Here is a 288,358-nt window from a genome sequence, read left to right as displayed (position 1 = left end):
GATGAGAAATCGTCAGGTTGTCGTGTGTTGCTAAGGAGCATATAAAAGAATTTGGCAAATCTCTATGAAAGTAAAGCTACTGTTAGGCTGGATTCACACGAGCGTGTGCTTTTTGCGCACGCAAAAAACGCGCCATTTTGCCTGCACAAAAGGCACTTAACAGCTTTGTGTGTCAGCCCGTATGATGCGCGGCTGCGTGATTTTCTCGCAGCCGCCATCATTATGACACTCCGTTTGGATGTTTGAAAACAGAAAAGCACGTGGTGCTTTTCTGTTTTCATTCATCCTTTTCACAGCTGTTGCGTGAATCACGCAGTTCGCACGGAAGTGCTTCCGTGTGGCATGCGTGATGCACGAAAAATCGTCAAAGAACGGACATGTCGTGACTTTTACGCAGCGGACTAACGCTGCGTAAAAATCACACACATGTCTGCACGGCCCCATAGACTAATATGCACGGACATATATCCCATTCGTCTGAATAAGCCCTTACTTTTTTGTGCACGCATACAATACTTTGTAATTTAAAAATAGTAAATATAAAGAGTGCACTATTTACATTTTACACTGAAAAGTTTGGTCTCTAAAGGGCCTATTACATGGCCCGATATGGGCCGTGGAAACGAGTACCATTTAATGAGACAGCTTGTTAATCATCACTCATTGGTTATGTATGGGGACGAGCTGTATGGGAACAAGCAATCGTTCTATGATCGTCCGTCCCTAAACATTTCCATCATGTCGGCAGCACATTTTCCACTTTACACAGTGCTCGATAATTTATTTATTTTTGGGGTGGAATCACCAACTTGGAAACAGTCCTAGAAGAAATCAAAGAGTCAGACAAGGCAATTGGGGCACTTGTGAATCGCTGAAAAATGTATTCGGAATGAATTGAATTGGGGTAATTTACCCATTACTAATCATGATGTATTAGACAACCCTGTTCACACAGTGGAATTATGTGTACACTGGTAACCTGAGATCCCCCTAGCAGCTCCCAGTGTCTCAGCTCTATTGATGTCAGCACAATCTCCTAAAAAAAAAAGTCTTCCTTAGGGCCTGTTTATGTCACCGTTGCCCTTGCGTTGAGGGGTTCCGTCAGAGGTTTCCATCGGGTTAACTCCTCAACGGAAAGGCAAACTGAAACCTAAGCTTCCGTTTCCCTCACCATTGACTGCGCTATTGTTTCCGTCAAAAAATGACGGAACCATGTCACAACGGTGACAAACGGAAACCTTTAGCAATGTTTCCGTCACCATTGATATCATTTGGCCACCTCTATCATGGACACCAACAACACGTGGAGACCACCCTTTAAAAATAATGCATTTGGTCCTGAAATTTTATGATGGAAAAACAGTTTTAATAAGGTATTCACAGCAATGATTCAGGGGCTGTGGTCCTCATTATGGCAAAAGGCAGTGTTCTGAAGTTTAGGACCCCTTGATCTTTGCTGTATGGCATGCAAATAACCAATCTCTTACATACAGAGCAGCAGAATAGATGAATGATTAGAACATGGATTAATCAGATATCAATAATTAAACAGACTCGGAAACTAGCTCTTGGGTGAAACCAGTCCCATTACAACTTTTATCTTGACTATAAGGGACAAAAACGTCCAAAACCGCCTCCCATTGATTTCAATTGGAAACAAAGGCTTTTTTTTTCCATGGCTGCTTTTAGCCGCTCGCAGGAAAAAAAAGCAACATGTTCTTCTTGCCGCGGTACCGCCTCTGACCTCCCATTGAAATCAATGGGAGACAGAGGAAGCGTTTTTCGCTGCATTTTTTGCCCACCCCGCTCAATGGCCACAGGTGAAAAATTGCGGCAAGAATGTGCAGGCAGGTCAAAATTTGAATTTTGAGGCAGATTTTTTATGTTTGCAAGTTCCTCCATGTGAACAGGGCCTAAGAATAGATTATGTGAGCAACTTTCCTCTATGAGAACAAAGAAGACACTGTTGCTTAATAAACACATTTTAATAGTAGTATATTGCATACTTCATAGACATACAGCTATCATATTACCCAGCATTGATTCCCTTCTGATTCAGAAGATACTGACACTTATGGCTTCCATCATGTAACACATTTATAAATTAATTGACGCACGCTGTAAAATAACAAAGACGTACCTGCTGCCACTTCACCTGCTAATTAAACATTTCTAGCTATGACACTAATTCTTCTTAAATAGTTTGGGAAAGCTCCTGTACTTCAGATGTGTTTCCCGGCTTCACTCCCACAGTGCGCAGATCGTCAAGAATATTCTGCCTGTAAATGGAATGGAATTATATAGAAGGTGCAGAATTTCTATCTCTCTAAAAACCTCTTATCTGATCAACTACAATCTGGATTCTGGACAAATCTTGTAATAGAACTTGCCCTCTATAAAATGAATTAATAACTGCTAAACGTAAAGGCTATTTCTCCATTCTTGACTTATCCGCTGCCTATGACACTGTTAATCACTATCTACTCCTTTAGATTCTCTCCTCGCTAGGCATACCAGGTCTGTCTCTCTCTTAGACCACCTTCTATCACTCACACGGGACTTTAGTTTCTCCCACTCCCATTAGGGCATGTTCACACGTGGCGGATTTCCTCCGCAACTGTCCGCATCAATGCCGCACCTAATCCGGGTTGCGGATTACGGCTGCGGATCTGCCCAAAATGTGCAGAAAATTGATGCGGACTAGCTGCTGCGGACTGCGGGAAAAGTGCTTCCCTTCTCCCTATCAGTGCAGGATAGAGAGAAGGGACAGCACTTTCCCTAGTGAAAGTAAACGAATTTCATACTTACCGGCCGTTGTCTTGGTGACGCGTCCCTCTTTCGGCATCCAGCCCGACCTCCCTGGATGACGCGCCAGTCCATGTGACCGCTGCAGCCTGTGCTTGGCCTGTGATTGGCTGCAGCCGTCACTTAGACTGAAACGTCATCCTGGGAGGCCGGACTGGAGACAGAAGCAGGGAGTTCTTGGTAAGTATGAACTTCTATTTTTTTGACAGGTTGCTCTATATTGTGATCGGTAGTCACTGTCCCGGGTGCAGAAACAGTTACTGCCGATCGCTTAACTCTTTCAGCACCCTGGACAGTGACTATTTACAGACGTCTCCTAGCAACGCTCCCGTCATTACGGGAGCCCCATTGACTTCCTCAGTCTGGCTGTAGACCTAGAAATACATAGGTCCAGCCAGAATGAAGAAATGTCCTGTCAAAAAAGCAAGACGCATCCGCAGCACACATAACATGTGCATGACAGCTGCGGACTTCATTGCGGAAATTAGAATCTCCATTGAAGTCAATGGAGAAATTCCGCCATGAGTCCGCCACTGCTCCGCAACAGACAGAGCATGCTGCGGACACCAAATTCCGCTCCGCAGCCTATGCTCCGCAGCGGAATTTTACGCATCGTCTAAACGAACACTGCTAAATTAAAGTGGAAGTCAATGGACAAACGGCTCCGCTGCGGATTAACGCTGCGGAGTGTCCGCAGCGGAATTTAAGTGAAATTCCGCCACGTGTGAACCCGCCCTTAGATCTCTTTTCCATGCCCTGTTTCTGTAAGGCCCTGTTCACACTGAGTATTTTGGCGCTGATATTGATGTGGAAACCGCATTGGAATCAGTCCCAAGAAAACGGCTGAAAATGCCCCCAATGATTTCAATGGGAGGCAAAGGCGTTTTTCTCCCCGGGCAGCTTTTAAAAGACAGGGGCATGTCCTTTCTTGCCACGGTTTCCACCTCTGATCTCCCATTAAAATCAATAGGAGATAGAAAAAACCTTCGGCGCTCATTTCCGAGCATTTTTCGCATCGTTTTTTACCCGCAAGCCTTCCATTATCTTCAATGGACGCAGTAAAAACCACAGCAAAAAAGAACAGGCAGGTCGAAATCTGCCTCAAATTTCCTGAAGGAATTCCGAGGCAGATTTTTCTGCCTGCAAAAAACTCAGTGTGAACAGGGCCTTAGTGTACCACATGGTTAAATACTCGAACCGATTCATTTTTACATCTACACGTACGGTGTTGCCCAAGAAATGTCCTGTCAAAAAAGCAAGACGCATCCGCAGCACACATAACATGTGCATGACAGCTGCGGACTTCATTGCGGAAATTAGAATCTCCATTGAAGTCAATGGAGAAATTCCGCCATGAGTCCGCCACTGCTCCGCAACAGACAGAGCATGCTGCGGACACCAAATTCCGCTCCGCAGCCTATGCTCCGCAGCGGAATTTTACGCATCGTCTAAACGAACACTGCTAAATTAAAGTGGAAGTCAATGGACAAACGGCTCCGCTGCGGATTAACGCTGCGGAGTGTCCGCAGCGGAATTTAAGTGAAATTCCGCCACGTGTGAACCCGCCCTTAGATCTCTTTTCCATGCCCTGTTTCTGTAAGGCCCTGTTCACACTGAGTATTTTGGCGCTGATATTGATGTGGAAACCGCATTGGAATCAGTCCCAAGAAAACGGCTGAAAATGCCCCCAATGATTTCAATGGGAGGCAAAGGCGTTTTTCTCCCCGGGCAGCTTTTAAAAGACAGGGGCATGTCCTTTCTTGCCACGGTTTCCACCTCTGATCTCCCATTAAAATCAATAGGAGATAGAAAAAACCTTCGGCGCTCATTTCCGAGCATTTTTCGCATCGTTTTTTACCCGCAAGCCTTCCATTATCTTCAATGGACGCAGTAAAAACCACAGCAAAAAAGAACAGGCAGGTCGAAATCTGCCTCAAATTTCCTGAAGGAATTCCGAGGCAGATTTTTCTGCCTGCAAAAAACTCAGTGTGAACAGGGCCTTAGTGTACCACATGGTTAAATACTCGAACCGATTCATTTTTACATCTACACGTACGGTGTTGCCCAACTGATCAACTCTTTTATTTTGCAATATCCGCTATATACATATGACACCAAAATCTATCTCTCTGTTTGCAACCTAGAAACCCTACTATCTTGTGTCCCAGACTGTCTCTCAGCCATCTCTTCCCTTATGTGCTTCCAGTTCCCGAAACTAAACATAGACAGGATTGAGCTATATTTCTTTCAATATCACAATCTGCCCTCAACCCCAAAATATCCTTATCTCTAAAAAACACCCCACAATTCCTCTCTAAAAAGGCACGTAACCTAGGAGTTACATTTGACTCTTACATTTCAATCTCACATCGACACTTTTACTACTCGACCTCCTGTTATCTCTAATTCAAAACCATTTCCTGTACTCATTCCTTTCTCAAAGAGGACACTACCAAAATATTAGTCCAAGCATTGATAATATCCCGGCTAGAGTACTGCACCCTCTGCCTACAAACTGACTAACACATCTTTAATTTACCCTTAGGGTATGTTCACACGGCCTATTTTCAGCTGTTTTTCGGGCTGTAAACACCCCTAAGGGCATGACCACACGTGGCGGATTTCCTCCGCAACTGTCCGCATCAATGCCGCACAGAATCTGCGTTGCAGATTCTGCTGCGGATCTGCACAAAATGTGCAGTAAATTGATGCGGACTAGCTGCTGCGGACTGCGGGAAAAGTGCTTCCCTTCTCCCTATCAGTGCAGGATAGAGAGAAGGGACAGCACTTTCCCTAGTGAAAGTAAACGAATTTCATACTTACCGGCCTTTGTCTTGGTGACGCGTCCCTCTTTCGGCATCCAGCCCGACCTCCCTGGATGACGCGCCAGTCCATGTGACCGCTGCAGCCTGTGCTTGGCCTGTGATTGGCTGCAGCCGTCACTTAGACTGAAACGTCATCCTGGGAGGCCGGACTGGAGACAGAAGCAGGGAGTTCTCGGTAAGTATGAACTTATATTTTTTTACAGGTTGCTGTATATTGTGATCGGTAGTCACTGTCCAGGGTGCAGAAACAGTTACTGCCGATCGCTTAACTCTTTCAGCACCCTGGACAGTGACTATTTACAGACGTCTCCTAGCAACGCTCCCGTCATTACGGGAGCCCCATTGACTTCCTCAGTCTGGCTGTAGACCTAGAAATACATAGGTCCAGCCAGAATGAAGAAATGTCATGGCAAAAAAGCAAGGCGCATCCGCAGCACACATAACATGTGCATGACAGCTGCGGACTTCATTGCGGAACTTAGAATCTCCATTGAAGTCAATGGAGAAATTCCGCCATGAGTCCGCCACTGCTCCGCAACAGACAGAGCATGCTGCGGACACCAAATTCCGCTCCGCAGCCTATGCTCCGCAGCGGAATGTTACGCATCGTCTAAACGAACACTTCTAAATAGAAGTGGAAGTCAATGCAAAAACGGCTCCGCTGCAGATTAACGCTGCGGAGTGTCCGCAGCGGAATTTAAGTGAAATTCCGCCACGTGTGAACCCAGCCTAAAGGATATGTTCACACGGCAAACTAAAAACAGATGTAAAACATGAAGCTGTTTTCAAGGGATGAGAGCCTCTGATTTTCAGCCGTTTTTAAGCATCAAGCGTTTTTTGATTCGTTTTTTACCGCCGTTTTTGCAGCTGTTTTCCTACTGACCCAATGAAAAACTGCTCCAAAAACGGCTCAAGAAGTGACATGCACTTGTTTTTACGGGGTGTTTTTTACGCGCCGTATTTTCAAACGGCCGCGTAAAAAAACGCCCCGTCGGAACGAAACGCCGTTTTCCCATTGAAATCAATGGGCAGATGTCTGGACTCGTTCAGCTTCTGTTTTTTCAGCCGTTCAACCTGGTGGAAGTGGGTGAAACATCATTTTTATGTAACCTATAATTACCTTCTAAGTAGGCTCTGTACGTTTAATATTCAGTTTTTTAATGTTCCCGTGACGTATGCTAAAGAGCATAAAAGAATCATCTCTTCATTGCGCAAGCCTTTCCGAGTTAACCCCGCCTCCTTAATTTTGATTGACAGCTTCTCTCCTTCCTCCAGCACACACTTGCGCATTGATGTCCTATTCTGATGTGTGCGCACAACGGGACACCATAGAAGCACATGTGCAGTAACTAGATTTGAGGCCCGGGCGAAGCAGGGAATGGTGTCGGACCATACACGATAGGCGCTTGCGCTCTATCTCAGGCGAGATTTTGTCATTCAGGGCAGGCCAATTTTTGTCGGTGGGTGGGCGTAAAAGAGGAATGAATGAGACTGCCCGATTATTATAATAAAAGGCGCTAAATATTTACAGACCATTATTTACAGTCGGAGGAGGAGTTTAGGAGAGGGGATAACGGCAATGAACTTTTGACAGCAGCGGCCAGTGAGGGGTGAGTAGAGTTCCATAGGTGAAATGCTGGTGACAGGTTCCCTTTAAGCTTTTTTGGGCAAAGCTCCCATCTAATGTATCTTATAAACACTGTTTTATTGTCTATACTACACTGTCTTTTGTAAAAGTTACAATGTGTTCCCCTAATATTGCTCCATATAAAGCGTTATAGAAGATGATGATGCTATAAAAATAAATAATAATAATTGCTTCACATTTCCCTTGCACTAGGGAAAAATCTTCCCCAATGCCTACTGAATATTTTAGTTGGGCAAAATAGTTGAAATTTGTCACAGCAATAACCCATTGAACTATAAAATATAAGGAAAATTTTATACATGTGTTGCACAATGGCTGTTACTTCTTAAAGAGGCTCTGTCACCAGATTTTGCAACCCCTATCTGCTATTGCAGCAGATCGGCGCTGCAATGTAGATTACAGTAACGTTTTTATTTTTAAAAAACGAGCATTTTTGGCCAAGTTATGACAATTTTCGTATTTATGCAAATGAGGCTTGCAAAAGTACAACTGGGCGTGTTGAAAAGTAAAAGTACAACTGGGCGTGTATTATGTGCGTACATCGGGGCGTGTTTACTACTTTTAATAGCTGGGCGTTCTGAAGAGAAGTATCATCCACTTCTCTTCACAACGCCCAGCTTCTGGCAGTGCAGATCTGTGACGTCACTCACAGGTCCTGCATCGTGTCGGCACCAAAGGCTACAGATGATTCTGCAGCAGCATCGGCGTTTGCAGGTAAATCGATGTAGCTACTTACTTTGGATGATACTTCTCTTCAGAACGCCCAGCTAGTAAAAGTAGTAAACACGCCCCGATGTACGCACATAATACACGCCCAGTTGTACTTTTACTTTTCAACACGCCCAGTTGTACTTTTGCAAGCCTCATTTGCATAAATACGAAAATGGTCATAACTTGGCCAAAAATGCTCGTTTTTTAAAAATAAAAACGTTACTGTAATCTACATTGCAGCGCCGATCTGCTGCAATAGCAGATAGGGGTTGCAAAATCTGGTGACAGAGCCTCTTTAAGCTTTTATCCAAGGTGTTGGAACATCATGAATGAGTTACGTAATTTCCCACCATTAACATTTTTCATACATATGCCTCAGTGCTCATTTCTTTGAGCATGTCCATCACAGCTTAGTCCTCTGTGTGCTGCCATACAGGCTCAATTGAGTGCCATATGTACGGAGATATTCTTTTGAAGCAATGCTTCTAGGAGAGAAAAGCATCTGATCGAGCATGCCACAATTTTGTTTTGTCCATTTGAGGCCCCTTTTTCCATTAATGGGATTTCTAGTACAGCTGTGTTCAAAACAAAGGCATAATACAGCGCTATACATAATACAGCCCTATACATAGATGATACAGACATTAGCTACTGTGACGCTATCAAGTCCATTAACACTGTGAGCTTATATGTGTATCTATATAAGACCACTTTTAAACTATGGTTTTTTTTCTTTCCATATGAAATAATTTTTTTTCCCATTATACCAACCCAAAAGTTTAGAACCATTTGAAATTGCTAGAATTATGAAATGTTTGCAAGAAAACGAAATATGCATTATTCAGGTATGCTAATGTAGAGAGAGAAGGAGCAGCAGGTTCATTTTACACACGGCTAGAGACTCTGGATCCTGACTACGAAAAAACTCTCAACTTTGGAGGTTTTCCCCTATTTACAAGATAATAGATTGGACAGATAAGATCTTATTTAAATGAGTTGTCTGAACCTTGTGCCTATTGCTGAATATCATTATCAGTACTAAATAATGGATAATAACAAATTCACATGGAAGGTTACTTGAGCTATAATGAGCAGGTTTAGGTTCTTCTTGATGGACATATGCATACATATGTGTTTATGAGGGTGCTTTTTTCTCCATTGCTTTTTAACAGCACATCATGTGGTAACTCTTCACACACTGATAGCAACACCGCAGAAGAAATGCCTCCCGATCTGACCCCCTTAGACTTTTATCTTTGGGGTCATCTGAAGGCAATTGTCTATGCTGTGAAGATACGAGATGTGCAGCAACTGAAACTATGGATACTGGAAGCCTGTGCTAGCATTTCTTCTGCGGTGTTGCTATCAGTGTGTGAAGAGTGGGAGAAGAGGGTTGCATTGACAATCCAACACAATGGGCAGCACTTTGAACACATTTTATAAGTGGTCAGAAACTTGTAAATAACTCATGAAAGAATAAAGTAACGTTAAAACCAAGCACACCATTGTTTTTCTTGTGAAATTCTCGATAAGTTTGATGTGTCACATGACCCTCTTCCCATTGAAAAAACTAAAGTTGGATACAAAATGGCCGACTTCAAAATGGCCGCCATGATCAACACCCAGCTTGAAGTTTCCCCCCTCCCATATACTAATGTGCCACAAACAGGAAGTTAATATCACCAACCATACCCATTTTATTTAGGTGTATCCATATAAATGGCCCACCCTGTATAATAATTTTTCTTTCTTTTTTGCAACTATTCTGGTAACAAATAAGCTAAGCAGCATCACTCAATGTCAAGCAGCACCTGCAAAAGCAAATAGGATTTTAGGGTGTATAAAAAGAGAGATAAAAACCTGTGATTCAAATGTAATATTACCCCTCTATAAATCTCTTGTAAGGCCACATCTTGAATATAGAATTCAGTTTTGGGCTCCACATTGTAAAAAGGACATAGGAGAACTGGAGAGGGTTCAAAGCTGGGCAACTAGATTATTAAATGGGATGGGAGGTGTCGCTTACAATGAAAGGCTAGAAAAATTGGGCTCGTTCATCTTGGAAAAAAGACGTCTTAGAGGCTATCTTATTAACATGTATATATATATATATGTGTGGTCAATACAGAGAACTAACCAATGATCTGTCCTCTCCAATGACTATAAAGGACCAGGGGACACTGATTGCGTGTGGAAGAAAGATGTTTCAGACATCAATATAGAAAAGGGTTCTTTACAGTTAGGGCATGACCACACATGGCGGAATTCCTCCGCAACTGTCCGCATCGATGCCGCACAGAATCTGCGTTGCAGATTCTGCAGCGGATCTGCACAAAATGTGCAGTACATTGATGCGGACTAGCTGCTGCAGACTGCGGGAAAAGTGCTTCCCTTCTCCCTATCAGTGCAGGATAGAGAGAAGGGACAGCACTTTCCCTAGTGAAAGTAAAAGAAATTCATACTTACCGCCCGTTGTCTTTATGACGCGTCCCTCCTTCGGCATCCAGCCCGACCTCCCTGGATGACGCGCCAGTCCATGTGACCGCTGCAGCCTGTGCTTGGCCTGTGATTGGCTGCAGCCGTCACTTACACTGAAACGTCATCCTGGGAGGCCGGACTGGAGACAGAAACAGGGAGTTCTCGGTAAGTACGAACTTCATTTTTTTTTACAGATACATGTATATTGGGATCGGTAGTCACTGTCCCGGGTGCAGAAACAGTTACTGCCGATCGCTTAACTCTTTCAGCACCCTGGACAGTGACTATTTACTGACGTCTCCTAGCAACGCTCCCGTCATTACGGGAGCCCCATTGACTTCCTCAGTCTGGCTGTAGACCTAGAAATACATAGGTCCAGCCAGAATGAAGAAATGTCAAGTAAAAAAAGCAAGACGCATCCGCAGCACACATGACATGTGCATGACAGCTGCGGACTTCATTGCGGAACTTTGAATCTCCATTGAAGTCAATGGAGAAATTCCGCCATGAGTCCGCCACTGCTCCGCAACAGACAGAGCATGCTGCGGACACCAAATTCCGCTCCGCAGCCTATGCTCCGCAGCGGAATTGTACGCATCGTGTAAACGAACACTGCTAAATTAAAGTGAAAGTCAATGTAGAAACGGCTCCGCTGCGGATTAACGCTGCGGAGTGTCCGCAGCGGAATTTAAGTGCAATTCCGCCATGTGTGAACCCGCCCTTAGAGTGTTCAAACTATGGTATGCCCTTCCCCAAGAGGGAGTGATGGCAGATACTATGTCAGCATTAAAAAACAAGGCTAGATCCCTATTTATTTACGAATGGCATTGCGGGTTATAATTAATAATTAGTTATAATTAATTACAGCTAACACCACTAGATAGGGGTAAGGGAGACAAGTTTAAATAAAAGCATAGTGCATTTGGCAGCGCTCTCACTGGAAATGGAGCCCATTCTGAGTTTTGCTATTGGGCCCTATGATTTCTAAACACACCAATGGCCTTTTGCATCTGCATAACTGTAGTGTATGTGGAGTGGTGCTTTTACACATTTTAGCTGATATTTATGCAGTGGTATCCTTGTGATGGCAATGTATAGCACCTCCGAAAAGAATGTTGGGCTTTATGTAAAATACGCTTGATCCAGGCGTTCATTACAGAGACTCATTTAGACATGTATATTTGCATTTTTCAAATTATAAGAGCTGGTATAATATTACTTTACCTATTATATAATAGAAAACTGACACCTATAAGCTGCTACACATGCTCAATATGCAAATTGCTAACACAATCTTATCTCTATTACTTGTATCAAAGAACAAAGTAAAATGACTTTGTCTGATTGTAGTGGGGCACGCAGCAAGTAATGTAATGCTTTTTCATAGCTTTTCAATTGATATATAGTATATTGAAGTGAACTTAAGGCAATGATATTATTCAATGATTGCCCAGCTGTGATTTTAATCGGAGAAGAAAGAACAAATCTGGTCAAGAGACTATTACTGAAGTATCCTGCCAGTAATATTATCTATCAACCAGCTGTTTCTCTTTAAAATGCCTCACTAAACCATTAGACTACATTGTGAAATCTATTATTTTTATACGTGTATATTTACTTATTCACGCTTATAATACTGTATATTTTGTACATACAAAATTAAAGCATATGAATAATAAGACACATAAAAGCAATTTTATTAATAAATGGGACTATGCATTTCGAAATAGACTGACTTCTGTCAAGTCAGTACCTGGTTTGGATCCACGTATAGGAAGACAGACAATCTTCGTTCATTTGTACCTCCAAGAAGTATTCATCTGTTCCACTTACATATTCTCAATCAGTTCTCACCCCCTGGTGCGCTAGGTGGATTTTGCCTTTTTTACTGGCAAAGCTCAAAAACAATCCTTCTCACAACTGTCTGCAAGAAATATTCTGGGTTAATGTTGTTACTACTCAGAGTGTTCAGGAAGGAGAATGATGATGGTTAATGAAATATTTTTGGCGACCTTCATTTGACCCTCATGCCAGATAACCTTATTTTTATATATTATTATATTTTTGTATGAATTAGTAGTGTATTGAAATATATAAAATATGTTAATATATCTTATTAGGGAAAGGAGCATCTTCCCCATTTTCCAGTAGTATGTAGTTGCCATTTCCCTGCTTGCAGGCTCTCTCTCTCAATGTTCTCTCAATGTTCAGAAAGTTTTTTTACTCACTAAAAAAATCTTTCTAGTAATTATAATAGAGAGAGAAAGGAGGGGGATGAATCTGCAGCTTCTTGCTCAGTGTTAGGGTATGTTCACCCCAAAAAATGGCTAAAAATACGGAGGATGAACGCCTCCAAACATCCGCCCATTGCTTTCAATGGGAAAAACAGCGTTTCCTTCCCACTGGGCGTTTTTTATGCTGATTTGTAAAAACAGCGTGCAAAAAAATGCCCCGTAAAAAAGAAGTGCATGTCACTTCTTGAGCCGTTTTTTGAGCCATTTTTCATTGTCTTATAAGAAAAACAGCTCCAAAAACGGCCGTAAAAAATGCATCAAAAAACACTTGATGCATAAAAAACAGCTGAAAAACAGAGGCTGTTTTCCCTTCAAAACAGCTCTCACACGGCTTATATTCGGCCGTTTTTCGGTCTGTGAACGGCTGAAAAATGGCAGAATAATCGGAAGCAGGAGGCCTCCAAACATCTGCCCATTGATGCCAATGGGAAAAACGGAGCACTGTTCCGACGGGGCGGAAAAGAAGTGCATATCACTTCTTGAGTAGTTTTTGGAGCGGTTTTTCATTGACTCTATAGAAAAACAGCTCCAAAAACGTTCGTAAAAAACGCAGCGAAAAACACGAGTTTGCTTAAAAAATGGCTGAAAGTCAGGAGCTGTTTTCCCTTGAAAACAGCTCTGTATTTACAGACTTTTTTTGTTAAGCGTGTGAACATACCCTAACTATTTCAATTTCTGATCATGTTCTTAGACTTCCTAAATGAAACAATGGGGAGTGCTTTTGCTCGATCCCCCAAATCCTCATCTGTTGCCAAGATGTGCCAACTACGGAGGATAGCCTCCTTTATCTTTTCTTTCATTTGACTATATTCGAAAGCAAGAATAAATCTATTCTCCTTTCTTTTTACCTTATTTCCATAGATTAAATCCCTTCTTTCAGCTTGCACTGCTTTTTGAAAGGCTCCAACAATTATGTCCTCTGGATATCCTCTCCCCCTCAGTCTCATCATCAATTGCAGCAAAAAACTACTATATTCACTATTAATTTGGCGAAGCCTCAGAAATTGCCCATACGGCAGTGATCTTTTTGTATAATTAGGATGATAGCTTTTAGGGTATGTGCACACACACTAATTACGTCCGTAATTGACGGACGTATTTCGGCCGCAAGTAGTGGACCGAACACAGTGCAGGGAGCCGGGCTCCTAGCATCATACTTATGTACGATGCTAGGAGTCCCTGCCTCTCCGTGGAACTACTGTCCCGTACTGAAAACATGATTACAGTACGGGACAGTTGTCCTGCAGAGAGGCAGGGACTCCTAGCATCGTACATAAGTATGATGCTAGGAGCCCGGCTCCCTGCACTGTGTTCGGTCCACTACTTGCGGCCGAAATACGTCCGTCAATTACGGACGTAATTAGTGTGTGTGCACATACCCTTATGGTGCAATAAGGCATTTGTGGCTATCTTTTTCCTATAACCCTTTGTAAGTACAGCACTATTTTCAATATAAATGGATGCATCTCGAAAATGTATTGTTTCTCATCCAAATTCTGCCGTAAATTGCATATTAATAGGGTTTTTCCACAAAGCGGGAAAAAAAATCACTTTCACTACCCTTCCACACCACTAGGATGTCACCAAAGAATCTGCTCCAATACCCAATATATGATACAAAAGGGTTATTCACTGTGTGTATTGAGATATATATATAATCTCAGAGCTTCACAGATGTAATCTATACATACCCTGTTCTTTTTAGTCCTCATTAATAGTCTGTGGACATCATTAATGTCATCCTCATATTTTATTCTTGAACAAAGACAGATGCAAGTCTACATTCACCATCTATGAGTATTTTTCCTAAACCTTGGAGCAACATTTTGGTATCTCTTAGGTAAGAGGGTTCACTACAGAGGAGAGTACCAGTCCAGGTACTCAGACAATGTTTCAGTTATGGACTCGCAAACAGTGACGATTGGCAGATCAGGATAGTCGACCATCGTCTTGTGAATTTTAGCAAGAAAGTATCAATTTGGTTTACTTGGATCTTCAGGTAAGAGTTTTTTTGCCAATCCCTTTCGGAAGATTCCTTTCTTAACTCCTTGGCACAACTGTGTGCGTAATTCTTTTCTATATTGTCTGGTGGGGGTCACATTTCAACTTATTATATGTGTTTGAGTCCCCTAGCTGGCGTAAAACCTCTCCCCTGTAGTAATTCCCAGACATCATCACAATATTACCGCCTTTGTCGGCTTGTTTTAATATTAATTGTTTATTATTTTTTTAGCATTTTAAGGCCTGTTCACATCAGCGTTGTTGGAGTGCCACTCTTTCTTTCTCTCTACTTGGAGGTACCTTTCTCTTATACAGCTCAAATCCCAATCTTCACCTGAAATTGGAGTATATTGATTTATGGTTTCATCTTCCTTATCAGGAAATAGATCAGCAGACAGCTTAACTGCTAAATACAAATTCATAATTTATAATAGTTTCCTGTTGATGAATTAACTGTTTGTTACTCATCAGCCTGGGTCAATAGAAAAAAGTAAATCTCTTGCAAAATCAATACAAATTTATGAATTATTATTTTTCATAGACTCACTCTTTCCTTTCCTTGCTATAAACGCTTTGTGTTCATTGTCAGGAATAAATCAACTAGATTTTTATTGCTTGCTTGGTTAAAAAAAAGTGTGTCTGAAACCTGATCGCACTTTTTGGTATTATACCTCTTCTATCTATTGGGTCAAAATGTCTTATATGGCATTTGATAATGTATTGTAGGCAATAATGGATGTTTAGCTTCATTTTAAAACATTATTTTAGCCTTTAAAATAAATATATTATTTTAAAGGGAGTTTCTAACGATAATTATCATGTGTAATTTTTTTACAATTATTATCAAAATGGTTGCGTTTATAAGAAAAATGTCATCTAATCATACCATTGTTTGTAGTTATAAATAGTTACGTCCTCCAGTAGTCCCGATTTATTCAGGACAAGCATGCGCAGATTCTCCACAATCATTGCACACCAGCAATGCAGCATTGTAGATCTGAACATGTGCACTTGTTTTGTCCTGAATGTACAAGTGGAGCATGCCCATTGGAATCTTCCGCACTGTATATTTCACCAGGCTTGCACAGGGAGTGGAAATGTAGTTTTAAACATCAAAACGTGAGCCCCATGACCCGCTCTGCCGGACCATCTATTTCCGCTTTGCCAGGAAAAAGATAACAAAGCCACGGGATTCAGAAATACAGAACGAGCAGGCACTGGAAACATTGTACCACACAGTAGGAATGGTTGTGGGAGTTTGGGAAAACTGGTGGAAGGTGGGAAAACTCCTTAAAGTAACTTAGCAAATGGTTAGGTTTTCTTATCTTAAAAGGGTTCTCCGGGCATTTTATATTAATGGCCTACCCTATGGACAGGTCATCAATATCAAATCAGTAGATGTCACAATACAAGAGTGATAAAAACCGTTAAGTCAGAGTACAGGGATGATGAACACAGTAATGTAACACAAATGGGGTAATAAACAATGTGATGTCACAGTATAAAGATAATAAACACAGTGATAAAACAGTAAAGAAGCAAAGTATCAGCACACGAATAATAGTCATAGTGATGTCACAATTCAGAAATGATGGATACTGTAACTTGATGTCACAGTACATAGATAATCAACATTGTGGAATCATAGGAAGGGATTATTACGAACAGTGATGACACAGTATGGGAATAATATGCACAGCAAGGTTACAGAACAGGGTTCATGTTGCAGAATGGGGATGATAAAAATAGTGATGTCACAGCTATTGACAATGTAATGTATATAGTATTTAATTTCAAATACAATATATTAAGGTTAGTTAATGAAAAATTGTTTGGCAAAAGACAACTTACACTTTACCTTCTGTTTCCTTTAAAAACGGCACAATACAGTTTTAGGTAATCCCTTACACGGTCAATTTAATCTGTTATAAATGTTCTTATGCTTGACCCCGTGCTTTGCTTCTGCGAAATGCTCCTTCTTGTTAAAACCTGGGTTAATAATTTCAAATCGTTCTGAAAATCTGCTGTTGCAGGGGAAAAATACTGGTGAATATTAGATGTTGTCAGTGCTCTCTATGTGTTTTGTAAATATGCAAGAACAAAATCCACAATGACCTTGAGTTACAAATCCACAAATTGCCGAAATATAATTTGTTGATTTATGTATTTATTCACTCATTGACTGCGGGTCCTAAAGCAGTGTAGTCTATACATATATTTAGTAAGTCAGTGGTCTTAAAGCTGCAGATTTCCAACTGTTGGTAAACCACAACTACCAGCTTGCCCTTGTAAGGGGGGTAAACCTGTATTTTTCCCTTTAAGTAAAAGCTTAAAGGAATACTCTGGTGACTGTATAGATGTTATATATCTAGTTGTATATATGCTGTGTTATACTGGTTCTGTGTACGGATTACTATTGTAGTATTGTCTGCTGTCACTAGATGTTACAGTTGTAATAGATAAATATAGAGCTATTTTCCGGGATGTGAGCAGTCTGTGGCCAAGGCCACATGGTGTGCAGTAGCTCCCTGTACTGAGCTGAGAGACAAGACCTAGACCAGAGGCATGGAGCAGTTTCCTAATAAGGGACCTGACAAAGGGGAATCCCCAGAGGAGTCCGGAAGAGTGCTGGAGATGGACATGTCAGAGATAAAGTGGGTGCAGCAGGCTCTAACTCAGCCACTGTAAGACGGCTTTGAGAAGATAGGAGACAATGGCGCAGAAAGAGAACAACTATGTGAATAGTGGGCTGCAGTGTGAGTGACAGACTAAATGTGTTTGTCTGTGTCGTAATGTTAGGTTATGTTCACACGTAATCCCCCCGAAAAACAGCTGAAAATACAGAAGCTGAACTCCTCCAAACATCCGTCCATTGATTTCAATGGAAAAAACGGCATTTCGTTCCAACTGGGCATTTTTTTTAGGCGGCCGTTTGTAAAAATGGCACGTATAAAAACATTCCGTAAAAAAGAAGTGCATGCCACTTCTTGAGCCGCTTTTGGAGCCGTTTTACATTGTCTCATTAGAAAAACAGCTCCAAAAACGGGCGTAAAAAACACATTTAAAAAAACGCTTGATGTATAAAAAAACGGCTGAAAATCAGGGGCTGTTTTCCCATGAAAATAGCTCCGTATTTTAAAGCCGTTTTTTGTTTAGCGTGTGAACATTCCCCTATTGTCTGGTGTGTGTGTTGCGTGTATGGGGTGTGCATGATATGCTGTTTGTGAGGTGCCCAGGGGCACTGCCCAGAGGTCTCTGTGAAGCCAACAGTGCTCTGTGTAGCATGAAAGTTGCTTTATGTGCAGTAGTAGTAGTCTGTGTAAAAGTTGTTTGTCTGGCAATAAAGGATATATGCGAGTTGGGTTCCAGAAGTTATGTTCAAGCGCCCTTACTCTACACCGCATTCCAAATTATTATGCAAATTTTACAGGTCATATTTACAGAAATCAAAAGCTCTTTCAATAAAAAAAAACTTAACAGGCCAAGTTACATGTTAACATAGGACCTCTTCTTTGATATCACCTTCACAATTCTTGCATCCATTGAATTTGTGAGAATTTGGACAGTTTCTGCTTGAATATCTTTGCAGGATGTCAGAATAACTTCCCAGAGCTTCTGTTTTGTTGTGAACTGCCTCCCACCCTCTTAGATATTTTGCTTGAGGATGCTCCAAAGGTTCTCAATAGGGTTGAGGTCAGGGGAACATGGGGGCCACACCATGAGTTTTTCTCCTTTTATGCCCATAGCAGACAATGAAAACAACCTAAAATTGAACCATAAAGGGACATAGCCCTAAGAAAGATAGTATACTCAAATAATATACACAAATGCAAACAAAATACTTTAATGAATATAATCGAAAATAACATATAATGAAAAGAGAATGGGATACATAATATACAGAAATACAAACAGCAGGGTCAGATGGAATAGACCAAGACAGCAGAGTCAATCATCCAAAATATTGACCAGACCACGCTCCAATAGTGCATATAGTATAATAGTGCACCTATAAATGTAGATGGCAGAGTCCACACAAGGTAAATAACTACTAGCTGATAATAGCGATACAAAAAAGTAGACAATGGATAATATCCATGCCCACTATAACCTGCAAGATATGCAAAGGAATGAAGTGTCAAGAAAACTCAAATAGTTTTCAGAAGATCGCCAGAATATAAATAAATAAAACACTGACTGAGACACAATCAAAACAAAAGCTAACAGCTAACACATACCTTGGGACATGATGCAGAGCGCAGAAGGTCAAAAGATGAATGGCTGAATGAACGCCTCGACGCGCGTTTCGCCCTGTGACCCTGACGAAACGCGCGTCGAGGCGTTCATTCAGCCATTCATCTTTTGACCTTCTGCGCTCTGCATCATGTCCCAAGGTATGTGTTAGCTGTTAGCTTTTGTTTTGATTGTGTCTCAGTCAGTGTTTTATTTATTTATATTCTGGCGATCTTCTGAAAACTATTTGAGTTTTCTTGACACTTCATTCCTTTGCATATCTTGCAGGTTATAGTGGGCATGGATATTATCCATTGTCTACTTTTTTGTATCGCTATTATCAGCTAGTAGTTATTTACCTTGTGTGGACTCTGCCATCTACATTTATAGGTGCACTATTATACTATATGCACTATTGGAGCGTGGTCTGGTCAATATTTTGGATGATTGACTCTGCTGTCTTGGTCTATTCCATCTGACCCTGCTGTTTGTATTTCTGTATATTATGTATCCCATTCTCTTTTCATTATATGTTATTTTCGATTATATTCATTAAAGTATTTTGCTTGCATTTGTGTATATTATTTGAGTATACTATCTTTCTTAGGGCTATGTCCCTTTATGGTTCAATTTTAGGTTGTTTACTTACAATAAGGGACCCCAATATACGCCATCTTTCTGGTGTGAGGTTTTTTTAGGTTGTTTGTTTCATAGCAGACAATGACACAGAGGTATTCTTTGCAGCATGAGATGGTGCATTGTCATGCATGAAGATAATTTTGCTACGGAAGGCACGGTTCTTCTTTTTGTACCACGGAAGAAAGTGGTCAGTTATAAACTCTACGTATTTTGCAGAGGTCATTTTCACACCGTCAGGGACCCTAAAGGGGCCTACCAGCTCTCTCCTCATGATTCCAGCCCAAAACATGACTCCGCCATCTCCTTGCTGACGTCGCAGCCTTGTTGGGACATGGTGGCCATTCACCAACCATCCACTACTCCATCCATCTGGACCATTCAGGGTTGCACGGCACTCATCAGTAAACAACACGGTTTGAAAATTAGTCTTCATGTATTTCTGAGCCCACTGCAACCGTTTCTGCTTGTGAGCATTGTTTAGGGGTGGCCGAATAATAGCTTTATGCACACTTGCAAACCTCTGGAGGATCCTACACCTTGAGGTTCGCGGGACTGCAGAGGCACCAGTGGCTTCAAATACCTGTTTGCTGCTTTGCAATGGCATTTTAGCAACTGCTCTCCTAATCCTATTAATTTGTCTGGCAGAAACCTTCCTCATTATGCCTTTATCTGAACGAACCCGTCTGTGCTCTGAATCAGCCACAAATCTTTTCACAGTACGATGATCACGCTTAAGTTTTCTTGAAATATCCAATGTTTTCATACCTTGTCCAAGGTATTGCACTATTTCACGCTTTTCGGCAGCAGAGAGATCCTTTTTCTTTCCCATATTGCTTGAAACCTGTGGCCGGCTTAATAATGTGGAAAGTCCTTCTTAAGTAGTTTTCCTTTGATTGGGCACACCTGGCAAACTAATTATCACAGGTGTCTGAGATTGATTACAATGATCCAAAGAGCCCTAAGACACAATACCATCCATGAGTTTAATTGAAAAACTAATAATTAAATGTTTATGACACTTAAATCCAATGTGCATAATAATTTGGAACACGGTGTACAGAGTGATCAGCAGCCTACAAGCAACAGTGCCACCTGGAGTGAAGTGCAACTACCATGCTTAGGGCATGCCCCCACGTGGCGGATTTCCTCCGCAACTGTCCGCATCAATTCCGCACAGAATCTGCTTTGCAGATTCTGCGGCGGATCTGCCCAAAATGTGCAGTAAATTGATGCGGACTAGCTGCTGCGGATTGCGGGAAAAGTGCTTCCCTTCTCTCTATCAGTGCAGGATAGAGAGAAGGGACAGCACTTTCCCTAGTGAAAGTAAACGAATTTCATACTTACCGGCCGTTGTCTTGGTGACGCGTCCCTCTTTCGGCATCCAGCCCGACCTCCCTGGATGACGCGGCAGTCCATGTGACCGCTGCAGCCTGTGATTGGCTGCAGCCGTCACTTAGACTGAAACGTCATCCTGGGAAGCCAGACTGGAGACAGAAGCAGGGAGTTCTCGGTAAGTATGAACTTCTATTTTTTTGACAGGTTGCTGTATATTGGGATCGGTAGTCACTGTCCAGGGGGCAGAAACAGTTACTGCCGATCGCTTAACTCTTTCAGCACCCTGGACAGTGACTATTTACTGACGTCTCCTAGCAACGCTCCCGTAATTACGGGAGCCCCATTGACTTCCTCAGTCTGGCTGTAGACCTAGAAATACATAGGTCCAGCCAGAATGAAGAAATGTCATGTCAAAAAAGCAAGACGCATCCGCACCACACATAACATGTGCATGACAGCTGCGGACTTCATTGCGGAATTTAGAATCTCCATTGAAGTCAATGGAGAAATTCCGCCATGAGTCCGCAACCAGTCCGCCACTGGTCCGCAACAGACAGAGCATGCTGCGGACACCAAATTACGCTCCGCAGCCTATGCTCCGCAGCAGAATTTTACGCATCGTCTAAACGAACACTGCTAAATATAAGTGGAAGTCAATGGAGAAACGGCTCCGCTGCGGATTAACGCTGCGGAGTGTCCGCAGCGGAATTCAAGTGCAATTCCGCTACGTGGGGCTTTAGCCTAATTGTGCCCTTTTCAAAGTAAACTGTAACCACTGTGCTATTTGTGCCATTGTATGTAGTGTTCAGTAAAGACATCTGTTGAACTGTTACAGTGTGCGATCCATTCTTAAAAGGGAATCCATCTATCTCGGTACAACCTCTATGGATGCCTAGGAGACAGTGCACAGATTTGCTATAGATTATATAAATCTTATACCATATATATGATAAAACACCAGTTTTTGACTGCCATTTTAAACAGGAATTATGAAGAAGCAATGCCCGCATGTAATAGTATAACAAGGTTACAGACAGTATAGTGCATCCATTTATGTTTGCAACATTTCAGTAAGAGTAAACCCTCATATTTAATGAGTATTTAACCTTGTAAAAATAAGGCCACGTTCACACGTGGCAGAATATTTCCGCGCAAATGTTGGTGCAGATTCGGGGCAATTACGCAACGAATCTGCACCAACATTTGCGTATTTGACAGGTAATTCAGACTTTGCAGATATCACAGTGGACTTGCCACTGATTTCAGTTTTTGCATTGCAAAGGCTGAAATCCGCAGTGAAATTCCGCTGCTTCTCCGCAACATAATGAGCATGCTGCGGAGGGAAAATTCTGCACCGCAGCCTAATTTCTGCACAGTTATTTTCCGCAACGTCTGAACTAAGTTCCCTAAATATGTATAGAAACAAATGTAAAAAACGGCTGCTGCAGAATTGCACTGCGGACTGTCCGCAGCAGAATTCAACATCAATTCCACCACGTATGAACGTGGCCTAAAGATACATTTATAATAAGTTTCTGTGCAACAAATGACCTTCCTCTAGATCTGGCTTCTTCCTTCAATTTTCTTTCAGTACATTCTTAAAGCTTTGTTCATGGCCCAGTTATGACTCAAGATGTATATAACTTGTCTTCAATTGTAGCAAGAGCCTGAAATATATATTTAATTGCACCAATGCCCCAGGCTGCCAGCTGCCAGCCCAAGCAGGAGGAGAAGACTAGTTATTTTTTACATCTGATTTCATTTTGTAACTACAATTCCCATCATTGTCCTGTCTGACTTGTCACTGATGGGCTGATAAACATTTGGTCACTGTCACTCACTGATACCAGATGCTGTTTTACAATCTACAGGCAGAGACTCCATTAAATCTCGATACAGTGAGAGGGTTCTCTCTGTTAGTTATTGCCAGCGAGAGGATCCTTTAAGTGACTGAGTGACAGCAGTCTTGTGAGAGAACATTTCTATTGAATTCTTATTTTTAATACTATTATTGCTACTATACTGTTCCATGGAGCGCCTATATCTAACTTTTTCACTATTCTCAATGAACAGCTACTTTCTTTCAAAGAAAATATGCGGCATGAGAAGCCTGAACCTTAAACAGCTTACAAGAGAACAGCTGAACACAGGCTGAATTCACACGAGCACATTACGTCCGTAATGGACGGAAGGTATTTCGGCCGCTAATCCCGGACCGAACACACTGCAGGGAGCCGGGCTCCTAGCATCATAGTAATGTACGACATCATGTAATCATGTTTTCAGTACGTGACAGTTGTCCTGCAGCGAGGCAGGGACTCCTAGCATCGTACATAACTATGATGCTAGGAGCCCGGCTCCCTGCAGTGTGTTCGGTCCGGGACTTCCGGCCGAAATATGTTCCGTCCATTACGGACGTAACATGCTCGTGTGAACCCAGCCTAAGGGTATGTTCGCACGATTAACAAAATACGTCTGAAAATACGGAGCTATTTTCAAGGGAAAACAGCTCCTGATTTTCAACCGTTTTTTGAGCAACTTGCGTTTTTCGCAGAGTTTTTGCTGCCTTTTTTACGGCCGTTTTTGGAGCTGTTTTCAATGGTGTCTATGAGAAAACGGCTCCAAAAACGTCCCAAGAAGTGTCCTGCACTTCTTTTGACGAGCCGTCATTTTATGCGCCGTATTTTGACAGCGACGTGTAAAATGACAGCTCGTCTGCACAGAACATCGTAAGACCCATTGCAAGCAATGGGCAGATGTTTGCCGACGTATTGGAGCTGTCTTTTCAGGCGTAATTCGAGGCGTAAAACGCCTCCATTATGTTTGAAAAGAGGTAGTGTGAACATACCCTTAGGCTGTCTAGGCTGGATTCACACATCGCGTATTTGCTGCTGATTTTGCTGCAGATTTTTGAGCCATATCCAGCCGTTATCCATATCCAGTAAACGGCCCAAAAAGCGGCTGAAAATGCGGGGGCAGAACGCCTACGAACATCTGGCCATTGATTTCAATGGGGAAAACAGCATTCCGTTCCCACGGGTTGTTTTTTACGTTTTAAAAAATGGCCACGTAAAAAAACGCCTCCTAAAAAGAAGTGCATGTCACATCATGAGCCGTTTTTGGAGCCGTTTTTCATTAACTCAATATAAAAACAGCTCCAAAAACGGCCGTTAAAAACGCCACAAAGAAAGCAAGTTGCTTAAAAAACGGCAGAAAATCAGGGGCTGTTTTCCCTTGAAAACAGCTCCGTATTTACACCCATTTTTTGTTAAGCGTGTGAACATAGCCTATGGGTATATCCACGCACAGTGTTTTTGCAAGAGAAATTAACATGCTGGAGATTAAGAATCTGCACCGCAGATCAATTTCCGCACATGTTTTGTAATTTTTTTCCTGCAGGTAGTGGATGAGATTTGTTCAAATCTCATCCACTTTGCTGCTGCTGTAATACACTGCAGAATTTCCGGAAGTTCTGTAGTATTTATAATGTGTGTGGACGTACCCTAAACTTCAGGGCTGTAATTTTTTCACCTGGATCCATCTTAAATAAGAAAGGAAGAAGAATTGTTCCTTTTTCCATCGGCTGCACACGGACTGCATGAGGCTCCATAAATCAGAAATATAGGGTACAGTATCTTGATTTGATCACCATGTTCCAATAAGGCCTTGTCCACATTCAACAGAAAAATCTGCCACAAATCTGCCTGCACATTTCGATGCAAATTTGCTGCAGATTTCACCCCTCTACATTGAAAACGGTAAAATCCATGGTTAAAATCTGCAGCAGAAATTGACATGCTGCAGATTTTAAAATCCGCATCACAGGTCAAAAATTCTGCGGCATGTGGAAGAAATTTGTTCAAATCTCATCCACATAGCTGGTACCAAAATTCGCAATATATATCTGCTACGTGTAAAGCATAAACATATACACTGTATGTTGTTATGTACAATATATGTTTACGTTCTTGTTGCCAGCCTCTTTTGAACCCGTTAAATCAGGATTCTGACAGAAGAAAAATCTTGGTACCTATGTAGATGACAGAAGCACAAGGCAGGAAGAAAGACAGCAACCACGGGCTCAGCGCTGCCCCTTAAATACCTGTCGACAACTCGTCAGTGATGAACTACAGCCTACTTGGCAATAAATTCTAATTTATTTGTCTTGGTGTATGTGGGAAGTTATCAGAATGACAGCGCCTGAGTGCTAGCGAGTTCCCACAGAATGTTTCTTGGTATTTTGATGCCACAACAAGCAGGTGTTCTATGTTAGTGAATGAGAATTCCAAAAATGTGAGATTTATAAGTGGTTTTCTTCTGTGATTTTGTAACACGATAATACATAATTTTTGTTACGCAATGTCGTGCATTACACGTGATTTCTTGTGAAGGTTAAGGCCCTGTTCACACTGAGTTTTTTGACGAGTATTTTGGCGTGAAAACCGCTCCGCAAAACACGTAAAAAAAGGCCCGAAAATGCCTCCCATTGATTTAATTGGGAGGCGGACGAGTTTTTTTTACCGCGAGCGGAAAAACCGCGTCGCAGTAAAAAGAAGCGACATGACCTATCTGGAGGCGGTTTCCGCCTCCAAAACCCCATTTCAATCAGTCAGAAACGGGAAAAAAACGCCTCGACGAGTGTTTTGACGAGTTTTTGTCAAACCACTGTGATAATGGGAGATTTTAATTTCCGGGATATTAATTGGTGTCATGGTTCAGCTTCAACTGCAAAGGGGAGACATTTCCTCAACCTGTTGCAGGAAAATTTTATGGGCCAGTTTGTGGAAGACCCGACTAGAGGTGAAGCTTTGTTGGATCTGGTCATTTTTAATAATGCAGATCTTGTTGGGAATGTCAATGTTCGTGAAAACCTCGGTAACAGTGATCATAATATAGTTACATTTTACCTATAATGTAAAAAACAAACGCAGGCTGGGAGGGCAAAAACATTTAATTTTAAGAAAGCCAATTTCCCCAGGATGAGGGCGGCAATTCAGGATATGGACTGGGAAGAACTAATGTCAAATAATGGAACAAATGATAAATGGGAGATTTTCAAATCTACTTTGAGTTATTATAGTGCAAAATTTATTCCTATAGGTAAAAAGGATAAACGACTCAAATTAAACCCCACATGGCTTACACCTTCTGTGAAAGGGGCAATACATGACAAAAAAAGGGCATTTAAAAAATACAAATCTGAGGGTACATCTGCAGCCTTTGTAAAATATAAAGAGCTTAATAAAATCTGTAAAAAGGTAATAAAATTAGCAAAAATACAAAATGAAAGGCAGGTGGCCAAGGATAGTAAAACAAATCCCAAAAAATTCTTCAAGTATATAAATGCTAAAAAGCCAAGGTCTGAACATGTAGGACCTCTAGATAGTGGTAATGGGGAGTTGGTCACAGGGGATCAAGAGAAGGCAGAGTTACTAAATGGGTTCTTTAGCTCTGTATATACAACTGAAGAAAGAGCAGCTGATATAGCCGGTGCCAGTGCTGTTAATATATCAGTTGATATACTGAATTGGATGAATGTAGATATGGTGCAAGCTAAATTAAATAAAATAAATGTGCACAAGGCCCTGGGACCAGATGGGTTACACCCTAGAATTCTTAAAGAGCTTAGTTCAGTTATTTCTGTCCCCCTTTTCATAATATTCAGAGAATCTCTAGTGACTGGTATAGTGCCAAGGGACTGGCGCAGCGCAAATTTGGTGCCGATTTTCAAAAAGGGCTCTAGGTCTTCCCCGGGTAATTATAGACCAGTAAGCTTAACATCCATCGTGGGGAAAATGTTTGAGGGGCTATTGAGGGACTATATACAGGATTATGTGACAAAAAATAGTATTATAAGTGACAGCCAGCACGGTTTTACTAAGAACAGAAGTTGTCAAACTAACCTGATCTGTTTTTATGAAGAGGTAAGCAGAAGCCTAGACAGAGGGGCCGCTGTGGATTTAGTGTTTTTGGACTTTGCAAAGGCATTTGACACTGTCCCCCATAGACGCCTAATGGGTAAATTAAGGACTATAGGTTTAGAAAATATAGTTTGTAATTGGATTGAGAATTGGCTCAAGGACCGTATCCAGAGAGTTGTGGTCAATGATTCCTTCTCTGAATGGTCCCCGGTTATAAGTGGTGACCCCAGGGTTCAGTGCTGGGACCACTATTATTCAACTTATTTATTAATGATATAGAGGACGGGATTAATAGCACTATTTCTATTTTTGCAGATGACACCAAGCTATGTAATATAGTTCAGTCTATGGAAGATGTTCATGAATTGCAGGCAGATTTAAACAAACTAAGTGTTTGGGCGTCCACTTGGCAGATGAAGTTTAATGTAGATAAATGTAAAGTTATGCATCTGGGTACCAACAACCTGCATGCATCATATGTCCTAGGGGGAGCTACACTGGAGAATTCACTTGTTGAGAAGGATCTGGGTGTACTTGTAAATCATAAACTCAATAACAGCATGCAGTGTCAATCAGCTGCTTCAAAGGCCAGCAGGATATTGTCGTGTATTAAAAGAGGCATGGACTCACGGGATACGGATGTAATATTACCACTTTACAAAGCATTAGTGAGGCCTCATCTAGAATATGCAGTTCAGTTCTGGGCTCCAGTTCATAGAAAGGATGCCCTGGAGTTGGAAAAAATACAAAGAAGAGCAACGAAGCTAATTAGGGGCATGGAGAATTTAAGTTATGAGGAAAGATTGAAAGAATTAAACCTATTTAGCCTTGAAAAAAGACGACTAAGGGGGGACATGACTAACTTATATAAATATATGAATGGCACATACAAAAATATGGTGAAATCCTGTTCCTTGTAAAACCGCCTCAAAAAACAAGGGGGCACTCCCTCCGTCTGGAGAAAAAAAGGTTCAACCTGCAGAGGCGACAAGCCTTCTTTACCGTGAGAACTGTGAATCTATGGAATAGCCTACCGCAGGAGCCGTCACAGCAGGGACAGTAGATGGCTTTAAAAAAGGGTTAGATAATTTCCTAGAACAAAAAAATATTAGCTCCTATGTGTAGAAATGTTTCCTTCCCTTTTCCCGTCCCTTGGTTGAACTTGATGGACATGTTTCTTTTTTCAGCCGTACTAACTATGTAACACTCCTTTTCCTCCTGCAAAAAACTCTGTGTGTACACAGCCTTAGGCCTTATTCAGACGAACGGGAAATACGTCCGTGCAACGCGCGTGATTTTCACGCGCGTTGCACGGACCTATATTAGTTTATGGGGCCGTGCAGACATGTCCGTGATTTTTACTCGGCTGAAAAAAAGTCACGACATGTCCGTTCTTTGGGTGTTTTTCGCGCATCACGCACGCATTGAAGTCAATGGGTGCGTGAAAACCATGCGTGTCGCACGGAAGCACTTCCGTGCGAACAGCGTGATTCGCGCAACAGCTGTCAAAAGGATGAATGAAAACAGAAAAGCACCACGTGCTTTTCTGTTTACAAACATCCAAACGGAGTGTCATAATGATGGCGGCTGCGCGAAAAGACCGCAGCCGCGCATCATATGCTGATGCCCCACGGAGCTGTTAAGTGCCTTTTGCGCAGGCAAAACGCCACGTTTTTACGTGCGCAAAAACGGCACGCTCGTGTGAATCCAGCCTTAGGGTATGTTCACACGCAGTGTTTTCAGGCGTATTTCGGGCCATTTACACCTCAAAAAACGGCTAAAAAAATGGAAGCTGAACGCCTACAAACATCTGCTAATTGAAATCAATTGGAAAAACAGCATTTACTTCATATGGGCGTCTTTTTACGCCTCTGTTTTAAAAAACGGAGCGTAAAAAGACACTCCGTAAAAAGAAGTAGCATGTCACTTCTTGAGGCGTTTTTTGGAGCTGATTTTCCATTGAACACTATGAAAAACACCTCAAAAAATGCCTCAAAAGAAGCCTGAAAAGAAGCCTCAAAAGGACCTCCAAATTAAGGCTGTGTTCACACGGAAACCGCGCCAAAAAACTCCTCAAAAACCGCCCGAAAATGCCTCCCATTGATTTCAATGGGAGTTGGACGAGTTTTTTTACCGCGAGTACATGACCCATCTTGAGGCGGTTTCCGCCTCCAAAACCCCATTTCAATCAGTCAGAAAGAGGAAAAACAAACCTCGACGAGTGTTTTGACGAGTTTTTGTCAAACCACTGTGCAAAAACCTACTGGAGCAGTTTTTGCAGGAGGAATTTTCCTCCTGCAAAAAACTCTGTGTGAACACAGCCTTAAGAAGCTTCATTTTCAGCTTCAAAAACGCCTGAAAATCAGAAGCTCCGTATTTTCAAACGTTTCTGGTTAAGCGTGTGAATATACCCTAGTCCTCTTAGGTTCACTGGAAAAAAAGCTCAATATAAAATAATATGCCATGGCCCTCATTTATCAAAACTGCCTAACAGGAAATCTGGCCTTGTTGCCCATAGCAACCTATCACAGTACAGTTCTCATTTTTCCACATATAAAAAAATGAAAGCTGAGCTTTGATTGGTTGCTATGGGCAACAAGGCCATTTTTTTCTGTTAGACAGTTTTGATATATTAAAGCTCAAATCTGCAAATATTACATCTGCAATTTTTATATATGATACCACATATAACGTTCCCAATAGAAAACAGTTCTAGGAAAATGTCTAAACATTTGCTCACATGTGTGCAATAATTCATTACAGATTTCAAACATCAATATTAAGTAAATATAAAGATTTAACTATAGCACTAGCATGCTTCAGATATAGAAAATATATTTTTGGAATAGTTCCATCTAATAAACTGTTTATGCGATTCATCATCAAATATTTAGGAACATTTTATTTGCAGTTTAGGAGATTTTTCAGTAAGGCTTCGTTCACATCTGCATCGAGGTTCTGTTCATAGGTTCCGTCGACCTTTCCATCAGTGGAACCCATGAATGAAAACCATAGCTTTACGTTTGCATTACCATTAATTTCAATGATAATGCTTCCGTTGCTAATGGTTTCCGTTTGTCTCCGTACGGTAAGGTTTCAGTTTTTTTCGGCAGAATCAATAGTGTAGTCGATTAGTTTTTCAAGAATCAATCCTTGTGACGGCCGTAAAAAACTTATCCTGGCCAAGAGGACTCCCAGGACACAGTGCTACATTATGTGCTGAGCCTGGGGGAGCACTTGACGTCACTGTCCATATATGGACAGTGATGTCAGAGCTTTCAACTATGGAGTGCCTGGCCAGAGCATCGCAAGCTCTCTGGCCCTGGGGACTCCTGTCTTGGGAAAGCCCTTGATGTCCCTGTTCATATATGGACAGTGGCGTTATGGGATTTAAGATGCTGCCTGCCCTGGCCAGAGCGTCAGCATTCCGCTCCTAGAGGGAGCGCCTCACGTCACTGTCCATATATGGACAGTGGCGACAGCGCTTCCCCCTGGCACTTTCTACACTGGGCACTGAGGCCCTATGTGGGCACTGTGGCACTATGTGGGCACTTGCACTATCTATGTGGGCACTGGCACTAACTATGTGGGCACAATCTACAGAGGGCACTGTGACACTATCTACAGGGCCATTGCAGCACTATCTACATGGGCACTGGGATGTTTTCAGGGGGTTTGGACAAAAAAAACCCTGACAAATTAAATCCATCCGTTTTAACGGCCATGAAAAATGGATGACAAACGGCCATTAAAAATGGACAGACGGACTGGAAATGGATGAAAATTTGGAGACACACTGATGCAAAACGGCCATGAAAAACTGACAGTGGATCAGTTTTTAATGGCCATTTTTATTTTCACCGTTGTGTGAATGTAGCCTGAGGTTTTTTGATACTGAGCCAAATCCCGTGCATATACGTAGAGTCAAAAGATAAAGTTCTGTCTGCCTGCAGCCCCCACTAGACGGAGCTTACTGCATAATGGTTATACATTGAACGCAAACTAAAACCACTCTAGTGGTGATTTCAGGGAGATAATTTTTTTTTTTTACATAAAGGGAACTTGTCAGAAGTTTTGAGCACTCAAAACTGCTTACCGTGTTATATACGGGGTGGGGAGTGCAGCGTAACGATACCTATATTGTCGGTCATGCAAGTTGAATTACCAAGAAATCTCTTTTATTATGTCACCGGTGCCGCGGTTGCAGGTGCCACGGAGATGGCCTCTTCATGATAAGGGTATGTGCACACGATGAGAGGCTTTTACGTCTGAAAAGACAGACTGTTTTCAGGAGAAAACAGCTGCCTCGTTTCAGACGTAAAAGCTCCGCCTCGCATTATGCGACGCGTCTGTGACGCTCGTAAATCTTGAGCTGCTCTTCATTGACTTCAATGAAGAATGGCTCAAATTACGTTGCAAAGAAATGTCCTGCACTTCTTTGCCGAGGCAGTCAATTTACGCGTCGTCGTTTGACAGCTGTCAAACGACGACGCGTAAATGACAGGTCGTCTGCACAGTACGTCGGCAAACCCATTCAAATGAATGGGCAGATGTTTGCCGACGTATTGTAGTCCTCGTTTACGTCTGAAAATAGGTCGTGCTCTAGGCTCTCTGCACTGAAAGCTGCCAGTCCATTCCTTCTGCTCTGAGTGACGCCTCTAGCATCAGGAGATCGCTAGAGCTGTCACTTGCGACCAGGGCACCGGGGACATCAAAACAGAGATTTCTTTGTCAGGGCAACTTGCATGACTGACAAAATAGGTATGCTTACTCTACACTCCCCAACTTCTTTAAAGCGCTGTCAGAACTTTTGAGGACTCAAAACTGCTGACAAGTTCCCATTAACTCTGTGTCTTTATAGGGGATATGGAACTCTGGATCAGGAAAAAAAAGGAGCACTTATCCCACATAAAGAGTTTTTAAGAATGTTGGATCTGAAAATTACATAATGCTAAAAGGCAGAAATTCACTTTAAAGGAGTTTTCCGAGTTAAAACTTGTATGTGTTAATGCTTTTAACTTGTGAATGTAAATACATTTGTAATGTACTTACAGTTTCCAAATTGGCCCCGTTTCCCGATGCTGCCGTGGGGCACATGACTGGTGACGTCACTCTCTGCCCGCTGTGTTTATCATCAATTTTCTTCCCAGTATACGACACTGCTGCTGTAGAACAGCAGGGACCACACATGCGCGTTACTGGCTGTATAACAGAACAGCCCATACACGGCACGTCACAAGTGACATGTCGTATACCAGGAAGGAAATTGATGATAAACGCAGCAGGGCAGAGAGTGACGTCACCAGTCATGTGCCCCATGGCAGCATCGGGAAATGGGGTCAATTTGGAAACTATTTACATTCACAAGTTAAAAGCATTAACACATACAAGTTTTTAACTCGGAAAACCCCTTTAAGTTTAACATTTTGCATAGTAAATAACCCTCAGCACATTGAGCTCTCTTGAATTTTTGTTTAGACCTATTCACACTCTTTCAAGTTAGAACTGCTTATAGGGTAGACACTCAGCAAAACAGAGAGAGTTTAATGAGCTTGATAGCTATTGACCTATGGGTAAATATCTACTGCCGCCAGTAATACATTCCCGAAATTTATTACAAGATTTGATACACAATTGACCCAACAGTAGTTTGTTTACATGGCACATAAAGATAAATGGCTAGTTCTTGCCCACAATTGAGCAATATTTGTAATTTGGCATGGACTTCGACCATGGGTGGTAAATGTCCAGGCATCACCATTTTCTGACTGCTGAGGTCCTAGCAGAAAAAGTTGAAATAGTCCTGGCCTAAAGTTGTTTTTTTTTGCAAGTTTTGAATAGTGTGGTAGACTACCCTTTTCAATATTGTCCTAAAACGGTATACAGATGTTATTCCAGGGTTGGACTGGCCCACAGAGGATTTTTCAGTGGGCCAGGCTCTAACACAATAAGGGTATGTTCACCCGGCCTATTTTCGGCCGTTTTTGGGCCGTAAATGTCCGAAAAATTGTCGAAAAATCGGAAGCAGAACGCCTCCAAACATCTGCCGATTGATTTCAATGGGAAAACGGCGTTTTGTTCTGACGGAGCGTTTTTTTGACGCGTAAAAAATCGGCAGCGAAAAAGAAGTGCAGGACACTTCTTGGGACGTTTTTGGAGCCGTTTTCCATAGACTCTATTGAAAAAAGCTCCAAAAACGTCCGTAAAGAACGCAGCGAAAATCGCGAGTGGCACAAAAAAACGTCTGAAAATCAGGAGCTGTTTTCTCTTGAAAATAGCTCCGTATTTTGAGACGTTTTTGACTCTGCGTGTGAACATACCCTAAGGCCTCGTTCACACTGAGTTTTTTGCAGGAGGAAAATTCCCAATCGGAATTTTGAGGCAGATTTTGTCCTTCCTGCAGGTCGTTTGCCGCGGCGTTTTTCGCTTGCGGCCATTGAGTGCTACGGGCAAAATACTCAGCGAAATACACTTTCTCTGCCTCCCATTGATGTCAATGAGAGGTCAGAGGCGTAAACGCGCGAATATAGGGTATGTCCCTTCTTTCTCACCCGAGGCGCTTTAACCGCTCGTGAGAGAAACCGCCCACGCCTCCCATTGAAATCAATGGGAGCCATTTTCGGCCGGTTTTTGATGAGCTTTGCGGAGCGGTTTCCGCTCCAAAAAGCTTGTGAAAATACTCCATGTGAAAAGGCCCTTATAGTCCAGCCTCTAAAGTTCCAGGAGAAGACAACCCTATTTGCCACAAGGGAATATTTCTTATTTGTTGGTTTTATGTCCAGGGTGCAATGATAACAAAGATTATAATGCAATAAAAAGTAGATATACACATGTTCTGTATACAAAGTATAAATCTCTCTGGTGTGCCCAAGGAACCCCAGTCCGATACTAGGTTAAGCTGTCAGACATATGTCACTAGAATACTCTTCTGGCATACGTTTAGTTCATAGAGCTCTAGAAGGAGTTTGTCACAGGATACATTTGGATACTTTTTTCTAAACAAACGTATCCTTCTGACGTACCTCAAAAATAGGGTGTGCATAGATCCTTCACTATTAGCTGTGTATGAATCCTGTTTTATGAAATGTAGCATGATTAACATCTATTTCTTTTTACATTTTCATACAACTAAAAAAAAACAAGCTCCAGTCTTTCAAAACATTGGTTTTTTTTAACTCTAGGAGCTCTTTGGCACTAGGGATGCAGCGTTTCCAGCCAGAACATAGTTGGGCCATTGCTTTAAAAGCAGCACACTCAAATATGATTTATTATGAAATCTAAAGGTCTCATAATTAATATACATAGATTTTTTTTTACTATAATTGATTTTTACATTTGCATTATTATAATTGCCAGCCAGTATATTTTAGCATCTGCATTGAATAATTTTGTTTTTTTACATGTTATTTTAAATTATGAAGGGAATAAATAAGATCTGTCCTGTCAATAATATCACTAAATTGATATACATACGTGATTGAATAATATTCAGTATTTTTATGTCAAATCAATGCAAGCTTATATAAGAGGACGGTGCGTATTTTATTGTAAGCAATGTATGTATGATCACTGAAAGTTAATATTATCTTTGCCTATACGATTTTATAAAAGGTGTGTGTTGCTATGTGTTTATTTCTACAGTTGCAGTGGATTTTTTTTTTTGTTAACATGGAAAAGCCTGAATCAGTATAAAATGTGCACTCAAAGCTTTTCCTCTGAATTGGGATTGTGTGATAAGCTGTTTGCTGACTCTGGAAAGGCTGAGTTAGTGTCACAAGCGAACATGCACCGTGATGCCCTCAGCTAGTGCCAGCTTCAGTACACAAGTAAAGCCTCCTGAAAGGGGTGCTCAAGCAAATGTACATTTTGGATCTGGAAAGAAAGATTTAACGGGGTTATACCAGAAAGTAATTTTTTTTCCTATTCACAGAATATGTGATAATTGTCTGATCGCTGGGGGCCCCACTGCTGGGACCCCCACTGATCGCAAGAAGAGGTGTACTGAAATCCCAGTTCCCGCTCACTGCTCAGCCACAGTGAAGAGAACTTGAAAGGAGCGGCGGTATGGGAGATAAGCTCTTCTATACGTCTCTTTATATCAAAGGGAAGATCGTATCGCAGAACAAGTGAGACTGGAGACATTCACTAATTATTTTCTTAGGAATGTTTCCACGCTCCCTCGTGCCGCAATCCAATGATCACTTTTGATCTAAAGGGACATACATAGAGCAAATCACCTGCATGATATTTGTAACTGGCCTAACTGCCAGTGAAGTGGACAAAGCAGCTGCTATGTGGACCAGTGTCTGAGTAAAGGAGGGTAACTCCTCTGTTGAAGAAAAAACAAAAGCGTATGTAGATAACTTAAAGGGATAGTTGATAAATGTATGATTGCTGGGACCCCCATGATCTCTAGAACGGGGGTCTCAACCCGCATTCCTCCTCACTGCAGGATCGCAGTGATGGGGACTTTGAATGGAGCGGCAGTCGCACATCTGTGCTGCAGTGCCACCAAAATATGTTCAGGGCTGTAGAGAAGAAGACATTACTGTTTCTTATTGGTTGGCCTGTACAATAGCAGTTTGACTGAGGAACTGGGTATGTCTGTCTATTAACAATAGACACATAAGGTGGACGCTCTAAGAGAGAACCAAAAGAGTAGCAGGGACACAGGAGCATTTTTAAAAATTATTTTAAAAGTAAAAATGATTATGTTTTATGTGAACTAGCATAGAAATGTAATATTTAATTGTGGGACAACCCCCTTTAATGTTAAGAACACACAACAATTTGAATTTAAAGCCATATTAACTTAGGACAACAGCAGTAAATGCTCCCATGTTTGTTTTTACTAGTAAAAGAATGAAGTGGTATTTCGCCAACTTCAACAAGAAGGACTGTAACGACATATCTCATTGTTTGGAAAACAGGTTGCCTACCTTAGAGAACCCCTGTTTATAGTTGTGTGAATAGGTGCTGATCCTACCTCTTAGATCCCCACCGTCTCTGAGAATTAAGGGGCCATCACCATGGTTTAGGGTGGCGTCCCCTTTACTTCAAGTGAATTGGGCCATGCTGCTGTCCCCTGCACAGTCAGTGGGCAGGAGCTCAGAAAACGTAGAAGAGGATGCGGAGCTAAACTAGCACAGCAGCCCCTTGAATTTCTGGGTTGATGGGAGACCCAGAGATTGGATTTTTACGATCATAGAGTGGTGGTATATCCTAGCAATATGCCTTTAACTTTCTAAGATAGAAAGATAGATAACTTAATGAAAGCAAGCGTGATCTCGCGAGATCACGCTGTAAGCTGTCATTTACAGTGTGATCTCGCGAGATCACGCTTGCTGTCATTAAGTCCCACACAAACGTTACCAAAGTGTCAGGATTGTGAATAGACATCGCGTCCTGGCTGGAAGCGATGTCTATTCACTCTCAAGACACTTCAGTAACGTTAATGTGCGAGTGACAGCACATCGTGAACAACGCAAGATTACTATGTGCTGAGTACATGAATAGAGAGAAGTGTATTACATACATAGTTACATAGTTACATAGTTAGTACGGCTGAAAAAAGACACATGTCCATCAAGTTCAACCAAGGGAAGGGAAAAGGGAAGGAAAAATTTCTACACATAGGAGCTAATATTTTTTTGTTCTAGGAAATTATCTAACCCTTTTTTAAAGCCATCTACTGTCCCTGCTGTGACCAGCTCCTGCGGTAGGCTATTCCATAAATTCACAGTTCTCACTGTAAAGAAGCCTTGTCGCCTCTGCAGCTTGAACCTTTTTTTCTCCAGACGGAGGGAGTGCCCCCTTGTTTTTTGAGGGGGTTTTACAAGGAACAGGATTTCACCATATTTTTTGTATGTGCCATTAATATATTTATATAAGTTAATCATGTCCCCCCTTAGTCTTCTTTTTTCAAGGCTAAATAGGTTTAATTCTTTCAATCTTTCCTCATAACTTAAATTCTCCATGCCCCTTATTAGCTTCGTTGCTCTTCTTTGTATTTTTTCCAACTCCAGGGCATCCTTTCTATGAACTGGAGCCCAGAACTGAACTGCATATTCTAGATGAGGCCTCACTAATGCTTTGTAAAGTGGCAATATTACATCTCTGTCCCGCGAGTCCATGCCTCTTTTAATACACGACAATATCTTGCTGGCCTTTGAAGCAGCTGATTGACACTGCATGCTGTTATTGAGTTTATGATTTACAAGTACACCCAGATCCTTCTCAACAAGTGAATCCGCCAGTGTAGCGCCCCCTAGGACATATGATGCATGCAGGTTGTTGGTACCAAGATGCATAACTTTACATTTATCTACATTAAACTTAATTTGCCAAGTGGACGCCCAAACACTTAGTTTGTTTAAATCTGCCTGTAATTCATGAACATCTTCCATAGTCTGAACTATATTACATAGCTTGGTGTCATCTGCAAAAATAGAAATAGTGCTATTAATCCCTTCCTCTATATCATTAATAAATAAGTTGAATAATAGTGGTCCCAGCACTGAACCCTGGGGTACACCACTTATAACCGGGGACCATTCAGAGAAGGAATCATTGACCACAACCCTCTGGATACGGTCCTTGAGCCAATTCTCAATCCAATTACAAACTATATTTTCTAAACCTATAGTCCTTAATTTACCCATTAGGCGTCTATGGGGGACAGTGTCAAATGCCTTTGCAAAGTCCAAAAACACTAAATCCACAGCGGCCCCTCTGTCTAGACTTCTGCTCACCTCTTCATAAAAACAGATTAGGTTAGTTTGACAACTTCTGTCCTTAGTAAAACCGTGCTGGCTGTCACTTATAATGCTATTTATTGTCACATAATCCTGTATATAGTCCCTCAATAGCCCCTCAAACATTTTCCCCACAATTGATGTTAAGCTTACTGGTCTATAATTACCCGGGGAAGACCTAGAGCCCTTTTTGAAAATAGGCACCACATTTGCCCTGCGCCAGTCCCTAGGCACTATACCAGTCACTAGAGATTCTCTGAATATTATGAAAAGGGGGACAGAAATAACTGAACTAAGCTCTTTAAGAATTCTAGGGTGTAACCCATCTGGTCCCGGAGCCTTGTGCACATTTATTTTATTTAATTTAGCTTGGACCATATCTACATTCATCCAATTCAGTATATCAACTGATATATTAACAGCACTGGCACCGACTACATCAGCTGCTCTTTCTTCAGTTGTATATACAGAGCTAAAGAACCCATTTAGTAACTCTGCCTTCTCTTGATCCCCTGTGATCAACTCCCCATTACCATTATCTAGGGGTCCTACATGTTCAGACCTTGGCTTTTTTGCATTTATATGCTTGAAGAATTTTTTAGGATTTGTTTTACTATCCTTGGCCACCTGCCTTTCATTTTGTATTTTTGCTAATTTTATTACATTTTTACAGATTTTATTAAGCTCTTTATATTTTACAAAGGCTACAGCTGTACCCTCAGATTTGTATTTTTTAAATGCCCTTTTTTTGTCATGTATTGCCCCTTTCACAGAAGGTGTAAGCCATGTGTGGTTTAATTTGAGTCGTTTATACTTATTACCTGTAGGAATAAATTTTGCACTATAATAACTCAAAGTAGATTTGAAAATCTCCCATTTATCATTTGTTCCATTATTTGACATTAGTTCTTCCCAGTCTATATCCTGAATTGCAGCCCTCATCCTGGGGAAATTGGCTTTCTTAAAATTAAATGTTTTTGCCCTCCCAGCCTGCGTTTGTTTTTTACAGTATAGGTAAAATGTAACTATATTATGATCACTGTTACCGAGGTTTTCACGAACATTGACATTCCCAACAAGATCTGCATTATTAGAAATGACCAGATCCAACAGAGCTTCACCTCTAGTCGGGTCTTCCACAAACTGGCCCATAAAATTTTCCTGCAACAGGTTGAGGAAATGTCTCCCCTTTGCAGTTGAAGCCGAACCATGACACCAATTAATATCCCGGAAATTAAAATCTCCCATTATCACTACAGTACCCGCCTGTGCAGCCCGCTCCATCTGTTTATATATCTGACCTTCCATCTCCTCAGTTATATTGGGGGGTCTATAGATTACACCAAAAGTAATTTTTTCAGTGTTTACCTCCCTTTCTAGTTCCACCCACAAGGTTTCAACCTCCTCACAGTCTTCACCCACTATTGTCTCTTTCACACTCGCCTTCATATCACTTCTCACATACAGACAAACACCACCACCTTTCCTATTTGTCCTGTCTTTACGAAAAAGTGTAAAACCCTGTAGATTTACAGCCCAGTCATGTGAAGAGTCCAGCCATGTTTCAGCAACACCAACTATATCTATATTTTCTTCCAGTATCAAGGCCTCCAGCTCCCCCATTTTGCTTGCTAGACTTCTGGCATTTGTGAACATACACTTTAACTTGCCTGTCAGTTGTTCACTTTTATTATCAGAAATGTGATTTGACATTAATCGGTCCTTTTTATTTACACTGATGTTTTGTAACGAAAGGATCTCCTTATCTTGTTGTCTAGTCCTCTCCCCACATTCTGTTTCTCCCCCCACCAATATAGTCTGACCCCTCTCTAACCTGGCTACCCCTTTTTTTTCTACATTGACCTCCCTCCTCAGCCCTAGTTTAAATACTCCGCCACCCCAGCTAGAATTCTCTCCCCCAGCACAGCGGACCCCCTTCCATTTAGGTGCAAATCATCTGCAGAATACAGTTTGTACCCCAATGAAAAGTCAGCCCAGTGCTCTAGGAACCCAAATCCTTCTCCTCTACACCAAGACTTCAGCCATGCATTTAACTCCCTAAGCTCCCGCTGTCTTTCCTGTGATGCGCATGGCACAGGCAGTATTCCTGAGAATACAACCTTGGAGGTCCTTCCCTTCAGCTTGTAGCCTAGTTCTTTAAAATTATTCTTAAGGCTCCTCCACCTACCATTTATTCTGTCGTTGGTACCGACATGGACCACGACAGCTGGATCATCACCAGCCCCTCCCAGCAATTTGTCCACCCGTTCCACCACATGCCGAACCCTGGCACCAGGGAGACAGCAAACCATTCGGTTGAGGCGGTCTTGGCGACAAATTATTCTATCCGTCTTCCTGATTATAGAATCCCCTACAACTATCAATTGTCTTGGCTTGCCTGCATTACCATCCCGCCGACTACTAGCTGGGCTGTTCTCCCGGCTGTTAGGGAGATCAGTATCCACTAGGGCTGCCTTTTCTGAGACTGACACCCTTGCATCATCACCCAACCTGGCAATTTTGCTTGGAATGCCAGAAACCGGATCGGCCTTCCTTGTCTTTGACCCCTTTCTACTGCCCCTAACTACATTAACCCAGCTACTTACCTGATCCTGCTCACCCATGTCTTCACCCTCCAGTTCTAACCCACTAACTGCATGCTCTGTGAGCAGCAAGCTCCGCTCAAAATTGTCTATCCTCCTCAGTGTTGCATTCTGCTCCTCCAGATCTCTAATACGAGCTTCCAGGTGAACAACATGCTCACATCTGCCACAGAGATATTCACCCTGGAACTCCGGCTCCAGTCGTGTATACATATGACAAACTGTGCACTGAAGAAAACCTCCAATCTTGCTATCCATTATCCAAGTTACACCAAAACAGCGAACAATTGTCAAAGAAAAAGAAGAGTACTTACTGGGGCTTCAACTCCTCTTTTCAACTCCGGTTTTAGAACTCCACTTAGTTCACAAGCCACTTAAACCACCAAGCTCATTGGTCACTGATTGGTCAGCGTCATACACTTCTCTTTACAACGCCCACTTGGTCAAAAGCTAAAAAACGCCCAGTTGGGCATTAAGAAAGACATTAGCATAAATATAAAATAGGTCATAACTCTGTCAAAATTGATCATTTTTCTAAATAAAAAACACTGCTGGAATCTACATTACAGCGCCGATCACATTATGTAGAAGATAGGCCGCTTATAATGTGGTGACAGAGCCTCTTTAAGAGGGGAGCACCAAACGCAGTAAAGTTTTAGGATAGAGGAGTGACAAACTGAATCTTTTTATTGGGTGAAGGAAAACCTGCCTGCACCTTTGAACTCTGTTGCTGCAATTTGGCCCAAACACAATTTTTGAAAACAGAAACACTTACAACAACAGAGAAGAAAACACAGATACAACACACTTCTTTGTTTGATTAACTAGAAAATAAAAATGGCAACTATGTATAACTATATTTAACTGTGTGGTGTGAGGTGTCAGTGAGTTTGGAACAAAAATGTGAGAATGATAAGGGGAGCAAAGAGCTTTGGTTAATCACGGGTAAGGCTATGTTCACATCTGCGTCAGAGCTCCGTTCCATCGTTCCGACTGAGCTTTCCGTCGGAACGGGGTCCTAACTGACACAAACTGAAACCAAAGGTTTCCGTTTCCTTTCTGATTGTGTCAGTCAGGGCTCCGTTCCGACAGAAAGCTCAGACGGAACGATGGAACGGAGCCCTGACGCAGATGTGAACGAAACCTTAATGGGGTCATTGGGGAAGCTGGTGGGGAAGATATGGGGAACATGAATGTTTATTTACTTTTACAAAATGTTATTCACTTTACAAGTTAAATATTAGCAGGGTAATGTCAATCAGCAAGTGCAATTTTTCAACTGAGAAGTCATAAAAATAAATCCATTATGCACATACCAAACCAAATGAACAAGTTAATATGCTTTGTAATGACCAGATCAAATAAACAAATAAATACATTGTTCATACATCAAACAAAAAAAAGCAACCTTTGTGCATATAGCAGTTAACTAAATAAACAATTACATACATTGTGACAGAGAGAAAGTTTACTGAGTGCTAGCATCTTTTCATTCAGTGCATTATTGGAAGACCCCCAGCAATGCAATTTGTAGTAAGGAAATATGAAAAAAGGGAACATTCTTAAAGCTATGTCATTTTTTATTTTGCTCACAGGAGGATCACTGTAAAATGAGTAGAACATAATCATAAGAGATTTTTAATAAATGCATAGCCCACACTTAGGCATTCCAGGAATATTATTCATATTTATATTAAGTTTCTTCTATTTGTACTATGTAAATACAATTATGCACATAGCACATTACTGTGTTGGTTTATATGCTAATAAGTTCCTGGAGATTTTAATAAAGTTAATTAAATTGTAATAAATGGTTAAATAAGGATATAATTATTAAAATTAGAATCATCCCTTGTTACCGGCTAATGTTACATAAGCTCAGCCACTCATAGATTGCTACGGTCATTAAAAGAATTGAAATTCTAAAGAACCTAAGGGTGTTCTATTAATTAAACTTAATACATCACAAGAAAAAGCTTGTCAAAGAATAATGGGCTTTACCATTGCCGTAGTAAATGTAAGTAAATAAAAGTATGAAGAATAATGTTTAAGCCCAAGAAGCAGAATTTCTGATAGTGTACCTCCATATTCATCCAAATTTTGGAAAGTAGGGTGCTTGCCTATGTGTAAAGACGCTGGTTTACAAAGCTCTGTGACTCACTAGCTCTCCCGCCGGTAAACTCACCTTGCAGCGTTCTTTCTTGGCTTCAATGGTTAAAAGCAGGAAGAAAGAATCTTCCGCTCCTCCTTGGTTGTGCAGCCTCAAAGCAGGGTGAGGCGGTTTGCTCCGAGTTTGTGCCATCAGTGATCTCACCAGAGACACCAAGTGGCTTTTGGCAGTCTTACACTTTCTGCCCTCAGTGTTTCCTTGCAGGATACACCATGAGTGAAGAGGAATCTGAGGAGTAGGACCCTAAAGTATATCTCAAAGCTCTCACCACCAAAAGAGATATTGAAAAGTACATCTGCACGCTGGAAGAAAGTGGAATCATCAAAAGGTGAGATACGTCGTCTTGACCACCAGAACTTAGAAATTGATAAAAAAAAAAACAGGAAGCCATTGCAAAGAGACTTGATTTACAAAATTTCATATTGTAAGAACACAGTGACAAAACCAAACATTGGAGTAATATTAGACTTGCCAGAATGTACTGTATGTACTGGATATGGAGCATCTCGCAGCTTTATTACACTTAAATATGTCTCTCTCTGGAGTCATTATATGTAGTCATGCCTACAAACTCTCATTGTACACAGATGATTTATTACTATTTACCGTAAGTCTCATCCCTGGTGGTCTTTTTGTCATTGATCCTGGCCGAGTTTGAGGAATATGGCCTGACACTCCTCCTGCCATCGATCTTCCCTTTGTGTCTAGAGTCTTATAACCAGTGTGGGATTCTGTTTTGAGAAATTAGGCCTCTCCTCTCCACCGGGGCCCTTGACTTCTCTCTATAACAACCAAAATTTCCTATAGAATGTGAAAGATCCAATATTTTTGAACTTGTTTGAGCACAGACCCCATTTGAGACATGTTCCCTCAGATGTTTTATTAAAATCATTGCCTGAATCAGCTCCAGGGAACAGTTTTTTTTCATAAAGTAAACTCTTGTACTTTTAATCCTCCCCATGCTTCTAATTAACACCTTCCTCCCACACAATCTCAGTCTATGGACAGGGAGGCTGCTGATGTGTGACTAGTCTTTATTCTCAAATGGGAATGGGAGCTCGATAGAACTTTTACAGAGGAAGAGCTCCATGAAATGTTTAATCTCACTCACCGATCCTTGGTTCCATGCAGAAGTCAAGAGGGAATCCTTTCTAGATGGTACAGGTAGCTAGAGCAAATCCATAAAATCTTCCCCTTATCCATCAATATAAATTGGAGATGTGGACAGGCAGAAGGTTCTTACATATATACATGATGGGATTGTCCACTGATAACACAAGTCTGGACTTCTGCACTTACTCTAAAAAGGTAAGCTTCAGCAGCGTTTATGACCTGAATTAACTCTTTTATCTGTGATACCAGGCTCACTTTCGAAAGCAAAAAGGGGCCTTTTGGGGCATTTTAGAGGAGTTGCGAGGACTGTGATTCCAAAATACTGAAGCGTTCCGCCCAAGATAGAATTTGCTGAAACCTTAAACAGCATTTGCAGAATGGAGGAAATTGTGGCTATAGATAATGATAAGTTTGACGCTTTTTGGAGGCTCTGGTGTTATTGAGATATTTTTAGGGACTTTATAGATATGTACTCCTGGGTGTCAAGGGGATCCGGATTGTTTCTCAGAGCATACAAAGTTATTTTCCATTTCAATAAATTTTTGTTCCAGGTGGAGAGCTGGAGACCTTCCTCTCTTCCGTTTTTTTCTCCTCCTTTCCCCTTCCCTTCTCCTTTATGTGTCCCCTGCAGTTTGTTAGTTGGCAGCAAGAATCTTTTAGTCAATAGTCTGACATTGTGAAATAAGATCAAAGCTGCAATTTTTTTTTGTATAATATTTATTTATTTATGAACATTTTATAAAAATGTATTTACCATAAAATTTTTGGAAAAAGGAAATAAGTCTGAAATATCTTCTGTTATTCTGCTGTGTTATGTTTCTTCTAGGCGGAGTATGTGTTTGGAGATTTGTTTTTCGGAAAAGTGCTCCAAATCTCCTAAACAGACAGATTTATCAAATAAAATGCTGGCTAACTGGAATCACCATAAGGCCCAGTTCACACAGAGTTTTTTGACACGTTTTTTTGACGCGGAAACCGCCTCGGAAACTGTGCCAAAAAACGGCCGAAAATGCCTCCCATTGATCTCAATGGGAGGCAGACGCGCTTTTTCCCCGCGAGCAGTAAAAAACGCTCCCAGGAAAAAGAAGCGACATGCCCTATCTTCGGGTGTTTACGCCTCTGACCAATGGGAAGCAGAGAAAGCATATTTTGCTGCATTTTTGCCCGTGGTGCTCACTGGGCGCGAGCGAAAAAGCGGCAAACGGCATGCAGGCAGATCAAAATCTGCCTCAAAATTCCAAATGGAATTTTGAGGCAGAATTTTCTGCCTGCAAAAAACTCTGTGTGAACTCAGACTGCTAACTGCGTACTGTTATGCACTGAACTTAATAATAAGACAGTATATAGTAAGCTTCTAGTAGCGACTGCAGGCAGTGAGCATGTTATCTTATAAGTCTATGCTTATGCAGGAGATATGGAGCTCTGTATCAAAACAAAGGAGATAACCACTATAAAGATATATTAAGAAATGAATCAGCACAGAATGTGATAATAAAAGGTGCAAATTCACTTTAAGCCTCCCTTACACCTTAGGTTAATGCCAACGGATCTCATAAATGATGTGATGTGTATTAGGTCCTCCCAACTGTCTCCTGATGTCAGATTTCAGGGCAAGAAAGGATTAGGCATATTGGATGACAACAGTCTTCCTCCCTCTTCCCCCAGGTCTGCCATAGAAACTGTGCCTATTAGGGTTAGTGAGAATAAAAAATGTAATAAAATTGAATAACGTTTTATATATAAAATTTTGGTTTTCCACCCAAAATAACAAACCCCTCTTTTTCAAAACATTTTTAAAAAAATATAGTAAATTACTACAAGAAAATACATATTTGGTATTGCTGCAATCTTATTGACCCGTAGAAGAAAGGTAACATATTATGTGCACCATACACCTCCTACTGTAAAAGAAATAACAATATATTAAAAGAAACATCTTCATCCTGCCTATTGTTTTCTCCATGTTACTAGAAGTGTCTGGCAGCTGCTCATCTCTCTCCTCCAATACAAACATCATGCATGTTTAGAAGAGAATGCATGGGGAGTCTGGCATTATAGCTGTCTGCCAAAGATTATTTGCAAAGATATTGCATGTCTCTATTGTAAAATTTTTAGCCTCATACTTCTAATGACTTCCAGTTTATGTTTAGTGGGTGGTGGGAGAAAAAAAAAAAAAAGATACAGTATGTACTGATTGCTGCAGGGGTGGATCCAGGATCTAAAGCTGGGTGAAAAGGGGGCGGAAACTAGTGGTACCCCAGACTTAACATTTAGGTGAATAAAAAACATAAAACTGGAGAAAAATCAATACATTTACATATAAAGGAATAAAGAAATCCTAACTTTGATGTTACCTTTTGGAGTTTTATAAACACAAAGTCAGCTTTTGATCTTCTTCATCCCTGCAACCATGGCCGCCATCAGGGCAGTACTAGTGGTACTGCCATCAGGGGCTCGGTCATAAATTTGAAAAAACGGTGGCGCGCACTCCGCTGCTTGAATTCATTTGCTCACAGGCCCTTATGATATCACTTTGGTGAAAGGAACATGTCCTATCATGGAGCCGGGGCACGTTCTTTGCATCAATGTAAAATCATAAGGGCCCGCTATTCACATAGTGCCCGCCCCTCCTCCTCCTCCACAGCGGCGTGACAGCGTGTGTGGAGGGGACAAGGAGGGGAGATGTCATGAAGGCAGCGGGAGGTTTGAATGCAGTGGAGGTGGCAAGCAGCAGCAGCAGAAGACTCCTGACACAGTGTGTACATTATGTGATGTCTGTGTCAGTATGTAATGTCTGTCAGGCTGCTGCTGCCCGGAGCCTCCTCACATCATACCCCCCCCCCCAATAAAAAGCAATGTTACCCATGTCGGTACTATACCCTCTCAGCTCTGCTTCATGGTCATGTATCACCAGCAGCAGTTCTTACCTCTTATCTCCTGTGCTGTGGGCGAAGACAGGTTTATTGTCCTGTACGCAGCACAGGAGATAAGAGCCGTCCCTGCTAGTGATACAATGCGGTGCTTCAGTGTCCAGAGGATCATACAGTCCTGGGTAAGACACTTGCTTTCTATGGGGGGGGGGGGTTAGATGACAATGGGGACAGGAAAATGATGGTGTAGTGGGTAGGAGATAATAATGGAGGGTGGATGACACTGAAGGAGACATTATACTAGGGGGATGAAAACTGGGGGAAAAGAGGATATCTGAAGAGAGGGATAGAGGAAGGAGGGAGGATACATGGGAGAGGGGGAGAGATCTTAAAGGCTATGTACACCTCTTTTTATATATATATATATATATATATATATATATATATATATATATATATATATAAATATATAAAAAGTTTATCAGTGTGTGTTATGAAACTTTGTAAATACTTTTTATTAAAAATTATTTTTACTTTTGGAGATACAGCTGCTTGGTATCCTGTCTACAGAGCAGCTGTATCGTGCACTGAGACCTGTATCCGTCAGGTTCGGGGGACTGATGGGTTTAGTGTCGGCGGGTCAGGATCCACCTATTATCGATCAAATCTAAATTATGAACAGGTACACGCAGGACCCGCTGACACTGAACATGTAAGTTGTGCTGACCTGACAGATAAAGATTTCAGTGCATGATACAGCTGCTCTGTATACAGGATACAAAGAAGCTGTATCTCATAAAGTTAAAATAATTTTTCATAAAAAGTATTTACAAAGTAGCACCAAACAGACTGGTAAACTGTTTTGTTTTTTTAAAAACAAAACAAAAAAAAACACAACAAAAACCACATTCAAAGGTTTACATAGTATAATGCCCCTTTAGTTCCCCCATACAGTATAATAATAATAATAATAGTAATAATAATATATTATAACCCCTTCAAGAACACAGCATTTTGTCCTCTAATTGTGCCTTCACAGTATTATGGCCCCTAAGTTCCACACACAGTATATTGCCCTCTGTAGTGCCCTACACAGTATAATGTCCGCTTAGTGGCCCCCACACAGTATAATGCCCCCCTCCCCTGGCTGCCACACACAGCCCCCCCTGTAGATAGTGCCCCCTGTAGATTGTGCCATACAGCCTTCCTTTAGACAGTGCCATATCCCCCACCTCCCCCTTGTAGACAGTGCCATACATCCCCCACCTCCCCCTTGTGGATTGTGCCATACAGCCCCCCCACCTCCCTCATGTAGACAGTGCCATACAGCCCTCACCTCCTCCTTGTAGACAGTGCTATACAGCCCCCACCTCCCTCATGTAGACAGTGCCATACAGCCCCCCCACCTCCCTCATGTAGACAGTGCCATACAGCCCCCCACCTCGCTCATGTAAACAGTGCCATACAGCCCCCACCTCCCTCATGTAGACAGTGCCATACAGCCCCGCACCTCTCTCATGTAGATAGTGCCATACAGCCCCCCACCTCCCCTTGTAGAGCGTGCCATACAGCCCCCACCTCCCCCTTGTAGACAGTGCCCCCAAACAAACAAAAAAAGTTGTACTCACCTAGGCCCCGTTCCCACGTTGAACTGAGCTGCTCCACGACTCGATCCTTGCGTTGGCCGGCATGATCCTGTAGCCTAGTACAGAGTTTCCAACATTTTCGGACTCGATGCAGCACTGGAAAAATAAACTTTCCTCAGGGCACCCCTACCAAAAATAGTTTAGAGAAAAACAGAAATCGGCTAAAAACAAGCACTACTGTAAAGGATCTGCCAGACACAACTTCTGTGTCGACGCCCGTGGTTAATCAGTCTGCATCTGCTCCTAGGTCTGATAGAGTGACTCGATCTGCTACCACTCAGGCTGGTAGACTTAGGAGTGGGAGAACCTATCACAGCCTGGCCAGACGGTTCTAGCTCCCGCCCTCGGTCTATGTATACCTTCACTTGCTTCTTGTCTTTGCCTGTGATTCTGTCTTGTTTCATGGCTCTGCTGTTCCTGCTTGTACTATTGACCTCTGCTTCAAATTGACCCTGGCTTTACTGACTACGCTCCTGCTCTGTGTTTGGTACCTCGTACACTCCTGGTTTGACTCGGCTCGTTCATTACTCTTGTTGCTCACGGTGTTGCCGTGGGCAACTGCCCCATTTCTCTTAGCTTCTGTGTACCCTTGTCTGTTTGTCTGTCGTACACTTATTGAGCGTAGGGACCGTCGCCCAAATGTACGCCGTCGCCTAGGACAGGCTGTGCAAGTAGGCAGGGACTGAGTGGCGGGTAGATTAGGGCTCACCTGTCTGTCTCACTACCCCGTCATTACAACTACACTCGTAGGGTATGTTCACACATATTTTTTGTTAGGCAAAAAAAATCTGCCTCAAAATTCCTTAAGGACAGCATTCTTTGTCCTTTTTTTTGCGTTTTGTCTTAAGCCGTTGAAGCTAATGCAAAAGACGCAGGCATAAAAGCACCACACGAGCGCCGCAGGTATTTTCTGCCTCCTATTAATTTCAATTGGAGGTCAGAGGCGGAAACCACTTGAAGACCATCAACCCCCCACTCACAGTAAAATGACCATCAGCCCACCACTCACAAATTCCTCCTGTAGGTAGCGCCACACTGCCCCCTTGTAGGTAGCGCCACACAGCCCCCTTGTAGATAGCGCCACACAGCCCCCTTGTAGATAGCGCCACACAGCCACCTTGTAGATAGCGCCACACAGCCACCTTGTAATTATCGCCACACAGCCCCCTTGTAGGGAGCGCTACGCAGCCCCCTGTAGAGAGTGCCAGACAGCCCCCTGGTAGGGAGTGCCACATAGCCTCCTGGTAGGGAGTACCACACAGCCTCCTGGTAGGGAGTGCCACACAGCCCCCTACTAGGGAGTGCCACACAGCCCCCTGGTAGGGAGTGCCACACAGCCTCCTGATAGGGAGTACCACACAGCCTCCTGGTAGGGAGTGGCACACAGCCCCCTACTAGGGAGTGCCACACAGCCCCCTGGTAGGGAGTGCCACACAGCCCCCTGGTAGGGAGTACCACAAAGCCCCCTGGTAGGGAGTGCCACACAGTCCCCTGGTAGGGAGTGCCACACAGCCCACATCCCACTTGTTGGTAGTGCCACACAGCCCTCAGCCCCCTTGTAGGTAGTGCCACACAGCCCCCTTGTAGGTAGTGCCACACAAACCCTTGTAGGTAGCACCCCCCTTCCTGTAGATAGCACCACTGTAGCTGCCTGAAGGAGCCGAATCCCCGTGTGGCCGGGTATACCACTCCTGGAGCGCTCATGGACAGTGACATCAGGGGAAACTCCTGAAGCGGAATCCCTGACCACAGCGTTGCCGACGCTGTGACCAGGATTCCACTCCAGGAGAAGATCCTGTTGTCTGTGTCCATTAATGGACAGTGTCATCATTGGTTTCTCCTGGAGTGGAATCCCCGGTCACATTGTCTGCAAAGCTGTAGACGGGGATTATGCTTCAGGAGTTTCCCCTGATGTCACTGTCCATATATGGATAGAGACATCAAGGGGAGCGCTCAGGGAGCGGAATCCCCGGCCACACGGGTATTCCGCTCCTTCAGGGAGCTACAGTGGCGCTAGTAGAGAGCAGAGAAGGGAGATACCTTTCTGCTCTGCTATAGTGCTGTTGCTACCGCTGTAACAGCCACAGTAGCTGCTAGCGGTACCACCGCCCTTATGCCCATTGTCGCCGCTAGCAGCCGCTATGCCTGCTACAGCGGTAGCGACGGCACTGAGCGAAGAAGCGACCGGGCGGAAAGTCGACTGCTGCGTCGCCGGGCCCGGGCGCTTCTGAAACAAGCAAGGGAAGGGAGCCAGCGCAGCGCCCCCTTCCACCTGCTGGAGTGATGCGCCCTGTGCGAAGGCCCGAAACACTTGCCATGCCAAACAAGTGCAAGTGAGAGCCGCTGAAGGGGATGAGAGCTACGGGCAGAGACGGAGGAGTTGCACTGGATGCAGGGAATGTTTATAACATGCAGATGACAATGATTTTGGTGGGACTCATCAATAATCCCTTGATGTGGGGGAAACAAGCACAAGGCATGTCTGATTTCAGTATGATCCTTTGTTGTGTCAGGAGATAAGCCACTGCCAGAACTTTCTAGCATCAGCTTGTCTCCCTCTTCCCTATTGAATAAATATGCAAGCTCAAGCAAGTGTGCGGGATTATGGAGAGAATTGGGAAGATGGTAGTCGCATGAATAAGTGTTCAGCCAACAGCTACCTTATATGTATGGCCAGGACCATTTATTTTATATACTTTCACATTTTAACTTTTTGGGCAAATAGAATAGAAGCCAAAAAATGATTATTGTGTCATTGCAAAGTGGAACATTTCTTTAACATGGTGTACTAACATCATATGAAGCATTGTAAGTGATTGTTGGCAGTAAGAGACTTGGCTTCAAAATGTTTGTTCTGTATATCTCAGATATCTTTAGAAATAAGGTATTAGCTGAAAGACAGAATCGTAGAAGAAACACAGCAGGGAAATAAAGAAAAGGGCATTGTGTCACAAAAGGAAAACTAATTTGCAATGTGTTTTAAAGGGCAGAAAATAAACAGAACTACCTTGACATTATATTAACAAAAAATCTAAGCCCAAAGAAAGAATAATTGAATAAGTACAAACTTGTATTTTAAAGGTCTAAGTCTTCAAATTTTTTCTGGGCATTTGAAAATCTTTTTTTTTTCTAAGAAATGATAATCTTAGGTTGGCACATAATGTTTACAATAAATTGAGATGTCATGTATTGGGGTGAAATATGTTTCAGTTATATACCCTTTGATTTCTATTTTGTTCACAGTCTTTAGGTAAAAGCTTAATATAAATGGCAAAATATTTGGGTGCTGATCTACTGGACACAGCAAATATGCCATTTTGATTACTCAGAGAGATTGACACAATTATATATTTTAGAACTATCCAACTATTATGCAGTATACAATTTAAAAAAAATGTATAGCTGGTTAAGCTGATAATTATTGATAATTCATTATTTAGGGGACAAGTCAAATCTCACAAATCAAGCTATGACTAAGAACCTTCACTGTTCGAAACGCGAAAGCGTCCTTCCCGGGAGTGTTTTTACTTTGTTTTAAAGTTATGAATTAAAGTTTGGAATTTTATCAGACCTAGTGCTGGACATTAAGTTTTTCAACTTATCCACTATTTGCATCTACTGCCGAAGAAGAATCGTCTATGTCTACAAGCAGCCCTAAATGGTCGCCTTGACGCCTTAGACTGCTTCTATACATCATGTGAGGAACATAACTGTTGGCCCATCAGGGTTGTGGATACACTGAATTTATCTGTCTACATACTGTATAATTATCTATTTTATATTCTTTGTCTAGTGCTGACTGTTTTTTTTTATATACAGAAGCATATAGGTATGGTTCAGATAAGAAAGAATATAGAAAAATATTATCCAATAAGATTCCCTAAAAAATGCCATTCCCAGAAAAATAGCAATAGAAAAAGAAAAAAAGAAAAAGACAAGATCCGGAAATATTCAAGGCACTCTTTAGGTGTAGAAAAAAATATATTTTATTTGTTTTATTTTTATTTTTTCTGAATTAGTTTAATTTCTATATAAAAAAAAAAGGAAATTTATCCTAAAATGACCTAGTAATACTTTTACCAATAGTTTACAATAAGGAACAATACAAATTACCTGGCCAACAACAACTTTTGTAGAACCTGGTCAGGTAATTTGTATTGTTCCTTATTGTAAACTATTGGTAAAAGTATTACTAGGTCATTTTAGGATAAATTTCCTTTTTTTTTTATATAGAAATTAAACTAATTCAGAAAAAATAAAAATAAAACAGATAAAATATATTTTTTTCTACACCTAAAGAGTGCCTTGAATATTTCCGGATCTTGTCTTTTCTTTTTTTGTTTTTCTATGGTGCACTAGACATGATCTATCTATCTATCTATCTATCTATCTATCTATCTATCTATCTATCTATCTATCTATCTATCTATCTATCTATCTATCTATCTATCTATCTATCTATCTATCTATCTATCTATCTATCTATCTATCTATCTACTTTACGCACTGATAAAATGTAGTCCCCAAGTGCTTATTTATAAAAAATGTGGCAACAGAGGTGGAAGTAGAAAGTTTTATTTGTTTACATTCACTTGTCCATGCACATTAATTTGTGTATTTCATGTATTTGTATGAGGCATTTGCAACAGTCACTTTTAGATTTACAGTGCCTTAAGGTCAGCACTATAATTTTAATAGAGAGTGTAGTAGGAAATCAGAGCAAGTCTAGTGGTTTGTTATTTGAGCCATATGTATATTTCCATGGAAACCCCTTTAATTATTTTTCATTAACTAAGAAACAAATATTGAAAAGATGAGAACCGAGATGTTCTGTGCTACAAAAACTTTCTATAAAAATGTTTCTGTCCTCCATTAGAAAAATCACTTAAGTAAATCTAATATGGATTTTTTTTCCAGCTTGTACATTATTTGCTATTCTGCAGTGAGATCTAGGGTGAGCTAGCTGTAATTTAATGTTGGTGGTGGATGAATCTGGGGAATATGATTTCAATGAGAAGAGAATGAATATATTGTAAATGAGAAATCAGCATTTGGAATGTGACCTCTATTTGATGTGTTACAACAACCTGAATTATTGTAGAGGACATATATACAGTACATTTTAATGAAGCCCTCTCACCTTTACTGACATGTCTGTTTTAGTAAATACTTGTATTTCCCATGAACAATTCTGGAACATATTTTCTTAGAAATCTGCGTTGTGCCGTTCCTCTGTTATTACTCTCAGAAATTTAAAAGAAGCTCCAGAATTGTTAATTCATGGGGAATACAATTTGTTGCTAAAACAGACAAATCAGGAGAGGTGACTGGTCCTCTTTAAGGGTATATGTTATTTACGGTGAAAAAAAATAAATCATTCAATCCACCTAATAACTGGTTACAACATCTTTAGAACCAAGAATACTTTTTGTAAAACTTTTTCTAATTCGGGGATGGTATTTTTCATGAATTTCTTGTATCGGATCTTTCCACAGCTTCCCTATTTTCACTAGGCTAATCCAAAATTGTAATGGTGTTTCTCCTTAGCCATTCAGATGTAGATATTGTGTAATGACGGGGTAGGGAGACAGACAGGTGAGCCCTAATCTACCCGCCACTCAGTACCTGCCTACTTGCAACGACCCATCCTAGGCGACGGAGTACAACTGGGCGACGGTCCCTACGCTCAGTAAGTGCAAGACAGACAAACAGACAAGGATACACAGAAGCTAGGGAAATGGGGCAGCTGCCCACGGAGACACCGTGAGCAACCAGAGTAGTGAACGAGCCGAGTCAAACCTGGAGTGAACGAGGTACAAAAACGCTGAGCAGGAGAGTGGTCAGAAAGCCAAGGTCTATAACAAGCAGAGGATGAGTAGTACAAAAGCAGTAGCAGCAAGGCCAGGAAACAAGCAGAGCAGAGTCACAAGCAAAGGAGGAACAGGAAAGGCAGGTATAAATAGACAGTGGGCGGGAGCTAGCTCCGTCTGGCCAGGCTGTGATAGGCTCTCCCACTCCTAAGCCTGCCATCCTGAGTGGTGGAAGATGGAGTCAGTCTCACAGACATAGGAGCAGGTGCAGACTGATTGCCCATGGGCGTAGACACAGAAGCTGTGTCTGGCAAATCCTTTACAGATTGGCTCTAAATTGATGTCTTCGATCATATCCTTGCTGCATTATTGTTCATTCAATATTTGCAAGTTGCAGAGGCACTGACAGCAAAGCATCAGCTCATACACCATCACTTTATGACTATTATGTTGAATTTTTGGTATTACTGTGGAATGTTGAATCTAGTTTTCATTAGACATAATGGGATCAGTGTTTTCAAGATTTTAGATCTTTTTTTTCGGCATTCATGTTACATTGGTGTCCACTTTGCTACTTCATCATGAATCCCATATTTGTCCAGTCTCTTTATTATCGTAGAGTACCGTTGGATGGGTTTCCATTGGCCCACCAGGGATAATGATTCTGAGGGTTCACCCTACATCTTTTCAGAATATGTGCATATCCACTTTTCATTACATTGTAAACTTTATCATTGCACACACAGGACCTATCAAAATGTTCTAATAGAATACTTGTGTATCATCCCATAGAAATGCTAGTGGTACTTGATTAGCACCAAATTTAGATTCAAATGGGGTTGTCTTCTTCTGAACCTTTGGGGCCTATTGTTGTATCAGAGGCTGGGTCCACTGGAGGATTCTATGGTGTACCAGTCCGACAATGAATATAATATATCAGCAAACATTCTAATATCTAATGTCCTGTAATACATAACTAAGCTATATTTATAAGTATATATAAGTATATAATCATGTCAAGTCATTCATGTATGTTCATCTCCTGTCAAGAATACAAGATAAACTTTATCTTTAGTCAAATGTAATATGTTGTGCCATGCCTGAAGCATATATTAAATGTGAGTGTTGACCCTCTAAAAATAAACTTATTAGGATAGCCAAAGGAGATAAGAAAAATTTGCCTCACCTACATCGGAGGATTTCCCGATATATACCTCCGACAGAAGGCTGCGACCAGTGTATAGGTCGCCCATAGGACCCTATTGTAAAAAAACATTCTTTTTTTTACTGTATGCCTTTTATGGAATAGCGTAGGCTACTATACAATTTCATACTGAAAAAAAAATCTAAATATGCCGACTTCTACCAGCCTGGCATATGCCAAAAGGACACACTTTTGGCATACGCCGATTGAATGTGGTCATATGAATACATTTGTCATTCAAAGCTTACCTGGCACATGCGCAGAATGAAGGGCTCTGACATGATGTGAACAAAGCATTATAAACACATTCTTTTGTACTGTATTACAAGAGAAGATAAGAGATAAAATTATTGGGGTTAAAATAAACATCCTTTTAAATTTCAGACCAAAATAGGTTATTGCTTCAAAATAAGTAAAATAGACAAATAATCTCCAGAGTTTTGCAGGAATTAAAGGGGATGTCACCTTCACAACCACATTTTTTTAACTGTCTCAATGTATCTTTTAAAAAAATAAGTCAATTGGCAAATAATCTTGATTAAAAAAATCACTGCCATTTTGTCTCTACAGCTCCATCATAATAAAGAGCAAACAAACTAGTCTGATTACTTTCTATCCATTTTCTACTTCTTGGTAATATATATTTGGTAGGTTAGCAAGGAGTACAGATAAAAGCAAGTATAGCTGCAGGATCAGACTACACAGGGTTTGTTTGTTGTCTGTTACCATGGAGATATTTAGATCTGCTTAGGAGGTAGGGAAACAAAACAACAGGACATTTTAATGAAGATTATTTGAAAAGTAGTTTAATTTTTCAATTCAGAAGAATTGGAGTAATAAAAATTAAATAAATAAATTAAGATTGTGAAGGTGGACTTGGCCTTTAAATACTGAACAGATCTGTTTTTTTTCCCCAGAAATACCACAACTGTTGTCCATGGGCTTTGCCTGGCATTGCAGTTGTATTTTACACTAGTTTATCATCAAAACATTAGTATGGGTAGGACAACATTTAATGGATGATGAATTGTGTCTTGAAGTAGAAAACATTTTGGACTTAATGTACCTAGCCCTATGCAACCAATTAATTTCTAGCCTGAATTTTTCCAGCTCAACTTAGAAAATGAAATCATTTCCCAAGCTTTAGAAGAAAATTCTACCAGCTGCTTATCTAATAATAGAACAACTAAACACCTACTCACCTTTAAAATCTCCCGCTGATCCAGCACCGGCGGTCCCTTGGCCCCTGTTGGTGCTGCAGCAATAATGTGCTGTACTGACATGTGACCAAACATTTCTTTCTTATTTTAAAGCTGACCATTCCTTGTATTCTGCATTGTTTAGCAATTTTCACCTTTGCAGTCTCTATCTTTAATTCTCAATTGTCTCTGAGCTAGTGGGCGGAGCCTAATGGCTATTCTGTCTTCTATACACTGCACACATAGAAGAGGAGAAGCCTGCTCTCTATTATATTGATGTATATCTGCTATAATATTATATAAGCATAAGTTGTTTGAAAAGTTAGTGTCTATATATTGTAAAAGCAGCTGCCAGAATTTTTCTTTTTTTGAAGCCCAGAGAACCCCTCTAAAGGTTTGTTCAAATATTCAGACAAATTTAGATTTCTAAATTTACTGCACGCTCTACATATCGCAGATTTCACCTGTTGCACCCTTCTTCTCTGACTCCAGCCATTGCAGTAGGATGACGTCTGTCACTCCAGTTAGTGACGGCTTGGGTACAGATTCAGTCCCTATGTAATCACTGCGACATAATTGCATGGAGGTTCACAGGAACGTCCTGGTTAGTGCTACGTAATATTACGGAGCTAGGCAGAAGGGGGTGAAAGGAATGTTCTCTTTTTAGAAATTTATGGCATGCCATAAATTTTCAAGTGAGGGCTTGACTGTTTCCGTGACACCCATAGACTTAAATAGAAAGTCACTGTAGGCCATTTTGGCTAGCAGAGTGGAGGTCAGAGGGAACGGGTCAGTTCTCCTGACAGATGTGGGTCCCAGAGGTGAATATGTCAGTGTTTAAAGTCGGAAAACATAGGAACAGGACTTTGTTCCTACTGAAGTCTAACATTGTATTTTGAAAATCTACACTATTAAGTTTAATGGACTTAAAAATCATTGATATTTATATAATCTGCAGGGGTAATACAATATATATTAAACAGTATCGTAGGTAATTTTGTATCTAGCAACAAGTGTGCAAATGCTTTGGTTAAACATTTTAATTGAACCAATTATATACAAATGCATTTCTTTTGTTTGGTCTGTCCTATTGTTAATATAAGCTTCACAGGACAATTGCTATGCCTGGAACAAAATAAATGCTGACAAATACTGGAAAGCAAGAGAACAGTACCCTTGTGGCCTATTGCATTAAACTAAATTTCATTTAGTTACTGCAGATGGCATCAGTGCTCAGGAGCGTGGGGACAGAACACATTTTATTCTTTGCCTATTAGACTTTTGCTCAGTTTAGTTTGGCCTGGGGTAAGGAAGGTTTCATAGGGAAGTGATAGCAAAATGTACAAAACTAGCTACTTACGAGAAATTCGTAAAGAGAAATATGAAAGGTCTGATGGCTTTGATGAACAAAGTCTTGTAGATATTAGTAGCCTGGGTTCGTCACAAGCACAAGGCCTGGAACACTTGCAGGAACTAAATGAAAGGTTTTCTAATTATATAAATCGAGCTCGAGTACTAGAACAAAGAAATGCCATCTTCAGAAAACAGCTGGAGACCTTCCAAAGGATGGATGAAATCTCTGGCCTGGAAGAAGCTTTTGCAGAACAGATTGAGCTGAATCGGCAGAGGCTCCGCGAGTTATCTTCTGATCGCTCCAAACTGGAGAGAGAGTACAAAGATGCTCAGAGGATGGTTGAAGAATTTAAAAACAAGTGAGTTTGGATCTTGAAGATGTTATTTTAACACAATACATACTCTGAGAGCAATACATGCTCTCTGTTATTTGAGCCCTAGGTAGATACAATTTTACAAGCCCTTTATTTTCTGTATAAAAAGTGCATACATTTATTGTATCAAGCTAATGAAAATAATAGCTGATCAATTATGTTGTATGTAAAATTTGGGAGTACCAAGTTGCTTGTTCACTGCAAATTTGAATGGTTTTTATTGTTTATTAGCTGAAATTTATCAAGGTGGAAAAAATATTAATTTGGCAAGTGCAAATGTTTGTCTGTAAGTTAATACGTCAGTTAATACTTAGTGACCTCTCCTTTGCAGAAATCACTGCTTCCAAACGATTTATGTAGCCAGTTAAAAGTATTAGTATTCTTTTTTTCCCCAACTATTCCTTGCAGACTTTTTGAATAATTCTAATTCATAATTACTTTTTTTAGTCGTCTGGCATATTTGAGATTAAGTTACACATTTTTAGTTATATTCAAGACAAGGGACTGTGAAGACCATTCTAAAACCTTACTATTTAGTTTACTGAAGTTCTTTGAGGTTGATGTATGTTTTGGATAACATTCTGGATCATTGTCTTGTTTGGCTTCCAGATTTCGTGATATTAAGCAGAATGCATTTTTCCCTCAAATTCTGCACACCATCTCCAGTGCCTCTGGCTGCCAGGCTAACTATGAAGAATAAAAAAATACCCCATGCTTAACAGTTGGCTAGGCATTCTTTTTATTAAATACAGATATTTTTCCAATGTTACATGACCGGGGGCTTTTAACTCTTAGATAGCAATTATTTCTACCTACAGCTCTCCCATAAAACTCTTCCATTTTTTGTGGTTTTTTTATGGGGGGGGGGGGATCTGTAACAATGACCTTAGCTACACATATGTTTAAAGTTATTTGGATGTTCTTCTGACATGTTTTATGACTTTGATAACATGTTGTTGCACCTTTAGAGTAATTTTTATAAGGCCATCCACTGTAATCTCACGTTGGTCTCCTGGAGTATCAGATTATTAGAATTGGCTTTGGAGACCCTTTGCATCTTTACAGAATGGGTCAGTAAGAGACCATTCTTTGGTTAATTTCACCAATGCAATAATTGCTAATTATTAAATTATTAATTCATTATTAATAATTATAATTTGAATAATTATTAATAATTTGCAATAAGTATTAATAATTTGCATTAATTGCAAATTATTCATCCTTCAGCATCAGGAAAGAAATCAGAATTCAGACATCAAAAAGATTTACTTTAAGTTCTTTAACAAAAATCAAGATATTTTACATCCGCAAACTGGTATTAATCCTCCCTAAACGTTACAACTTATGGTCATAGACATGGTTTGAATAGTCCTTTTTTTTAGTGGGGAACCTACTGTTTTCTCCTACCTTTAGATATTTCATATTAAGACTTATCGGTACATAAAACTTTACTCCAGATCTTCAGTTTTCAGTAATAGCTTCCAGACTGCATCAAATCCTTTCAGACCCGTACTGTTGAGTTATCGTCTCAGAATGAAAGGATGGACAGAAGACACTTGGTTTACAAGATCTTTCATGGTTGCTAGGAGTCCAATTTTCTCTATGTATCTCTTATGTTCCCTTAACTTTCCCTTTCATTATACAAATAGATTATTGTAAATCTAATCTCAGAAATATCCCCTTTAGCCATTTTAAATAAATATGAAAAAAATATCTGCACGGTAACTAAGGTACAGTATATGGAGAAAAGTATTGGGACACACCTTAATCATTGAATTCAGGTGTTTCATTCAGTCCCAGTACAACAGGTGTATAAAATCAAGCACCTAGAAATGCAGTCTGGCCTTTACGAACATTTGTGAAAAAATGGGTCGTACTAAGGAGCTCACTGAATTCGAGTGTGATACTGTAATAGGACGCCGCCGTTGTAACAAATTAGTTCCTGAAATTTCTTCTCTCCTAGATATTGCACAATCAACTTTGAGTGGTATTATTGCAAAGTGGAAGCGTTTAGGAACAGCAACTCAGCCACGAAGTGGCAGACCACGTAAAGTTACAGAGTGCTGTCGCCCTATGCCTATGAATTTAAAATGGGATGTCATAAAAGCTCCTGTAGGTGTAATGTGTAGGTGTCCCAATAATTTTATCCATATAGTGTATGTTCATGTGGTTGCTTTTAGTAATTTTATTGTCTCATTAACTGGTTCCCGACCGCTGGCTGTGTTTTTACGGCCAACGGTCAGGGTCCTTAAAACCCGAGCCATAGACTTTTTACGGCTCGGGTTTTAACTTGCTGCCCGAGCGATCGGGCAGCTGAATGTCGGGTCTCCGGCTGTCAGTGACTGCCGGGGACTCTGAGGAGAAGATAGAAGCAGCTTTCGCTATGTGTATAAAAACGATAAAAAAAAGAAACCTGCATTGTCTATGGAAAAAAACATCGCAAAAATCACGTTGTTAGCCCAACAAATAAAAAAGTTATAGCCATTTAACTAACACGTGCTATAAAGGGCTAAACGGTGTCTGGTCCTGAAGGCTCAAAATAGCCCGGTCCTGAACTAGGGTAAAATAATGTCAGTTACACTTGTATAAATACTTTTTGTTGAGCAGGCATTCATGTAAGGCTTCGTTCACATCTGCGTTGAGGTCCCGTTCTGACGTTCCGTCTGAGCTTTCCGTCAGAATGGGACCCTGAACAGACACAAACTGACACAAACTGATACCAGAGGTTTCCATTTCCATCACCATTGATTTCAATTGTGACGGATCCGGTTCCCATGGTTTCCGTTTGTATCTGTTGTGCACTGGACCCGTCTTTTTGCCGGAAGCAATAGTGTAGTCGACTGGAACATGGTCTGGACAGTTTCTTGTCTCATTTCAAGGACTTTGCCCACTTCCATGATCGTTGACAATTTGTCCATCAGTCTGCCTATTTAGAATGCAGACAAACATGATATCCTAAAGTGGGAGCCATATCTTAAAGAGGCTGTCACCAGATTTTGCAACCCCTATCTGCTATTGCAGCAGATAGGCGCTGCAATGTAGATTACAGTAACGTTTTTATTTTTAAAAAACGAGCATTTTTGGCCAAGTTATGACCATTTTCGTATTTATGCAAATGAGGCTTGCAAAAGTACAACTGGGCATGTTGAAAAGTAAAAGTACAACTGGGCGTGTATTATGTGCGTACATCGGGGCGTGTTTACTACTTTTACTAGCTGGGCGTTGTGTATAGAAGTATCATCCACTTCTCTTCAGAACGCCCAGCTTCTGGCAGTGCAGACACAGCCGTGTTCTCAAGAGATCACGCTGTGTCGTCACTCACAGGTCCTGCATCGTGTCAGACGAGCGAGGACACATCGGCACCAGAGGCTACAGATGATTCTGCAGCAGCATCGGCGTTTGCTGGTAAGTCGATGTAGCTACTTACCTGCAAATGCTGATGCTGCTGCAGAATCAACTGTAGCCTCTGGTGCCGACACGATGCAGGACCTGTGAGTGACGTCACAGATCTGCACTGCCAGAAGCTGGGCGTTCTGAAGAGAAGTGGATGATACTTCTCGTCAGAACGCCCAGCTAGTAAAAGTAGTAAAAACGCCCCGATGTACGCACATAATACACGCCCAGTTGTACTTTTACTTTTCAACACGCCCAGTTGTACTTTTGCAAGCCTCATTTGCATAAATACAAAAATGGTCATAACTTGGCCAAAAATGCTCGTTTTTTAAAAATAAAAATGTTACTGCAATCTACATTGCAGCGCCGATCTGCTGCAATAGCAGATAGGGGTTGCAAAATCTGGTGACAGAGCCTCTTTAAATTGACAATATATGCAATAATCACATTCAATCTGTAAAAACTAAATATGTTGTGACTATTAAATAAACAAAAGGATGGTCCCAGACTTTTGTCCAATACTGTGTGTATTTCAACTTTCAACAAATTTTCCTTATCTCTTCTAGACTCGAAGCAAACAGTTCCTGAAGAGAACTCAACCACTGTATTTAACCCCTTCAGAGCTCAGCCAGTTTTGGCTTTAAGGACGTGGCGATTTATTTTTTTCAGTGTCGCATCCCAAGAGCCATAACTTTTATATTTTTATATTCAGATCTTTTTTTTTAATGTTTTTCTACATTTGCACAATAAAAACAATAAAATAAAATGTTCTTTTGCCACCATGTTCTAAGACTGATAATATTTTGGTGTAGAAATAGCTTTTTGATCACTTTTTATTTCGTTTTTGGAGGCAGATAAACAGAAAACAGTAATTCTGGCATTATTTTTCAGTTTTTTTTTTTTATTACAACGTTCACCTTCTGGATGCAGCGTGTACTTTTTTTATTTTTCATTTTTGACATAATAAAGCATTTTTAATGTGAAAAAAAATGTTTGCGTTTTTTTTCTTAAATAAAATGTTTACAAATATTTACTTTTTTTTTACATTTTTTAGTACTACTGGGCAATAACTTTATTGTTCATATAATACACTGAAATACTTCTGTATTGCAGTGCATTATGCCTGTCATCGTAGTGCTGACAGAACCTGGATCTGACTTTACTAACTAGGCAGGACTGGGGGTCCCCAGCTGCCATAGAATACTTTTCAGCACCCCGCGATTGCATCGTGGGGTTGGCGATGCACTAAGCCTTCTCCCTCTGTCTAATTGCTTAGAAGATTCTAAGGGGTTAAACAACAGGATTGGAACTGGCTCTAATCCAGGTCGTTACAGCAGGGTGTCAGATGTATGTTACAGCTGGCATCCGCTGATGATAGCGCAGGCACTTCTACTGAGCCCACACCATTACTGTGCTATAGATGTACTGTGGTTTGAGGGAACGACACCATTTGCGGTGCAGGGCATTAAGGGGTATTTTATGCAGGTTCCTTTCAGCTAACATAAAATGAATCTTCACTTGTTATTATTTTATGATTTATAGGCAAAAATTCTGTAACATATTTTTTAACATATCTTTAAAGCAGTCTGCCACCTTTCTGCTGGCTGCTTGCAGTCACCACTAGAGGGAGTTTAGATGCTTACTGCATACTGTTTTGTTATAGAGTTTAATGTATAACAGTATGCAGGCTGCTCTTAAGCTCCCTCTAGTGGCGGCTGCAGACTGTTAGGATGTTAGCTTTTAAATCTTTGCCTATTATGCAAAGAATATGGAGTTCTAACCTTTTTAGACAATAGGTTTAATGGTGTTCAACAGTGGTCATTCATTTTAATAATATTAAAGCATTCTCACAATAAGTACTGTATGTAATTCTTTGGGATTTCTGAAAGTAAATGCTTTTTTTTTTGTTTTTGTTTACAGCATCAGAGATAATTCAGCATGGCATGTCTAACCACTAGGATGTTGTTATAAATATTTTTCAATACTTTAATATATCACTAATTGTTTTACAGGTACAAAAATGAATGTGAATATCAGCTATTCCTAAAAAATAATCTGGGGCGACTTAACAAGGTATGTCAGCGATTCCTGAGCAGATATGTGATTTATAGATTGACTGTGTGTATGTTTTGCTCCACTGTATCTACCAGGGGCGGACATACCGCATGTGCAGCCGGTGCAGCTGCACAAGGGCCCCGCGTGGGAAGGGGGCCCGTTCCTCTGCTGGCCGACTCAGTTCTCAGCTGCGCGATGCTGAGGACTGAGACAGAGGCCCGTGGACCACTGGCGTAGCTATAGGGGTCGCAGCGGTCGCAATTGCGACCGGGCCCCGAAGCCAGGGGGGCCCACGGCCCCCCGCACCACATCAATAAAAAGTTACTATAGTAACTCGGGCCGCGGGCCCCTGTTACTATAGTAACATACTTTACTTACCTTCCTGGTTCCGGATCGCAGCGGAGGTCCTGACGTCAGGCGCTGTGCGCAGCACATGACGTCACAGCGCTATGCGCCGCGCACAGCATCGAGACGACAGAACTCCCGCCGCGGCCGAAGAGGAAGGTAAGATAGCCCTGACTGGCGGGGTCCGACTCCTGGGACCCGCCAATCAGCTGTTTTGAAGGGGCCGCAGCACTCGTACGAGAGCTGCTCCCCTTCATTCCTGTCACTTCATTCCGGTCACACTGTGAATCGGTTTCGGCGATTCACAGTGTGGGCGAGTAGTGAAATGAAGGGGAAGCAGCTCTCGTACGAGTGCTGCGGCCCCTTCAAAACAGCTGATTTGCGGGTCCCGGGCGACACATCAGCTATTGATGGCCTATCCTGAGGATAGGCCATCAATGTTTAGGGACTGCACAACCCCTAAGCCTACGATGTAGCAGGCTTAGGGGGCCCATGAGACAGGATCACAGATTGTGTGATGCTGTCTGCTGGGCCCTGTATCTAAGCCAATCACATGGTAGGCTTAGATACATGGCCCATGCGTGATCCTGTCTGCTGGGCCCTGTATCTAAGCCTACCACACTGTAGGTTTAGATACAGGGCCCCAGCACACAGTAATCTTATACTGTATAAGATTACTGTCTGCTGGACCCTGTATCTAAGCCTACCTTGTGGTAGGCTTAGATACAGGGTCCCACAGACAGTATCACACATGGGCCCTGTATCTAAGCCTTAGGGTATGTGCACAGACACTAATTACGTCCGTAAGTGACGGATGTATTTCGGCCGCAAGTACCGGACCGAACACACTGCAGGGAGCCGGGCTCCTAGCGTCGTACTTATGTACGACGCTAGGAGTCCCTGCCTCGCTGTGGGACAACTGTCCTGTACTGTAATCATGTTTTCAGTACCGGACAGTTGTCCGGCAGCGAGGCAGGGACTCCTAGCGTCGTACATAACTATGATGCTAGGAGCCCGGCTCCCTGCAGTGTGTTCGGTCCGGTACTTGCGGCCGAAATACGTCCGTCAATTCCGGACGTAATTAGTGTGTGTGCACATACCCTAACACATGTGTTACTAATCATTTTTTGTGTGTTTTCTTACAGGTTCGGTCGTTGGACTACGGCGGATTCCAGGACTACTTCGATGACAGCTTTTTTTTTTATTAATAAAATGGTTAATGAGGGTTGTGTTTTTTTTTTTTATTTCAATAAAATATTTTTTCTATGTCTTTGTGGTTTTTTTTAAACTATATTACTACCGCCTTAGTAATGGCCGCCGGCTGATTGACAGCATCCATTGCTAAGGCAGGGCTTAGTGTTAGCCGGTGCAGAGGCTAACACTAACCCCCTTTATTACCCCGGTACCCACCGCCACCAGGGGTGCTGGGAAGAGCCGGGTACGATCCAGTACCTGACCATCTGTAGTGATGGTCGGCCACTGGGGTGGCCGCAGGCTGGTATTATCAGGAGGGGAAAGGCCAGATACAGTGGCCCTTCCTACCCTGGTGATGCTAGGCTGCTGCTGCTTTATTGTATCTGGCTGGTTATGAAAATGGGGGGGACGCCACGTCATTTAAAAAATAATTGGAAAGAACGATGTCGGGTCCCCCCCAATTTTCATAACCAGCCAGATACAACACAGCAGCAGCAGGCAGCATTACAAGGGTGGGAAGGGCCACTGTTTTTGGCCTTCCCCAGCCTAATACTACCAGCCTGCGGCCACCCCGGTGCCTGCCCGTCACTACAGCTGGTCGGGTACTGGTTTGTACCCGGCTCTTCCCAGTACCCCTGGTGGCGGTGGGTACCGGGGTAATAATGGGGGTTAGTGTAGACTCTGCACCGGCTAACATTAAGCCTCGCCTTAGTAATGGAGGTTGTCAATCAGCCAGCGGCCATTACTAAGGCGGTGATAATAAAGTTTAAAAAGATACAAGCACATAGAAATTTTTTTTATTGAAATAAAAACACAACCCTCATTAACCATTTTATTGAGAATAAAAAAAACGCCGTCATTGAAGTCCTCGTATCCGAAGTCCAACAACCGAACCTGTAAAAAAAACACAAACACACAAAAATAATCAGTAACACATAAAGAAGCAAAATTATTATTCTTACCTTTCCTGGGTCCAGCGCTGGAGCCGCAATGTCAGCGAGCTGGGCCCTGTATCTAATCCTATCATGTGTGATACAGTCTGCTGAGCTGTGTATCTAATCCAATCATGTATGATACTGTGCTGGGCCCTATATCTAATCCGATCATGTGTGATACTGTCTGCTGAGCCACTGTATCTAATCCTATCATGTGTGATACTGTCTGCTGAGCCACTGTATCTAATCCTATAATGTGTGGTACTGTCTGCTGAGCCACTGTATCTAATCCTATCATGTGTGATACTGTCTGCTGAGCCACTGTATCTAATCCTATCATGTGTGGTACTGTCTGCTGAGCCACTGTATCTAATCCTATCATGTGTGGTACTGTCTGCTGAGCCACTGTATCTAATCCTATCATGTGTGATACTGTCTGCTGGGCCACTGTATCTAATCCTATCATGTGTGATACTGTCTGCTGAGCTGTGTATCTAATCCTATCATGTGTGATACTGCCTTCTGAGCCACTGTATCTAATCCTATCATGTGTGATACTGTCTGCTCAGCCACTGTATCTAATCCTATCCATAGTTTATAGGGTCGTAGTGCTATAGATATGCTATGCTGTCTCCTATACACACACTTTTTTTTGGGGCGGACACATATGTATTGGGGCTATTTCCCGGACATTTTAAGCCCTGAGGGTATGTTCACACGGCAGCGTCTGTTACGGCTGAAATTACTGTGCTGTTTTCAGGAGAAAACAGCACCGTAATTTCAGCCGTAATGGCATGTGCAGGCGTCTTTCGCTGCGTCCACTACGGAAGTAATTGAAGCTGGTTTTCCATGGAGTCCATGGAAAACGGCTCCATTTACATCTGAAGAAGTGACAGGCAGTTTTTTACGCGCCGCCTTTCGACAGCGGCGCGTAAAAAAAAATGACCATCGGCACAGAACATCGTAAGACCCATTCAAATGAATGGGCAGATGTTTTCCGACGCTTTTGAGCCGCATTTTCGGATGTAATTCAATGCTAAAACGCCCAAATTACGTCCGTAAATAGTGTGTGTGTGAACCCAGCCTTAGTGACGCCCCGGCTGCTAGTGCTGCATTGTTGGGTCACTTAGGAGACCCAGCGATGCAGCTGAAAGCGGACCGTCGGCCATGAGAAGTTTGCGGGGTGGGGGGGGGGGCCCTGGCACATTATCTGCACAGGGGCCTTTTGCAGTCTGTGTCCGCCACTGGTATCTACTTATTTAATTCTACCACACAGCCATGTTCTGTAATATGGTAAAAGAAAGAGATGGATCTAGATATATACAGAGCTCTCCATACAAATATGTTTTATAGAGTGGGACAGATGTAGCAATTTTTATCTTGACTGATAAATTCTCATGCTGTAGCAAGTTATTGGAAAAGTCAAGGTAAAGATCGCTACATCTGTATTGCTTATCGTTTCACGCTTGTAAAATGGGCATTTCTCCTGTTTGCAATTGTGTTTCAAGCTAATTCCTATTGATCTTTGCATTTTCTTTTTTATAAAAGTTGAATCCTATTCATTTATTGTATGGTCACCAGGTTCACACTTCATTGTCAAATGAACATTGCATTTTGTTTATGTCTTACGCATTATTTTTAGTGCATGTTTCGTCCTTCACATCCCATCAGTGTAAAACATGGTTATTTTAGTAAATCTGCTGATTGGTGGTTATATTATACAGTTATAAAGTATAGAAAGCTGAGAAAAACTGCCTCCATCCAGCTTAATATATTGGTCTAATATTATATACAAAATACCTTGAAGGGACATTTTTATTGCATGGTACTATATATAATAGATTCCATATCACTGCAGGAAGTATGAGTCCTTTAAAATGTTAACTTTTGTTTGTGTTTTTAGATAAAAATGGACTATTCCTTCAGTCCCTATTAATAGTTACAGGCCTATACTTATAAAAGTGATAACACATTCGTATAGTTTGTAGTGTAATTAAAGGCGTATTCAGCAAAGCTTACTCCATGTAGAATGAAAACATATAGAATTTTACATACGTTCTATATCTAATCATCATGTCTTTCAAGATCTCTGCTCGCTTTCATTAACCCCTTCCTGACGTAGCCATTATTGAGATTTTTATTTTTGCTTTTTTCTTCCCACCTTCCAAAAGCCATAACTTTTTTTTTTTCCCGTTGATAAAGCCGTATGAGGGCTTGATTTTTGCAAGACGAGTTGTAGTTTTTAATTGCATTATTTTTTGTACCATATAACGTACTGGGAAACTGGGGAAAAAATCTTTGTGGGGTGGAATGGAAAAAAAACTGTGAATCCTCAATTTTTTGGGCTTTTTGTTTTTATGGCGTTCACTGTGCACTAATACATATAGTTTTTTTATGTTTTATTACTTTTACAAGGAAAAACTAATTGTTAAAAATAATATTGTTTTGTGTCGTCATATTCTGAGAGCAATAACTTTAAAATTTTTTGGTCTATTGAGTGGTATGATTGCTTATTTTTTGCGGACGAGTTGTAGTTTTATTGGTACTATTTTGAGGTACATAAGACTTTTTGATCACTTTTTGTTCCATTTTTTTTGGGATATGAGGTGACCAAAAAACGGTGATTTTTTTTTTCTACTGCGTTCACTGTGCGGGTTAAAAAATGTTAAATTGTAATAGTTTGGACACGGCAATACCAATAAATGCCTCTGGCAGGGCTTAACAGAAGATGGCAGACCTGGGGGCCTTCATTAAGCTCCCAGGCTGCCATGACAACTATTGGCACTCACAACTGCCCCGGGGGAGCGATGGGACATCAGAGGGGGCTGTCCCCTCTTTCGAATGGCTTAGATGCTGCGGTCGCTATTGACTGTGGCATCTAAGGGTTAAATGACCGGGATTCGGTTCGTTGCAGTGATATGTCGGCTGTCTCATACAGCCAACACCTGCTTAGTATGGAACAGGCTCAGTCCATGAGCCCGCGTCATACTTCCCCTTGCAAGATAAGGGTATGTGCACACACACTAATTACGTCCGGAATTGACGGACGTATTTCGGCCGCAAGTCCCGGACCGAACACAGTGCAGGGAGCCGGGCTCCTAACATCATAGTTATGTACGATTCTAGGAGTCCCTGCCTCTCTGCAGTACAACTGTCCCGTACTGTAATCATGTTTTCAGTACGGGACAGTAGCTCCACGGAGAGGCAGGGACTCCTAGCATCGTACATAAGTATGATGCTAGGAGCCCGGCTCCCTGCACTGAGTTCGGTCTGGTACTTGCGGCCGAAATACGTCCGTCAATTACGGACGTAATTAGTGTGTGTGCACATACCCTAAGGGTATGTTCACACGGCCTATTTACGGACGTAATTCGGGCGTTTTTGCCCCGAATTACGTCTGAAAATAGCGCCTCAATAGCGCTGACAAACATCTGCCCATTGAAAGCAATGGGCAGACGTTTGTCTGTTCACACGAGGCGTATATTTACGCGCCGCTGTCAAATGACGGCGCTAAATAGACGCCCGCGTAGAAGAAGTGACCTGTCACTTCTTTGGCCGTAATTGGAGCCGCTATTCATTGACTCCAATGAATAGCAGCGCTAATTACGGCCGTAATTGACGCGGCGTTCAAGCGCCTGCACATGCCGGTACGGCTGAATTTACGGGGATGTTTTCAGGCTGAAACATCCCCGTAATTTCAGCCGTTACGGACCCCCGCCGTGTGAACATACCCTAAGACATAAGTATGCGTCAAATGTCAGCAAGGGGTTTAATAGGACCTTTCATTGTTTTACTTCAAGGGAATAAAAATCTGTCCTGGTGATGTGATGATCCCACGGGTGGATGGCTCGTTACAGTTACAATACAGAGCTGTGCTCCTGTATATTCATCGCATGACCAGGACAGATTTATTTTCCCGCTTATAGGAATCTATCTATTTTTGTACATTTAGAAACTTGTCAGGGAATTCAATGTAGCAGGATTAGCAGGATTAGTATAGGCTTTATTATGGCTATTGGCCCATGGAGGAGAGTGGTTTCCAGTGGTGACTGAGAGTCTGAGGATGAGAAGATGTCTTTCTGATAATTTTTTCCATTGAGACATGTTAAGACGTTGTGCAGGATCTTTCATACTATTTAACTAGAATTATTTACTTGATTGGGAAACGTTTTGGATCATGAGTATAAACTAATCAACATAAACAGATTAAATACTAAAAACATGTACATAGCACCTAAGGCCCCATGCACACGAACGTGCTTTTGCGGCCGCAATTCCCCCGAAAATCCACGGGAGAATTACGGCCCCATTCATTTCTATGGGGCCATGCACACGACCGTGGTTTCCACGATCCGTGAATGGTCCAGGCTCATAGAAAATAATGGACGCGGCCATGTGCACGGCCCGCGATTTGCGGGCGGCTCACGGGTGACACTCTGCGGCCGGCCGACCCGAAAATCCCGGCCGTGCACATGGCTATGGTCGTGTGCATGAGGCCTAAAGGATTAAGCAGAATAATAAAACAGCCAATTGTAAGGTTATGTTCACACAGAGTTTTTTGCAGGCTGAAAATTCTGCCTCAAAATTCCGTCTGGTTTTACCGCTCGTGGGAAAAACCAGTCTCCGCCTCCCATTGAAATCAATGGGAGGCGTTTTCGGCAGTTTTTTGGCGCGTTTTCCAACACGGTTTCCGCGTCAAAAAACGTGTAAAAAAACTCTATAACAAAACAGCTGCAGATAATTCACATGTTTATAGCAATGTTTATCCGTGTTGTGTCATATTTCAGCATGTCTTTTATCTCCTGTGCTCTCCCTGTTCTGGATTCTATTGGTAGTTGTGAAATTAGACCCCAGCATTTTATCTGCTTAGTTATGTTTCACAGCTGTACAACTAGTACCGAGTTATGTGTATCAAATAAATCAATAAAAATTCCATTAAAGTTAAGAAAGTCAAAGTAGAAAATCCAAGAATAAATATTAACATTATTGGTCTTTCTCCCAATTAGTAATGTGATCATGTTGTCTTTGTTTGGTATTGCACCATTTACGTGATCCTGCATCTTCTCACTTGTCTTAATGTTGGCTGGACATAAGATTACAGAAATGAGAAAAAGCTTTCCACTTAAAAGGGCTGTTGCACAAAAAAATATTATATATAAGGCCTCATGCACACGACCGTGCTCGTAAATACGACTCGTAATTACGAGAACGGCTGTTCACGGGCGGCCACGGGCAGCCGGCCGCTTTTGCGAGCCGTGCTGCCATTATAAAGTATAGCAGCACGGCCCGTAAAATAGAAAAATAGAACATGTTCTATTTTTTTAACGGCACGGGCACCTTCCCGTGAGAAAACGGGAAGGTACCCGTGGCTAACAGAAGTATATGAGCCCGTTATTGCGGGTCGTAATTACGACCCGCAATAACGGGTGTTTTTACGGTCGTGTGCATGAGGCCTTAGATCACACAAATTATAATTTATCCATTGGAATCATTTAAAAAATATATTAATGCGTCTATATATTTCTGTTACATAATTGTTATAGTGGCCCCTCTTAGAACATCCAAGAAATGTGTCCAGTGTTGGTGGTCACACGTGCTCAGTTCCACCGCCCGGATCCTCTCGTAAAAGGTTGTTAGAGTGATTCCTGCTATTGTGCAGGCGGCATATAAGAATGAGTGCACTAGAAGTGGCTTCTTCGCACCAACACTAAACACATTAGGTGGACGTTCTGAGAAGGAATCAAAAGAACACCAGGCGGTACCATAACAAGTATATAACATCACTATCTAGACACAAGAACATTATTATTAAATTATTCTACTTAATCTCGTCCTTTCCTTTGATTCTATTCTGTCTCATGTTACAATTAACCCCCTCTCGACAATTGACGTATGGTTACTTCATAGCCGGGTTGGGGAAGTATGGAACAGGCTCACAGAGTAAACCCGCTCCATAGGATGCGGGTGTCGGCTGTATTTTACAGCCGACACTTCACAGTAAAGAGCGGTTAAATAGCGACCGCTGCATTTTAATCATTAGAAAGAGGGGAGCGACCCCTTCTAGCAGCTCATCTCAACCCCTGCAATGCAATCGCGGGGTGGCAATGGTTGCTATGGCTGCCTGGGGGCCTAATGAAGGCCCCCGGCTTGGCCATCTTTGTGCTCCTACTAAGCTCTGCCTCTGGCAGGGCTTAATAGAAGCCAGTCAGAAAGACGACATACTGCAATACATTAGTATCGCTGGTTAGTATCGCTGGTTGAAGTCCCCTTGGGGAAATAATAAAAAAAGTGTAACGACGGGGGTAGGGAAACGAACAAGTGAGCCCTAATCTACCCGCCACTCTGTCCCTGCCTACTTGCAACGACCCGCCCTTGGCGACGGGGTACAACTGGGCGGCGGTCCCTACGCTCAGTAAGTGCACGAGACAAACATACAAGGGAATACAAAGCAAAGGGAAAGGGGCAGTTGCCCACGGCAACACCGTGAGCAACCAGAGTGGTGAACGAGCCAAGTCAAACCAGGAGAGCACGAGGTACCAAACGCAGAGCAGGAGAGTAGTCAGTAAGCCAGGGTCAGTATGGAGCAGGATCAAATAGTTAGGAGCTGTAGCTGGGCCAGGAAACCACACGATAAGAATACAAGCAAAGGAGGAACAGGAAAGGCAGGTATAAATAGACAGAGGGCGGGAGCTAGCTCCGTCTGGCCAGGCTGCGATAGGCTCTCCCACTCCTAAGCCTGCCATCCTGAGTGGTGGAAGATGGAGTCAGTCTCAGAGACGTAGATTCAGGTGCAGACTGATTACCTATGGGAGTTAACCCCGAACCTGTGCCTGGCAGATCCTTTACAAAAAGTTTTTTTATGTAAGTTAAAAAAAACTCAGCATTTCCCATTTTCCCCCAAAAGCATTGTAAAAAAATAAATAAATAAACATAATTGGTATCGCCGCATCTGTAAAAGTCTGAACTATTACAATATATCATTATTGAACCGGCACGGTGTACCCCGTAAAAAAATAATAATTGTAAAACGGCAGAATCGCTATTTTTTGGTCACAAAAAATGGAATAAAAAGTGATCAAACCGTTGCATGTATCCTAAAATAGTATCATTAAAATCCACAGCTTATCCCGCAAAAAAATAAGCTCTCATACCACTTAATCGACGGAAAAATAAAAAAGTTATGGCTGTCAGAATTTTGCGACACAAAATAAATTAAATTTTTTACACTTAGTTTTTTACTTGTAAAAGTAGTAAAATATAGAAAAAACTGTATATATTTGGTATCGCCGTAATCATATTGACCCGCAGAATGAATCTAACATTTTTTTTTAATTGCACAGTGAATTCCGTAAAAACGAAGCGCAAAAATAATGGAGGACTCGCTTTTTTTTATTTTCTACCCCACAAATATTTTTTTTTCTATTTCCTAGTACATTATATGGCACAATAAATGGCGCTACGAAAAACTACAACTTGTCCCGCAAAAATCATGCCCTCATAGGACTATATTGATGGAAAAATAAGAAAGGTTTGGCTTTTGGAAGGTGGGGAGGAAAAAAAGAAAATTTAAATCTGAAATTTATTTACGACGGGAAGGGGTTAATATTGAGATATATACACTGTTCAGCCTTGACATTAAAACCAGTGACAGGTGAAATGAAAATAATTGATTATCCTGTCACAATGGCACTTGTCAAGGGGTGGAACATATTAGGCAGCGAGTAAACAGTCAGTTCTTGAAGTCGATGTGTTGGAAGCAGGAAAAATAGGCAAGTGTAAGGATCTGAGCGACTTTGACAAGGGCCAAATTATTATGGCGAGATGACCGAGTCAGAGCATCTCCAAAATGGCAGGTCTTGTGCGGTTTTCCCAGCAGTGGTTAGTAATTACGAAAAAGGGTCCAAGAATTGCAATCAGTGAACCAACGACACGATTATGGGCGCCCCATGCTGATTGATGCATGTGGGGAGTGAAGGCTAGCCTGTCTGGTCTGATCCCGCAGAAGAGCTACTGTAGCACAAATTGCTGAAAAAGTTACTGCTGGATATGATAGAAAGATGTCAGAACACACAGAGCATCGCAGCTTGCTGTGATTGGGGATGCGTACCCACAGACCGGTCTTAGTGGACATGTTGACCCCTGCCCACCGCCGAAATCAGGATAATGTGCCCTGCCACACTGCAGAAATTGTTCATGAATGGTTTGAGAAACATGACAAAGAGTTCAAGGTGTTAACTTGGCCTCCAAGTGTAATCCATGGAGGCCCCACCATGCAAGCTATGGTATTTAAAGGATCTCAGGGTTAAAACTGTTTTGGGGGCACAAAGGGGAATTACAAAATATTAGTCAGGTGGTTTTAATGTTATTGCTTTACGGTGTAAAAATAAAAATTCCATTTCCTCTTCCTCCTCACAATTCTGTGTATGGCCGTAAGACAACTGCCTGCAGAATGACACACCGATCGTTAAGCCCCACCCTTCTCCTAAACTCCACCCCTTCAACTGTTCACCAGCCAAAAAATGGGCCAGATAAGCAGGAAATGAACCCATGTGTTCTCTGCAGGATTTCTACAAGATGACTGTTTGTTTCCGGAATATGCAGAAGATAGAACCATTTACTTCTATCATTAATTTATAGGTTTAGTGTTCCTTTCAAGCAACTCTGACTGGACAGTCACTCACTGTGAACATTGGTGAGGTTAAAAAAAAAAAACCTTTAACACTCACTTAGCCTTCATTCACCCACGGTTCCCCTTCTGGACCCTTGCTTCAAAATGGACTGGGAGGCCAAACACTGGTGAGTGACATCACCGGCTGTGCCCACTGTATTCACTAGACTGCGCTAACATCTAATTACAGGCCTCAGCAGAGTGTAAAGGAACATCTCAGGCTACTATTTACGACTGGAGAAAGTGATAGGCTGAAAGTCACAACTAAATTCAAAAATATTAGGACAGGATCCTAATAGTTGGCGGGCAAAATACATAAATTAACACAAGAAACTTTTGCCAGGAGGCAAAAAAATGGCTCTTTTGCCTCCAGGCAAAAGTTTCTTGTGTTAATGAAAGTCACAACTACACCCATCTCCCCGATTACTGCAGATATCCTACTAAAGAAAAGATATCAGGGCTGAATATAGCTAATAGGCCTTGACATATTTAGTGTTTCCATCCCAAAAAACTGTTCCTTTAATATCTGCAATTGCCCTACTCCCCATCTCTAGCACTTGTCCTCTCAGCTTACGAAATGACTGCCATCATCATGCTACTTCCTCTCTGTATCATAGGCAGGCACACTGAGCTGTACAAAATATGTACTGGTGATCCCAGTGTATATACAGATGTGTCCATTCTTACCTTTGCTGGAATTTGGTTAAAATACTTTTATTTGTTATGAAACTATTTCAATTCAATATCGCGACATGCTAGCAAAACCTTTGTCAGGCTGCAATGCACGTCACAACCTCTGGGTGGCCACATACACTACCATTCAAAACTTTGGGGTCACCCAGACAATTTTGTGTTTTCCATGAAAACTCACACTTATATTTATCAAATGAGTTGCAAAATGACTAGAAATTATAGGTTAGCAATAATGATTTTTATTTGAAATAATAATTTTCTCCTTCAAACTTTGCTTTCGTCAAAGAATGCTCCATTTGCAGCAATTACAGCATTGCAGACCTTTGGCATTCTAGCTGTTAATTTGCTGAGGTAATTGGGAGAAATTTCACCCCATGCTTCCAGAAGGCCCTCCCACAAGTTGGATTGGCTTGATGGGCACTTCTTGCGTACCATACGGTCAAGCTGCTCCCACAACAGCTCTATGGGGTTGAGATCTGGTGACTGCGCCGGCCACTCCATTACAGATAGAATACCAGCTGCCTGCTTCTTCCCTAAATAGTTCTTGCATAATTTGGAGGTGTGCTTTGGGTCCTTGTCCTGTTGTAGGATGAAATTGGCTCCAATCAAGCGCTGTCCACAGGGTATGGCATGGCGTTGCAAAATGGAGTGATAGCCTTCCTTATTCAAAATTCCTTTTACCTTGTACAAATCTCCCACTTTACCAGCACCAAAGCAACCCCAGACCATCACATTACCTCCACCATGCTTGACAGATGGCATCAGGCACTCTTCCAGCATCTTTTCAGTTGTTCTGCATCTCACAAATGTTCTTCTGTGTGATTCAAAATACCTTAAACTTCGATTCGTCTGTCCATAACACTTTTTTCCAATCTTCCTCTGTCCAATGTCTGTGTGCTTTTGCCCATATTAATCTTTTCCTTTTATTAGCCAGTCTCAGATATGGCTTTTTCTTTGCCACTCTGCCCTGAAGGCCAGCTTCCCGGAGTCGCCTCTTCACTGTAGACGTTGACACTGGCGTTTTGCGGGTACTATTTAATGAAGCTGCCAGTTGAGGACCTGTGAGGCGTCTATTTCTCAAACTAGAGACTCTAATGTACTTGTCTTGTTGCTCAGTTGTGCAGCGGGGCCTCCCACTTCTCTTTCTACTCTGGTTAGAGCCTGTTTGTGCTGTCCTCTGAAGGGAATAGTACACACCATTGTAGGAAATCTTCAGTTTCTTGGCAATTTCTCGCATGGAATAGCCTTCATTTCTAAGAACAAGAATAGACTGTCGAGTTTCACATGAAAGCTCTCTTTTTCTAGCCATTTTGAGAGTTTAATCGAACCCACAAATGTAATGCTCCAGATTCTCAACTAGCTCAAAGGAAGGTCAGTTTTATAGCTCCTCTAAACAGCAAAACAGTTTACAGCGGTGCTAACATAATTGCACAAGGGTTTTCAAGTGTTTTCTAATCATCCATTAGCCTTCTAACACAGTTAGCAAACACAATGTACCATTAGAACACTGGAGTGATGGTTGCTGGAAATGGGCCTCAATCCACCTATGTAGATATTGCATTAAAAACCAGACGTTTGCAGCTAGAATAGTCATTTAGCACATTAACAATGTATAGAGTGTATTTCTGATTCATTTAATGTTATCTTCATTGAAAAAAACTGTGCTTTTCTTTCAAAAATAAGGACATTTCTAAGTGACCCTAAACTTTTGAACGGTAGTGTATATAGCATAGTCATCTCGTAAAAGAGTATCACAAAATCATGTTTTCTTTTCAAAGCTGGTCATCTCGCACCACACATTTTAGAATATGTTGACATAAGAGGAAGGAAACACCTGTAATTGTCAAAATAATTACAAATTATGGCTAAAAAAAACATATATCTTTCCAGTTCAACCATAGATACATCTATAGACAGCTTTATCATCAATAGGGGAAGTCAACTAGATGTTAGCTTCATGCACAAAGAAGTGTATATGAGGGGAAATGCAAGTTGAAAGGTATTTTATTGCTATTAAATTACATAATGGCAGCGATTTTGCAAGTGAACTTAGGAATTAAGATATCCAAGACTGCTAAGTAGTGATTATCTATATATTACTGTATCTTCAGTTATTGAAACACAACTGGATATAATAAACCTGGTTACCTTATCGAATTGAACGTAGATTCTTTAAGCCTCTTTTCTGGATCTTTCACATTGTACATGATGGATATGTGGACTTAGGGTCAGTTCACATGGCGGATTTTGCATGGTGGGTCCCAGCAGGAAGATTCCTTCTCCCATTGACTTCAATGGGAAGTTCAGGCGGAATCCGCCCGAAGATCGAGCAGGCTGCTTCTTTTTCCCGCTAGCTGAAAAAAATCAGTTAGCGGGAAAAAGAAGCATCTGACTCCCATTGACATGAATGGGAGGCGGAATTTTGTGGCGTAATCCACGGCGGGTTTTGCTGCTAAAGGGGTTTTCTGGTTTATATAAAGAAACCTTTTTGATTGTATGAAGAACAATTATGAACATTTCTAATATATTTTGTGTTTCAGTTCCTTGTCATTTTCAAAGTCTCTGTTTGTTGTCAGTGAATATGAACATTGTTGTTTACGTTCAAAACCTGTCCTGATCATGTCCAACTGACAAAGGTGCACAGTTCTCTATTGTAGCAAGCCGTGTATCTATGTCAAGACATGATAAGAAGTTTTCAGTCTTTGAAAGTAAACAATGATAAAGGTTACTATTCAATGATTACAAGCAGAGTTCTTGAAAACCGTGAGGAAGTAATACATTAATTATATTAGAAATTATTAACAAAAAAATAACAAATTAGCTTTATTTGCAGGAAGCAGATTTTCTATTGAACCTATATGCTCTTACTGTCATGTATAAGAAACAGGAAAATACATTTATTTTTGCCCCAAAAAGTTGTGCACATTGAACCTTAAAGCTACGGAACATCATAAAGAGGTGATCGACCTGATGTAAAACAGTTTTGAGCCTTGGTAAATTACAAGATGGATTTCACGACTGTCTAACAATCTAATAATGCATATTAGCACATTAGCGTTTTTTGTATAACTTAGTTTTCAATAAAGGCTCTATAAATGCATGTCGCAGCAGTATAATGAATCTTCTATTATCATGAGTGTATTTGATCACAAATCATTGTCCTCATTTATGTTCTGCCAGAAAATTTTCAAGGTTCATACAATATCAAAGCAAAGCAAAGCAAAGCAATAAGAAGATAAACACCAAGCACATGAATCATTATAAGCGGCAACTGATGAAATTTCAGTATAATTTACATAAATCATCTGTTAGCAGCAGCGGGGTATGTGCACTGATGAACATTTTCTGACACCTAATTAAGACATGTAAGAAGATGCTATTGGTGGAGATCTGTGAGCTGATCACCCGCCAATCAAGTGTTGTCGCTTTAGTCGATAAAGTTTTTTTGCAGATAACAGATCAGACAAAGACAATTGACTGCAGATAAGTTCTTTATATCTGATCATTTTCGGTAGGATCGGCGAATGGTTGGGGCAACCCGACTCTTCCCTGATGGCAGATGTCTGAATGGAAAGAGGGATCATGCATGTTTGATTTCAAAATGCCTAATGTTTTGTTTCCACCTCTGGCAGCGGCTTATTCCCCTCTCCCCATTAAAACAAACATGCACACTTAAAGACTTTATCAAGCCTATAAAAGACAAAAATCTTATTTAATTTTAGACCAAAATTTATATATCAAACACACCATTAGTACAGAGCACAGCCTGTGATTGGCTGCAGCAGTCACATGGGATGAAGCGTCATTCCAGGAAACTGGGCTGGACCAAGGCGCATAGAGATCTTGGTAAGCATATATATTTCTTTTTTTCTGAGTTGCGATTTTTGCGGCAGAATTGTAACTTTTTGTTGCGTGTTTTACTTCCCCATTGCATTCAATGAGGAAAACCTGCAACAGAAAACCAGCAAATGACCTGCGGTGTGTTTTTTTAATCCGCAGCATGACAAATTTATGCTGCAGATTTTAAAAAAACGACACAACAGGTCAATTTATGAAAGTTTTTTTCAGCAGGTTTTTTACACTTCGTCTGGATTAAATTTGTTCAAATCTCATCCACATTGCTGCTACTGTTAGGCCTCATGCACACGACCGTAGCCCGACCGTAGCCGTGTGCACGGCCGTGATTTTCGGGTCGGCCGGCTGCGGACTGTCAGCGGACTGTCAGCCGCAAGCCGCCCGCACATGCACATGGCCACGGCCATTGTTTTCAATGAGCCCGGACCGCAACTCCGGACCGTAATAAGACATGGCCGTACTTTCTGCGGTCCGGGCTCCCGGGCCGTGCACGGACCGCAAAAACTACGGTCGTGTGCACGGCCCCATAGAAAAGAATGGGGCCGCAATTCTCCCGTGGATTTTCGGGGGAATTGCGGACGCAAAAACACGGTCGTGTGCATGAGGCCTTAGGGTATGTTCACACGCAGTGAGCAAAAATGTCTGAAAATACGGAGCTGTTTTCAGGCGAAAACAGCTCCTGATTTTCAGACTTTTTTTAACAACTCGCGTTTTTCGCTACGTTTTTTATGGCCGTTTTTGGAGCTGTTTCTCAATGGAGTCAATGAAAACCACCTCCAAAAACGTCCCAAGTTGTGTCCTGCACTTCTTTTGATGGGCCGTCATTTTACGCGCTGTATTTTCACAGCAACGCATAAAATAAAGGCTCGTGGGAACAGAACATCGTAAAACCCATTGCAGGCAATGGACAGATGTTTGTAGGCGTATTAGGGGCGTTTTTTCAAGCGTAATTCGAGGCGTAAAACGTCTGGAAATAGGCCGTCTGAACATACCTTAATACTCTGCAGATTTTTCCGCAATTAAATCCGCTGTGGAAAATCCACAGTATTTACACTACGTCTGAACCCGGCCTTTCTACACACCAATCTCACACTGATGCTAGTAACAAAAACTGACTGACTATTAGGGCTTGTCCACACATAACAGAAATGCTGCAGAAAATTTCTGCAGCATTTCCAATAAAACGAGCAGACATTTCGCTGCGGAAAAACCGCACCATTTCCTGCATATTTTACTGCAGAAAATGGTGCGGATTTTGATGCGTTTTCATCAAGTCTGTGAGATGGTGACATCTCCTCTGAAAAACGCAGCAATTTAGTCCACGTTCCGCAGCAGGAATTGACATGCTGCGGAACGAAAAAAACGCACCACAGGTGAATTTTGGGATGGAATTTTTACACAGCTTGTGGATGAGATTTGTTAAATCACACCCACTTTGCTACTACTGTATTTTGCTGCGTATTTTCCGTCCGCAATTCCGGATGGAAAATATGCAGCAATTCCGTTATGTGCAAAAGCCCTTAGTCAAAACACCATCGGACAATTGACTTTGTAGTAGTTCTTAACGACACAAATGCCAGTCCATACTGAGTGGATGACCCCAATATAGTGTGTGGTGCTTCTCCAATGTGCGTTTCGCTTTGTCAGTAGGCATCTTCTGAGAAAGCAAAAGCGAAACGTATGTTGGGGCTTCACCACACATTATATTGGGATTATCCACGAGGTTTGCAAATCTACCATCTTTGTAATATATCTTCTTTACCTTTAGGGGGGATTCACACGAGCGTGTATTCGGTCCGTGCGGGCCACGTGGTTTTCACGCGGCACGCATGGACCAATACAAGTCTATGGGGCAGTACAGACAGTCCGTGCTTTTTGCGCAGCGTTTGTCTGCTGCGCAAAAAGCGCGACAGGTTCAATAACTCTGCGTATTTCGCGCATCACGCACCCATTGAAGTCAATTCGTGCGTGAAAACCACGCAGGTTGCACGGAAGCACTTCCGTGCGAACCGACTGAAACAGCGCACCAGCTGTCAAAAGGATGAATGTAAACAGAAAAGCACCACGTGCTTTTCTGTTTCCGAACATCCAAACGGAGTGTCTTTGCGATGAGCGAAGCCGGACAAGCGAACCGAACTTCACCGGGTTCGGCCGAACTCGTTTTGGCCGAACTAGTTTTGGCCGAACCCGGCAAAAAAATTATCGGTACGCGACGTCAGGAGATAGTCACTGTCCATGGTGCTGAAAGAGTTAAACTGTTTCAGCACCATGGACAGTGACTTCCGATCCCAATATACATGAACCTGTAGAAAAAAAAACGAAGTTCTGACTTACCGATAACTCCCGGCGTCTTCCTCCAGTCTGACCTCCCGGGATGACAATTCAGTCCAAGTGACAGCTCCAGCCAATCACAGGCCAAGCACAGGCTGCAGCGGTCACATGGACTGGCGCGTCATCCAGGGAGGTGGGGCCCGATGTCGAGAGGCGCGTCACAAAGGACGCGTCACCAAGGACGCGTCACCAAGGCACCGGCCGGGAAGTTCTCGGTAAGTACGAACTTTTTCTTTTTTTTCAACAGGTTTTTCGATATTATGTTCGGCATTCACTGTCGAGGGTGCTGAAAGAGTTAGCTCTTTCAGCACCTTGGACAGTGACGGGCGTAGACTAGCCTCATCTCTATGATGGCGGCTGCGCGAAAATCACGCAGCCGCGCATCATACACGGATGACACACGCAGCTGTCAAATGGTTTTTGGGCGCGCAAAACGCCGCGTTGTTTGCGCGCGCAAAAACGCAACGTCCGTCTGTATCTGCCCTTATTGATGTTTTTCAAATTGGTAAATTTTACTTGGTGCACTATAGAAAATCCACCACTATCTGGAAACTGTCAACAAGAAGTTTAGATGCTGCTGACGGATCTTATAATAGCTTTATTTTGATTTTGATTCTGGTTTTTGTCTCTATTTCATGATTAGGCGGTAGGTCTTTATTGAATAACTGCTCAGTAATAAATAAATGAATTATAAAAAAAAAAAAACTCAGAGTTTATATTGTTACAATATAATGTGTTATTTAGATCAATCCAAGTCATTACGAACTGTAAATAAACCAAGCACTAGGGCAGATATGTTCTCTGATGTTTCTCCATATTTTAGGAAGCTGATGAAGCTTTGTTGAGTAATCTAGAACTTCAGATTGAATCTCAGTTCCTACAAGATGACATTAATGCTGCAAAGGACCGATATAAAAAGGTAATTTATACTAACAGTACAAATTTAAAGCAAGGCCATGTTCAGATGGGTTGTGGCACATATTCCGGGGTACACTTAGGGGGCTTCCATGTACCCAAAAACTCCTTTCTAAGCCATTCAGAAGTCATGCTAATATTCTTTTTGACGCAAGTAGGGAGAGCACACTGCAAATTAATTTATTATAACATTTAATAGGAGCTGAATAAATCCCTATGCAGTGAGCTCCCCCCAGTGCTGGTTGCAGATAACTTAAATTTTACAGAAGGGGTTGTCTGGGATTAGAAAAACATAGCTGCTTTCTTCTAAAAACAGTGCCACACCTGACAACAGTTTGTGTTTGGAATTGCGGCTCAGATCCTGACACAGACTGTGGACAGGTGTGAAACTGTTTTTGGAAGAAATCCACCACATTTTTCTAATCCTGTACTAACCCTTTAACTCATTGGTTGTGTAAAGGGAAACCAGAGATTTGAGATTCTGTATAAGAAAAACTGAACTCTGACCCCTATATATATTTTTTGAGATCCATTTAGATTAAATTAGACCCGTTTATTATTGAAAATCACTAGGAATGCTAGTTGTTAATCCCTTAAACCACCTAAAAGGTTCAAGGATGTTAGATATTAACTCTTAATGACCCTAGACCACAATGGATAATGGATCAGATCATCATTGACCACTTAATTACTCTCAGCCACCAGAGATAATGGTAATTACCCGCTAAACTCCTCTAGGACCACTAGAAATTGTCACATTTGGGTGCATGGACCCACTGGGACGTACCGACTTGACGGTATGGCAGCTGGCCAACAGGATGCAGGTCACAGTCTATAGTTCGTATAGTGTACCTGTGGCAGCACGGACAGTAGCAATGACAGGCTCGGCTGGGACTTAGGCAGCAGGCAGACGTCAGGCGTGGTGTAGCAGGACAGGCGTGGAATACAGCACAGCACGACTACAGCTCAGCACGGCACTTGACCAGGTAGCACGGGATACAGGATACAGGTGCAGGAACGGGGAACACTGGGAACTGGAAAACACTAGGAGACCATTTGCTTAGAAAAACTTACAGTTCGACAACAACGCTCAGGCATGGGAGGAAGGGGCTGAGCCCTTCTAATAGGCCAGTGTGTGCATGGGCTCAATTTATAATTAAATTCAGGTGCGCACACACCCTACGGGACCTGACCGTGGTAAGCGGAAGTGAGCGCTGGTGTCTCCTGAGGAGGACTGGGGCCAGCGCTCGCAGACCCATGGCTGCGGCCGTCAGGAGGTGCCTGACGGCCCGCAGCCATGGACATGACTGAAATCTTTTAAGGATACTATGATTATTCATTGAACGCTATGCAGAAATGTGTGAGTATAGTCAGGAGGCATTTTGCCATGTCAACTTCAGGTACCAAAGTGCTTGGAAGTCTCCCTTTTGCCCCTGACATTGACTGCACACATTTCAAATTCCTTTAAACATCACCACTAGAATCCCATTTGCTAAAAAAAAAAAAAAAAAGGGAAAGCCACATAATTTCTCATTTTCATACTAGCTTATTTATGTGTAAGATTCCAAGGGGTAAGACTAATGATCATATTTTCTCCAAGTTGGAAAATATACATGATGGAAGATCAGCACAGGTCGATGTTTTTTTTCCTGGCTAATCCCATTATCTCACATACAGTAGGCTGGGTTCATGTAACTAGGTTGCAACATAGTTTCCAAATGCATTTCTTTCGTGAAAAGACTCAAAAGACAAAAGTGTAAATAAATATGGAAAGTGTTATACTTCCATTCTTGGGATTTGTTACCAGATTTTTGTTGGAATGTACCTACTATCCTATCTCTGATGATGTATGTCCTTACATTCTGATGAATATTTGTCAATACGTGTACAGACTGATAAATAACATTTACTTTTTATGTTTCACTCAACAGAACCTCATGGAAATTCAGACTTATGTTAACATATTGCAACAAATTATCCAAACGACACCTCCTGTGACTGCGATCACTGTTGGCATGTACGAGGTAATTCATGTAACCTGCACACTATATAAAATCTTCTTGTGCACACAAATTTCTTGTATTAAAGGGGTTTTCCACCTTCTGACAACTGAAGACCTATCCACCGGATAGGTCATCAGTACATGATCTGTGGGGGTCCAACATCCGGGCCCCGCACAGATCAGCTGGTCCGGTTCTGAACGTACATGCCGGAAGAAGTTGGCTCCAGCCATGGAATGGTATTGCCCGCAGGCCACCAGAGCGGCTTATCAGTGCGGGGTCTGGGTGTTGGACCCGCACCGATGATATACTGATGACCTATCTGGTGGATAGATCATCGGTTGTCAGAAGGTGGACAACCCCTTTAACAATTCATAACAATGTAAGGCTAGCATGTTAACAATATCAGGACTTTCAGACAATGAGGTAAAATTCGGAGTTAGCTAGTGCTAATCTGTTGCCCTTTAAGAGGGCTACTACATGCATTACCAAATTTAAAGCGGTTTTCCCACTTTAAGTTATCTTCTAGCATGCTATTAAGACATAACTTAAGATATGTCATAGGACCTCTCCAAGTCCTTTATTTCAATAAATTTCAGAGTCTATGTCCAAAAATCTTTAGTCCAGAAGCATTCTGAAATATTGATGCTGTAAGTAATATCACCTATTCATACAGTTGGTAATATACTGCATTTATATGTATAGTATAATAAGACAATTCAACTTTCTTATAGGTTTGTGTGGAGTCCATGCTGGGAGGAGGCCTAGTACTGAACTGCTTCCCCTGCTTGAGCGACCACCCGCAGCTATCACTAGGGGGAGCTCACTGCAAACAGATTTATACAGCTCCTTTGGAGTTAATACTAACTGTGTAAATCCATATGCAGTTAGCTCACCCTAGTGGTGACTGTATGTATCCAGAATTATATCATTTATACAGTAAGAAAAACAGAGCTGCCCTGTACAGACATTAAGAAATTAATCTGTACAGAAATTTGGCACTAAGAAGAATATAAATAAAGATATTGATAAAGAGGGTCTTAGTTAGGGTGTAAGGCCTCATGCACATGGCCGTGCCCGTAATCTGGCACGGCCGTGTGCTTTCCTCGGGCACGGACGGCCGCTGGTGCCCGAGGAAAGCCATCCGCATTTTCGGCCTGTGCTCCCATATAAAGTATGGGAGCATGGTCCGTTTAAAGCAAAAAATAGGACATGTCCTATCTATTGCGGAGGCTTTATACAGCCCGGACACCTTCCCGCAAATATATGGCAAGGAATCCGTGGTCAATAGAAATTAATGTAATAGCGGGGAAAGCCTGCAACAGAAAACCAGAGATTCTGCAGCATAAATTGAGATGCTGCGGATTAAAAAACTGCACCCACAAACAATTTATGAACAGTTCTTCAGGAGTTTTTTTATGCAGCATGTGAATGAGATTTGTCATCCACTTTGCTGCTACTGTAATACGCTGTGGATTTTCCGCAATGAAATCCATAGCGGAAAATCTGCAGTGTTTACGCCACTTATGAACCTGGCCTAAAAGTAACATTGCCAAGTGTTGAAAAAACAATCTAGCTCCGAGTGCCTTTGCCCAAAGCTTTACATTAGACCACCAGTATCACACTAAAGCCACATTAAAGTGAGAGATCTTAGATACTTTATTAGCAGCTACAGATATGTCCACCCCTTACCTTTGCTTGAAGTTCGTTAAGGACTCCAATTTCTCATTAAGGCAATTCAATACAATACTGTGACATGCTAGCAAAACCCTTGACAGGCTGCAATTTATACCACCACCACTGGGTGGCCACACAAAGACACATATAGCATAGACATCTCGTGACATCTCGTGACATCTCGTGACAGAGTGTCGCAAAATCATGTTTTTTGAGATAAAAAGAAAGTTAAGAAGGACACATCTATAAATAAATGACGATAGATAATGAAGCTTTTTTTTTTTTGCATCCAATTCCTCAACATTTTTTTTTACAATACTACATTTTATTATTGGCTTCTCCAATTCCTAGAACTGCAGATTTAGTTTATTCTTGAATCATTCTTTTCTCTTTTTGGCTTTAGGAAAAATTGATTTCTGAAAGAAGAATTCCTATACTGCAAAGCCAACTTGAGGAATATAAGAGTGTCTTGTGTCAGCTACAGGCGCAGAAGGTTAAACTGCAGTCTGAGGTAAGATCATCTGTAAAACATGGTTTCCACTGCTATGATTGTATGCTCTTGCCGAATTCACTTGCATGTTTAAAACAGAAACAATTTGTAGGTGTGGTCTACATCTCACCACGTTTATTTTGTTTTAATTATAACCATTTTGTAAAACTGGGGAATTGTTTCTCAATTACATGGCCCCAAAATTCCATTATAAACTTTGAAAGAAGAAAGACCTTACATGTATATTTCATTAAATGCAAATTGCAAATTTAGTGCAATAATCAACCCCCTAATGGCAACAAAGGTAACTACATCCTATCAGTTTTTCATCAAAAACAACAAACTGTATGTGCCTTAGGGGGGATTCACACGAACGTGTATTCGGTCCGTGCGGGCCGCGTGGTTTTCACGCGCCACGCAAAGACCAATACAAGTCTATGGGGCAGTGTAGACAGTCCGTGCTTTTTGCGCAGCGTTTGTCTGCTGCGCAAAAAACGCGACAGGTTCAATATCTCCACGTATTTCGCGCATCACGCACCCATTGAAGTCAATGGGTGCATGAAAACCACGCAGGTTGCACGGAAGCACTTCCGTGCGAACCGACTGAAACAGCGCACCAGCTGTCAAAAGGATGAATGTAAACAGAAAAGCACCACGTGCTTTTCTGTTTCCAAACATCCAAATGGAGTGTCTTTGAGATGAGCGAACCCGGACAATCGAACCGAACTTCACCGGGTTCGGCCGAATCGTTTTGGCCGAACCCGGCAAAAAAATTATCGGTACGCGACGTCAGGAGATAGTCACTGTCCAGGGTGCTGAAAGAGTTAAACCGTTTCAGCACCATGGACAGTGACTACCGATCCCAATAAACATGAACGTGTAAAAAAAAACGAAGTTCTCACTTACCGATAACTCCCGGCTTCTTCCTCCAGTCTGACCTCCCGGGATGACAATTCAGTCCAAGTGACAGCTCCAGCCAATCACAGGCCAAGCACAGGCTGCAGCGGTCACATGGACTTCCGCGTCATCCAGGGAGGTGGGGCCCGATGTCAAGAGAGGCGCGTCACCAAGTACGCGTCACAAAGGACGCGTCACCAAGGCAACGGCCGGGAAGTTCTCGGTAAGTACGAACTTTTTCTTTTTTTTTAACAGGTTGCTGTCTATTGTGTTCGGCATTCACTGTCGAGGGTGCTGAAAGAGTTACTGCCGATCAGTTAGCTCTTTCAGCACCTTGGACAGTGACGGGCGTCGACTAGCCTCATCTCTATAATGGCGGCTGCGCGAAAATCACGCAGCCGCGCATCATACACGGATGACACACGCAGCTGTCAAATGGTTTTTGCGCGCGCAAAACGCTGCATTGTTTGCGCGCGCAAAAACGCAACGTCCGTCTGTATCTGCCCTTAATCTGTGTTCACATCACCGTCGCCTTCCGCTGAGGGGTTCCGTCGGGTTAACCCCACAGCGGAAAGGCAAACGGAAACCTCAGCTTCCGTTTCCCCCTCCATTGAACTCACACTTACACATGCAATGATAGGCGCTGTCTCATCAGAGATTATGCCCCCTAGGGATAGAGCAACATTATATTATCTGTTGTAACTTAAAGGGAGTCTGTCACCAGATGTCCGTATTGAACTACCAACAGGCTATTATAGATTAGGCTAACCTGATTCTGACGTGTATTATGTTTTTCCATAGAGTGCCTCCTTTAAAGAGAAAAAGCTTTTATTACATTTATGCAAATTAGCATTTTGGAGCAACGAGGGCGTCACCGTTGCTCCAAAATGCTCTCTCTTCATTGCCCAGTTCAACCCCCCACCCTCCCTGCTTCCTTTGATTGACAGGGGCCAGGCAGTGTACTAGGCGAGTTCACGCCTGACCCGTAGTGTAGTGAACGCGCACGCATCCCTACATCCTAATCGGTGCATGCGCAGTAGTGGCGATTATAACAATGAGCATAAAAATTACACTGTGCATGCACCGATTAGAATATGGCGCATGCACAGTACAGCCTTTAAGTCACCGTTCTAATCGCCGATTCTGATATAGGGACGCGCGCGCATACACTACACTACGCGGCCATGTGTGAACTCGCCTAGTATGCTGCCTGGCCCCTGTCAATCAAAGGAAGCAGGGAGGGAGGTTGAACTGGTGAATGACGAGAGAGCATTTTGGAGCAACGGTGACGCCCTCGTTTCTACAAAATGATCGTTTACATAAATGTAATAAAAGTTTTTTCTCTTTAAAAGAGGCACTCTGTGGAAAGACATAATATAAGTCCGAAACAGGTTAGCCTAATCTATAATAGCCTGTTGGTAGTTCAATATGGACATCTGGTGACAGGCTCCCTTTAACCCCTTTGCGCACCCAGACATGTTATTACGTCTGGGGGGTGATGTTTGGAGCGTGCTCGTGCGCTGAGCGAGCTTCATATGCTGCGGGTATCTGCTCTATTTTACAGCGGACACTGGGGACTAACAGCTAGGAGCAGCGATTGCACTGTTCCTGGCTGTTTAACCCCTCAAATGCTGTGTTCAATCGCGACCGCAGCATCTGAAGCGTTGAAAAGAGGGTGGTGGCCCCCTCCGACAGCTCAACGCCCCGCCGCAATGAGATCGGGGGTAATGACGGTTGTCATGGCAGCCCAGGGGCCTAATGAAGGCTCCCAGGGCTGCCTTCACTCTGGCACTGCTAAATCCTGCCTGTGGAAGGGCTTAACAGAAGCCTGTAAAAATGACAATATACTGCAATACGTTAGTAATGCAGTGTATAGTACCAGCGAGCTAACGATCGCTGGTTCAAGCCCTGTAGGGGGCTTATAAAGTTTGTAAAAAAAAAGTGAAAAAAAGTTTTTAGTAGTGAAAAAAAAATTATTAAAAGTTCAAAAAAAAACCTTTTCCCATTTTCCCCCCTATAGTTATGTAATAAAGAAAAAAGTAAATAAAATTGGTATCACTGCGTCCGTAAAAGTCTAAACTGTTACAATATAGCATTATTTAATGCGCACGGTGAGCCCCCACACCAAAATAAAAATGTTATGGCTCTTGGAATGCGGGGAGTGAAAAACGAAAATGAAAAATCAAAGTATTTCTTTGTCACAAAGGGGTTGATATTTCCAGAATAATAGGACAGGAGCAAGGGATACAAATAAATTTTGCCTTTTATTTATTTTTTACGCTGTTCTCTGGTCAACATTTGCTGTACAGGTTGTCACACACACACACACACACACACACACACACACACACACACACACACACGTATGTATATATTTATATATTGTGTGATTTAGTGTGATATTATATAGCATTTACCTGCTCCATATCTTACAACATGTGCAAATTGGGAATTTGCAACCAACTAGCTACTACTTTAGCCAATAATATTTTTTGGACTGCCGAGCCACCCGCAGATATCTCACTGATTATACCACACTACTACTGATTGAATCACATTTGGGATGCATTTATGCGGGGGAAAAAAGGTTTATTAGGGTACAGTTCTATAGGTTCGTCCTTTTCAAAGCGAGTGTTTAACTCCACTCTTCTGAGACTGGAACCATTCCATGTCTTGCTGGTGTGGTGAGTTAAAACTCATACTATTTTCTCTGACTGCCCAAGCACCTGCTATTGATATTTTTTTATCTAAAAATTTGGGTGGTGACTGTACCAATAAGCATATGGTGTTTGTATTATAAATAGAGACGTGCAAATTTTTTCTACACAAATCAAATTAGGTGAAATCCAAAACTTTTGGCTGAGCGCCATTTTACTGTTTAGAGAAAGTATTACTTGAACTCGGGTGGGCCTACCTATAAGGCCCTGCAGGTAGTCTTCCCAAAATGCACCAGTTATTTATCCATAGCCATATACAGTGAAGGAAATAAGTATTTGATCCCTTGCTGATTTTGTAAGTTTGCCCACTGTCAAAGTCATGAACAGTCTAGAATTTTTAGGCTAGGTTAATTTTACCAGTGAGAGATAGATTATATTTAAAAAAAAAACAGAAAATCACATTGTCAAAATTATATATATTTATTTGCATTGTGCACAGAGAAATAAGTATTTGATCCCCTACCAACCATTAAGAGTTCAGCCTCCTCCAGACCAGTTACACGCTCCAAATCAACTTGGTGCCTGCATTAAAGAGAGCTGTCTTAAATGGTCACCTGTATAAAAGACTCCTGTCCACAGACTCAATTAATCAGTCTGACTCTAACCTCTCCAACATGGGCAAGACCAAAGAGCTTTCTAAGGATGTCAGGGAAAAGATCATAGACCTGCACAAGGCTGGAATGGGCTACAAAACCATAAGTAAGACGCTGGGTGAGAAGGAGACAACTGTTGGTGCAATAGTAAGAAAATGGAAGACACAAAATTACTGTCAATCGACATCGATCTGGGGCTCCATGAAAAATCTCACCTCGTGGGGTATCCTTGATCCTGAGGAAGGTGAGAGCTCAGCCTAAAACTAAATGGGGGGAACTTGTTAATGATCTCAAGGCAGCTGGGACCACAGTCACCAAGAAAACCATTGGTAACACATTACGCCGTAATGGATTAAAATCCTACAGTGCCCGCAAGGTCCCCCTGCTCAAGAAGGCACATGTACAGGCCCGTCTGAAGTTTGCAAATGAACATCTGGATGATTCTGAGAGTGATTGGGAGAAGGTGCTGTGGTCAGATGAGACTAAAATTGAGCTCTTTGGCATTAACTCAACTCGCCGTGTTTGGAGGAAGAGAAATGCTGCCTATGACCCAAAGAACACCGTCCCCACTGTCAAGCATGGAGGTGGAAACATTAAGTTTTGGGGGTGTTTCTCTGCTAAGGGCACAGGACTACTTCACCGCATCAATGGGAGAATGGATGGAGCCATGTACCGTCAAATCCTGAGTGACAACCTCCTTCCCTCCACCAGGACATTAAAAATGGCTCGTGGCTGGGTCTTCCAGCATGACAATGACCCGAAACATACAGCCAAGGCAACAAAGGAGTGGCTCAAAAAGAAGCACATTAAGGTCATGGAGTGGCCTAGCCTTTCTCCAGACTTTAATCCCATCGAAAACTTATGGAGGGAGCTGAAGATCCGAGTTGCCAAGCGACAGCTTCGAAATCTTAATGATTTACAGATGATCTGCAAAGAGGAGTGGGCCAAAATTCCATCTAACATGTGTGCAAACCTCATCATCAACTACAAAAAACTTCTGACTGCTGTGCTTGCCAACAAGGGTATTGCCACCAAGTATTAAGTCTTGTTTGCCAAAGGGATCAAATACTTATTTCTTTGTGCACAATGCAAATAAATATATATAATTTTAACTATGTGATTTTTTTTTGATTTTTTTTTTAGATAATCTATCTCTCACTGGTAAAATTAACCTAGCCTAAAAATTCTAGACTGTTCATGTCTTTGACAGTGGGCAAACTTACAAAATCAGCAAGGGATCAAATACTTATTTCCTTCACTGTATGTTTCCATCACTTTGACATTACTAATGCTGGTTTGACAATTAAGGAGCTTGTAAGGGCTTGGATACAGTCTTAGAAGATATCACAAATTCAGACAGGACTTTTCAGGGCAATTGGGGCACTAGCAATTTATTTGGGCCGAATTGAATCAGACAGTCAAAATTCGCTGATCTATAATCATTAAAGGGGTTTTCCAATCAGGAACATTTATGACATTTCCACAGGATATGTCATAAATGTCCCTGATGGGAAAACCCCTTTAAGTATATTTTAATAATTTAATTATTGAAAGTTACTTTTTACAAGGATCTTTTTCTTCTGTGATTTAGCATTGATATTTGCCCTAGGTTATACTACACAAATGTCATTGATCAGTGATGGACCATAGGCAGATGACATTGGGATTTTTGCCACGGATTAGCCCCATTGTAATTTAATGAAGCGAATCCGCTGCTTTTCAGTGTGGAATCCGCAGCAATAACGAAGACGTTGCAGATTTTAAATCCACAGCGCGTTCATTATTCTGCACGGATATTTTTCGGAGAAAGTGATACAGTAAATCCTGAACGTGAGAACATAACCTAAAGTGCTGGATGATTTTTTTCAATGTGTAAGGTGTCTACTTTCATAAAATATATGGGTTTGGTGATATGTTATGATTTTTTTTATTTTATAATTTAAGTTTTATGTGTGTATGTAAAGGTGTGAAAATTGTTGTTTCAGCAAAAGGGTTTTATTGTATTTTTTTTATAACGACTTTTGTATTATTTTTATTACTTTATTGAAGCAATAATATTAACTAAACCTGTACATATCATGAAAAGTTAATACATATTTCCTCAGAATAAAATTGTTTTGGCTTGCGCTATAGCTTTATCCATATTCTCTATAGTGGTCACTGTACAAGAAGAAGAGGTTGATAAGTTGTAACTAAAAACTGGGAAAGAAAATAAATCGTTTTAGTGCATTATAATCTATGCACTGCTGCCATCTAGTGTTGTATCTTAGGTAATGCAATCTGAACAAGGTCCCATAGCCAAACCTGTTGCTTTTATTAGGGTATCTTAAAAATGTAACCCCTTCCCACTCAATGATGTGCTATTACACCATTGGGAACCATGCAGTTCTCGCAAACTGACATAATATTCCTGTACGTCACAGTGATGACGTGAACACAGGAGCTGTGCCATCACTTGCAGGGTGCTGGCTGTATTATACAGCTGACACCCCTCTCTTATGGATCAGAGATTATTGACTACGGCATCTAAGTGGTTAAAGTGTATTAAAAAGGATTAAAAGACTATGCTTGTTGTAAAAGCTTCACTAAAGTAAGATTTATAAATAAATACGTAAATGTGCTCTGGTATGTTACAGTGAAATGCCATATTCAGTTGATTATTTTTTTTCCAGTAACACACCTCTTCACCCAAGTGAAGCTTATGGCACTAATAATAATAATAATAATAATAATAACAATAAGGGTCAGTTCACACAGAGTTAAAATCAGTTCCATTTTTCTTTAGGGTATGTTCACACGCTGAGAGGCAGTTACGTGTGAAAAGACAGACTGTTTACAGCTGCCTCGTTTCACACGTCAAAGCTCCTCCTCGTAATTTACGAGGCGTCTGAGACGCTCGTAAACCTTGAGCCGTGCTTCATTGATTTCAATGAAGAACGGCTCAAATTACGTGGCAAAGAAGTGCCCTGCACTTCTTTGCCGAGGCAGTCAATTTACGCGTCGTCGTTTGACAGCTGTCAAACGACGACGCGTAAATAACAGGTCGTCTGCACAGTACGTCGGCAAACCCATTCAAATGAATGGGCAGATGTTTGCCGACGTATTGTAGCCCTATTTTCAGACGTAAAACGAGGCATAATACGCCTCGTATACGTCTGAAATTTGGCCGTGTGAACATACCCTTAAAGTGGTTTTGTACCACATGCGGTTTTTGACGCGTCTTTTTTAAAAAAACTTATAAAAAATAACGTCAAAAGACGCAGAGGCCATTCGCGGTGTTTTTTTCAGTCTCCAATTGATTTCAATGGAGATTTTAAGGCGGAAAAAAACTCAATAAAGGTCATGTCGATTATTTTTACCGCGAGCAGACAAAAAACGGTCAGGAAAAAAGACGCCTCTGACGGAGTTTTGGGGCATTTTTTGCCACTGATTCGAACGCGGTTTCCGCATCAAAGTCAGCACCAAAAAAAACTCAGTGTGAACAGGGCGAAGAAGAAGAAGGGTTTCCTTTTGGATAGGGTTCATTATGTAATCAACTCACTGCTTTGAGGATGATAAACTGCAACTAAGAGCAATTTAGCATTTTACAGGATAGATTAGAGGATCTTAAGGGGACGTCCACACACAGGTTAAACACTGCGGAATGTCGAACTCGATTTTCTGTGTGGAAATTCTGCAGCATTTTCGCAAGAGAAATGAACATGCTGCAGATATAGGATCTGTACTGTCAATTTCCAAACTTCTTTTCTGCATATTTTTTCTGCAGCGTGTGGATGATATTTGTTGAAATCTTATCCATTTTGCTGCTACTGTAATACGCTGCAGATTTTCCACAATGAAATCCGTTGCAGAAAATCCGCAGCTAATCCGCCCCTTGTAAACATACCTTAATGACGTTCTGTACACATGTCATATTCTCTTTTCATTTCTGTTGAGATTCGATTCCTCGTATAATGATTTATAACTAACATAGCTTAATATTGAGTGGTGATTACATGGTGACACTGTATACTTATGGGCATTCATATAAACCCCGGCTTCTCACCCTGTGGTGTGATATGCAATGTTGCCTCTAAGGGTATGTGCACACGACCTCTTTTCAGACGTAATGAAGGCGTTTTACGCCTCGAATTATGCCTGAAAAACTCCAATACGTCGACAAACATCTGCCCATTGCTTGCAATGGGTCTTACGATGTTCTGTGCAGACGAGCTGTCATTTTACGCATCGCTGTCAAAATACGGCGCATAAAATGACGGCTCATCAAAAGAAGTGCAGGACACTTCTTGGGACGTTTTTGGAGCCGTTTTCTCATAGACTCTGAAAACAGCTCCAAAAACGCAGCGAAAACACTGCGAAAAACGCAGCGAAATACGCGAGTTGCTCAAAAAATGTCTGAAAATAAGGGGCTGTTTTCCCTTGAAACAGCTCCGTATTTTGAGACGTTTTTGACTTTGCGTGTGAACATACCCAAAGTCTTGGCAGCTCCTGAGCGGGGCAGTTGGAGAGCAGGGCGAGTCTCCATCAATGGTGGGCGATCTGATGATCAACAGTAATACCCCCAGTAAACGCTAATATAGCGACTAAATAAGAGAATAAGAAAACTTATTTTAAATTAGTTTTAATTACTTTTTTAAATACTATAATATTACAAGTCCAGTAGTAAAATAGACGACAGTTATAAAGACCAATTATAGGCATCAATGAAAGAATCCCTCATTACACCACTGTCCCTATAGATAGCGCCACACTGTCCCTGTAGATCATGCCAGACACATCCCCCCTGTAGATCCTGCCACACAGACCCCCCCTGTAGATCCTGCCACACAGAGCCCCCTGTAGATAATGCTACACAGACCCCCCCTGTAGATAGTGCCACACAGACCCCCCCTGTAAATAGTGCCACACAGAGCCCCCTGTAGATAATGCTACACAGACCCCCCTGTAGATAGTGCCACACAGACCCCCCTGTAGATAGTGCCACACAGACCCCGCTGAGGATAGTGGCACACAGACCCCCCCCCCCCCTGTAGATAGTGCTACCCAGCCCCACTCCTCCCCTTGTGTATATAGTGCTACACAGCCCTCACTCCCCTTGTATATAGTGCTACACTGGCCCTCTTCTCCCCTTGTGTATATAGTGTTACACAGCAATTCCCCCCTGTATATAGCGCTACACAGCCCCACTCCTCCCCTTGTGTATATAGTGTTACACAACAATTCCCCCCCCCTGTATATAGTGCTACACAGCTCAAATCCACCCCTTGCATATCTTAAAAAAAGATTGTACTTACCTTGCCCCATTCCCACGACAGACGGAGCGCTACACTGCCTCTCCGGCGGGACACATGCGCAGACTGGCGTGATGTGACATCATCACGCCGGCCTGCGCGACTCCCAGTGCCTTATATGCTGCAGGCTTAGCGTGGCCTGCAGCCTATAGTATTCATTTGTATGTGTGTCCTGAGGATGCACATACAAGTGAATGTGGCTGTCGCTAGCACTGGAGCAGCCTCTGGTGCTAGCGACGCCACTGCATCTGCCCGCCACCCGTGACAGTGTGCGGGCTTTAAACTTTAGTGAGCGGGTGGACTGTGGAAAGTGCGCGGCCGCACAACCGCGCACCTTATAGGGAACACTGGTGATATGTACACCCCATGTCTCTTCTGTGGTTCTAGCAGGCGCAGAACAGTGTGTGATCATAGGCTTGGGTGTACTGATATGTCATCTATTATACATATAGGTAGGCTCTTCTTTACCGGGGGCAAAAGATTACGTTTGCTGCCCTAGCTCTAGAAATACCCTGGACCCCTTTTTGGTACCCCCTTGCACCCAGCACTCCGGGCACTTACCCCACAGGCCTCCATATCCATGCCCCTCTTATATAAATAGCGGGTACTCAGCTTAGAAATATTGAGAAACACTGACATAGACTAAAATTTAGATTTGAAATGTCAAAGTGGTCAATTTAGCGGTCATGTCTATAGTGCCGCTACAGTATATAAACAGAAAAAAGTTTTCTACAGAAGAACCAGGTAACAGTCTACCCCAACAGTTGTCTCTACATGTTACCCTATTTTCTGATAGCTATTTACTAACCAGCAGAGGGCGCCTCATTAATATACTGTAATGCGATTTTTCATTGGAGGTCTGTTACAAGAAGAGATAGTGGGCACCAGGGTGTGATTGTTTTCTTCCTATCTTCTTTTAGATCTATATTTATTCTTTACATTTTACTGCAAGTTTATCAGTTATATTAAATTAATTATTGAGCAAAGATGATTTATCACTGACTGAATAGAAATTATTTATTTTTACCATAGACTTCCATGCTAGAACAAGCTATTAAAAACACCCAGGAAAGCTATGATGATGAGATACAGTTGTACAATGAACAGATAGAAGTGCTTAGGAAAGGAATTGAAGAAGCCGAAAAGAATTTGGAGAAGTGCACAAATGATTGTCGTCAGCTGGTAATATACCAGCAATCCTTGGAAAATGAATTGGAGAGATATAAGCGCATTATTGAGAATGAAGATAACAGGTAAATGAACATAACTGACTATAGTAAAATAAATAAATAAATAAATAAATAAATAAATACATCAGACTGGTAGGTCTATTGTACTGCCTGACCAAGATAAGCAGTGTGTACATTGACAATAGTAAAGTGAATTGTGTACAGATTACGGAAATGGGTAAAGAGTACAGGGTTTTTGGGGATAGAGTGTTGATCTCATCAGGGTTGGATCAAGGTTGGTGGACAAAAAATGGTAGTATTGGCCCCTTTTGGCAGAAAAATTCTCCAGCAGGTGTTTCATTTAAATGTCTACCAATCTCTCATATTGAGTGGGAGAACAGTATTCCCATACCCTGGTGCGTTTTGAGTTTCCTTTTTAAACCACAGTAAAATATTTCACTGTGATTTTTATACAGGTAAAAAATTGTGCCAAAATCTCAGCAAAATTACTGCAAAAACAGTACCAAAAATAGCACGTGTCAATAAAGTCTTAGGGTCCCCTTACATGGCCCGACATGGGCCGTGTAAATGAGCGCCGATAAACGAGACAGCTCATTGAACGACGCTTGTTTTCTCCTTTCACAAGGAGCTATGTATGGGGTCGAGCGCTCGTTACTTCGATCGCTCATCCCCATACATTTCCATCATGTCAGCAGCCCGTCTCCCTGTTTACACAGGTAGATGTGCTGCCGACAACGATAGTATACGTTGCTGCATAAACTATGAATGAGCGTTTGCTTGTTCATTCGCTGATTGTTGCCCTCTTTACACATGGCAATGATAGGGAACGAGCATTCAGTGAACGCTTGTTTGCCCGATAATTGGTCCATGTAAAAGGGCCTTTAGGCTTCATGCACACAAGCTTATTTGGGATCTGTATAGTGTTAATGCATTTCAATGGGGCCACGCGTGACAGTGTATCAAAATATGGCTGTATGAGCATAAAAAAATAGCAGTATGCTCCAATGCCATAGAACAGGCTGAGTTCTCTACTAGAAGCACTTTTTTCATCGCTCCTAGAGGAAAACTTAATCTATGAAATGCAGACTTACATGTTGCTTAAGTGGCTGTCAATACGGTCTCCAATAGGCAATAGGCTGTGTACATGAGGTCGAGGGCATTTATATGTAAATAAGACAACATGTTAACAATCCTCCCTTAGTTGAGATTATTAATCCAGAGTGCATTGGTTATTTACATAAACCATAATTTAAAAAATTCATTAATGATCCTTCAATAGCCGTTAGCTTGGCTGGTTGTGGTTTCCAGACAGCAGCCAACTGTTTGACAATTCCGGGGACCGGAAGTCTAGGGGCACAGTCTTCTTTCATATCATGTGACTGACCCCGCGATGGGGGACCGGAATGTGTATTAGCAAGTGTACTCATTCTGTAGTGAGTAAACTGCTAATACTTTTCGGTCCCTACATAACCCCTTTAACAACTGGTGATAAAATATTTCCACAGGAGGAGTTATAGTCACATTTCTCTTTGATTCTCTTCTCTTAGACTGAACTCTGCAATAGTTGGAACCCCGATCACACTCTTTATGCAAAGTTACAAAACTTCTCAGCTATCACCCACAAGAGGCAAAGGTAACGCTATTTAGAAAAATACAATTTGCCTGCACCTTGGCATGGAGCATTAGGGTATGCGCCAGTGCTAATTTATACCAATGTATTTGTTTATCATGTGTTTGCTGCTGTTCCAGAGTAATAAAGCAGATGCCACAGTTTTCCTTTCACCTCACCTTGTTCTCACCGGCATGTTTCTTTACATTTTATTTATCATATGGAATTGTACTCTTTTTTTTTTTGTCTCATTAAGCCAGTTTTCATGGAATTTTACCAAGGAGTAAGAAAGTCTTAGGAATAATTCTTCAAAAGGGTTGTCCGGGATTAAAAAAAAAAAAAAAGAAGTTTTTCTTCATTCCAGAAACAGCGCCACTCTTTTCCATGGGCTGTGTCTGGTATTGCAGCTTATTCCCATTTACGTGAAAGAGGTTGATCTGTGATACCAGGTACAGCCCACGGACAAGAATGACACAAACATAAGTAGAGTTTTAATGTGGAAGCTGCTAAAATAATACATTCTAAGAGGGATGAACAGGGACAGAACCCCTCCTGAATATTCATGTGCAGCCATTTTGATTACAAAACGCAGGTGCAATTTAGGAGGATCACAGTATAAGAAGATAATAGCCCTCAGTTGCAGGATATATTTATCATATACTTCTAAAATGATTGGTCTGAACACACCCAAAGAGTATTTTGATGACTTTAATTGATTTCCTTTGAAATTGGCCCAAGTGCATGTGCTTGAGATGAAGAGATTATACTATAAACCCTAAAAGGGACAAGGACTAACGGGGTACATTCTGTGTACTGTGGTTATATACATACTGGGCAATGATAATATCCATATACTGTAATGTATTAATCAATAATAAGTAAATATTGTACATATTGCTCATTTCAGATATCACTCTAGCTATACAAGATATTGCTACAGCAAAACCAAGGCAAAAGGGTGTGCCGAGGAAGTCCTCCAGGAGAAAAGAACTACCAATGGATAAAAGTGATGTTAGTAATGAGGACAAAGTTGTGGAGAGAAAACAAGAGCGTTTAGAGAAGAAACAAACAGAAATGAAAAATAATAATGCTGAGTGTGGTTTACATGAGAGAGACGTAGAAATGTTAGAACATGACTTTTCTCCAGAGGATGTACCAGATGGAGCACAGATAAGTAAAGCATTTGATAAACTATGTAATATAGTACGAGATAGAATAAGAGGGTACAAGAGACCAGACCCTTCTCCAGATTTCTTCACCAAGGGCCGTTATGTTCTGGTAACAGGTGAATCAAGTTATATAGACACCTTCTTCTGTTCCTCCACTCCTCAAACCGGAGGTAGGGTAACTGTTAGCATTATCCCCGACATAGTACCAGGTGATGATATTGTACTACCAATCCCAGAATTACCTGAGCCTTCTGAACCATCAGAGAGTGAAGATGATGATGCCTGCTCTGAAGGGAAAAAAGAAGATAAACCAGAAATTGATGATACACCTAAAGAAGATGATAAGGGAAAGAAGCAAAACGGTAAAGAACCAGAGGCTAAAGATGATACTAAAAAGCCACCAGATGTTACTACACCGGATGATACACATCATGGGTCTAGAAGTTCTGGAAGTTCTGGATCTTCTGGAAATTCCAATTCAGATACAGTTAAGACTCAGAGATTGAGTAGATGTCGAAATGATGACAAAGAAGACAAGTGTCTACTACCCTTTAGGGCGAAAAACTTCCCAAGCTCTTTGAGTTATGAAAAGGTTGAAGTGGTAGAATCAATTGAGAAGATTACAGATGATAAAACTAAGAGTTATGAAGAAACAGCAATGATTGTGGAGACCATGATTGAAAAGACAAGAAAAAAATAATATCATGGAATGATTCAGTAGACTAAATTAAGATACTTTAGTGTCTCAGAACATGTTTTATTGATTTTTTAGCTATAGGACATATTTACGGTTAAGTACACTACTTTGCATGCAGATAGATGATGCATTTGACATTCATTATATAATATTAAGGTTCTAGAAAGAAAAAAAATAGTTGACAACTTGTAGCAGGTGTAAGTGATTTTATTGTATTTTAGAATCTTTCATATCTGCGGACAGTTGGTGAAAAGCCCAATCTCTACATAATCATGTCCGTGATATTTCATTGCTCTGTGATTTTGGCTTGCTACATCTGGCTACTTTGCTTCGAAATAAAGACTTGGCTACTGAAGCATCAATTACAAATGTGTGGATATCTTTATTACATATTTTCCTTCTGATCCTAATACAGGACTACATCTGTTCATCTAAAACTAAAAGTCATCCAACTATAGTATTTTATGGGTTTTATTTTTTGGCATGCTATATGAAAAAGTCACATGATATTATTCCTAAGGTTTCTCTACTTTTACATATATACACTATTCTTTGGGGTGCACGTATTTATACCATTTGCTTGCACATATTTGATAGGCCCTTCTCTACTATTTTATTCTGCACGTTCAACTACTGAAATATCTATTTGCAGCTTCATTTATTCTTCCGATCACAACGCAGTTTTTATATAGTGCTGCTCTTAGTATATTTCTTACTCACATTATTCTTTTATCTACAACTCCAAACTTATGATTAAGAAATAGAAACTTATTGAAAAACACAAACAGTTGGTCAAACACGGGTTGATTTTGCAACAGAAATACTGCAGAAAATTTGCAACGAATTTGCTACGTGTGTGGGTACCCTTATAGCAACGCTTCTAGGGGAGAGTGCTTCCGTAATGTATCATTCCATGGAGCACGCCAAATTTATTTTCTGTCAGATTCACATGGAATTCAACAGAAGAAATCACTGAATGCCTGCCCCCATGTACGAAGGTACAGTAGGGCAACATCGTAGACTACTGATGGTGTCGTACTAAGGCTCTTTATAACTCAGAGGTTGTAAAGAGCCATAATACAGTAGTGTGCATGAGCCCCATGGCAGCGCTGTGTACATGGACCTACTGTGGCACCCATGAGTCCCTACTGATCTGTATTATAGTTGATAAACTGTCAGTATGTTCAATCACTAACATAGAGACAGTTTTACCACAATTTTTGCAAAAATGGCCAGCACAACAGAAAAATGTTGATATCTCTGTAAGTATAATAAACATAATTACTGAACATTTCATATCACTCAAACTTCTGATTAAAAAAATGTATGGCCATTTTTATGTTTTGGGTGGAATTCCTCTTTAAGATATAGCCATCTCCATAATCCATTCAAACCAGTCATCATTTCACAAATCTATCCATGTCTATGGAGATTGCACAGCTTTTGGCTTCAACATTTAGGACTACTTGCAGGTACATTGATCTTTGTGACTCTTGGGGCACGGCCAGACGTGGCAGAGTTTTTCCGCTGCAAATGTTGGCGCAGATTTGGGGCATTTACGCAAGGAATCTGCACCAACATTTGCATATTTGACAGGTAATTCAGACGTTGCAGAAAAGACAGCGGACTTGCCACAGATTTCAGTTTTTGCAATGCAAAGGCTGAAATCCGCAGTGAAATTCCGCTTCTTCTCCGCAACAGACAGTGCATGCTGCGGAGGGAAAATTCTGCACTGCAGCCTATGGTCCGTAGCGGCGTTTTCCGCAACGTCTGAACTAACTTGCCTAAAAATGTATTGAAAGAACTCTAAAAAACGGCCGCTGGAGAATTCCACTGCGGACTGTCCGCAACGGAATTCCACAGCAATTCCGCAACGTCTGGCCGTGCCCTTGTAGTAGAAATCTTTAATCTCATTAAGAGATATCCTGCACACACAGATCTACATATATATATATATATATATATATATATATATATATATATACACCAGTAGAAAGACAGCAGCACTCTGTTTCCAAGTACGTGATCAAGTAATGAAGGGTGCCAGCTGATAGTCCCGATCCAAAGACCATACACATATCCAAAAAGAAAATTCAGCAGCACTCCGATGATCCAGATGAAAAAGTGAAGTTTATTGTGCCAACATGGCAAATGCAACGTTTCCGTCCCACCTTGGGACCTTTTTCAAGCATATAATAAACGTCACTTTTTCATCTGGATCATCGGAGTGCTGCTGAACTTTCTTTTTGGATATATATATATATATATATATATATATATATATATATATATATACATATATATATATATATATATATATATATATATATATATATATATATATACACTACCGTTCAAAAGTTTGGGGTCACCCAGACAATTTTGTGTTTTCCATGAAAACTCACACATATATTTATCAAATGAGTTGCAAAATGACTAGAAAATATAGTCAAGACATTGACAAGGTTAGAAATAATGATTTTTATTTGAAATAATAATTTTCTCCTTCAAACTTTGCTTTCGTCAAAGAATGCTCCATTTGCAGCAATTACAGCATTGCAGACCTTTGGCATTCTAGCTGTTAATTTGCTGAGGTAATCGGGAGAAATTTCACCCCATGCTTCCAGAAGCCCCTCCCACAAGTTGGATTGGCTTGATGGGCACTTCTTGCGTACCATACGGTCAAGCTGCTCCCACAACAGCTCTATGGGGTTGAGATCTGGTGACTGCGCTGGCCACTCCATTACAGATAGAATACCAGCTTCTTCCCTAAATAGTTCTTGCATAATTTGGAGGTGTGCTTTGGGACATTGTCCCGTTGTAGGATGAAATTGGCTCCAATCAAGCGCTGTCCACAGGGTATGGCATGGCGTTGCAAAATGGAGTGATAGCCTTCCTTATTCAAAATGCCTTTTACCTTGTACAAATCTCCCACTTTACCAGCACCAAAGCAACCCCAGACCATCACATTACCTCCACCATGCTTGACAGATGGCGTCAGGCACTCTTCCAGCATCTTTTCAGTTGTTCTGCGTCTCACAAATGTTCTTCTGTGTGATCCAAACACCTCAAACTTCGATTCGTCTGTCGATAACACTTTTTTCCAATCTTCCTCTGTCCAATGTCTGTGTGCTTTTGCCCATATGAATCTTTTCCTTTTATTAGCCAGTCTCAGATATGGCTTTTTCTTTGCCACTCTGCCATGAAGGCCAGCATCCCGGAGTCGCCTCTGCCCTGTAGACGTTGACACTAGCGTTTTGCGGGTACTATTTCATGAAGCTGCCAGTTGAGGACCTGTGAGGCGTCTATTTCTCAAACTAGAGACTCTAATGTACTTGTCTTGTTGCTCAGTTGTGCAGTGGGGCCTCCCACTTCTCTTTCTACTCTGGTTAGAGCCTGTGTGTGCTGTCCACTGAAGGGAGTAGTATACACCGTTGTAGGAAATCTTCAGTTTCTTGGCAATTTCTTGCATGGAATAGCCTTAATTTCTAAGAACAAGAATAGACTGTCGAGTTTCACATGAAAGCTCTCTTTTTCTAGCCATTTTGAGAGTCTAATCGAAACCACAAATGTAATGCTCCAGATTCTCAACTAGCTCAAAGGAAGGTCAGTTTTATAGCTCATCTAAACAGCAAAACTGTTTACAGCGGTGCTAACATAATTGCACAAGGGTTTTCAAGTGTTTTCTAATCATCCATTAGCCTTATAACACAGTTAGCAAACACAATGTACCATTAGAACACTGGAGTGATGGTTGCTGGAAATGGGTCTCTATACACCTATGTAGATATTGCATTAAAAACCAGACGTTTGCAGCTAGAATAGTCATTTAGCACATTAACAATGTATAGAGTGTATTTCTGATTAATTTAATGTTATCTTCATTGAAAAAAACTGTGCTTTTCTTTAAAAAATAAGGAAACTTCTAAGTGACCCTAAACTTTTGAACGGTAGTGTATATATATATATATATATATATATATATATATATATATCCCACATACACACACCCACATACACACATGACATTTAACATGAAAACTCTGATAACCAACAATTTAAAGAGGTATCCAATACATACTGTCACTGGCATTGTATGGGGCATTTGAGGCCGAGGCACTTATTGTGGGATGTGTCGCTGGCACATCCTGTAAGGTCACATGCACACGATGCGTATTACGTGTGGATTTGGCGCACAGATTTTCCTGTGGCAAATCCGCAGCATAATACAGTATGAGCAAAGTAAATAAGATTTACAACAACCTCATCTACACATTGCAAAATTGTTCTACACGTAATTTGACCTGCAGTGCAGATTTTATAATTCGCAACATGACACTTTATCGTTTCCATCTCAGAATTGTATCCGACAAGTTCATAATAGAACACACCAAAATCTGCAGCATCTAATCTACACCTATTTATGGATCAAAATGTAAATTCTGCATCTAAAAACGCAATATTGAGTGTGGAATTTACCTGCAGAATTACCTGCATTTATCTGCAGTTTTGATGTGAATTTTCACATATTTTGCAACGTGGGCATGGAGCCTAAAGAAAATATTGGGGCTAAAAATCATTTGTGCAGTTAGCACTGTACATCTATGATTGTAGGTTATAACTTTCTCTCTAGCGCTGGAGGCACCCTCATGAAATCTATGCACTGGGCCCACCAATGTGTTAGGGCAGCCTTGCCGACAACCATAAGATTGGGTTTTGCTAATTTGAAATCCTCCCATGTGGCTAGTAGAACTGTACTGAAGAATACTCCAGCAGTATATCTTTTTAATCTGTTGAGAAGACTTACTCAGTGTCTCCTCACTCTAGTGCCCAACTTTTACTTCCTTTATAGATCTGTGTGTTATTTGTGTATAAATTAGGAGTTTTGCAAAGTAATATGGAATAAACACAGACAAATATCAATTCAATCAAAATGTAATTTTCCACTAATAGGAACATATTTGGAAATTACTCTTCAAATAAAACAACAAAAAAACAACATGTAATAAAAACTGCATTATAAGTGGTAGAGTAAAACATGAAAAAAAAGAAGGATAATACAGAAGAAAAGAAAGTTCTTAATGAATAAATAACATAGAATATAGGAAACAGGATTGTTTCTTGTTCAAATTTACTCAAATATTCCTAAATAAAAATTAATTATATTTTAGACTATACTTTTTGTTACAAAAATTAATGTAAAATAAATTTGTGTGTTATTTGGTATTTGGCATGACCATTTTGTAGTTAAGTGCAATGTAACATGTTGTGATCGATTCTATTATTAAAGATACAAAAATGTCATTAAAAAATTCAGTTAACTGTATCAATATTTAATTGGTTTTACATTTATAAATACACATTATAATACTAGTAACATAATCCATACCACACCTTTTAAATTATTGCAAAGTCATCCCATTGAAGGGCTTGTTTACATCATCATATTTAAGGTCCTTAAATATATATTCCCCCTGATGGGATTCAATCCTAGTTTTGGGGGGCAAAATATTTCCTCAGTTACAGTCATATAAACGAGTTCTAAAGTGCAATAAAAAGAATTAAAATGCACTAAATGTTATTTGCTATTTTACAAAATATATGCTATTAATCTTAGCTTAAAATATTTTCTTTTAATTGTATCCTTTTTCAATAAATATGTGCATCACAAATCAATTATTTTGTGATTGGAGCAAACATTTTTTCAGAAAAGTTTTAACTAAGAAATATAAACAAATTGCTGCTATATATCATTTAATGGTTTTTTTTTTCAACATAGAACTGCATGATTACAAGAATGCAAATTAATGGACATGATAATTATTATTTTTTTAACAGAGGTGGAATGAAGTCCAAATATTTTTTTTACAGAGAGTGAGGACTTAAAAAAAAGTCTAATTATCTTATAATTTGCACATATTCATGCACACATGGGATTAGGTGCATTTCTGTGTGATATCTTCATATACAAACACTCATTTACATATTTTCTTTTGGATTAGTATTAATACATTCTTTAACTTTTAAAACTTGGACCCTGAATATGGCAAAATATATTGTGTTTTACATTAAATATATATTATATGAAATAATTTCTATAGGAAATATAACAATACTTTGAAAGAAGAATCAATCCGGGAATTACTGATATACTGTGTTCTGTCTAGTGCAGGGACAGCGGGGGCGGTGCATGACACAAAGAACGCCAAAGATAAAAGTCATGCCCCTTCTGGCCCTGCACTAGGTATATCACAGTGCATCAGTTTTACCTGGTGTTCCTTTAATATGCTCAGACAAAAGTCAATGCTCTGATAATTGTATGAAAATGGAAAATGCTAAAAATTATTTCATAATAATTCAACACAAAAATGAAAAAAATATATATTGTGCTTTAATATCTCAATTTTGTCTTCTTGCCACACTCTTAGAAAACCAGTGTTACTTACATTATCCAATATTTTATTGCACTTTGGGCAGTTGCTGTGGACATTGCAGTAAAAAAAAATCCTCTTGGAGAATCTTAAAATAATTTATTAAATAATTAATTGAAATTAATAAACATTTTAGAAGATCATGTTTTCATTTGCTCTGAAATGTATAGTTCACATATTTTACAAGCTTCTGCAATGACTATAGTTATATACTGAGAAGGATGGGGAGAGACAGACAAAGACAAAAGTGTAGTGTGCAACTAAATATCGTTCTTAGGGGCTTGACTTTTTCCCATTTCTGTTGTCAATCACTGCCATATGCTGGTTGTATTTATACGCAATACATACATATATGAATCCACTAAGAAATATTTCCAATTATCCTTATTTATTGAAATTTATTGAAGGGAGGATTCCCAGTGTGCACTAATTTTGTATTTCACATTGTCCATATGTCCAAGTAGGGCAAATGGATTTCATAGAGGGGGAGTCCAAAGCGGAGAGCCGTTAAGTAAGAAAGGGGGACTGAGTCCGTCCATTGCCGGCTTTTCATTTGAATGACCTGCATGTAATACTACATTTCTCCTGCAGTGGTCGCTACAGGGGAAATGTATGGCCAATCAGATTTATCCCCCGGTAGTAACAGCTATTAGCTGATCCAACCTAAGACAACCATTTTAATGGAAACCCTTCTTCCTAAATAACATATCGGAGTCAGGGAACTGGAAAACCACTTTTTTTTTTTTTACCTCTATTTTCTAATTAAATATTTAATTTTGCTTTTCTTCAAAATACGATGTTAGGTACACAAAACATTGTCTTGAGATTGTGCGTGTTCATTTTACTTTACAATATTAGGGGAACACTGTAAAAATATATATATATTTATTTGATTCCAAGTAAAGTAATAGATGGCTATAAATATTGAAAACATATGGTACTGAGAAGCCAGTGTATCCTATACAGAGATTTAAGTGTTAGAAAGAGAAAAATCAGGAAAGGAAAATATAACACAGACATGCAGGACGGCATTAGTTTTTGCTTTTGTTTAATAGACTTTTCAGGCTTCTCTCCACGGCCTCATCCAGTTCCTCTTCCAGTTCTTCCTTCTTTGACATAGCTAATTTTGACTGATAATCTCTAACTATTTGGTCTATGTAGGGGGCACTTTGAGTTCCATGCAGCATCAGGGTCCATTCTTTTAGAACACCTTTTTGTGGCATGCTCCCAACAAACCCAATCTCGAGAACCCAAGTACCTCTTGGGTCTTCTCCCCATGTGTGTGTGGTCATGAAAGGCCATTTATCAAATCCCACTTTAGAATCATCATCCCTAGGACGACGACTCAGTAAGATTGACTTGGTTCCCATTGGCGATGTCATATTGATGTTCAAGTCACCACGCCTTGTAGAATTCACAGTTATTACAGCTTGGACATGTTCAAGGTATCGTACAAAGTTTTCCTTCCCTTCACATGCATCTGTTGTAAGTGTGAGAACCAGTCTTCCATCTGGAGGTATTTTTCTGTTCACAAAATAAAAATAACATTGTATAAAAGTTCTTGTATCCATCCTATGAATATAATATATATTTTTTTACAAACTGACTAGTAACCAATCAGGATATATATAAACATTTATTATTATTTATTGTATTTCAAGACAGTGATTTTTATGCTTCCTCTGCCTCCTGTCCCCTTTTACCCTTTAATGTAAAGTGAATGTCCACTTTTGAACAACTTTCTTTTTAGCTTAGTTGGTCCAACATTTTATGCTAATTATTTATTTTAGAATATATTTTTGGAGACGTAGGTGCTTTGATTTTCTGATATAGTGCTTCAAATCTCAAAATTCTAGCCGCCTGCAGCCACCACTAGAGGGAACTTATAAACTAACACTGATATATATATGTTTTTTTTCGACCGTACTATGTAACTATGTAACCTCAATAATAAAACAGTATGCAGTTAGCTCATTAGCTCCTCTAGTGGCCAGGAGAAGCAGGAGATTTGGAGCTCTCTAAAAGAAAAACGGATTTCCAGCATTCAAAAAAGATATATTATGAAATAAATAAGCACAAAATGTTGGACATAAATGACATGGTGTCACTTTAAAGCAACATTAGGGATTTGTAAAAATACCAAATCCCTAGTATAACAATACTCTTGAAATTGTCCCTTTATTTAGTGGATAATTCAAATAATCCCACTGCAGGGCTCTATGTATTTGTTATGCAAATCTGTCAATAGGCCGCAGGCCTCTGTTTATGCAACAGACTCATAGACTTTCTATTGAGCCCGTACACCAATTGCCCGGCTTTCCGAGAAAAGTCAATCATAAACTAAGCGTCTCGCCGCTCACCCGAGCTCTTCTGCCACTACGTTTTAGCGATTGGTCAGGGTCTCAGTGTTCAAACCCCCACCGATCAAAACTTCTGAGAGTAGGTGCATGTCACTATGACATGTCAGAAGTTTTTTGAAAGTTTAGTTACCCTTTAAGGTTTTATTCACATGTGGCAGATAAGTTGCAGAAATTTCTGCAACAAATTTGCTGCATGCTAACCTATCCGAACTACTATAGCCATGCTCCATGCATTACACATAAGGATTTAGGTAAGCAGATAGAGTTTTTAATTATACAAGGAGCAGTACTGTCTGAGGGGCAAGGGGTAAATGATGTTGACATATGTATTGTATCAAATGCCAACTTTCTACCAAAAGAAGCTTGCAGTGACACATCCATTATCCCAATATTGCTGACATTTAATTATTTGCCATTCAGTGTAATGAGAAAACTTTTGAAAATCCCTATGGGTACCGTAGTGAAGGCATAAGTGGTTGTAACCGAGCTTTCCTAGGTCCTGACGTCTTCTGCCAAGCAGTGAGACATTAAGATATGACTTATATTTACCGTTGACTTGAAATTTTCGATAAAAATATACTGTAAGACATTCTTACACTATTAATAGATATTCTCTTTTTATTGTAATTTTTGAAATCTTTCAGTTCTTCATCTTCAGCTCGTCAGACTGTTATCCTCATCTTATCATGCAGCTCTTACATTGCGTAGATTCTTTTATTCTATTTCTTTTATTATTTTCCTGAGAGGTTATTACAGAAGACTGAGCATTTGACATATAATTACACGTTACATATTGTATGAGTTTGAGTATAATCTTCTGTTCCGCAATACATTTTCCTGTTTATAATCCTGGCTATGACATGATGAAATAAAGCATTTTAAATATTAATGGAGCTGCTGGCAACATTGGTTGCAGACAGTGAAGGCTACCCGGCTGCTGCGCAAATTGACAGGGTTGCCAAGGTGCACAACAGAAGATGTCGAGGAGTCTATATATAGATTCTGTTCTGCAAGTCTATGAGGAGGAGAAAACAATTATCCATAGTATGACTGAATCAAATGTTAATGGATGCTGCAATGCAATCCCCTGGAGCAATGATTTTACTTCCTCAGAGTAAATAACCCAGGTTTAAAAATAACAATTTCACTAAAACAATTTAAGTCAACTTTTTTTCATTACTGTTCAATGTATTGTTACATAAGTTTGTGATCTACCATTTAAAGTGAACTTTTACAGGCACATTTAAATAGGACTATAAAGGGTTATTGCAGTAGGTGCTAAGAGCACCCCCTACGGCCCAGCATACTGGTATTCATAAAGCTCTACATCCATGTAGCCGCTACCCAGGGGAAGAGGACAGATTGGATATGCGGAGTTATCAGTGACCTTTCAGTCACGGGATCTAAGCCTTCCAGACACTCTCTTAGCCTTTCAGACACTCTCTTAGCCTTTCAGACACTCTCTTAGCCTTCCAGACACTCTCTTAACCTTTCAGACACTCTCTTAGCCTTCCAAACTCTCTCTTAGCCTTTCAGACACTCTCTTAGCCTTCCAGACACTCTCTCAGGGACCATCGCTATGTACATAGGACTGTCCATGCTTGTTACTGTAAGGATGGAGATTCCTTTTTGTATCTTTGTAAGCAGCCCCATCTGTATGGTTGCAAACATGGAAGTGGCTATATAAACAATCATAGCAACCATCCCCAACAGTGATTTTCAGCAGACAAGTTTTTAAAAGAACATATAATATAGAGAGTGAGTTCTACATGTGCTCACACTGTGAAACTATTTTTCTGTAATGTTTTACAGTGCCACTTTCTATAGTAAAAAATGTAAATATGTAATAAAGGAATACAATATTAATGGGGTATATTGCTTAGTATCGCATCTACAAACTTTGCGGGTCGTGTTTTAAATATGTTTAGTATATTTGGAGTTGGGAATTATTTTTTTCCCTAAGATAAGTAAAATTAGGTTGTGCCTCTCAGGGGTCCTTTTGGATCAACAGTATACGATAAAATGTTGAACTATATGGATGTGTGTATTTTTTTTAACCCTTACCATGTAGCTATGTAATATCAAATTTGTAAATTGAAAACAAATTACAGATTTGTCAGCCATGTGACTATGCCCAAAATAATTTCATGATGCAGGATAAATATCTCATACACAAGATCACACAGAGGCCTATTAAATTAACAATCACTTGTGAGGGTATGTTGCAATATGTGCAAAGTCCTTCTAGAACAAGTACCGTATTTTTAGGATGCACCCAGGTTTTAGACAACATAAAATAGGAAAAAAATGTCAGATTTTACTACTTTTACAAAGAAAAAACTATTGGAAAAAAAATAATAATTTGTTCTGTTTCACCACATTCTGAGAGCCATAACTTTTATATTTTTTCATTGTTTGAGCGGTGTGAGGGCTTATTTTTTGCGGGACAAGCTGTAGTTTTTATTAGCACCATTTTTTGGTACATACGATTATTTTATCACTTGTTATTTCATTCTTTTTAGCGCTATAGTGACCAAAAAACAAAGGTTCTGGGCTTTAAATTTTTAGTTTTTACGCCGTTCGCCGTGTGAGTCAAATAATGCTATTTTGTAATAGTTCAGACTTTATTGTAATAGTTCGCATCAGTGATACCAATTTTTTTATTTTTTTTCTATTTTTTACATTGTGCTTGGGGAAAAATGGGAAAAGTTTTTTTTTTTTTAACTTTTAATATTTTCTTACACTCCTGAAAATGTATCTAAATTTTTTTTTACACATTTTATTAGTTCCCCTAGGGGACTTGAACCAGCGATCATTATATCGCTCGTACAATACACTGCAATACAAGAATGAGTTACGGAAACAGCGTAACTCGCTGAGCTACGCTGTTTCCGTAACTCCCATAGTAGTGAATGGCAGCTACAGAAGCAGCATAGCATGCTACGCTGTTTCCGTAACTACTATTCAGTTCTATGGGAGTTACAGAAACAGCATAGCTCAGCGATTTTATAGTCCGAAAAATACGGTAGTTGATTGTGATGATAGTCAGTATTTCTATCTGGGTGTATAGCAAGTGTGACTAAGCCATTTTAAACATTCTCTTAAACTTAAATGAAAATTCTTAAACGTGACTCCCCCTACGAGGGGTCTCTTCGAAGTTCATTTTCTCATCTATACTTTTTGACAGACTTCTGAATTTAGGTAGCAAAACAGAGATTTATTTCACCAGTCCTGAGTTTTTGTACTGGTTGTTAGTGATGGACTGTTACTCCAATATGATAAAGATGAAAATTAAAGAACAGATAAGACCCTTAATATTTGACAATATAATAACACTAGAAAAGCCTGTATATCATTATAAGCCGAAATACTTAAGAACAAGTTAATAACGGACTATAATATACAGGAAAATGAAAAAATATTTGACAATGGGACTACCTTTAATAAAATCAATTAGCACAGTATCTATAGACAATATTCTATGGAGCAATCAAACATACAGTGACAAGGAAAAGTAAGTGAACCTTTTGGAATTACTTGGATTTCTGCATTGACTACTAATAAAATGTGGTCTGATTTGTAACATCCACGGCCATGGACCATTGTGGTTACTCACCCCTCGATGGCCGCAGCCATGCCATTGTGAGTGCTGGTCCGCATCTCCTCCCCAGGAGACGCCAGCACTCACTTCCGCTGCGCTCTGCAGTGTCCCGTGTGCACATGAAAATATGGTTCTAATTAGCCTAATCACCCTGGACTAAAAAAGGGCCCCTGCCCTTTTACTCCTTGCCTGAGCATTGTTTGTTTTCCTCTGTTAGTCTTGCAAACGGTCCCTTAGTTGTATCATGTTCCCTGTGTTCCCGTGCCCTACTACCTGTATCCTGTATCCCATGCTGTATTTGTTCCTGTGCCCTCTCTAGTGTTGGAGTCGTGTTGTGCCGTCTACTACGCCTGCAGACTTACACCACGTCTGGTGTTATCTGCCAGGTTTTGCATCACCTGCCGCCAAGGTCCTATCTGTGCCTAAGCCGCTGCTACTGTCTGGACTATTACAGGTACCCTTGTGCTTAAGCTTTATATTGACTTAGTACACTGTTGTTTAGCCAACTGCTACCCCGCTACCCACAGATCGTGACATGATTGTTATCTTAGTCACAATAATAGACAAATACAATCTAACTAAAATAGTAACACACAATCAGTTCTAATTCATGTATTTTATTGTGCAAACAGGAAGTAACAGTAAGTGAACCTCTGTGTTAATGACTTCTCCAAGAGCTAATTGGCAAAAGGTGTTTCAATTAAAGACATGAGATTGGATGTGTGGGTTTCACATGTGCTTTTCCTAATTATAAAAAGGCACATAAAGCCTGGTTACTATCAAATGTGTTCTTTTTAAGAAAGATTAATTAGCGTGAACCATGCCGTGAGGCAAACAACTATCAGACATCAGGTGACGTGTTATAGAGACACATTGCGTTTGAAAAGACTGCAAATGCATTGCTAAAGACTTGGGTGTACATCAGTCCACAGTTAGACAAATGTCTATATATGGAGCAGATTCAGGACTGTGGGTCCTCTCCGTAGGAGTGGGCATCCTGTTAAGATCACTCCAAGAGCACAACAGGCAATACCTAAAGAGGTGAGAAACAACCCATGTGTCTACTATTAGAAAAACAGTGAACAAGAATGTTTTTTGTGGAGGGACATAATAAAGGAAGCCGCTGCTGTCCAAAAAAAAAGCATTGTGGCCCATCTCAAATGTGCCTGAGACCACATGGATGTTCCACAATGCTTCTGGGAAAATGTTTTATGGACATATGTGACAAGCTGAAAAGATGTTGGGTGATGCAACAAGACAAAGCAAATAACTTTAAACTTGTAAACAATTTAATATAGGACACAGTTCTTTTTTAAATTAACCTTTTAATGAAAGGCCCATTTCAAAGTACCTTTTGAAAAATCAATTTATTTGCTCACCTGCTGACCACCATTCAGGTCACGCTGTATAGCATCTAAATAACTATAGTAATGGATTATTAATCTATACAGTCAGATAGCTGTGTTTAGTGGGTTTATTTCACTCCGCAATTAGCATGCTATGTCATTACCCCACAGTACTGCCTTCTTACAGCACTGCTGTTCTCTAATGTTGCCGGCTTACTAGCTATTAGGCGTAAGCGGCTAGTTGTGCAAACAAGCTCTGCAATCTCTATGACAAGACCACTTCAGATATTAGGGCTTACACATATTTAGCTTGTATGACATTTTTAAAAAAAAGACACTGGGCCCTCATTCCACCCTGATAGAGTCTGTTTCTGATAGAGTGCCCATGTCCTGGTACCTGCTCCATGCTCTTGAGACTTTGCTGGGAGACACGGCAAACCTTCTTGCGAAGACACATATGGATATGCCATCCTGGAGGAACTGGACCACTTGTGCAAACTGAATGGGCTGCAGGTACCAGTAGTGACAAGGACACCAGCAAAACCCAAAACTGGAGAAGACTCCAGAAGTCAGGAAAATTGAGAAGAGAGGAATTATCTCTGGCCACCACCTGATGAACCACTCCTTTTTGGGGGGTTCTCTTGATGATGTCTCTCCAGTGCACCTGTTATCACTTTGATTTGTACCAAAGCAGGTGAAATTAATTCACAATTGCTTATGCTCCGTAACTGGGCAGATTGATATTCCTAAAGTTGAATTGTCTTGAGGTTATACTGTGATGCTTGGCTGTTTCCCTTAATTTTTTTGAGCAGTGTATATATCTTATTAACATTGTCACAAAATGTGATTGTCATTATTATGGGGAAACCCATTTAACTCTTTGTTTTCAAATTATTCCCGATAGGTGAAGAAGTAGGTTTCACAGCAGCAGAGTCCAGGTTGTATAAGAGACTTACCTTGGCTCTTGTATTGATCCTCCAATACAATGAAATCTCTCAGGCACAGTTTTCCATTCTCGTGCCATTTTAACCATGGAACCAGCATCAAGAACGCCATAGCCAAACAAGTGGTTAAACTCCAAGCCAACACCATTTCTTCGCCACTTATGAACTTCATCATGAAGCTGGTTTCTTTTAGATGTCAGCACTGTTAGGTGTTGTAAATCCCTCCAGGTGAGAGCTGGTCTATTTTAAGACAAAACACAATATGATGTTGAAAAAAAATTGTTCATTTTGTAGAGTAGGGTCATGAATGCATAATATATTTGCTTCCTATAGGTGAAAGCCTAAGTCCCCTTAAACCTAAAAACTCTGGTGTTACTACAGATAAACGCCTATATTTTAACGCCTATAACAATGCAGCTAGTGAACAATGCTACATTGTATCACACTATTAAAGAACGTCGGGTCTCAACTGCCATTGTTCGTTATTACTTCTCTAAGCTGAAAAGTAGTGAAGAACATTAATCTGTCACACTTGATACAACTGGGGATGGCTATGTTTGTTTTTCCTGACACAAGTTGTTTGTGTCAGGAAAAGTAGGCCCCACATGTGCATATGGCATTCTTACTTGATACTGTTTTCTCTCTGGTGCAAATATGTCAGAAAACTGGTGTAAATCAGTTGCTTGACACAATACCCCCATTATGTGATGTGTAACATTTAGAGAGGGCAGAGGGTGGAGGTCAACTAAAAAATGATAATACTTCAAGAGTGTAGCTTTACAGAACCTTTCATGTTAATCCAGAAGATATCTGCTTATCCAAGGTGGCCCAGCTCTGTACTAATGAATATTTAGGATGGGAAACTCATTGATATTTCCAATCCTTTTGGCTGTTAAATCTCATCTATAACTATATCTAACACATGTCTGGGTTGGGTTCAGATAATTTAATAGTGTGTTGAGTGAAGCATTATATACTGCATTTGCTTTTTGGAATACTAAAGTTATATTAAAGAGGACTTTTCAGCTCTCCTGATATGTTTACTTTAGTCTGACATTGTCAGTACTGATTGGACAGTATGGACACGCCCCTATGATAATTTATTCATACATTTCCAGGAGGAATAACAGAGAAATGGCACTACGTAGAGAGCTAAGTATAAACGTGCTCCAGAATTCTTGATTTATGAGGGATACAAGTATTTTATAAAACAGACTTGTCAAAGGAGCTAACAGCTCCTCTCTAAGGGTTGTCTACAGTACTTGCATGTGTTTGAGCATATGTACTGTCATATCTTCCATAAGTCGGGATAACATACTTTGCCTCCAAGGCTAAAGCAAACACCCCAGCTGCTTCTGGTGCTGCTGCAGATGTTCCCGAATGACGAAGTGTACAGTTGCCATATAAATCCGTTGTTGCCTGAAAACACAAATTAAACATTTATAGGTCACAGAATATAATGAAAGTCATATGACGCATAACTCATTTGGATGCAATGAAATATTTATCAAGCAAAACACTTTGTATAATAGGTTTTAGATTTTGATTAAATCAATCAAGTCTTTCCTTATCCCAGAGACAGACTGAAAACTATCTATCCACTGACCTGTGTCACAGAGGAAATTTCATAGAATCTGATTACAAGAAATAAATATCCAACGTAAATTTATCATAACTATATAACCCTGACTAAAGGAATCACGTCTTATTGTTACCTCTTCTACACAGCCATAATTTTACCTGTCAAGTTGTCTTTTTTTTTTTTTAAATGACTACCCATAAGTGGTAAATATGTAAAGATCTCTTTATCTATTTATCTATTGCTTATCATATTAAGTACTCATGTGGCCCTATATAGCGAAACTTGTAATGGGACTCCCGCCTAAGACGTGATTACACACACACACACACACACACACACACACACAAACACACTGCCGCAAATTTCCACCTCCCATTCATTTCAATGGGAGTCGGATGCTTCTTTTTCCCACTAGCTGATTTTTTCAGCTAGCAGGAAAAAGAAGCGTGCTGTCGATCTTCGGGCAGATTCCGCCCCGAACCTCCCAATGAAGTCACTGGGACGGAGTAATAGTTCCACCGCGGATTTTGCTGTGGGAACGTCTACGCAAAATCCGCCATGGGAACAAGGCCTTAAAGTTATCTTTGATGTTACCACAGCCGTAACATCAAAATAACCTGACTAATATTGTGTAGGTACCCCTCATGCTGCCAAAACAGCACTGACCCATAAAGCTATGGACTACACAAGACTTCTTAGGCTGGGTTCACACTACCTATTTTCAGGCGTAAACGAGGCGTATTATGCCTCGTTTTACGCCTGAAAATACGGCTACAATACGTCGGCAAACATCTTCCGATTCATTTGAATGGGTTTGCCGACGTACTGTGCCGACGACCAGTATTTTACGCGTCGTCGTTTGACAGCTGTCAAACGACGACGCGTAAATTGACTGCCTCGGCAAAGAAGTGCAGGACACTTCTTTGCAACGTAATTTGAGCCGTTCTTCATTGAAGTCAATGAAGAGCAGCTCAAGATTACGGGCGTCAAAGACGCCTCGCATAATGCGAGGAGGAGCTTTTACGTCTGAAACGATGCAGCTGTTTTCTCCTGAAAACAGTCTGTCTTTTCAGACGTAAAAGACAGTTCTCGTGTGCACATACCCTTAGGGTGTCTTACGGTATCTGGTACTAAGACTCTAGCAGAAGATTCTTAACTCCTTCTGTTTGCAGTCAGTTTTTGGATTTAAATTTTTGATTTTTCCTCCCATCTGTTTGTGTCACCATATTCTGAGAGCCATAACTTTTTTATTTTTGCCATTGATTATGCGGTATGAGGGCTTATTTTTTTGCGGGGCACACTGTAGTTTCTATTTGTACCATTTTGGGGCACATAAGATATTTTGATCACTTTTTATTAAAATTTTTTGTGGGAGATGAGGTGACCAAAAAAATAGCAATTCTGGCGTTCACCGTGCGGGTAAATAAAAAAATTTCTATATTAAAAAAAATGTATTTCAACTTTTTCTAATAGTCTCCGTAGGGGACTTGAACCAGCGATTGCTTGGAAGATATTCTACAATACTAAGATATTGGAGTATATTGTGATTCTGACAGGCAAAGCAGAAAAATGGCAGACCTACGGTGTATAGGTATAACATAGTTAACACTGTGAGAAATTAAAAAATGTTAGTACCTGTGTAAATATACAGAATATATCTGATGTAAATTTACATTAAGGAGAACCTTTCACCCCCCCCCCCATACATGTGCAGCTGAGTGCAGCATGTAATGGGGAGGGCTGCACAAACCCTGGGGCACTTTAAAAAAAAATTCTATCCTCCTCCGTTATTTAGATATCGGTGCTGTTATATTTGGCGCCCGATATTTAAATAACCCCCTGAACTGTCAATGGGGTGTGTACTAGCAAGGGGGCGTGTTACTATGGCTGTGACACTGTACAATCAGATATGGACAATGTTACAGCAAGAGAGAGGATAGAGGAGAAAGCATGTGCGCACACGCATGCGCACACGCTCTCTCTCTTCTGCTTTCAAGATCAGTCTTCTGCCGAACTGTCAAGGGGGCATGTCACTGCTACGGACAGTGTAAGAGCTGTGGAGAGGAGAGCACGCATGTGCGCTCTCATCTCTTCAGCTCTTGCGAGAGATCAGTCTTGTACTTTGTCTGCCAAACTAGCAAGGGGGCGTGTCACTGCTACGGATGCTTGCACTGTCTGTAGCAGAGACACGCCCCCTTGCCAGTTCGGCAGACAAAGTACAAGACTGATCTCTCGCAAGAGCTGGAGAGGAGAGCGCACATGCATGCTCTCCTCTCTCCAGCTCTTACACTGTCCGTAGCAGTGACATGCCCCCTTGCCAGTTCGGCAGAAGACTGATCTTGAAAGCTGAAGAGTGAGAGCGTGCGTGCACACTCTCTCCTCTATCCTCGCTCTTGCTGTAACACTGTCCGTATCTGACTGGACAGTGTCACAGCCATAGTAACACGCCCCCTTGCCAGTACACACCCTATTGACAGTTCAGGGGGTTATTTAAATATTGGGCGCCAGGTTATTTAAATATCGGGGGGTTATTTAAATATCGGGTGCCGGGTTATTTAAATATCGGACACCCTCTTGCCAGTTCGGTAGATGACTGATCTTGAGAGCTGAAGCTTAAATATCGATATAAATTTTATTCCATTAAATAATGGAGGAGGGTAGAAAAAAAATGTAAAGTGCTCCAGGGTTTGTGCAGCCCTCCCCATTACATGCTGCACTCAGCTTCACATGTATGGGGAAGTGAAAGGTTCTCTTTAAAGTGTCTCTGTCACCAGATTATAAGTGCCCTATCTCCTACATAATCTGATCGGCGCTGTAATGTAGATAACAATAGTGGTTTTTATTTTGAAAAACGATCATTTTTGACCAAGTTATAAACAATTTTAGATTTATGCTAATTAGTTTCTTAATAGACAACTGGGCGTTTTTTTTACTTTTTACCAACTGGGCGTTGTACAGAGAAGTGTATGATGCTGACCAATCATTGACCAATCAGCATCATACACTTTTCATTGTTCCACGCCAGCTTCTTTCACTGCGCAATCACACTGTGCACAATCACGCTGTGCACAATCACACTGGGCTGGAACAATAAGAAGTGTATGAGGCTGATTGGTCACAGATTGGTCAGCGTCATACACTCCTCTGTACAACGCCCAGTTGGTAAAAAGTAAATAACACGCCCAGTTGTCTATTAAGAAACGAATTAGCATAAATCTAAAATTGCTCATAATTTGCTCAAAAATTATTGTTTTTCAAAATAAAAACCACTGTTGTTATCTACATTACAGCGCCGATCAGATTACGTAGAAGATAGAGTACCGTATTTTCCGGACTATAAGGCGCACCGGATTATAAGGCGCACTTTCTATGAGCGCCTTGTAAGCAATCATGTTTCATATATAAGGCGCACTGGATTATAAGGCGCAGCACATTACCGTTAAATAAACCATTGCTCAGACTGCAAGTCAAAATTTATTACACTTTTTAACAATAACTTGCAACTGGTTCAGCTGTAATTGCAAATCAAAACGTTAAGGGTATGTGCACACACACTAATTACGTCCGTAATTGACGGACGTATTTCGGCCGCAAGTCCCGGACCGAACAGTGCAAGGAGCCGGGCTCCTAGCATCATACTTATGTACGACGCTAGGAGTCCCTGCCTCGCTGCAGGACAACTGTCCCGTACTGTAAACATGATTATACTACGGGACAGTTGTCCTGCAGCAAGGCAGGGACTCCTAGCGTCGTACATAAGTATGATGCTAGGAGCCCGGCTCCTTGCACTGTGTTCGGTCCGGGACTTGCGGCCGAAATACGTCCGTCAATTACGGACGTAATTAGTGTGTGTGCACATACCCTTACCGTACTTTTTCAGTTCATTCCTCCACCAGAAATCCATCAAATCCGTCATCTTCAGTGTCGGAGTTGAACAGTTGGGCGATTTCGGCATCAAGCATGGGGTCCTCCTCTTCATTATCCGAGTCGGTTTCGTTGCTGCTGCTAGGCTCTTCAGTGGTGATTCCAGCCTTCCTGAAAGCTCGGATGACACTGGAGACTGATACATTCTTCCAGGCATCCACGATCCACTGGCACATAGTGGCATAACTCGCACGGCGTTGCCTCCCTGTTTTGGTGAATGTGTGGTCACCTTCTGTCATCCAATGCTCCCATGCAGCTCGCAATTTAACTTTAAATGACCTGTTGATGCTGATATCTAGCGGCTGGAGCTCTTTGGTTAATCCACCAGGGATGACAGCAAGCTCCGAATTAGTTTTCTTCACTTGGGCTTTGACAGTATCGGTCAAGTGGGCGCGCATCGAGTCACAGACCAATAGGGATGGGGATTTGTGAAAAAAGCCACCCGGTCTCTTGACGTAGACCTCCCTCAGCCACTCACTCATCTTCTCCTCATCCATCCAGCCCTTTGGGTTAGCCTTAATGATGACACCAGCAGGAAAATTTTCTTTAGGCAAAGTCTTCCTCTTGAAAATTACCATGGGTGGTAGTTTCTGGCCATTAGCCTGACAAGCGAGAACTACAGTGAAAGATGACTTCTCATTTCCTGTGGTACGTATAGATATCGTACTGGTCCCTGTTTTCTCAACAGTACGGTTTACGGGGATATCGAAAGTGAGGGGAACCTCATCCATGTTAATAATGTGTTCTGGCTGGATATTCTTTTCATTTATCTTGGTTATGCAGTAGGTGCGGAAAATGGCCAGCTTCTCTTCATAATCCTTTGGTAATTGCTGGCACACAGTAGTTCTGGTGCGAATGGAGAGATGACGCCTTTGCATGAAACGAAAGCACCATGAAGGACCTCCTCGAAAGTCCTTGATCTCCATGTCACGTGCTAAAGCAGTGGCTTTGAGTCTAATAGAGACAGTGGAGACGCTTCTACATGCGTTTCTCTGTTCCATAACCCACTGTTCTATTTTGTCCTCCAACTGTGGCCACCTTGCTTTGTTTCCTCGGAAACTCAGTTTGGTCTTCTTTACTTGGCGGAGGTCATCTTCTTGTTTTCTCCACTTACGCACCATGGATTCATTAATGTTGAATTCTCTTGCAGCTGCCCTATTTCCATGCTCTACTGCATAACTTATAGCTTTAAGCTTGAAACCTGCATCATAAGCATGTCTCTTAACAGGAGGCATTTTTTGGGGTAGTGGGTATAGTTAACGCTAAAGCAAAGATATATTGCAAGGATCCTACAGAGCTGTAAGTATCACTCAGTGTGGCTCCTGATTACGGTGGCCGTAATGCTCAATCCATTTATGGATACTGTAAAAACCCAAGTGAAGAATAAATTCATAGGCGCACGGGGGGGAGGAGCATGGTGTGTGCTGTGGTATGCCGCCGCCGACCCCTGCCGCCCACGATAGAGGTAAAGGATCCTGTATGAACCCCTCTCTTTACTGTCGGGTTCATATATAAGGCGCACCGGATTATAAGGCGCACTTTCTATTTCTGAGAAATTCTCAACATTTTATGTGCGCCTTATAGTCCGGAAAATACGGTACTTATAATTTGGTGACAGATACACTTTAAGACTAAAGATATAAATACTTACTCTACAACTGTTTCCAAATGACAAAGTTAAAGAGTATAATATATAATATAAATATACATCTAAAATATCATGCTCAATGGAAATGTGTAGTGTAGTTGTAATTATTACGCATCCATTTCATTACTATACTTTGCTGTATACAGAACATATCATTAACTATACAGTATTGTTGGGCTCATTGTTAATATTTTAAGGATTTAATGGGATAATAAAGAAGAGATTGATCACGCATATTTTGTTTTTTTTTCCCGTTAAGTTCTTTGAATTCATCATGTATTTACTTAGCATAGCACAAAAAGAATAACCTGTGTTATACCCGTCTATTGAACACTTAAAAGTTCAACGAAAGCCGCATGACTTGCTGAATGTTAGGTTTTGTATTTCCAGGCTAAGTAACTGAACCAATATTATACAAAAGATGTTTGGAATATTTAAATATTAATATTTTTCTCATCAGCCGACAGGGAAAGCATCATTGGGCTTTTTATCATTTTTAATGAGTCCTAAGAAAATAACATCTGCTGTTTCTATTGTGAGCCTGGCACAGGATGACGCCTCTGGGCAGACTCGAACATTACAGCATTTGTACTTACCACACCAGCTTCAGGATTTCGTTTCCTTCCATTGCTGAATGTAGAGGCCAATGTTGAAGAGCAGCTTTCATCATACAATGCCGTCCGGCCATCATTTATAGCTGAGTTGATGGAGATCGTCCACATGCTAGATGCGTAACCATCACAGTTACAGTCATCGTAACTTCCACCATCTCCAGATGCCCACACATAAATGCTGCCCTTACCTCCACGACCCTGACAAAGAAAACATCCATGAGGAAATATTATAACTGACCAAATGATCTTACACAGCTATACAGTATACATTGCCATGTGGTAATAAAAATATCGGGATCCAGAATCATGGAGATGTAGCAAAATGTAACTTCAATCTGATAACTTGCAGCAGTATGATATCACACAACAAACGCCATAAAAAAAGAAAACAAGTTTTTTTGGGCACAGTGTATTTAACGCATTAAGGCTCAAGTTAAAGATGGCTACATCTGTAAGCAGCTTTACGCATCCCTGTTTTTGAAGGGCCTTTTTTTTTTTAGAATTAACACATTTGTAGTGTTTCCCAATGTAAATGCCGGTGTGCACATAGACTTTATTAGCTACATTTATGGAAAAAGATCGTCCTTGTGGATTTCCACAAATGCAATTTATAAACAGAAAACATACAGTATGGGAATCACAAAGTTCCTAATCTTATCTCTACTATGTTACACACAATAATAAGACACAACATACAGATGTAGCCAAGTTTATCTTGACTCTGATAACTTGCTGTAGTGTGATATTACACAACAAAAGCCATTAAAAAGTCAAGTTTAACATTTCTTGACGCTGTGTATTGAATGCCTTAAAAGTCAAGATATAGATGGCTACATCTGTATGTTCAGAATGTCTGTGTCAATATGGATGTGGAGATGCACTGAGAGGATAATAACTAAAGTCAAGTAAAACAGACATAGTTTACACTGGAAGCAACTGAAAAATAGTCAGATGCAAATATAATACATTTTAGGTAGTGCTACTTTCATGAGATTGTCTTTAAACTAGGGCATCTGTAAGATGTTCAGGAAGGGTTAAGTCAGCGGGCACACAGTTCAATTATGCTACAGTCCACAGCACTTCCTTCATCCAGCTGAATTGAAAGGCCAGCTTGCACTTCCCAAAGAGTCAGTAGCTCTTCTCCAATTGGCGTCATTGACATGGTAGAGAACCAGTGATCACAGGCCCAGAAAAACCTTCTCTAGGTGGTAAACTGTTTGTGCTACAACATGTGAGACTGATCTTAATTCTACATTAGCTTGTGTAGTCACCTAGTGAGTAACTTCATAAATATAAGGTACTATATTAGTATTACCCAACCAGTGGCTTAGGAGACACATGTGGCTCTCAGACCACTTTCATGTCACTCCCCACCTAATGGCACATCTAAATACTATTGTGCCCTAGTGGCACCAGGGATGTCACAGTGTTACTGAAACTTAGCACTAAGGGCAAAGCCTTATCAATAGATATTCAAATATGGGCAAAAGTCATATAACTTTTCCTACTAATAATCAGTGCAGTGCAACAAAACCTGAAAGTGGCTTGCAAGCAAGAAAAGTTTAGGGTTCTCTGCAGTATAGAAATGTAGTTAGGGTCCTCCGTCACAGATCCGGACGAAAATCCTGGAAACAATAGCGCAGCATTATTGGCAGTAAAAGCACGGACACCCCGACAGAACCTATTAAAGTCAATGGGTTCTGTCGGCCGCCGGTGGTGTCCATCGTGTGATGGAATCAGCACTTCCTGTATTTCCGTTGTTCTGATCCTCTGATGGAGAAGAACAGAATGGCGAAGGCAGGTGTGAACTCAGCCCTATAAAGGTCTCAGTTGTACAAATGAAATGTGTATTTAAGAAACATACAGTTAAACTTACCTTGTTTACCCCATCTGCCATGGCCTGTAAAGTCAATTCTCTTGGTCCATCCACTGTCTTGCCATCATCAGTGGGCCCCCAACTGGCACTATAAATGTCTATGACCTGCGGCATGTGACTGATGGAGGAAGCTTCAATTATATCGGTCATAAAGGGTTGATCCAACATACGAATACCTGTTATTCCAAAAATGAATTTTATTATATGAATATATGGTAGATGCTTTACAGCCATTGCTTAAAGATAGCTGCAGATTCTAATATTGCTTTATATTACTTCTCTTTATTGTAAGGTTCATTTAACCCCCTCCTCTCCTCAAGCTTTACATTGTAAGAAGGTTCTTTATTACTCCTAAAATCTTCATATTCATATTCACTATCCCTTAAAGAGGCTCTGTCACCACATTATAAGTACCCTATCTCCTATATAAGGAGATCGGCGCTGTAATGTAGATGACAGTAATCATTTTTTTTTCGAAAAACGTTCTACTTTTTGAGCGATTTTTAGCTTTATGCTAATGAGTTTCTTAATGCCCAAGTGGGCGTGTTTACTTTAGACCAAGTGGGCGTTGTACAGAGGAGTGTATGACGCTGACCAATCAGTGACCAATCAGCGTCATGTACTTCTCTCCATTCATTTACACTGCACATAGCGATATAGTTATATTGCTATGTGCAGCCACATACACAAACACTAACATTACTGCAGTGTCCTGATAATGAATACACATGACCATCCAGCCTGGACGTGATGTCTATTCAGAATCCTGACACTTCTGAATCTTTTCTGTGAGATTCCAGCAAGGCAAGCGTAATCTCGTTTGAAATGACAGGTTACATCGTAATCTCGCGTAAATGCAGTGGCGTAGCTATAGGGGTCGCAGCGGTCGCAGTTGCGACCGGGCCCCTAGGCCTGGGGGGCCCACGGGCCCCCGTTGCCATACAGCATGTTTCCGAACAATCTTCTGTTCCGTGAAGCCGGCACTTCCTGGCTACGGTCACATGGTACACTTAGTGTACCACGTGACCGTGGTGTCACGTGACACGGCTTCCAGACGGAGCAGAAGAGTCGATGCGGAGGACTCCAGGTAAGCTGCAGTATAAGCTGCAGTGTAATGTATTGTGTTGTAATGTTATGTATTGTGTTGTGATGCCTTGTAATGTATTGTGTTGTTTGCGGTGGAGGGGGGGGGGCGTTAAATCACAGCCCCCCCCCCCTCCTCCACCGCAAACTGCACAATATACAGTATAGTACACATGACTATGAGAGCGGGGCTGCGGCTGTGTAATACAGTCACTGCCCCAGTCAGGGCCGCCATCAGGAATTCCAGGGCCCCCTACAGCTAAATTTTCTGGGCCCCCCTACCGTGGCACCGCCTGTTAACGGTACTCCGTCCAGTACTATATCATGGTACCCAGGGTCGCCATCAGGGGGGGTATTATGGGTACTGATGTGAGAGGCCCGGCCAAACCTAATTGAAAGGGGGGCCCGGCAAACTGCCGCGACTTGCCTTTGGTAGAAAAAAACCAGGCCCCTGCAATGGGGCCCGTTTTTTTCACCAAAAGAATGTCATGAGCTGCGGGCCCCCCTTTCAATTAGGTTTGGCCGGGCCTCTCACATCAGTACCCCTAATACCCCCCCTGATGGCGGCCCTGGGTAGCATGGGGGCCGTCAAACACCGCCGCCCGTGCGACCGATCACGCGCACCCGCAAACTCCCGCGCATGCGCACCGGCGACCGCCTGGAACCGCGCACCGAATTTTGAGGCAGATTTTGACCTGCCCACACTATCTTGCCGCGTTTTTTGCCTGCGGCGATTGAGGACAGCAGACAGAAAACGCAGCGAAAAATGCATTTTCTGCCTCCCATTGATTTCGATGGGAGGTCAGAGGCAGAACCGCGGCAAGAAAGGATGTGCTGCTTTTTCTTTTTTCCGCGACTGGCTCCCATTGATTTCAGATTAAATCAATGGGAGGCGGTTTTGGAAGTTTTTTGGTGCTGATTCTGACGCAGTGTCCGAGTCAATATCAAGGCCCAAAAACTCTGAACTGGGCCTTATTGCTAGGGCTTATTCAGACGATCGTGTAATACGTCCGTGAAACGTGTGTGATTTTCACGCGCCTTGCACGGACCTATGTTACTCTATGGGGCCGTTCAGACTGTCAGTGATTTTCACGCAGCGCGAGTCCGCTGCGTAAAACTCACGACATGTCCGATATTTGTGCATTGTTCGCGCATCACGCACCCATTGAAGTCAATGGGTGCGTGAAAATCACGGCCAGCACTTCCGCAGCCGTATAAACTATGAATGAAAACAGAAAAGCACCATGTGCTACAAACATACAAACAGAGTGTCATAATGATGGCGGCTGCGCGAAAATCACGCAGCCACGCATCATACGCTGCTGACACACGGAGCTGTTATGGACCTTTTGCAAGCGCAAAACGCCACGTTTTTGCGCGCGCAAAAAGCACACGCTTGTGTAAATCCGGCCTTAGGGTAGGAACACACTAGGCATGAACACTGCGGATTTTATGCAACACATTTTATTGTGGAAAATCCGCAGCGTATTACAGTCGCAGCAGAGGGGGTCAGATATGAACAAATCTCATCCACACGCTGCAAAAATAATGGACCTGCAGTGTGGCTTTTTAAGTCGCATGTCAATGTATTCTGTGGGATCGCTGCTCCTCTGTTGCGGAAATGCTGCGGTTCTGCCGCAAAAATCACAAATGAGAAAAAAAAAAGAAGGTACTTTTTTCAATTTATAAAAAATGTTTAGACTTGCCCCGGCCGTAGTCCTGGTGACGCGATCCTCTACTTAGCGCAGCCCCGCCTCCTGTCATGACTTTTCATCCCATGTGACTGCTGCAGCGGTCACATGGTCTACAGCGTCATCCCAGGAGGCGGGGCTACGTTCAGAAGAGAGAGATGCGTCACTTAAACTACGGCCGGGGTAAGTCTAAACTTTTTTTTCCCTGCAGGATTCCCGCAGCGGACACGCCTCACGAAACCTGCGCCACTATTTGGTGCGGTTTTGCTGGCGGAATTCCCTGCGGCTCCCGGGATAAGCTGTGTAGTTTTACTCAGCATATCCGCCTAGTGTGTCCCTTATGATGTCGCTCCTGGAGCTGCTGCCGGTCTCTAAATAGGCAGTTGGTCCAGTAGAATTTGGAATTATTTTTTTTTGTGAACCAGCTTAAAAAAATACAAAACTTTTGTGTTAGGGCCTGTTCACATCACTGTTCGCTTCCGCTCCGGGGTTCCTTCTGAGGTTTCTGTCGGGTGAACCCCGCAATGGAAAGTGAAAGTGATAGCACAGCTTCCGTTTCCATCACCATTAGCGCAGTCGACTGCGCTATTAATTCCGTCCGAAAACCAGCCGGAATGGTGACGAACGGAAACCATTAGCGATGTTTCCGTCACCATTGAGATCAATGGTGACTGAAACGGAAGCTGTGCTGTCACTTTCACTTTCCGTTGCGGGGTTCACCCGACAGAAACCTCAGACGGAACCCCGGAGCGGTGGTTCGTCACCATTCCGGCTGGTTTTCGGACGGAATAGCGCAGTCGACTGCGCTAATGGTGATGGAAACGGAAGCTGTGCTATCATGTTATCACTTTCACTTTCCGTTGCGGGGTTCACCCGACAGAAACCTCAGATGGAACCCCGGAGCGGAAGTGAACAGTGATGTGAACAGGCCCTAACACAAAAGTTTTGTCTTTTTTTAAGCTGGTTCACAAAAAAAAATAATTCCAAATTCTACTGAACCAACTGCCTATTTAGAGAGCGGCAGCAGCTCCAGGAGCGACATCATAAGGGACACACTAGGCGGATATGCTGAGTAAAACTACACAGCTTATCAGCCCCGGAGGCCGCAGGGAATTCTGCCAGCAAAACCGCACCAAATAGCGGCGCAGGTTTCGTGAGGCGTGTCCGCTGCGGGAATCCTGCAGGGAAAAAAAAGTTTAGACTTGCCCCGGCTGTAGTTTAGATGACGCATCTCTCTCTTCTGAACGTAGCCCCGCCTCCTGGGATGACGCTGTAGACCATGTGACCGCTGCATCAGTCACATGGGATGAAACGTCATGACAGGAGGCGGGGCTGTGCTAAGAATAGAGGATCGCGTCACCAGGACTACGGCCGGGGCAAGACTAAACTTTTTCAATTTAAAAAAGTACCTTTTTTTTCTTCTCTTGTGTGATTTTTGCGGCAGAACCGCAGCATTTCCGCAACAGAGGAGCGGCGATTCCACAGAATACATTGACATGCGACTTAAAAAGCCAAAAAGTCACACGGCAGGTCCATTTTTTTTGCAGCGTGTGGATGAGATTTGTTCATATCTGACCCCCTCTGCTGCGACTGTGATACGCTACGGATTATCCACAATAAAATGTGTTGCATAAAATCCGCAGTGTTCATGCCTAGTGTGTTCCTACCCTAAGGCCGGATTTACACCAGCGTGTGCTTTTTGCACGCGCAAAAAACGTGGCGTTTTGCGCATGCAAAAGGTCCATAACCGCTCCGTGTGTCAGCAGCGTATGATGCGCGGCTGCGTGATTTTCCCGCAGCCGCCATCATTATGACACTCTGTTTGTATGTTTGTAGCACGTGGTGCATTTCTGTTTTCATTCATAGTTTATACGGCTGCGGAAGTGCTGGCCGTGATTTTCACACACCCATTGACTTCAATGGGTGCGTGATGCGCGAACAATGCACAAATATCGGACATGTCGTGAGTTTTACGCAGTGGACACACGGACACACGCTGCGTGAAAATCACTGACAGTCTGCACGGCCCCATAGAGTAACATAGGTCCGTGCGAGGCGCGTGAAAATCACACACGTTGCACGGACGTATTACACGCTCGTCTGAATAAGCCCTAACAATAAGGCCCAGTTCGCAGAGTTTTTGGGCCTTGATATTGACTCGGACACTGCGTCAGAATCAGCACCAAAGAACTTCCAAAACCGCCTCCCATTGATTTAATCTGAAATCAATGGGAGCCAGTCGCGGAAAAAAGAAAAAGCAGCACGTCCTTTCATGCTGCGGTTCCGCCTCTGACCTCCCATCTAAATCAATGGGAGGCAGAAAATGCATTTTTCGCTGCGTTTTTTGTCTGCTGTCCTCAATCGCCGCGAGCAAAAAACGCAGCAAAAAAACGCGGCAAGATAGTGTGGGCAGGTCAAAATCTGCCTCAAAATTCTTTAAGGAATTTTGAGGCAGATTTTTTTTTGCCTGCAAAATACTGTGTGAACAGGGCCATACATAAACAACACTTTGAGATAATTTACTCACTGTCAGAAGAGCTGCTCCCACTCCAGTCCTCTTCCGGCGATGTCTTCCAGGGGAGGTCTTCGGTCCAGACGTCCAGTCCTTCACCTCCAGCCAGGCTCCAGGTAAGTTTTGTCCATGTGTGTCCGCGGGTGCGCGCGCGGCCGGTCGCGGGTGCGCGCGCTTCGTTCGCGGGTGCGCGCGCGGCCGATCGCGGGTGCGCGCGCGGGCGGTCTCCAGTGCGGCCGTTCGTGGATGCGCGCTCGCGAGTGCGCACGCGCGGGAGTTTCATTGTGCGCGCGATCGGGTGCGCGCGCGCGGGCGGACGGTTTGACGGCCCCCCATGACGAGGGGAGGGGGCCCGCAGCAGCAGCAGCAGCTCTCGACATTCTTTTGGTGAAAAAAACGGGCCCCATTGCAGGGGCCCGTTTTTTCCTACCAAAAGAATGTCGAGGCAGTTGCCGGGCCCCCCTTTCAATTAGGTTTGGCCGGGCCCCTCACACCACTACCCCTAATACCCCCCTGATGGCGGCCCTGGCCCCAGTCCTGAGTCCTGACCTGTGCGCGCCGTCAGGATGATTCGATGCAGCCGGCGCTGCACTAATGATCTGCGGCACTGAAGACAGAACATGGCGGGCGCGCTACAAAACACCCCCATGTTCTGTCTTCAGTGCCTGCACCGCCGCTCATTAGTGCAGCGCCGGCCGCATCACCTCATGCTGACCGCGCGTGCACTTCCTGTCAGGAGCGGGGCAATGACTGTATTACAGTACCGCAGCCCCACTCTATAACGGCGGAGATCAGAGAAACCGCTCATCTCCGCCGCTATTCTCCTGAATGCTGCGATCAAAGCTGACTGCAGCATTCAGGGGAAAATGAGAAGGGGGATGCCCCTGGATCGCGTCACGGGGAATTCCTGTGACGCGATTGAAGGACATACCATATATGGGCAGACAGCCCAGGGTCTATTGACGGACCCCAGAGCTGTCTTACCATATTTCCTGTTGTTAGGGCATACTGAGGTATGTCCTAACAACTGCCTGTGTACTATCCGTCCACAGGCTAATGTACTGGGATATATCTGATATAGGCCAATACATTGAAGTTTAAAAAGAAAGTAAAAACAAAGTAATTTTAAATTAAAAAAATACACATACACCTTTTTTACAATAAACATTAAAATAAGTCTCAATACATAAAACATACACATAATCGGTATTGGCGCGGCCGTAATAACCTGCACAACTATTTTTTTGCATCATTTATGATGTGTACTCTGTAAAAAAATAAAATAAAAATTGCTTTCTATCACTTAGGCCCCATTCACACGACCGTGCCCGCAATCAGGGCCCGCGATTGCCACCCGCATTTTCGGGCCATGCTCCCATACAAAGTATGGGAGCACGGCCCGCAAAATGCAAATGGACGGACATGTTCCATAATTTTCGGAACATTTCTACGGCACGGTCACCCATCCGTAGAGCTACGGAAATGTGTCCGCGCTCAATGAAAGTGAATGGGTTCATTTTTGCAGACCGCAATTGCGGTCCACAAAAACTTAGGTTATTTACGGTCGTTTGCATGGGGCCTAATTGTGAGACGCGAGGTGCGATGATGAATTTAACCTCCATGTGCCTCACATTAATAGTAATTAACCCCATGATGTACCTCACACATTAACCCATTATGACTGAGAAACATGATGGGGTTAATTACTATTAATGTGAGACATTCAAAATTCATCATCACACCTCGTGCCTCACATTAGAAAACGAAAGAACTTTTTTTTTTTTATTACTGTTGGCAAAGTAAACAAAGTATCGGTATCGAAGTACAAATTTTGGTATCGGGATATCCCTACACTGTGGGTCGCGAGTCACTCACCGAGGTCCCGGTTCCAATCAATGCTGGAGCAAGGAGCTGACATCTCCTTGATCTAGCATTCCCTGTGCCCTGAGCGGCTCGACGCAGGCAGGCTGGATGTAGCAACATCATCGCGCCTGCCTGCGCTGAGTCACTCATAGCACACACCGGAGGAGGTGAAGGATCCTCCACCCGACGTGGGAACGGGGATAGGTAAGTAATTATGCCCATATGGGGGCATTATACTGTATGGGGGGCATTATACGGTATGGGGCTGTTATGGGGGGAATTATACTGTGTGGGGGCAGCTATGGGAGCATTAACTGTGTGGGGGCATTATACTATGGGGGCTGTTGGGCAAGGCGTTTGAGCATAGGAGCGCGCAGGGGTCTGATGATTATGGTGGTGCTGGGGAGGGGTAGGGGGGGCCCAAGCTGAATTCTTGCACCCGGGCCCATGAGCCTTTAGCTACGCCCCTGCGTAAATGAATGGAGATAAGTGTATGACGCTGATTGGTCACTAATTGGTCAGCTTCATACACTCCTCTGTACAACGCCCACTTGGTCTAAAGTAAAACACGCCCACTTTGGCATTAAGAAACTCATTAGCATAAAGCTAAAAATCGCTCATAAAGTGGTTTAAAATAGATCGTTTTTTTAAATAAAAAGTATTACTGTCACCTACATTACAGCGCCAATCTCTTTATGTAGGAGACAGGGCACTTTTATTGTGGTGACAGAGCCGCTTTAAATTGGATGATCACTGTGTAAACATCCCTGCCTCGCATCAGCGCTGTATTGCTCTATACTAGGCTTATTTCATGTATATCTAGGACTTCAAATTATGATTTTTACACCACATGAAAGGTTTTTATGCCCTCGGAGAAAGGACATGCAAACCATAAAGGTTACTGTGGCTGCTGTGAGGCCCAATGAATAGATTGGGGCACAACTTGCTGGATCCCACTTCTCCCTATGGAACATGCACTGGGCCCACCTTCAGAAAATATGGTAGTAAAAGGAATGACAACATTATAGGGGATGGGAAGTGGGATGGGAAGTGAGGAACTGGACCATACTATATAATACTCGATTATTAGGGATCCCTTCCTTTATAAATGCCACAGCCTCTGAGACAAAAAAACAAACCAGCAAATATGTCTTAAAAAAACATATTGATAGTGTCTTTTGCTGTTTGCATTTACCCTGAGATTAACCTATCTAATAGATTGATGCAACTACTAAAATAACCAGTGCAAATGTGCATCTAAGTCATGCACTTGCTCTGTGAACTATACCTCGTATGTACAGCAGGTGGCGTTATAAACTAGAACAAACAAAGTACAATTGTAAGGCATTTTATTATAAAAATGATTCCCATGTTATCCTGCTAAAAATAATAAATATATCATTTAAATAAAAGATGTTAGTAAATTATACTATACCAGCAACTTTTGAATTATAGGCAACTCCCACTCCACAAATGTTGTTGTTTGCAGCAGCAGATACTTCTCCTGCACAGCGCGTCCCATGACTATGGTAAAAAAAAATACAAAAACATTAGAAATGTAGTTGGATGGCAGTGATAACAGAATAACGTGTTTCATCACTCAAGTGGGCTCTTGTAACAATCTACCGTTGCAGGAAAAGTAGCACAATTACATACAATAGGATAATATAGTGGATACAAATTAATTAAAATTGAGCTATTTTTATCGATTTATCAAAAGTACTTGCACTTTGTTATAAGAATGTATGGCTGGGCAGTCACAATATTTCAATGTATTATTTTTTCGTCAAGGTAATTATGTCTATCAAAAAATAGAGTAGAAGTTTAGTTGCAAGTTGTAAAATAGGTAAAAAAAAAAGTTGTGAAATGTAATGCAATTTAAATAAATTCTTTCATAGATGCTATTTTTTCCCAGCAACAAAGCAATGGAAGCAAAAGTGTTTAGAGAACAATATAAATGGAAGCAAAAGTGTTTAGAGAACAATATAGGGTAGGGTACATAGCTTCATGTATTTTCTTAAAATATTTGTCTGGCTTACAAAACCTAATTTCAGATATAGATGTGATCCCCAGTTCAGTACCGTTATCTATCAACTGGAGTAAACAATACATCCAACGATCTTTTCTGGGCGCTCTTGCTCTGGAGGACCCAGCAGGTTTGTACATTACACAGACAGACAATTGATTTAAAGGAAAAATATGTAATGCCTCATTCCCCCTGCGGTGGCACTGTAGAGAACTTGAACACTTGATTCCGCATTCTCCCACAGTTTATAGCTGAATAAGGGTCTCAGTATTGTTGGGGGACTCTTCTAACAAAAAGAGATTTTACAAAACAGACAACAATCGTTCAAAACGTCGCTATGAATATTTTTAAATCTCATGTAGGACGGGTTTTGTCAACCTCTAAATCAGTAAAATATATCAATAAAAATATTCCAAATTATTAATCCATATTTGTCATTTATGTATAATTGTCAAGTTTAACAAATACCACAATAACCAGTATAATTTATTACCTCCAGTGGAGTACAACAGTTGCACAAAATGTTAACCTTTATTTTATTACCTATATGTCCATGCAGGGTTGAAGCATTACCTACTGAATAAGTCACATTTACATACAAACTGCAATATGACACGGCTCATTGATTTTGTTACATTTTGATAATGAGAATAATCCTTTACATACCCTGCAATAAAGAGGCCTTGTAAACAGGACATTTCACACACAATTTAACAGCCTATGGCCTATGCAATAGTGACGCCAGTATGTACATAACGTCCTGCTGCAGCCAACAATTATCTGCCCCAGTCACAAGTTGTGTACAACACAAAACCACGCTGAGGATGTAAACAAGATGTGGTTAGGGACCCTAGCACTGAGGCACAAGAAAAGCGACAAATTTATTTTAGAATTTTGGAGCCCAATGTCTGAATTGTTTTTGGTGGGCAATGGACAAAATAGCTTGGATTTGTCCTGACTATGAAACCAACTCTACTGCCCTGATAGCGGCCCCGCACCTTATTCTTATTTTTCTTACAGTTAAAAACACAATCCAAGTACATACACATAGTACATGACCCTATTTGGTTCCCTATTGTGCACTGTATTGCAGTCTGTACTGTACACGGGTGTGTTTTTGTAGGTAGTTTTTAAAAAAAATTATATTATAGAACAATTTAATATAGAAAACAATGTACAGTAGAAGAAAATCTGTAATGTAATAAATGCTGTTATATTACCTGTTAAACCAGTCATCAGTGTATCGAGGATAGGGATAAGGATCATTGCTGCTGAAGTCATAGCTTGCCTCTGCATTCTGAAACATCAATGGCAGAAAATGTACAGTATTCTCCAAAAACAAAATATAAAATAAAAAACAACTGCAACAACTTATAGAGTTCAGCAAATTTCTAAAAAATATTTTTCAAATTTGAATTTTTTATTTTATTTGCTGCAATTCTTTAACCTAGTTCATTGATTCTACCATCTCTTGCTCCTAAAGTGACTTTTATTCCAGATGAAACTAGCCCAATTTTAACAACCTTTTTATGGTAAGACAGACCTTCTCAAACTTAGTCAATATATCTGTCCCCTTTTGACCTCTGTTATTATGTGGGTTTCTCCAAGATTTTCATTTAATCCCATAGTCATAAACCTAACACGAGTAAGTTGTCCTCATGAACACGAAATATATAATGGGTCTGTGTTGTGCAGATCTGTATAACTGTGCCTATAGAATTATATAGGCCTATCATTCTCCTCATGGATTCCATATAAAATTGTGAGAAAAAACATGTTACAGGCCTCATTGCATGGCGTATTACAGAAGTTTTTTTCTCTAGAGACATTACTTCTAGTGGTTAATATAGAAGCACCATATTTGGGGACATGGAGTACCTATAATTCCATAATACGGCCCCTACAGGGTGCCAGCACATGGCATTGGTGTGTACATGAGTGCTTAGACTGTAAAATTGACTGGAATGGTAATTAATATGAATACAATCAGCCAAATAGAGTATTATACTGGTATAATATTATCATGTCAAAATGGATGCATATGATAATTTAACAATATAATGCATCTACAAGCCAATACTATCGTTTATTATTTTTGGTAAATAGAATTAAAAATATAAAAAGAGAATAAAAATATTTCCTATGGCGTCCCATTGTACCATATGCTGCTGCTTTTTTCTGACATGCAGAAGAACTGACAAGATAATTTGCAGGGGCTCCTTCCCAGGTATGCTTTACTAGTTTTAAAACTGATGAAATAAAGGATATTGCTTTTATATCTTCAAACGTGTGTTGGATACCAATCTTTTCCCCACTGAATTCTTTACCTATTGCCGACACAGAGTAGTTGAATCCGAGCACCGACTAGAAGAAAAGCATGGTTTCCCCAAATAGCGAGTGCATGGTGAGCGGAGCACAGGGGCTCACACAGACAGCAGAGGACCCCTATGAGGGAACAATATATGGGCCTCTTTCTGATAGCTTAATATAGAGCAGCCCCCTTATATCTTCAATAATGGAACAGTAATTGTGACATGAAATTCACTAGCACGGTCCCATACATGCAATCTAATAGTAAAAAAGCAGCCATCTCCTTTATGAAGCAATTGACCCCCTTACCTACTGCAGCTTCATAGGTCACACATGTGGTAGATGTATATACTGTGTGTGGGTGTGTGTGTGTGTGTGTGTGTGTGTGTGTGTGTGTGTATGTGTATGTGTGTGTGTGTGCGTGTGTGACTTGTTAAAAAGTACATATTTATCAGTGCCCCATAAAAAAAAGAAGATCACACTTGAATGGCAGTAATTGGCATAAAATTACAATATATTATAATTAATAATTGTATGCTAATTTGCATTAATCATTTGCATGCATAGATTATTACCCAGGTTGCATAGAACTTGCCAGGATAATAGCTCAGGTTCTTTAAATAAAAAGTGCCATCGCTGGGGAATTTGTCAAAAAGGCTTTATTGTACTGCACATTGTCATCAAAACCATGGATTATTCAGATTTAACAATCCTAGTTATAAAAAATGAAAGACAGTTTGTATTTGATTCATGATCTTCTCATGAGTTGCAATCGCTGTAAATGAATGCATCCCCAAGGATCTTAGTGATGTATCCATGGTTACCCTGCCTAGATATGAATCTGTATAGTTAAAGTAAAGTAATATCAGACATAAATAATTCATGGTATCGCTATATAACTATGTGACCCAGATTTTAAATATCATCAGTGAATATTAGTTTGAGGCAAACATTTAGTAAAAGCATAAGCATCTGCAGTGCTACGAATAAATGCAAATGGAAACTTACACAATCATTTATTTCTCTCACAATTGTATTTTGTTTGTATTATTTATGGTAATTGTATCATGGACTGATTTATTTTCAGTTTATTCATGTACATTGATTTCTATAAAAGTAATTTTGTAGACTGATGTTAAAAATTCATATGCTGCTTCCATAGAGTTCATACATCATGATTCATACAAGAACTCGATACATGTACATAAGCATTGACGTACTTTGTTTCAAGAAATCATCTTAAGACTTTCTTAAATCGATCAACTGTTTCTGTTAAAACCAGGTCCTGAGGTGACAAGTCCACAGCTTCACAGATCTTACAGTAAAGAAGCCTTGCTATCTCTGGAGATTCAACCTTTATTTTCTCTCCGGACAGAGAGAGTGCCCCCTCGTCTATTGAGTGCACGACAATGGCTTGTCAACGTTTTTGTATGGTAATTTCTATTTTACACTATTCTCAAGGTGAAATAAATTGACAGGACATTTTATGACACGTCAATCTCTTATGTCAGAAAAATCACATCATTGGAGGTCCAGCACAGTAGGTTTTCATAGCTCTAAGTCATTTCAATGGACAGGTGGCTTTGTAGGGACATTCTTTCCATGAAAAATGGCTGCACATTTTTTCAGTAGGTGTTCCGGTGCTGGACCCTCACAGTTAGAACTGTCACGGCTATGGGGGAAGTGGACCCACTAGGTCGTTCCGCCGTAGCGAAGTAGCAGCTGGCTAAACAATAGTCCATGATAGTCTATAGGACAAGAGTACCTGGATAGGAGATTTGACAGACACTTGGCGTAGCAGACACTTGGCGTGGCAGACACTTGGCACAGATGATACTTGGCACAAATTAAACTTTGCACAGATGACACTTGGCACAGATAGTGAACTCGACTCCAACACTATACTTCGCACTGGAGCAAACACAATTACTGGATACAGGATACAGGATACGGGAACACAGGATACAGGATACAACTAAGGGACCATTTGCTAAACGAACATGGGTAGACACAACAACGCTCAGGCAAGGAGGAAGAGGGTAGAGTCCTTTTTTATCATCCAGGGTGTTTAGAGATTAGGTAGGGACCATATTACTGGGGCGCGCGCTGGCCCTTGAAGACCGTGAATGAGCGAGCGCACCCTAGAGGAAACAGTAGAACAATGCAATCGTGTGTGCTGGCGTCTTCGGGTGGGAGATGCCGGCAAGCTCTCAGTGTCCTGCAGTCACGGCTGCCGGTGAGTAAGATGTGCCAACGTTCAGTGACCGTGGGCACAACAGTACCCCCCTTACACACCCTCTTCTTAGGTTCAGAGCATAGGAGGAACTTTTTGATGAGAGTTGGGGCATTATTGTTCTCTTCTGGCTCCCAAGACCTCTCCTCAGGACCAAACCCTTTCCAGTCCACGGATCGAAAGTCTTTCCTCCCACCCTCTTGTAGTCCAGGATCTCCTTTACCTCAAAGATGTCAGAAGAACAGCAGGGAGCAACTGTAGAACCGGGAAATTTACTGTAGCGTTTCAGGACCACAGGCTTTAGGAGGGACACACGGAACGAGTTGGGAATCCTGAGAGTAGGAGGCAGCCGAAGCTTATAGGACACAGGGTTTATTTGTTGCAAGACCTCGAGGGGGCCAAGGAACTTGGGAGCGCATTTGTGAGAAGGAATCTTGAGAAAAATGTTTTTAGAAGATTTAGTCAAGCCAGAACTTGACTCCGGGGGAAAACTGAGGACTTTTCTTTTTTCTATAGGCATACCTTTTCATGCGATTAACTGCCTGAAGAATCGCGGACTTGGTTTGCTGCCAGATGTGAAGGAAAGTCCCAAAATAAGGAATTGGCTGCAGGCACTTGACACATAGCTGGCACAGGAAGAGGAACTCGTGAATGTTGACTGCATACAATTAAGAATGGAGAAGAAGCAGTAGACTCACTTATATGGTTATTAAAGGAGAATTCCGCCCAAGGCAAAAGCTGTACCTAATTATCATGTTGGACAGAAAGAAAATGACAAAGATAATTTTCTAAAATGTGATTGATCATTTGGCCACTTGTCCATTAGACTGTGGGTGATAAGCAGAAGAAAAGTCCAGCTTAACATCTAACAGATTACACAGGGCTCCGGAATTTAAGCGTGAACTTTACACCCCGGTCAGACACAATATGGAGGGGTAGTCCGTGTAGACTAAAAATGTGTTGGATGAACAGATTTGCCAGACGAGGAGCTGAAGAAAGACCAGTTAAAGGAACAAAATGTGCCATTTTGGAGAAACGGTCCACCACTACCCAGACAGTTGTACATCCAGCAGAAGGAGGAAGATCTGTAATAAAGTCCATAGCAATGTGCTGCCAGGGGGCATCAGGCACTGGCAGAGGTTGGAGCAGAACAGCAGGTTTGGAATGGGTAGATTTGTTTAAAACACAGTTTGTACAGGAGGAAACATAGTCCAAAACATCTTTAGGTAGCGTGGGCCACCAATAGTGGCAAGCAATAAAGTCCCAAGTCTTACGGATGCCAGAGTGCCCAGCCAGTTTGGAATTATGTCCCCAGCAGAGAATTATTTTTCTGTCAGCGGGACGAACAAAAATTTTTCCAGGGGGAATGCCCCTGATCTGTAGAGGGTTTACAGCAATAATCCTGGAAGGGTCAATAATGTGTTGAGAACTTTCTTCAGAGTCCCGTCTGTCTCGAATGGCATCAGCCTTAATGTTTTTGTCCGCAGAGCAGAAGTGAAGAAGGAACTTGAATCTGATAAAAAACAGCGACCATCTGGCTTGACGAGGATTTAATCGCTGTGCAGACTGCAAATACAGTATGTGAGATTTTTGTGATCCGTAAAGATGATGATGGGATGAGCAGCCCCCTCCAGCAGATGTCTACACTCTTCCAAGGCCAACTTGACAGGGGGCAATTCCTGGTCTCCAATGGAGTAGATGCGCTAAGCAGGAAAGAAGAGTTTGGAGAAAAATCCACATGATACTGCTTTCCCCTTGGAATTCCTCTGAAACAAGAGTGCTCATGTACCAAATGGAAGAGGCATCAACCTCCAAAGAAAACTGTTGAGTCACATCAGGATGGTGAAGAACAGAGTCAGAAGTGAATGCGCCCTTGAGGTTGGAGAGTGTCGACTCTGCCTCAGGGGTCCAGTCCTTAGCGTTCACTCCTTTCTTGGTAAGAGCTGAGATGGGAGCAGTAAGGGACGAGAAATTTGGGATGAACTGTCGATAAACATTGGCGAATCCAAGAAATCTCTATATAGCTCAGAGACCTAGAGGGTGTGGCCACTCCAAGATGGACTTCACCTTTTCTGGATCCATTTGAAGACTCCTGTCATAAATAATGTAATCCAGGAAGGGCAAGGGCTTTTTTTCAAATACGCACTTCTCGAGTTTTGCATAAAGGCTATTCCCCCTAAACTGCAACAAGACTTGGCATACATGCTTCCGATGCGTCATCAGATCAGGTGGGTAGATCAGAATGTTGTCCAGATGCACCACCACACAGATATATGGAAAATCGCGGAAGATGTCGTTTACAAATTCTTGAAACACTGCTGGAGCATTACACAGTGCAACGGCATTACGAGATACTCGTAGTGACCGTCTCGGATGTTAAATGTGGTTTTCCATTCGTCAAACTTGTGGATACAGATCAGGTTATGGGCCCCGCCTAGATCCAGTTTAGCGATAACCTTGGCTCCACGAATCCTGTCAAAGAGCTTGGAGATAAGCGGCAAGGGGTACTCGTTTTTGACCGTGATTTGGTTTAAACTACAGTAGTCAATGCAAGGTCGAAGTGATTCATAATTTTTCTTCACAAAGAAGAATCCAGCTCCGGCTGACGAAGTAGACTTCCTGATGAACCCCCTCTCTGAGTTCTCCTTAATATACTCAACATGGCCTGGGTTTCCGGCAAGGAGAGAGGATAAAACCATCCGCGAGGGTGAGAGGCTTCAGGAAGCAGCTTGATAGGACAGCCATAGGGACGATAAAGAAGTAGGATCTCTGCCTCCTTTTTTCTGAAAACATCTGCATAATTAGAAAATAGTGGAGTTAGTCCAGAGAAAGATTAAGGCAGAGGAGAAGCACAGGTCGAACCTGAGACAGACTGCAATGAAGACATCGGGTCCCCATTGGAGGACCTCACCGGAATTCAAGTCAAGAATTGGAGCGTGCTGGCGAAGCCATGGCAATCCCAGCAGGAGGGGGTTAATAGCTCTGGTTAGGACATTGGAGGTTAATAACTCAGATTGGAGGACTTCAATCTGTAGTCTCCCAGCGAACTTCCAAAGTGCGCTCTTGGATCCTCATATCGATCCAGGTTGCTAGAAGTATCAAGGCATCCAAATTAGAGGGAAGTTCTCGAGCTGCCAGCTCATCCATTATGTGTGAAGCTAGTCCATGCCAGAAAGTTGCCACTAGAGCCTCGATGTTCCAGGCTATCTCCACTCCTAATGTAGGGAAGCGGGTGGCGTACTCCCTTACAGTGGATTCCCCTTGTCTGAGAGTTAGTAGAGAGGCAGCTGCAGAAGATGTTCAGCCCGGTTCCTCAAACACAGTGCGGAAAGTCTCTAGACATAATGGTAAATTAGAGGATTCCGGGCCCTCTCATGCCAAAATGGGGTTTGCCGATGTGAGAGCTTTGCCAGAGAGAAGAGAAATAACAAACACAAACTTGGCCTCATCAGAGGAATGGCTCTTGCACTGATTTATGAAGCCCCTACTGGACTTTGCATCTCCGTAGTAACGAGGAGGTCGAGGCAACGATATTCCAGACCCAGAACACACAGCCAGGTTAACAGCAAGTGGGGTAGAAGAAGTAGCCATGGGTGGGGAATCCAAATGGGTAACAATGGAGTTTACAGCAAGTAGAAGCTGATCCTGTAGTGCTCGGAGAACACGCATGTCTGCTTGAATCAATTGGACCGGCGTTGAAGATTTGGGTTGATCAGCGGGATCCATGGCCTGAGTATACTCTCACGTCTGTGGGGTATGTGGACCCACTAGGCTGCCACGCCATAGCGAAGTAGTAGCTGGCCCAACAATAGTCAATGATAGTCTATAGGACAAGAGTACCTGGATAGGAGATTTGGCAGACACTTGACGTAGCAGACACTTGACGTGGCAGACACTTGCCATGGCAGATACTTGGCACAGATGATACTTGGCACAGATGACACTTGGCACAGATGATACTTGGCACAGATAGTGAACTCGACTCCGACACTAGACATCGCACTGGAACAAACACAATTACTGGATACGGGATACAGGATACGGGAACACAGGATACAGAATACAACTAAGGCATCATTTGCTACACGAACATGGATAGACACAACAACGCTCAGGCAAGGAGGAAGAGGGCAGAGACCTTTTTATAGTCCAGGGTGTGTAGGGATAGGGTAGGGAACATATCACAGGTTCGCTCGCTGGCCCTTTAAGGCCGGGAACGAGCACGCACGTGCACCCTAGGGGAAACAGTAGAATAGTGCAGCCGCGTGTGCTAGCATCTCCGGGGAGAGAGACGCCGGCAAACTCTCAGTGTCCTGCGGTCGCGGCTGCTGGTGAGTAAGATGTCAGTGACCGTCGGTCAGCGACCACGGGCACAACAAAAACCTGTCTGATTGGGAAATGAAAATTGTCTTCAATGATCTTCCAAAGAAATTTGCAAAGACGTGTGTCTCTAAAAGTATATTTTTACCTCGTGCAGACAAGGGGCCAGATTGGGAATGAATATGTTCTTGTGGAAAAGTTTGGTTCTACATAAATAATGTGAAATAGATATATAAATACATTTCAAGAACATTTTTGTATATTGTTATGAAACAAAATGAAATAAATGCATCAACACTTTTCAGTTGTTAAAAAATATTATTAGGCTACAAATACAGCGTTTATGAAAACGAATGTTAATGTTTTACGCCATTATAAAATAGTAATAATAATAGCAACAATACAAATAACAACAACAACAACAACGACGATAATAATAGTGCTTGAAGTATGAAATATAATGTAGATAGAATAACTCAAAGAGAATGAACTCCTGATCATAAGCTGGCCATACACAGTAAAAATCAATTTCACTAAGTAGGAATCTGATTCTTCTGGCCGGGCTGGATGGTAGAAGTGGCCTGTATACAACAGCTACGACAACCGGGAGTTAATATATCAGTGAGATGAATACCCATGATAGTCTATCTATTGTAAAATGTCATTACTGAGAACATGATAGCTCCATTTTTTCATCAGCCTGTAGCTATAGACAAGTCTTATCTGCCTACAAACATATAAATGCTTGGTGAAGAGATCATTATGGTGCTTTTTTCTCTCACAATCAATAATTGATTGTAGGTAAAGTATCAGTTATCATGTATGGCTTGTGCTCTATTCTCTATGACATTGGAGAGGATAAGTCCACCAGGGTGTAGTACGCCTTTTTTCCCCCCTAAAATATCCGTTAAAAAGAGACATGCTTTACTGAATAACATAGTACTGTTACATACTCCACTTTTTTACAAAATATTTACAACATTGCACAGTTTAATGCTACATAAAATGTTGAATATGTTTGCAATCACTTTGCTTTACTTCTCCAAACTGATTTTTCAATATATATTATATGAAAATACAATCCATCTTAAGTTACCACTATTATTTGCATTGTGTTGCATCGATGCCTGCAATACCAGACATATATTCTAGAGATACAGTATATTAAGTTCCCAGATGTGTATAGCAATTTCCAATTTTATGTTACATGTAGACAACTCCTTTTCATATGTCTATGATCCAGAGTGGCTCTAGATCTGGCCAACCCAGCCCGTCCATGTAACTCATGGTCAGCCATTAATTTAAAGGGGTTCGCCCATCTGGGACATTTATGGAATATACACAGGATATGCCATAAATGTCAGATAAATGCGAGTCCCCTAAACCTCGTTCTACCTTTCTTGGCTCTCGCTAACTCCCGTGCCACTTCCTGATTACATGGTCGAAAATTATGAAAACAGCGTAGCTCGCTGTGCTCCACTGTTTTCTTAACTCCCAAAGAAGTGAATGGCAGTGACGGAAATAGTGTAGCTCGAGTGCTACGCTGCTTCCATAACTGCCATTTGGTTCTTCGGTTCTATAGAAGTTACGGAAACAGCGCATCTCAGATGCAATTTCCGACCATGTAATCAGAAAGTGGCCCGGGAGGCAGCGGGAGCCTCGAAAGGTAGGTTTAGGGGGCCCCGTTCTAGAAATAGGTGCAGGTCACAGAAGTGGGACCCGCATCTATCTGACCTATGGCATATCCTGTGGATATGCCATAAATGTCCCTGATGGAAAAACCCTTTAAATAGATGGCATGTAATACTATATTCTCTCTAGATTTAGGAGAGAAGTATGGCTGGCTGTAGTTTGTTAGTCGCTGCGGACCAGATTCAACTTAAATGGGGTTGTATTCTTCTTTTTTTTTTATATTTCAAAAAGCTTTATTTATAATTTGGAAATGAAAGAGAACCATAAAGTGCACAAGCACAGCAGCTGAAAAAGACAATCATATCAGTATACAAGGCCATACAGTGTGTTATTTGTGATCCTCCCATGCTTAGGTAAAAAGGAGGATATGCATAATCTCATATTCGAAAGAAGAGAGCGCAGCACACACGATAAATGATCAATTATTATACACAGACTTCAAGAACATAGGCAAAAACAATCAACCGTTCAAAGAAATAGACCGCACTGCAGACTTTAGAACTTGTTAGTCCTGTGTTACTCACGCTCTGCATTGCGCTAATACAGCGCTGCATTATCAGCCAGACGAAAGATCTTTATGTATAGATCCGAAACATTGCACACTAAAATAAAGCATTTAAAATAAAATAACAAGTGCGGTCTATTTCTTTGAATGGTTGGATAATGCTAGTCTCATGGGATGAGACCAGACAAGCACTCAGCACACAAAGGGAGTGCTTACCTTGGAATATGTTACACTTAGGCAACAACAAGCACATTACCCATACACACAGATGCACAGTCCTACCTGCCCCCAATACAGAGACACCATGAGTTAAACATAAAGCAGTATAAGGCTGCATGAAATTCGCAGGTAAACACTGCACCAGATCGCGTTTTTTACGTTTTGATGCGTAAATCGCTGCGTTTTCATGCTGCCTGTTTAGGTGGAGATTTTCATCTGCACTGCACAGATAGAATTCGCAACAGAAATGCAAGATAAATTTACATACTATGGATTTTAAAATCCGCACCGCAGATCAATTTACATGCAGGAAAATACAGCAGCGTGTACATGAGATTCCGTGGAACCTCATTATCTATGCTGGCACTGTATTACGCTGTGGTTTTGCTGCAGGTAAATACGTGTGGCAAAACCGCACGTAATATGCATTGTGTGCATTGACCCCAAATGTTGCATAGTGGCTTGATTCTAAACATATTACAAAATTACAAAGGTAGTGTTTTCTCTTTCCAAATGACATATCCATATCTTATCAAATATGTAAAGACATTTCCTGTTCAAAAACCATATTTTATAAGTAGGAACATATTTTTTACTCATCTCTACCCTATGCATCATAGCAGGAGGATCCGTGCATTTCCATGACATAGTAACAGTTTTCCGTGCACAGAAAAGCAAAAATCGGAATAACATCCATTTTAGAAACCCTGTATCATTTTGTGTCTAATTTCCAAAAGACAGACCTGTGGGGTAAGTATTTTAGAAAAATCAAAGTAATAATTTAAATATTAAAGATCCCAGACCAAAGAAAAGGACCTTAGAGCAGGACCACACAAATTGCAAGAATGATCTAGGAGTCGCCTAGGCATTTAAAATATAGGTCCGACACGGAGCCTTCCATCTGTTTCAACCTGGCAGGAGTGTAGTACAATATATTGAGAACCTGATTTAAGTCCTGGGCACCTACTATGAGGGAAAATTGGGGGCCCTGATTTGTTTTCTAATCATCACAGGATAAATCAGAAATATTAGCCCCCCAATTAGTATATGCCCTGTCGAAATGTGTGTAACCAGATGTTTAGAGAAAGGCAAACATAAGGGCTTAGACTGATCTAGAGTCCCAAGAAGATCCTCAAGTTTAGGAAGGGAAACAGAAGAAGGAGAAGGTCCAAACTACGTCTTAAAGGCGTGACAGATTTGGCAATATTGAAATAGAATGGTTCAAGGGACATCATACCTGACCACAAACTCTGCGAGGGGAGAAATTCATTGCTAACAGGCGGTAAATGCATCAAGTATTTCACTCTCCAGTCATGCCCAGAAACGGGCTCCTGGGAAATCATAGAAACTCCCAATAGCGGCTGAACAACTGACCATACATGGGCCATGGTCCCGAGGGAAAAAATTGCAGAGATTCTGGATTTATAGTGGTACAACAGATTTGTCAGGCTCTCAAATAGATGTGTCCTTCCTTACCTTTACTCTTATCTCAACATGTCACGAGATGTCTACGTCATATATGTCTATGTGTGGCCACCTAGTGGTTGTGACATTACTTGCAGCCTGTAAAAGGTTTTGCTAGTATGTCGCGATATTGTATTGAATTGGCTTCATGAAAAATTAGGGTCCTTAACAAAATCAACCAAAGGTAAGGGTGGATACATCTGTATAAACCCATGAGTGCACCCGCAAGTGCAGTGGCAGCTTTGATTAGCTCCATGTCTAGCCACCAGTGAGATTCACTAATTGGGAGGTCAGGAAATATAGATACATGTTGAGAGCTGCCAAAACTCCATGGTGCTTGTTAACTTGAAAAATAGCCAAACTTAATCTACATAGGTGGCTTCCCCTGCCAATAAAAGAACCGTAGTTATTTATCTAACAGCCTTAAGCAATTTTTAGGGATTATCATAGAGGGATACATGAAAAAGATAGAGAAACTTTGGTAAGTTACTGCTGTTACGTAGACACCAGCAGAGGGTTCAGATTAAGGGTGATACCAAAACTCCCAAGTACTTAAATTGTGTGACCACCTGTGGAGCCACTGGTGAGAAAGAATCAGGATGGTATGTGGGAGACAAGGCTAGTAGAGCTGATTTAGACCAATTCACCCTGAGCCCAGAGAAAGAACCAAATTTCTCTATTGTATCAAGAAACTAAGGTGTCATCCACACATAGAGAGAGATTTTTTTAACTCAATCAATATGTGTTGCATCACCTGGCATAAAGCCAGTCTAATCAGGGTGAATAAGTTAGAGAATAACCTTTTTTAAACTCATTGCAAGGATCTTTGCTAAAATGTAAAAGTCCAAATAAAAATAAAAAAAGACATGGGGCGGTATGAATCTGGGGTCATAAGATCCTTACCTAGTTTCAGTAGGACTACAATCAGGGCCTCCTACATGGATGGAGGCAGTGAACCCCTATCAAATGCTGCTTTGTCACTACATACTCACTATTGACTTTGTTCCACCCGCCCACCAGATCATAAAGACCGGACAGTTTCCCAGGTGCCATAGTCAAAATAGTTGCCTCTATTTCTATGTCTCTGCAATTTGGGCCTCTAAAGAGGAGGCTTGCTGGTCGGACATTTTCGATGGGGGAGGAGATAAAGCCAAGCCCCATGTTCCCCTGGATTGCAGGCCCCTTGATGGGATATAAAAAATATTATTTACTTACCGCTCCTCTATTCTAGTCTGCAGATGGCCCATCCCAGATCCTTTCAGATTGCCACATCAAGACATGGCACACACAAGGTTCTGACGCCGGGCAGTGCCGGGACATTATATGCAACGCAGCACATGTCCTTGTCGTGTGCTTGCTTACAAAGGTGTACACAGTCTCTAAAGTATCCCGTACATAATATAGGGCTAGTTGGAAATGAGGACAACTTTTGGGGTGCATTTTTAAGGAGAGCTGGATACAATATTGGGGGTACATATATGTTAACAACAGCAAAAGTAAAATTATATCGAGAAAAATGTAGGATAATATAAAGTCCAAAATGAACACAGGCCACCTAGATAATCTTCAGCGGGACAGCCTTAGTTATTAGTATGGATAGTCCTCTAGAGTAGTTGGAGTATGTTGCATAGAAACCTCTGGCTATCCAGTCTCTTTTAAGAGCAAGAACGTTTTGTCCCATTAAATGGGTTTCCTTACAGAAAATGTAAAAGAGAAAATTTCTTAATGAAGTAAAAAAAAACAGAAAGCGTTTGATTTTGGAATTTAAGCCTCTGACATTCCATGACAAAATCTTAGAGGTCGCCATTCGGCAATAAATTTAATGGGGCATTCGCTGGGGAGTACCTAGAGGTAGGGAGAAAGTGGGATGAGTGCATCCACCAGGAACCGGAATTATAGCACACTGCTGTGAAGCAAACTGCAGGATGGTGGCAGAAGTCTTTCCAGGGCTCTGGCATGACAGCAATAAACAGTGACTAAGATGCCATCTATGGGAAAAATGTGGGTCTCCAGAAACACACCCCACAGTTTTGCTGCAGAAAGTTGTATGAATAGTCCTTCCAGGAGGGAAGTGGGAGAAGAAGCAGGTATCCCCTTGCGGTAATTTAGTCCCCAGGTACTCACAGCGAGTGGATGTGAACCTATGGTCACTAGACCGTGGGGAACAGCAATGTCCGCATCCAAGCCCCATTTTCCAGCAGGTCAATGTGGAGAGCAAAAGATGATGCTGGTTCAGACCCCCGATCAGCCCTTTTGAATGTCCTGCCACAGAGCACCGATGCTGGTGAAGGCACAAGCAGTCAGGAGCAATCGCAGCCTAGCGTTCAGCAGTAGGCTAACTCGCATTCACGCCAAATGACAGCCCCAGGTCCCGAAGCTGACAAATACCAGGTCCCAGGAGTTCCACAGCAGCTCCCAATAAGTTATGGACTAGTATGCCCTGCAGTCTTGGCAGGATGGCTGGCAAATAATAGTATGGTGGGTCATAGTGTTCAGGAGCCTTTCTAAAGCACATTTGCTCAGGCAGACATCAGACCAGGCCCAAGACAACCCCTTTAATACTGTTTTGTAAGGCAGGTTTCACATATATTAGATCAGTGGTTTTAAGTCTGAGCCAGACACAACTGATCACAAAGTTGTGCACTTTGTGCACTGGTCTACCTTCCATAGCCTTACATAGCTGGATAGAAAACACGTCATGCAATGGTTTTCAGTCTAGTGCCGAGAGACATCGGGCATCGGATGCAAAAACTTCCTCGATAGGTAAGCATGGCATCACTTCTGGCATCACTTTCCCTCCGATGTTTCTATACCACCCTGGAGGGAGACAAAACTAAATTGCCGGACATATGTGAAGGGGGCCTTTTAGATCTATACGTGTGCATGATTGTCCTGAGTTCAGTTTTAAGATTTTTAGGTGAAATGACCCCCAGAAATTCCAGGCAGTGGCACGAACAGGAAATATGTATTCTGGGGTTAATTCAGCAAGTGCATTCAAAACCTTCTGTATCAGTGCATGAACCCCTTGCTTCTTTGCATAGTGTTCTAGAATATTAGACAACTGTATATCAAAGTAATAAGCTCTTAAATTGGGCTTTTCAAAGACCTAATAGATAAAAGCCAATTGTAGAACCCTCTCTGTAATCCAACACCATGAAAAAGAAAAATGACTCATCCATACAAGTACTGAAGTTATTGCAATTTTCATTGAAGACCATTTCTACATGTGTTCTGTTGTATACCCACCCACTACCAAAGGTGTGGGCATGGTAAAAGCTATTGAAAAGTATTATCTCAGGGCACAAAGGACAATACCATTGCTACAGTTTACTCTCATCCAACTAAAGCCTACACAAGACGTGATACAGCTTGGAACTTAATACGAATACAAGGCTCCAACTAAGACTTGAAGTTCTATTAAGACTTATAGAAGACAGAACACATACTAACATATAGGACAGTGCCACCTAATCAATGACTGAATTAAGAAGGAATAAGATATTACTTAGTAGATAATATAGTTACTTCTTCAACAAATACATTCAATTCTTTGTATAATGAAAAGTTATGCACTTTTTCAATATCAATTCTGTATCAATTCCTCGTTGTATTCAAAATCTCTGCTTGCAGTCATTCAATGGGAACCTTCATTGTTTACATGCAGTGAATAAAAATCTCTCCTGGTCATGTGATGAACACACAGATGCATGGACTACAGTTACAGTACAGTTATTTGAAAACGTAGGAAATTTGCAGGTAAAAACCGAACCTAATTGTGTGTTCTTTGCGGTTTTTACATTTTGATGTTTAAATCGGTGTATTTTCATGCTGCAGATTTTGGTGCCTTTTTCCTTACAACTAGACAGATACAATTCGCAAGATAACGCAAAATAAATTGACATGCTGCGGATGGCAAAATACGCATCGCAGGTCAATTTACGTGCAGAAAAAAAAAAACACAACGTGTACATGAGATTTCCTCAAATCTCATTTATTTGCTAGTACTGTATTATGCTGCGGATTTGCCGCACGTAAATACGCATGGCAAAATCACACGTGATCGTGTACATTGAGCCTAAATATGCAGGGGGCACTGAGGATTATTCAGTGAATATTAATAATAATAATAATAATAATATTAATAATGGTATTTACTTTTAAGGCCGGTCTACACAATGAATTTTGATTGCCTGCGGGTCACAAGGTCACGACAACACTGTCGCAAAAAGTTTGACACAGGCAATTTTACATTTGGGGGTGACCCCATATCGTTGTGCAGCCCTAGTCTTGCTCAAATTTTTGATTGCCGAAATAGTATTGTGCCCTAGAGCACAAAAAACAAGGTACTCTACAATAATGGACACATGAGTATGGATGTAACTGGTAATTCACCGCATGTGTCTTCATTTGAAAGTCCAGGTTACCCCTTGTTAAGGAAGAAAAAATAATATAATAGACATAGTGTTGCACGATAGATAGATAGATAGATAGATAGATAGATAGATAGATAGATAGATAGATAGATAGATAGATAGATAGATAGATAGATAGATAGATAGATAGATAGATAGATATGAGATAGATTGATAGATATGAGATGATAGATAGATAGATAGATAGATAGATAGATAGATAGATAGATAGATAGATAGATAGATAGATAGATAGATAGATAGATAGATAGATAGATAGATAGATAGATAGATAGATAGATAGATAGATAGATAGATAGATAGATAGAGATTTGTTTAGTTTTTTTTTGTTATGTTTGCAAACAGTTTATTAGTAAGTCTTATGTTGGCATACACGAGCATAGAAATTTATAGTCCATTTCTGTTCGGCTTTTTCCAGAAAGCTGATGTAGCGGTGTACGGGCATATAGACTTTCTATTGAGTCCGTACACCGCTACATCGATTTCCGTAATAAGCCGAAAGCAAACTAAGCGGCTCAGCGGTCAAACGTGCACTTCTGCTGCTTCATTTTAGAGATTGATGGAGGTCTCAGTGCTCGGACCCCACCAATCAAAACTTCTGACATGTCACTATGACATGTCAGAAGTTTGTTGAACGTTTAGTTACACTTTAAAACGTTTTCAATCTTGCTGACAAACATCAGTTTTTAGATTCCAAGTAAATTGAAGATTATAATGATAAATGTGACACTTCACTTTTTGATTCAGAAGAATCATGGCCTAGAAGCAGATTATATTCATAAAAGAAAAATCTCTAGCATTATCAATGCTAGAAAATATCTTGCACTGAGCAGATGGAAATACGAGCGCTGTTTTCCCATGAATGCCATTTTCTTGTTAAATTGAAAAACGTGAAAAATACACCTTTTTGAATTCACCTTCCGGCTTTCTGTAGATCCTCTCGTAAAAGCAATTTACATGTAAGAAGAAAGCAGTGCCAAGAAAGTCTGTCCTACTCAACATTTAATAGAAAAATAACAGCGATATAAATATTAGTTCAAATGTTTGATTTATGAAAGCATTGTGAATTGTGATTTATCTGCCACATCTTGTATATCTTATCTGTAGCCGATGTATTTCTCTTCAACAGCCCCAAAAGAAGCAATGATTTTTCAAAATATTGGAAAAAAAATTCTCTGTCTATCAATCTACAGTGCTGTGAAAAAGTTTTTACCCCTCCCCTGATTACTTCTGATGATCCAATTAATTTTAATATAAGATAAAGACAACATGAGTGAACACAATTTGAAATGATCACTCCATTTATTGAGAATAAAGATCTAATCAAAACCTAGATCACCCATGTGCTAAAGTTATTGCCCCCCTAAACCTAATGTTTTAGTTTGGCTACATTGGAGGGTTTTCCCGCATGAACTGCCCGTTTTAACGTTTTGCCACAGCATCTCGATGGGATTCAAGTCAGGACATTGACTCGGCCACTCTAAAACCTTAATTTTGTTTCTTTTGAGCCATTCAGAGGTGGACTTGCTTGTGTGCTTTGGATTATTGTTCTGCTGCATAACTCAACTACGCTTGAGCTTTAGGTCACAAATTGACAGGTGGCCATTCCCCTTTAGGATTTTCTAATAGACTGCAGAATTCATGGTTCAATGAATTATGACAAGTCGGCCAGGTCCCGCATAAGTAAAGCAGCTCCAGACCATCACGCTACCACCACCACCACCATGTCTGACTGTTGGTATGATATTCTTATGGTGGAAGGCAGTGTTAGCTTTACACCAGATGTAATGAGACCCATGTCTTCTAAAAAGTTCCATCTTTGACAAATCTCTCTACAGAATATTATCCTAAAAGTCATCTAGATGTTATTTGCAAATGCGAGACAAGCCTTTGTGTTCTTTTTGGTCAGCAATTGTCTGCACTTTGCAACTCTCCCATGGATTTTTTGCCCAGTGTCTTTCTGATTGTGGAAACCTGTACATTGACTTTAACTGAGGAAAGTGAGGCTGCCAGTTCTTTAGATGTTCGTCCTGGTTCTTTTGTGACCTCTTGGATGAGTCATTGATGCGCTCTTGGTGAAATTTTGGTAGGCCGGCCACTCCTGGGAAGGTTCACCACTGTTCCAAGATTTCTCCATTTTTGTATAATTGCTCTCACTGTGGTTCGCTGGAGTCCCAGAGCCTTAGCAATGGCTTTGTAAACCTTTCCAGACTGGTAGATTTCAATGACTTTGTTTGGCATCTGTATTTGAGTCTCTAGAACGTGGCATTATCTGCTGATTTTTAAGACCTTCTAGCCGGCTTCACATTGCCAGAGGTTCTATTTAAGTGACGTTCAGATTAAACATGTCTGGCAGTATTCATGTCTGGGTGTGGCTAGTGAAATTAAACTGATGTAGTAAGGGGGAAATTACTTTTTCATATAAGTTATCTTTGTCTAATATTAAAAGTAGTTTGATGATCTTCAACATAAGTGTGAAAAATATGCAAAAATAGAAGAGGCTGGGAACTGTCTATCTTATTATGTTTTGTATTGTTTATATATCATCCATTTTCCATACTGTCAGCAATGATATCTAAACCCTAACGATATGTTATAGAGACCTGTACATTGTAAGTGTACCCTTGTTATAGTAACTTAAAGGGATTTTACCGTTTAATATAAATATAACTGAAAAGTTCTACAAATTTGTAAATATACTTTGCTTTTCAATTCCTCATTTTCAAGAAATTTGTTTGCTGTCAGTGAATGAGAACACTCTTGTTTACATTCAGAATCAGCAAACCTGTACATACCTAGTCCAGTTCTCAGCTTAGAAGTAGAAACCATTGTATCCAATCAAGGCAATGCTGTTATCTAAACAACCTGGACTAAAACAAGTGATGATATAAGATCACATCAGTCAGGAGTAAATGTAAATTGCAGAATACGTCTTAAATCAAGTAGCTGCAGTTAGGCTAGAAGAATGTTTTGGGTCTTCCTTTTGTTCCCTTTATTTTGTAACTGTTTTGCATGTTTTCTATATCATTTTTTTTTATATATCATTTTTTTAAAGTTTCGTAAGCACTGCACTTTTTATATTAAAGCTTAAAACTTTGATAAGTTTGGTTTTCAAATGCTATAAAGAATAGATTGCCTTTCTTAGCATGTGTTAACTGAAACAGTGTGTGCGTATTTTTGGTACCTGTCAATGATCGCTGGTTCAAGCCCCCTAGGGGGACTAATAAAATGTGTAAAAAAAGTTTAAGAAAGTTTTTAGTAGTAAAAAAAATATATATATTAAAAGTAAAAAAAGAAAGCATTTTTCCTCTAAAGTAATGTAAAAAATAAAAAATCAGCAAAATTGGTATTACTGCATCGGTAAATGTCGAAACTATTACAATATAACATTTAACTCACACGGTGAACTTTACATTTTTTTAACAAATATTTTTTTCTTTGTAAAATTTGTGAAATGTAAAAAAACCTGTATACATTTGGTATCACTGTAATCAAATTGAATAAAGAATAAAGTTACGTTTACTGCACGGTGAAAGTCCTAAAAACGAAACAAAAAACACAATGAAGGAATCGCAGTTTTTTACAATTTCAGCCCGCTAAGAATCTTTTTTCAATTTCCCAGTACATTATATGGTACTTGAAATGGTACCAATAGAAACTACAACACCTCCGGCAAAAAAATAAGCCCTAACATTACTCCATTGACAGAAAAAATTAAAAAAATTATGAAAAACTAAAATGAAAAGGCAAAAAATGTCTTAGTCCTGAAAGGGACTTTAAATAAAAACAAATGATTTAAAAAAAAAAAAGAAAACTGCCCTGTACCATGTATTATATGTAGTACTATAAACTAGTGAAGGTGGGAAATATTTTTGAAGTTGAAACATTTTATCTACCATTTTTAAAGCAATTTGTAGCATTATTCATATAGCCTGGTCAATTTAGCTGTGAAACTATGCACCCTGTAAAATGTATGATATAAACACAAGATTCTGGAGAAAACTCAGAAAGGACTCAATTTATTTGAATTTTATTCTCATAATTATAAGAACGGTGATGGCTTGGCATTCTGCTAAACATAATAATGGTTTTCTATGTAGTAACCACTTGGTTTTAGTAAATAATAGAGCTTGAACACATCAAATCTTTTACACTTCACATTTAATTTGGTTTAGTTGAGCTTCGGTGCAAGTCGCTTGAATAGCTTAATCATAAGTGACAATAGTTTAACAATACGATGCCCACAGCCCATCTGCTGTGGAAGTAACTAATGAAAATTGGAACTTTTCTAAAATTAGAGCTATTGTTGTCTAATTCACATGTGCTTAGCCGCTCCACATTATTATGTACTCAAGGAAGGCATTAAAATGTACAAATTCAAGAAGTTTTAAAATGTTTTCAACTTATCTCAAAACAGATTTACTGTACTGCACAAATTTTAAATTATTTCCCATTCTGTTATGGGAAATTCACAAAACTCAGTTATGATGTCCCTGGATTTTATATGCAAGAGAATAGTGTAGGAGAGATACAATTTATAAATTTCCTGCCTTATATTTCGATTTTTGTTAACAGAGGACAGATGTATAGTAGGTATGATACCATTATTGGCTAACCAGAAAAATGATGAATGCGAGTTTTCAGGGCACACAGGCTCCTTCTTCAGGCATGTTTAAAAATGAATAACTTAGAAAAGAGCACAAGTCTAAGGCTAGATTCACACGACCGAGTGCAAACTCGGATGTGAAAAACTGCAGTTTTTCATGTCCCATTTGCACCCATGCGGGACTCGTTTTCACGGATCCCTCATAGACTTGAGTATATTGAGGGATCCATGAAAACGGAAGAAAATGGGACATGTCCTATTTTTCCACAGACCCTTCGCATGGTCCATTCACCATGTGAACGGCCCCATTGAAATACATGCCTTGTTTTAACGGTTGTCACACAGACGTATACTACGTTCGTATGGATAAGCCCTTAGTCATTCATTTGTAAACCTGCCTGAAGAAGGAACCTGTGTGCTCTGAAATCTTGCATACATAATTTTTATTGTTAACAATGCATAATTATTTATGGCTAACATGGTACTATGCAATTTTTTACTATATATATTTTTGTTAATAGAGGAGAAAGACAAATTGTGTCTCTTTTGAACCTTCTTTGAAGGTTTCTTTTTCTATAGAGACCACATAAGGAACCTAGCAGAAGATGAAGAAGAAACAAAGTCTTTGAGGGGAATTTATTTAGACAGGTGTTTCCTACTCCAGTCTTAATCTAAAGAAAATTGGAGTAAAATGTTAGAATAATAAATTAGGCGCATTCTGGACGTCAGAAAATAAAATCCTAGCTGGCATAAATTTGCGCTATAATTTATGCTAGTTTTATGGTGTAAATTATAGTAAATTTATTGGGCCCTGTAGCCCTGCCTCTTTCTATAAGCTCCACCCACTTTTCTTAAAAGTGAAAGAGGCGGCGTAAAAATAAAAAAGTTGACTTTTCTATGCCATAAAACTGGCATAGAGGGCTTCATAAATTCCACCTTTGTATTTCATATGCTATCACACACAAATGCACATCTTTAATTATTGCATGGGCTGCATTGTTTGTTTAGTGTGATAGCTAGGGTTGGATTATAGAGGCTGTATACCAGGGCTCTCCATCACCTAGGGATGTGCAAGGATTCTGTGCTTTTGATGGAATGAATATCACAGTCAACTACGGTATTGATTCCGTCAAAAGGACGGCACCCTTGCACAACGGGGACAAACAGAAAACATTTGCACCGGATCCGTCACCATTGAAATTAATAGTTTCCGTTTGTTTCAGTCAGAGTTCCGTTCATTTGTTCCCCTGATGGAAAGCTCAGACGGAATCCAAAAACAGAGCCCTGACCCAGATGTGAACAAAGCCTATGAAACACACTCACTGAAACTAATCCACTATCTATCTGTATTTTGTGCTTTACTATCTCTCACTCTCTGTCTGATGTCCTCTCTCTCCTGACTGTATCCCCAACCTTAAAGTAGCAGCATTTTCTGGTTGGTCCGTTTATAGTGGTTATGAGTTATATGACTGTCATCCACTGAGTCATCAGTGACTCACACCTATACCATTCATGATTAGCTGTGCTAGTGGGAGGGCTGCCTGCATTATGGGGAAACCCGCCGGACTGCCGCCTCAGGTCATCGGATCCTTCTTCTCTGCCTTCTTGTCTTCTTCTGATCTATAAAATAGCAATTGCTATTTTGAACGAATCTTGCGGAGTGAATCCTAAAAGTTTAAGATTCATGAAAACCCGAAACGTTTGGGAAATTAGTAACGCATTTGATTTGTATAGAATCAAATCGCTCATCTCTATTCCTTAGGATTGGGGCTTCATTTTGCCTCCAAAGTGGTCTAATGTCAAACTTACTAGTAGACATCTGGTGGTAACGTGTATTTTTTATTGATATTAGGAAATAAGGATAATCATCTGCGGACACCTTTATTTACTGGTTGAGCCAAAGAATTTGCATGTTAAAATCCAATATACTGAACTGGTTTTCCTCAACATTAGAAATTCGGGAGCAGTTCAGCTGCTCTTATACTCTTAGATTGCCATTGGGTCCTGTTGGCATTGGCAGAATCTGCTAACACTAATTTAATGTTTATGTCCAGCTTACGTTATCTACCATATTACACCAGGGAGGAGACCCCACCATAATATTTGCCTCGGGGCCTTCACAAACTTTGATCTATGTTTGATCTATCAATGATAATTGTTAGGTTGAACTAATTAATATGACAAATTCAGCTCTGCCACACTGAGAAACTTATCTTTGTATATACTTGTAAGTAAATATTAGTAATTAAAATTTATCTTTGTACACCATTATACATTTAAACACTTTCTTTTAAGGCACACTAGGAAGCTCCTCACCTATAAGTGTAAAGAAAATACTGTGTATATATATATATATATACATATATATATATATATACATACATACATACATACATGGCGGGCTATCATACACTATAGCATGTAAAGTAAGTAGAGTGGAGGGTGAGATTTGGTCAAGACCATTGCACAGTGGACACAAAATAGTAGTAATGCCCTAAGACATGTTTCTTCTGCCCTATGAAACTTTTACCACGTTCTCAGATTGGTATATAGTGGTTCAGAACGCACTAGACAATGTATGTGCACGAATAGGGTCCCAATCCAATCGTAGTGAAAAATAAGAATTCGGCACAGAAAAGTTTTGTGTGCCAAATACTTATTTTTCAAATACTCAGATTAGTTATAAATATAAAAACAAGTAGACAACAGCATTTTTTTTATTTCATAGATAGTCTTAAATATCTGAAAATTGTGGCAAATGTGAAATGCCTGAACATAGCCTAAGGGTTTATGCACACAAGCGTATTAGGACTCTGTACAATCTCTGATGTGTAGGGAATTATAACACAGCCCCCTTAGAAGCGTGTAGGACCCTACTGAATTTCCATATGCCTCTTGGCAAGCTTCATTGGAGGCTGTATTATTGAGGTGCTGTATTCTCCCCCAAAAGCCTTGAAAGAATGCCTCCATAATACAGTGCCATACAGCAGCAAATGGAGTGCCTATGGCTTTGTAGTATGGAGCCATTGCTGTGGAAACGGAGGTTTACCCTTTATCTATGATCACAACACCTAAATTTACAATTGCATGTCTTTTTTTCTGTCTTGTCCATTTTAATTAGAGTATGTTGCTAGGTGATTTCCCCCCGATCTCATTTGTATGCTACCATCTCTATTACAATTACAACAATTTATAAATGCAGTTAACAAAAGATCAGTAGTTCAACTCTTAACATGGTTGCTGCAGTCTCTTTGATAATGAATGACTGTGCCACCTACAAAAACCTTTAAATGTTCTAATGAACTATATTATACTCACATAATTTGAGGCAAGATCTGGGTGAAGGTAATCTATTCCTGAAATCAAAAGACATTTATTAAACAAGTCTGAAAAAACACATGTCTTCTACAGATAAATGAGGACAAATGTAAGAGACTTGGAGGATGAACTGGAATGGTTTCCACCTGACAGTTTTATGCTCTCAATTTATGCATAACACAGACATTTATCAGGATAGAGATGACAGGAGGATGACATGAGTCATGCCCTCGAAAAGGCAAGAAATTGGATTGTTTTTGTGGAAGTTGTAAATGGAAGTTAAATTGATAACTGAAGTACTGTAAAAGCCTCGCGGCTTCACTTCACTCTTGTTTATAGAACAGATATAAATATCTAAATCTTACAAAAAAAATAAATCCTTTATAATATTGATGTTAGTCAAGCAATCCATTAATCTACTTAACTGTCTATTTTACATTGCAAATTGCATACTTTAATACTTTAATAGAATAGGATGTACTCATTTTCTATTTTTTCACTGTATATTTTGTAGAATTATAGAAACATAGGAATCAAAATGGCGGCAGTAAAGAAAACATGGTCAATTTAGCCTTCCCTTTGTGTGTTCGGGTCCATGGACATGTCAATGTTGAATTACGGACCTGTATACACTTCGTGTGACACGATAAGACAACATTGTTACTAGAGCTGGATATGCCCATTATTTTTTGTTTCTCGTGAATCTATACAAAAACCTCCATGTGCCTCAGTCTATAGGCGCTGCATTTTGGACAAAATAAATCTGTAACATTGTCATGTACATGGGCTCATATTTTGTTCTCCGTAGCGATATATCTTTATATATTTTTTTTACATATGTCCCAGTAAGGTTATATGCACACGTAGCGGTAATCCTGTGGATTTTCCTTTCAAATTTACGGACAGAAAATCCACTGTGGAATACTGTACTAGGCATATAGATCAGATCTGAACAAAGTTTTATGATCTAGAGCTATTTTAGTGGCATTCTTAACAAGAGATTGAGTAAGGGGGGAAGAGGGCTGATGCATCGGATAGCAATGAACTTTTGGGCAAAGAACAAGGTTTCCTGAAACAATATTCTAATATAGTGTGGTCAGTTTTTTCCCCCAAGAAGGCAAACTATTGGTATCAAGAAAGGATAAGAAGTCTACAGTTTTGGTCCAAAATAGCTATAAATGTGTCCATGCCAAAAGTCTTCCCCTGTGTTCAGGCATTTAAATGTAGGAACCCAATCCGTTCTTAGTGGCAATAACTGGCTCTGATAGTCTTGGTAAATAATGTATATGATATTAAGCTGGTTGTCAACCTCAGGTTGATACTATGAGAGTAGATTCAATGGCTTCCTGTAAAATTCTTGTGAATTTGTAATATTTGGCTTCACTTTGTATGCCACGGGTAGAGGAGTAGAGAAGAGCTAGTATCAGATAACTATATAATATAGAATTTCTCTTCCTAAATATATTTAATGCAAATCGGCTGTTGGGGTGTGAGGTAAGCATGGATATTTATGGAAACATCTTTAAATGAAAAATCTTTTGGCCGTGGGACAGTGACCTCACATTCGACCAACACTATATGTTGGTCAAATGACAAGACAATCTTTAACATTTCAAAGACGTTTCCATAAATGTGCATACTTACCTCACACCCATTTATTTGTAAGACATTGACAAGAATAGGAGATAATAGAAGATAAAAAGATGCTAGATAGATAGATAAATGATAGATAGATAGATAGATAGATAGATAGATAGATAGATAGATAGATAGATAGATAGATAGATAGATAGATAGATAGATAGATAGATAGATAGATCTATAATATGATATATATATATAATTTAATATAAAATGTGAACGTGAATTCAGTTACTATAGTAATGAAACTTGAATAATTTTTTGAGATTCTTTAAAATATTTAGAAATTCTGTTTGGTCCTTACCATCATCCATTATTGCTATAGTAACTCCTCTTCCTGTGTATCCCAGCTCCCAAGCTTCTGCTACATTTAAATCAAGTCCTGGGGTCCCATCTGCTTGACCTGTGTTGATCTTATAAGTCAAATACAAAAATGACAACAGGTCACCTGAGAACAAACAGCAATAAAATCTAAGTAACACAATTTAAAATGGTATTGGTATTAATACTACTACTAATACTATTAATAATGACAATTTTGTGTATATATACAGTGGAGGAAATAAGTATTTGATCCCTTGCTGATTTTGTAAGTTTGCCCACTGTCAAAGTCATGAACAGTCTAGAATTTTTAGGCTAGGTTAATTTTACCAGTGAGAGATAGATTATATAAAAAAAAAATAAGAAAATCACATTGTCAAAATTATATATATTTATTTGCATTGTGCACAGAGAAATAAGTATTTGATCCCCTACCAACCATTAAGAGTTCAGCCTCCTCCAGACCAGTTACACGCTCCAAATCAACTTGGTGCCTGCATTAAAGACAGCTGTCTTAAATGGTCACCTGTATAAAAGACTCCTGTCCACAGACTCAATTAATCAGTCTGACTCTAACCTCTACAACATGGGCAAGACCAAAGAGCTTTCTAAGGATGTCAGGGACAAGATCATAGACCTGCACAAGGCTGGAATGGGCTACAAAACCATAAGTAAGACGCTGGGTGAGAAGGAGACAACTGTTGGTGCAATAGTAAGAAAATGGAAGACATACAAAATTACTGTCAATCGACATCGATCTGGGGCTCCATGCAAAATCTCACCTCGTGGGGTATCCTTGATCCTGAGGAAGGTGAGCGCTCAGCCGAAAACTACACGGGGGGAACTTGTTAATGATCTCAAGGCAGCTGGGACCACAGTCACCAAGAAAACCATTGGTAACACATTACGCCATAATGGATTAAAATCCTGCAGTGCCCGCAAGGTCCCCCTGCTCAAGAAGGCACATGTACAGGCCCGTCTGAAGTTTGCAAATGAACATCTGGATGATTCTGAGAGTGATTGGGAGAAGGTGCTGTGGTCAGATGAGACTAAAATTGAGCTCTTTGACATTAACTCAACTCGCCGTTTTTGGAGGAAGAGAAATGCTGCCTATGACCCAAACAACACCGTCCCCACTGTCAAGCATGGAGGTGGAAACATTATGTTTTGGGGGTGTTTCTCTGCTTAGGGCACAGGACTACTTCACCGCATCAATGGGAGAATGGATGGAGCCATGTACTGTCAAATCCTGAGTGACAACCTCCTTCCCTCCACCAGGACATTAAAAATGGCTCGTGGCTGGGTCTTCCAGCACGACAATAACCCGAAACATACAGCCAAGGCAACAAAGGAGTGGCTCAAAAAGAAGCACATTAAGGTCATGGAGTGGCCTAGCCAGTCTCCAGACCTTAATCCCATCGAAAACTTATGGAGGGAGCTGAAGATCCGAGTTGCCAAGCGACAGCCTCGAAATCTTAATGATTTACAGATGATCTGCAAAGAGGAGTGGGCCAAAATTCCATCTAACATGTGTGCAAACCTCATCATCAACTACAAAAAATGTCTGACTGCTGTGCGTGCCAACAAGGGTTTTGCCACCAAGTATTAAGTCTTGTTTGCCAAAGGGATCAAATACTTATTTCTCTGTGCACAATGCAAATAAATATATATAATTTTGACAATGTGATTTTTTTTTGATTTTTTTTATATAATCTATCTCTCACTGGTAAAATTAACCTAGCCTAAAAATTCTAGACTGTTCATGTCTTTGACAGTGGGCAAACTTACAAAATCAGCAAGGGATAAAATACTTATTTCCTTCACTGTATATATATATATATATATATATATATATATATATATACACACACAGTGAATAACTGACAGCTCTAATACACTGCACTATAAAATACAAAAGTTATAGCACTAGTAATGCGGTGATAAAAAAACATCCCGATGTGCAGGCCGGGAGGGAACATTCCTTGAGTTTCAGGGCCATAGTATTTAGGAAATAGGAAGGGACATAGCACATCCGCTGGAAGCGTGGGCGCCCGTGTTATACCAGCTCAACACTTTACCAGCAAAATTTCCCAAAGTACAAAGGAGAAAAAGTCCCCAAAAGGTGCAGAGTGTTACAAAAGAGGGATAAGAAAGAATAAACAGTGCGACATTGGCCTGCACATAACGGATTGTTTCACAGTGTACCACACATCTATGGATATAAACCTACTGGTACATGCAGGGGAGGTCTAGTTGATATATATATATATATATATATATATATATATATATAGATAGATGTATACTATGTAAGTAATTATATCCTACCCTAGACCTTTAATGAAACCAAGTAACCTTGGTGTATTGCCCTAAACAATTGATAGTATACCTATAAGTTTGTAGGGTCAATTAACACATAATCGTTTGAAGAAACATATATAAATTTTTATTAGATATTACAATATAACAATATTAAAAGATGGATCATGCGGAGCATGAAATAAAACGTCTGTCAATTACAGAGGACATACAGGTAATGTAAAAATGGCAATGAAATAAATAAATCTGTGTACTACAAGGCAGAAATAGGTCTGACCAGAGAAAATGATTGCAGCTTCTGTGTAAGTAACAACGTGCAACAGATTGCATAACAATGTAAAGAGACAAGAGTGAACCACTCTATTAGAGATAACTGCAAGTAACTGAAATGTAACGTCAGACAACTGCCAATTAATGGACCTGGTAAATACAGGTGCAGTTGGTAATACTACAAGAGGTTGTAAGCAAAGTAGTACACAAGGAGTAGAACGTATAACATACCCATAATAGCCCTCTGCAAGGAGAGAACGTCAGTCCCGACGCGCGTTTCGGCGCACATCTATGGATAATTGTATCATTTACCCCATTATTATACCCTCTTATTATGCCCTAGTGTACTCCGCACAGATTACATATGCTCCACATTATAAACTGAAATACCAGTAAAACTCAAACAAAACTACCAAGCAAAATCCAAGCTCCAAATGGCGGTCCTTCCCTTCTTAGCCCTTCTGAAGTTTACGTCCACATGTAAGGCATTACCATACCCGAGAGAAGCTGCTTAACAATTTATGGGGTAAGATTCTTCAGTGGCACAAGCTGGGCACAACATATTGTGCGGTGAATAGGCATATCAGTGGAAAAATTGAAATTTTCACTTTGCATCATCCACTGCGTATTAATTTCTGAAAAACGCCTGCGGGGTCTAAATTCTTACTACAGTCTTGGATCCATGATTTGCAGAATGTTTTAATGTATCATCTAATCATTTATGCTATGAATGTCCTTCATGTAACATGTTACATATGATTGGCATGTTTTGATATGATTTTGAAAATCTTTAATAAAAACAGTTTTGTAATAAATTCTTACTACACCCCTTTATAAATGCCTTTAGGGGTGTAGTTTCTAAAATAGGGTCACTTTTTTTTGGTACATCAGGGGCTTTGCAAATGAGACATGGCATCCACAAACCATTGCAGCAAAATCTACGCTCCAAAAGTCAAATACCACTTTTTGTTCTTTTGAACCCTCCCATACATGTAAACAGCCGTTTCTAACCACATATGGGGTGTTACCATACTTGGGAGAAATTGCCTTACAAATGTTGGGGAGCTTTTTCTTCTTCATTCCTTGTGAAAATGAAAAACGTTGATATAAAAGTACATCTTATTGAAAAAGAAAATTAATTTTTCATTTTCACGGCTTAATTAAAATTAATTCAGCAAAAAAACTTTGGATTCAAAATTCTCACTATACCCCTAGATGATTCCTCAAGGGGTGTAGTTTCCCAAGTGAAGTAACTTTTTGGGTGTTTCCCCTAAACTAGTACCACAGGGGCTAGGAAAATATAACATGGCGCCCAGAAACCATTCCAAATTCCAAATGGCGCTCCTTCCGTTCTGAGCCCTACGGTGTATCCAAACAGCCATTTATGACCACATATCGGGTATTGTTTTACTCAGGAGAAATTGCTTTACAAATGTTGTCGGGCTTTTTATTCTTTAGTTCTTGTGGAAATGAAAACAAAATTAGCTAAACCTACATTTTCTTTGAAAAAATTTTGATTTTCATTTTCACGACCTAGTTCCAATAATTTCTGCAAAAAACCTGTGGGGTCAAAATTCTCCCTATACCCCTAGATAATTTCCTCAAGCGGCGTAGTTTCCAAAATGGGGTCACTTGTAAGGGAATTCCACTGTTTTGTCCCCTCAGTGGCTTTGCAAATGCGACACGGCCTCCGCAAACCATTCCTGCTAAATTTGAGCTCCAAAAGCCAAATGGTGCTCTTTCCATTCTAAGCCCTGCTGTGTGTTCAAACGCGAGTTTATGACCACATGTGGGGTATTGTTTTACTCAGGAGAAATTGATTTACAAATTTTGCTTTTTCTCCTTTAGTCCTTGTGGAAATAAAATTTTTTTTTGATAAACCTACAGTTTCTTTGAAAAAATGTTGATTTTCATTTTCACGGCCTAATTCCAATAATTTCTGCAAAAAAATCTGGGGGTTCAAAATGCTCACTATACCCCTATATAAATTCCTTGGGGCTTGTAGTTTCCAAAATGGGGTCACTTTTGGGGTATTTCCACTGTTTTGGCACTGCAAGAGCCCTTCAAACCTGACATGGTGCCTAAAATATAATCTAATAAAAAGGAGGCTCCAAAATTCACTAGGTGCTCCTTTGCTTCTGAGGCCTGTGCTTCAGTACATAAGCAGACTAGGGCCACATGTGGGACATTTCCTAAAACTGCAGAATCTGGGCAATAAATATTGAGTTGCGTTTCTCTGGTAAGACCTTTTGTGTTCCAAAAAAAATTGATTAAAAATGAATTTCTGCAAAAAAAAATAATTTAATTTGGAAATTTCACCTCTATATTGCTTTAATTCTTGTGAAACGCCTAAAGGGTTAATAAACGTTCTAAATGCTGTTTTGAATACTTTGAGGGGTACAATTTTTAAAATGGGGTGACTTATTGGGGGTTCCTAATATATAAGGCCCTCAAAGCCACGTCACAACTGAACTGGTCCCAGAAAAATTAGCTTTTGGAAATTTTCTTAAAAATGTGAGAAATTTGCTGCTAAAGTTCTAAGCCTTGTAATGTCCTAGAAAAATGAAAGGATGTTAAAAAAAATTATGCCAACCTAAAGTAGACATATGGGGGATGTTAATTAGCAACTATTTTGTGTGGTATAACTATCTATCTTACAAGCAGATACATTTACATTTAAAAAAAATGCTGATTTTTGCAATTTTGTGCTAAATTTTGATGTTATTCCCAATTAAATACTGAATGTATGGAGCAAATTTTGCCAGTAACATAAAGTCCAATGTGTCACGAGAACATAATCTTAGAATCGCTTGGATAGGTAAAAGCATTCTGAAGTTTTTACCACAGAAAGTGAGACATATCATATTTGGAAAATGAGGCTCTGTCAGGAAGGTCAAAAGTGGCCACAGCGGGAAGGGGTTAAACACCCTGTTTAAATATTTTTTTTACGTTTTTTAACAGGTTTTCTGATAAACAAAAAACATTGTGGCCAGATGTGAGCTGTTAGTCTATAGGAATATTTTAATATATTTACACACACAGCATTTTAGTTTGTGGCTTTTTTTGTGGCGTTTTTGTAGTTAGTGGCTTTTTATGGAGGCTGAACATCCTTTGGGTATGGCGTTTATCATGCTGTTTTTCTCTATAAACTTCATAAAGTTTATGCCTCTGAAAACTCATGTACAAAAAAAATTATAAAAAAAATTCCACATAAGACTAAAAAAGCTTACAACTTTGGAAAACTGTAGGCGTCTTCCCAGCATAATGGAATATTTTACATATAATCTTTCAGAAATAACTGAAATTAACTATTTAACCTTAAATTGACATGCAATGCATAAACTCTTACTTTATACTTACCAGATACCACTGTTTTGTAAATAAGGGGTCATTCATGTTTATATCGATGTCATTTAGATCTCTATATCCTCGTTTCTTCCTATCAAAACCTTCTTGTTGTACAACTTTTCTTACCTAAAATGTAGTAAAGGTATAATTAATATTTTTTCTTCATCAATAATAATATGCTTCAAATATATTTACTTGCTATGCAAATGGGTTACATTTGGATACTATATGCAATAAAACCTTGATGTCTAGGGTCCTCAAATGGTACAGATTTAGTTCTGTTTGCAATTGGTGAGCAGGCCATGAATCAGAGTTAGATAGACTACCAAGTGCTTTTAATCCAAGCGTTCCAGAAATGTGTCGATCAAAAAAAATCTTGATAAAGTTTTCCTTTACCGAGCACCACATCTAATCCCCTAGAACTTGTGGTCTGTGTTTGGGACTGGGTTAACCCATAGCTGCCATTCACTTCTTTAGCCAGTGTACCAATGCTAGTCTAAAACAGGTTGCCCAAATTGAAGCTTAAAGGCTATTCTAAGCCTTTGAGCACGTTATTATTTTGCGCTTAAACCCAAATCCGTTAGGTTTGCAGGACAGATGGCTTCGGTGGCAGCAGGTCCATCATGTACCTGACACACAGGATCCCCTTGGTATCAATCACATCTAAGTTCATGAAGTTAGATATGATCAAAAATAGCTGGATCTTGATTGTCAGAGACACGCAGGACCTTATTTCTCCAAAGCTAGCAGTCCCGCTGATCTGACGGATTCGAGTTTGAGTGCCAAATACAGCTCCTATTTATCCAGGATACAAGTAAAAAAAAAAAATATATATTAAAAGGTCGTTTTAAATCCTGTAATACGTTGCTTTATTTAAAAAAATAAAATAAAAATGTGCTTAAAGGTTTACATAACCTTTACCGTAAACTTTGCTCTTTAGGTAGTATTAATCAGGACCACAGTTATTACAGGGATTGTCCCTTTAGGTCAACCCCTGTTCATATGCCTTATCAGGGCATACAAATGTCATAGAGGGGGGTCTCCCATCCTCGAGATGTCCATGTATCTGAATGGCTGCCATGTAATATTACATTTTCCCTGCAGCGACATAGACAACTGAATCTTTCTCCAGCAAAATCACCTATTACCTAGGGGGTCTTATAAGCCGGACACTGCAGCGGCTCTCAGAATAAAAAGGTTGACTGTGGTGAGAAAACCCATTTTTAGTGACATGGTTATGACTCTCTTCACACACATGTAAGGTGTTGATGGTGACCCACACATCTCTACATGAAATGTTGAATTTCATAATTATACAGATAGTTTCACATACATGCAATTATTAATTAAAGATATAATATACATTTCTGGCCAGTTTGATGAATTACAGTCCATCATTTTAATTTACTAAGAATGTACAGGCCGATAATGTTAAAGCCATTAAAGCCACATAAATGTATTCTACAATAAGCCGTCCTCATGGTTTACTGTTCATGTAAAATTGTGTCTTTCGTGTTTTAGATTCCATCAGAAGCTCATATTTATTGTGAAGCTATTATTAGACGATGTTACTAGGTTGTCATTTGATGATGGACACGTATTCTCTGCACAGAAAGAAACCCATAACCTATTATGAACAAATCTCTGCTCAGTGTGTGACATCACCTCCTGGGATCACTACATTGTGTGACAGGCAGTCACTAAACATAACAATAAAAAGCAATAACATTAAAGCCTAAGCGAAAAATCTTTTTATTACCCTAAAAATAAGATTATTGATCTATTTTATCAATCAATTTATTGACTCATATGTAGAGATCTTATGCAAACATTGTGGAAACAAAATGCACAGCGGAATGGAATCTAGAAATCTAAGAAGAGCCCTCTTATAATCGAACATTCACATTGACCAGTTATATAGAGTTAAAGTATATGTACCTATAATGGATGCGACAGTAAGGTCACATCAAGGTCACCACCATCTCTGGGATTAGGATTCAGTGTAATATGGTTGTCATCTTCTTTGAAGGGGTTGTAGCACATAATTTTGCCTACAAAATAATATAGGCAAAAACAGCACTTGCTTCTGCACACAGCACAAAGCACAGCAATGATCAGAGACTACCCAAAAGAGAAGGTGAAGAAAAAATACATAGCTGCCGTGCTCAGACAAGGAAAGTGAAAAATCATTACATACGGTGTGTTCGGGGGCGTGGCCTAGCGATAAATGTGAGAGGACGCGTGTGACCGGAGCTCCTGCTGTATTTATCCTGTAAGCCCCATATATCCTGCAGAATTCGGGGAAAACGGTTTCCCCTGTGACTTACCTAAGTTTGGAGGTGGAGGTGCACGAGTGCCCGGCCATAATGACGCGCTCGAAGAAGCAAAAATCGCCGCCAGCGAGTCCCGGGTCCCGCTCTCAAGATGGCGCCAGCGAGATGGAGGGCCCCACTAGAGGCCTCAGGCAGGAAGCAGCAGAGAACCTGGAGAGGTTCGCCCGCACGCCGAGAGCAGGGGGTGCGGCTGCACCGCAAAGAACGTCGGCTGAAGATCAGACAGCTGGAGGCTCCTCTTATGGATCCAGGTACTCTCCTTTGGCAGGGGACATGAGAAGTGAGGATGAGGAGGAGGAGATGTGCGGTGCCATGCGGGATCAGCCAGGTGCTGGAGGGAAAAGTGGAGCAAGGAAGGGGGAACCCTCATTAAAGGACATTTTTGCTGCAGTGAAGCAGAATTCCATTACTACCTTATCATGCCAGATGGGTGGATTGAAGGAGGACATTTTGTTGCTCAGGAATGATTTGCAAAAAGTAGCGGAACGCACCACTGCTGTGGAGGGGAGAGTATCAGAAATGGAGGATGCTATTCCTCACATAAGGCAGGATGTACAAGCACACTCTCAGGCTGTGGCTGCATTGTTAGCAAAGACAGATGATATGGAGAACCGGCTGAGACGGAACAATGTTCGCCTCATGGGGGTTCCGGAAAGAGTGGAGGGCATTAATCCGGATGATTTCTTTGAAAAATGGCTGATAGACACATTTGGCAGAGAGGAATTTACCCCTCTATTCGCAGTGGAGAGAGCGCACAGAGTGCCGACCAGATCCGGTCCTCCGGGGAGACCGCCGAGACCCGTTCTCATAAAGATTCTACACTACAAAGATAGAGATAAGATCCTGAGGAAAGCTAGAGAACGTCAAGATATCTCCTTCAATGGGGTGAAGGTGTCCTTCTTCCCTGATTTTTCTATGGAAGTGCAACGGAAAAGATCGCAGTTTATGGATATAAAGAGACGCCTAAGGGCGTTACAAGTGCAATATTCTATGATGTATCCTGCCTGCCTGAGAGTGGTGGCCCTGGGCACGACTTCCTTTTTCGAGACACCGAGAGAAGCGGTTAGATGGTTGGACAGCCATGAAAGTCAACTGAGACCGGAGGATGCAGAGAGACGGCGCTGATCTGGAGTGGACCGGCTGGGAAGATGAGGCCGGGGATGCGGGACTAAACCAGGTGTCATAGACCATTGCAAGAACTGGCACTGATGGCTCCTGGCTCTGTTTGGTTTCCTGATTGGACTCCTGGTGGCCTTTGCGGGCCTGGCTGCGGTGCACACTAAGGACGGGGAGTGGAGGGGTTTGTCTATGGACATTGAGGGGTACTGATATGTTGAAGGGATGGCTGTTTATTTGCAAAGGGCAGGGGGAGTAATGGTCAGTTGAGCGTGATGGGTGAATTGCAAGTTATGGTATTGCTGATTGTACGGTGGGCGGTGTTGACCTGCCAATGCTTGTCGTTATGGGTTATGACAGATACTATCTGACGCCCCGACCCTTTGACGGGGGTAGGTTTACTGGGGTTGTTACAGGGGTGGGGAAGGGATGGGGGGGAGGGGTGGTTGACCCAGCCGGTCAGATATTTAAAACTACGGATACAGGGCAGGATGTATTGGGATATGTTGAGGGATGATGGGATCACTTAATTGTCTGTCCTGGAATGTTCGGGGCTTGCGTGACTCCAGAAAACGGCAGGCGGTATTTGAGTTTATCAAGCAGCAGGAGGCACGGGTGATTGGACTACAGGAGACGCATATGACTAGGGATTCGGTTTCCATGATGCATAGGGCTTGGATAGGTCATAGTTTTAATTCCTACCACACTACTTATTCAAGGGGGGTGAATCTTCTCATACATAGGGCTGTACCATTTATATGTCATGACTCCTTCCAGGATGGGGAGGGGCGGTATGTTGGGGTACACTGTACTCTCTATCATTGGGAATGTGTGTTGATGGTGCTGTATGTTCCCCCTCCCTTTTCAAGTGGGTGTATTAAGAAAGTAGTGGAAGAACTGGCTAGATTCCCGGAGGTGCCTTTACTTTTGATGGGGGATTTTAATGCTGTAACGAATACTGATATGGATAAATTTGACATACGGCGTGTTCTTCACAAATAAGTACAACGGGATTGTATATCAGCATGTACCTGTCCCCCGCAGAATTATGGTAGGAAACTGGAGATTTTCTTTAAAACAAGTATAAAGAGACTCAAAGGTGTTATCCAGGATTAGATAAACTATAGAGAACATGTGTGCATTGACTTTTAATTGCATCGTAAACTTTATTAACATTGCACACACAGGACTTATCATCATTAAAGGGAATGTGTTGCCAGCAAAACATGTTTTTTTTTTTTTAGTTAAACAATTAGTGTGTAGGTGATTAAACATTGTTCTAATTTTTTTTATTTTTTCACGAGTCAGGAAATATTATAAATTGGATTCAATTTATAATATTTCCCAGCACTGGTCACTAGATGGAGCAATTCCCAAAATTGCAGCATTGCATGTGGTAAAGCAACCACATTGCTTTATGCTGCAAAATTGGGAAAAAATCCCTCGCTCTAGTGAGCTCTCAGAATCCCCCCCTCCTTTATCCTGGCTAGTGCCGGGAGAAACGAGGGGTTTGAACGGTCTAACCTCCTACACTGTGTGTCGCCATTTTTTGAGCTAACACACAGTGTAGAAGGTTTACATACACTAGTAAACACACACTGAAACACGAACATACATAGAAATCACTTACCTGCTCCAGTCGCCGCCGCTCCCTCCGGTCCGTCCGCTCCGTCTGCTGCCGCTGCTCAATGTGCGCAAGTCCGGAAGCCGCGACCGGAAGTAGTAATCTTACTGTCTGGCCGCGACTTCCGGTCCACAGGAAAATGGCGCGCATTTCAAATTGGACTGTGTGGAAGCGGCGCATGCGCCGTTCCCACACACACGGCGTACACCATAGTGGATGGAACGGGCCCCGTTCGCATTCCCTATGGGACTGGAGCTGCCGTATTCCATGTCTGTATGTGTCGTTAATCGACACATACAGAAATGGAAAAAAAAATGGCAGCCCCCATAGGGAAGAAAAAGTGTAAAAATAGAAAAAAGTAACACACAAACACACAAATAAATATAAACGTTTTTAATAAAACCCTAAAATAAAACTGATATAAAAAAATTTTTTTGGGTGACACTGTTCCTTTAAAGTCAAGCAAGTTATTGCTGAATAAAGACATAAACCCTAGTAGCAAATGATTGGCTCCAAAGTCAGCTCTGGTATTGTCTCCTGCTGAACATTTGGTTCACACCATTGTGTCACGGTCAGACCCTCTAAAGGTTCCTCTGATGGGCCAGAACGACCCTGAATGTAGCCTACTCAGCTTTTGTATGTCAGAGATTATCCTACCCCCTGTCTAGCCTGAATACAATTATGTTTTCTGCAATTTTAAATAAAAAAAAACTCCCTCCCTATTCATCTCTAGTTATAAAATTACATTACAGAGTAGCTGATGGTCATTGTAATATAGTTATAATGATTGCAAAAGCACGATGCACATGATAAATGACATACTTCTATGTGCTCCACTTCATGCCATGGACATAACATTTGCTTTGTATTTTATTTTAGCTGGTTTTTTGTAGAGCTGCACAGTGTATACTGTTTAAGGACAGGATTAAGAATATAAATTAGATATATCAAAACAACCTGACATAAAGCAATATGCAACACACATCAATTATTGGTATACTTGTATCTTAAAAAAATAATATCTTCAATACATTGTATTACTGTATATACGGTACAATAGGCTGTTTTGAAACGCTATTATTTTTATAATCATGCATCTATTTAGCTTTTCTATGGTCTCTCTTACTATAAAGCACTCTTAAAATGCTAGTTACAGTATGATGACTGTAAAGCAAATAGCTAACCTGCTTGGAGTTTTCAGACCCCAGATCTCAAGTTTTGTAGATTTGAAAACATGTTTATATTAAGATTCGTTGGTCGACTCGATTTTGCCATGTTTGAAATTCCCTTAAAGGGGTTTTCCGGAACCAATTAACTCATTTCTATTCCACTGCACGTATAAAAATAATGTAATTTGTAATATACTTACGTTTTGATTTAATCTTCTAACACCCGATTCCAGCGCCGGTCATGTGATGCATCACCGGTAGCAAAATCCTTACTTCCAACGCTACCCCGCCCATGATCTTTGAGTTCCGTTTTCTGACTGGCTCAATGTACGGGCACGTCATTCCTGACATCACTGTACACTAAGGGAAGTGGTGGACGGGATACTCTCTTTCTTCTGATAGTTTCTGGTCTGCTGCTAGGGGAGAGAAAATTACGTGCAGGCATTGTGATAGCGCAGGAGTGGGCATGCGTGATAAACACTGCTAGTCTCTCAGCATGTGTGGTTTCTACACTAGCAGTGTTTACCACGCATGCCAACTCCTGCGCTATCACAGCGCCTGTGCATAATTTTCTCTCCCCTAGCAGCGGACCGGAGACTATCAGAAGAAATTATGTCAGTTGCAGAGCTGGAGCTCCACACATAGTGCTAGTAGCAAACTGACAATGATACCGATGCTGGGGTTGCCCCTGAGATCACTGTCCATATATGGACAGTGATGTCAGAGGCTTCCCTAGAGTCCCAGAACAGAGTGCAATACTAGCTCTCTGCTCTGGGACTCCGGCTTTGGGGAAGCCCCTGACATCACTGTCCACATATGGACAGTGATGTCAGAGGCTTCCCCAGAGTCCCGGAGCAGAGCCTATACTAGCGCTCTGCCCAGGACTACGGCTCTGGTGAAGCCCCTGACATCACTGTCCATATATGGACAGTGATGTCAGGGGATTCCACAGAATCCTGGAGCAGAGCCTATACTAGCGCTCTGCTCTGGGACTCCGGCTCTGGGGAAATATACATATTTGGGGTCAAATTACATATTTTTTTTTACCATTATGTAAGAGAGGGTGTTTTTTAGTACAGCACTGATATGTGCACATTTATCCTTAGCTCTCACTGATCTAATGAGAGTAGTAAAATGGCAACGGAGATTCGAAAATGCTGCCGGCGCATTGCATGCTGGGACACAAGCGGTGCATGCTGGGAACTGTATGACTGAAAAAGCGAGACAACGAACACACAGAGGTAAAGAAACCTCTCAATGTAAACAAAAGAGCATAATGGTAAATTTACAAAAATCAAAAATTAGATAACGATATTCAGGGGGCATTACTAGATAAATTGAGAAGCGTTGCAGTGATTAAAAAAAAGTATTGGAAAACCCCTTTAAGATTCTTATTGTATTGGAGAATCAGAAGTAATGATTTGCTGATCCCTATAGAGTAGTATTCTATCATATCACATGGCAGCAACATTTATATTAAAAATGACTCATTTTCCATGAGTCTCAAGAAGAGATGTGAGAGAAGAGAAGACAGGAAAGGTACAATACTGATGACTTTGATCTTTGTTGCTGAAGAAGACCTTTGAAATTTGAAAAGCAATCAAATGGATCCTTCGCCGAATCAAACCTAATCTTCTACTTGAAGCAGAAATGAACATACTGAAGTTGTCTTGTTTTGGACATAACACCTATTTTATTGGAAAAAAATATCTATGATTGAAAGACAGTCTTTAGGAGTTTGGCATGTTGAAAGAAAACATCATAGGTGGCGCAAAATTGTTGGGTCATTCCAATGTTTTACTGAATCTATCAGCTGGAGCTGTCTGCAGCAATATTATTCTTGCAGTTTAAAGAAAGTAGATAATAATGTCATATTTTAGTAGGAATTCCTAAAATTGTTAAACATTAACCCAGTAAAAAACATTGTGAAAACATTGCAAAGAAATGCTGACGTGTCAGTTCTCATGTCGCATGTTTCTTATCCGTTTTCTTGGATGGAATATCATGTACTTTCACCTGTCATAGCCAAAATAATGGTCATTTCAATTTGTGTAAACATCTATATGTTTGTGCCTTATGTATCTAGCAATATTCTTCACCTATGTGAAATTTAAAGCAGACAACATTGGTCCACAATTTCCTCTTTAGCAGTTGAAACTTGTAAATTGATAGCAAAGAGGTAAGCATTCAAGTCTAAATCTCTTTCCAAAGACTTCTGGGAAAAGGTCCAAAACAGATGTTGTTTTTAATGTCATTTTGTCACTTTGATGTTGCCCATGCCCACCACAGGCAGCAGGCTGAAAGCAAATAATAAAATAAATATATGTGACTGATTTTTAATTCCTTTTAGAGATGCAATAGTATGGCACTGACAGCGGGCAATTATTTGCGTACCCCAAAATACTTCAGAGTTATCCACTGCAGTAATGCACAAGAAAAGCAACAAGGCTGCATCAGCATCCTATCATGTCTAATTCTAAAAAAAATACAGTTAACTTCTCTAATCTGAATGTACTGGACTAAGACCCCTAAAAATCTTTTTTAAAAATGCATACACAAAAATACAGTGCAGATTTGAATACAATGACATAATAAAGATGCAACCTCACCAAGACCACAAGTCCACTGTCACACGAGCGTATTTTTCAAGAGTATAATCCCATTTTTTCACTGCAGTATTTCGGTCAGTATTTTGCTTCAGTATTTGTAAGACAAAATGAAAAGTGGGTTCAAAACAAAGAAGAGGTAGAAATATTGCCATTAAACTTTTCCTCTTTGTAGGTTCCACTCCTGCTTTTTGCTTACAAATACTGATGCAAAATAGTGGCCAAAATATGCACAGGTGAAAGTGGACTAACATTTGTTTTTCTATCAAATACATGTGTATTCTAACAATGCAGCGTGCACTACTTTTCCGTTTTGTGGATGTCATTCATGTTGCATAAGTATATTATCGGTATTTCTTCCATATTGCATTTTTTTTTTTCAAAGGAGCTGTATTATGTAATTCAGTTTCCTCCTTAGAAGATATCTTATCAGTATTAATGTGCTTTACATTTTTTGTGCAACAGGAGTAAGGTTAAAAAATGCATGAATAGGGCTGTAGATAGTCTAGAGCAGGGGTCTCAAACTCGGCCGGGTAAGTGGACCGCATATAGAAAAAATGGGAAGTTGACGGGCCGCATTACTTTCAAATTTTATACAATACAAAATTATTGTTAATCAATTAGTTATTTGAACGATTATAACACTATATTACTAGAATAATAATACTACATTACTATAACACTATTACTAGAATAATAATACTACATTACTATAATAATAGCGCTAGGTTTAAAATTTGAAATATTTCTCCACGTGCTTATTTCAACAATCCAGCTTTCCAGTTTAAGTGTCGCTAAATGCAGTCCGGCGGCTCAGTTAGCACACATGTCAAGATTGGGCAGCCCCTTTTTAGATAGTGCCGCAGTGCCCTCTGTGGATGCTGCCGCAGTGCCCTCTGTGGATGCTGCGGCAGTGCCCTCTGTGGATGCTGCCGCAGTGTCCTCTGTGGATGCTGCCGCAGTGCCCTCTGTGGATGCTGCCGCAGTGCCCTCTGTGGATAATGCAACACACCCCTAGATAAGGCCACAGTGCCCTCTGTAGATAAGGCCACAGTGCCCTCTGTAGATAAGGCCACAGTGCCCTCTGTAGATAAGGCCACAGTGCCATCTGTAGATAAGGCCACAGTGCCCTCTGTAGATAAGGCCACAGTGCCCTCTGTAGATAAGGCCACAGTGCCCTCTGTAGATAAGGCCACAGTGCCCTCTGTAGATAAGGCCACAGTGCCCTCTGTAGATAAGGCCACAGTGCCCTCTGTAGATAAGGCCACAGTGCCCTCTGTAGATAAGGCCACAGTGCCCTCTGTAGATAAGGCCACAGTGCCCTCTGTAGAAAAGGCCACAGTGCCCTCTGTAGATAAGGCCACAGTGCCCTCTGTAGATAAGGCCACAGTGCCCTCTGTAGATAAGGCCACACAGTGCCCTCTTCAGATACTGTCACACACCCACTTGTAGATAACGCCACAGTGCCCTCTGTAGAGGCTGCCCCAGTTCTCTCTGTAGAGGCTGCCCCAGTGCCCTCTGTAGAGGCTGCCCCAGTGCCCTCTGTAGAGGCTGCCCCAGTGCCCTCTGTAGAGGCTGCCCCAGTGATGTCAGGGGCTTGCCCAGAGCTGGAGTCCCAGGCAGAGCGCTAGTAGGCTCTTCCTGGGACTCCAGCTGTGCTGCTGACATCACTGGGACTCCTGCTCTGGGGAAGCCCCTGACATCATTGTCGATGTATGGACAGTGATGTCAGAGGCTTCCCCAGAGTCCCGGAACAGAGCCGATAATAGCGCTCTGCCCGGGACTCCGCTCTGGGGAAGACCCTGACACACTGTCCATATATGGGCAGATATGTCAGGGAATTCCGCAGCGTCCCGGAGCAGAGCCTGTACTAGCGCTCTGCCCGAGACTCCGGCTCAGGGGAAGCCGCAGACATCGCTGTTCATATGTGGACAGCGATGTCAGGGAATTCCACAGAGTCCCGGAGCAGAGCCGACACCAGCGCTCTGCTCGGGACTCCGGCTCTGGGGAAGACCCAGACATCGCTGTTCATATGTGGACAGCGATGTCAGGGAATTCCACAGAGTCCCATAGCAGAGCCGACACCAACGCTCTGCTCGGGACTCCGGCTCTGGGGAAGCCCCAGACATCGCTGTTCATATGTGGACAGCGATGTCAGGGAATTCCAGAGTCTCGGAGCAGAGCCGATTACTAGCGGCTCTGTGTCCCGCGGGCCGCAGATGACAGCCCCAGGGGCCGTATGCGGCCCGCGGGCCGCGTGCTTGAGACCCCTGGTCTAGAGTATCTATCTATCTATCTATCTATCTATCTATCTATCTATCTATCTATCTATCTATCTATCTATCTATCTATCTATCTATCTATCTATCTATCTATCTATCTATCTATCTCTCTCTCTCTCTCTCTCTCTCTCTCTCTCTCTCTCTCTATCTATCTATCTATCATCTGTCCACCTGGCTATCATCTATCATCTATATGGCCTCAAATATGTGGACACCCCTCCTAATTGTTCAGTAGTTTCAGCCACACCCATTGCAAACAGGTGCATAATATCAAGCACAGAGCCATGCAATCTCAATAGACAAACATTGGTAGTAGTATGGGTCATACTGAAGAACTCCGTGACTTAAACATGGCACTGTCATAAGATGACACTTTTTTGACATGTAATTTCATTAAATTTCTGATCTTTTAGATTTGCCCCGGTCAAATATGTGCTATTATTGTGAAGAGGAAGTGTCTAGGACTTACAACAGATCAACCATGAAGCAGTAGACCACACAAACTCATAGAGCGGAGCCGCCAAGTGCTGAAGCGCATGAAGCATAAAAATTGCCTCTCTCCTGCTGCATCACTCAATACAGAGTTTCAAACTGCCTCTGGTAGTGACATCAGCACAAGAATAGTGCCATATATATATATATATATATATATATATATATACACTACCGTTCAAAAATTTGGGGTCACCCAGACAATTTCGTGTTTTCCATGAAAACTCACACTTATATTTATCAAATGAGTTGCAAAATGACGACTAGAAAATATAGTCAAGACATTGACAAGGTTAGAAATAATGATTTTTATTTGAAATAATAATTTTCTCCTTCAAACTTTGCTTTGGTCAAAGAATGCTCCATTTGCAGCAATTACAGCATTGCAGACCTTTGGCATTCTAGCTGTTAATTTGCTGAGGTAATCGGGAGAAATTTCACCCCATGCTTCCAGAAGCCCCTCCCACAAGTTGGATTGGCTTGATGGGCACTTCTTGCGTACCATATGGTCAAGCTGCTCCCACAACAGCTCTATGGGGTTGAGATCTGGTGACTGCGCTGGCCACTCCATTACAGATAGAATACCAGCTGCCTGCTTCTTCCCTAAATAGTTCTTGCATAATTTGGAGGTGTGCTTTGGGTCATTGTCCTGTTGTAGGATGAAATTGGCTCCAATCAAGCGCTGTCCAAAGGGTATGGCATGGCGTTGCAAAATGGAGTCTTCCTTATTCAAAATCCCTTTTACCTTGTACAAATCTCCCACTTTACCAGCACCAAAGCAACCCCAGACCATCACATTACCTCCACCATGCTTGACAGATGGCGTCAGGCACTCTTCCATCATCTTTTCAGTTGTTCTGCGTCTCAAAAATGTACTTCTGTGTGATCCAAACACTTCAAACTTCGATTCGTCTGTCCATAACACTTTTTTCCAATCTTCCTCTGTCCAATGTCTGTGTGCTTTTGCCCATATTAATCTTTTCCTTTTATTAGCCAGTTTCAGATATGGCTTTTTCTTTGCCACTCTGCCCTGAAGGCCAGCATCCCGGAGTCGCCTCTTCACTGTAGACGTTGACACTGGCGTTTTGCGGGTACTATTTAATGAAGCTGCCAGTTGCGGACCTGTGAGGCGTATATTTCTCAAACTAGAGACTCTAATGTACTTGTCTTGTTGCTCAGTTGTGCAGCGGGGCCTCCCACTTCTCTTTCTACTCTGGTTAGAGCCTGTTTGTGCTGTCCTCTGAAGGGAGTAGTACACACCGTTGTAGGAAATCTTCAGTTTCTTTGCAATTTCTCGCATGGACTAGCCTTCATTTCTAAGAACAAGAATAGACTGTCAAGTTTCACATGAAAGCTCTCTTTTTCTAGCCATTTGGAGAGTTTAATCGAACCCACAAATGTAATGCTCCAGATTCTCAACTAGCTCAAAGGAAGGTCAGTTTTATAGCTCCTCTAAACAGCAAAACTGTTTACAGCGGTGCTAACATAATTGCACAAGGGTTTTCAAGTGTTTTCTAATCATCCATTAGCCTTCTAACACAGTTAGCAAACACAATGTAACATTAGAACACTGGAGTGATGGTTGATGGAAATGGGCCTCTATACACCTATGTAGATATTGCATTAAAAACCAGATGTTTGCAGCTAGAATAGTCATTTAGCACATTAACAATGTATAGAGTGTATTTCTGATTAATTTAATGTTATCTTCATTGAAAAAAACTGTGCTTTTCTTTCAAAAATAAGGAAATTTCTAAGTGACCCTAAACTTTTGAACGGTAGTGTGTATATATATATATATATATATATATATATATATATATATATATATACACATACATATCCAAAGAAGAGAGAATGAAGCAGCACTCAAAAAAACTTGGGTTTATTCCTCCAACATCCACTACAACGTTTCACCCTCTCGGTGAGGGCTTTTTCAAGTCCAATGTGTTGCAACATACATGTGTATATATAAGGGGCAAAGCCCAGACAATCAGCAAATTAGCATATAATAATAAAACAATGTACCATTATACAAATATAATAAATATAAAGTGACCAGTGAAACAAATCTCGTATTGTATATATAGGTTATAACAAGATACAAATATAAATGTAATCGATGAAGTATAAATAGCATACAAAAAACAGTGTTTTACTCTAAATTACACAAACAAGGTGCAGTTAATTAAAAACAAAATCAGCTGGCACTCACCAATCTATAAGGAAGAAATATAATAATTGGACTCATATGTAACACATGTTGTACGTTTTCAGCATTCTAAACATCAAACAGCACATCCTCCCAAGTAATTCACCCATTGGATCCAGGTGAACATCTGACTAGTCGTCACCACGGCAACATTGAGCAACAAGTACAATAAGTATATATATGTGTGTAAAACCTACCCAATTGTTTTCTCTAGTAATCCCTTAGTCTGCAATTAGAATCCAAAACAGTATACAGGGTGGGCCATTTATATGGATACACCTAAATAAAATGGGAATGGTTGGTGATATTAACTTCCTGTTTGTGGCACATTAGTATATGGGAGGGGGGAAACTTTTCAAGCTGGGTGTTGACCATGGCGGCCATTTTGAAGTCGGCCATTTTTATCCAACTTTAGTTTTTTCAATGGGAAGAGGGTCATGTGACACATCAAACTTATCGAGAATTTCACAAGAAAAACAATGGTGTGCTTGGTTTTAACGTTACTTTATTCTTTCATGAGTTATTTACAAGTTTCTGACCACTTATAAAATGTGTTCAAAGTGCTGCCCATTGTGTTGGATTGTCAATGCAACCCTCTTCTCCCGCTCTTCACACACTGATAGCAACACCGCAGAAGAAATACTAGTAGAAAACAGGGGAAGAAGGTAGGATCCAGCGCTGAGGCGTTAAAATGGAAACCGATTTTCCAAGTTTAATTGTTGAATTTAAAAGGAAGTCCAGTGAATATGGTCCAGGGTGTATATGAAGTTTGAGGGAGGGTATCCTCTTAGGCCTACGCGTTTCGGACGACGCTGCGTCCTTAAACTTGGCTGCCACAGTTTAAGGACGCAGCGTCGTCCGAAACGCGTAGGCCTAAGAGGATACCCTCCTTCAAACTTCATATACACCCTGGACCATATTCACTGGACTTCCTTTTAAATTCAACAATTAAACTTGGAAAATCGGTTTTCATTTTAACGCCTCAGCGCTGGATCCTACCTTCTTCCCCTGTTTTCTACTTGATACTCCGTGTGCCGACACGAAGATCCGGGCGCTATCAACGACACACTGGAGTGTGTCAGGTGAGCTGGAGGATTTTTCTACTTTTCTCTTGGAAGAAATACTAGCACAGGCTTCCAGTATCCGTAGTTTCAGTTGCTGCACATCTCGTATCTTCACAGCATAGACAATTGCCTTCAGATGACTCCAAAGATAAAAGTCTAAGGGGGTCAGATCGGGAGGCATTTGGTCAACACCCAGCTTGAAAAGTTTCCGCCATCCAATATACTAATGTGCCACAAACAGGAAGTTAATATCACCAACCATTCCCATTTTATTTAGGTGTATCCATATAAATGGCCCACCCTGTAGTTATCTAAAGAAAACAAAAATCATGCCACCTAAATTCCTTACACATGTAGGGTATGAGGCTGCGTTTTAGCAATTTACAGTTCAGTGCATTTTCAAAGCTATGTCCACATGTAGCAAAAAAAATAAATAAAAAATAAATCGGTGCAGAATTCAGGACATGTTGCGGAATTGCCATTGATTCTCGGTGCAAATTTTCCCCAAATCAACTTGCATCTGGGGAAAATACATGGCACAATTCATGGCATATCCGCATGTTATAATGTCGCTGTAAATTTGTGTCAAAATTTGCAGTGGAAAAATATTTGTCTTCAGAATTTCCCCTTTATAATTCTAGAATTTTTAGGATGAGTTAGTGTATAGTTTGTTACTGTATAATTCTGCATTAATGTATTTTTTAGCACATTTTATATTTGGCAGTGTCCATTTATAGGGCCACAGTAACAAGAATGGTATTAGGCAGTAGTTTGAGAAAAAAAAAATCTATAAATTGAACAATGAAAATGAGGCTTACAACAAAGCAGTGGAGAAAACACACAAAAATGTTGACTTGTAATACGTTCCACTTAAGCAGAAGTTTTAAAGTATCTACGATGATGTTAAAGCAGTAGGACATCAAGGCTGAACAAATTATCTGAATAATCAATTGACTTTGCAAAACGTACTCAGGCAGAATCCCCACATTTGACTCTCTGCTAAGCTTGCAAATCTGTATTACTGGAAATCTGAAGAATATTAACTCTTCATTTAAGCAGTAAGTATGGGGCTAATGGCATCTACAGCCCCTGTGGCTTTAGCAATAAAACTCTTGAGAGGGATATTCATTTTAAAGATTTTTACAGTAAGACTTTGATTTTCTGGGCAACTCATTGGAAATCATAAAATGTTGCAAAATCCTTTATGCTCATATTATAGGACAACCATGAACAGGCCGGCCGTTATTTAACCATTAAACACAATGTAGATGTAAACAATGTCAGCACAATGGGTTTCCTGCCGATTTCCCTTGCGAATAAAAGCTCTCTCCTGCTGCAATTCTAAGTTAAAGGTCTATTTAACAAAGAGATTCTATTTTCAGCCTGTAAAATCACTCTTGTGATTAATTATTCTGTTCTTGAGGGATATAAAATACACAAACATAAACACAAAGACGTCATTAAAATAAAAATTATATTTATTCGCTAAAGCAATTATTACTCATGACCACTAAAATACCCAGCTAAAGGTAAAAGTTAGTGAATTTAACATGGAGTCTGTCTTTAAAGAGAACCTTTTACTGCTCCAGACCAGTGCAGCTGAGTGATCTTATAAAGACTTTGGGGCACTTTGAATGAGCTGTGTTATCTAAGCCGTTCTGGAGATATCGGTGCCGATATAATTGGCGCCCGATATATAAATTAGCCCCTGAACTGCCAGAGGGGAGTTTCTGTACATGGACCGGCAGGGGGGCATGATACACGGCGCCCGTTTCCTATGAATAGGCGAACATGTAATAAATGGCCAGGTGTATTCCAACAGAGTAAGAACCACTTTTTGTCAGACCGCCCCCCCCCCCCCCCAGACCAGGAATCACTCTTTGTCAGATCCTCCTCTATGAAGTCCTACTAGGGCATAGGGAAAGGTGTTATTTTTATGACTCAATCCCTTTAATAACAGCCCCAGCCCTTTACTGATCATCCTAAAAGATGTTTCTCCATGCTGGTAACTGTGGAAACTAACGAAGCGAATAAACATGTTGTCATTTTCCTCGAATTATTCATTATAGTTACATTAAAAACTTTTTCCATGCTACTGCCATGCCACTCCTGGATTTCATTTTAGAAAACAAACATAAAGCATTCATAACCTTATTTGTCCTGCTCCAAATTTTGACCAACATGATGCTGTAGAAGTGTTTCATTCAAGATTTTCCAGTACTTAAAACATTAATTTTAGTGCTCTAATATCCATTGCCTTGGTTTGCTGTGTTTTTATACACTGAGGCCCCATGCACACGACCGTAAAATCACCCGTAATTACGGACCCATTCATTTCTATGGTCGACGGACATCTTCCCAAATACTTATGGGAAGGTGTCCGTGACGTAGAGACTTTCTGAAAAAATAGGACATGTCCTATTTTTTTTATTTTACGGACCGTGCTCCCGTACTTTATAATGAAAGCACGGCCCGTAAATGCAGATGGCTGTCCTCAGCCATCCGCAGCCGGCTGTGCACATAATTACGGGTCATAATTACGGGCACGGTCGTGTGCATGGTGCCTAAGGCCCTGTTCACACTGAGTTTTTTGTAGGCTGAAAAATCTGCCCACAAAATTCCTGACGGAATTTTAAGGCAGATTTTGACCTGCCTGCACTCTCTTTGCCATGTTGTTTTGCAGCCTTTTTCCGGCCGCGGCCTTTGAGCTCCACGGGCAAAAAACTACTTTCTCTGCCTCCTATTGATGTCAATGGGACATCAGAGACAGAAACATCTGAAGAAAGGGCTTGACGCTTCTTTATCCCGCCAGCATTTTTTTCTGCTCGTAGGAAAAAAACGCCTCCGTCTCCCATTGAAATCAATGGGAGGCGATTTTGTCCGTTTTTTGGCGTGGGTTTCAGACGAGGTTTCCACGTCAAAAACCACGCCAAAAAACTCAGTGTGAACAGGGCCTAAGTAATGTAATATGCGCTCATGATCATGCCAGGTTTAACATGAATGAAATCATGTGTTTTGCCAATCATGGCACTCATTATTTCACGTAGCCTGATAAATCGCTTTTTTAATAGATACTCTCATATGCAGGATAAGTGTTTTCTAATCCAGATAAAATCACATATGTGTACATCTATAGTCTATCCACATAAATAGTGCATATATGTTTAAAAAAGCTCCCTTAAAGAAAGATGTGAGATCAATATACTTGTTCACTGAATGTATCTTGCAGTTGTATGACTTCTAGGACTTGTTAAGTAAAGTGTATTACAATCAATTTTTAAGAACACTGAAGAAGCTATCCAGCGCAGCAGTCAATACTATTCCACCAGTTGCTATGTCACATTCAAGTGAAATCATTACCTAGTACAATACTCGTAAAAGGAGGAATAGTAGCAGCATATTTTAGTAGCAGATATTGCTGAATGTAATGGTGACTCCTGTGCTTTACTTGTTTACTTATATGATAAAATATTATATAACCAAGAATAGAATTACTAATATGAGATCAATATTAAATATGGGGATATTCAGTTATTAGCCGCCACAAACCTCTTCAAGCGCATTGAGTCAAGGCATGATGCGAGATATATTCTCAACAAGCCATGCAACAGTAGCAGGCTTATTGACAAGGTTGAGTCAAATAAATGATAACACATATGGTAGTAATATAGAAAAATAAATACACATGAACAAATATGACACACAAACAACTGTTCATACTCCATGAGCAAAGTGATATTTTTAACAGACAGATATGTTACAGAATAATTAGTTCTCAATGATAGACTATAAGATAGATATTTCAGACTAAACCTTAAAGGGGTTGTCCACTTTGGGCAAGCCCATTTTGTTAGAATGGTCTCTGAATAAAAAGATGATCATAGGGAGTCCTGCAGCTGAGACCCCTCAGTGATCAGTTATAATCTGTGGTGGAATCTGACAATAAATGTTAAAATTCCCTTGCAGTACCACAACAAGAGTATTGAGGCATTACATGGTGCCTATTGAAATGACTGAACTGTTTATGTAATGCAAGGACGTTCTGGATCCTCCAGAGTGTGTGACGCCCTTTGTAGCAGTTCTTCTCTCTGGCTAATAAATGAGGGTCCAGTACAGAAGACCCCCTCGATTAACTCCGAATTTCATATTATGGTAGTATAAAATTATTTCTCTAAACAACTTCTTTAGACTTAATGTCACAGGGCCATGCCATGATTGGCTGCTATGGTCATGTGACGTGACATTTCAATGAACATAACGTCACTATCTGGAGGACTAGCGGTTGGGGAGGCATCAGGCTGTGGGGGAAGCCTCTGTTAACAGATTACCTACCCTGTGTCACGATCGCGGGGCACCGATGCTTGTCATAGCAGCCTAGCGGCTTTGGGATGGCCACCTGGCCTGCCATCCTGGTGCTCCAAGTAAGCAAGACAGCAAAAAAAAATAAAAAAATGCAGTGTATTGTGCTACTGGTCTAACAGTCGCATGTTCGAGTCCCCCAGTGGGACTAAAAAAATGTTTAAAAATGAATAAAGTTTTTAGAAATATAGAAAAAAAAACATGAATGTTAAAACATTCTCACATTTTTGCCTTAAAGTAATGATAACAATAACAAAATAAACATTATTGATATTGCCATGTCTATAAAAGTTCAAACTTTAACAAGATAAAACATTACTTAACCCTGCTGAATGCCGTAAAAAAAAAGTTGTATTTACCACAAACTGGTACTAATACAAACTACTGTGCACCCCGGAAAAGATAAGTCCTTATACAGGTCCATCAACAGAAGAATGTGTCTCAGAACACAAAACAAACTTTTTTAAAATATTTTTATTTATTAAAGGTAGTAAAACATAAAAATACTATATAAATTTAGTATTGCCGTAATTGTATCGGCCCGCAGAATAAGGTTAACATGTCATTTTTACAGCTCGGTGAACACTCTAAAACAAAACTCAAAAAACAATGAAGGAATTGCTATTTTTTTTCCATTCATTCCCATGAATACATTTGTAAAAACTTCTCAGTACATTATATGGTAAATTAAAAAGTGTCATTAAAAACACAATTGTCCTGCAAATAAAGAGCCCTCATATAGCTATGTCGACAGAAATATAAAAAAGTTATGGGTTTTGGAAGTCTAGGGGTAAAAAAACTAAAATGAAAAAAACTAAAAATGGCTGTGGCTAGAAGGGGTTAGTGGCACTAACTACTAATGACAATGCACCTCAGCAAGGATTTAATTTATTCTTCTAACATGGCATTCACTACTACTAAAAGACACTTAGTATTGAATACAATTTCGAATTTTTGCATAGAAAAAATGAACGCTGCAGAATAAACGGAACACTAATAATTGAGCGTAATTATGACACATGATCTAGTAAGATTGTGTGATTGCACGTACGATGGGCTTCATGTTTAAGAACCAGGGCAATAAAAACAGTGGTTCTGCCTATAACTAGCATAGCAATAATACAGAGTATTTGATCTCTTTCATAGACTGGTGCAAAGATCTTGAAGCTAAACAGAGCGACAGATCAGAGACCGTCTCTCAGATAACATTTTATTAAAGTGTAATATCTGGTTGTTGTTATGCAGTGCTATTGCATTAGATAATTATATTGGATGTGAATGTATTTTGTGTTTACAATCCACCAAAGTGAGTATAAGTAAGAGAAATGTGTCTAATAGGTCATGCAAGGTATACCAAAAATATCATACAGCATGCAACCCTGTGATGAATTTGGTGCATTGTGTGACTGGTCTAAGTTTACACTGTCTAACTATTTTACAGCATTAGTGAATGTAGGCCAGTGTATTATTTTTGCCCGCAGTGTTCTTTTAAGAGCCATGTACTTTATCTGCGAAACTCTGGGCAGTATTTGTGTTTTTCTTTTATTTTGTTCCCACTGTAAAACACAGATCGATAGATTAGATAGATAGATAGATAGATAGATAGATAGATAGATAGATAGATAGATAGATAGATAGATAGGAGATATATAGATAGATAGATATACAGTATATATGAGATATATAGATAAATCACGGTCGTCTGCAATTACGGGCACGGCTGGCAGCGGACAACCGCCCGCATTTTCGGCCTGTGCTCCCATACAAAATATGGGAGCATGGTCTGTAAAAAGCAAAAATAGGACATGTCCTATCTTTTGCGGAGGCTTTCTATGGCCCAGACACCTTCCCACAAATATACAAGATGATGTTCGTGTTCAATAGAACTGAATTGGTCCGTAAGTGCGGATGTAATTACGGTCCGCAATTAAGGACAAATTATATGGTCGCGTGCATGGGGCCCTAAACAGTATTAAGAAATAAGGTCCAAGGGGGAATTAAGGGCTCTTGCACACGACTGAGCGCAACTCAGGCCGTATTTTACGGCATCCTAGTGGCACCATTCACTTTAGTGAGCGAATCGGGTCCGTTACAATGGACCCGACTCTCAGATCTGTGGAAAGATAGAACATGTCCTATCTTTTTACGGATCACGAACGGGACTCGGGGTGGCACACACGGTTGTGTGCAAGAGACCTTAATATGCACTCTGCGGCAGTTTTCTAGTGAAGAAAAGTTACAATTGCGCAAAAACCCTGTTTAGGCCTCCTCCACTACTTTTGAAAAAGGTGGGCAAGGCTTAGCGGGAGGGGTGTGGCAAACTACGGCCCAACATATTTGCTATAATTTATGCGAGAAACGTAAAAACGTAATGGAAATTGTAGTGGAAGTCTACGCCAACTAGTGTAGGTTTCCCATTCTGGCAAGCAGACAGCCAGAGATGCAGCATGTAATGGCCAGGGCTGCACAAAATCCTGGGGACCTTTACATATTTTTCCTATCCTTCTCCCTTATTTAGATATCAGTGCCGTTATCTTTGGAGCCCAATATATAAATAAACCCCTAAACTGTCAATGGGGCGTGTAATTGGCAAGGGCGTTACTATCGCCTTGACCCTTTCCAATCAGCTATGGACAGTGTCACAGCAATAGCAGGAGAGCGGAGAGCGCCATCAGCGGCGTCGGAGCTATGTGCGCATGTGCGCGCACGCTCTCACTCCTCAGCTCTCGGCAGACAAGGACGACAAGTGTGTCTTAGTTCAAACCATCAGTGGGAAGGCAATGGTGCAATTATGGTCACTCTCCAATGAATCAGAGGTGTAACTTAACGCTCCTGGGCCCCAATGCAAAATCTGTAACTGGGTCTCCCACCTACCATGTGCCATTTATATTATTGGTGTCTTCTTTTGTGACAGAGGAGCCTTTGTGTCCCCTCAGAAAACAGGGAGCGAGTGCTACCTCTGCACCCCTATAACTATAACTATGCCCAGGTGCGTAACTAGAGAGTGCAGGGCCCCATGCCCCACTTTTGAATGGGGTCTTGCCCAGCATGTACCACGCAGATGAGACTCCTAAATCAGACCCCAGATCAGACATTAAAAAAAAAGTCATTCACAAACCGCTGTGGGCTGTCTGTGTAACTACGAACATGATGAGCCCTCCAGAGTGAGATACCCTTTGTAGCTGCTCTTCTCTATGGCTAATAGGTGATGATCCTGAGAGAGGATACCAAACTCTGAACAAAGTTTTGATGCAGTTTTTGGTGCATTTCGTTTGAGCCAAAGGCAGAAGTGAACCCAAAAGGAAGAAGAGGTATAACTGTTTCCGCTATTTTTTTTGCTATTGTGCGCTATTGGTTCCGCTATTTTCGCCTGGACGGTGATGGAGGCCCCTAACGAAGCCTCTAACACAGATGTGAAAAGGCCCTAACTTATACCTGCACTATATATACAGTATATATTGTGTACACACTGCAATATTTATATTTATAGGTTAAATTATATATACCAGCTGTATTTTATGCTGTTCATCCACAGATCATTTTATATTTATTTACAGTCTTTGGGTTCATGTTTTTACTTTGTTTCCTGGAAATCTGGGAACATGGATCTCTTAGCAGAAATAGACAGCGATCACGTCAATTAGAAAAACACTACAAAGGTAAACTAATGTACTCAAGCTTTTATGCCAGCAGCTGAAAATATAGAGCAGCAAGAAAAGCTGGTCATTAATTTATAGTACATGTACCAAGTCATTAGTCATTACACAACAGCAGGGATGTCGTTTTAAAAGCTTATTTTTAGAACAAAACTATCTTGGATTAAGGACCTCAAGTTGTTTTGCACAAGGGCAAGAACAATAAATCTATAGAAGCCCTGATGATAAAATATGAAGAAATAAAAATAAGGAAACTAAAAGCAAGCTAATTTTGCTAATGGTGGGTTGAACACAGGCAATATGTTTGCAACTTTGTGCTACAGTGTTGCATTGTGATGTTACTTGTAGCTTTCAATATCCTTCTTGACATTTTCAATACAATTCTCAAGACAGTATTATTTCGCAAAAAGCCATAGGTGCAATTAGGGATGCACAATGCATCGAAACTTCGATACTGTTTCGATACCGTGCATCCTCAAACGGTTTGATACCGTTATTTCATGTATTTCGATACTAAGCTGTACGGCCGCACAGCTCAGTATAGTAACACATGAATGTATGAGAGCGGGGCTGAGGCTGTGTAATACAGTCATTGCCCTGCTCCTGAGTCCTGACAACTGTGCGCGCTGTCAGCATGATGTGATGCAGCCGACGCTGCACTAATGAGCGGTGGCACTGAAGATAGAACATGGCGGGCGCACTGCAAAACATCCCCATGTTCTGTCCTCAGTGCCTGCGCCGCCGCTCATTAGTGCAGCGCCGGCCGCATCACCTCATGCTGACCGCGCGCGCACTTGTCAGGAGTGGGGCAATGGCTGTATTACACAGCAGCAGCCCCGCTCTATAACGGCAGAGATCAGAAAAACCTCTGAATGCTGCGATCAAAGTGACTGCAGCATTCAGGGGAAAATGAGAAAGGGGGATGCCCCTTGGATCACATCAAAGGAATCCCTGTGACGCGATTGAGGGACATACCATATATTGAAGGACCCCTGAGCTGTCTGACCATATTTCCTGTTGTTAGGGCATACTTAGGTATGTCCTAACAACTGCCTGTGTACGGATAGTAGACAGGCTAATGCACTGGCATATAGATATATGCCAGTACATTAAAGTTTAAAAATAAAGTAAAAACATAAATATTAAATAAAATAAAAAATACACATGCACCTTTTTTGCACTAAACATTAAAATAAGTCTCAATACATAAAATATACACATATTCTGTATTGGCGCGGCCGTAATAAGCTGCACAAAGTTTTTTTTGCATCATTTATGATGTGTACGCTGTAAAAAAATAAAATAAAAACTGCTTTCTTTCACTTATTGTGAGGCATGAGGTGTGATGAATTTAACCTCCCTGTGCCTCACATTAATAGTAATTAACCTCATCATGTACCTTACACATTAACCCATCATGACTGAGAAACATGATGGGGTTAATTACCATTAATGTGAGGCACATTCAACATCCATCAAACCTCGTGCCTCACATCAGAAAATGGAAGAACTTATTTTTTTTTTATTACTGTTGGAAAAGTATGGTTTTGGTATCGAAATCGCAATACTACACACAGTATCGGTATCGAAGTCCAAATTCTGGTATTGTGACATCCCTAGGTGCAATCAGGGGCGTAGCTAAAGGCTCATGGGCTGGTGCAAGAATTCAGCTTGGGCCCCGCTACCCCTCCCCAACACCACAAGATCCCTGCATGCGCCTATGCCCAACCGCCTTGCCCAACAGCCCCTATGGGTGTCCATACAGTATAATGCCCTCCATATCTGCCCCCACACAGTATAATGCTCCACATAGCTGCCCCCACACAGTATAATGCTCCCCATAGCTGCCCCATACAGTATAATGCCCCTATACAGTATAATGCCCCCATTAGCTGCCTCCACACAGTATAATGCCACTATTAGCTGCCTCCACACGGTATAATTCCTCATTAGCTGCCCCATTCTGTATAATGCATCCCCCATAGCTGCCCCCACATTGTATAATGCGTCCCCCATAGCTGCCCCATACAGTATAATGCCCGCCATGGCTGCCTCCACAGTATAATGCCCCCCATGGCTGCAGCTACAGTATAATGCCCCCACTGTATAATGCACCCCCATAGCTGCCCCCACAGTATAATGCACCCGCATAGCTGCCACCACTGCATAATGTGCCCCCACAGCAGTCCCCACTGTATAATGCACCCCCATAGCTGCGCACACACTATAATGCACCCGCATAGCTGCCCCCGGAGTATAATGCACCCAATAGCTGCCACCATATCAGACAGCCCCTCTTCCATACCCAGTATAATGCCCCCATATGTGCTGAATACAAAAATACTTACCTATGCCCATTCCCCCGACGGGTGGAGGAGATCCTTCTCCTCCTCTGCACTGTGCTATGAGTGACTCAGTGCAGGCAGGCGCGATGACGATTATTGTCTATTGACATAGACATGTCAGAAGTTTTGATCGGTGGGGGTCTGATCACTGAGACCTGCACCCGCACCTTCGTTTCTGATTGGCTTTTCTCGGAAAGCGATGTAACGGTGTACTTCTGCAGCTTCGTTTTAGCGATCGGTGGGGCTCTCAGTTCTCAGACCCCCACCGATCAAAACTTCTGACGTGTCACTATGACATGTCAGAAGTTTTCTGAAAGTTTAGTTGCCCTTTAAGTATGAATTATGAATATAGTCAAAGACATACAAGTATGTTACATAGAACATTCAGAGGAGAGATCTCAATGTAATAATTAATTTAGTATTTTATCATGGGATACACAAGCAATGTCTACAGAAATATAATTATTGGAGGGGAACAGCGGATAATATAAATACTACATATTAGACTATCTGGTAGAATGCTTTAGTTACAGTATGACATACTTGCCTACTTTTAAGAATCATTTGCAGGGAGGCTTTGTCAACAAGTACAGGCCATGCTCGATAATGTCAGCCAAAAAGACTCAATCAACAGTATCAGACTAATGACTCACATATACAGCAAAGTTCCCCCTTTGTATAGTTCTAGCATAGTGGCCTACAAAACAGTCCAAGTTGAGTGCCCCCAGTAACCATACTGCATTAGGGTATGTGCACACGAGAACTGTGTTTTACGTCTGAAAAGACAGACTGTTTTCAGGAGAAAACAGCTGCGTCGTTTCAGACGTAAAAGCTCCTCCTCGCATTATGCGAGGCGTCTTTGAAGGCCGAACATTTGAGCGGTTCTTCATTGAATTCAAAGAAGAACGGCTCAAATTACGTTTCAAAGAAGTGTCCTGCACTTCATTGACGAGGCAGTCATTTTACGCGTCGTCGTTTGACAGCTGTCGGCACAGTTTGTCGGCAACCCCATTCAAATGAATAGGCAGATGTTTGCCGACGTATTGTAGCCGTATTTTCAGGCGTAAATCGAGGCATAATACGCCTCGTTTACGCCTGAAAATAGGTTGTGTGAACCCAGCCTTACAGTTTCTCACATAAACAGTGCCAGCAGACAGCTATTCTTTAAAAAGCCATAGAATAAATGATTAAAAACTCTGGCCACCTAGAGCCACCACAGAGGGTGTTTATTATATACATATTTTTGCATCTAATATTGAAGTCAATGGAAGAATTTATTAAGACTGACGTTTTATACACCAGTCTTGGTCTCAAGAACATTGCAGTACAATGTGCCTAATTTATTAAGAGGCGCATGCCTGTTTAATAAATTTGGCGCATCTCTGGCCTCTTGTGCGCCACAAAGACAAATCTAGATTTGTGCTGTAATTTTTCGACAGTTTCTGGTCTAAATTATAGTAAATTTGTTGGGCTGCAATTAGTCCGTACCTTTTACTAAGCCCCTCCTCATTTTCAAAGTTTGGCAGGCGTGGCGTGAAAGTGAGAAAAGTGGCGGAACAAGCGTGTAACAAAATGTCTGATTTTTTTACGCTACTAAAATGGCACAAATGTTATACTAAATGTCCTCCAGCGAAAGCAATATTAATATACTCTATATACAGCAAGCTCCAGCTAATTGTGGCTGCCAGCAGCTTGATGCAGGAGACTTCACTATTTCGAGAGATTCCAGGACAATCCAGGAGAGAAGGCAAATATGCAGCATGGTTACATGTTTGAACAAATATATTTTGCTGTAACTAAGTTCACTGCTGAAGACAAGAGAAAATTCTGCAATTTATCCAGCATACTGTATGACTTTCTAGTGCCAACATTTATTTAAACGTTAAGTATTTTTTCTGCTTCATCAATTCTGAGCTTAAAATTGATTCTTATTGTAATAGCTTTCCCTATAAAATGTGCAAATCGTTACCTTGAAAATTCTACCATGTCACTTTTAGCTTTCAGAAAGCAGTAATTCAAGCTTCCAAAATCATTATTATTTAGCTACAATGGAAGATAAAGAGCTACCACAAATTCTCTCAGCTTTAAAAGTCTGTATCCTAAAGAACCATCATGTTGTAATATATCATTGACTTTTACAAATCCTATACATAGTGTCACGGCACTAAAAATGCAGAACATTTAAATGAAAGGGATTGTATAAGATCATCTGTCTTGTATTACTACTTGGCTCCAATAATTTGAATTAGACTGAAATGCAATACCAAGAAAAAATTACCCTATCTTTAACAACCCCATTTTAAGTTCTAGTATTAAATAAAGTAAATGATCATCACTTGAGGAATCTAGAATTATAAACTGAGCTTCTAACCAACCTTCTTCCCCTTGTAGCAGTGCAGTCACTTAGGCTGGGTTCACACGACCATGTTACGTCCGTAATGTACGGAACGTATTTCGGCCGGAAGACCCGGACCGAACACAGTGCAGGGAGCAGGGCTCCTAGCATCATAGTGATGTACGATGCTAGGAGTCCCTGCCTCTGCGTGGAACTATTGTCCCGTACTGTAATCATGATTACAGTACGGGACAGTTGTCCTGCAGCGAGGCAGGGACTCCTAGCATTGTACATCACTATGATGCTAGGAGCCCGGCTCCCTGCACTGTGTTCGGTCCGGGTCTTCCGGCCAAAATACGTTCCGTACATTACGAACGTAACATGGTCGTGTGAACCCAGCCTAAGGGGCAGGATTTGGGACTAGAATTATATATTTAAAAGGTCTGGGTTGCTGGAGTGGAAGAGAATAGTAAAAGTAACAGTCCGTCTTCAGGACAGTCCAGGGTTTGGTCTGCCTTAGGAGTTTCATTAGCTACCAGCTGTTAAGGCTCCTTTAAGAAAGGTGGGATCTATTCACACAATGCCCCCAGTCTGAGGAAGACAGGTATTGCCAGCCTGTGGGAGTCAGAAGTTCTGGCAAGAACATACGTTTGTTGTGAGGTGCTGGGCAGAAGAACTTTCACCTTGATAGATAGGGAAGCTATATGTTTAGTTAGAGGCTGGACTGCCTAGAGTATATTTTTGAACTGTTTTGTAAAACCGCTTTTCCTGTATGAAGACAATAAAGCTGGTTGCGGCCAGTTTCCTACCGAATCCACTGTGTTGGAGTGAAAATTCTTAAGTGTGCCAACCATCTTACCCTGGAGATGGCGATCCTGTGAGCTAACTTACCCCAAGTTGTCACACCCTATGGACTCAAATTAAAAACAATAGCATCTTAGAATATATTGTCCAGAATGTCCTTTTTTATTCATAGGGTAAGTGTTCGTGGTATTATTTGAAGTCCACCACATAGACAATAATAGTATTAGGTTCGTTCTCCGTAATATCATAACAAAAAAGAGATAGATCCGGAGTATATATAAAATGTAACTTTTAGTGGGTTTCGTTAAAACATTTCTGATTTGTAATATGTGCACATAAATACATTTTTCACATGCCAAGATAATATGCAACTTTTTTCATTTGTTTCTCTTGATGTGCATTTATACATTATTCTGAGACAGCAAAGAAAGTCCACCTACATGAGGTTTCTAAATCTACATTGATTTTGTTAATATTCACTTCAAGAGGTTCTCCCATAAGTATTTGTTAACTTATTCCAGCATGAACGTACAAATAGAGGTGATAATTAGATTTTTAGGGCAATTGCCCTCCTACCCCTTTCTCTTGGATTTTGGTAGTCCTTTGAGCAGTTGTCCTCAATGCTTCAAATTGCTGGAGAACCTCCGATATTTATATGGGTACTCTCCCAACGCGTTTCCTCCTGACCAATGATTCCTCAGGGGAGATAAGTCATAAATGCAGTTTCATCCAAGTCCGTGTGAGGCTGCATGGAGATTAGAGTGGCTGTCTAATAGTAAGAGATGCTTTCTTGTGAAGGCATGGCTTGCAGTGGCAAGAAATCAGGCTTCCCATGTGGGGGATGTAAAGCAGCGTCCATTCCTGGCATCTGCCGTCACTTTAATGAGGGATTCCCTGTCTTATTTATATCCGGTTCCTCCCCTGTATCCTCGCACTAATCACACTTCCCTAGTGACGTTCGTAGGCGTGTGACTCTATATGGGGCAGACACCCGCCGCACGACCGCAGAGGACCCAACACACGGATTCCGTGTGTGAGTCCTAACGGCGATCATACCCCGAAATGCCCCCCCAATGCCGCCTTAGACCGAGCTAACTGCTGTCTCCAAAGCAGGAGACATACAAGGTCTACGGGCAGCGGTACTAATCATCGCCGCCTCCAGACGCGTAGTCAAGGAGTCGGAGATAACTCCGCCCCTTGGGGTGTGACGTGGCCGCCAATTATTGGCCGCAGCGTCACACCAGTAAACCCATCTGCTGTCAGGTCCCAAGCGTCTGGAACAGACGCTGTGGACCTGCATTGAGGTGGGTAAGTAAACAGGGGACAGGAAAACCTGTCTACTTGATTAGGCAGTAGGCTCTGTCCAGTGACGGAATTGTGGTGTATATGGGGGAGGAAAAATACTTAAAAGGGGTGTGTTTGCATCTGGGGCATGAATCCACAGGGGTACTCATGCAACCCCCGCATAAAGACATTTCCTAGAGTAATTCACGGAGAAAGATTTGTTTATTTAAGGGAAATCTATTTAGTACACTCGATGGTGTTAAATATGAGGATATTTATGGCTAGAGTGCTGGTAACTGCACTGCTTATGGGGCAAATTGAAACAGTTCTAAAGTTCAAAACAGAACCAGAATATAGCGCTAAAGAATTGACATTGCAAAATATCTTTGAAAAATTCCAGTTCAATTTAACTGAAAATAAACATAACCAATTCATCCGGGACTTACAAGATTTCAGGGATAATAAAATATATACGTTCGAAACTAAGAAAGTACGATCAAAAACTGAACCGGATCAATCCTCAATGGACACTGACCATACTGACCAAGAATCCAACTACCAGAATTGGACCAGAGGAAATAGAGGGAGAAAGAAGCTATTCAAGAAACAGAAATCCTCCAAAAAGATGGGACTCATTGCAAAACTCAGGCATCTCAAGCTATCTGGGACCCAGTCAAAATTCTGGCCACAATTTGGAAACACCCTCTTTTTTAGACAGGGAAGGTCCGAGACTACCATACCAGTTACGGAACAAACAAAGCACTCTGAAGTGACAAATAAGACCGAACTAACAGTCATCAACCTGTCCGAAAGAAAACTGACTAAAATAGAAATCTCTGTCCTTAGTAAGGGCCTTTCATATGTACCTACCACTGGCTTTGACATCTTCAACTGGGTCAGGGACATCCACCTATTTACCAGAAAATTAAAGTGGCATAAGCTATTTAGAATTAAAGACAAGAAGGAGTGCCAAGATTTGGGAATCACGTTAGATGAATTACCACATGAAAAGAGTCAAAAAATGCCTCCCATTGGAGAAACCTCGGTCATAGACGTATTTCAAGAAATGGTCGTCAGTGACCTTATGAAAATTAACATACAAAAAAAACTAACCAATTTAACTTGAAACGAGAATAATGCACTAGTTTCCTTAGAGAGGGACGAGAACATCGTGATAAAGGCATCAGATAAAGGGGGGAACGTAGTGATTCTGGGGCGGAAAAGATATATAGAAATGTGTAACAACATCTTGAATGACCCTGTAAGCTACAAAGTTCTAACGAAAGACCCCACAACTAATTTAAAAAAAGATCTGATGAAAATATTAAATGATGCAAAAAGAAATGACCTCATCGATGAGCATGAATACAGATTCATGATGATTGATAAACCCAAGATCCCCACATTTTATGCTCTCCCCAAGATCCATAAGGGCACAAACCCCTTGAAAGGGCACCCTATCGTATCTGGTATTGGGGGATTGACACAAAATGTGGAGATCTACATAGATAGAGTTTTGAGAACATAGCCAATAAAGGTATCATACCTATTATACTTTTGTCTTTTTTGACACAAAAGTATTTAACATTTCATATTGTCTCTGGCTAACACGGTACTACACTATTTTTTACTGTACTTCGAGAACATATGTTGAAACCCTACCCTCTTATACAAGCCAAAATTGACGGCTTACCCACTGAATCAGATACAATTCTATGTAGTATAGACGCTGAGGCTCTATACTCCTCTATTCCCCATGAAATGGGACTGGAGGCAGTACGACACTTCTTACATATGAGAGGGACACATTTCAGGGAACATAGCGCGCTCATGTTGAAACTGCTAGAATTTGTGCTAACAAGGAATTATTTTTTGTTTAACGGACGCATGTACCACCAGCTCAGGGGCACCGCTATGGGCAATTCATGCGCTCCCACATATGCCAATCTCTTCCTGGGCTGGTGGGAAGAAACCATTGTCTTTACTGACGAACGATTCTCAACAAATCTACCAGTTTTAATGTGGGCGCGCTATATTGACGACATTTTTTGTCTTGTGGACTAAACCCATTAAAATTTTCGAGGGGTTTGTCCAATCCTTAAATCAAAATCATATCGGATTACGGTTCACTTTCGAATCTCACCCCAGGACACTTCCGTTCCTGGACGTACTTATATCCATTGAAGACAGTGGCAAATTAAAAACTTCAATTTACAGAAAACCCACTGCCACGAACAGCCTCCTGAGGTGGGAGAGTTACCATCCGTACCCGCTAAAGAAAGGCACACCAAAGGGGCAATACCTCCGCCTCAGAAGGAACTGTTCGGATATACAAGATTTTAGGAAACAGGCAGAAGATCTTGAAACACGATTTGCCGAGAGAGGTTACCCCTCTAAGGTTCTGAGAGAATCATATAAACACACATACTCACAGAAAAGAGAAGATCTATTAATCCCTAGAATAAAAGAAATTACTAAACAACCCATACGGCTAATTGGAACATATGACATGGCAGATCATATGATCAAGAGCATACTTGATAAACACTGGAAAATCCTTTTCATGGACGCAGATATTAGAGAAACGATAACACCCAGGGCACAAATAACCTATAGAAAAGGAAGAAGCATAGGTGACCAAGTCACAAATAGTCATTTAAATAATCTAAAACAGGAAGGATGTTGGCTAAACAGAAAAATAGATGGATGTTTTAGATGCGGGCACTGTAAAGCATGTACATACATGCAAGTAACAAAAATATTTCAGAGTGCCCACACGGGAATCAGTTACCCAATTAAAAACTTTGCCAACTGTAGTACAAAAAATGTTATTTACAAAATTACTTGTCCATGTCCTTTGGACTATGTCGGAAAGACTATAAGGGAGACAAAGAAAAGAGTCCTTGAACACATAGGTGATGTCTTGCATGAAAGGGACAATCCTGTTTCTCGTCATGTTCATCTTAAACATAAAGGAGATCCGAATTGCCTAAAATTCACAATAATAGAATGTCTATAGCTATCTTTGAGAGGAGGAGACATCAACAGATTACTGTTGCAGAAGGAGTCCAAATGGATTTTCAAACTGGGATCAACGGAATCGGATGGGCTTAATGAACAGTTTGATTTTGGCTGTTTTATTTGAGCCCATTATGTGCTAGACCCCTATTGATTAATCAGACCCCCCCTTTCTTTCTTTAAGCGCTATTTTCCCTATACCAAGTTTTCCTTCAAAATGAATAAACAGTATTCCCTAGTTCTTGCAATCCATGCTTGCCCCATAAGCAGTGCAGTTACCAGCACTCTAGCCATAAATATCCTCATATTTAACACCATCGAGTGTACTAAATAGATTTCCCTTAAATAAACAAATCTTTCTCCGTGCCTTACTCTAGGAAATGTCTTTATGCGGGGGTTGCATGAGTACCCCTGTGGATTCATGCCCCAGACGCAAACACACCCCTTTTAAGTATTTTTCCTCCCCCATATCCACCGCAATTCCGCCACTGGACAGAGCCTACTGCCTAATCAGGTAGACAGGTTTTCCTGTCCCCTGTTTACTTACCCACCTCAATGCAGGTCACAGCGTCTGTTCCAGACGCTTGGGACCTGACAGCAGATGAGTTTACTGGTGTGACGCTGCGGCCAATAATTGGCGGCCACGTCACACCCCAAGGGGCGGAGTTATCTCCGTCTCCTTGGCTACGCGTCTGGAGGCGGCGATGATTAATATCGCCGCCCGTAGACCTTGTATGTCTCCTGCTTTGGAGACAGCAGTTAGCTCGGTCTAAGGCGGCATTGGGGTGCATTTCGGGGTACAATCGCCGTTAGGACTCACACACGGAATCCGTGTGTTGGGTCCTCTGCGGTCGTGCGGCGGGTGTCTGCCCCATATAGAGTCACACGCCCACGAACGTCACTAGGGGGAGTGTGATTAGTGGGAGGATACAGGGGAGAAACCGGATATAAATAAGACAGGGAATCCCTCATTAAAGTGAAGGCAGACGCCAGGAATGGACGCTGCTTTACATCCCCCACATGGGAAGCCTGATTTCTTGCCACTGCAAGCCATGCCTTCACAAGAAAGCATCTCTTACTATTAGACAGCCACTCTAATCTCCATGCAGCCTCACACGGACTTGGATGAAACTGCATTTATGACTTATCTCCCCTGAGGAATCATTGGTCAGGAGGAAACGCGTTGGGAGAGTACCCATATAAATATCGGAGGTTCTCCGGCAATTTGAAGCATTGAGGACAACTGCTCAAAGGACTACCAAAATCCAAGAGAAAGGGGTAGGAGGGCAATTGCCCTAAAAATCTAATTATCACCTCTATTTGTACGTTCATGCTGGAATAAGTTAACAAATACTTATGGGAGAACCTCTTGAAGTGAATATTAACAAAAACAATGTAGATTTAGAAACCTCATGTAGGTGGACTTTCTTTGCTGTCTCAGAATAATGTATAAATGCACATCATGAGAAACAAATGAAAAAAGTTGCATATTATCTTGGCATGTGAAAAATTTATTTATGTGCACATATTACAAATCAGAAATGTTTTAACGAAACCCACTAAAAGTTACATTTTATATATACTCCGGATCTATATCTTTTTTGTTATGATATTACGGAGAACGAACCTAACACTATTATTGTCTATGTGGTGGACTTCAAATAATACCACGAACACTTACCCTATGAATAAAAAAGGACATTCTGGACAATATATTCTAAGATGCTATTGTTTTTAATTTGAGTCCATAGGGTGTGACAACTTGGGGTAAGTTAGCTCACAGGATCGCCATCTCCAGGGTAAGATGGTTGGCACACTTAAGAATTTTCACTCCAACACAGTGGATTCGGTAGGAAACTGGCCGCAACCTGCTTTATTGTCTTCATACAGGAAAAGCGGTTTTACAAAACAGTTCAAAAATATACTCTAGGCAGTCCAGCCTCTAACTAAACATATAGCTTCCCTATCTATCAGGGTGAAAGTTCTTCTGCCCAGCACCTCACAACAAACGTATGTTCTTGCCAGAACTTCTGACTCCCACAGGCTGGCAATACCTGTCTTCCTCAGACTGGGGGCATTGTGTGAATAGATCTCACCTTTCTTAAAGGAGCCTTAACAGCTGGTAGCTAATGAAACTCCTAAGGCAGACCAAACCCTGGACTGTCCTGAAGACGGACTGTTACTTTTACTATTCTCTTCCACTCCAGCAACCCAGACCTTTTAAATATATAATTCTAGTCCCAAATCCTGCCCCTTAGTGACTGCACTGCTACAAGGGGAAGAAGGTTGGTTAGAAGCTCAGTCTATAATTCTAGATTCCTCAAGTGATGATCATTTACTTTATTTAATACTAGAACTTAAAATGGGGTTGTTAAAGAAAGGGTCATTTTTTTCTTGGTATTGCATTTCAGTCTAATTCAAATTATTGGAGCCAAGTAGTAATACAAGACAGATGATCTTATACAATCCCTTTCATTTAAATGTTCTGCATTTTTAGTGCCGTGACACTGTGTATAGGATTTGTAAAAGTCAATGATATATTACAACATGATGGTTCTTTAGGATACAGACTTTTAAAGCTGAGAGAATTTGTGGTAGCTCTTTATCTTCCATTGTAGCTAAATAATAGTGATTCATCTCTTTTTTTTCTTTTTTCTTTATAAAAAGCAATGTCCATTACTATTAAATTAATGAAATAGAGATACAGATATACGGCAGCCCATCATTTATTGGTGAGGAGGGTGGGGAGAGGCGAGGTGAGCACTACAGCACCTCATGAATACAGTGGACCCATAAATGTATTTTGTATTCTTTATTCAGCTCTATTAGCCAAATACCGCAATATATTTTATGTCGTTTTAATAATAGCACGGACCTGTCCTTAAATCTATGCTGCTCTGTTAAAGGATGCTGACACATCTGCTTTAACATATTAATTAGAAAACCTGCTAGACAAGGGCAATTAAAAAGATAGACACTGGTACACCTCCATCAGCATCAAGATGAACTTACATACTTGTCATTGAACTTGTCATTTATAATACATTTTGTACAATTATTTTTGTTCTTAGATATTTTCTTTAAATATGGAGCTTAAAACTTAGGGGTCTTATAATAATCTTGAGATAGTTCAGGTGTATTCATAATTCTTCTAGTTACTGTTGGTGCCAGACGATAGTTTGTTGATAGACAAACCCCCGAACAACTTAGATGAGACGCTGCAATGCAGTATTTTCTATGGTTTTTGGCACACTGCATTCGAAGAGAGTTCTGTTTTGTACTTTGTATTAAAGGGGTATTCCCATCTTATAAAGTGAGGGTATATCGCTAGAATATGCCATGACTTTATGATCGGTCAGGGTTGACCTCTGGTACCATCATACTGAGAATGAAGCGGCCTCAGTGCTGCTTTAGCACCGCTGTGCAGGTAAAAACAGTGAAGGGGTCGCAGTGCTAAAGCAGCCCCTTCATTCTCAGGAGCGTGGGGGTCCCAGAGGTCAAACCCCCACTGATGATAAAGTGATGGGAATAACCCTTCAATGAACTGTGTATTGTGTAAAGACTATACTAACCACAATACGTATTACCGGTGCATGATCTGTGCAAACATTAAGGCGGGATTCACACGACTGGGTCGTTTTCGAGCCCGAGTGTCGGCCGGTTAAAACGCCCATTTTGCCCGGCCGGTTTGCATTAAGTTTTGCATCCGTGCCGGGCCGGGCAGATCCGGACAGTGACATCAGCGGCAACTCCTGAAGGGGATTCCGCTTCAGGAGTTTCCCCTGATGTCACTGCCCAGATATGGACAGAGACATCAAGCGCTCTGTCCAGGAGCGGAATTCCCGAAAACACGGGGATTCCGATCCTTCAAGGAGCTAAAGTGCGGCTAGCACATAGCAGATACCTCCCTGCTCTGCTATAGTGGCGTCGCTACAGTAGTAGCAGCCGCAGCAGCAGCAGCTGCAGCTGCTGCTAGCGGCGCCATCGAAGGTGTCGCCGGGCCCGGGTGCTTTTCAAGCAGGGGAAGGGAGCCAGCGCTCCCTTCTACCTGCTGTACACCCCGGCCCTGCCACACAGTGTACAGCGATGCCATTCATCCGAATGGCATCAACTCCTCCTCCTCACATGCACTCTGCGCTGTGAGGAGGAGGAGATAGAGCGCAAGCTCCGGAAAACCCGGCCATCACTCGGGACACATCCCGGTGATGGCCGTGTAATACCCGGCCCCATAGACTTCTATGGGAGCCGGGCGGCCGGGTACCCGGGCGAAGATAGAGCATGTCCTATTTTTTGACGGCCGGTTTTCATTAGGGGTCTATTATTCCTAATGCAGCCGGGTGCCGGCCGATTTATGAATGGCCGGCACCCGGCCGGGAAACCCTGCTGTGTGAATGAGGCCTAAGTCAGCAGGGATTACAGTGAGATTTGTTTACTGAATATTCACATAATACAAGCTGTAAGTTAGGATCAATACAAGATAAGTAAGGCCTAATTCACACGGCCGTGTTCGGCCTGTGATATACGGACCGTATGTCGGCTGCATTTCCCAGACCAAACATAGTTCAGGGAGCCGTACTCCTAGCATCATAGTTATCTATGATCTAGGATTCACTGCCTCCCTGCGGGAATACTGTCTCGTAATCAAGTTTTCAATATGGGACGGTAGTCTCGCGGGAAGGCAGTGACTCACAGCATCATGGATGACTACAATGCTAGCAGTCCGGCTCTTTTAACTGTGTTTGGTCCGGGAAATACGGCCGACATACTGTCCGTAAGATACGACCGTGTGAATAAGGCCTAAAGCAATGTTTGTCTTCTCAAAGTTATTCAACTGCTTCTTCCACATCGAGCACGGATGGTCTGGTGCTGGCTAATCTATCATTATTAAATCTCCAGTGCTACGTTCTCCTTTGTGTTGCTATCTTTATCTGAATAGGAGCTTATTTCATATGAATAGTATAGGATAGCATGGCAATGGGAGGTTCTCTTAAATTTATACTTTCCTTGCAGCTAATGAATTATCAAATGTTTTGTTTTGCCGGAAAGTAAGGAAATAGACATGAATACAGCAAAAGAGGGCATTTAATGACATGGAATGACGAGAAATGAAAAGCAGAGGTGAAATGTAGTGGTCTACAGGAATATGAGAGTAGTTTCATTCAAAATATGTGTTATAGATATGACCAATAGTCAAGAAGAAAAGATAATACCCTATTTTGTCCTAGTAGGTGGCACTTCCTATTCAGCAGAAGGACTGGTGGTGCATATATTGTAGGTACTCTGTCTTGGCGCCACCGGTGCCATCTCAAGAGGTAGAAATATGGCCACCAGTTCCCGGAGCTGAAGTGTGGGTTATTTTGCTTTTTTTTTTTTATTTGTCAATTTTGAAGAAGGCAGGAGGACTGTCAGAAGACATTGGGCACTAGTATGCCTGATCTGAAAATTAATGCAGTGATCAAGTTGCTATAGGAAAAACCTCCGGTTCTTGTCTTCAGACGTTTTTATATATGAGGTCCATTTTGTCACCCTGCCATATTTCTTTAATAAATTCAATCCCGGATATTAGCAGGCATGAACACATAATACCAAAGTCAGCATTACATTTCCCAATTAGTAGCCCTCACCATATTTTAGCGACATTATAAAATATAATGAAATTATGAAACCAAAAAACATTAAAAATACTTTGTTGACTGCCAGATTTTCCATTGTCGGCAAAAATGTACTTGGCATAAGTATATTTTAATGAGAAAACAATTTTTTTTGTTTTATTATTGAAATGACCAAGGAAGAAAAAAAAACTCCAAAAAATATCCATATTTTTGTGTATTTAAGAATTTACATTTAACATCTGGTACTATCAGTAACACAAATGAAATCTGTTGATTAATATTAAACAAGTTTTACATCTGAATATTTTTTTGGTAGCTTAAAAACTAAGTAAATCTTTGTAGCTTTTTTTTGTGAGCAAATGCATGTGTAATGTGATTAAAAAAGTTAGCAAATTGGCTTTGATAAATAATTCATGAACATAGATTTGATCAGTATGAGGGTATGTGCACACAACCTCTTTTCAGACGTAATGGAGGCGTTTTATGCCTCGAATTACGCCTGAAAATACGTCTCCAATACGTCGGCAAACATCTGGCCATTGCTTGAAATGGGTCTTACGATGTTCTGTGCAGACGAGCTGTCATTTTACGCGTCGCTGTCAAAATACGGCGCGTATAATGACGGCTCGTCAAAAGAAGTGCAGGACACTTCTTGGGACGATTTTGGAGCCGTTTTCTCATAGACTCTATTGAAAACAGCTCCAAAAGCGGCCGTAAAAACGCAGCGAAAAACGCGAGTTGCTCAAAAAAAGTCTGAAAATCTGGAGCGGTTTTCCCTTGAAAACAGCTCCGTATTTTGTTAATCGTGTGAACATACCCTTAGAGTTATCCTGTGTGTTAGGGCGGATTCACACGAACGTGAATTGCGTCCGTGCAGGCCGTGTGGTTTTCACGCGGCTCGCATGGACCAATAGAAGTCTATGGGGCAGTACAGACAGTCCGTGCTTTTTGCGCAGCGTTTGTCCGCTGCATAAAAAGCGCGACATGTTCAATATCTCGGCGTATTTTGCGCATCACGCACCCATTGAACTGCCTGTTTCGCGCAACAGCTGTCAAAAGGATGAATGTAAACAGAAAAGCACCACGTGCTTTTCTGTTTACAAACATCCAAATGGCGTGTCATAATGATGGCGGCTGCGCGAAAAGCACGCAGCCCCGCATCATATGATGCTGCCTCACGGAGCAGGTGGTAAGTGGCTTTTGCGCAAACAGGAGCCGCTCTCAGCTGAGTCATCGGTCCGGCAGACTGACAGATTGGGTATACATCTGCACTATGCAGCTTTTATACATAGTGCATACATAGAAAATGCATCACAAAAAGTTAACAAAGTTTTGAATAAAAGTCAAATAGAAAAATGTTTAAAATCATATTACACATACATTTAATTAAAAAAAATTAAAGAAAGGCTACAACGGTTTACATGGCCCCATGCACACAAACGTAAAAATGCCCGTAATCACGGGCTGTAATTATGGGCCCATAGACTTCTATTGGCCACGGGTACCTCCCCGTATGCTTACGGGAAGGTGCCCGTGCCGTTGAAAAATATAGAACATGTCCTATTTCAGGCCGTAATTACGGCACGGGCAGGCCCATAGAAGTCTATGGGGCTCCCGTAATTACGGGTGACTACGTGTGTGCACCTGTAATTACGGGAGTGTTGCTAGGTGACGTCAGGGGATAGTCACTGTCCAGGGTGCTGAAAGAGTTAAACGATCGGCAGTAACTCTTTCAGCACCCTGGACAGTGACTACCGATCACAATATAGACCAACCTGTAAAAAAAAATAGAAGTTCATACTTACCCAGAACTCCTTCTTCCTCCAGTCCTGCCTCCCGGGATGACGTTTAAGCCCATGTGACCACTGCAGCCAATCACAGGCTGCAGCGGTCACATGGACTGCCGAGTCATCCAGGGAGATCGGGCTGAATGTCGAAAGAGGGACGCGTCACCAAGACAATGGCCGGGTAAGTATAAATTTATTTTACTTTTACTACGGAAAAGGCTGCCCCTTCTCTTTATCCTGCACTGATAGAGAGAAGGGGCTGCCGATTAGTGCAGTGCAATTTTGTAGCGAAAACTAAATACGGGTGGAATACTGGTGACACCGGACCCATATTTACGTGCACGTTTCTGTAAATACTGGTGCAATACGGGTCGAATACGTGTGACCAAAGACCCGTATTTACGGAAGGAAAAAATACGCTCGTGTGCATGAGGCCTAACATATTACTTTCCAGAAGGAGAAGAGTTACAAAGGTTACATATATAAATAACTTGTGTTGTGGAGTTAACCGGACCGAACCAATTTTTGCCTTGAGGACCAGAACAATATGTGGGATTTTTCTTCTTTGCATAAAGGCGGTCATAACTTTAAACATTTTTGTTCAACGTAGCTGAATGAGGCTTTTGATTTTGCGGGAAGAGTTGTACTTTATGTAGGTGTCGTTTTTTTGGTACATATACATAAGCATGTCATTTGTATTCATTTTTATTTTGGCAAAAATGCAGAGAAAAAAAAGTTCCAGTTTTTTTCTTTTTGCATCAATCATCATAAATTATGCAGGTTGTTACGTTCGTGTTGATAACAAATATGTGTATATTTTATGTTTTGGGAATTATATTTAATAAAGTTTATTTACTGTAAAATTTGTGCTTTCGTGTGATTTTTTTTTTTACTGCAATTCCTATGAAAGTTCATGGACAAGACAGACGCTGTTTCTGAGGAAGAAAGCAGATTTTATGTTCTAATCTTAAACAACTACCAACAAAAAGAAACAGAAATATCCAGAAACACATGTAGGTTTTATAATATGAAAGGGGTTTTGCTTTATGTTTCCCTTGTAGCATTGTGATTTTGATTATTAGAAGCATTTGGTTTAGGAAAACTGAATTTATTCTTTGTCTAATTTTATTGAAATGGAACACAATGTGAAGTAGGTGAAGAAGCAGCAGGCAATATGAATGATGCTACAGGAGCAGTAATTTATGGCTACATGCCAGATTTCCTTATATATAAGGTTAGCCAAAGCTTCCCAAGTGTCCAAACTGAATAGTTAAATGTGTATTCCTATCTTACACATTCCTGACATATTTATAGAATATTTAAAAATGTCTAATAGCTGCAAGTCCCACATCTGGGACCCTCACCTATTGGGAAAATGACCTCTCCTGACCTCCGCTTTCTTTATTGATGTAATCTTCTAGACAAAGTTCATCTTGATGTCCATAAGCGGTACCCTAACAGAAATGAGATATCATCTGCTGTATAGTGTATGAATTTCCACTGTGTAGTTTCTAGCTCATTTCTGAATTATAAGAAATTTAGTGGAAATGAATCAGAATGGTATTTCTGGAGAAAGCCCATCATTTACTATGGATTTGTGCTTCACATAGCTGTTACCGTGATCTTTCAGTATGTGTCCAGATACCGCAAATCCAGTCTTTGTGACATAAAGGGGCTCTGGCTGCGAGATTATAAGTAATTTTAAATCTTCTTTCAGTGAAATACAGTGAATTTTTTTATGAGCAATTGCAAACCATTATATTTTATGATTTTTACAATGCACCGTGTAGTATCTCACTAAGAAGAAGCATCAGATTTGAATAAGCAGAGACTGTGCCTCAAGGATATGCATCTTAACAACTGCAAATGTGACAAATAGCTGCATGGATTCAGTGTGCATGAGATAAGGAAGGTCTTCCTTAGTTTAAGTGTAGAAGCACCTTTGGTGAACCTATATTAATGCAGTATATTTGGAAACTGGATACACAGAAAATCACAAATATATATCTATTATATGAATTTTTTATTTTATAGATTGGAGAAATACAATGCAAATCTAAATGACAGAGCAAAATGTTTTCCCGGTTGCCTTGCAAATCAGTCAGCGCTGTATAGGGATCAAAGCTTAAATTCTTGCTTATAAGTGTGATCTGCTTGCAGAGAAAACATGGCAAGCAGCGATGATTTCAGCATGGGTGCTCTGCCTTTTACTTGACCTCTATCTCTTGGAGATGCATTTGGCATAAATATGGAGACACAAACTATATTATAAAGTTTGAGACTGGAAGAGATCACAATTTTTAACCTTACTTCTAATTAGTACACAAGTACCTAAGCATTACTTCCTATAATAAGTCGTTTTATACTGAATGAATGAAAGTCCCTTGTCCAATACTGATTTGTGCAAAATTAAAATATAACATCTTGTTCTGATCAGTAGGTGTCCGACTGCCTGCAGCACATCAGATCCTAAGAATAAGGAGGCTGCAGTTAAGTGCACCAATTTTCCCCAGAAGAGCGTGCTCCCAGCCGCCCGCAGTGTAGAGAACTGCAAAACTGCTCCATTCAAGTGAGTGGCCAGTGGCAGGGAGCGCTGATGCACAGAATTAATATTCAATCACTTTCTGTAATGGGGAAAACCCTTTAAGTGGTCAAACAACCACAGCTCCAATGGCACCTTACCGAAAAAGGTTGTCCATGCTACCCTTCTATACCTTTTGGATAGTGAATTCTCTGATGTTAAGATAAATGAAGGGTAACCCAATGCTGGGAACCCCACTGATCATATGAAAGCTGTGGGGGAACTTGACAAAAAGTGTTTCATTTTCCTACAGTGCCACTACAGAAGAAAGATGCATTACACAGTTCCTACAGAATTCAATGGCTAGTCGATATAATGCGCAGACATGCTGGGTCCTCCTGAGTGAGAGTTACTCTTTATAGCCTCTCCCCATAGCTAATAGATGAGTAAATTAGGGACTCCAATGTATTAACTCAGAATTTTATATTATCGTTTTTAAATGTTTTCTAAGGCAGACAAACTTTTTAATATGGTCAATCACCCCAAGAAATGAATCTCCATAAGTTATCCAATTTGGCCACCAGCATATCATTAGACATAGGTAGGACAAGGCTATGTATGTTGTGATATTAAATTCTCTTTTCCTTCCATGGAAGACATATAAAACCACTACTTTACAATTACTGCATATTTTAGTAACAACAGAATGAATTAGAACTTTATATTTTTTAGTAGTCTTGGTTCCTTAGACCCATCAAATAGTAGATCCTGAACGTGCTAAACTTTATTTTACCATATCATTCACATCAAGTTTTTCATATCATGTTATTCAATTTCCTAAAAGTGGTAGTTGCAGCAACTAATCAAAATGAATCCTTAATCATGTATAAATAGGTAGGAGATGCATAAGGAATGTCTAATGGACACATTTCTTTGTTAATATGGGGCCAACATATTTCATAGCACTGTACAGAGATTGTAAGTAGTCATTATTAGTTTATTATTAGACTCACATATAATTACCTATCTCATGTATACTTGGGCCAATTCACATATGGATGTAGCCGTCTTTAGCTTGACTCTTGATAACTTGCTTCAGCGTGATATCACACAACAAAAGCCATTGAAAAGTCATTGAAAAAGTCAAGATAAGGGATCTTTCCACTGTGTATTTAATGCGTTAAAAGTCAAGATAAAGACGGCTACATCTGTATCTGTATGTTTTGTGTTTCCCATGGTCATATTAAAACTTGAGACCCCAGTGCTGTCCAGAGAATTCTTATGTCAATCAGAAAAGTCATAAAAACTAGATCAGTGAAAATCTAGCATCATGGGTCTACACTGATGTTAAGGAAAAGCCAGTTCCAATTCTGGCGCAGATGAGAGGGGTGGATCTAACTTGACTCTCTGTAGGGCCGCTCTTTAGGAGTGTGAGCATTAGTAGCTTTTCTAATATGACTTTATTTCAATAGAGAGGAACTGGGCATGCACTGCCACCACTCTACTGGAAATCGAACTAACCTTTTTTAGGATTAGTGGGGCTCCCAGCTCTCACCATGGATCTTTTTTCTATTGCATGTAAAAAAAATAGTTTTTGGGGGAAAACACCTTCAAAGGGGTTATCTCATCATAACCAGCTCTTCTAAAATTGAAGCCAGCTTGGAGATCAGCTGATCGTAAAGGGTCCAGCTTCAGAAATTCCACAGTGTTTTTCAGTTTTATCCAGGTGAAACTGAGGTTAGCAATACATTAATAAAATGGCCGCTCTTTGTTAGTGGCTCTCCACTCTGGCAAATAGAAGGAATCCCCTGATGTTCATATGCCCTTATTGGACATATAGAAAAATGTTGCCTTAATGAGAACATCCCTTTAACGTTGGTGGTTGACCAAGAACTTGCCACTAAAATATATGGAGCCAGGAGATTTTACTCTTTGTTTTTCTGTGCATGCTGCAATAACTACCACTTATTTAGTAAAGTGCGTCCTTTAGGAATACAAGTCACGTAAATATAGATTTATTATTGTTACCTCTGCAACATACTGGACATTTGATGGTGATAAAAAAACAAGTTGAGGGTCAAAATCGGACTTTTTGAGGATATTGCTAAAATATTTTTTCAGATTTCATTTTAATGAACTCTGATCCTAAACTTCAGAGAGTTTTGTATTTTTTCAGTTTTTCAAATGATAAAGAACAAAATCCAGCCTGGAATACTCACCTTGGGATGCATTTCTAAGTTATTTCTGCTTTTGATACTACGTTTTCTTCTGGTTTTAGCAGCTCCACTGTCATAAAAATGATACAATGTTTCAGCAAAAGGGAGCTGAAAGAAAAGTACAAAATAATGTTTTATTAATGATCATAATATGTTAATATTTTAACAAGTTTTACAATTATTGCCGTCTATTTAATAGAAGAGCCCAGATTTATGTTTTCTTCTTTTGACCAATTATTATACATTTGACATAATAAATATATTTTGCGCTATGTGAAGGCTATAGTCTACTTATAATTTACACTTTAATCCTTTCTACAGTATGTATCCTAAGTATTTCGTCCTGTCCAGCACTCATAATTTAACAGCTTCCTTTATATTCTGACAGCAAATTGGTCTTTCATTTGACGTCACATTTACTGCTAAGCAATAATAAATGTGATTGGTCAAAGCCCTCACTGAAACGCCAGCCTTTACACTTATTCAGAGACAGGCAAACCCCTTAGGCTATGTTCATATGTCACAGATTTTTCTATGGAAAACTCGGCGTGGACGTTTTAGAAAATTTACTTCAGAAATCCGTAGCTGACTCTTGTATTTCTACTCCGGATTGGCCATTGTATCCACACACGGGTTAGTCCCATTGTTATTCAATAAATACAGTCCACGGCTTTTCGGTGTGCAATCCGCAGCAATATAAAATACCCACTTCACATGCATTGCCGGTGGAATGAGAATGGTTTCTTTCAGGATTTAGGTGCAGAAGTAAAAAAAAGTATGATCCAGCACTTCATGAAGAAAGCTCAGGTCTTTATTGTATAAGCATTAAAAATCCACCTAGCACATAAAGACAAAGGACTAGTACGCTTACGCGTTTCAAACGCCAACTGTGTTCTTAGTCATAGCACCTGGTCAAAGAAACAACATACCATTTCAAGTGGATCAGCACCAATCACAATGTAAAAAACAAGATCACATGTAAAAGAGTTGTAGCAAGTTGTGTGGGGGGGGACGGACGGTATAGGTGAGCATTCCACCATTAACCCCTTAATACCCCGCCAACAGCTATAATATGAGCTTAGTGTTAAAGTAATTTTATACAATCTAAATATATATATTACAAGGATATTACAGCTGTAAAAGCAATACTACATTGAACAAGATGTACTATTGTGCAAAAGTAAAATATATATTCATACATAAAACTGGCAGTAGACATCCAAGTCCAAATTTCTTCTATTGTTGATGATTACGATCCACCAGCTGTTTTAAATTTATACCATTGTTCCCTTTCCACCAGTGTAATATATATCCTACTTTTTTTACTACTTTTGTGTTACATATTTGTTAGAAGCAACAATGTTTCAAAACATCAGCTGAATATCCACGTTCATAGACAATTTCATTTTCTTTTAATCTCAATAGATCCAAAATGCTGTGCTCCATAATTTGATAATATAAGTTGCTCTGTTTTTCTTTTACAGTGCTCCAAATTCACTATGCTCCAAAGTGCCCCCTAGTGGTGGCTATAGGCAGCCACAAGTATATGATTTAACTATCTGTCTGTTAGGGTCAGTTCACACGTTGCGTAAATACTGTGGATTTTCCGCAACAGAATTTGTTGTGAATAATCCCCAGCAAATACAATAGCAGCAAAGTGGATGAGATAAAACAAATCTCATTCTCACTCTGCGTAAATACTGCGCTGAAAAAACGCTCAGAAGTTGACCTGCGGTGTGGAATCTTATTCTGCAGCATGTCAATTGTATTTGCGTAAATGCTGCTTATTTGTTGTGGGTTTTCCCCATTGAATTCAATGGGGAGGTGAAACCCGCAACAAATAGCAGTTTCGCAGCGGCGGGTTCGCAGCGATTCTGCCATAAAAAATGCAACTCAGAAAAAAAAATCTTATACTTATCCAGTAGTCTGTGTTTCTTCCTCCAGGCCGGTCTCCTGGGATGACAATTTATCGCATGTGACCGCTGCAGCCAATCACAGGCTGTAGCGGCGGTCACATAGGATGAAACATCATCCCATGAGCCGCCTGGATGACGTCAGAGGGCCGGCCTCCTGGGATGCCGCTTCATCGCATGTGAATCACAGGATGCAGCGGTCTCCTGGGATGAGATGTCATCTGAGGAGGCCGGCCTGCTAGCAGGCCGGCTAAGTGCTGCAGTTTTCCGCAGCAGATATTCCGGGCGAAAAACGGCACCACAGTTTGGTGCGGTTTTTTGCTCGGAATTCCCTGCGGCGCACAGGGCAGATACGCTGCGTGCTCTTACACAGTGTATCCACCCCGCGTGAACTCAGCCTCAAAACGGTACAGGAGATTTCTGTTCTACAACACAAAAACAATGGAGCATGTTATATTATGAAACAAATTGGTATATCATTTTGGACCTATATATTTAATGGTTTTCAAAGCTGAATATTGACTTTACGATACATGCCTTACAGTAGAATTTCTACTAAAAATAGAAACCCCACAATAATGTTGCCCATACACACTAAATAAATACTGGCTAAAAGAAGTTGACCCCAACAGGCACTTTGAACTTGTCCAAATGTGCAATTTATGTCTATGAAGGGAGAAAGAGTGAGTGGATCTTCCTCAAAAATAGCAAAAGATCAACCAAAACAACCAGACACTGACGATCTTCTTTTGTCCAGAAAAATGTATCAGACAAGCCAGTCATTAGCAGCACTATATTTTATTTTAATATCAATCAAATGGGCACCGATCAAGTAAGTGATATTGGGCTCTCATGCAGAGGAGCTGACGGGAGGTAACTCTAAGGCCTAATTCACACGATCGTGTTCGGTCTGTGATATACGGTCTGTGTGTCGGCCGCATTTCCCGGACCGAACACACTACAGGAAACTGCATCATAGTTATCTATGACGCTGGGTGTCACTGCCTCGCTGCGGGACAACTGCCCCGCACTGTAATCATGTTTTCAGTATGGGACAGTAGTTCCATTTAGAGGCAGTGATACCTAGCGTCATAGAGAGCTATGATGCTAGGAGCCCGGCTCCCTGCAGTGTGTTCGGTCCGAGAAATGCGACCGACACACGGACCGTATATCACGTACCGAACACACTCGTGTGAATTAGGCCTAAATCTTGCATTGTAAACAGTTCAGCACCGCTATCAATAGCAATCTCAGTGCTTTCTAAGGGAGTGGTCCACCTATGAATAGGAATCTCTGCCCCAAGAATTTCACGAGGGGGCCTAACACATATTTGATATTATCATACTTTTAATTTAAGGTAAACAGTGAATATGAAAAAAACAAAAAACAACTTTGTTGGAATTGTTTTTTTTAATGCCTTCTGCCATTTTAAAAATGGCAGAAGGCATTAAAAAAAGCAATTCCAATAAATAGTGATGTCACAAAAATGCAAGTTATGCGCTTGTTTCTTAAGAGGTTAATGTTGATAGTACTAAAAAAATTATCTTTGCAGTGATGTACAACTGCGGATAGCCCTGTATTTGTTTTTTCATTCTGATCTTGCTGTATACAGTGCTTGCGCTCCTATCGCACACCTGAACAACAGCAGCAGGCTGTTAGGGGGACTCTATGATAAAGCTTGTCTCATCTCCCTATGGACCTCACTCTTGGGTACCAGGCATCAAAAAGTCTGTCTCCATCCCCTGAAGCTGCCTCGGAGTAAAGAAACCCTGAAGATTTGGAACAAAGTGCACACTAGTAATTGGTTTATCTTGATGATTTACCATGACTATTAAATTTTATTAGAAGGAACCAGGACAACGTCTATGAAAGGTAGCTTAGGGAAGGCAACTGAAGCCAGAGAAAGAGTACACTATGAATGATGCAATACATCGCCCTAAATATACCTTTAACAATACGTTCTTATGTGTGACTAGAAATTCCCCTAGAATACTAATATACAAAAATGACTATATGTGGATACCGGCAGCTTCATGGTTTGTAGATTAGTTATTTACATTTGGCTCATCATCATATATGTAAATGGTGAATTGCTTTGGCATCCATGATTTGCTTACTTAAAATCATACTAAAATTAGAAAAGAAAAGAATACTAGAATACTATACATTTCTTTGTTCCTCTTCTCTCTCAAATCCTAATCCAAAAGTATTTCAGGAGGCAACCATTTTTTTTTCTCTCTACTGCTCCTATCTCCAGTGCTAGAACATGTGAAATAAAAGACATAGAATCAAGATGCTGCTTTGGGTGGAAGACAGACAACGGACTTGTCTGTCATGAGACACCAGGCGATATAACCCTCAACCACCCTCTTAGCCGTTCTCCAGCAAAAATGGAGGAGATCAAAATGATATTGGTCTCAATTTTCCTGCAAAATTTCAGCAAAATTGTTTGTTCGTTTGTTCCAGGAGTTTGTAAAAGGTCTTACTGACTAGCAAATAGGTGTTTGAAGTCTGAGTGGAATTCAATGTCATGAATTACCATTAATTTACATTGTATTATTCTCGTATTTGGATGACATTGATACAATTACATGTTCTGTATAATCACATTCTCATAAATAGAACATATTTGAAATATCACACATCTGTGTTTACTGCGTTAATTAACAATGGATTAATTAATATACCACCCCTTACTTCTCTATAATTAACTCCACTGTTGCACTGGCAACTTATTTTTTTTAAATCAATTCTAATTGTGTTGCAAATTAAAACTAAAAAATAAAGATCAAATGCACAAACTGCTGCAGTGTTGGTTCTAAATTGTATCAATTAGTTGTTACCATAGAGACTGTGCGCATCACTAGCAAATTCAATTCTATTGACAATTTGAATGATTATTGGTTCATTCTGTCAATAGTTTCAGCAGGGTTTAGCTTGAGGCTGCATTTGGCTGAGAGTGATTTAGACCGACTGGTGATAATAAGAAAAAAAATATGATATTAGCACTTAGAATATGATTGCTCAGCTCAAGCAGTGTGAAATCCATAGTTCCCATCACTTCTGTTGGCCTTTAGGCCAGAAATAGAATGGCTAATGTTCTGTGGACTATCCATCATGGTACTCTTGAAAAATGTCTCCCCTATTTTTAGTCCATAAACCAATGTCTCCTGCAAATTGTGTCATTGATTTAATCTCTAAGTCGTGCGCATTCCTCCCCATTGCAATCACATTAACGGATCTTCAGTCATGCTATGAAGTACATCAAATTTGACCTCTGACATGTAATGTATAATTTATTGTGGTAATTTCCCTCCCCCATCTTGGTTTGAACTAGGACAAGGTGAGATTTGTTCTAAGATGTCTCATAAAGAAATGGTCTACTTTGTAAGAAATAATAAAAAAAAATAACTTCGTTACATAGTAACATAGTTGATAAGGTTGAAAAAAGACACAGGTCCATCATGTCCAACCTATAATCCTACCGTGTTAATCCAGAGGAAGGCAAACCCCCATGAGGTTGATACCAATTGCCTCATTAGGGGAAAAATTCCTCCCTGACTCCAAATATCACATCAGAATAAATTCCTGGATCATCGTCCCATCTCCAGAATCTAGTACTCTATAAACTGTAATATTATATTTTTCAAGAAAGGCATAATGGCCCTTCTTTAACTTATTCAAAGAATCAACCATCACGGTATCCTGTGGCAGAGAGTTCCATAGTCTCCCTGATCTCACAGTAAAGAATCTCCGTCTGTGATGATGGTGAAACCATTTCTCCTCTAGACGTAGAGGATGCCCCCTTGTCATTGATACAGGCCTAGGTGTAAAAAGATCATTAGAAAGATCTCTGTGCTGTCCAGTTATATATTTATACATTGTAATCAGATCACTCCAAAACTGTATTTTTTCTAAACTGAATAGCTCCAAGATTGATAACCTTTCTTGGTGCTGAAATCCGCCCATTCCCTTAATTATCTTGGTCTCACTTCTTTGCACCCTGGTTCAGCCATGTCCTTCTTACACACAATTGCCCAAAATTGTACACAATATTCCATATGTGGTCTGAGTAGGGATTTGTATAGAGGCAAAACTATGTTCTTGTCATGAGCATCTATGCCTCTTTTGATGCATCCCATGATTTTATTTGCCTTGGCAGCAGCTGCCTGGTACTGTTTGCTAAAGGTGAATGTACTGTTCACCAATATCTCAAAATCTTTTTCAGTAATAGTTTTACCCAGTGTTTTACCATTTAATGCATAATTGTAAAATCTGTTTCCTCGGCCCAAGTGCATAACCTTAGATTTATCCACATTAAACTTAATTTGCCATTTCTCTGCCCATACCTCCAGCTTTCCCAAATCCCTCTGTAGTATTATAAATACTTGTAAATAACTCATGAAAGAATAAAGTAACATTAAAACCAAGCACACCATTGTTTTTCTTGTGAAATTCTCGATAAGTTTGATGTGTCACATGACCCTCTTCCCATTGAAAAAACTAAAGTTGGATACAAATTGGCCGACTTCAAAATGTCGCCATGGTCAACACCCAGCTTGAAAAGTTTCCCCCTTCCCATATACTAATGTGCCACAAACAGGAAGTTAATATCACCAACCATTCCAATTTTATTTAGGTGTATCCATATAAATGGCCCACCCTGTATTATCCTCCTCTGTGTTATTACTTTACAGAGCTTAGTATCATCTGCAAATATTGAAATCATACTCTGTAAACTATCTACAAGTTCATTTATAAACATATTAAAATAAAGAAGTCTCAATACTGACCCCTGTGGAACCTCACTGCGACCCACTCTGAGGATGTACCATTAATAACCACCCTCTGTTTTCTATCACTGAGCCAGTTGTTGACCGAATTACACATATTTTCCCCCAGTCCCAGCATTTTCATTTTATATACCAACCTTTTATGTGACACAGTATCAAACGCCTTTAAAAAGTCTAGATACACCACATCCACAGACTTTCCCAGTCTAGAACTTACCTTCTCATAGAAGTTAATCAGATTGGTTTGACAGGACTGATCCCTCATAAACCCATGCTGATGCTGTGATTTGCATTGAAATACTGTAGAATAGCATCTCTTAAAAAACCCTCAAATATCTTACCCACAATGGAGGTTAAACTTACAGGTCTATAGATTCCAGGCTCACTTTTTGACCACTTTTTGAATATTGGCACCACATTTGCTATGCGCCAGTTCTCTGGAATAGACCCAGTCATGATAGAATCATTAAATATCAGAAATAAGGGTCTGTTTATCACGGCACTTAATTCCTGCAGAACGCGGGGTTGTATACCATCCTGACCCGGTGATTTGTCTATTTTAGTGCTTTTTAAGGCGGCGCTGCACTTCTTGCTGCTTTAAGCAAATTACATTTAATAGAGAATTTACTTTATCCCTAATCATGTCACCTGACATTGGACTTTCATGTGTAAATACAGTAGAGAAAAGGCGTTTAATAGATTTGACTTTTCCTCATCCTCCACCATTATACCTAGATTACTTTTGGAGGGCCAACAATCTCAGTTTTCAGTTTCTTATTATTTATGTATTTGAAAAATATTTTTGGGTTATTTCTACTTTCTTTGGCAATGAGTTTCTCTGTTTTAATCTTTGCTGCCTTTATTTGTCTTTTACTTAACTTATTTTTTTCTTTAGAATTATATAATGCCTCGTTACTACTTTCTTGCTTTAGTAGTTTGAATGCGTTCTTTTTATAATTTATTGACCCTCTTACTGTTTTCTTTAACCACATTGGTTTCATCCCGTTTCTAGCTTTTTTATTCCCATAAGGGAAATATTTTTCACATGACCTATTTAAGAGGCTTTTAAAAATGTCCCATTTAGTTTGTGTATTTTTATTTTTGAGGACATTGTTACAGTTTATGCCCTTAAAGTCATCCATCCCTTAGCCCATGAAAATTAGCCTCTCTGAAGTTTAGTGATTTTGTAGGTACTCTACCAAACACATTAATAAAGGATACATGAAAACCTATTATGTTGTGGTCACTATTGCCTAGGTAACCCCCAGCCTGTAATTTTGATATCCTGTCCGGCCTATTAGTTACAATGAGGTCTAGAAGTGCCCCCTACCTTGTTGGATCTTGCACCAGTTGTGAAAGGTCATTGTCCTTAATTATTGTCAAAAACCTGTTTCCTTTGTTGGACCTGCAGGTTTCTGCCTCCCAGTTTATATCAGGGTAGGTAAAGTCCCCCATAATAATGCCTTTATTATGGTTTGCTGCCTCATCTATTTGCTTTATTAGTTGATTTTCTGTTTCTTCCATTATACTTGGAGACTTATAACAAATCCCTATAAGTATTTTATTATTCTTTCTCCCACCCCTTATTTCCACCCGTAGGGACGCCACATGATCGTTTCCCTCATAGACATCATCACGCAGGATGGGCTTTAGGCAGGATTTTACATATAAGCAAACCCCTCCCCCTTTCTTATTAGTGTGATCATTTCTAAACAGACTGTAACCCTGCAAATTAACGGCCCAGTCATATTTATCATCCAGCCATGTCTCACTTATCCCCGCTATGTCACAATTCTTCTCCAGCATTATCAACTCTAATTCCTCAGTCTTGTTATTGAGGCTACTGGCATTAGTATGCATGCACTTTATATGTTTATCTGTAACACTTTTCTTCTTATCCCTATTAACTGTTCTAACCCATTCCTCTATTCCACCCTGTGTTAATTTCTCAGCCCCAACTCACTAGCTGTGCTGTCCTCCCCTTCTATACAGTAATTTCCCGCCTCCCTAGTTTAAACACTCCTCCAAACTTCTAGTTATCTTTTCCCCCAACACAGCTGCACCCTCCCCATTTAGGTGCAGCCCACCCCTACCCTAGAGACTGTAGCCAGCAGAGAAGTTGGCCCAGTTCTCCATAAACCCAAACCCCTCCTTCCTACACCAATTCTTTAGCCACTTGTTCACCTCTCTAATCTCCCTCTGTCACTCTGGTGTGGCACGTGGTACAGGCAGTATTTCTGGAAATACTACATTTGAGGTCCTTGCCATGAGCTTGTTACCCAAGTCCCTGAAATCATGTTTTAGGACCTTCCACCAACCTCTAACGTTGTAATTTGTGCCAAAGTGCACCATGACCACTAGGTCTTCACCAGCCCCTCCCAATAATCTGTGAACCCGATACGCGATATGCCGAAGCCGAGCACCCAGAAGACAGCAAACTGTTCGGTATACTGTTCGGTATTCCTTGTTCAAGAATTAAAAAGGTTGCCAAATTTGGACAATTCTTTTATGTTAGAAGGAAGCCCTGAAAAAAGGTTAGTGATCACCAGTAATCTGCAAGGAAACCCGGCAGTTCACTTACACTGCAGCGCCACAACAGGTCAAATGAAGCATTACATGGTGCCCTTTGAAATCAAAGCACTGTCTGTACCCTGCCCAGATGGGCTTTGTTCTTCAGAAGGAGAGACATTTTTTGTAATTGCTGTCTGGTCCTTATATTTGATGGAGATCCTGAAATAAGGGCAAGTCCTGTGTCCAGATATCTTCCATTATCCCTCCAAACTTTAAATTGCTGCGTTGTGAGCGATCTTCCAGATAAAAACGCTCACACGTAACTATTTGACCTTAGCTTCTAAAGTGGAATAGGAATCAACCAATTCATTATGGGTGGACAAAAACTCTCCCTGTTTCTTTTCAACATGGGCAGTATGTGTGCCCAATGAGTCCACATTCATCTGTAGTTGTTGCACAATTTTATTTAAATCTTTAGCAAAGTCTTTTTGTAGGGAAAGTAACATAATCTTGAGTGTGTTGATAGGCAGAGGTGACTCAGGGTCATTATAGTACTCTAGCCCGCTATGTGTATCTTTGCCACCATCCAAGAGTCATGGAGTGGAGGAAGGGAATTTCCTTTTCTATGTGCAGGTCTCTGTTGAAGTAGAACCCCTTCTCTTACCAGAGTCCCTAGATTCAGAAGATGATGAGGAGAATGTACAGTAGATGCATTGCCTGCCTCTGACCCCCCACTTCTGTGTTCCTCTGCTGCGGCCTTGTCCTCAATGCGGCAGCCTTAGGAAATCCATGGCATGGTGCCATTTTGTGAAGGGGCACTGCCTGATTAAAAAAAATCTGTAAGCTGGTTGGACCATTTGGCATCCCCACTTGCATCCCCACATTGGGGGCCAGGGGAATGAGGGGGAGGTGAGCAGTGAATTTCAACAGCTGAAGAGCAGCTTCCAGAGTCTGGGTGAGAGCAGGAGCTCAGAGAGACGGGGCCATTAAGCTACGCGGCCAGACTTCACCTTGTAAAAAAAAAACATTTATAAACCATAAAACCCCTTTAAACGTTATTCAGCATCAAATATTTATCTAGCAAGTAAAAAATTATGTCTTCCTGGGGGCTTATACTACAGAATGATGTTGACAATTTTCAGGTAGGTATTGAGAAGTCTAGTTTATTTCCTAATGTGTGCAACAAATACGTTTGTGAGCTGAACTAGTTTCTTCTTCAAGATAATTAAACCTAATTTTTCATAACTATTTATATAGTCTACTATGTCTTTTTTTCAGCCTTACAGACTATGCTATTATTTCATCAGAAACATTACAATAAGAACTAAAAAGTCACTTTTGATTTCTGAAAATTTCTCAATGGTGATCGGGAAATGTAAAATATAGTGACTGTGTTACACCACTCTGCCTATTCCTCCATTTATCACTTTTTAAGTGGATATATGAGAGCCAGGAGCTGTTGCATAGGCTTCTTCTCAAGATCAAGTTTGATCAAATATAAACTGCCCTTCGACACTTTTTTGCATACACTAAAGTATTCCAAAAGTAATCTCAATGGCGCTACAACCAAAACTATATGAAACCTATCTAATCTTAAAAATTCTAAATTGCAGGTCTAAACAATTCACAGCAAACCAAACCAAACTTTGTCTTTCTCTTCAGTTTTCTTGAAACTACACATTTAGATTCCTAAAAAAATGTATATAAAACAGACTTATAAAAACATAAAAACCAAGCAATAAAACTCCACAGTTGTGAGAGATCAATTGCCCTAATGTTTATAGTCTAGCCGTATTGGTAATATGAGACGGAGTAATATTAAATAATATTATCGCAATACTGTTTTCTCTGTAAGATGGAACCGCTTGGTTCAATAATATATTGAATATTATTACCATCATTTATTAATGTGGATACACTTCAGTATACGTAGCAATATACATAAATATATAAAAGAACATAACCATTTATAGGTTTTTATTTTTAGCCCAGTATAATCAATTGACAAATGTAATAATAAGCTAGTCATCATCATTACAATAACCTGCCAGGAAACAGGCAGACAATAACCATACTCTTAAGGTGTATGGTTTCATATATATATATATATATATATATATATATATACTACCGTTCAAAAGTTTGGGGTCACCCAGACAATTTTGTGTTTTGCATGAAAACTCACACTTATATTTATCAAGCTGCTCCCACAACAGCTCTATGGGGTTGAGATCTGGTGACTGCGCTGTCCACTCCATTACAGATAGAATACCAGCTGCCTGCTTCTTCCCTAAATAGTTCTTGCATAATTTGGAGGTGTGCTTTGGGTCATTGTCCTGTTGTAGGATGAAATTGGCTCCAATCAAGCGCTGTCCACAGGGTATGGCATGGCGTTGCAAAATGGGGTGATAGCCTTCCTTATTCAAAATCCCTTTTACCTTGTACAAATCTCCCACTTTACCAGCACCAAAGCAACCCCAGACCATCACATTACCTCCACCATGCTTGACAGGTGGCGTCAGGCACTCTTCCAGCATCTTTTCAGTTGTTCTGCGTCTCACAAATGTTCTTCTGCGTGATTCAAACACCTCAAACTTCGATTCGTCTGTCCATAACACTTTTTTCCAATCTTCCTCTGTCCAATGTCTGTGTGCTTTTGCCCATATTAATCTTTTCCTTTTATTAGCCATTCTCAGATATGGCTTTTTCTTTGCCACTCTGCCCTGAAGGCCAACATCCCGGAGTCGCCTCTTCACTGTAGACGTTGACACTGGCGTTTTGCGGGTACTATTTAATGAAGCTGCCAGCTGAGGACCTGTGAGGCATCTATTTCTCGAACTAGAGACTCTAATGTACTTGTCTTGTTGCTCAGTTGTGCAGCGGGGCCTCCCACTTCTCTTTCTACTCTGGTTAGAGCCTGTTTGTGCTGTCCTCTGAAGGGAGTAGTACACACCGTTGTAGGAAATCTTCAGTTTCTTGGCAATTTCTCGCATGGAATAGCCTTCATTTCTAAGAATAGACTGTCGAGTTTCACATGAAAGCTCTCTTTTTCTAGCCATTTTGAGAGTTTAATCGAACCCACAAATGTAATGCTCCAGATTGTCAACTAGCTCAAAGAAAGGTCAGTTTTATAGCTCCTCTAAACAGCTAAACTGTTCACAGCGGTGCTAACATAATTGCACAAGGGTTTTCAAGTGTTTTCTAATCATCCAGTAGTCTTCTAACACAGTTAGCAAACACAATGTACCATTAGAACACTGGAGTGATGGTTGCTGGAAATGGGCCTCTATACACCTATGTAGATATTGCAGTAAAAACCAGACGTTTGCAGCTAGAATAGTAATTTACCACATCAACAATGTATAGTGTGTATTTCTGATTAATTTAATGTTATCTTCATTGAAAAAAACTGTGCTTTTCTTTCAAAAATAAGGAAATTTCTAAGTGACCCTAAACTTTTGAACGGTAGTGTATATATGTATATATATATATATATATATATATATATATATATATATATATATGAATGAGTGACATCCATCTGTATTGAACTGTAAGTCTAGAAAACTTAAGGTCACAACGAACAATATTTGTCTTTATAAACAAAAATGACATATCTGCAATGAACTTTGCAGTATAGATGCCACAAAGAAATACGTTTCAATTATTCATTCTGACTTTTTGCATAAGAAGATAGGGGGTCATGTATATAAAAAAAAGTAAATTTACTATTATGTAAACTCACAAAAAGAGAAGCAAGGCAGCACATCCAAAAAAGTGGGAATTTATTTTTCAATCCAATAGGACCTTTTTCCGGTGCTGTGATATTTTTGTTTTTGTCTATTACTATTATGTAAAACACTTAAAGTCTACTTCAATGACAAAACAACATTTGACTTAAGGAACAGATGCAACATGCCATGTAACATGATTGCAGTAATTTTTCTATACGATGTTCCCTTCTGTTCCTAATGATGTCATCCTGTCTGCATCCGTCAGAAAAATGACATCACTTCCTGTCCCAGTAACCACAAATTCTTGTCTATTAACAGACTTAACCTTTGTACACAATAATTCTACTAGAGACCTGGCAGTAAATAGGACGGGGAGGCTCTACCCGTGAAGCCACAACGAGGTGTGGACGATGAGAGAATTCGAGGTTAAACTAGATGATGGAATGCAGATAAGTAGAAATAAAGGTGGAAATGTCTATAAAGCATGGTGCATAAGAACATTGTTAAACTGGTTAATGGTATTTATGGACGAATTAGTCTTTAATGACAAAGGCAATGGTATCTACAGCAAATGCTTAGAAAGTCACTTTGGCATTTCATGAGTGTCTTACAATTTAAACTATGGAAAAACAAATAGTAGGTCTAGAGAATGTCATACATGCACCCATGTTAGGTATACATAACTTAGATTAATGTATATCCCAATCTCCTGTCTGTTTCCTTTGGGACTCTCACGTAATCAAGAAAACAGGGCTCTCCTAATGGCCCATTGGCAAGCAAAGGTAGCAGCACATAGGAGACCAAGGACATGCACAGCTACTCCATTTGGTTCTTCCTATATGCAGCCACTGCTGGCAACCTTGGTGCGGAACGGGGGTCAGAAAACCCTCATTCTCCTGATAGGTGAGGTATCCTGTGGATATGCCTCAAATGTATGAAGTGGGAAAACTCCTTTAATAACTATAAGAATTATTTCACAACTTTATTTATGACCACTTTAGTGATGTCTACATATTTTATCAATGTGGGTGAGACATACGCAAACAATCCTCTTTTTCTACCCTGCAGCTCTGGTCACATAGGGATCATTCAGACCTCAATTTGACAGTGAGAATAACAAAAAAAAATTGATTACATCTAGTTTTTCATCAGTTTAACTATATTCCTAGCAAACTCCTTTAAGGAGCTACTTATGTTTACTAAATTTGCTTCCACATTCTCATCCTTTATCAAATATTGCGTGCATTTAAATGTGACATCTTCAAACCCTTTTGAATTGCTCATAATGGTAAAAGAATAGCTCTCTGCAATTTGTCTGTGACAACTTTATAAATATGTTTAGCATCTCAATCACAAAATCTGTTTTTATCCTGTTTTATCCTCGAGACATTTTAGTGCTTGTTCCATTCATTGACATAGAGAAAAGACAGAGACTCTGCCTTAATGAATCTTGAAAGCTAATGGGTTCATACAATGATATTTAACAGCGGTGGCCAAGAAGTACAATCAGTGCACATTTCCAGATACTAGTCCTTGAAGGGGCCGCAAGAGAACTTAAAGTGACACTGTCATGATAGTAGAGAAAAAAGAAAAAAATGAAAAATCTACAAAAGCAGGTGAATTTATATGATGTGTCTAGTGGTGGAAATACAGTCTTGGCATCCTTCATGGTTACTACAAGGTCCAACACCTCAATGGCCCTATCAGAACTGTAGCTCAATAAAGAAAGCTTCATCTGAAACTTCAGTCATTGGAGTTTGGACCATAAATCCCTGTATGCTCAAGGAGTTTTTGGCATTATGCATTGGTGCTTTAATAAGAGTCTCTCTAGAAGTGGGCACAACTCGGCACCATGGATTTGAGGAAAGTATCTGACAGACAGAACTCTCCTACTGAGTAGTGAACAGGACACACATAGCACATGGCGAAGATCTACCACCTGTTTTAACCATTTATGGGCATTTTATAGATGACATTTTTGTTTTACATAGAAACAGTCTTAGAAACATTTAAAGAAAACCATCCCCCACAATTATGGAAGAATCAACATGTCAAACATGCATTGTCTTTTCCATATTTTTTGGGGGGATAGTGGTTTTAAACTCAACTCCACAACTATCACCCCTGGGCCATGTGGGATGAAAATATTGTAGAAGTTTAGCAGTGGTTATGCTGAACAGACTCCTTCTGTGAACTACAACAATAAGTAAATGCATTCATTTTTTATTCACCTTCTTTAGACTAAGGCTCCACTGCAACTGGTCTTGCGATGGTTGCCGTAAAACTGCAGATAATGACGACCATTGGGTGACCTCAATAATTCCCTGTAGGTAAAATGTCCCTGGTAACTTGCAATGATCAGAATTCTTTTGATTTGTTGCAGAACTGTTTCCCCCCAAAGGGAAACATTAAGTTGACCCAAAGGTCGCGGTGCAGCCAAAAGTTATCGTGATCGTTGAGCAGCCAAAAACTGCTGTGGGTCCCTAGAATTACAGTCATATAATAGATTCTAACTTTCCACAAACGTCTAGATATCAACTATTGAATCCTTTGTGAAATAAAGAAAAAAAGCTGGTGTTTTAGGTTTAGTGTCCCTCTTTGAAACATTTATTTTGTTCCATGTCAGTGAACTGAGCCTTAGCTATAAAAGCTCAACAACAGCATTACATAAACATCCAGACATCCCAGTGTTCTAGTTTCTATTGCGTGCACTATTTGCTTTTCTGCCTCTAATAGATAGTCATATTTCCAGAATTTAACAAAACATCTGAGTTCTTAGAAAAATCTTTTTTTTACCATTTTGTGTAATATTGAGACACAGCGTCATTGTCAGGTCTCTTTTATAATTTGTTTCATTCCTGTCATATTTTACAGAAAGGCATTGTACATAATCAGCGCATAGCACGGTGTGTTCTTCCATTCTGTCACCAGGCAACGTGCATTGATGTTTCACTTGATGTTTCACTTTCTTTCCCCTTTTATACTCAACTTATATTCTGGCTTCTGACATTGCTGCCTCTACAATGGAATATCAGGACCTCCTTCCCTTACATAACCCACTTTTATTTCTGCAGTGATGGGGACTTTATTATGTTCCGATTAATTATAGAGAAAGAGGAGAAGACTCATAGGACAGTAGCGTAAGATAAATGTTAAGGTAAGGCTTTACCTATCTTAAGCTATTGTACTTTACCGTGCCATTTTTTTCTTGTGGAAAATTTGGAAGAAAGGCTTCAAGGCTAATATGACTTAGTTTTCCCCATTACACACCAAAGCCAACCAGCCTCGACAGGCGATTATTGGCAGAAACCCTCAAGTTTATTACATTGTACAGGCTGCACCTCTAGGACTTCCTAGATCTTGTTCAAGATCTTCACATTGCAACATTGTCCTTGAGATTCCACAATACACAATGTTTTTTATTCAATTTCTTACTTTACTACCATAGAACTGTCATTATCCTTCTCTAGTTTTATCCGAGTGTCATACCCATGGATGCACAAGCTGGTGCACAAACCTGCCAGTCAGAGAGACCCCAGCTGTAAGAGCCAGCACCAGGGCAACCCCATATTCACATTTACCAAATAATCTGTTGAGTTGTGTAATCATACACAACTAATCTAAGTGGGTGCCAATTGTCTACACCTATTATATACTCTCATATTCCTCATCTCCAGGTCTATTATCTATGCATGCTCTAATAACATGTCTTTGTGTGCTCAATACATCCAAACATGTTATACTACTACATGCCCAATTTAGTATTAATGACTGGAGAATTACATTTCCACAGCTCTACCAGTAATAATTAGATGTATCTAAAAATACATTTATCAGGAGAACCTTTTGAAGCCCTTTGGGTTGGGCTCATTGGGGGTAAGGACAGGTGGAGGGAATGGGGCTGGACCAAAAAAATGGCGAAGGCAGTTTTTGAAATAGTATATTGGAAATCAGTGGAAGCTTTGAGGCCCTTTTAAACTTCATCAGATCATTAGTATAGCAAATAGTGCAGGCGTTGAAATCGCACTTGGATAGCTATGCTTGGAAAACAGACTCCTTTATACTATAAAAGAACATAAATCACAATGAAGCTATGCCGGCTGGCAAATGCATGTTCTCATGCTAAAATGAGCTGTGTCTCTATAAAAATTCATTTTATTTTTACCTACATATAAATAAAAAAGAGCATGGGACCATTATGATTATTGATGGTCCATGGCTATATTGTTGGTTATGTTGTAGGGATTGCATTGCGGTCCAGTCATTTCAAGCTTTGACTCTTTTCAAAGCCACAGAGTAACACATATAAAAGTTTGTTTCATATGTCACTTGACATTTTTAATTCTTCTATTCCTCTAACATATTTACCTTAACAAAATAATACAGTGTCATATTAATCTCCAGATTCATTTTAATCAAGTAATGGGCAGCACGTTGGATCAGTGGGTAACACAGTTGCCTTGGAGTCCTGGGTACAAATCCAACCAAGTACAACATCTGAATGGCGTTTGTGTTCTCCTTGTGTTTGCGTGGGTTTCCTTCCATACTGTACGGTGCTATGGAATAGGTTGGTACTATATAAGTAACATAAATAAAGCCTTTCTCTGTAACACGGAGAATAATCTTACAAAGCACATCTGTTCTTTTACAGGTCACTGAATTTCCAATGCCCTTGAATGCACCATATATCACCGTAGCAAGTTTTATTCCATATTATCTCTACCTGTATCTATTCTTTGCTCTTTTAGAAACGTGCTGCTATATTGGACTACATTGTGTTTTATTGCGTTGTGTTTGTATACCATACAGCAATGCCATTAAGTACCAGATCCTGAGACAATGTCATAATTAATAGAGCTACAGGTACTCGGTGTAGTAACCCGATTACCGAGTATCTACATTGCATACAGCAATGAGCATATAAAGCTGGTACACGTCAATGTATTCTATCAGATTCTGATAAAGCCTGGAAACATAATGTTAACTTTTTACTACAGTGATCACTTGTGGTCCTATGTAGTACACAATGAATGATGCCTCCCATTGATAAATGCTCTAGCAAATGCTACATAAAAATGCACAGTGGTACAAACATTACACCGCTCCTAGACCAGTGATGCCCAACTGCTTGCCCTCATATGTCTAATTTTCTGTCCGTACAAGAAGGTAAATTGATGTGGCACAGCTGCCTTCTCTAGGACAATGATCAGGCATGAGCGCTCCTGTACGCTGAATGCTCTCCCTAAACCATAAGGAACAGAACAGCTATTCTGTTTTCTCCTCTGTTATGGGGGCACTCTGGTGTCTTTTCCCATCCCTGAAAATAGTTTTGTGTGTATGTATATGAATCTCTGTATGGTCTTTTTATATGTTTGTAATCGATTTATCCTCTGTATGTTTTTTGCTTAAAACAAGAACATATATTGGAATTATTTAAAAAAAAATAATAATTATTATTTGTATTTCTTCTGCTGAGTCCAAACCTGTTTTTAGCTTAATAATAAATAAAATGGCAGCCATTTATACAGTTAAGTAAAAAAGTAATCTAATGTGTGTGCCTACCCCTTTACATAGCCTTAGCTCACGGGCATAGCTATAGCGGTGCAGAGGTAGCAGTCGCACCCAGGCCCTGGTGTCAAAGGCCCCTCTGCTACATAAGAAGAAGCCAGTATTCTAAATAGAATATGGTAGGATTGGCCCCTGTTATAGATTTTGCATTAGGGCCCAAGAGCTATACCTTTGTCCTGGCCAAATGTGGTATGTAACCCTTTGATAGTGTCAAGTGCCGCATCTCAGGCATTTGAGTTTGAATTAACCATTACTGCCTTATATACTGTTCACAAAAAATATAGGGAATAGATCATCATGTAGTTATTCACAGCATTAAATTATTCTTTATATGAACTTGAGAGCATTGTAAGCATTTATTTATCTGGAGAGAAAAAAAATTCACATGTGTAACTTGCTAAATTACCCAGAGGTTATGTTTTCCTATAACCTCAAAACATTATTATTTGCCTTTTGTGAGCGTCCTTGTTCCTCTCAATACCCGAATTTGTCTGAACTTTTTCTTGAAGACTAGCACGGTCTATGATGATGGGGCTTCCGTGTCTTCTCTTTCTTAATATAAATAGACAGTTCTTGTTTTAGTTGTACGCTATGATGGAATCTTCATATTTTAATTTATTTGCTTAGTAGACAGTACCATTCAGAAAGTATTAGTAATGCATTTCTTGTCTATACGTCAGTCTTCTAACTCCACTCTCCTCAGTGCTGACCAACACTTTTCTTTCTCATTAATGAACACACTCACAGGGAAGGTCCACTTGCCTGGATCTCGAACTGCCGTCCGAGTTGAGTCAAAGATGTCATAATAGAAAGTAACCCATGTACCTCCCATTAGAAATCACCTGCGCCTCATTTGTACCTCATTGGAGCACATTGGGGTTACTTACTATTATTGTGAGGCACACTGGGTTCCTGAACTAGTAATCATATACGCACCTTCCTGCGCTGCGGATGCCGCACGTGGATGTTACCACAGGCACATGCAGTGGCTAATGGCCACTGCATGTGGGCGCGGTTTCGTCTGCATGCTGTTGCTGCAGGGTGGGAATGTACATTTTGTCTTACATAAATACTTAGTAACTAAATGTGTCACACATTAGTAACCACAATGTGCCTTACATTAGTTTTTTTTTTTAATGTAAGGTGAATGGGGTTACAACAAGACATATGGGGTTAAAATGATGTGCATGGGTTATTACTGGGAGGTACATGTGGCAACTTACTATTAATGTGAGGCACATGGGGTTACTAAATTGATAACTTCATATGCCTCACATTATAAAAGTACGTAACCCTGTGTACCTTACATTAGTAAACCCAATGTGACTTGTAACACCAATAATCATGTAAGGCGTATGAGGATTATATGAGGTGTAAAGTGAAGTGGGGATTATGTAAAGTGAGGCGCTATAGAGTTACTAATGTGAGGCACAAGGGGTTAATAAATTAAAATTTGCAAAAAAAAAAAAAACAACTATATACGCTAGCGATTTTGTGAAGCCCTTTTTAAAATACAGGCGTTTTGACGTATTTTCAGCATGTTTTTTGCTGATTTTTTGGCGCATAATTAGGACTTCAATTGAGTATAGGAACATTTTGTGCGTTTTGACACCTTTTACCGTCCAAGAATAGACATGACACTATTTTAATGTGACGCATATATTAAATACGCTCGCGTAAAAAAGAGTGTCGTATTTACTAACGGCGCACTTTTCCAGTAAAGTCAATGGAAAGCTTAATGAAGCATTTTTAACGCGTATTTTGGCTTATAAAACGCGCCCAAAAATACATGCCAAATACACATTGTGTGAACAGGGCCTTATGTATCTCACATTAGTAGGCTCATTACCTCCTAATAGTAACCCCATGTACCTTACATTAGTGTTACTAATGTGGCGCACATGCGGTTGCTAATGTGAGACACATGGAAGTACTAACTTAGTAACCGCTTGTGCATTACCGTAATCTCATGTTTTAAAAAAGAAATAAAAAATATCTATATATATATATATATATATATATATATAGATATATATATAGATAGAGAAAAATATAGAGCGCAGTAACGGCACCAGGACTTCAAGATAGATGGTGCCGTTACTGCGCTCTATATTTTTCTCTATTTGATGTTGGGGAATTGATTCACCCACTGGTAACGAGCACATGGCCTGATTTTTTGAACCATTGGAGTGCTGTGTTTATCTACCCTTGGACTGTATATATATATAGATATATATGTGTGTATATATATATATATGTATATATATATATATATATATATATATATATATGTGTGTATGTGTATATATATATATATATATATATATATATGTATTTCCTGTAAAATTGCAGTATATAAACAGAGATGGCCACAAACAAGGTGTTCTCTGGTGTTTTGAGTTGTTAGACACTGTCAACCTCTCTCATATACGGCGGGGTTCTTAGGCAAATCATACAACCAGATAAAAATATTAGACAGTCTATGGCCATGTTAACATGGCCAGATAAAGAACCATTCAGTAGTCTACATCTCACTGTCTGCTTCTAAGCAGTGAGTTTTTTATTCCCTATAAATAATTTATGGTAAGCGGTGAAAATCCTTTAATTATTGAATACGTTTGATATGTTTAGTGTTCTCTACACTCTATTGTATTGCTGCTAACAGGCCATGTTATTTACTACCAAAAAGGTGTCTCCACATTTTAGGGCATATCCATTTTTACATCTGCAATAAAATGTCATTTAACTTTATTTTATAACAAGAAAAATATGCTGAAATGTAGCAGTTATGCTTTGTTGCCCTGGGCTTTGAATAGCATGTGACTTTGTAAAAACAATAGGTCATGCTTTGGATCCCATCACTGATGGCTTTAGGGGAAGATTTGTCGAAATGTATTTTATGACAATGATAGTAGTTGGATGTTACAGCCTTAGAGAATTAGAAATGGGAGCATTTATAGGGAATCTAAATTGCTACAGCATTCTCCATAAAATAAGCTATAGTAACCAGTGTGAAACACTATTCAAAACACAACATAAAAAGGAAATTTAGAAGACAAGTTAGGACTGAAAGATCACACTTGCTGTCAGTTACTGTGGTCATAGGATGTACAAAAAATGGAAAAGGTAAGGATCTTATGAGGCGCTGCTATGTAGCTGATAGAAAGAGGCACGGCAATTAGCAAGTGATTGATTTTTAAAATAAATATCTATTTAATAGAATAAGAAATTAACAATAGTGGCTACGCATTTCAACGCCGAACCAGCGTCTTCCTCAGGCCTTCCTCATGGCCTGAGGAAGACGCTGGTTCGGCGTTGAAACACGTAGCCACTTTTGTTCATTTCTTATTCTATTAAATAGATATTTATTTTAAAAATCAATAACTTGCTAATTCCCATGCCTCTTTCTATCAGCTACATAGCAGCGCCTCATAAGATCCATACCTTTTCCATTTTTTGTACATTTTGTTTAGCGGTGACCGTACGGTTAACCGGTTTGGATCTCGGCAGCAGCACTTTGGGACTTTCATCGTGAACATTAATTCAATACGGTTTATACAAAGTATTTAGGTGAGCATGGTATGTTATGACCTGTAACTTGCCTAACTTGATTGACCTGCACTATGTGGCACCGTGCTTTTTGCTCTTGTGGTCATAGGAGGCTTCTGTCAAATGTCCGGAAAATTATATTCTTTAAAGCGACTTTATCAGGCATTTTATTTTAGTTGCATTAATAAAATGTATGAATATAGAAGAGAAATAATGGGGCAGATTTATCAATGTGTTTGCGCATTTCTGAAAACTATGGGATTTGGGCTGAATTTCATATTCATGAAGCTCCTGCACCCCTTTTCAGATACATGAGTGTGTCTGACAAAGTCGTCAGGGCTTCAGTGTTGCGTCAAACACGATTCATTTATTAAATTTGTTTCTAGCCTACACTAGATGTATGAACAGGGATTCCTGTTGATGAATCTAGCACACACAGATTAGGCTTCGTTCACATCTGCGTCAGGGCTCCGTCCCGACGTTCCGTAGGAGCTTTCCATCGGAATGGAGCCCTGACTGACACAAACTGAAACCATAGGTTTCCGTTTCCATCACCATTGATTTCAATGGTGACGGATCCAGCGCCAATGGTTTCAGCTTCTCTCTGTTGTGCAAGGGTAGTTTTGACGGGATGAATGTCAGAACGAAGCCCTGGTGCAGATGTGAACATAGCCTAAGGCCTCATGCACATGACCGTAGCCATCTGCACGGTCGTGATTTTCGGGTCGGCCGGCTGCGGAGTGACAGCCGCAAATTGCGGGACATGCACATGGCCGCGGCCATTATTATCAATGAGCCCGGACCGCAGAAGACGGCCGTAATAAGACAGGTCAGTTCTTTCTGCGGTGCGGGCTCCCGGGCCATGCACGGACTGTAAAAACTACGGTCGTGTGCATGGCCCCATAGAAATGAACGGGGCCGCAATTCTCCCATGGATTTTCGGGGGAATTGCGGCCGCAAAAGCACGTTCGTGTGCATGGGGCCTTAGGTGGAGATACTGGTGCAGAGCTCTCACGGTGCAGCAGTGTTAGTAAATATCCCTCATTGTGTTTATTATAATTTTGTCTTGTAGCTATTTATATTTTTTAAACTTCTCAGGGGCGGCCATATTGGAGGCACGCACATCCTTCCTGCGAAGTGTCAATACATACAGTCTCCAGCAAGTATACAGCCCTTACCCCAGAGACAAGTAAGGTCCTGTTCACACTGAGATTTTTATCTGCCTGCACGACTTTTTCGCTGTGTTTTTTGCAGCGTTTTTCGCTCACGCCCATTGAGTCCCACCGGCAAAAACGCAGCGAAATATGCTTTCTCTGCCTCCCATTGATGTCAATGGGATTTCAGAGGCGTAAACGCCCAAAGATAGGGCATGTCGCTTCTTTTACCGCGAGCGCTTTTTACCGCTCGTGATAAAAAAACGCGTCCGCCTCCCACTGAAATAAATGGGAGGCATTTTCGGACGTTTTTTGGCGCGTTTTCTGATGGCATTTCCGCATCAAAAAACGTGTAAAAAAAACTCAGTGTGAACAGTCCCTATGTGTCAAGAGAGATCCATACAGAGTCTTGTCTGTTTGTAAAGTGTTGCTATCCTGTCCATCTAGGCCCCAGCAATACAACAGAGCTGTCATCTGTTAATAAATATCCCACCCTTTAACCCTTTATGTTCTGATGGGGAAGTTAGCCAAAAATATACTTCAATTGATGTTTAGAAAATGAATGAGGACAAAGAAGGCAGAAATATGATTTATACATTTGTCATTCTTGTAGCCAATTGGAATTTCAATATACATCAGTGTTTCTTATGCATTTCGGGATGAGATTATGCTGTTTTTCTAGACTAACTAATATGTAATTTTAATACAGTGTTAGGTCTTATTCAGATGAATGTTGAATACATCTGTGTGGCGGTCGTTAAAAATAGACACATGTATTTCAATAAGGCCGTTCACACGGCCGTTGTGTTAATGGACCATGTGAAGGGTCCGTTGAAAATTAGTACATGTCATATTTTCTTCTGTTTTCATAGATCCCTCTATAGACTCAAGTTGGGAAAACGGGACACGCACGGGGGCAACACGGATGTGAAAAATTGCAGTTTTTCACATCTGAATTTTCCCACGTTCGTCTGAATAAGGCCTTAGACAAAGGGGCTGTCTGAGATTAGAAAAAAGGACCTGTTTTTATACCAGAAACAGCACCACATCTGTCCATTGGCTGTGTCTGGTATTGCAGCTCAATCCCATTTAGGCAAGTGGAAAAGAGCTGCACTACCAGACACAGCCCATGGACAGATGTGGTGTTGTTTCTGGAATAAAAGCAGATTCTTTTTTTCTAATCTCAGGAAAAAACTTTTTTTAATGTATTTTTTTACAAGTATCATTCAGTCGATTCAGTGTGATTTAGCCAAATTAAACGCAATGTCATTTTTTAATTGATATTTTTGTGTGAAGCTGAAATTTCTAGGAGCAACAACAGCTCGGCATCAAGTTGATAGTTCATACATGATTACATATCAGTGCTAGAGAGAGTAGCACAGAATATGCCAAGCAACAACAAGAGATCATTGGGAGCTTTGTGGATTGATTGGGTTTGTATATCTAAAGAGCCACACAAGCCCGAGCTTGCTATGTGCTAAGCCATGATTCAACTCACCATCATTGGATTCTGTAAATGATGAGGTGGTAGTTCATGCTTCACATTGTGTAAGTCCGATGGATGAATCTGAGTTTCATGGTGAGTAGTGATTCATATTCTGGGACTATTTTTCATGTTTTAGATTTGTTTCTTAGTACCTTTGAAAATAAATCCTAATGCTACATAATACAAGAACATTCCAGAGAGACCATTGCTTTTCCGCTATTCCGCAATTTCAGAAGTAAATGATAGAAAACTGGTCAAGTGGCAGGTGGCTCCGCCTCTTCCCACTAAGTCCTGCCCAGTTCGTAGCAAAAGCAGCGTAAAATCTAAGAAAGTTACACATTTTTGCGCAAAACAGGTGTGTGGCAATTTTTTTAAATATTTTTTCCACCAGAAAACCACATCATAAACCTCCCACATTGTCTTTTTGAAAGAAATATAATGTAAGATTATCTTCATTACCTTTGCCCTTCCACAACTTTAACTTACCCTAGTTTGACTATGTTTTCCACCCTAATAATACAGTATCGTTCAGTTAGTCCTGATCGTGGTAACATCTGTCCCTGGTGATCATCTGTATAGCATGTCCCTGACAATAAATACATCACAATCTATAGAGATCATTTTTATTTTCCTCTGTAGTAATGGGTAGGTAGAATGAAGGGAAAGGACTCTATTCATCAAACAATGTGAAGTGACCATAATGTAGGTTAGCTTCAAGGTAAATGGTCATGGCAGGGAAAGTCTTGCGAAAATAATGAATGAAAAATGATAGCTTCTTCCTCGGGGACAAATTTACAACATAAAATACAAAATTCACAATATACAGTTAATTTTTTGGAAAGTGAAGCCTCATTTTAACATGTTTTTATTTCACAGACGTAAATTCTGTTTTTGCTTTTGCTACATACTATGTGGAAGCAATTTTAGAAAACCTCTGAGGTGTAGCATTATATAAATGTTTCCTGGTCACAGAAAACAAACCATTAATTTAACTAGAAGAAGGAGGAAATATTGTCTTCCATGGCAAGGATATAGCAGTCTGCAGCAGTATGCTTGCTGTCAAAAATAGCAGAACCCCAATGGGAACCTAATGGACCCTACTATAAGTCAGTGGGATCCCTCAGTATTTGTTGGGATCCATTAAAATGTCATCATTATAAACAGAAGTCATGAGACCAGTGTGAATAAATCCTTACTATTTCCTAAAATGTTTCCATTGGAAGTATTATTCACCATACACATAATTATCCAGCAACTAAGCTCCGACTGAACTACTACAAATCATACTTTGTTGCTTGAGATATTTCCTGTGTGACACGTCATAGACATGCAGATAAGCATTCAATGCATTGAAGACAATTATTTCAACCTTAGCCAAACACAAGAGTGGAGGATATAAAATGAAGAAAAAGTATGAAGGCAAGGCTGCTTTTTCTCCTGTCTTTTTTTTTTTTATCCACTCCTTGCTTTGTCTACAAAACTGCATCAAAAACTGCACCAAAAACGTGTCCAGTTTTACAGATGTAACTGATTATCAGATGCAAAAAGAAACAATTGAGAAAAATTTTAAGTGCATCCAATACCTTTTCAGGCCAACGCAACAGTTTCTCATTGGTTGGAAATGAATGTTTTGTTACCACAGACGCATACATTATTGGCACAAATGCCATGTACTTGCGTCATGAACCAAAATATCTGATACCAAGCATACAATTTAGGATCAGTCGCCTTCTATGTGCTCCCTGCTAACTGTAAATTGCTGTAATGTACGATTTATCACATATTATATCATAATTTGATATAATATTATAACATAAAACATGTTTTGCTTGTTAGAGATAGTTTGCAGATGGCTTGAAGTGGGAACCCAGGTGTCTTTTAATTTTTTTTTTATCTATAGCAACATATAGCATGGGCCTAGAAGTAACACAGACTTGTTACTAGTGGTAGACAATGGTTAGGGGATAGGGGTAAATATTACAAGCTTGGAAAGAATGGTTAGATAAGAAAAAGTCACATGACATGTCATTTAATATAATATTATCCCATGGACCTGTAAAGGGTACATTTTAGTCTATTGTTCCAGGCGCCGTCTTTTAGAAGACAATGATGGCGTGTATAAAATATACAAGACATAATGTACTCGATGGAATATAATGTGAGACCTACATAGAGCAAAATAAATAAATCTGAAATAGTGTGTCTACTAAAGGTAACCTGCATAGGTTGTTAAACAAATATGGGCAGATCCATTCTGAACATTTACATTGTCTTCCTGTCAATGTGGTTTATTTTACCAACTCAGTTTAGCAAATAAATATTTACATGAATAGAGTATAGAAAGCCGAGGACTGATTTTATTGCTTTAAAGAGCCCAAAATGTAGACCTAAGTTCCTTAGAAAGACAGCAATATGCAATAAAATATGTATTTACAGAGCAGATTAGATCGATTTATTACTTTAATGAATTCATTTTTTATAACAGATACTCTAAGACTATTAACAGTAAAGTATCACTACAAGTTATAATAAATATAATACAACAGAACCGGAAATGAATTTGAAAATCCATTATAAGGGGCAGTTAACATATGATTGCTGATAATAGAATGCAATGTTATCTATACATATGTATAATTAAAAATAATAATTAAAAATCTCTTAACTTTGCTCATAGACTTGACTTAAATGATCTTTTATGAAACCTATATATATATACCTATATATATATATATATATATATATATATATATATATATATATATATATATATCTCACTTTAATCATTCTTAATAATATTCTTGACAGCTTCGCAACCAGTCTATAAAACTCAGTCATTCTTTAAAAGAATTTGTACTAGTTAGATGTACAGAATAACACATGTATGGAGGGAATTGAAATATTGCTAACAAAGATGTCTTACAGAGACTTTACTAGTTTGAAGTATTGTTTGTGATTACATGCAATATTTAACATATAACATATCATTCATATTATTATTGCCCTTTGATATAGTATTTATTATTGTTGTTGTGGTTGTTAGTCTTATTATTATTTAGAATTATTTAGTTAAAAAATTATATATACATACATCAAATGTAAATTTATTGTATTTTATTTGTAACAATAAATTTATAGCAAAGATTTTTTTTTAAAGATTTTAAATATTTGTATTTAAGCTTCTGTAACTGCACTACATGCCATTTATCTATCTCTTACTTTTTCAGCTCTCTGCCTTTGAAGTGCTTCAAAGAATTGATGTGACATTTTACCAGTTTTAATGGATTATTAGAATAGGGAGATGTTGTATTTTATTATAGAAGGTGAACACCTGTATATTTCTACCCCTCATATAATTACACATTCTCTAGTGATCTCATCAAGTGCACTTAGAATAGAAATGGAAATGATTAAATGAACAGCAGCAATAATAATAGACAAAATAAACCTAATGTACAATAAAGACAATCCAGTTTGGTAACAAACCCCATAAACAGAATGATCTATCACTAAAACTGCCTGAATTATGACTACCCATTTCTTCATCTGCCAATGATCAGTCCTGGCAAACTCAAGCCCAGTTTTCCCATGACACTGGCAAAGAGGCAAGGGATTATCCAAAATATATACACATCTCTGTCCAACAACAAACATGTATCCTAATCCCTTTGAAGCTATATTTCAATGTGGCTTATTGAAGGTCAAAGCACCGAATAAACTGAATTGTCAATACATAGGAAAAGAGATTAATATCATGGTAGATACTAAGTCCTTAAGCTCTATAGCGTCCAGACAAGCTCTGGCCAAACTACAACTTGTAATTCACTGCCTATACCAGAATGCATGGATAGCATGGGAGTTGTGGTTCAGTAATAGTAACATAGATATGTAAAAGCTATATTAACCCTACAGAGTACACCCTACATAGATTACTATACGGAAAGTACCCGCTATCCTTCCAAATACAATACATGTGGAGGTTGTATTATGAGTAAATGAAGTTTATAGCCAGGCCCAATTTACTGCCTTTACTAGTGAATTACACTACATTGTGCAGATTCCAGCACTCAGCCCTATTCTGTATTAAGCAAGAATATTTTTATTTATCTGTCAAGTGTAAGAATATATACAAGTAGAGTTTTAATGATAACCACCCTTAACATTACTAGTGTTTTCATATATATACATATATATATATATATATATATATATATATACACACATATATATATATATATATATATATATATATATATATATATATATATATACATATATCTCTATATATATATATACATATATACACATACATATATATTTATATATATATATATATATATATATATATATATATATATATATATATATATATATATATATGTGTATATATATATATATATATATATATATATATATATATATATAGTTTTATATACACACACACACATTTCTTTCAAATATTTCACCAGGCTCTGCTATTTCACACTCCATACTCTCACTGCCAACACCTTTCTCAGTATCTGTAGAGCATCAGAGATTATAAGGTAACTACAGTAAATCATTTACAGTGGGGTTTGCTATGTGTTGTCTATGACATTTGCAAACATACACATTTCATTTTTCTGTAGAAAGGCAAACCAAGCTGATTTGAACTTAGCATTGTGTTACCTGCGCTTTAAATGACCCAAATATGATTTCAATCCCATATCTACATTGACAGAAAGATACAGCCTTGTCTTTTCAATAACAGTGAAGTTGCCCGGATTCCATTTCTTTAAGAAAAACTGTAAAATAATTCCATATACTCTATTTCTACATTTAAGCCAAACACAGAGCATCACATGTATTGTACAATACATGCAGAACGTTATGTAAAGGAAAAGGGAGAAGACATTATTACCTTTCTGGCTCCACCAAAGCCATATTCCTTAGCAAGTTGTTTAGCTTCTTGCTCTCCTCCTTCATGTAAGTCCACCAAAAAATGCTTAGTGAGAACAGGTCTGTTATCAGCAGATGCAGAGATACTAGCACACAGCAAAGCCATGCCAGTGATCACACACTCTATCACAAAGCCTTCCCTCATCTTCCTGACTTACTGTAGAAATGAGATGGAAAGCTTGCAAGTGTGAAAAGAGAGGAAGAAATGCTGAAGCAGTCAAATTAAAGGGACAGCCTATGTGCCTTATCCTACTGCATCTCTCCTTGCAGCATGCTAACTCTGCTCCTGAGGATGCTTAGCTGTGTGTGTGTATGTGAGTCTACTTCTGATGCCAAATCTGCATCTCAGCTCCTCCTCATCTATAATTCATTAGAGGCTCAAAGCCAGTACCAAAGTAGGTCACGTGTAGAGGACTCCCAACCAATGGCTTGCTGCTGGATGAGAGAGAGAGCCAAGATAAGCATTTCACTCCCCCTTTGTCAAGGGCTGCTCATTAGTGCCTAGCCACTGGCTTCCTGATTCAGCACCCTGGAGAATTCCTCCATGTCTACAGCTGCTCCACAACTGTCGAAAAAAGGAGATGCTCAGTCAGGGAAAACCCACAAGGGATGAAACTGTTATAAAACTGATGTCATTTTGTGCGCCTACATACGGGGAGATCCTAAATTGTTGTAGAGGGAGCAATGAACGCAGACCTGAGACCTACAGAGAAGTCAGGCTAATCTTTAATGTAGAATTTAAAGAACCATCAACACTAATTATACATTCATTAAAGGTAATCCTGGCACAGATATCGATGGGGTTTTATTTTATCATAAATCTGAGAAATATGTTCGTCCACATAGTGTTCTTATTTAAGAGCTGAGATCAAATATAAATAGAAATGAGATAAATAGTAAGATATAAGATAAATAAATAGAGATATGAGATATAAATAAAATAGATATATAGAGACATAGTTATGTAGGTAAATAGTATATATATCTATATATCTATATATATATATAAATATATATATATAAATAGATATCTATATATCTATTTTATTTATATCTCATATCTCTATTTATTTATTTATATATATATATATATATATAAAAATATATATATATATCTATATATACACACATGTACACAGAGAGGCATTGATTTACAGCACACCTCAGATAGAAAGCAAAATCGCAGTAGCAACAAGACTATGTGCCATTCCAGAATCTCCCATAGGAAATAAGATGGACCTGGCGATCAATTAGATGAAAAAAGAAATCAATTAATTGTTAGTGCAAAACTCTATTGTGCTCATTTTGTTCAATTGTTTTGTTGTTGGGGCTGGTGCTGCTATTAACCTTCCAGTAATAATATCAGTTTTGATGCTGCAGATCTCAGCACACCCATCATTTTTCTCTGTGCATTACAGCTAATGGCTGTTTAAAGGTGAAGAACGGTAACATTAAAGAAGAAAAGAGTATTGAGAAGCTAGCGAGGTAATGCGTTCCTGTGTTCATCCTGGTGCTTTCTAGAATTAAGAGTGTTAATAGAAGGACGGCATAAAAAGAGGCATTTCACAGAGCTAGGTTCAAAGCAACCCTGTTGTATAAGATTCCCTTTTAACTCTTCATCTTCAACACACTACAATAGCACAGAAGTAAATGTAAGTCTGCACAATATGTATTCCTTACTTGTCTATGTGAAATAATTCATGGTTCATTTCTACTAAATAAAATATCATGTGGGGCCCCCTGCTGTACTGTACAGTCATTTCACGCATTTTGAATATTAATGTTACTTAGATCAGAAGATGAAGTACAATAAAGTAGCAATTGTTAAGCGTTGGAGGGTTTACATCGACCGTACAAATAAACCAACACGAAAAGTACACAAATATAACTGCAAAATGTTTTCCTGGTTTCTAAATTTGACATTTAATGAATGTAACATTGTACAAAACACATTCAGAGAAAGTATCATTGGTTGTGGACTATGGAAGGGAAAAAAAACACTGGCACAAAATATCAATAAAGGTTGCCTATATTTGTTTATTGTTATTACGGGGGTATCACTGATTATAAAAGGTATATCCCTTTTCAACCATACTACCCATGTAACTGCAGTTGTTATTTTATTGCTTCACGTTTCATCTGCTTTGTAATATATAGAACTGTAAAACAACTGCTTTATACCTTCTGTTTTTGTATGACTGATGATTAAAAACTTTTGTATATTATATTTTTTTATATAAGTTTACATATAATACCATGAGCCCCAGAGGAATGTAAATGGAAAAATGTTAAGGTAAAAAAATAAAAATAATAATAAGTGAAAAAATATAAAACAAAAACTAAAAACTTACATTAACCCCTTAGTGACCAGCCCATTTTAGGCCTTAATGACCAAGCTATTTTATTCGTTTTTCTATAGTCGCATTCAAAGAGCTATAACGTTTTTATTTTTTCGTCTACATAGCTGTATGAGGACTTGTTTTTTTGCGGGATTAGTTGTGCTTTTTAATAGCACCATTTTTGGGTACATATAATTTTTTTATTAACTTTTATTAACCTTTTTGGGGGGGATTATAAAGAAAAACTGAAATTCCGCCATTGTTCTATGCGTTTTTAAATTGACGCCGTTTACTGTGCGATGTAAATAACATGTTACCTTTATTCTATGGGTCGGTACGATTACGACGATACCACATATGTAGAGGTTTTTTTATGTTTTACGACTTTTGCACAATAAAAACACTTTTGAACTAAAATTATTTGTTTTTGCATCGTTGCTTTCCAAGAGCCGTAATTTTTTTATTTTTCCATCAATGTAGTGATTTTTTGGGCTTGTTTTCTGTGGGACAAGACGTAGTTTTGAATGGTACTGTTTTGGGGTGCATGGGACTCATTGATTCATTTTTATTATTACTTTTTTGGGGGGCAATGGAAAAAAATGGCAATTTCGCCATGGTTTTTTCGTTTTTTTTTTACGGTGTTCACTTTGCGGTTTAAATTACATGTTAACTTTATTAATTGAGACATTACGGTCGCGGCGATTCCACATATGTGTACTTTTTTTTTTTTTACACTTTTACTAAATAAAACCACTTTTTATGGAAAAAAATGGTTTTATTTATTTTTTTACTGTACTTATTATTAATAATCTTTATTTCACATTGATTACTTATTTCACTAGTCCCACTAGGGGACTTTACTATGCGATATTCCGATCGCTGCTATAATGCTCTGGTATACTTCGTATACCAGAGCATTATTGCCTGTCAGTGTAAATCTGACAGGCAATCTGTTAGGACGTGCCTCCGGAGCGTCCTAACAGGGATATGTCCAGGGCAGACCTGGGGGCTTTTATCAGGCCCCCGGCTGCCATGACACACCATCGGAGACCCGCGATTGCATTCGCAGGCCGCCGATGGGTGACAGAGGGAGCTCACTCCCTCGGTAAACAAAGTTAAATGCCGCGGTCGCTATTGACGGCGGCATTTAACGGGTTAAACGTCATCAGACAGCAGAGCCCCGGCTCCTGCCTGCACGGGAGACCCGTGCAGGACTTAGACTAGGCTGACGTGAAAAGGCGTCAGCCTAGCCTAAAGCCCATTAGTGACCGACGTAAAAAGGCGTATTAGTGGTCACTAAGGGGTTAAAACAAACATACAAACCCTCTCATCCAATCCCTAATGTCCACAACCATCCTGCGTGGCATTTATTGGTTATTGATGAGTGCCACATTTTCATGCAATATTACGTCCATATATTGCAGATTTGATTTGATCAGAAAGCCATGAACCCAGTAAATTTGACAGCTACAACTTATGAGTATTATTGGCACTTGATATATAGGTATGAGCCATGCTACCAGAGTATGTGCTTTGAGAAGAATTTAACCATGGGACTAGTGTAGTAGCCGCTGCTCCCTCATGCCGCCATATACTGGGTTCACAGCGTTTTATGGCTCCCGGCTGGTGCCACATCTCTCCACTACTCCCTTCTGTTCTCACCCTCCCACACTGCCGACCCTCTCCTCCTGGCTCTGTTATTGCTGCTTCTAGGGTGTGCGTATGCTGACCCTTCTCCACTTAAAAGGACAGAGCGTGTCAAACTCCACCAAGCTTTCCAGGGTATAAAAGGGTACCTGCCACATTGCACTATGCCTAAGCAATTAAGTTCATACTCTATCTTGCTACTAGTCATTTCTGTATTATCTATTTGGACATTCTGTTATTGACCCTGCCTAAACTTGACCATCCCTGTCAGACTTCTGCCCTGACCATTTGCCTGTTCACCATGATGACCGTCTGTTGCCTCCCTGATCTCTGGCTCTGATAACCATGAGTGAACATTTGCTGCCTGCCCTGACCTACGTTAACACCAGACCCTGCATCTTGCCTGATGTTATTGTACTTCGCCTGTCCACGTTGGCCGTTGTCAATGTGGACAACTCTGCGAGTAGCGACCTGGACATTCTAGCAGCAAAGTCCACATTTCTGTACAGAGGTTAAAAGGTGAAAACCTAGTTGTCCCTTAGACTCCACTCCCCAGTTTGGGCTCTATGTCAAGTCTGTAGTGGGTTCACACCATCCTGTGAAAACTAGCACAATAGCACTGTAACTTGGAGTTGTGTTTAGCAACACACAACTTGCAATGATACCATGGTCTGAAAAATACTACCGGCACCAGATGAAGGTGGAACTATGGCACTTGGCCAAAGATCAGCAATGAAAAGATTAAAATCTAAACAAAACAAAAAACAATTAAAAGACGACATGGGTGAAGTTTTACACGTGATAAAAACATGCTTCAATTGTGGAAAATGTTGACTACAAAGCTTTTGTTTGATTTGATGCTTAAACTCTGTAGTTACTTGTTTAGTTTGTTCTAAATTGCAAGAAGTTTTTAGAAAAGTTAAGTTTAATATTATTTGGTATTTCAACAAATATATTACCTAAAAAGCTGAGGAACCTTTGGTCTGCAGGTGCAAGGAAGCCCCTGTTTACTTTCCACCTTTGGTCCCTCTGATATCCCATACATTGGACCTAATTTCTGTACATCACATGATCAAAATTATTTGAACACCTGATCTACTGAGATACAAATAATAAGATGCCAGAAACATTGTTGTTGGTAATGTTTTGATTTATTTTTGTACAGGCAACTAAAATACACCCAAAAAAATGACAAAAAAATAATTTATACTGCAATTGTAGTATTATATTTTCTTCATTTTATTGATGTTGGAAGATAATGTAATAAGTTGTCCAGTTTATTACAAACATGTTCAGTGGGTTAAAGTATATTTCTAGACATGTCTTTAATCAGTTGAGTAAACGTGACATTGGAGAGGCAGCCGGTGTAGATGTGGTTCGGTTGCTGAAGCCTCTTCTGCAGAGTTATTACAATTGGAAAATAGGCTTTTGGCATCAATAATTGCAAAACCACTTGATCTGCCAGCTGAATCTCTCGCTGATACTTTTAAACTCTTGACAGAAAACATGGCACCATAAATAATGCAGACCAATCAAGTTATTTTACATGTATCTCTCCAAAACGGTTTTTATTATTGTTTTATTGATTTTAGACCTTGCTTTGTGCATGTGAGAACTGTAATGCTGGAAAGGGTCTAGAGAACCCGCACAGAAGTTTTTCAAATCTTGTGCACTTGAGTGGGTCTTTTGAGTGTCTGAGCTCATAAATGTTTCTATAGCAACTATGGATATATGATTTTTAAAAGTAGTTTAATATAGCAAAAGTCAATATAGAGATCTCTCTCATGATCTATTTATACCTAGGACTGTAACTATAACAAGGGCGAATCCCCTACGTCTAGAGGAAAGAAGGTTTCTAAGCAAACATAGAAGAGGATTCTTTCCAGTAAGAGCAGTGAGAGTATGGAACTCTCTGCCAGAGGAAGTTGTCATGGGAGCTTCACTGAAAAATTTCAAAAAAGGCTGGGTGCCTTTCTTGAAAGTAATAATATTACAAGTTATGGGTATTAGTTTACTGTAGATGTGCCGTTGTTCCAGGTATTTTTTTCCTTAAGATTAGGAAAGTTGTCTTTTGCCTTATGGAAGTTTATGCATTCGTCTGGATCAACATTACAGAATAATAGAGTGAACTGGAAAGACTTATGTTTTTTTTTTTCAGTCTCACATATTATGTTAGTATGACAATATAATTGAAGGGGGTAGTAACTTGATTTTTTTCTTACACTGCCTAAGTATCAATATAAATGAGTAAACCTCGCAGTTTAGGACAAAAATTAAACGTTTTTGTCCAAATCTCTATAATTCAAGCACTCTTCTACGGTCACACTGTGAAAAAAAATTTAGTTCTTTAACCCCTTAACGACCGCCGTACAGTGTTTTTACGGTGGCCGTTCAGGGTAGTTCTTCTGAAGCACTGCCTTTTCATGGCAGCACTTCAGAAGATGTTTCACCCGAATCGAGTGCTCCGCTCGTGAGGCCTCTGACTTCAGGGCAATGATTGGAGACCAATAGCCATGGTGTCGAATCTTGTTTAACCCCTCAGATTCGGCGGTCAATACCAACCAATGCATTTGAGTGGTTTTAGAGGGAGAGGGCTCCCTCTCTCACCCCATCGGCAACCCACAATGGTTTTCATGGTAGCTAGGGGGCCTAACAAAGCCCCCCAGGTCTGCCTTTAGTAAATGCCTGTTAGGCCATGCCAGAGGCCAGAGTTTTACACTGACTGGCAGTAATACACTTCAATACAGAAGTATTGCAGTGTATTAAAAAAAAAAGCAATCAAATGATCACACAGTAAATTCGTTTACTGGGACTAAACAAAAATGCAGTAAAAAATAAAATGTATACAAAGTGATCAAAAAGTCACATGTATTTCAAAACCATACCAATAAAAGCTTCAAATAACAAGTCGTCCTGCAAATAAAAAGCCCTCATACAGCTGCGTCGGCAGAAAAGTATAAAAGTTATAGGCTCTTAAAATAGGGTGAACACAAAAACAAAATAATTTAGAAAAAAAAGTGTTTGTACTGTGTAAAAGTAGTAAAACATAAAAATACTATATAAATACAGTATAACCGCAATTGTAACGACCCGCTGAATAAAGTTATTATGTTATTTACACTGCACGGTAAACGGCGTAAATTTAAGACGCAAAAAAAGAATGGCAAAATTTCAGGCTTTTTTTTCCATTACCCCACCAAAAAAGTTAATAAAACGTAATCAATAAATTATATGTACCCCAAAATGGTGCTATTAAAAAATACAACTTGTCCCACAAAAAAACAAGTCATCATACAGCTATGTCGACAGAAAAAGAAAAAAGTTATAGCTCTTTAAATGCGACGATGGAAAAACTTCAAAAATTGCTTGTCATTAAGGTTTAAAATACCTTTGATATTAAGGGGCTAAAGTTCTCAAACATTGGGCAAGAAGAAAGGTGTCCACAAAGTGTACATTTACAGTAGCCAAAATTGCAAACAATATCAAATTAAACTCCTTTACAATTAGACATAACCTAGTTGTCTTGCCAACATGGCTATGAATCCCTGCCATTTTAGGATATAAAATATGTGGATCTTAAAAATTAACAACAATAAGCATTTTGTAGATGGAAAGATGACAGATGTATATACCCTTTATGCTCTTATTATGAGCTACACAGTAAAGCAGAAAATACAAGCTCAGTCTATCTGCCAGGACTCAGCTGTTCATATACCAAAGTCTGGAATATTCAAAAAGACCCAGATGTGGAAACAAGCTGCGAGCAGATGGATCAGGGAATGGAATTTAACATTGAATGGGACAGCAATGGGCAATAAATCCGGAAGATGAAGGGTGGTATATTATGGAATTAGGTCAGGTGTATATAAAAATTCAGGATTATATGGAAGTGATTATACAAATTAGAGCATTAAGGTCAGTTCTTATGTGATAGATGAACAGCCTTGACCATGACGAGAAAAAGAAAATAGCTTTATGCACCAGGATCTCCTTTATTTTCATCAATACAACATTGGGATACAATGCGCAATATTATACAGATAATGTACAAGTATAAATGTAAAACAAATAAATATAAAAAGAGACTGTGATGACTTTATGTCTTGAATTGAAAGTTTTATAAAGGATTGACGAGGAAAATTAGAAATGGCTTTTATAATAATTAGTTAACACAATGCAAATGTGCTGATTGTCTCATACATTTATTTCTATTATTTATTCGTGCACCAAAGAAAGATGACATGTCTATTTAAAGGGAACTTTTAAAGTGGAAAATGCCATCTAAAATATAGGCAGCCTGTTATAGAGCAGGAGAAGCTAAGCAAATTGATATATAGATTTGTGGGAAAATATTCAGTATAACTGTAATGACGGGGGGTAGGGAAACGGACAAGTGAGCCCTAGTCTACCCGCCACTCTGTCCCTGCCTACTTGCAACGACCCGCCCTAGGCGACGGGGTACAACTGGGCGGCGGTCCCTGCGCTCAGTAAGTGCATGACAAACACGACAAACATACAAAGGAACACAAGCAAGGGAAAGGGGCAGTTGCCCACGGCAACACCGTGAGCAACCAGAGTGGTGAACGAGCCGAGTCAAGCCAGGAGAGTGCGAGGTACCAAACGAAGAGCAGAAGAGGAGTCAGTAAGCCAGGGTCTGTATGGAGCAGGATCAAAATAGTCAGGAGCTGTAGCTGGGCCAGGAAACCACACAAAAAGAATCACAAGCACCGAGGGACAGGAAGGGCAGGCTTAAATAGACCGAGGGCGGGAGCTAGCTGAGTCTGGCCAGGTTGCGATAGGCTCTCCCACTCCTAAGCCTGCCAGCCTGAGTGGTGGAAGCTGGAGTCAGTCTCAGGGATGTAGATTCAGGTGCTGACTGATTAATTATGGGAGTTAACCCCAAAGCTGTGCCTGGCAGATCCTTTACAATAACTTGTATTTTATTGATTTAAATCCCTGCTCATTCTGTGTGTAGCAGTCCAGTGGGCGGTCTTACTCAGTGACTGACAGCTATCTATGTATGCACACTCATACAGGGAAGGCTGTCAATCATTAAGAAGGACCACCCACTAGACTCTGAAGAAAGAGCAGGGATTTAGTTACTAAATTAAACTAAATATTTTCCCACAAACTATATATCAATCTGCTCAACTCTTTCTGCTCTATAACGTGCTGTATGCAGATTGGACTGCATTTTCAATGTGACAGGTTCCCTTTAAAATGGTATTGATGATGCCCAAGGCTTGTAGGGTTCACATCCTGCTAACTTTTGACTAGTTCTAAGCTTGTTCTTGAACAAAGACAAATAGTCGAAGAGCTCCAGCTCTAATCTCACCCATATTCCTAAACCCCTAACCCATTTCCAGCACATTTCCTATATCACATGTAGCGTGATAACTCATGCAGATCAATATATAGTATATCAACTTGGATGTGATCAATATTATTGTGATCTAACACACAGGACCCGCTTTCAGATGGAATCGACTGATAGCGAACAATGCAGCTTCTATGTATAGAAGATACATAGAAGCTGTATTGGAAAAACTTAGGAACATTTTTACATAGACTTAAAAAGGTTTTCATAACTTTCTATTACATGTTTTTAAATATGTCATTGTGAAGATTGTAGTGGTGCTGAAATTAGTACAATTTAGCAAACCGAATAATACCCCGAATGATACTAGTGGTCCTAGTGACTAATTAAAACTAAACCAGAACAAGAAACAAGTCACGACCAGGTGTTTGAAAAAATACAAATAATCTTTATTAAAGTCAATTAGACACATGGAGACAACGTATAACACTTAGACATAATAAAATGCCATGGACCCTCGAACACAAACGGAATCCGAACGTAAAAGCAGAGTAGCCCCCCAGATGTAAAAATGGTCTGACACAACCTATATATGGCTAAAGTGCATAAGTACATATTAATGAGCAGGTACTAGGCATGGTACGCTTTGCACAGATGAACACATAAATAAGTATAGAGAATATATATAAGGTACAATCTAAGTAAAAACGACATGTAAAGTAGTATACCTACACCTGCGTATAAGAAGATAAATAGGAGATCAAGACCAGGAGGCTTAACCCGGGTTAAGCAGAGGTCCCCCTCCTGGTCTTGATCTCCTATTTATCTTCTTATACGCAGGTGTAGGTATACTACTTTACATGTCGTTTTTACTTAGATTGTACCTTATATATATTCTCTATACTTATTTATGTGTTCATCTGTGCAAAGCGTACCATGCCTAGTACCTGCTCATTAATATGTACTTATGCACTTTAGCCATATATAGGTTGTGTCAGACCATTTTTACATCTGGGGGGCTACTCTGCTTTTACGTTCGGATTCCGTTTGTGTTCGAGGGTCCATGGCATTTTATTATGTCTAAGTGTTATACGTTGTCTCCATGTGTCTAATTGACTTTAATAAAGATTATTTGTATTTTTTCAAACACCTGGTCGTGACTTGTTTCTTGTTCTGGTTTAGTTGAAATTAGTACAAGCCACCCCTCACCATCTGTGTATTGTGTGTCCGGTCAGTAATTGACCCAACCCTAGTGGGGACACCCTCTCTGTGCAGTGTGCTGGTGTCCCGTATATTGCACAGGCTGGGAGGGAGAGGTTATGAAGTTTAAAGTAGTTGTCTGGTTTTGAAAACCTATTTTCTATACCCCATTAGGGGATTCTGAGTCAATAGAGGGGGGTACTCATTTTTGAGAGAGTCTCTGGAGGACCTGCCGAAATCGTACATAACACTGACTTTACATTGGTTTCAATTGGCACCATATAATGCCTAATTTCCCTATGTCGTGACACTGTAGGAAAATTAACTCTTGCTGCAGGGTTCCCCTTAAAATCACAGCTAATTTCTGGGGTGTAAGCGTTGACTTATTTTTAAGAAATTCATCTAAAAAATAGGGGTTGCAAATAGTAGACAACCCCTTTAATAAAGAATATTATCTATGTGCTGTTGGTTAGGCAAAGCGAGAGCTCTGGAAGAAGTATTTTGAGCTTGTATTTGACATTTGAGAACCGTGTTTTTAAGGGGTTGAAAATCCAGCATCAACTTAACAGCATTAACATCAGGGACATCAGGGGAAATGTAATCAAAATAATCTTTTTTACATGTTACAAATAACTTTGATGTCTGGGATCTTAAACCATCACTGATTTACAAAACAAAGGGAGACTACAGTATCCTTTGGTACTTCTTATAGATTTTTGTTACTGGAAACCGGACAATAATTCTAAGCCATTTTATGGGCTTCCTTGGCCAAAAGTTTCACTTTAAAAACAGGGAATGGTGCGTTGATCTTCAAAGCATTCGAAAATGATTGTTATGGGGTGGACACAACATTCAAGAGGACGGAGCCACCTAATGCTTTCTCTGCCCTCTTATTGACTGTCACTGAGCACATTGTGGTAAATTCTACCCATTGTTATACAGTAAAATTGAAGGGACTATGAGCAGTGTGTATGATAGAGATGCAATGAAGTCCTATGTGTATTTTTTCAGAGTGATAGGAGTCAATTGAAATTCCTCAGGATAAGAAAAGATTTTCCCTGGTTGCCCTAAGAAGGTTGGGAATTCATGTTGTAAGCAAAGGTCCATTAAAATGAATGTCAGGGGGCTCAGAACTGTCACAAGTACTGTATAATACAACTGAGCCCAAGTGGAAGAGAGCCCATGAGACCCGTTATTTTTTCTAATTTGATTCCTTGGTTTATTTTACCCTTTTATTCGATTCGGCCTGAAGTAAAATATCCATTATAAGTAAATGTAAAAATTAATGTCATTGAAAAGCTAATTAAAAGCTGTAAGTACAACTAATATTATAGACCCATTTGTCACCTTGAGTCTGTCAAGTTCCCACATATACAGTGAAGCTGTCATTTTGTCAGTCAATGTCCTTTGTTCTTTCTTGCTTTGTCTACTAAAACAAAAATGCAACATATACATTTTTTTTAACCCTTTAAAGTCAACACGGAATCGATTCATCTTTGTGCCCTCAGAGAAAAATCATTGAAATGGATAGAAAATAGCATATAGTTTTAGATATACTGTAGTTTATCCAATTTATCTACTAACATTAATGTTTAAATAAAAAAATGAATGTTGAAGGTTCATATTTAGGGTGTGTTCACACAGGTCGAAAACGCTGTGAACATTTATGTAAATGTTCGCAGCGTACCCGCAGGGAATTCAGTTAAAAAAAAACGCACCAAATTGTAGTGCAGGTTTCGGCCAGAAACTCAGCTGCGGAAAACAGAGTTGGAAATAAAAAGCCAATACTTTCCTCACTGACGACGCCTACTGTGACAACGCTGCAGCCCATGTGACCGCTACAGCCTGTGATTGGCTGCAGCAGTCACATGGCATGAAATGTCATCCCAGAAGGCTGGGCTGCACGGAGAGCAGTCAGGGGGGACGAAAATAAGTTGTCGCTATGAAAACGCCCGGGGGTAAGTATAGACTTTTGAAATAAATTGAAACAGAAAAAAGTTTATTTTTTTTTCTCTTTTTGCGATTGTAGCGGCGGAATCACAGCTTTTCCGCAGCAAAAATTGCAACATTTGCTATTCGTTGCATCTTTTACCTCCCGATTGAATTCAATGGGGAAAAACTGCAACAAAAGTGGAACAATTTTGCAGCATAAATTGACATGTTCAAATCTCATGCAGTGTTCTGATACTGTAAAATTCTGCAGATTTTCTGCAATTAAATCCATTGCAGAAAATCCACAGCTAATCAACCAAGTGTGAATATATCCTTAGGATGGACTCACACACTGCAGATTTCCTTGTAGAAATTTGTGCAACTGAAAATAAGAAATTTCTACAGCAAAACCAATCAACCCTAACAGGCTCCAGTGTCACACCATACTGCGTTTTTTACTTGTGCTAAAAAACTAATTCCAATTGTACGAATGCGAACGGCTGCTATATTGAGCATTCTTTCAACATAAAGCGACATGATTTGATTTTTGGAAATGGTGGTAAGGTCACTCAAACTTTGTTCCCATAAGGAAATATTGAACTTGTGGCTGATCCCGTAAATCCTGTTTTTTGACACATTTAGGCCTCATTTACACGAGCGTAATATACACGCGTGCGACGCGCGTGCTTTTCACGCGTGTCGTACGCACCTATATTACTCTATGGGGCAGTGCAGACAATGCGTGAATTTTGCGCAGCGCGAGTGCGTTGCGTAAAACTCACGACATGTTCTATAATCGTGCGTTTTTCGCGCATCACGCACCCATTGAAGTCAATGGGTGCGTGAAAACCACGCATGCCGCACGGAAGCATTTCCGTGCGAACTGCGTGATTCGCGCAAGAGCTGTCAAAAGGATGAATGTAAACAGAAAAAGCACCACGTGCTTTTCTGTTTACAAACATCCAAACGGAGTGTCAAATTAGAGATGAGCGCACCGAACTTCACCGAGTTCGGCCGAACTCGTTTTGACCGAACCCGGCAAAAAATGTTCCGGTACGCGACGTCAGGAGACAGTCACTGTCCACGGTGCTGAAAGAGTTATACTGGTTCAGCACCCTGGACAGTGACTTCCGATCACAATATACATGAACGTGCTGCAGCCAATCACAGGCCAAGCACAGGCTGCAGCCAATCACAGGCTGCAGCGGTCACATGGACTGCCGCGTCATCCAGGGAGGTGGGGCCGGATGACAAGAGAGGGACGCGTCACCAAGGCAATGGCCGGGAGACCGGACTGGAGGAAGCAGGAAGTTCTTGGTAAGTATGAACGTCTTTTTTTGATTCACAGGTTGCTGTATATTGTGATCGGAATTCACTGTCGAGGGTGCTGAAAGAGTTACTGCCGATCAGTTAACTCTTTCAGCACCCTGGACAGTGACTGACGTCGACTAGCCTCATCTCTATGATGGCGGCTGCGCGAAAATCACGCAGCCGCGCATCATACACTGATGACACACGGAGCTGTCAAGTGCCTTTTGCGCACGCAAAACGCTGCGTTTTCTTGCCTGAACAAAACGCACACGCTCGTGTAAATGAGGCCTTAGCCATGGAGTTCTACCAATAACCTTATAAAATGAATGCAGTTCAGTCATAAATGTGTTATGTTAGTTGCTACCGACATAAAACATTGGTATAATTATTCTGTTGTGACAAGATAATAAAGCTCACAGAGAAATGATTTTAATCTTTGCCATGGGGCATCCTTACTTTTATGTATATTAAATTTTATTCATACAATTAGTAATATATATGCGATTATATCATATACTACAGGGTGGGCCATTTATATGGATACACCTAAATAAAATGGGAATGGTTGGTGATATTAACTTCCTGTTTGTGCCACATTAGTATATGGGAGGGGGGAAACTTTTCAAGCTGGGTGTTGACCATGGTGGCCATTTTGAAGTCGGACATTTTGTATCCAACTTTAGTTTTTTCTATGGGAAGAGGGTCATGTGACACATCAAACTTATCGAGAATTTCACAAGAAAAACAATGGTGTGCTTGGTTTTAACGTTACTTTATTCTTTCATGAGTTATTTACAAGTTTCTGACCACTTATAAAATGTGTTCAAAGTGCTGCCAATTGTGTTGGATTGTCAATGCAACCCTCTTCTCCCACTCTTCACACACTGATAGCAACACCGCAGAAGAAATTCTAGCACAGGCTTCCAGTATCCGTAGTTTCAGTTACTGCACATCTCGTATCTTCACAGCATAGACAATTGCCTTCAGATGACCCCAAAGATAAAAGTCTAAGGGGGTCAGATCGGGAGACCTAGGGGGCCATTCAACTGGCCCACGATGACCAATCCACTTTCCAGGAAACTGTTCATCTAGGAATGCTCGGGCAGCACTTTGAACACATTTTATAAGTGGTCATAAACTTGTAAATAACTCATGAAAGAATAAAGTAACGTTAAAACCAAGCACACCATTGTTTTTCTTGTGAAATTCTCGATAAGTTTGATGTGTCACATGACCCTATTCCCATTGAAAAAACTAAAGTTGGATACAAAATGGCCGACTTCAAAATGGCCGCCATGCTCAACACCCAGCTTGAAAAGTTTTCCCCCTCCCATATACTAATGTGCCACAAACAGTAAGTTAATATCACCAACCATTCCCATTTTATTTAGGTGTATCCATATAAATGGCCCACCCTGTATAGTAGATACTGTATTAAACCAAACCTCTAAATACCCTTCCGCCTGTAAGAATGTGGGATGATCCCATCCCACAAAGGGTCTCTATATCTTTTTCTTATATGCATTTTGTATTTAAAGAGGACCTGTCACTAGGTCATAAAAAGTGAACCAGCAGTCTTACATTACTACCGCTGTCTCCTGGACTCCAGTGGTGGTTTAATTTTATTTATACGGCCCCCCATTCCCAAGATATGGCCCCTGTTGTTTTTGGCGCCAAATATGGTAATGAGTCGCTTACTAGCCAAGAGGGCGTCAACACCAGCGATTGCCCTGAGGTGGAGCTAACTCACAGCCTATAATGGTGTCCTATCAGCGTGAGGCAGCTTCACACACACAGTGCTAGCTCAGCGTGAGGCTCACTGTGAGAGACTGAGGCTGGAGGGAAGAGGGATCAATTCAAATAGCCATATCTCCGGCTGTGGACCACGTTGAACAGTGATTCTGGTGGCATATGAAATATGAGATTATGCCACCAGTAGTGCAAATCTAGATGTGACACAACCGGAGATATCACCAGTTAAAGACACAGTCGGGATTGGGAACTGTATATGCATTTAGTATACAACTTCCATTCCTGACTGTGTTTTCAACTGGTGATATCTCCGGTTGTGTAGTACTTCGATCCTGGTGGCATCTGAAAGAGAAGAATCTTCTCTTTCATATGCCACCAGAACCACTGTTCTATGTGGTCCACAGCCCAATATATGGCTATTTAAAGTGAACCCTCTTCACTCCAGCTTCAGTCACTCACAGTGAGACTCACGCTGAGCTAGTACCGTTTGTGAAGCTGCCTCACGCTGATAGGACAGCGTCAGAGGCTGTGAGATAGCTCCACCTCAGGAAATTCGCTGGCGTTGACGCCCTCTGGGCTGATAAGCTATTTATTACCATATTTGGTGCCAAAATAAATGGGGGCCATATCTCGGGAACAGGCGGACGTAGAAATAAAATGAAAGCTCTGCTGGAGTGCAGGAGACAGCGGTAGTAAGCTGAGACTGGTGGTTCACAGTCTATGACCTAGTGACAGGTGCTCTTTAAAGTCAGAATATAACGAATATATGTCAGAATAATGGTGTGGTGTCCTATAAGTTAATACTGATTCTATAACATTGCGTACTGCAGCCCCTCTATAATAATATCACAATTAATACCACTGCTGATTGCAGACTATCTTCATTGATAATATCAGTTATAGAACCCCCTTGGGTTTTTAATCTAGTTTGGGGCTATTTTGTATTTATTTAGTAAAAAATAAATTTTATTACAACATGATCATTTAATTAAGTAGTCTTAATAAGTTGCAAATAATGCATATATTTATGCCCGCCAGCTACTAGGGTCCTATAATTTCTTTAGTGACACAGTGGGCATTTGAAAGTTGCTTGGAGATGGGAAACCCACTTGATGGGTAGGGTGCATTTGCACAGGACTTCTGTTTTAGCACACACCTTTATTCCAACACGACCTTTCTAATATCAGCCACGAGATTTGGCTAGCGAGGCACTTATTTTTCTTGTGTTTACTGTGTGTTTCACTTCGCACATATGTATGTCACTAGGATCACTCATGGTGCGGTGTCCTTATGAGATGTTCCTCATAAAGGTGTAGGTTGGGTTACCATCATGTACTGCAGCCCTCTGCACCCGAGTTCTCCCCATCAGAGAGACATTGAGCTCTAGGGGAAGTTTGGGTGCATGGCTGTCCTTAAGTTAGTTGGTGCCTTGTACAGTACTTCCTATTGACGCCCCCTTACCATATAGTACTCACGTTATACAATTCAATAGTGCACAAATAACATTGCTTTAGGGCACCAAATAACACTGCCAAACAGATTCCTAAATATTATTGTTCAATCAATACACTAGGGATAGCTTTGCATTGAAATGTGGGATCCAGGATGCAAGCTCCATATTCCCATGCCATCAGAGCCAGTGGCGCCCCCTTGAATAGTGATAGATGAGGCATCCAGACGGGCCGCACAAACTCTAAGGCTAGCCCTGTTTTGGGTGGCAGCCTAGGCATATGCCAAAGCACAGACAGGTTTTTCACATGGTGCTTAGCATGAATGCCATATTTTTTTATGTATTTACTCCAGAAAATTGGTGTAAACACATTGATAAATCTGCCCTATTGCTCTTATTTTGGGATATATTTCATGTAAATGGTCCTCTAACTTGTAACTACTGTGTTTTACAGTCATAACTGAATAGACAAAAAAGTACATACAGTAGAAGTAAAGGTGTATCCATCAATCCTATGGTTATAACAGTTTTGACTACTGCTAATCATTTGTATAAAAAATGACTACTTGGAAATAGCCTTGTCGTCTACTTGCAAAATATAAAGATCCTCTAATGAGCCTGTCAGGCTGCTCTCAGTTTTACATTTGGAGCTTGTGTACATTATTTCTGTTCAGGACCCAGGTTATTTATTCTTCATTATATTTACTCAATATTTTACAGCCTGTCAGAGTGATGCATAGCAGATGACTAAACCTGTGTATTATAAAGCCATAAATATTTGTAGGCTAGTGTGTATTATGGCGCTTTCATTGTGGATTTTTTTCTCCTGATAATGCAATTCCTTGTCTTTAGAAAAAAGGTTTGCAGATGTTAAACCCAAGAACTCATGAAAGCGTGCAAAGCTGAATCTGACCTATTGTGAAAAGAACATTTAAAATGATAGAGGCCGAGTGCATTGGAATAGAAAATAGGAGTCCATTAGTATTCACAGAAATATTCACATTATTAATCTGAAGGTCCTTCAACAAATGATTACGTCAGAAAAGTTAGATGTTCAGGTTCTGTATCATGAGGATGTGTTTTTGAAACCACAATTTTCCTTCCAGGTTACTGCACAGCCGGCTCCTGAGCTCATTGGGGCAGATTTACTACTGTGTCTGTATACTGCTTTTTGCCGTATTTTGGGGTGCTTTTTTGGTGCAAATTTAAAACATTTTCAGATCTGGAACACAAATATAATCCAATATTTTCCCCTTAGGCCTCATGCACATGAACGTGCTTTTGCGGCCGCAATTTCTCCGAAAATCCACGGGAGAATTGCGGCCCCATTCATTTTTATGGGGCCATGCACACAACCGTAGTTTTTACGGTCCTTGCATGGCCTGGGAGCCCGCACCGCAGAAATAACGGACATGTCTTATTCCGGGCTCTGCGGTCCGGGCTCATTGAAAATAATCGCCGCAGCCATGTTAATGGCCCGCGATTTGCGGGCGGCTCATGGCTGACAGTCGGCTGGCGGCCAACCTGAAAATCACGGCCGTGCTCATGGCTACGGTTGTGTGCATGAGTCCTTACTGTAAATGTATTAGTATGTAACAAATAAACACTCCATGAGACTCAGTTTGTTTAGTAAAAGGGTAATATTTCAATATTTAAAATGCACTGTCTGCAAAGTAGCATGAAACAATTAGATTCCCTACGCTTTTGCTAGCACCATCAAGAATCAGTACTCCTTCTCAATTAATCCAGACTTGGACTTTTTGGAAATGTCATTTTGTTTTGATCCTCCTAAAAAAGGAAGCATACAAACACAAACAACCTGTTATCACAAAAGAAAAACAAATAGACCACCCTGGTATATAGAGGGCCCTCGACTAGACCACCCTGGTATATAGAGGGCACTCGACTCGTTGCTTATAAAAAGAGAAAAAAACTTTATTCATACAAAAATATTAAAATTTGAACAACCACATCAAGGGTGATCCTATATTGCAGTAATAACATCAAACACCCAGCCGGGTGGGAAACATATATCTGTATATTAAATGGAAATTGAAGATAATGATATTGTCCAACAGATTCAAAATTCTAAAGAAAGGCAGTTGCCTATGGAAGTAACCGTCTATAAATACATCATGGCATGAGACAATAATGTAATGAACGACTACAGTTAGTGAAAACAGGTAATAATCGACCAGATTCAAAGTTCTAAAGAAAGACAATTGCCTATGGTAACGACCGTCTATAAGCACAGTCTGACATGAGCCAGAATGTAATAAACGACTACAGTGAGTGAGAACAGGTCACTCGTAATACACTTAATAGAGCAGATCTGTGTGCTGGAACATCCACTACATGTTCTGTAACAGGAGACCATATACTGCGGATAGGGAGGCAAACCATATATTTCAAGATGCCCAATATGCTCAGCAGCAAATTATGTGATATTATTCACAAAGGTCAATGATAGGACAGTAAAATAAGCATAAAATGTAGATTTAGTCATATACTCATCCATCAGTCGAACAGTTCATCCAAAGATGTATGCGACCAAACATGCAGTGTTTGATGAAGTCGCTCACTTATCGTCTAGCAAAATGGTGTTTTGGAATCACTCAAGTCCATATTGATTCTATAATAGGTGACCCAGGTATGCCAAAGTCATGGCAAAAGCAGAGTCAAGTTGTCATCCAACCAAGTACAAAATGTCCGCAATAGAGTGCCTCCAAGTTGGACACAATAAATTCCCTTTTTTTTGGTGAAGATGGAAGATGGCCCTTATACACAGCCAAATAAATGGCGTTTGGTCTCCAAGGGGCTGACAACAGGCAGGAATTGTAAACAACAATAGACGTATCAATGACGTTAAGGCTGTAACATGTAGTCGAACACACAAAATCCCGGGCGTGTGACGTCAGGGCGTGTGAGCTACGTATGCTGACGCATTTCGTCACCAGGTGACTTCTTCTAAGCGTTGCGTGAAGCTGGATTTATAGACGGTTACTACCATAGGCAACTGCATATCTTTAGAATTTTGAATCTGGTGGACAATATCATTATCTGCATTTTCCATTTTGGTACAGATATAGCCGTCTTTATCTTGACGTTTAATGCATTAAATACACAGTGGCACATCCGTATATGTTTCATACCCGACCGGGTGTGTGATGTTATTACTTCTATAGGATCACCCTTGATGCGGTTGTTCAAATTTTAATATTTTTGTATGAATAAAAATTTTTCTAGTTTTATAAGCACCGAGTCGAGTGCCCTCTATATACGAGGGTGGTCTATTTGTTTTTCTTTTGTATGTAGTATCCTGGTGGCACTGTACAACTTGTACTGTATTGTTCAGGAGATCTTTTAGCCCCTTTCTTCTATTTAAACCTGTTATCACAAACTGACTTATTTTGTATCCATATTTCTTTGAATAGCACTCCTATTTGCTATCTTGGAGACAAGATAGGCAAGATTAATAAGTGTGAGGGTTTTGTTTTACAGTGTGGCAGAGAGAGAATTCTGTATGCAGCTCTATATGCCACTACCTGGTCCTTGAGGGAGCATCACTACACCTATATGACATTATTTAACTCTTTTAGTTCAATTTGCCTAAATAATTTCTGCTGCTGCAAAGACATCCAGTAATGGACTAAAGTTAGTTTGGACAACTTGGCATTGAAGGTCACAGTTTTCTTACTAACCACCACTGGCGTAGCTATAGGGGTCGCAGCGGTCGCAATTGCGACCGGGCCCCGAAGCCAGGGGGGCACACGGCCCCCCGCACCACATCAATAAAAAGTTACTATAGTAACTCGGGCCGCGGGCCCCTGTTACTATAGTAACATACTTTACTTACCTTCCTGGTTCCGGATGGCAGCGGAGGTCCTGACGTCAGGCGCTGTGCGCAGCGCATGACGTCACAGCGCTATGCGCCGCGCACAGCATCGAGACGACAGAACTCCCGTCGCGGCCGAAGAGGAAGGTAAGGTTAGCCCTGACTGGCGGGGACCGACTCCCGGGACCCGCCAATCAGCTGTTTTGAAGGGGCCGCAGCACTCGTACGAGAGCTGCTCCCCTTCATTCCTGTCACTTCATTCCGGTCACACTGTGAATCCGTGTCGGCGATTCACAGTGTAAGCTCTCGTACGAGTGCTGCGGCCCCTTCAAAACAGCTCCGAGAGACACATCAGCTATTGATGGCCTATCCTGAGGATAAGCCAACAATGTTTAGGGACTGTACAACTCCTAAGCCTACGATGTAGCAGGCTTAGGGGGCCCATGAGACAGGATCACAGATTGTGTGATCCTGTCTGCTGGGCCCTGTATCTAAGCCAATCACATGGTAGGCTTAGATACATGGCCCATGTGTGATCCTGTCTGCTGGGCCCTGTATCTAAGCCAATCACATGGTAGGCTTAGATACATGGCCCATGCGTGATCCTGTCTGCTGGGCCCTGTATCTAAGCCAATCACATGGTAGGCTTAGATACATGGCCCATGTGTGATCCTGTCTGCTGGGCCCTGTATCTAAGCCTACCACACTGTAGGTTTAGATACAGGGCCCCAGCACACAGTAATCTTATACTGTATAAGATTACTGTCTGCTGGACCCTGTATCTAAGCCTACATTGTGGTAGGCTTAGATACAGGGTCCCACAGACAGTATCACACATGGGCCCTGTATCTAAGCCTAACACATGTGTTACTAATCATTTTTTGTGTGTTTTCTTACAGGTTCGGTCGTTGGACTACGGCGGATTCCAGGACTACTTCGATGACAGCTTTTTTTTAATTAATAAAATGGTTAATGAGGGTTGTGTGGGTTTTTTTTATTTCAATAAAATATTATTTCTATGTCTTTGTGTTTTTTTTTAAACTATATTACTACCGCCTTAGTAATGGCCGATTGACAGCATCCATTGCTAAGGCGGGGCTTAGTGTTAGCCGATGCAGAGGTTAACACTAACCCCCTTTATTACCCCGGTACCCACCGCCACCAGGGGTGCTGAGAAGAGCCGGGCACGATCCAGTACCTGACCATCTGTAGTGATGGTCGGCCACTGGGGTGGCCACTGGGGTGGCCGCAGGCTGGTATTATCAGGAGGTGAAAGGCCAAAAACAGTGGCCCTTCCTACCCTGGTGATGCTAGGCTGCTGCTGCTTTATTGTATCTGGCTGGTTATGAAAAATGGGGGGGACCCCATGTCATTTAAAAAAAAAAAAAAAAAATTGGAAAGAACGATGTGGGGTCCCCCCCAATTTTCATAACCAGCCAGATGCAACACAGCAGCAGCAGGCAGCATTACCAGGGTGGGATGGGCCACTGTTTTTGGCCTTCCCCAGCCTAATACTACCAGCCTGCGGCCACCCCGGTGCCTGCCCATCACTACAGATGGTCGGGTACTGGTTCGTACCCGGCTCTTCCCAGTACCCCTGGTGGCGGTGGGTACCGGGGTAATAATGGGGGTTAGTGTAGCCTCTGCATTGGCTAACATTAAGCCTCGCCTTAGTAATGGAGGTTGTCAATCAGCCAGCAGCCATTACTAAGGCGGTGATAATAAAGTTTAAAAAGATACAAGCACATAGAAAAAATATTTTATTGAAATAAAAAAACACAACCCTCATTAACCATTTTATTGAGAATAAAAAAAAAACGCCGTCATAGAAGTCCTCGTATCCGAAGTCCAACAACCGAACCTGTAAAAAAACACAAACACACAAAAATAATCAGTAACACATAAAGAAGCAAAATTATTATTCTTACCTGTCCTGGGTCCAGCGCTGGAGCCGCAATGTCAGCGAGCTGAGCCCTGTATCTAATCCAATCATGTGTGATACTGTCTGCTGAGCTGTGTATCTAATCCAATCATGTGTGATACTGTCTGCTGAGTCCTGTATCTAATCCAATCATGTGTGATACTGTCTGCTGAGCTGTGTATCTAATCCAATCATGTGTGATACTGTCTGCTGAGCTGTGTATCTAATCCAATCATGTGTGATACTGTCTGCTGGGCCCTGTATCTAATCGTATCTTGTGTGATACTGTCTGCTGAGCTGTGTATCTAATCCTATCATGTGTGATACTGTCTGCTGGGCCCTGTATCTAATCCTATCATGTGTGGTACTGTCTGCTGAGCCACTGTATCTAATCCTATCATGTGTGATACTGCCTTCTGAGCCACTGTATCTAATCCTATCATGTGTGGTACTGTCTGCTGAGCCACTGTATCTAATCCTATCATGTGTGATACTGTCTGCTGAGCTGTGTATCTAATCCTATCATGTGTGATACTGTCTGCTCAGCCACTGTATCTAATCCTATCATGTGTGATACTGTCTGCTGGGCCACTGTATCTAATCCTATCATGTGTGATACTGCCTTCTGAGCCACTGTATCTAATCCTATCATGTGTGATACTGTCTGCTGGGCCCTATATCTAATCCTATCCTGTGTGATACTGTCTGCTGAGCCACTGTATCTAATCCTATCCATAGTTTATAGGGTCGTAGTGCTATAGATATGCTATGCTGTCTCATATACACACTTTTTTTTGGGCGTACACATATGTATTGGGGCTATTTCCCCTGACATTTTAAGCCCTGAGGGTATGTTCACACGGCAGCGTCTGTTACGGCTGAAATTACGGTGCTGTTTTCAGGATAAAACAGCACCGTAATTTCAGCCGTAATGGTATGTGCAGGCGTCTTTCGCTGCGTCCATTACGGACGTAATTGGAGCTGTTTTTCTATGGAGTCCATGGAAAACGGCTCCATTTACGTCTGAAGAAGTGACAGGCACTTCTTTGACGCGGGCGTCTTTTTTACGCGCCGCCTTTTGACAGCGGCACGTAAAAAAAATGACCGTCGGCACAGAACATCGTAAGACCCATTCAAATGAATGGGCAGATGTTTGCCAACGCTTTTGAGCCGCATTTTCGGACGTAATTCAATGCTAAAATGCCCGAATTACGTCCGTAAATAGGGTGTGTGAACCCGGCCATAGTGACGCCCCGGCTGCTAGTGCTGCATTGTTGGGTCACTTAGGAGACCCAGCGATGCAGCTGAAAGCTGCGGACCGTCGGCCATGAGAGGTTTGCGGGGGGGGGGCCAGTAAGAATTCTTGCATCGGGGCCCATGAGCCTTTAGCTACGCCCCTGCTAACCACCCTAGTCATGATACCTTTGAGCCATGCCAACACATTGTGGGAGATGTATCAAGCCTTGTTCACATAGTGAAAAATGTACTCTGATTCCAATGCGTTTTACAAACTGGAATCAGCGTAAATTCTGCTAGTAAAAGATAGATAGATAGACAGACAAACAGACAGACAGACAGACAGACCGACCGACCGATCGATCGATCGATCGATCGATCGATCGATAGATAGATAGATAGATAGATAGATAGATAGATAGATAGACAGACAGACAGACAGACAGACAGATAGATAGATAGATAGATAGATAGATAGATAGATAGATAGATAGATAGATAGATAGATAGATAGATAGATAGATAGATAGACAGATAGATAGATACTGTATGTAGCCTGGCCCCTTGGTCAGAAAATATAGCGTACAATTTTATCGGCAATATTTTCATTGTGAACTCATAGTATGTAAATGATAATCTAGCCAATAGCCTCTTAAGTGGATAAGTGCTTTGATCAGAGCTATTAGTGTAAATGATTAGTAATAGGCACATGAAATTAAACGAAATATAATTTGCGATACTAGCCTTCCATGAACATTGTAATAAATAAGATAGTTCAGGAGAAACTCCAATAATACAACATCAAGAGGTTATTAGGGAAATACTACAATTTAACAAATTACATGGTGTGAAGGGCTAAAAACAAGGGCTGCTTGAAGATCATAAATTGAAAAGTATGACGCACAGTATCTTAAGAACGTCATCTCCACTGAAGTTCATTTTCCTGAAGTGCTGATTGAACCAGGGACAATTACTAAATGCAGAACAGTAGTTTAGAAGCAAAGAAGCAGGAATCCTATATTATAACTCCAGGTTACTTCGAAGAGTGATAACCGCATGGGAAAGGAATTGATTCCTGAATACCAATAACACTTCTAAAAGGGCAACAGCCAAACAGCCTTATACTAACAGGCCATTAAAATAAATTTATTTATTAAAATACATTATTAAATTTCTTAAAACTAAATAGGTGAGTGGGTCAAGAAACTAAGTGAGTATAAAACATGACAGTGAGCCTGGTGTTTTTTCTTTAGAGCACTTTTTGTTTTTAGCTCGAATTGAGCTTCCATTTGTTGCTGAGAACACTATAGAGTGATGATCCGGACTCACTACTTTAAAGTGTATTAACATAACATTTGACTCATGGTATTTCTAAAAACAAGAACACCTCTAGTGTTGCCCCAATGTATTTCAATGCCTCTACAGCATCATTAGGGGAAAGACACCGTCATGCCTGATATATAAAGACTTTGTTTGCGTTATCATGCTGAAGTGAGCCGTACACGAAATGCGTCACTGATTTTCCAAAACTGCCAATTCTATTGGTGGGTTCCCCTTGTAGCTAGTTGGTCGGCATACTTATTGTCACAAACATCTTTAATCCCTTCACACACCACGATGTGCCATTACGTCCTGTACTGGGGGGTGATGTATGGATCTCACGTGTTAAGTGCGCTCCATACGCTGCATGTGTCTGCTGTGTTTTACAGCTGACACCTGGGACTAATGACCAGGAACAGAGATTGGGCTGTCCCTGGCCGTTTAACCCCTCAAATGCTGCTGTCAATCGTGACTGCCACATCCTCTTTGACACCTCATCGGCGCCCCCACAACACGATCGTGTGGTGCTGATTGTTGTGATGGCAGTCCAGTGGCCTAATGAAGCTCCCAGGACCGCATTCACTCTGCCTCTGTTAAGTCCTTGCTTCTGATCGCTGGTTCAAGTACCCTAGGGAGACTAATAGAATGTGTAAAAAAAAAAGTTAAATGAAGTTTTTAGTAGTAAAAAAAATATTAAAAGTTCAAAAGAAAACCTTTTTTCATTTTTCCTCTAAAGTAATGTAAAAAATAAAAAAAATAAACAAAATTGGTATTGCTGCATCCGTAAAAACTATTACAATATATTATTGGTTATTTAATGAGCATGGTGAACACCTTAAAAAATAAACAATATAAAATTGCAATTTTTTTGGTCAACTTAGCTAAAAAAAAAATAGTAAAAAGTGATCAAAATGTTGTATGTACCAAAAAATGGTACCAATAAAAACTACAGCTCGTCCCGCAAAAAATAAGCCCTCAGATCGCTCAATCCACTGAAAAAAAAAAGTTATGGCTCTCACAATGTGGTGAAACCAAACAACTTTTTTTTCAACAACGTTTATTTTTTATTTTTTTTAAAGTAGTAAAATAAAGAAAGCTATATAAATTTGGTATCACTGTAATCGTATTGAGCCATATAATACATTTAAGTAGTCATTTTTACCGAACGGTGAAACACGTAAAATCGAAAACCCAAACAACAATGGAGGAATCACAGTTTTTTGTTTGTTATGGCTCTTGGAAGGCGGTGAGTAAAAAACAAAAATAAAAAAAAAATAAAAAAAGCTCAGTCCTGAAGGGGTTAAATTCTTTATAGGGTTCAGGCAGTTCTACTGTGTTGCTAAGTGAGTCTCAAGTAACTTTCACCTGAGAGAGAATAGGATTCTTTAGCTGTCAAATTAGTAGACCGTATTAAGAAGAAAAATTTAGTTCTCTTGAATACCAATCAACTGAAGGATTATGATGCCAAACCAAGGAATGCCCACGACTACTAAAGCATTTTGGGACCCGCACCTATCTCTAGAACGGGGCCTACTGTGCTTCCGTAACTGCCATTCACTACTATGGGAGTTACAGAAACAGCGTAGCTCAGCAAACTCCAGCTCAACAGTCTCATGGGTAACTTGACCAGAGCTTAAATATGACCCATCAACAGTCACCATTTTCACCAGAGAAGATATTGGACTATGGTCAATATGATTATCAAAGGCAAACTTAATGTCCATAAAAATTTCCAGCTTCCCCTGAATCCAACATTGCTGTAGTAAATAAGAGAGCTGAATAGGTAAGATGGAATGGGGACAGTTGGTAAACATATCCTCAGTACCTGGTGTCATAGACGACAGGGGCTAGGTTGCCACACGCAGTGAATCACAATGGGAACATTGACCCCTGAGCAAGCTGCAGGAGGTGGCGATATGTGTGGAGGGCAAGATGGACGTTCTTATCACAGGGATGTGTTGATTGATATACAGTCCACTATTTGCCTATATGTTTATGCTATATTCAATGTAATATTGACAACCTTTCTATCTTGGGCAATAAGATATTTTGTATTCTACTAGTAACATCCATACAGGAGGTTTTTCCTCATCTTTTATTAACTGATGTGGGGGAAGGTGTGTTTTAAATGTTTTTAATGCTTTGTAGCTCACATGTGTTTTGTGTTCATGGTCTAATAAAGACTACACGATGATTTAGTAAAAATACAGGGTGGGCCATTTATATGAATACACCTAAATAAAATGGGAATGATTGGTGATATTAACTTCCTGTTTGTGGCACATTAGTATATGGGAAGGGGGAAACTTTTCAAGCTGGGTGTTGACCATGGCGGCCATTTGAAGTCGGCCATTTTGTATCCAACTTTAGTTTTTTCAATGGGAAGAGGGTCATGTGACACATCAAACTTATCGAGAATTTCACAAGAAAAACAAATGTGTGCTTGGTTTTAATGTAACTTTATTCTTTCATGAGTTATTTACAAGCTTCTCTTTGTTTACAGCCATTGACATGTCGCAGAGGTTAACACGTGAGGAGCGGATAGAAATTGTGTTGATGTCTGGTGAATGCAGTACCCGGGTCATTGCAGCAGATTTCAATGCAAGACACCCTACAAGACCACCCATCTCCCATGCTACAGTTTGCAAACTGCTTGCCAAGTTTCGTGAAACTGGTTCAGTGTTGGATTTGCCCAAATGTGGACGCATGAAAACTGTCACTAATGAAGAAACATCAGTGGCTATCCTAGCTTCATTCAGCAAGAGCCCACAGCGTACCACTCGCCGCATGTCACTGGAGAGTGGCATCAGTCGAACATCCCTTCGGCGGATATTAGCTACTCACAAATGGCACCCTTACAAACTCCAGCTGCTGCAGCATCTCAACGAGGATGACCCAGATCGGCGCACTGAATTTGCAGAATGGGCAAAACAAAAATTGGAACAGGACCCTCAGTTTACACAGAGCATTTTGTTCAGTGATGAGGTAAACTTTTATGTGAATGGTGAAGTTAACAAACAAAACCACCGCTATTGTTCTGACACTAACCCACATTGGATAGATCCCTCCAAGACTGTTGGAACACAAAAATTGATGGTATGGTGTGGTATATGGGGTACAAAGATAGTGGGGCCATTCTTCATCAATGGAAACCTCAAGGCCACGGGATATCTGAAATTGCTACATGATGATGTGTTTCCCTCTTTATGCACTGAAGCTGGCACGTTCCCTGAGTTTTTCCAGCAAGATGGTGCACCACCACATTATGGGTGTCAGGTCCGAGCATTCCTAGATGAACAGTTTCCTGGAAAGTGGATTGGTCGTCTTGGGCCAGTTGAATGGCCCCCTAGGTCTCCCGATCTGACCACCTTAGACTTTTATCTTTGGGGTCATCTGAAGGCAATTATCAATGCTGTGAAGATACGAGATGTGCAGCAACTGAAACTAGGGATACTGGAAGCCTGTGCTAGCATTTCTTCTGCGGTGTTGCTATCAGTGTGTGAAGAGTGGGAGAAGAGGGTTGCATTAACAATCCAACACAATGGGCAGCACTTTGAACACATTTTATAAGTGGTCAGAAACTTGTAAATAACTCATGAAAGAATAAAGTAACGTTAAAACCAAGCACACCATTGTTTTTCTTGTGAAATTCTCGATAAGTTTGATGTGTCACATGACCCTCTTCCCATTGAAAAAACTAAAGTTGGATACAAAATGTCCGACTTCAAAATGGCCGCCATGGTCAACACCCAGCTTGAAAAGTTTCCCCCCTCCCATATACTAATGTGCCACAAACAGGAAATTAATATCACCAACCATTCCCTTTTTATTTAGGTGTATCCATATAAATGGCCCACCCTGTACATCAAATTATGATGGTAATTTAGACCTTGAGGATGCCTTGTGTCAAGTGTGAGTATCCAATAGGATTCTCTACTGATAAGAGTACTTTTCCAATCTCCTCCCCTTTTTGGGTGTGAGACCCTCTCAATGGGGCATACTGTCACGCTGCTCAGGTCGCACCCATGAAATTCTCTAAAATGCTTAAAGACTCCTGATAGACTTCCTTGCCTAATCATTGTGTAGTCTTTATTCTGTCAACTATTAACTGCTTATCTTTTATTGAAATTCACTTAGATATTTATACAATGTTGTATTCATTTTTGTTTACTCATCGAATGTAACAAACATACCCAGTGTAATCAATGCACACTTCTGGTTTCCTCCGGTTGGGTGCTTCCTCCAGAGGAGGAGCCTTGTTTATTCATGTGTATATCTTAGAGGGCTTCATATTGTATTTTGGTTTTTTTGGAGCTATGAATAAGGACTAGTTTTCTTTAGTCCGAAACGCGTAAGCTATTCAGACCCCTTTCTATGGCGTGTACACGTCCATGTTTTTAACCTTTTTATCTAAATAAAAGTTTTTTCTTTTATTACTCTTTTGGCTGCTGGAACCACCTAGTTTTTTTTGTCTGGACTAAAAGACTTTGTATGTATTTTTTGCATTGATATTGAAGTGCAAGTGTCTTTCATACACACAGTCCTGTCCCTCTCTTTAGTATTCTTTACTCATAATGGGAACATGGCACAGAATTTTGTCTGCATTTAGTCACTTGGATTGACCTTTGAGATTTATTAGGACAGTCAAAAAGATAATGTCCATGATTTCCACAAAAAAGTTATAAGGGCAGAATTACTATTTAAAAGGTGCCCGAATTCTGACTCAAAATGAGCCACAATTCTAGTGTACATGCTGTGCGCCACATTTATTAATTGTTTTAGACACTTCATTCAACACGCTCAACAAGGAGGCAGGGCCTATTTGGAAAAGGTGTGGTCTAACAGAAAGAGTGCGTGGTTTAAAATGCGTCACCACACGCTAAAAATGTGCAAACATTTTATAGTTTTTCTGAAAGACGTCATCGTCACTTTTCTGGTGCAGAAAGTGGTCCCCAGATTGCATCTACCTGCATAGGTTTCTGAATAGGATCTATACAAGGGGATAGACAAGTCCATGAAGTGAGGGATTGAATGGATTGAATGGTGAAATTGGGAGGGTACTTACATCATAGTAACTCAGAGTGTATGGTCAATACAAATGCACAACCGAATATAGTCCAGAAGGTGTGCTGGAAGATCTACTTTAGCAAACTCATTTTTAACCTGTTAAGAAAGGCTTTTATGGAAACGCCATTTTAGTTCAGAAGAATTCCATGAAATATTAGAAGTCCAGCAACAAAACTCTGCAGTGTATTCAGCAACTGACTGCCTTCCCTGGTGAGTATTACGTAAAGACCCCTCAGCAGTAGAACATCGGTTAGTGTCATGAAACACTAAATTCATTGTTGTTAGGACGTTTTTTAAGCTATCTAGAATCGTATTCCAAGCTTGCACGTCATCCACGAGCAGGGCAATGATAAACACCACCTTGGACCTATCAGTAGGAAACTGAGAGGCATGAGTAGAAAAACTCATCCGGCAGTGGATAAGAAACATACGGTACAAGCGTCTTTTCCCCAAGAACTTTTTTGGTAGAGGGGTCTGATATATCTGAGATGCAGAAACAAAGATCAGTAGACTCCCGTACTTGTACTTCTAATTCCTTGACTTGATGCTTCACTTTAGTTAATTATCCACAGAGGTTAAAAATAAAGTTATGGAATTCAAGATCTGAAGAATGAGTCGTGACAATGCAGATCCTTCCCCACCAGACTCCATGTTTGGTTCTGATTATTATGTAACAATGCTGGTTATCTGATCTGGAATCCAATAGGTGAGGCAACGACACAGTTCGCAATAATAGTCAATTGTAATGCAGAGTTCGTAGCACTTTAGGAATTGTATTTGAAAGAGTTGTACTTTAAGGAGTTGAAGTGCCGCAAACTAGAATTAACCGTAATTGAGTTGGTGGACGAAAACCTAGAGTGTGGAATCTAAGGGATTGCCTTCATCCTGAAGCCCCAGAAGGGTGTGTTAACATTGCTGCAAGGAGATTCCTATGTCACCCTCCCTAGGATAGTCCCCAATGGTCGGCAGGACTGCAAGTAAAGGAATACAAAGGAGAGGGATCAGCCAAGGAAAGATTTATGCAGAATTCGGTACACAGGAGGTGGAGATCAGCCGTGTGCATAGGTCGGTACACAGGTGATCAATAGTAGTAAAGCACAGGGTAGCAGGATTACTGGCAAGCAAGAATTATCAGGCATTGGAGGTAAAAAAGCTGTACCACTATGGTGGGCGACCGAGCAGGTGCAATCCATAACCAATGACCTAGAGAAGCAAACACGTGGCTAGGACAAAGCAATAACAAGCAAGTCAAGGTTGCATTGCAATACAGGGTAGCTCAGAGTTCAAATCCAGGCAGTTCAGTTCATGACACAGATGTGATCAGCCACAGCATTTCAGGAAATTTTATTTAACCTGCTCTTCTCTACACTTACTTGAATAGCCCTTGCTTTCAAAGGGGGTGAATTGGATAAAATAAGTACCGTACATAAGTGAATTGCTAAAAATACAATGACACCCTCCCCAGAAGACTACCTTTTTTTGGGTAACAGATTTGAAATTGTCTAATTCTGACTAGTAACCAGCCTTTTTGACAGGGTTTTTTGCTGGGACCATCTTTGTAAAGACCACATTTTCACTTACATGTCCCATGAAAGGAAATGCAACGCAAGACAGCAAGGCCTATCAGAGGACAGGAGAGAGCCAGAGGAGGGGAGGGAGTGGCCAAGCTTTAAATCTCTTCTCTTATTTTTTCCTTCCAAGAACTGATTCATTCCCTCATCGAATGCAGCAAAGGCGATCAAGGTGCAGCTTGCTAGCAGATGGGAGGTAGCCAGAGGAGGGAAGTTGTCAAGCTTCGTGTGCTGCAGAAATTCTGTAGCCTGACACTATCAAAGGAAGAAGCCATCATTTGGAAGACAAGTTAGCCATGCTGGGTACAATGAGAATTATATGGGATGCTATGCTAGGGAACAAGGAGAGGGAAGCCAAGCTGTAGACTGGGAAGGATAGGGGAGCCAGGCTGGTGACTAACAAGCTGGTGGAGTCCACCTGGAAACTGATAAGAATAATGGGGTAATCCTGGGGAGTGGGAAGGAGAATGGAGTTTTGGTGGAGACTAAGGAGAGTAGAGTCATGCTGAGAACTATGGAGAGTGGAGCCATGCTGGTGACTAAGAAGAAGAGGGGAGCCATGCTGGGGACTGGAAACGGAAGTGGAGCCATGCTGGGGATGGAAAAGTATATTAAAGCAATGCTTGGGAAGAATTGTACAGTACTGTGTAGTGATCTTTTAAAGCTGTTAAAACTTTCATCATGTGCTACAAGTCACTAGTAGGTTAAACAGGGAAACCACATGTAGAAGGCCACTGCAGTGTACTGTTTGGTTATAAAGTTTATATGTTACACACAAGTTACAAGACTAGGTACAGTGTAGGACAATAAAATGCCAAATTTTTATAATACCGTACTTTCTGCTACATGCAAACTGTGTCATTGATGACTTTGGGGTTTCATCATTTTATGTGTTTTTGTGTGCCCTGTGCAGGTTTGCTAACTGCATTAAACTAGCCACCCCCATAAAAGACCATCCTTTTGTGTAAAAAGTTTTCACTGTACCAAAAAATACATTACTTAAAGTGGTTTCAAAGATGGAGCCTCACTTTACCAATATTTTGTAAGACATTTGTAATGGTATTGTTACTTGTGCAGTAAACTCTTCCAAATTAATTTAATTCATTAATAAACTAAAATTTTTGAAAAGTTTAGTCTTCCTTTGTTTCATATTGTTAAAATATTTCTGAAAAATGGCTTTTCATCATTAACATCTCGGTTGTAATGGAAAGAGCCTGTAGGAAAGAGATGTGCATCAACATTAATTATAGATGTGCCTTTTCATGGCGAGTTAAGTAAAATCTTACATGCAACTTGAGTATTCAAAGCAAATGATTTTCCAGCCCTGAAATAGAAGAAATATTATGAGAATGACAAATTCCATAGTTTGTGATGTTTTCAACTTAAAACAAATGTAATACTAACAGCACTTTACAGATTGATTTTAACAGGGATTTTTTTCAGCAGTGTCAATTTATAGAATGCACAATAAAAGAGATTAGCGGAAAATTGCAAAGTATACCAGCTCTAATCAATTATAAACCGCTTTCATTCTCTACTGAAAGCTTGAACGCACAAAAAAATTACAGATGCAAAAACAGAAAATTATAATTCTGTTGGATATAAATAACAAGGCTGAATATGTAAAAAAAAAGAAAAGAAAGAAAAGATGGATTGTAGTATTGGTGTATCAGTGTAAATTCCAGCTATTTAGAAAAACAGTTTAATTATGTGTTGGGCATACACTTCATTTTCTTTCGACATTGTATTTAGTAAAGCGAGCTCATATGACCAGCAGTTAAAAGCATAGAAAAATATCCCTTATTTATTAAATACATTATTGCTAGTATTGCATTAATAATGCAAACATACACTCACATTAGAGATGAGCTATCCATAGAGTTCAAATGGTTGTCAAATTTTTTACATGCCTGTCAATGCATGCACTCAAGTGGACAACAGGAATTCAGGGATCACAGCTACTTAGGAATTATCATTTGCTCTTATTAACCTCTTAAAGGAGTTGTCCAGGATTATAAAAACATATCTGCTTTCCTGCAGAAACAGCGCTACAGCATGGAGTGTGTCTGGCATTGCAGCTCAGCTTCATTGAAGTGAATAGTGCTGAGCTGCAATGCCACAAACAACCTGTAGACATGTGTGATGCTGTTTTAGGAAGAAGGCAGCAACCCGTTCTGACCTATTATTTGGGCTGAGTTTGCGCACAATAACCACATTTCAGCATCCTCTGGTAAAACTCCATTCTTTGGCAGTTTTGTATGAGTACACTGTTACCACTAGCCAGACTGAGTTTTACCATCGATCGACGCGGTTTGCAAAAACATTAGGTTATGTTTCAATATTTCAAGCCAGCTCCTAGCTTTATTGGGCCTTTTTGAATCTGCGAACAAACCAACTCAGTCACATATCATTTAAAACTATCACCTACACTACAAATTCCCAGTGACTTTTATGTTTCCCCTCTCCATCCACTGGTGCTAAATAGATTCTCCCGTGTACCAAAGTCCCTGCTCCTGTATTATTCAACTGTGAGCCGGAACATGAGATAAAACAAAATCCTGACTGCCAAGTATGCTAGAGGGGAGATTTTCTATCTCATCGACTGGAATGGGTACATCCTTAGGAAAGATTAACTCATTAACTGGAGAAATGTCATACTAAATTTCCCAACAGTGTCAGCTTGTTTCTGCCTCTAGAGTTCCTTGGACTTGTAGTTCTGTTCTTAAATGACTTCTGGTTAACTTTTCAGTTCTGTTTCTGGTTAAGCTCCTGATTGATTACTTGTTACAACACATGGATAACTCTGCTACTTCTGGTTTGACTCCATGGCTTTGTTTATAGACTCCGACTACCACCTGATTTGCCGGCATTCACTTCATCCGGATTACAACTTCCACCTGCTTCAATTTCTGCTTCTAATCAGCTGCCACCAATCAGAGACTTCTTTGGGAACCGCAACCTGGGGTCTTCCCTGCAGCTAAGCTTAAACCTCCTTGCAGGGATCAAGAGTAAAGACCAGGGGATCCCATTGACTGTGCACATTGATTTAATCTGGCTCAGTCTGATCATGGTATAGAGGGTCCACTTATCTGGAACGTGACAGAGGCAAAGATGTGCACCTAGGCAAGACACAACTGCACAACCAGCTGTTCAGTTAGCACTGGTCTAAAAATGGGACCACACTCGAAGCACCTGTCTACCTGAATTACAATATGGAGTTCCAGTATCATAGAGTTTACAGGAGATGCCAACAGTACCTACAAAATATATAACAGAAAATATAGTAAGGGAAAAATAAGCATTATGCAAAAAGACATATTCATCAAAATGATGTATATATTTTCTAAATGTAAATGTTTAAGTGTTTTGCAATCATGCATTAAAAGACTGTGTATTGTGGACAAGTCCCTTTATATTGTTGCCTTTATTTCGTTAATATCAGATTGTATTGGAAATTCTCCAACCCTTAACAGTGGGACTAATTACGGATCTAGTGGGTTGACGCTAGACATGTCCATAAGAAGACTTTCCTAAATGACACAATGAATTGAACAGATTTCACCTAATTTCGCCTCGGTCTATGTAGCTTGTAGTTTACAACAGCAATTCAATGAAGATTGACGTTACTGGCTAGGTAGGATGTCTGATGACTATTGATCTATAGTAGAAGTTAGATTCCCTGGTCCTTTTCTTGTTCCATTTTCAACAAGAATGTAATGATGCATTATGCATGTACAATTTATATTTGGGAATGGCTCATCTTCAAGATGTTGAAAATTGAAGAGCTTGATATCTGAAACAGATGCTTGGAGATGACCTATCATGGGGGAGTCAATAGGATTTTAATTGGGAAAAATGGTTAGCTCTCACAAAAAAATTGTTATACGATTATTAAAAAAAATGCTTTTAACAGAGCATTCAGATTAGGTATAAAAGTCAACTCACCACAGGAACCTCCTGTTAAGCTGCTCCCATCATTCACAGCGCAGTTTCCCATAAACAGTGGAGGCATACAGTTATTGTGAGATCTTGCGTCTCTGACTAAAAGCAGTACTGTATATAGCAGTTATCAATATATATTATATATAGACCGATAACTGCTATAGACAGCTGTCTTTTTAGTCAGAGCCACGAGATTTCGCAATAACTAGTGAGATCTCACAGCTTTACACTATATGTTGCGGGGCTTTATGAGAAGCAGCGCTGGGGATGATGGGAGCAGCTTAATAGGAGGTTCATGTGGTGATTTGGCTTATATATAATCTGCAAGCGCTGTAAAAACAATTTTTTTTTTCATAGTTATATTTAGATAATAATTTTCTTTATGTGATAGCTAGCCATTTTTCTGATAAAAACCGTATTGATCACCCCCATGATAGGTCCTTATAAAGCTCAATGCTTGACAATGTAAATGCTCTTAACATGCTTTGTAAAGGATTTAAAATCCTATAAACTAATGGGCTATATGTCCTACACATTGTTGTCTTATGAACTTTCCCTTCAAACTCTCCCTATGTAACATGGACACATCAGAAAGGTATGACCTTTTCTTTACCAGTACTTATGGATACTTAAAGAGGCTCTGTCACCAGATTTTGCAACCCCTATCTGCTATTGCAGCAGATAGGCGCTGCAATGTAGATTACAGTAACGTTTTTATTTTTAAAAAACGAGCATTTTTGGCCAAGTTATGACCATTTTCGTATTTATGCAAATGAGGCTTGCAAAAGTACAACTGGGCGTGTTGAAAAGTAAAAGTACAACTGGGCGTGTATTATGTGCGTACATCGGGGCGTGTTTACTACTTTTACTAGCTGGGCGCTCTGATGAGAAGTATCATCCACTTCTCTTCACAACGCCCAGCTTCTGGCAGTGCAGACACAGCCGTGTTCTCCAGAGATCACGCTGTGACGTCACTTCCCCAGGTCCTGCATCGTGTCAGACGAGCGAGGACACATCGGCACCAGAGGCTACAGATGATTCTGCAGCAGCATCGGCGTTTGCAGGTAAGTCGATGTAGCTACTTACCTGCAAATGCTGATGCTGCTGCAGAATCAACTGTAGCCTCTGGTGCCGACACGATGCAGGACCTGTGAGTGACGTCACAGATCTGCACTGCCAGAAGCTGGGCGTTCTGAAGAGAAGTGGATGATACTTCTATACACAACGCCCAGCTAGTAAAAGTAGTAAACACGCCCGATGTACACACATAATACACGCCCAGTTGTACTTTTACTTTTCAACATGCCCAGTTGTACTTTTGCAAGCCTCATTTGCATAAATACGAAAATGGTCATAACTTGGCCAAAAATGCTCGTTTTTTAAAAATAAAAACGTTACTGTAATCTACATTGCAGCGCCTATCTGCTGCAATAGCAGATAGGGGCTGCAAAATCTGGTGACAGAGCCTCTTTAAGGAAGGTTTCCAATTGGTTTTAATCCAAATTGTTTAATGGTTGAATTCTTAATTGGTTGTTAAATGATACTCAAGTTGTTTTGTTACATTTTATATTGTAATATCTGATGATATGATTGTGTTTTTTTGTGTAGTTGATAAATTGGTAGATGGATTTCTATAAGGCTTACTTAACTGCCCTGCTCTGCAATGGCTTTGTCTTTTGCACTTTCGAAAATAAGTTACCTACAGAGGGTTAAGCCTATGCCTATGTTGCCTACTTGATTCTGTAATTGGATCACTAACTTCTTGATTTAAAATTATTTTGTGATATTTCCTATGTATCTGATGATGGTGAAAATTACCAATTGTACAAATTAATTGGATCAAATAATTTACTAACATTGCATTGATGTTAATACAAAGCAGAACTTAGTTTCCTAATATGGTAATTAAATAAAAAAAAGTTTTACACTAATGTGAGTGAGCCAACAAGTGTGATACACTATTGTGATGAGCTAACAATCCATAAATTCTGTACAAATATATAATTTATAACAGTACTGACCAGCAATGATCTATGCAGGAGCTATTGGGGGTGCAGAGATAGCAGTCACACCCAGGAACTGGCGTTAGAGGAGGCCCAGAGTCCCCTTTGCTATGTAAGAATATTCCAGTGTTATAAATGGCACATGGTAAGTTGGAGGCTATGCTACATGCTATGCCTCTGTAAACACACAGATTTGTAGCCAGTCAAGTCTAAAATGATCAATTGGTACTGATAAAAAATAATTCATGCATATAGATGTCCCATCTGTTATACTAGATTGAGAATTTTGCATCAATTTGTATTTAGTAATAGAAAAAAAAATTGCTAGTTAGTACATGGATGTCAAAATGACAAGCATTTATCTAACTTTGTTACTTGTATATAAATACTTACACAGAGAAGAAACACTAATATTGTACCGTTATTACACTGCTGTGAACAAATTGTACTTTGACATAATATTAATCAAGTATTTCTATAAAGATGGAAACGTTATTATTTGCCTTATTTGTTTACAGGAGTTTTAGTTTATTGGTCTACATGATTTTGCAAGGATGTTGTGTGTTATAAAAATGATGTGCTTGCAAATCTACAATATTAAAAAAATAACATGAACTTTGGTTGAAATTGATGCAGGAAACAGTGAAAGCACCTCCAGTATTAAAGAGCGATTCTTATCTTTACTACTATAGTATATATACAAAGACAATGGTAATAAAGACTGCAACACTCGGGCTCCTTCAATTCTTCTGAACTGAACTTAGATAATGGTTCTATGGTGATCTAAGTTAAGTGCGAATTTACACTGGGCGATTATCGTGCAGATGAGTGTTCATAGAACGCTCGTTGCCGGTAATTGCCCTGTGTAAAAAGGGCAGCGATCAGCAGATGATTTAACAAGCGCTCGATCATCTGCTGGTCGTATCGTTTTAAAAAAGTAAAAGATTATCGTTGTCGGCAGCACATCTCCCTGTGTAAACAGGGAGACGCACTGCCAACATGATAATAATGTATGCGGACGAGCGATCGGAGTAACGACCGCTCGTCCCCATTCATAGCTCCGTGTGACAGGAGCAAGCGAGCGCCGATCAACAATGTCTCGTTGATCGGTGCTCGCTGCACCGGCCGAATGTCGGCCGGTGTAAAAGGGCCTTTGCATTCAGTAGAACTGCAGGGGGTCCAGATGTTGCGTCCATGAAACAGGTCCAAAAAAATACTTTATACTATAACCAGGTGAAACTGACCTTAGGCATCTTTAACATGGCAGTATTTTTATCAGTATTTTACATCAGTATTTGTAAGTCAAAACCAAAGGTGGGTCCAAAACATGGGGGGGAATTTCTCTGTGTAGGTTCCACTCCTCGTTTTGGCTTACAAATACTGATCAAAATACTTCTGTGTGAAAGTGGCCTTGGAGGATTTAAATACTATTTCTATGGTCCTGGAAATAAGGACACTGGTGTTTTGCTTGGGCACACTTAACTTCACCAAAGAGAGTCTTACCCTAAGAGAGTCTTTTTGTTAAGCGAAGGGAAGAGAAACAACTTCCCAAAGTATATTATGAGATTAACTACCACAATTTTTTTAGTCCAGCATTCCAATGTTGAGTGTGGACTCCACTATATACTCTCCAGTGGCTAGGAGTTGGTAGCCCAGACAGGATTCTCACTCTTTATCTGAACAAGGGTCTTTTTAGGATCTAAAACTTGTTTAATTATTGCCATTATTGATAATGGTGTTGAATTATATACCTTCAAATATTTTCTTCATTTTATTTTTTTTTTGCTCAATTATTTTGCACTATTTAATTGGTTGACATTAAACAAAATATACTGCATTAAGGTCAAACATGAAAGAAAAGAAAATATAAAGACTCCACACATTCTGAAAGGAAGTTATGGATATGACTCATTCCAAATACTCTGCATGTTAGGTGTCTTCTTTCCTTTTACATTAATGAAGATTAATAAATGCTACAACCTGTTCATTTCTAATGGGTATATGCTGCTGGGGCAGCAATTGTTAACTGTTCCTTAATTTCCTGACATCCAGAGACGGGGGCTATAAGCATCATAGTTACTTTTTAGCACCATGGGAACGTTGTGAAGTGATTAAGGAACATAGAACGTGATGTCAGAGAGCGCATTGTTGTGTTAAGCCTAAGAGAAACGCTTTCTGCTCTTGACACAGGAAAGGTTTTGCGTGTTAAATTCAACATTGTTTCAAATCCAGGAGGATTATGTGTAATTTCTAAATTACTTCACCACATATGATTAATTTGACACAGCAAGTGCATGTTGTACTGGTACATTAAATGGTAATTTAGGACCAAAGAAGAAATGAGCTCAGAACAGTTTTTATCAATCTCTATATGGGTACGTTTACACGTAGCGTAGACACTGCAGCATTTACATTTTTGCAACATCAAATGCGGACATGCTGCAAGTCAATTTCTGCACGTCTTTTAAATCGCTTTTTTTTGCAGCGTGTGGATGAGATTTGTTGAAATGTCATTTACTTTGTTGCTACTGTAATATGTTGCGAAATTTACGTTCAGAAAATCCTGACCGATAGTCTGCAGTGTTTATGCTATGCGTGAACTTATCCTATATGTTTTTTGTTTTTTTTTAAATGCATCACTAAATTTGATATTAGGCCAAAATAAGATTGGTACCTAACACTTCTATAGCTGGCCACACACAGTCTAATATTTTTTTTTGTCCCAAAATAACGATCGTGCTGATAATGGGGCCATGTAGAGTGACATCAGCTCTTCTCATCATCAGATGCACTTGTCATCGCTTAAAAAAGATTTACAAAGAAATGCTGGGCCTCATTTATCTAAACTGTCTAAAAAGAACTTTAAAGGGGTTGTCCAGTTTGGTGGCTGTTTATTATACTAATAATAATATAATAATAATAATCTTTATTTATATAGCGCCAACATATTACGCAGCACTTTACAATTTAGAGGGAACATGAAACAAACAATATCAGACATTACATAGTGACAAAGTTCATTTACAATTCAAACCTGGGGAGTGAGGACCCTGCTCGCAAGAGCTTACAATCTATGAGGACATAAGGGAGACACAAAGTGTAACAGTGTTTGTTCTGTACAATGGTCCGGCCATTTTTATACACATGCGGTGGTAACATAAAGCTGCATGAGCCGGTCACCAGCCACTATCCGTGTATGACGGACATGAAGAGAAGGAGTGTGAGGGAATCTTATTCTGATGACTAATCTAAATGGAGGGCCATGGAAAGGAGTCAGATTAGGGAATGTTATAGGCCTGTCTAAATAGATGTGTTTTCAGGGCACGTTTAAAACTGTGGATATTGGGAATTAATCTGATTGTCTGGGGTAGCACATTCCAGAGGACGGGTGCAGCACGAGAGAAATCCTGGAGACGGGAGTGGGAGGTTCGGATTATGGAGGATTTTAATCTAAGGTCGTTGGCAGAACGTAGAGTCCGAGTAGGGTGGTAGACAGAGATGAGGGAGGAGATGTAAAGAGGTGCAGCACTGTGGAGAGCTTTGTGGGTGAGAGTAATAAGTTTGAATTTTATTCGGAAGGGGATGGGCAACCAGTGCAGTGACTGGCACAGATTAGAGGCGTTGGTGTAGCGGTTGGTCATAAAGATGAGCCTGGCTGCTGCATTGAGGATAGATTGGAGAGGGGAGAGTTTAGTGAGGGGAAGACCGACTAGTAATGAGTTACAGTAGTCAAGACGAGAGTGAATCAGAGCAACAATGAGAGTTTTGGCGGTTTCCTCCGTAAGAAAAGAGCGGATTCTGGAGATGTGTTTGAGGTGAAAATGACAGGAGCGTGAAAGTGATTGTATGTGAGGAGTAAAGGAAAGATCTGAGTCAAAAATAACCCCGAGACAGCGGGCGTGCTGCTTAGGAGTTATGATAGTGCCACACACAGAGATGGAGACATCAGGTTTAGGGAGGTTAGTAGATGGTGGGAACACAAGGAGCTCAGTTTTAGAAAGATTCAGTTTCAGATAGAGAGAGGACATGATGTTAGAGACAGCGGACAGACAATCACTGGTGTTCTGTATTAGAGCAGGGGTGATGTCACGTGAAGAGGTATATAATTGGGTGTCATCAGCGTAGAGATGGTACTGGAAGCCAAATCTGCTGATGGTTTGTCCAATAGGAGCTGTGTAGAGAGAAAAGAGGAGCGGACCTAGGACTGATCCCTGAGGAACCCCGATATCAAGGGGAAGAGGAGAAGAGGTGGAACCAGCAAATGACACACTGAATGAGCGGTCAGAGAGATAGGAGGAAAACCAAGAGAGAGCCGCGTCCTGGAGGCCAATAGAGTGGAGCATGTTAAGTAGGAGTTTGTGGTCTACAGTGTCAAAGGCTGCAGAGAGATCCAAAAGAATCAGGAGAGAGGATTTACCGTCCGATTTAGCCGCCAAGAGATCATTTGAGACTTTAGTAAGGGCAGTTTCTGTGGAGTGTAGAGTGCGGAAACCAGATTGTAAGGGGTCAAGAATGGAGTTAGCAGAGAGATAGCGGATAAGGCGAGAGTAGACAAAGCGTTCCAGGAGTTTAGAGATGAAGGGCAGATTAGAGACTGGTCGGTAGTTGGCAGCGCTGGATGGGTCAAGTGTTGGTTTTTTCAATAATGGGTTTATAATGGCATGTTTAAAAGAGGAGGGAAAGATACCAGAGGAAAGAGAGAGGTTAAATATTTTAGTGAGGTGACTAGTGACAGCTGGGGAGAGGGACTGGAGGAGGTGTGAGGGGACAGGATCACTAGGGCAGGTAGTAGGACGAGAAGAAGAGAGGAGCCTCGAGACTTCTTCTTCAGTTATTGGGTCAAATGCTGAGAGTGAAGAAGAGGGAGTGCGGGAGGGAAGGGGATCGATGTTACTAGGGGACTGGGAGATAATATCATGCCGGATGTTGTCAATTTTAACTTTAAAATAATTGGCCAGGTCTTCAGCACTGAGATCTGTGATTGGCGTCTGCACTTTAGGACTAAGGAGGGAGTGAAAAGTATCAAAGAGGCGTTTTGGATTATTAGATAGTGTGGAGATGAGAGAAGTGAAGTAGACTTGTTTGGCGCGGTGAAGGGCAGAGTTGTAAGTTTTGAGCATAAATTTGTAATGGAGGAAATCTGCATCCAAATGCGATTTTCTCCACAGTCGTTCGGCACATCTCAAGCACCGGTGAAGAAAGCGGGATTGAGGCGTGTGCCAGGGTTGTCGTCGTCTTTGTCGGGTGGTTCGGAGTGTAGTGGGGGCTGCTTCATCCAATGCATTTTTGAGAGTGTTATTATAAAGTTTGGCAGCCAGATTGGGACAGGAGAGGGAAGAGATAGGGGACAATGAGGACTGTAGACTGTCTATGAGTTTCACAGTGTTAATGGCATGTAGATTTCTGTATGTCTGATACGTAGGGATGACCTGAGGAGGCAGAGAATATTTGATAGTAAAGCAGAGAAGATTGTGGTCAGAAAGCGGGAGAGGAGAGTTAATAAAGTCAGAAACTGAGCAGAGCCGGAAGAAGACCAGGTCAAGTGAATGCCCGTCTTCATGTGTAGGAGAGTTAGTAAGTTGTGACAGACCGAGGGACGAGGTTAAAGATAGAAACTGGGAGGCAGATGAGGAGATTGGGTTATCAATGGGGATGTTGAAGTCACCCATGATGAGAGTGGGTGTTTCAGAGGATAGAAATTGTGGAAGCCAGGCAGCAAAATGATCCAGGAATTGGCGGGGTGAGCCCGGTGGGCGGTAGACAACTGCCACTCGGAGGGGAAAAGGGTGAAAGAGTCTGAGGGTGTGGACTTCAAAAGAGGGAAATGTGAGTGAGGGGACCGGGGGAATGACCTGGAAAGTGCAGTGTGGGGAAAGAAGTATACCTACTCCTCCACCCTGCCTGTTCTCTGGTCTAGGGGCATGAGAGAACTGGAGACCACCATAAGATAGAGCAGCAGGGGAAGCAGTGTCAGACAGGTGTAGCCATGTTTCTGTAAGAGCCAGAAGGTTGAGAGAGTTAGAAAGGAATAAGTCATGAATAAAGGTGAGTTTGTTGCACACGGACCGAGAGTTCCAGAGAGCACAGTTAAAAGAGACAGGAGAAGACATACAAGGAATGGCAAGAAGATTTGCAGGGTTTCTATGTGTGGCAGGTAAGTGGTTGAGCTTGGCAGAAGAAAAGGGAGGCCCAGGGTTGGGAGAGATGTCCCCTGCAGCTAGTAGCAGGAGAATGGAGAGAGACAGCAGATGGTTCTGTGATTTATGTGAGTGTTTTTTATGTTGGGCAGTGGGATGAGATGGGTTAAGTTGACTGAGGAAAGTGAATAGTGAATGGGAGCTGTACATGGGCGAGGCAAGGAGAGAGGGACTGATGTAGACTGTTTTTGTGCAAGTCTTAAATGGGCGATAGGATTGAAAACCAAGAGCAGCTATAATGATGAGAGCGGTGGCAAACATGTTTGTTTACAGATAGTTAGAAATCTAATATTGAGAGCGTGGGCTAGTTTGTCTGGTTTGGTAATGCAGCTTACCTGTCACACAGGTCCACAGGATAGGTCATTAGTATATGATCGTTGGGGCTCTGACATCCGGACCCCGCACCGATCAGCCTTTATGGCAGGCTCTGAAACCAGACTTCGCACCGATCAGCTGTTCCAGCTGCCTTTTCACCGATTAACTGTTCCAGCTCTGGTACCGAAACTTATGCAGTGGTAGGTGCCGGAAGCAGGTGGCTCCGTACAATGTATAGTGGCCGTGCTGCAGTACTGCAACTCTGCTCCTACTCAAGTGAACAGGAGAAGAGCTGCAGTAACTTAGCACGGCCTGTATAGAGTGGTCAGAGCCTTCTGCTTCCAGCACCAACCACTGCATGACTTCCAGTGCCGGAGGCAGCCGGAACAGCTGATCGGTGCAAAGTCTGGGTGTCGGACAGCCACTGATCATGAGCTGATGACCTATAATGTGGATAGGTCATCAGAATAAAAAATCATCCCATGCCCAGACAACCCCTTTAAGCTTATCATACACTACATAATCCCTACAGTCATGATAGTGAGGGTATGTTCACACGGCAGCGTCCGTAACGGCTGAAATTACGGGGCTGTTTTCAGGAGAAAACAGCCCCGTCATTTCAGCCGTAACGGCATGTGCAGGCTCTTGAACGCCGCGTCCATTACGGACGTAACTGGAGCTGGTTTTCCATGGAGTCCATGGAAAATGGCTCCATTTACGTCTGAAGAAATTATATGACACTTCTTTGGCGTGGGCGTCTATTTACGCGCCATCTTTTGACAGCGACGCGTAAATATACACCTCGTGTGAACAGACAAACGTCAGCCCATTGCTTTCAATGTGCAGATGTTTGCCAACGCTATCGAGACGCATTTTCGGAAGTAAATCGAGGCGTAAAACGCCTGAATTACGTCCGTAAATAAGCCGTATGAACATACCCTGATGATCATGTCCACTATAAGAAAAGGCAATGATTATTTATATAATTTAAAGACAATGGGGTAGATTTACCAAAACAGTGCAAAAGAAAAACTGTCTTTGTTTCCCACACCAACCAATCAAAACTCAACTTTTATGTCTTAAAATGCTCTGGTAAATATAAAAGATGCTCTGTGATTTGTTGCAGTGGGCAACAAATGTTAAAGTTCTGATATGTCATAGACTGAGACCCCATTAGACATAGCACAGGTGCACGGCGTCCGGCAGTTTGAAGCTAGATTAATCCACACATCGGATGGGCAGCAGTTTTGGGATCATATTTCAAATAATATAAGCAAGTATCAACGTGTGATGAATGCGGGCAAAATGGAGGGGATTTGACAGCCTCTCAGCTGGTCTGCTTCATGGACCTTACCTACGCTTAGATACGGAGATTTATTTCCCAACTAAGCTACACTGACATATTGTTATAGTATCAACATAATCCCCTGTATAACGCTACTTTTGATCAGTCATATACAGTGTTTCACATCCTCTGACCTACTATGACATATGGGACAAACACGTCTGAAATAAGAAATCCAATTTCATTCCCAGGATAGTGACTCATTTTAGATAATACACAGTCATACATATGTGACAATTTAAAAAAAAAAAAAATTAATAAAAGTTAGATCTTAATTATCCAGACCGTTTTTCTCTCATTCCACCCCGTTAAATATATTCTACTGCAAAGGAGGTGTACACTCATCTTTCTTGAGCAAAGCATGAATTACAATATAATAAATATCAACATCTGGAGACTGTTGGACTTTAACCCCTTCCCTCTTTAGCCACTTTTGACCTTCCTGACATAGCCTCATTTTTCAAATCTGACATGTTTCACTTTATGTGGTAATAACGTCGAAATGCTTTCACCTATCCGGGCGATTCTGAGATTGTTTTCTCGTGACACATTGGACTTTAAGATAGTGGTAAAATTTGGTCGATACATTCAGTATTTAATTGTGAAAAACACGAAAATATAGTGAAAAATTGCAAAAATTAGCATTTTTCTCAATTTAAATGTATCTGCTTGTAAGACAGGCAGTTATAACACACAAAATTGTTGCTAATTAACATCCCCCATATGTCTACTTTAGATTGGCATCGTTTTTTGAACATCCTTTTATTTTTCTATGACCTCACAAGGCTTAGAACTTTAGCAGCAATTTCTCACATTTTCAAGAAAATTTCAAAAGGCTATTTTTACAGGGGCCAGTTCAGTTGTGAAGTGGTTTTGAGGGCCTTATATATTAGAAACCCCCAAAAAGTCACCCAATTTTAAAAACTTCACCCCTCAAAGTATTCAAAACAGCATTTAGAAAATGTCTTAACCCTTTA

General features: G+C 40.6%; 2 protein-coding genes across 2 annotated transcripts; one reads left to right on the top strand and one right to left on the bottom strand.

Annotated features, from left to right (window-relative positions):
• The first annotated feature begins 57,597 nt into the window (after positions 1-57,597).
• BFSP1 (beaded filament structural protein 1) lies at positions 57,598-101,007 on the top strand. The gene is made up of 8 exons (XM_075864537.1): positions 57,598-57,971; positions 63,392-63,452; positions 82,279-82,374; positions 84,302-84,394; positions 86,451-86,558; positions 97,068-97,288; positions 98,773-98,858; positions 99,742-101,007. Exons 1-8 carry the CDS (start codon positions 57,598-57,600, stop codon positions 100,701-100,703), a joined length of 2,001 nt encoding a protein of 666 aa, XP_075720652.1. The 3' UTR covers positions 100,704-101,007.
• Positions 101,008-107,215: 6,208 nt separating this feature from the next.
• Positions 107,216-242,163, bottom strand: PCSK2 (proprotein convertase subtilisin/kexin type 2). Its single transcript, XM_075863104.1, has 12 exons — positions 241,644-242,163; positions 212,039-212,143; positions 167,213-167,326; positions 161,247-161,355; positions 159,302-159,339; positions 135,422-135,498; positions 133,611-133,699; positions 125,027-125,202; positions 123,133-123,348; positions 116,701-116,801; positions 115,395-115,622; positions 107,216-108,655 (listed from the first exon to the last, which is right to left on the bottom strand). The coding sequence occupies exons 1-12, from the start codon at positions 241,824-241,826 to the stop codon at positions 108,163-108,165; spliced, it is 1,929 nt and encodes a 642-aa protein (XP_075719219.1). The 5' UTR covers positions 241,827-242,163; the 3' UTR covers positions 107,216-108,162.
• Positions 242,164-288,358: the final 46,195 nt, after the last annotated feature.

The sequence above is a fragment of the Rhinoderma darwinii genome, chromosome 4 (assembly GCF_050947455.1).
Source record: "Rhinoderma darwinii isolate aRhiDar2 chromosome 4, aRhiDar2.hap1, whole genome shotgun sequence".
Lineage (NCBI taxonomy): Eukaryota > Metazoa > Chordata > Amphibia > Anura > Rhinodermatidae > Rhinoderma > Rhinoderma darwinii.
The sequence above is the reverse complement of the archived record's forward strand: the minus strand, read 5'-3'. Positions and strand labels throughout refer to the sequence as shown.

Bases quoted from the DNA above. Each gene is read 5' to 3' on its own strand.
- PCSK2 (XM_075863104.1), bottom strand. From the start codon at position 241,826: ATGAGGGAAGGCTTTGTGATAGAGTGTGTGATCACTGGCATGGCTTTG. The intron at 212,144-241,643 runs GTAATAATGTCT...CTTTTCTTTCAG, and splicing joins GCTTTGGTGGAGCCAGAAAG to CTCCCTTTTGCTGAAACATT. The intron at 116,802-123,132 runs GTAAGTACAAAT...TTGTGTTTTCAG, and splicing joins GAAATCCTGAAGCTGGTGTG to GCAACAACGGATTTATATGG.
- BFSP1 (XM_075864537.1), top strand. From the start codon at position 57,598: ATGTACAAAACTAGCTACTTACGAGAAATTCGTAAAGAGAAATATGAA. The intron at 63,453-82,278 runs GTATGTCAGCGA...TCCATATTTTAG, and splicing joins ATCTGGGGCGACTTAACAAG to GAAGCTGATGAAGCTTTGTT. The intron at 84,395-86,450 runs GTAATTCATGTA...TTTTGGCTTTAG, and splicing joins TCACTGTTGGCATGTACGAG to GAAAAATTGATTTCTGAAAG.